The following is a 288358-nucleotide window of genomic DNA, read 5'->3' as shown; positions in this document are numbered from 1 at the left end:
ACGCATCCAGAAATGACACATAAAGGTATCTAAAGCGTCATATTTTGATGCATTCGGCCACTGCCAAAGCCAAAGCAGCCATTTACTTTCCTCCTCATCCTTTGAAAATAGCACGTTCACCATATAGACTGCAGAGTTGCATATGGCTGGATACCCAGTGGTAATGCTCACTGTTTGATTATGCAATGAATGGCATTTCCATTATATGCTTGAGCTGACATATATGTCTGAGGCAGCTCTCTGGGCTGCATGTTGATGTGAAGGCTATAAAGTCGGAGGCTGGATGAGATTCTCAGGGGTTAGAACCTGAAACTCTTCCTTCTCTCTCTCGCTTTCTCGCTTTCTCTCTCTCTCGAGCAGCTCTCCATCCTAACACCGCTGACCTCCGGTTTCCACGGGGAATCAGGCAGGGCTGAGGGGGAAAATGAGAAAGAGAAGAGCAGGGTTACAGCAGTGTGCAAGACCCAGGCTTGTGTGAGTGCGTTTGTGTGTCTGGAATGCGAATGAGCATGACACAGGCTGTGAGAAATGAGGATGTTTCACACAATGACTACAAATGCGCTCATTCATTATTGCTCCACTTCTTCCATTTGCTTGGTGAGCACTGTTTGTGCATGGACCTGTTTACCTCTCAGGCCTCACATCTGTGGACGTAGACGTGTCTGCAGCACGATCGATGAGCTCCTGAGTCTGAACAACCTGATCTGTCAAACATGCTGACGGTAACATGACATGAGTGCATGTTTGAGTGCATAGATGGGGTGTATTGTAGTGCACATTATGTTTGATTAAATGTTTAATGTGTACAAATAAGGATTTATCCATTTATCAAAGTTTAAACGCTAACACACAACCAGTTACAAGCGCAGAATGTCAGACAGCACACATTATAGTCAAGTCAGTGGACCATACATTCAAGAGAATCTTTAAACTGAAATTAAATAAGGCAAAGTCTTATTTCATTTCAGTTTGAAGTATAGTATTAATAAAGTATTATTAAAAGGAGGGGAAATCATGAGCAATTCTATAAGCCAAGGTTTGTCTGTGTATATTAACTAATTAGCAGAAACGGCAGGTATTATTATTATGCCTCACACGGGGCACCAATTATATGTCGAGTGAAAGGGATAGGGTTTTGAAGTGAGGTTGAATGAGGTACTTATTAAAAGTAAGTGTACTATTCTTACAGTAGATAACAGTCAGCACGGCCCCTGTTAGGAGACGCTGACATTTTGTTGTTTCCATAATACTGTATTTTCTTTTGTTTGATGTCTCTTGTACCGACCTCTGACCCAAACAGCTGTTGCGATACCGTGCGTTGCATGCGTGGGTATACAGGGCCGCTGTGCGGAATGAGACAGTGCCGAGGGAAAGGGCTGTCTGACTCCAAGGTGAAGCAGTGACAAAAATAAAAATGCAGCATATACTTAAACTGAAATGTTTGTTTATATGTATGACTCTTTCATGGAGCTAAAGTTCGTGTAATTCGTGCCCTCGTCTGCAGCGGTAAATGGCTTAGCTTCCATATAAGCACTCTGGCCGGCTTCTCCTAACAGGGGCCGTGCTGACTGTTATCTACTGTACATAGTACACTTACTGTTGATGAAGTACCTCATACAATCCCACTTCAAAAAAATCATACTATCCCTTTGAGTATTTTTTACATTAATATTTGCACTCCTTAAAGGTATATTAAGGATTTTCTTACAAATATAAAATACAGACATTTACAAATATAATATAATATAATTCATCACTTATGGGACTCTATACATGTTTGTTGGAGAGTGTGTGTGCAGACCATTGTGAGACCCTTCCCTCTGCATCTATTCTGTTGTTTTGCTTTGCATGGGACGTTTTCAGGAGGCGCTGTCGTGGTTCCCTGAGCCAATCACAGCGTATAGGTGAGAGTGGGAGCGGTTCAAATTAACATCTGGGCCCCATTCAGACCGGCGATCAGATGTGCAAGACAATACACCCCATCTATGCACTCAAACATGCACTCATGTCATAGCATGCTAGTGCAAAGCTAACCGGCAGTTAGCATGCTAGTGCAATGGTAACCGGCGGTTAGCATGCTACTGCAAAGGTAACTGGCAGTTAGCATGCTAGTGCAAAGGTAACCGTGATACTGCTGTTAGCTCGGCGGGGTGGGCGTGTTCTCACACGAGTGAGAGTGAGAGTGAGCTTCTGGTGACAAAGAGCCCAGGAGGAGGGGCCCAGTTTGAATTTGTTGTTGATAAAATGCAAAAAAAAATCCTACTTATTATACCTTTAAGAATAGGGCACCATCAACAATGGCTTGCAATAAATGAAGCCTTTATATTACTGACAATATCAAATGTGTGAGGATTTATTAGGATTGAGGACTGGCTGTGAAAGTATCTGTTCAGTTGCAACCAGCAGCATTAGCTCCCTGCCAGCATTGGGTTTACACCTGACCTTTAAATATAAACACCTCCGAGCTGCTGAGTTTACACCTTGCTGGCCCGTGTCACATGCAATTATATTGCCGTAATAATGTGATTAATAGTTTATTGCTCAACATGAGTAATGGAAAATAAAGTGTGTGTGAGTTTTATGATTAATTTGAATATACATTAGGAATTCATATGTACTGGATGACCATTTAATTAAATTCCATACTGTGTATATTCGCAATCAGGTGAAAAGTCAAGAGTGGGAAATAGGAAGAGGCCGGGATTGAATCAAGACGCAAATTAATACTCTCAGCTCCAGTAAATGAGACGTACTCTATCACAGATATGACTTACGGGGAATGAATTCTGTGTCATCCTGATGATCCTCCTTTCTCACAGCATAATGTGATAGAGAATGAAGAAGTTGAACTGTGTGAAATTCAGCCCTTCTCGCTTGCTTCCTTTCATTCCCCCTCTCCCTCATGAGCAGAGCCTTTGACCTTGGGGCCTGCTGTAAAAGAGCTGACGGCAGACACCGGTTTTTCCCTTTCCTTTATTTCCTGTCAGCCTCTCAAGAGCGTTTTTGTCTTGCTTTCTAGAGTCCAATGATGTCAGCCGCAACAAGAATTAAGCAAAGATAAGTGGAATATGTTTGACTGGATTTTAAGTGTCATTTAGGGATGCACAATATTATCGGCACGTTATCGGTATCGGCCGATATTGGCTTAAAAATGAACTATCGGCCAACACGCCGATATCCCCCGATATAATTAACCGATAAAATAATAGGCTGTTGCATACTTGATTAAATGCCCGACCTCGGCGCAATGTCCCCGGCGCGTCACAGCGTGATGACGTCATGTGTGTCTACCTGCAGCGTGAGAGAGTTAGAAGCCAAAATGTCCGTGGTGTGGAAGTTTTTCAAAGTGTCCGAAATAGATAGCAAAGCTGCTATTTGCAATGACTGCTCAGCTTCGGTGATGCGAGGAGGAGCCAAGGCAAAGTCTTTCAACACTACAAACTTGATTAACCATCTCAAGACCCGTCACCCCGACCGTTGTAACAAATGTGATAAGAGTATCACTATTATACTGTACGCTAATTCCAATACAGAAGAGAGTTGATTATCTCTGCAATTAGGTGTGTGGGAAAAAAAATATCGGTATCGGTAATCGGCCAAATGAGTTGGCATATCGGATATCGGCAAAAAATCCAATATCGTGCATCTCTACTGTCATTATATTCAGCTGCGGAGAACAGATTGACCACTAACCGCGTTAATGGTAAAACTGCATTAGTTTGAATTTGCGAGGCTCAAAAGGGTTTGTTGATATAGAAATATACTTTTTAATGTTATGACGTTAAAATAAATCTGATTAAAATGGGTGGACCAATGCTTTCACATTTTGTATCATGCTTCCGACTATTATAAAGCAATTTGTGAGGGTGGTTAAAAACATCAGGTCCCTATTAGGTTGCTTCACAGTAATGAAGTGCTGGGTGGGCAGCTCTGTGTCTTGCTGAGTTTAGATAAAGAGGCTGTGGAGCAGAGGATGTAATTAGCTATATTTACCGTCGCCAGCACAAGGCCCGGAGCACAGAAAGACTGACTGTGTCACAACTCAGTAATTACACCTGCCTCCACACCACGCTCATGTAACCACAGGCGAATTTCAGTGTGCACAGAAAATACAAAGGGGACATATTTTCACTGCTATGTCTTTAATCCCCAGATGTATTTTCCAGCTCCCTTTAACAGACACAAAGTATTAAAGTCCATTGCTTTCACGGTCAGTGCTGCTTTACAGGAAAGGATTGGTCATCGTCTTTTGAGCTTGGAACTTGAACTTGTGATAAGGACAGAAAATCTGCAAATAATGGGGATTTAAAACTAGAATCTGATACCACTACTACCACCTGTAGCTAAATCATTTGTCACAGCTACAGTAGCAAGAAAGTATTGAGTTATGTATTCAGGAGCCATTAGTAACCTGCGTTAGGATTTCAGACAAATAAGCTGGAGGTGTGAGAAAAGAAAAGGTGTTAGCAGCCCGTCTAATAATGATATTATTGGCCAATTTATATAACCTGTTCAAAAAGTATGACAGTGAATTGTATCTGTATTATCTCGGCACAGACACAGCCATGATGATGGTCAGGTCTGAGATCGTATTGAGCAGTAACAAGTACGACTGATGAGGCTTCTCTTTGGGGGCTTTCAATCACATACCTGGGAGCTTTTTGAGTCGTCCAATCATGATTCCCATTTTGCGCTGTACACATACTTGATACTTCAGTCATCTCGAGTCCAAGTCACCAAGTCTCAAGTCCACATCTATACCATGTAGCTTATATAACTTGTAACTTTGGTATTGGGATGAGGGTGCAATGGGAGGGGTTTCTTCACTGAGTGCTTATCCTGTTTATTGGGGCACATGTATCTTGTGTTTAAGAGCAGCTTGTGCAGTGTTGTCTGACACATTCACCTGCTCATGACCTTTCAACCACGCAGGGTTTAAAATCAAATCTTTCCATCACGTTTTTCACCATTTTTTGGGTCTGCCACTTCTGAAGCTTAAAATGGAACAAGAGTTTAATTTACTACTTTTTTAATATTTAAAGTTCCTGTGAGGAGTTTTTCGCTGGTTATGAAACAGACTGAAATTAATTCTGATGACTCTGTATGACCTACAAAAGCAGACCCGACCATCAGAGACAAGACTGATTATTTCTTTATAGTTACTTTAAATGCCTGAAACTGCTGGCGGGGGATAGGTGTCAGACAAAGCGATTAACTGCACGCTGCCTTTGATTACATTTTCCAGGACAAACATTTAAAGTGAGTGATACATATGATTTAAGGTACAGGACAAAATCAGCAAAGAGATAAGAGGTACAGCTTTTTCCGAAGGGGGGGCCAAAATCAACACAAACCAAAAGTTCCTCACAGGAGCTTTTACCATTTTAATTTAATCTTCTCCCTTGCATGAAGTGTCTAAACATGATCAGAAATAAACTGTTAAAAGGTTGCCTAATTAGGTTGATAAAAAAATCTCTATTAACATATCTGCTGTTGCAAATTAGAAGCATTTAAACTCAGTTTCTTGGAGACAGGTTTGGACCATGATTGAGTCATATGCAAGAAGACTGAGACAGAAGCAGCAAACTTAGCCAGAACATTCTGCAGAATAGTGACAGTTTGGAACATACTGAGCACACAGATGGATGGCGAAGACGAGGATTATGCTGCCTGTGTGTTTTTTGAGAAGTTTCTATGCACAGTTTGATAGTTTATTTCTCTGTGGAATCTTTTACAGCCCGAGCAGACCCCAGCCTCCGTTTCCTGTGAAGCAAACTCCAATGTCTCCCTTTGGACGTTGGTTGTGCTGCATATTTACTCATTTGTGCAAAAAAAGGAGGGATAATCTGGAAGGTGATCAGAGATGGCATCCAGTGGATATTGCGGCTGGGATTCCTCTGCAGTATTTTGCACATTTCATCGCAGACACCCCCCCAATCTGGACCTAATGGGACTGAAGATTGTGCCAAAGTCAAAAGCACCCTCTTATGTGGTTCTCTGAACATATCTGTCGATGCTGCGGTTTCTGACATTTTAACTTGTTGGGCCGATAATATCCATCTATCCATCTTTCACCTGCTAAATAAGCAATTCCTTTTCCACGTTATGCTAATTATCCAGCAAAGACAAAGGAGTGCAGAGCCACAGTGATGAATGGCTCTGTGGGAGCAGGTGGGCTTGCTCTTTAAAAGATAACCCCTTTGTATGTGGAGGGGAATGTGTTATCCATTCAAATAGCCTTATCTAGATATGCAGGAGGTGTTCACCGCTCTGTACTCTTGTAATGAGGAGACAGAGAAAGATGAAATAATAAAATGAGACATGCAGCCCCGCATTACCATATAGATAACCAATACAGTACAGGGGAGTTTGAGATCAATACGTGGGCGTGTTTACTCTCGTCCCAGGATAAGTGAGAAAAATCCAGAGAGAAAGTGACACAGGAAGAAGGATTCATCAGGAATATTGTAATGGGAAAAGTTCCATCTGTTTTCAAGCAGCTGATAGAAGAACGCTCCGTATTTTCAGCTGCTACAGTACGACTGTGTCGAGCAGCATTCAGTCATTTTGAGAGGCACTTTCAAAAGGGGTGATTGGATAACCTTTCCAGTGCACACCTTAGGCTAAATTGTAGTGCATGTTTATAGGAGCAGATCTGCAGCTTAGACCAGGCCCCATAAAACACATCATCCTTTATACTGACACATCGGGCAGCAGAGAGCTTGTCAAACGTTTCTCCGATCCATAAAATGTGCTCAGAGGGGTTTTTACACTGGAGTCAGCATGGATGTATGACTACTATTTACAGTTAGCTGACCTCCCTGAGAAACAGTCACACAGCAGCTGCACAAAAGCATTTTATTTATCCAACAACCTGTGATATGGATCCATATTTTACCTTCTGTGGGCATTTTTCTTCCTGAAACCGATACTCCATGAGCACTTGGTGGAGAAAAAGCCTGATATGTAAGATATACAATGTCAGGTTTCTGCATCAATTCTACAATGCTGCATTTGTTTAAATATCACATATGCTAATAACTCACTGCTAAAGGTCATTTGGTCCTTTTTGCTTTACATCCCTTTCCTATATATTCCAATTATCTGTGATGGAAGGCACTTCCTGCCAAGTGAAAAGGTTTTGTTGCCGTTTTGGGAACTAATGGATTCGACTTTCTCTTTTCTTGCTCTAATACAAAGTCACAATCGCTCAGTCACACAAGGGGATGATTTTCAGGGACAGGAGGATAATAATGGAGTACTTTTCTTTTTTTTTCTCCAGATAATTTTGCAATCGCTGAGAGGTCCATCAATAGGAGATAGCTGTTTTTAAGCTTTGTACCAGTGTTGGAGGTAACGCGTTATAAAGTAATCCATAACGTTTCCGGCGTGTTCCGTGTGCGCCGCGCCCTCCGGAGTTGATCACGCCCATTCAGGTCAATGCTCGTGATTCCACAGCACATGCAGCGGTCTGTCTCCGGCGTCTCCCAGAAGCGTCTCTATGCTCTGCTCCGCTAAAGATACGCGCCAGGTCTATTGTCGGAGGCCGCTTCAAGCACGCGTCAAGGTGAACAGAGCAGATCGTTCCAAACTGGAAGTCACACACGAAAACAGCATACAGCATCCAGTCATTTCAAAATAAAACACCATGTACAGACCGGTACAGACTCCCATTTTTTTTCGTTTTCATAACAACAACACGCTGAAATCTTGAAAAAAGAACACTTTTAATTAAGTAGTGTACTCAGCCATGGTAGAAGCACAAAAATAACAGAATGATCTCCAAATGAGCAGATAATCAACCTCGGAGGTTCAACCTGAAATGTTGTTTGTGTGTTGCTCTGTTTAAAATTTGATGTTATCGTCTGACAGACCAGAACTGCGGCACAGAAGGAACACGCCGGACACGGATCCTGTGGGATCGAGGCGTTAGAGTACTTGGATTCCTTTTTTGTTGTAATGAGTAACGCATTAAGTCAGTTAATTCGTTATTTAGTTACTTTTTCATAAAAAGTAATCCATTACTGGAAAAGAAAAAAGCTTTATATCTCATTTCCTTTTGTCGCCACTACGAAAGAAACTCCCTGAAGCATCTTCAATGTTTCTGTCTCTCTCCTACTTCTTGGCAGCGAAAGGTAAAGCTACAGCTGTGTAAGTGCGCATGCGTTAGCTAGCTTATTCAACTCATGAGATGGCAGAGAGGACAGCATTTACTTTGTGGAAATATTTCCATTATTTTTCACTTTGGGGCGAATGTTAGTCAGCCGCTAACAACCAGAGGGGGCTTAATGGTAATGGTATCAGACTGGTGTGTTGACTGGCATTGCCGCCGATACTGATACAGCATTATTAGCGTTATTAGCATTTCTGCCATTTTTGGGCGATACTAGTATCATTATTGAAACAACTCTAAAATCTACTTTAGCACTTTTAAATAAAAAATAAAAAAAATAAAAAAATCTATTTCTACCTTAGTGAGAGTGATTTAATGTATCCCATCAAACTTTAGCATCAGAATGTGTCATTGCCTAGAGCTCAATAAAGCTCTGCTCAGACACAAACTGCACGGAGGACACATAGTCGTCTCTGAGTGTTTTAAAGCACAGAGAGCCTCACACTGAGGTTATTTATACAACCAATCCACTATGTTGATTAGTAGACAATGGGATGCAGCTCAATTTACTCCTAATTAGGGCTCTAATGTGTGTTATTAAATACATCGCCATGTCCCAATTAGAAAACACCGGGGCCATACATCATTTTAATTGATATCCACCTCCAGCCACATGGGCTCTCCGTATTCCATCAGTGTTCCCAAAATGATCTTTGCTTAGAGAGAGGGGAGGTGAAAATGGAGCCTTTTTATTGGAGCGCACTCATTGACTTCATGTGTGTGTGCGTGTGTACTCTACCTGATTGTATATATCTGGATTTGTGCATACTGTGAGCAATGGGACGTTTGAGAATAGCATTGCGGCTGCTCATTATAAACCACACTTCTCCCATGATACCCATGCTTTCTGCTTATTGAATGGTAATGTGTTAGCGGATGCAAATGCAGTCCGCCCCATGCATTTTGTTCAAGCAATCACACTTAATAAGCTCGAGCTGACTGAGGCCAGGCAATATGGATGTTTGTGATTCAGGTTTGATTAGTGGAGCTAAACAAAAGTATATTCCTGCATACATAAACGTGTCCCCAGGATTTCAGGAGGTGTTCAGGGTGCTGCAATAGAGCCACCAAGGAAAGTTTAAAACAGCTGTATTCAGTTTTTTAAAGTATCACACATTCGCATTCATCATTAAGTGAATGATCGCTGACACTGAAGTTTCCCTCGGCGCTAAAGAATGTTTCAGCGTCTTTTAGCTCCTTGTTTTGGTCTTACGGCCTGCAGCAATACTCCTTAAGTCTTAAACTGGAATTTATATTTTTCATCCAAGTAATTTCTTTTTTAATTAACAAACTTTTGGCCTGGATTGGGATCCGTGATGAGGTGGAGGTGGTGGAGACCAAAAGGAGGTGGTGGAGACCAAGAAGTGAGCTAAAAGGACAGTGAATTTTGGACTTACATTGGTAAAGTAGCAAAAAGCATATCTCCAGATCATAGACTGTATAAAAAGATGGATGACTGACAGCTCCCTAAAAGTGAAGCCAAAACATTTCCAGCGCCCCCTGCTGACTGACGCAGGCCATCATGCTCAGGCGACCACGTTGTTTAAAGCAAATATATCTCCAGCTTAAAGTGAAAACTCTATTTGGGTTTTAAGCAAAGAGTGTCTCCTTTCTCTTTACACAAAGTAACGTTTTTATAGTAAATGGGAAAATATTGATGATTGAAAGGAATAAGAAATAACTTAATACATTTTTCAAAGGTAATAAATTCCCTTCCTTATGTATCATTCATTTTTAATGTTTTGCAATAAACTTTTTAACCTGTGAGTCCATTAGGTGAAATGTCTCTGATGCTAGATAACAAATGCCGATGACATAAACAGTGCGACTGAGAATAAAGTGCTCTGAAAAGCCATCAGCACCTCTGCACCTTTCTGCACCGACTCAGATTGCATTGTGTGGTCATCAGGGTGGAGGCAGATAAAGCGACCATCGATCAATAACCATTTCTTATCCCCACCCTTCATCTTCTCTCTATCAAAGGGCAAAAGCTCCTTTCACAAGTGATTCTGCCACAGATAACCACCTGTTCAAGCCTCGGCTGGTTCAATCTTCCCCTCGGTGTCTGCCAGTGTTACTGCTAACCTCCTCCGACTGTACATTAAGTCTGCTGCCTACCACTCTAACAGGAGGAGTGCGTGCAGGGTTTATTCTCGCTATGAACTCACCTCTTCCTGCCTCTGTCTCCCTCCTGCAACTGTATGAAGTTCAAACTCTACTCAGGCTCTTGTACATGCCACATATTTTAGAGACGCGCTCAAGCTTAGCTGGCAAACTTATTTACATGGAAGATCACAGCGAGCCGAGGCGGAGCAAACATGTCGCTTCTGTTTGAAGAGGAGCGGCTGAGCGGCGAAAGAATGAGTCATGCTCAGAATAACAACACAGAAGTCAGATTTCAGCTCCTGCTCGCATGGCTTCTGACTGCTAATTCCTTTTGTCTGAAAACTTCGAACAAACAGGCTAATTAGTCGGACAAAAACATTTAAACTCTCCAAGAAGCAGAGACGGAGTGTGATCAAGCCTTCATTAGGCCACGAGAGAATATTCGATTTTCAGGCTAATTATGTTTTATTTAGTTAACAAGCTGCGTTTTGTTCATCACAGCTAAGAGACTCCATTGACCTTTCCCCTCAGCCTCAGTATACTGTTGCACAAAGACCTTCTTTTAGTATTAATGGGCCCCTCAACACAGAGCCTTTTGCTTTGTAGTGAAAAACACAAGTGGAATCAAAAACTAACCTTCAGTAGACTTACTCAGAGTTACAGCATGATGGGGAAAGTCAAGGTCGGGTTATTCTCATGAAATCATTCATCATTTCTTTTGGAACAGTCCGCCACAAAGAAAGTGCAGTTTCCAAATCCAAAGTGCCGTACAATGAAACACAAAAACCAAGAAAACAGGACAATAACAAAGTAGAAAGTGTTAACAATAGGAAAGGAAAAGGGAAACCAGAGCCAACGAATAAAAGTGCGTTTTGAGGTTTCATTTAAAAACAGGCAGTGTGGGGGACAGCCCAACATGTGGGGGCAGAGCGTTCCAGAGCTTTGGAGCAGCGACTGAAAAGGCTCGGTCACCCCTGAGCTTCAACTTTGACCTTAAGGGGCCGATCAGACAGAACGCGCTTTAGCAGCTGAGGCGGCTTTTTTGTAGTTAGTCAATGAGAAGCTTTTTGTGTGCTGCTTTTGCGTCACAGAGTGCCTCGTATTTTTTCAATCTGTGCGCCTCGTGTTTTTCTGGAAACACTCTGAGCGCCTCGCATTGAAAAAACTTTAACTCAAAGCAGAAGCCGGACGTCATTGCCGTTTTTTCTCATTGTCCAATCAGATGAATGTAGAGACTGGCCTTCTGTCAGTTTACAAAATAACCATTAGGTTAATGTCAGCTAATGATTCGGTGGTTGCCTTAACAACAGTAGCTGCTCTTTTTTTAACCATAGGCTTCAACAAAAAAGGCAGTGCGGAGCACCTCATGTTTTACAGCCTGCAAAACGTGCTCTGTCTGATCGGGCCCAAAGACAGCCAGAAGCCACCAGTCTGTAGATCTGAGTGTCCTTGTGGTTTTAACTGAGATATAGGTTGGAGGTAGCACACATATTGATTTACACATTAATAATTAAAGTACAATTTGCAAATGTGGAGAGAGAGTGGGGGGGTTGACATACACCAAATGATCACAGACCTGGAATTGAACCTGTGATCAGTGTGTTGAGGACTTTAGCCTCTGTACATGGGGCACCTGCTCTACCAACTGAGCTAAACCAGCGCCCCTGAGGATGTATTTTAACCTGGCTTTACTTCCTGTTTGGGCAGTCACAGACTCCACTGCTTAGTCTGTGTAATATGCAAAGATAATAATAGTTGAAGTAGTTTGTTTTTCTTCCCTCTCCTTCAGATACCCAGGATTACAAAGCTATTGAAATGGTAATGCTTTCCCATTGTTAAGTGAAAATTACCATTATTTATTATTTACTTATTAAACCAAACAAGGGAATAATTCTTCTGTTGTGTTAGATGCTATGCATGAGCAAGTATATTCCTTTTGTTTACCAGAAACAATTTGCAGACGAGGTAATGTTCAGTATTTTATTCTCCAAAGTGACCGAGTCAAGTAGACCCAAAATGAACTGCTCTAAAACTCCAATAAATAATAAATTATGTGAGAACATTAGTGTTAAGCATGTGTTATTTGTCAGCTGTTGTGGTAACATTAGGCACATAATCAATATAGTGAGGGATCAGTCTGCAGCCAATGTGAGCCTTGCAGGTAGTTTTTATTAACTATGCAAAATGAGCAGCCTGTAAACACGTGTTTGTGATTGAAACCTCACATTTAGGTGACTCAGATATGAGTCCCCTGGAATCTTCCTCTTAAACATTTATCCTCCCTGCTTTCAACCTGCAGGATCAATAGTTGGTGTCTGGGGAGCGTGTCGTCTCAGAGGAGCAGACACAGGGCCTGCTGGTACGTCTGTCTCCCACTCATCTGTGGACCAAAGCTGTGCTATCGTTCTCATGCGGCCCCCTCCCATCAAACTCAAGGCTGTGAGATTGGAAAAGCACACAGAACATTTTTACTCGCATCTGGATTATTTACTCAGAAATATCAAACTGGATATCAGGCTCCATTTATCCCTATATCCCACCGCAATACCATACATGGTAATTTCCTCCTCTCGGTGATGAGAAACCGAGCGGTAATTGAAAGTGAGAATAAATGTTTTAACAGGTAATTCCCCCTGTGAGATGTGTGTTTGGATAATATTCTCTGCTCTGACTTTTGGGACATGGATGAAACCCGCTCTCTATAGATCCACATTCAGATGGCACAGTAATCTATCTCTCTGCGGCGTGGCGCCTGCACACCGATGGCTTCTGAAATGGGAATTGGAAGGGCGGGGTGGGGTGGGGGGTGTGTGGCTCAAAGCTGAGGCCCCCCTGAGCTAAGAGGAGAGAGGGGCTCATGCGTTAGATTGCTAATGCCCCCAGCCTGTCAAAAAAAAAAGAAAAAATGCACCTGCTTTCTGTTTGACGTTAATTTGTTTGGACATGGTTTATAATTTAATTCCATGGCAGAATTAACTCCCAATACAAGAAGCTATTTGCCGGGAGATGGCGATTGGTCGGGTTTTCCCTCTGAGCTGCTGTGGCTCGTCCCAGGTGAATGCTAAAACTTTGATGCTCACCTATAAAATACACAATGCCTATGGATTTTGTGCTCTGTGGTAACCATAATAAAAATCCAATCTGGACTTTTGAGGGGAATCTATCACAATCCAACTGAGGACCATTCCCGCTCCCTTTATGCCTCATGCTTTACAGCCTGCGCTGCTTATAGAAAGAAGACTTTGTGTGAAGCTCGGCAAAATTTCACTTAAACTTCAAAATAATGTTTAATAGACCTTTTTCACAGCAGACATTTTGACACTAGCAGGACAAGCACCTGTGTAACATTAATGATGGCTCACTTCCTCTTCGGTGGCCCAGTAAGCCATGCCAGAGAGCCAGCATGGACAATGCTGGGGCCCTGGCACGGGCACTTCTAAATGGATTGCAGTCATTATTAAAGCTATTTGCTCCACCTGCGTTTGCTGAGACTAAATATTTGCCAGCAGAAAGGTCTGCGGAGAACGATCCAAAAAGGTTGGTTAGGAATAACCGAAGCAAGCAAAGTCCAAGGAGGTCCAACATATTTATAACCGGCCAAGAAACTGTTAACAATGTTGTTTAAAACGATGCAATTACTAAAAACTATCGACTGAGTTATCTATTTTTAAAATGCATGTTGCTCTGCATGTATTTATAATACTAAACATAGCTTTATCCTATAGTTGTGTACATATCCTCCACACCACCGCCTTTGACTTATAGTTCATCGTTGTCAGATGATGTCGGTTGAGTACCTGTGGCAACGTTGCAACTTAACGAATTAGTGTTGTCATACAGAAGCAAACCTCTCCTCACTCCTCATCCGTGTAGCGCCCTTCTCCATGAATTTTCTTTTAGATATACCTCCTCCCTGATCTTCATTCCTCCTTTTGGGTTTTTCTACACCGCCTATAAGCAGCAACATTCATAAAAGTTGGCCTCTCTTCCCTGGTTAGCAGGAAGGTTGAGCCCAACTGGATTACCGCTAGCTAAATACAGTAAGCGTAAGCCAGAAATGGTGCACAGCGAAGGTCAAGACAAAAATTGCAATACAGCCAATGACGGTCAAATGTTGGATGCTGCCACTGGTAATCTTACATTTTCTGTGTCGTTGTGATGCGAGTTGAAGAGAGGAGGTAATGAAGAGTGGATTAGTGTAAATACTGCTAAAATCCAGCAACCCGCTGGTGGCATCGGGCCTTATTTATTTTATATGACAAGTACAGGGTTTAAATTTTGGACCCTTGATGCAAGTAATTTGCATTTAGGGTATGCTGTGATATTTTTCTCACCAGTTTATGAAAGAGTTTCTGTATTTGTGTGTATTTTAATTTGGTCTCATGGCAGCTTGTACAGATTTAATGAAATATAAACAATAGATTTGTCTATGTGCACAAATTTTCCATTCTTTCATGACAAGATGCCATATGTTGTGCCTTAATCACAATGGTCTTTAGGAAGCAGCAGGTCTGCATAGGGAGGAGGTATGGGGGATGAATGGGTCAAACACACAGGACTTTAACCCAGGAGACTGATGTTTGTGTCCTGCGTGAAACCAGAAGTTAACTTTGTCTTAGAAACGTTGTGAAAGTCACAGTTTGGTTAGGTGGACGGGCCCATCACTACTTGGTGAGGTTTAGGAAAAGATTGTGGATTGGGCCTAAAGACTAAGTGGTTACACACGACACAAACACTAGAAGTCAAACTTCTCCACAACCTGCTGGCACATTATTATAACACATTAAGGTACTTAACACCTTCACAGACGTAGTGTTAAGAGGCCATTGTCATAAGGAAAATGCATATCCATGTACATGAATCCTACATATTACATTTCATGACCTTTTCAGAAAGCGTTGTGATAATGGGTTGTGTGTTTGTACCTTCTGAGGCACCTGGGCCCCTGCCTTAAGAAGCCTTAATGATACGCGAGCGACCAGTTGAGCTAAAGGGACACCACTATACTGAGTGTTGAGCGAATAAAAGCTCTATTCCCAGAATTTAAGGTGATTTGAAATAATTATAGTGTAAAATAAATTTTTTTGTTTTTCATTCACGTTATGTCAGTTTCTCGGGACAGCAATCACAGCCAGTCGTACAGCCATTCCTGTCCCCTCGGGATGAATTGTAATAACTTGTGTGAACCCTGAACTCTTCATGTATCCCCATCATCAGGCCATTCTTTAATTTGTCCAATACTTTAATTTATCATCACGAAGACCGGCTTTCCCATCAGCTTCGGCTGAACTTAGTGTTACCTGCTAATTAGAAAATATAATCATGCTAACACACTAAACTTGGAAGGTGAACGTGGTAAATATTATACCTGCTAAACATCCTTTTCATTATGAGCGGGTTAGCAAAGCTGACATTAGCATTTAGCTCGAGGCACTGCTGTCTAAATACAGCCTCGCAGAGCTGCTAGCTAGCGCTGCTGTAGACTCTGGTTCATTTACATTTCATCAACCCCTCCGGTAAGCTGTGATTGTAAGTAGCTTATTTATTGCATTATCTCAAACTTATCTATGTACACCGCCAGGGAGCTGCTCTCCTGTTAGCCTGTTTGTTAGATGTATGCTAATACAAGGATTTCTTACTTCATACTGTGGGATGTCTGTTAAATGTGGCCTGCAGCACACATTTTGTAAAGACGGGATCGAAACAAACAAGGCAGCTTCCACTGTAGGGCTCCAGACTTACACAAGCAGGAGGAAGTGGAATAACACATAAACACACTGCTGTCAACTCTGCGACCACTTTCTGTCTACCACTTGTGTTCCTTTGTAAACACAACAGTGAGAAAGGAGGCCGGGTCTTTTATGTGGAGCAGAGAAATAGAGGGGAAGAAATATGGTTTAGTAATGCTTTGTCAGATGTTGGATTGCCGCAGGCTGTCGTGAGGTGAGATGACAGTCGCAGTCATAAGTGGGCCGAGCAATTAGGACTGTAGGAAGAAAGTCTGAAAGCAGCTCAGCCTGAACACGAGGACAGGAACAGGACCGTCTCCTCACCATGCACCTCCATCAGATAGGAGAGGAGACCACCGCAGGACAGGATTCATAGCCCATCTACACACTGCTCAAAAAAAAGAGAGGATGGTGGATGAAAACCTCTGACACGAAATGTATTTCATGTCTTTATCCCACTGAGCACCGAGCCAGCAGGCATTCAGAGAACTCTGCTTTTATCTGAGCTGTGTCCTTTCTCCAGCGCGGGGATGCAGTGAAGGGCAGAGAGAGACAGTTTTTGTGTTGTGATGACTTCTCTTGCGATATCTGTGACACGGGAACAACGAACAAACCAGGAGTTCAGAACAAAAGGTGCCATGCAATCATTTTACAATCAACTCATGACACTGGCAGCTTGGTCTGTGTCCATAAGTTTTAATATATGACAATCTAGGTATCACTCTAGCGCCTGGCATGTGAAGGGCTCGGCGGTCAAGGCTATACTTTTAAAATATATCATCCATCCATCCGTTATCTATACCGCTTATCCTTAGAGGGCGCAGGGGGGGTTGGATCTGATCCCAGCAGTCATTGGGCGAGAGGCGGGGTAAACTCTGGACAGGTTTTCAACCAATCACAAGGCTGTACAATGAAAACCCTCATATTAAAACCAATTTAGAATGACCAATTAACCTGAATGGCATGTCTTTGGGCCAAGGTAGGAGGTACCTGAGAGAACCTTCTTAATATGAGACAGAAACAGTTAGCAGTAATAAATTAACAGTATACGGTGTGAGTTTGAAGAAATAGAGCTTGCTGACATGTCTTTAGCAATATGTTCTTGCATCATTAACACATTAACGGTAATGATACACAAAAGGTTGCAGTTCGGTGAGCTTTAGCTACTGAAACTGCCCGCTCAGGTTTAGGATAAAGTTTATGGTTTGGGTGCTAATGTCCGTACTCTATTGATCAAACGTTTCATAACTAATGCACCATATATGATGTGAGAAAACAAACGTAGGCCTACCTTACGTAAGTTCAGAAACTTAAAGAGAAGTCAACATTAACTAATGGAATCACACCTTCGTCTCCTTGCAGAAAGTCCTCTTAGTTTGACTCATTCGTCACCCTGACTGCTCAGGGTGGACTTTAGCACTCTTTAGATTATGTAACCTGACCAAAACAATAAGCTATACAGAACAGCACCAGAACTGTTGCTATATGGCACACCAACAGGGTTAAATTTATGATGAGTTGGCTGCTATTATTGATTACCTGGGAGTGAGAACGGGCTGGATATGTGCGTGGACAATGGTTGGCTGACGGTGAACGTTTAGCATTAATGTTAAAGCACGCTGACTGGGATCCACTCATCCCTCCATATGCTTCAGAATAGCCAAGAAGAGAAATATTGTTTGGCTACATAATTATTATTTGCAAATTTGGATGCAAGTCCAATTTTTTTTCACAGCAATCAAAGCCAGGCTGGCATTGTGTGTAGCAGATTGCACATCCTTTTGCCCAAGGATCTCAGAGTGCTCTCAGGCCGGCGAGGAGGCCGTACTGTGACCCTACGAGCATGTCACACACCTGCACCAAAGTCCCAGTCAGCCTATCCTACGTCATGAAACCACTTCAGCAGGCCCAAGTTTAAAAGAGAGCACTCAGGTTTATTATTGCATGTAGCCTTTTGCATATACTGACACTATATCATACATAAAAGAATTGGCTAACAGAATGGTACACTGTTTTTGCATCAATACAAGGATTGCATTGAATGTAAGTGAATTAGGTTCTTATTTCTACCGCATGTGGTCTGATTCATAGCAGGTTTGCAGTCTTGGGTCATAATTACTCAAAAAATACTCAATTTTTTACAGAGAAGTCCATCCTTTGCTTCACTTGTCAGGCGACGATTGCATTTTCAGGTGTGTCCTCTTCGTCCCACAAACCTGCACACATTCTCCAGAATAGATCCAATTTTTCTTACTTGTTTGCCAGATTTAACCTGCCAGACTAGAATCAATCCTGAAGCCCTGCAGCCATACTTTACATTATATAAAGCTACAGAATATTAATGGCTGCCAAAGCAATACTTTACTCTACTTCTTGCTTGGTTGCACACAAGATGTACCAAAAAAAATCAATTGAAGTCTGCCTCGACATGGGTATTAATATAAACCCATACATTGAATATACTTAGTTTTGATGTGTGTGGGCTCTTTGAAATGCAGAGGGCCAGTAAAGCTCTGCGTGCATAGCTCATTTAGTCAACACAGTCATTAGATGGAGCCTCATCCACCTACTGTTGCCATGTAGGCTGCTGGCTTTTAACAAGGTGCTGTGCAGGATTGAGATTTCTGTCTTTGTTTTGGCTTTAACGTCGTCACAGTTAAATCAGAGCTGTCTGCAAAACCCATTAAAACAAAAAGCTCTTATTTGATGTATCCAGGTGTATTTCCTTAGTAGTTAAATAAGCGTGAGCTGTGCTTCCCTTACAATATATTCTGTGCTGTACCATTGGCCACATGTGCACATGTTTTCTCAACACAACTAAAACAACAAAGTATAGCCAAGCGTCTCCAAAACATCACACCTCGGACGTGTTCTTAACAAGGAGAGAGACCGCCTCCTGCTGTGAGCCAAGGCGCCGAACAAAAGTGAGTCCAACTACGTCTAATTGGTAGCTTTCAACTGAGTGCGCCAGCTTTGGCTCCCAACTCCCCAGAAAGGTTACATTCCACGTATTTAGAGTCCGCCTCCGTTTCCAAAGTCGGCCTCGTCTGACTCCTCTCTCTCGCCGCCCCTTTTTAGCCAGCGGCGATCGCAGCTCACAGTGTTCACATGCATTGTGCTCGCAGCTTGTGTGGAAACAAGATTTTATCTGACTGACCTGTCATGTGTGATTATGCATGTTATGAAAGCAGTTCTGGAAGTACTGTTGTTTAGACTTGTACAGTATAAGGATTAGGGACATCTGTGCTGTCATTATTCTCTGTGTGTGTGCACATGTGTGTGTGTGTGTGTATTTGGACTGAAATAGCAGCATGATATTTCTGGCTGGTTAAGCTGAACATGTGGCTGTCTTCCTGTAGAGCTGACCTGTGCCTGTCTGTCTACAAGTTAATGTTCAAGTCAACCGATTCCCATCTGCATGCTTCTGTTTTCTCTCCATCTGTTCTCAGATCTGCTGCACACACACACACACACACACACACACACACACACACACACACACACACACACACACACGCATACACACTAATTTCTTCAGAAGTATAGCTGCAAGGTAGCAGAACTAAAAAGCATAAAAATCTCCATTCATCATTTCATCAAGTACCTGTGAAAATTAGAGCTCCGTATGCTGGCGGCACTTTCGGTCGATGGAGCATCGCCTTCAAAGAACATGAAAGAATAGATGCTGTGATCAGATCTCTGCTAAAAGTCCTGTTAGAATCAGTGAAAAGTTTAATCTTGCACCCTCCCACCTACCAGCTGCTTCACCACCATCCATGCATGTGAGACACAGTGGTTAGCACGAGTTAACACACTATGGCAGCTTTCTTAAATCTCAGGCACAGATATAAAGCCAGTAATGGATTTAATCTGCCATCTGTTAACATCAACACGTGGTACAAACTCCATCTTATAGCTTTTCTCTGCAGCAGCACCTGTGCAGGAACAAAAGATGAATCAAAGGTCAGGGAGATTTATGCTCTTATTCAGACGGATGCTTGACCTCATCGTGTGTCATTGCTTTCGTGGTTTTATATGATTAACAAGTTGCAGATGTAGGCGCTTATCCTGCATATCAAGCGTGGCTCCGGCAGCTGACTCCTCACTTTTCTGCTCCATCCAGGCACGCTCACTGAATGTAAATGGATCTGAACTTTAGCTGCCTCTCAACATCACATTCTGACACACTGCAGGGCTTACAATAGCACAGCCCTGACAAAAGATAGGATGTTGAGTGGATCCAAGAATGAGGCGACGATGACACTATAATGTGGATGGTGCATTAAACCACCTCCCACCTACTTTATAACTGATATACCTTCATGTTAAAGCTGCACCAAAACATATTTCTTCACTTACAAATGACATCGTAGCCAACATAACTTCACACATGGCATTTTTGCCATCGCCATCTTGTTTTTCTGCAGCCGGCATTGACCATATTTGGACAACATGTGCATTACTCCATCTATACCTCTGCGGTAGCGACTTGTCAATTGTAACCCATGCCCAAAAACATACTACTCTATTGACTATTTACTGTTAATTGGACCATAGTTTACAAATGAACATCATTCTGTACTGAAGAAGACTTAAATCTAAAGACTGAGAGCATAAACTTGTTAGGAAATAATAACTGAGGTGATGAATGAACAGAAGAGACTTCCAGACAATCTGACTTCTTTTTGCTTCACTTTTCAGACCTAGAAGCTTCTTCCACTTATTTTACACAGTCGATCCAACCACACAGCAGATTGCAGTTACAACACAAAGCTTTGAAGATGATCTTTTTGGCCTTTTGCCTTTATTCATAGGACAGTGGATAGAGTCGTAAATATGGGAAGAGAAAGTGGGGATGCAGCAAAGGGCCGAGGACCGATCCTTTAAGGACCTGAGCTAAAGCGGCGCCCCCAAAACAAAGCTTTTTATGTAAGTTGTTTTGGAAAGTCGACGTTACACTACCAACCCATAACCAACAAGTAGCTGGTATAAACATTTAGTAGCTAAATATCCTGATTTTCCTTCAAAGTTCGTGGAGACTAAGAGCTTAAAGGAGAGCAAATACTGGACTTAATCAGGCAGCTTGTAACAGGATTCTGAAGTAATGCTACATAATCACAGAAAACATTTAAAGGATAATATTCTGTAAGGTTTTATTTTAAGCTTGTTCCACTTCCCCAAAGTGGTCAATTTCCTGGGGATTACTAAGGTTACATCTTATCTTAAAGTAATAATCTAAAATTTTCATTTAAATAAATGTCTGTTGAGTCACTATCTATCTCTGAATGAGGTAAAACAATGGTGATTGAGCCTATGGCCCACTGATGAAAGCCTTTGCATTTGCAGTATTACAGACTGGGTGTCTGTGGTGACTTTCGCTGAAGAAATCACAAGCGGCGCCCAGTTAGTGACGCGTTTTTCATCAGCCAGCAGTGGTTGGTCTGCCAGAGAGGGTAGGCAGAGCTAAGCGGCTGTTTTTCTGCTCTCTGCAAGTGTTGCGAGAAAACAGTAATCTACTATGGCTGAACAAACAAAGAAAAGGTCGATGACTACAGTTACAACTTCAAAAATAAGTGAAAATCCAAAGACAAAGAAACAAATTGGACGCTCAGATGAAGGCAAACAGTCTAAGGAAAAGTTACAACCGTAACAAAGAGCCAAGTGTAGACATCTGGTTATCTGGGATGTATGCGACTGTGCTTGCCTTTTATCACCACAAGGTACCGCTAAATAGAACAAAACTGAGAACTTCGAGATTATCGCTTTCAGTCCAGAGATGCTGAATAATAATCTGTGTGTCACTGACTTAATTAGTTTGCCGAGTTACTGTGAAGATTTTAAGACATTTCAGGCCTCAAGGCCGTTGTCTCCTTGAACAACAACAATTTGGTGACATTCTGATTGATTTCTGATAACTTTGAAAAACTTCAAGCAGCAACCTAAACTTCTCAACGTTTGTTCTTTGATCCCCATTTTAGTGACTTTTCAGATTTCAGATTATATAAAGATAAAAAATTCAACCCAGTGTTCCCAGAAGTGTCGCATTTCAGCTCAACTTCACAGACCATCAGGTTTAACGGAGATTGATTGAGCTGGAATGCATGTAATGTTTTATTATTATTACAAAGTAATAAATGTAAAACACAACATGACTGTGCAGAAAAAACCTTTGGTTGTTAGACTGTTTTTATTGTAAATGAAATGGATTTTAGCTGAGTGCACCCACAGCAGTGCTCATATTGTTTTACACCTGCAGCTTAGTGTTCAGATGTTTTCATCCACCACTTTACTTCAGCAGTATGCACTTGTCCAAGTCAATCCTGCCTGCCATTCATCATGTTAACCTCCACACAAGGACCTTGAAACTAATCACCCTAAAATATAATGAAGCCTAATTGTTATTAAACAACTGAGCAGACAGCACTTCTTCTCTCCACGCATTTAAATCAATTCAGACATGAACCACCAGCCCGGTTGGCTCTCCTGCCCAACAGACACCATATGCAACTTGCAGATGATGAGGTGACTAAAGGTCCGCGTGTGGGATTATGAGTTCGTGGTTAGAATTAGGACTGATTGGCGTTCTCCATTCCCTCAAGACGTGACCTCTCTGCCTCTCTGGCCGCAGCAGACAGGCCTGTTAAGATGCAGGGAGAGGAGAGGAGCAGCCGGACTGTCTGCTCAATCCATTTTAAAATGACAGCCTCAGCAGTGATTGACAGGGGGAGAGGTTACATCGTATTTACCCTTATAGAAATACATGAGATTGTAAAAAAAAAAAAGGTAGTGGAGTGCAAAATGGCTCGGCACTGAATAGACAAACAGGGAGGAAAAGAATTGTTAGGCATAATGCATGAAGTGATGGGCTGATTCCACAGGATGATGGAATACATAAATGCATCAATATAGAAATGAATTTTTTTAAACCAAATAGAATCTTTTGTCCAAGAAACATTTCACTTTGACAAAGGCAGGAAGAAGAAACTTCCTCTTTAATGATCAGAGACAGATTACTGACAGATCAGCGCCCAGTCGGGAGCTTCTAAACAGCATTCATGTCTTTCAGTGGCGTCTTCTAAGAGAAGGTCTGAGGCACTCTTAGAGATGGACTTTTTAGATCACCAGCCATTGACTACCCAATCCTGTTAGCCTTCATGTAACAAACAAACACATTCACAACCTGTGGATTACTGCATTAGTTTATACGTGATATATATCATAATAAATCAAAATGTATTAATATGCTACTATACAATCTGGTCTAGGCTCTGTAATTTGTGGTTCATTCCCAACTGTTCACTGTTCACTTCAAGTGGAAATCTCGAAGATCTCAGTTTCGTTCTTTTTGGCGCCACCTATGGCGATTAACGGTAATTGCAGGAGCACGCTTCCCAGATATCCAGACAGTTTTGCATGTGTGACGCCCACGGTTGGTTCCGGTTGTAACTCCTGATTTTCCTCGCTGACGGTCGCTTTCCTTGTTAGACTGTTTGCCTTCATCTGAGCGTCGAATTTGTTTCTTTTTCTTTGGATTTTCACTTCTTTTTGAAGTTGTATCTGTAGTCATCCATCTTTTCTTTGTTTGTTCAGCCATAGTAGTTTACTGTTTACTCGCAACACTTGCAGAGACCGGAAAAGCAGCCGCTTAGCTCCGCCTACCCTCTCTGGCAGACCAACCCCTGCTGGCTGATGGAAAACGCGTCACTAACTGGGTGCCGCTTGTGTTTTTTTCCGCGAAAGTCACCACAGACACCCAGTCTGTAATACTGCAAATGCAAAGGCTTTGATCAGTTATTTAAATTAAAATCTTTGAGATTATAACTTTAATTCACCAAAAGCCACTAGTGAGACTTTAGCTGGCTGGCTCGAGGCTTATTGCTGACAAGTACTAGTTGTGAACTAACCTCATAAACAACAGTTTATGAGGTGGGGGGGAGGCACCAAATCCTAATCTGGCCCAGGCCCCCAAAATAGCAAGAGCCGGCCCTGACACCAGAAAGAATACAACATTTGTAGTTATGAGCAGTCATCTCTGTGCAAATGCAATTCAAATGTTGCGTTCAAGGTAGCCTACATGATTCTACAGTAGCTATGAGAAGTATAGGAGATTAAACCTACATTAAAGTAAGAATGTATCTAATCAGAAAGATGAGGAGGCAGATTTGTTCCCATCAAGTCACAAACTCATCAGTCGCTCTGCTGTTGGTTCCAAAATCCTGAAACAAAACGTCAAGTTGAGGCTCTATCCTCAAAGTTGTTCTTCAGAAGCTGATTATTCAAGTTGGCAGCTTCTCCTGAGCTCAGCTTGATGTTTTCCTGCACTTCGAGATAAATCAGTTATTGATCCACAGGCTGGAATCTCACTGCTTCAAATATATCCACTGCAAAAGATTCATCTGAGCGAGTCACCCAAAGCCATATTCTTTTTTTAAACAGTGAGGGAGAAGGACAGCCAGATGTCAGATGAGCTTGTTTGCAGTGTTTCGTGACAGGAATTAAAACGACTTTTTTTTAATATATATGTACTATAAAACAGAGCGATCATTTTGTTAGAATTATTGTGGTTTTCGTTCCTTTCTGAGTTAGAACTTAAAATTCAGAGCTGTCATTTAAAAAACCCTCTAATCTGAAGAGGCTGCCTGTCTGGCAGGCACGCGCGCTGCTGCCGGTGTCATTAGTTTAGCGCAGCTTTAGGACCCGGGGAGGCTGACGCGGCTGTTCGCTGCAGGAGAAGAAGCATGGACAGATCTGTATGCGCCGGCTCTCCACCGCTGCACCATACATAACCGCACAGGATATTCTTTTTCTACCCTGAAGGATACGCTTTATCAAAGGACACTGCTTAGGTTTGGTTTCCAACGCTTTATTTCTTGAGAAAAAAATAAAAAAGAGGGATAACCAACGTCTACTCAAGTCGCTCGATCACTAGTTGTAAGCTGTACATTTGCTCGGTTTTCGTTCTCTACAGCGTGCGCACCGAATAAAAGTTTTACGCACTCGCCAGTATGGATCACTTCTGCTTTTAAGGGACAAACACGTGCAGCAGCCTTCGCATCATTTTGGAGAGGTAAGTTGGATTACACTTCACCTGCTGTGTGTGTGTGTAAAGAAGTGCTGCAGCAGTTTGATGAAAAATGGAGCGCGTTGCTCTTTCTGCCGGTGTGGAGGGACGCTGAGCGGTGTGTGATTCATCCAGGCTCGGCTGCAGTTCTTACTATAGATAAAGCTTGCGTTAGGCTATGCGTAAAACATGGTGCCTTTACGCAAATCCGGAGTAGACTGACTCCTGTCTTAGTGCGCAATACTAACACAATAAATCTTACATATTATCTGCTATATTTAACAATGAAGGTGTTGTGTCATGGTGTAAAAATATGCGCTTATTCCACACCTTGTGCCGTGTTGTGTTATGATTTGACAGGTGTGTGTTACCTGTCACAGCAGCCTGTTGACAGACTGACTGACAGGGCGCTCGCGCTGCTGTGGCGGAGCTGTCCCTCAGTCTGTGGTGCTGAAAGTTTCCCAACTGGACAGATAGGAGTGAGGCACATGCAGATATGTGTCGTAATACACGTATGATTCAAAGGATTAAAGGCTATCAGCCCCCGTGAAATGAATGATAGGGGGTGGGTGTGAGGATGGGGGCTGCATGTTGCTCAGCCAGCAGTATGTTGCCGCACTGAAAGCAGCATATCAGCAAGGATTGCACCGGACAGTGAGGGACAATGAATCAATACAGTTTGAATGAACACAGAAAGCCTCCTCAGTGGGAAGCCAGCAAGAGGCTGCATCTCTTCTTCATTTACAGTCACTAGTCACATTTTAGACCTCAGTAACTGCAGGGTTATATAGTTTATGTAACAGTGTGATGGCAAAACATCTGCTTGTAAATGGACTTTGCTTTAATGTTAGTTAGTATAAACTTTTAGCACCCTTTAGTCAAATATTCTGCATCTATTCTTTCCTTTCCTTAACTTCCCTTTGCCGGCCAGAGTAGATAAGAAGACTGGTGCCTTTGATGTGTTGTCAGGTGTAAAAGGTGCTGTGTATTCGTCCCCGTCACCCGCTGTGATGAGCCTCCTCTCTGTGATTGCTCGTGCCACTAATCCGACGCTCTGCACTTCTTCTCTGAGGTTTACAACATGCCTGTGAGGAGCAGGTGGGTTGTCTCCGCTGCTGCACTGCTTTATGTTTCCTCCTCCTGTCCAGACTGTGGTGTGGTCATTCCTGTGTGTTACTGTGTGAGTTGGCATAGTGGTACTTTCCAAAAGAACTGAAGAGCCCTTTCTTTTTATCTCTCCGCTCGCTCCATCAGATGTGGTGATGGGAGAGATAGTGGGGGGGCGGCTGGATGGATTTTCCAATCAATGATTTGCTTTCACTTTTTTATCAGAGCCCTTACTTCTGCCTAAACTAAAGTCTGCTTCAGGGGGAATTTTTCACTTAACACTTCCTGACAATAATCATAATAGATAATACTTGTGCAAAAGCTTCTTGGGTTTTAAAGTGATTTTATCAGGATACAACTATTTTTCCTGCTGTATTAACATAATGACATCAACTTATCAATGATTCTTTTGTGTTTGTTTTCCATTTATTACTTCCAAAAGGAGAATAATTTAGAAGAATAACATTTTGCTCCATTGGTGCTGAGTTATCTCTTCCTTTTCTCTGCACATCTGCTCGACACGTCAGTATGTTTTCATTCTCTTTGTCACGGCCACATCCTGAATGTGACACATCTGACTGCATCAAGATGGCGCTAATTAAGTCCAAAAACTGCGATCAGATATGACACTGGCATGAATGAGAAATTAGCGGCACGTTCATGGAGAATAATAGCCGAAATGAAAATGACTTTATTTGCAGCTTTTGTTTGTGGAATGGGTGACTTTACCCACTGTGAACCGCTGGTCACACGGCTGTGGCTGCCTGGGTAAATCTCTCTAATCCAGACAGGCGGACCAGATCTGCCTTCATGGCAAATTTGGGGCTTATGGGCAGACTTTGGAATTCTGCGTGTGGCAGCCAAAGCAGAACATTAATAGATTTCATCTAACAGGATTAGTGATATTTGGAAGGAAGACAGGCGGCAGAAAATGAATAAGACATTAATACCCAGTGAGCAAAACCAACAACACTAACAAATGTGTGAATAAAGATTCTTTGAAAGGCACACAGACTTTTCTTTCATAAATCCCCCTGAACTGCACGCAGAATTATGATTTTGTTTGCAAAAAGACTCCTTCACCGCTACAGAGGATTGAATGAGTGCTGCTAACCTGCACCCAAGTCTGAAATATTTCCAGTACAGAAACATTTCCACTGTAAAAACAACAATAACCCTTTGTGAGGTGAAAATGATCGAGGAAGTTCCCATCACTCTCCTCCATCTTCCCCTCCACCCTCAAGATGCTTAAATGCCCCGAGGCTGCTGACGATTGATTCCTGTTTTATTGTTTTTATTTTTCATTCTGACGCCGTCCCGTATGAAATCACTGTCCTGCAAGGGTGCCTGATTGAAAACCTCCAGCTCCCTGTCGTCTGTGGCTCATCCCAGCAGAGCCCCGAGGCTGCGGGTCCGACAACAGGGAGCTCCTGTTCCCCTCCCGACACCCGACCTCACATGCAAAAGGTCGAGCGCTGCTAGCTGTCGGCAGGTCTCATCATTCCCTCATGACACGGCCATTATGGTGCCCTCTGGATGGCATGTCAGTCACCCATGGTGGCAAGTCAATTAGTCGGGTCTGGGGGGAGTTAGGGTGTGTTTGCTGGTGGGATTTTTGACACTCATGTGCAGGTGGGGACACAGTGGAAGCGGATTACTATTTCTAATTACTTTTTCTATACATACTGTATGCGATGAGGCGATGGAGTATAATAACCAGCTTTAATCTGTATTTTAATGCAACTATTATTCCTCATGCACATAATTGAATTAGATTGCATTTTTGCAGCATGATTATGGGGATTGTTTCAACATCGGATTAGTGACTTCCTTTTGCGTTTTCATGTCCCCAATGTTTGAGGACAATGTGCTGTAAGGTAAGAATAACTGACTCCATCAGCAACAACAATAACAACAACAGGGCTAGGAGGAAGAGGAGAAATAGGACGGAGGAGATGATGATCAAAGGGATGGATTCAGGTGTCTTTACATCTCAAGGAGTTTCAGTGTTGTGTAAATCAAACAGACAATCTGCGAAACCACATGGAGATTAATGCTCTGAAGTACTTGCAAGATTGCTCTCGAAAAATCATCATAATAGGCTCAGTACTTGTGGGAAGATGCACAGATAGCTAAATGCTCATGTATCAGCCATTTTCATGGGATACTGAGATGGCTATGGTTTTATCAATGAAGGCTATTGCTGATTTTCTGCTGTGAGATATTCCTGTTTATATTTACTGTATGAACATACCGTCACGGAAGAGGGATTTTTGTTCCGTCCCCAAACCCGTAATGCCATTCCGATGTACAGCTCCATAAAGTGTGAAATGGGAGAGATAGAAAATGTGTCCGAGGCCGTACTCCATCATTTGTCTCAGGATAACTCTGCAGTTACTGCTCCACAACTCACCGTAATACAACCCCATAGAAAGTATCATCTCGATCAGCAGTCGTCGGCACTAAGACGCTCAGTCCCACGCTTCACTGTAACAAATATTTTCAGGAAATGTAAGCCAATCCGTAGCTGCATGCCACTTAGCATTAAAGGAAATGTATTGGGAGTAAGCCTTTGTGATCGACTGCTGTCCTATCCAGGCGCTTGTGTTGTACACCTGCTGTAAGCTGCTTCATGGCCCTGCATAGGGCGATAAGCTCCCGGCCTGTGAGCCGCCTCAGCATGAACAAGGCTTACTTGCATTGAAAAGCTTACAGTACATGTAAATGCTCAGAAAACCATTTTGTGGATGCAAAACATCTTGTTGTAGGCAGTCAGCATCAGGATGCTGGGCGGAACATGAGGGTTTCTTTGTTTTAGGTTATGTCAAAGGTGAAAGCTGAGCTGTAATTCAAATTAATTGATGCCAAAAATCACTGACTGTTTATCATTGGTTCTTGTTTTTAACATAACAATTATCCCCTAAATTAGTATTAATAAATGCATTGTTCCAATATCTATATGGTTCTCCTGCATCCTCAAATTCAAATCAGTGTCAAAATGAAAAAACTAAGGTTTGCTGTGAGTTCAGACAGTCTGGTTATTTGCCATCACTGCAGAAAAGAAAAAGAACTAGCTAACACGAAAAAGAACTACCTAACAAGAAAAAGAACTAGCTAACACGAAATAGAACTACCTAACACGAAAAAGAACTAGCTAACACCAGAAAAAGAACTAACTAACATGAACAAGAACTAGCTAACATGAAAAAGAACTAGCTAAGACCAGAAAAAGAACTACCTAACACAAAAAGAACATACTAACATGAAAAAGAACTAGCTAACATGTAAAAGAACTAGCTAAGACCAGAAAAAGAACTAACTAACATGAACAAGAACTAGCTAACACCAGAAAAAGAACTAACTAACATGAACAAGAACTAGCTAACATGAAAAAGAACTAGCTAAGACCAGAAAAAGAACTACCTAACACAAAAAGAACATACTAACATGAAAAAGAACTAGCTAACAGGAAAAAGAACAAGCTAACACGAAAAAGAACTAGCTAACACCAGCTATACAACAGCTCCTTTCTGTTATGTGACACAAACATCATACTAGGTATGCAGGAGCTGCAGACTCAGAAGTGAAATAAAACACACTAAAATTAGGTGGATCAATCCTAGCATTAGCAAGCTAAGCTATTTAGCTTCCACACATGGCTGTTTCAGAGTGGAAGCTCGTAAGCCAAGCTCACCAGCTTCAGATTTCGTAGTGGAATACAAACTTAAGCGTACAATAAGTATGAAACATAGTAAACTATGCATTAGTATCAATAAGACCTGTATGCAAAACGTTCATTTCAATTTCGCTTTAATCTTTATGTACCCTAAAATATCTGAGTTTAGATGTGTTTCTGACCTTAAAACGGCTTGTACTTTCTGACCTTGAAGTAGCATGATACACAAAGTATCATATTATAGGTGCAAGATTAAACTTAACGCATCACTTCGTCCCGTCTACCCCCATCTTGCTGTGCTGCATCCTCTATATTACAGTCTGGGCTTTCCCTACAGCAGTAGGCAGGCAGCCACGCTGCCCGGTATTTGGTGGGATATCTGTGGTCTATTATTTTGTGGTTCTTCTTGCTGTAAGGTGTTGCATTATTTAGCAGGTTTTAAAGTTATAAAACAGCTTGGATCTCAGTGGGAGGCATTGAGCTGTACTCAGGGTATTTTTCATCCCTGAGGATTTTAAAGTGTCCTTTGATTTGGGACTGTCCAGCACTTGGACGCAGTTTGAAATGTGGGAATGAGGCAGCAAAGGGCTACTGAGGACCACATTTTTCTTATCAAAGCAGATCCTTCTTTTTATTCTTTTCTCCCTGTGCCTCCTCTTCCAGCTTCTGCCTTGCTAACTATGCTAACTATAAGAAGCTTATTAACCTAGTTATTTTTCTCGTGGATGAGAGTCCCTCAATAATCAATGTGTGCTTCATGTTACCTGCACCATAGGCGTACATATATTACATATATTATATCATGAATAATGTGCCCTGTATGCTGCAACACAATAACAAGAGTGGAAAAGTCATCCATCAAGAACACAAAAGCACACGGCAAGGTCACTTCTGCACTGTGTCCATGTTAGCTTGGTTTCAGGATGCGGGCTGTTATTTGCATGCTTCTGTTTGTCTCATGCCGTTCCTTTAAACATAGTGGCAAACTTTGTGCATGCTCAGCAGCAGCTCAGTGTTTGATGTCAATACCCAATTCCAAATGGGATGAGGACGAGTACACAGATGGCTGCAGTGTAGTGTCTGTGTCTCAGATGTCTGCACTGCTCTAATTTAGTAACAAAATCAAATGTACTCGGTATGTGTGTGCTCATTTGTTTGTATGATGTAAAAATCCACTTGCCTATATTATTAATGTGAACATGTCAGCAGTGAGAGTACATTAGCATTTATCGTGCAGTCTGTGGTGTCAGCGGTAACCCGGGTCATCAGTAAGGAGCATGATCTTGTCCGTGCTCCCGGCGCACACAAAGGCAGCAGACGCCGCATTTGGAAAAGCTGAGAACAAAGCATCACCGGTGCAACGTTGCATTAAGTCAGGAAGATAAACAGATACATGGATTAATCTGTGATGTAGTGAAATGTTTTCTCTCCTCGTCCACTCAAAATCAATGGCCATTATGTTTCCTGGACTGCTGTGTGAGGAGTGTGTACACATGCCCCGTGCAATAGTAGCTCTGCTTAATGATGGGCCAGCGCGGCCATGTGAACATCGTTTGTCCCCTTTAATTACCTGGAGGTAGAGATTGTTATTCATGGTATGGGACGGGGGAATAGCCCCCTATACGCCCCCCCCCCCCTCCTTCCCTGAGGCCTACTGCTCTTAGCATTGATGTGGGAGGATGTGCACCAAACAGATGCTACCCCATGATTTCTGAGTGTTTGTACTAATGATGAGCTCCACTAGGCTATCTTTCAACCCTTTTAATGGTGGTTCAGCCTGATTTAGAGTCTGATTTTATGGATGGAGCAGTGGTTTCCAATCCTGCTCATCACCAGGGGCCATACTGAGGCGCTTTTATGCAGCGTGACTGTAATTCTTTACACTGCAGTCCTTATATGGCGTTGAGGGCAGGTCTGGCACTGTTTGCTTTAGAAACAAACTAGCTTTATGCAATTTCATGCAAATTGTGTACACATATGATCATCTTCCAAAACAAAGCAGAATTTCTTGGATGGATCTCCTTGTTAGGCAGCCACTGATCGCTTTTCATTTAACTGCAGTATGAATATGAACATGCAGAGGCCTGACAATCGTGTAAGATAGGAACCAATTAAATTTTTGACTGTAAATGCACTATTGTTACATTGATTTGAGCCCTTTCAAAACTCTTTGTTGTTGCATTCGAGGATGCTCAGACATTTCAGATTTGAGAGTAAATTGCACAGACAAACTTCAAAATCGCACCCAGGAGACAAACAATGAGAAAATAATACATTTTTGAGAGGGTTTGTTCAGGGTTCATTGTTGGTTTTGAAAAGCAGAAGTTTAGCAAGTCACATCTTGAAGTTTCAGAATTGTTGAAAAAGTCATTTTTTCGCAGCCACATTAAGGTCATTTTGACAAAAAAGGAAAACAAGTTGCATCATCCCTCTTGAGAAAGCTTGATCGCCTTTAGCTCGGACAAATCAATAACATCGCCCAGACACAAAAGGACAACACAAACATTGAGCGTTCTTAGCATGGATATTGATATCATTGGTAAGGCTGGTGTTTTTTACTCCTCCACGTCCCGTGTGTGGGTGTCTATCCTCCCAGTGTTTAAGTGCAGGACGGGATGTGTCCCGGAGGCTGCCTCTAATTCCCAGCGGTGTCCATCAGACCCCTGTCCCTCGGAGCTCTGACAGAAGGAGCTATTATTTTCTCATCGCCCCGGTGGCCCGCGTCCCCCGGGAGAGGCCTCACCACGTGACTGACAGCTCCGTAAACACAGCCGGCCTCTGGGGTGACTGAGTGAGAGCTCACCGCAGTGACGCCCTTGTCCCGCCTTTTCTCCCTCCTTCCTCCCCTCCTCCTCAGACGTCTCATCTCTGCATGTTTCTCCGTCATGACCTGGTTCAACCCTCCACCTCTCCATATTACGTTCACCTGACGCCCAGGGTTAAAGGTCACCTGTGTTGAAGTGAGGTTATATCTCACCTTGGTTCACCCTTGGAAGCAGCCGTCCTAGAAACACCAACCCCCAACACCCTAATGCTTCTGTCATCCGTTCTATTCAGCCAAACCTCTGTGATATTTTCAATATTTTCAGATGCACTCTATTAGTTTCTTTAATGCAGTATCATAACAACATAGCAGAGATTGCATTGGCTGGCCTGCTTCCTGTGTGTGTGTGTCAGTAGGTCTCACTCCTGTGTAACTATGACAGATGACTGTGTCAGGGTTGTTTCCCCACAAGGCAGTGAGAGGAGTTCTCCTCCCGAGCTGCTCCGCTCCCTCCACTTTGCAGGCCTCGTTGGGCCACGCTGCTTATTGTAAAGACCTAATGTAGATTCAGGATCAGCAGCCAGGGGCATCCATCTACATCAGGGTGCAGGAGACAGGAATCCCCTCTGAGTCTGTTTGCTCATTTGTGTGTCTGTGTTTGTATGTGGCTACATGTGCTCCTTCCTGTTTGTGTGTGTGTGTGTGTGTGTGTGAGTGAGTGAGTGCACAGGAACACTCTGTGGATTACTCTTTTGTCTTTTCAGTGGAAGTTAAAAGGCAAGAACTTTTATTGTGATCATTTTTTTCACAATTAACCAGTTTTTCTGGGAAGATTCTTTTTGCTGTTGATTAAAATAAGAGATTTGAAGCCTTATAATTGTTGCTCTAATTTAAACGCAAGTCTACACTTGATATGGTTGGTATTTTGAAGTCTTAGAGAGACAGAATTCTGCGTTACATGTTTTAATGGTTGTTCTAAAAATAGAAACACCTACAGTCCTCAATTTACTGTTTTATTTTTTCAATCTCAGATCTGTAGACTTACTTTTACTAGTTTGGCTTGTTATTGTTTAACTTCCTTTTTTTTCACTGTAGCTTTTTGACATTTTGGGAAAAATATGCCTACTTACTTTCTTGTCTATCATTAAATGTGAAGATTTAACACAGTATGTTAAATGTGAGGCTACGGCTAACAGAGAGTTAGCTTAGTTAGCATAAAGACTGTGGGCTAGGTGAGAAAGCTAGCTTAGCGCTGAACCGAAGGTAACAGTTACCTCCAATTTACTCTTTCTTCACAGTAAGTAACCAAGTAATTTTAACACACAAAGAACATGAGTTAATTTCTGAGCTCAAGAAGTGTTTTTTTTTTTACCTTTAAACAGAACCAGGCTAGCTTCTTTTCCTTGCTAACAGTCTTCCTGCTGAGCTAACGGACTGGTGGTTAAGAAAAAGTAACTGGTAGGCAAAGCAGGGTCACGTAAAGCTGAGCCTTGTCAAACAGTGGAAATGAGGCCATGTTTCCCAAAGTGTTGAGCTTTTCTTATACAAACTGCAAAAGTTTTGCGACTTTCTAATCCCCTTTTGTTTCTCCCCTGTCATCTAATTAATGGAGGTAGAGAAACAGCATGAGTTTATTTGTTTGACGCCTCTGTCCTCATACCTCCAGCTCTCAAATTATAAAACACAGTCGCAGTTTCAGAGTGTGTTCAAGCAAGCGTGGCTGTCTCGGTTTGAGTACAGTGTGGGCGCTACCTGCTCTTTAGAGGAAAAGACTAAAGGGCAACGTCTCAGGAGGCCGTGTTCTGCTCTTTCTGATTTACAACCAGATCCTGACAACAAATTAACGTGTCTCGTTTCTCTTTCAGATGCAACCTCACATTATTAACAAAGCTGGCCTGGTGGCAGTACAATACTATAATAAGCCACTTAGTGTGTACGCAGCTTCACGGAGCATGTGAGTGCTAAGTTAATTCAACAAAGTGTGAAAGTCCTCTGTGTTACAATGAATATTCAGCGCAGTATTCCTGCTGTTTGCCCGCCACGGTCAAGATAAATACACAAGCGGGAATCTGAGAATGCCCTTCGTTGTTAGCTTACGGTAAACAAACGCTAAGGCAGAGCTGTGCGGATGACAGGCTCTGTAATTGCCAATATGACTTGGCTGGTAGTATCATTTCAGGCAACAAAGACAAGAAGGAGCGGGAGAGGGGAAAGTGATTCAGGAAAAAGGAGGAATGTTACCTTGAATATGAAGATGGAAGTAGGAAAGTCTCAAAAAACACAAACAAAGTTTTGCCTACTTTGACCCTCACTTTTAATTGGCTGAGGGAAATGGAGGCTGTGATCCGTGGATGTCAATGTGTGAATACTCTAATTAACGAGAACCTCGGAGCATTGTAATCTCTGGATTTTGGGGTATCATAATGTATTAACTTTAATTAAGCTTGTGAGCTACGCAAGCTAATTAGATGAATGTGCTTATTTGTAATCTGGATAATATGAATACATTTTACACAAGCTCAAATCAGTCAGTCTTGCTAATTACAGAGTGCGTCGTAGCTCTAATTGGTGATTGTGTGTCTGCCGGTGGATGATGCACCATAGCTGCTGTGTTCCTATCCGTGCACCCGGCTTAGGCTAATGTGATGAAACCCTCATGGAGAGATGATGTGCTCTGCTGAAGGCTGACAGTCCCGAGGAGAGGAGCTCAGCATGTCAGAGGCTTGTTGAACCACGTACATGTTCAGGACCACTGCTCCTGTCTGTCAGCATGGAAACGCTACAAACCCACTGTGTTCTCATTATCTACCTGTGGGTTTTTTTCTTTCCTGCTATGTGTTGATCTTTGCTGCTGAAGCTTTTTATCACTGTAAAGTTTTCGTGTCTCATATCACACGTTTGATCTTCCTCTGCTGTTTGCTGGAGCTTGAAAGTCTACCACTATGGATTGTCAGGGCCAGTGGTTTGGATGTTGCAAGGAGGAGTGAGAACTGTACCAATTTCACAGCTATGCTTTATCTCCCAAGATACACAGTATTACTGACTTTTTTGAGACTAGGGCATGTATTTGGCTAAAAGTAACTTTTTGGACCTTAAGGATTTGTCTACGATAGTCATCCAATCCACTGATGTTGTCTCACGGTATGCTAGCTGTCCATTCTGTGCACACTGAAACTAAGCCTGGTGTGTGCACAGTCCTTGGCCTGTAAATGGGATCAAACAGTTGCCATGTCAGTCATTCAGCTCATTTTGTAGTTTTGCTGTTATCTATGGTAGCAGGAAAGTTTTTTAGTACCCCTGGCAGGCTCTGGGAAGGGTCTCATCCTTTCTACTTGCTAGCTTGCAGCTGTTATGTAGCAGCAGTTTGCTAACCCACATCCTAGCTAATGTAACTAAACGTAAACATTTGCTGTATAAGACGCACTTTTAATGCCGCTAGCTACAGCACCGGTACCTAGCATGATTGCACACTCATCATGACCAAAATAGATGGTAGGCTGTAATTTGTGCGTTTTGAATGTAGTGTTGAAATAACTTATAACCGACTACGTGTTATATTCCAATGCAACTATATTCTGGATTTTGCCCTGTACATGCTTAAGTGGTGGTTTTTAACAAAAAATCTCATCCTGCTTTCTTTTAAGTGATAATCTTGAAGATTTTCATGTAAATAAATGTCTGTTAAGTCACTGTCTATCGCTGAATGAGGTAACACAATGGTGATTGAACCTATGGCCCACTGATGAAAGCCTTTGCATTTGCAGTATTACAGACTGGGTGTCTGGTGCGACATTCGAGGAAAAAAATCACAAGCGGTGCCCGGTTAGTGACGCGTTTTCCATCAGCCAGCAGTGGTTGGTCTGCCAGAGAGGGTGGGCGGAGCTAAGCGGCTGCTTTTCCGGTGTCTGCAAGTGTTGCGAGTAAACAGTAATCTACTATGGCTGAACAAACAAAGAAAAGATGGATGACTACAGATACAACTTCAAAAATAAGTAAAAATCCAAAGAAAAAGAAACTAATTCGACGCTCAGATAAAGGCAAAGAGTCTAAAGAGGAAAACGACCGCCAGTGAGGAAAATCAAGAGTTACAACCGGAGCCAACCGTGGACGTCACACATGCAACACTGTCTGGATATCTGGGAAGTGTGCTCCTGCAATTACCGGTTATCGCCATAGGTGCTGCCAAAGAAACGGAGAGATTACAACTTAAACAGTCATATGTATCACCCACTTTAAATTTTTGCCCTGGAAAATGTAAACAAAGGCAGCGTGCAGTTAATCACTTCGTCTGACACCTACCCCCCGCCAGGGCATTAAAAATAACTATATAGAAATAATCAATCTTGTGTCTGATGGTCTGGTTTGCTTATGCAGCTCATATAGAGTCATCAGAATTAATTTCAGTCTCTTTCATAGTGACAAACTCCTCACAGGAGCTTTTACTATTAACATTTTTTTTTATTATTGTAACCTTGATGCTAGAGAACGGTTGTTTCTGCTTTTATCAGAGCTTTCAACTACACTAATATAGTAGTTGAACGCAGTATCAAATTCTCCTTATTACAAAAAAGAGTTAGTCATGCTTCAGGCTTATCATCACATTTCTGTTTTAGCAAGTTTCCCTTCCCATCTTCAAATATGAATATAATAAAAATGTATTCGGGTTTTCCAGTCGTCTGCTCGTCTCTATTTCCACGATCCACGATGAACACCACAGAATTATAAATGTAGAGGATCCAGAGCACAAGACTTAAACAGAAGAAGATTACATGCCGTTTTAAAACGTGGAATAAAAAACACACCACACAGCTACGGTGATACAAAGTACGTCTTACTTGGAGCGAGCCGCCATCTTTGCTTACGCCGTCTCCCATTTACAGACGGTTGAATGGATGCCGTTTTAAGCGTGTTGTGACATGTGAGCCAATAGTATCATCTATTGTGGTAGGGATGTCGTAGTGATGTGAGATAGACATTGAAGTAAAACAACAATGTAAAATAATAATCACAGTTTTTCACAGAGTAAAACAAAGGGTAGAGTGTCTAATAGCTTTTTCTGCAGTACGGATACCTGTGACTTATAACGTGATCTGTAATTTTCACCATTTTTTCCCTCCAAAGTTATCCCTTAAGATCATCCCTTTAAATTGGTTTTGCAAAAATACACTTGCGATGTTTTATCGGAGCTGTTTTGTGTGGTAGAACTCGGAGCAACACATTTTATTCCACCGCTCTTTGAAGAATTGCCTCCTTACATCATACTGCTCCAAAGACAACCAGGTTAACTTTAAGTGTAAAGACAAATGATACAATATAGTTCGCTACGCAGGCAATAAGAGGTGTGTCAGATAATAAACAAGCAGGAGGTTCAGGTTCTGTGGGAGAATCGTGTGGAGGAAGATGTGCCTGTGGCCCAATTTGAAACAGACGCCTGCAGTCATGTTGTCTTCGGTCTGTCTCCGCGCTTCTGTGTTCTGTTTATTCAGCTCCGGGCGTTCTCTGACAGCTGTGCAGAAATGAGCTCGTCAAAGTTAGAAAACGGCCTCATGTAAAGTCAGAGAACAGCCTTACACATCCACAGCTGTGTCACTTCTTACAACACGCAGCACCGGGGAGCTGCCTGCTGCAATCACACATCAACATCGAAGAGATGAATAAGCAAAACAAGCCGCGACTATGATCTGCACACAGACTGTAAATGCAGCGGATGCCCACACGTTACATTCTGTCACATGAGCCTCTGTGGAAGCCGTTCCTATTTATAAGTTATTACAGACAGCAGGTTGAAATTCACGCGGGCATATGGGAGGGAGGAAGATTGCCAGCCACTGTCACTTACAGTGAATGAAACCTCTGCTACTCCTGTCCTCCGGAAAGTGCATCTGAAACACACTATTAACTTTCCCATTGCTGATGTCACTTTTTATTGCCCCGTGGTTTCAGGTCTTTCCGAGTTGGCAGGCTCTGCTGCGGCGCGTTCCAAAGCCAGATAAATGCTTGTGTCAGAGCACAGAAATACAGCAATGATGGAGATATTATTCTGGAGATTTAATTTGCCAGAGTGGGTTGGTAAAGTGCACCCTTATGGTGATTAATGCAAAAAGGCTACTGGGCTGTGCTTGGAGAAAATCATCCTGTATGGAGCGTCATTTCAGAAAATCTTTTTTATCATCTTTTGGCTCTGTATTGCGACAAAATGCAAATTTAAATACCCTTTGCTGCATTTATTTATAAGAATTCAGCATTGAAAGTAGGTTATAGTCCCTGTTTATTAGCCTTGAAATGTAATATGAGGTTAGTAGAACGGTTAGCATGCCTAAGTGAAGTTTTGATCAGTTTCAGCCATTTATATTTTCAAAATGAGTGTTTTTCTTTGCCGGTTTCTCGGTGGCTGTGATCTGTTTCAAGTGAGCAAAGAGGTCAATGAAGTATCTATATGCAGGAACAAGAGGAGCGGTACTTTGAGAAGGAAAAAGGAGACACGTGTTTGAGTCTTAAGTGTTGGAAAATAGCTGCAGATTGAGTAATGAGATGAACCAGCTGATAGAATGAGCTCCATCAATTAGACCTACGCACACAGACATATTGGTTTATGGCAGATAATTAAGTTAAGGGTGATTCATTAGAGCTATTATTAATGAGATATTATTAATGACAGGAGGTGTGTGATTGCACCGTGAGGGCTTCAACCAGCCATCGAGGGACCTGCCACTGCTTTGTGGGTAAAACGTGTGCTGCCTTTGTGCAGGGCACAACAGTGAGTGGCATTTGAACAAGCGCTTGCTGCACTGTCCACGGGCAATTAACATTGCATAATCTACCTGCATACAAAGCAACTTTTGTAATTAGAGTTATGATTGCAGCAGGATAATGACAGCCATTGTACAGCAGATAATGACTGTTGGGCTGTTGGCAGTTGCTGCATTGTTTGTGCAGCAGACTTCTGACATATGGGACACAAAAAGACACAGCGGCCAGGCTGACCGCCTTTGTTCCCACTCAGGCGGACCCAATCACTGCAGACAAATTGCGCTGTGGGCCGTCCAAATGATGCGGACCCCGGGAAAATGGTTCAGACACATGAGAGTGGGACCGTAATGTAAAAACCTTGGCCATGTGGAAGCTCGTGGACTGTGAATCTGAGCTTGGACACAGAATCGCTGCTTTCTGATTGGAATAGTGCTGTTTTATAGAGAGAGGGATCAGTTTGTCTTTGTGCATTTCATAAAAGAGCTAAAAATTTACCTCAAAAACACATCAAATTCTGCTCAGGTCATATATAACGCTCTGTTTTTGTGTGCAAGAATAGCTTAGTCTTGGTCTGCATTTTAAAATGTATATTATATATTGTGTCACTGTTTAACAGGCCCTGATGTTTATATGGTAATACCACTTGAAAAAAATCAAAGAACCATCCATCTGTCTCCTGCAAAAATGGAATTGTCCTTTAAAGAGACGGCGGAGCATTTATTCAAATAAATTAAGAGTTGTCAGAGAGATGGCATCTTGGTAGGAGGCATTTAGGCCTGTGGCGTCCACGGCTGTGCAGTCAGTGGGGACAGGTCCATAGTGCAGACGCCGGACTAATCCATCACCGCCAGCGAGAGGGGCTGGGGGGCCAAGCGCTTGGCTTCTCCCTCCAGGAAATAATCAGCTTTTAATTTATCACAGATCACATTCATGAGAAGACGGATCGCTGTGCGGAGGCCTCGTGTGACCGGACTCATCTCCCAGCAGTCACGCTGGAGTGCTTTCGGCTCCTCTAATTTATTCTTATTTCCTCATATCTCCATCATTTTTCCATTTTTGGATGAGAGTCCCTTTACCCCTGTTAAATTAAAGCAATTTTAGCATTTATCCCTGAATATAAAACTTCAATCTAGGCCACACCAAACATTAAAAACCTTTCCAGGGACCAGCCTTCATTACGCGACAAACAGAAGCGCTGAGCAGAAAGTGGGACAGTGAAACAGCATCTTCCCCCGTGGAATGGATGGAGCATATGCTATTATGTAAGTCAACTGCAGGGCGTCCTAATGGCTTCAGATTTGTTTCTGTTCCCCGTGTGTCGCCACAGTCTGCACCGCGGCCCCCGCAGGACTGAGGATGATTAGTAGCGCGACTCGCAGGAGCACGAGAGATGTGATCTACGCTAAGGGGGAAGGACAGTTCAGCCACACGTCGTCCACCCTCCCAACCGATCACTTTACAGGTCCCCGGCAGGTTAATCCTTTTATTGTAATGAAGTGAGGGGGGCATAATGTACTGTCAATGTAAGATGCTTAATCCAGTGTTGGCATTTTTATGAGCAAGGAGTAGCCATGGTGACATGCAGAACAGAGTGCTGGAGAGGCGCAGGAGCCATCCATCACAGCATGACGCTGACATAGCACAACACAGCAGCACACGCTCAGGAGACCTCTGTGTGTCTACTGTACGCTTCAAGTCGAACTTATATCTAGTGCTTCACCGTCTACATGTTATTTACTTGCCTTGGTCCAGAGTCCTGGAGTTGGTTGCTCCAGTTTGTAGGTTTGAACGTGGCATGGTTATACATCAGTGTTTAAAGAGGAGCTTTATGCATTTATGCGTTGACTTGCACAAACTAGTTCCTACCTCAGGATGACTCCAGATTAGCACCTGCCTATTGCCTTATAGTTGCAGTAAATTTGCATTAAAATGTTTAATGTAAAAGACCAAATTAGGTTTGGTCATTTTTGTTTGGTTACGGATGTTTTAAAGCCACTTGGTTCCACATAAGTTTGCTCTGAGCCAAAACATTCTCCAAGTTTTATTGGAGCAACCCAATTTAAAACATCTGTAGTCTCCAATGATCCATTAATCACTCGGGATTAAGGAAGGACTACTCACACACACACATTTAATTTACAAACAGGTATAACAACCCAATCTGTGTCCCATAGACCTCATAATGCATCTCGGTTCTTAACAGGATTCTTTAAGTGAAAATATGCTCCCTCAGTGAACTGCAGCCAATGATTCATGGTATAGAGTGTTTAATCCCCGTGCCCTCTCTTGTTTGTTTGAATTCTCCGCCGCTGTGGTGTAAAAGACTCTTGAAATAAATATAGAGGCATACATTAAAGCAGAACTCTAGAGTCTAAAAACTTTGCTGTTGACACTGAACTTAAATTGCACTAAACTCCTGACTCTCTTGTGGGTGGGTGAGTGCTAGCGGTGCATAAAAATGCAGTTTCGGCTGCATAGAACCTGCACAGAAGTGGCTTTCTTCTTATTCACCGAAGCAAACCGCGGTACAAAATGTAACTCTAAAAATGGAATCTCACTTTATCATTTCTATTACGGCAGGGTGGATCCAAGGTTGCCCAGTTATACTGAGAAGAAAAGCAGTACAGGAGTTACAATAACACGTAGACGTCTAATACCTGATTCCATCGTGGTACTTGAATGCCACACGAGTATTGAGAGAACATATTGGATGCTTTAATTGTAACTTTTCTCAGTACTGTAAATGAAGTCAATCCTTTGTAACGTGAGCTGTTTATCAGAAATGCCAGACAATCTCTGGAGTCCTTGTTCCATGCAAAAATACATTCAGGGAAGCTAATATATTCAGGAGCCAAATGAAGTAGGCTGTCTTAGTCCTAGTACGTATGTTTATGGTTATCGCTCAGTAAGAAACTCTATCAGAAGAGACACAAACAGGGATTTGATACTATACTGTTACCTCGCACAATACTTATACCTTGGCTAACTGACATCAGCTAATATGTATTAGCTTGAGCCAATTTGAGGTGATTGAACACCTTAGTCCATCACATGATCGGCCTTCTAATTGTCTCTGAGAAAATACAAAACAAAATCAGTTAAACAAGAAACAGAAATTTTCTGTATTATATTCAAATGGTTAGGATTGAAAATGGGTGTACTGTATGTAAGTCACAGTAAATCGTACACACAGTGGACAATTTAATACAGATGCCTGTGCACTCTATTACAGTACAACACCTGTGCCATGAACTGTGCTCAACGTGTTAGCCACATTCGCTAACCAAAACACACACTTAACTACCTGAAAAAAAAAACCCAGATATGTACACTTCAATGACTGTAGTGATTGTTTTAGTTACGTCTCCTCTCGTTGGTCCTCCTCTACTCTGCTAATCCGGGGCTGACCGGCTGCAGGAGCTGGATTTGTCAACAGAGCTGTCAATCATCCTTTTGACAGCATCAAATAACTTATTCAAAATGAGCTTGTTAGAAAAATGAACACTTGCACATAAATCAGCATGATAAGAACTACCTACCTACCTGACCTATACTGCAGCCAGTCAGCAGGGGGCGCTCTAAATATTTTGACTTCAATTTCAGGGAGCTGTCATGTCGTCCAACTTTTTTTATACAGTCTATGAATGCAGCCCAATACAACAAAAGCCGCAACGTCAATGCTGAAACATAGATTTAACCCAAAGACTGAACATTTAAGGCATCATTAAAGAACATTTGATGGCGAAACTGTATAATATATTATACAAGTGTACCCTGTAGAGCAGTAGCTCTCAACTGGTCTCGCCTCAGGACCCACCACTACCTTCTTAGTGACAAATCGTGACCCAAATTTCAGATTTTTTCAGCCACTTAAATTTATTGAAAGAAAAAACAAACATATCATCGCAGTATGTCAAACTCAGAAAACACAACAGTATAATAGTCAGGCAAAATGGTGGCAGTGCATGAGGGGAAGATGACCCAATCAGTGGATACATGGAGTGTAACTAAAGTACTCTACTGGACACACGTCAAAGGAAATCCATGTCCTTCAAAATAAAAGCGCAGCATATACTTTTTTTTTAAATCACACACTGAAAACAGCTCTGCGACCCACTTTTGGGTCCCGACCCACCAGTTGAGAACCACTGCTGTAGAGCGTCCTAGTTCGCACTGTATTTCTCTTCCTGTCCTCTTTGCACTGCCCTCATACTTTTGCCTTCTCCTCCTCCTCCTCCTCACCTCTGCTCTGTCGGTGTCAGAATGGGCAGTGTGCTTCAGAATCACAAAAGCAGCAGATGAAAGAGAAACAGCTTAACAGTCAGAGGTAAGACCAAGTTCATTCTTACTTCCAGAGGCCTCCAACTTGCTTCCTCTATACCTTCAAAAACTACCTCTCAAACACTTCACCTGAGCTTTGTCCGGGTCCAAGGATGCTGAACATGAGCACTGCATCTCATTAGAACATCAGAGAAAAGTTATGAGCTCCTTTACCCGTGGTTTGATCGACGGGTTATCCACAATAGTGTCGTCTCTGCTGAGTTTAAGTGCTCGGGTCACAAGGAGAAACCGCAGGATTTGAATGACATCGCCTCGGTTTAGCAGGCTTCAGAAAATCAATTTGTGGGCAGTGACTGTTCTGCTGATGGTTCCTGTCTTTTGTGGGAGTTGGTCACTGAGCCAGCAGCAATGCTTCTTGTCACTGCCTGATTAATTGGCTTCAATCCATTCAGCAGTCATTGAGTCAGATAAAGAGAGACAATAAGGGCCTTTCATTCCTCTTGGGCTGAATTGGTAGTGAATGCAGAGGAAGCCGCGGAGACAAGTCTTGTAAAACACGCTCATTTCCTTTGATGGAAGCGAGGAATAGTCATTGATTGGCCTTTGATGCGTCTTTGCATACGTGTTTGTGGTTTTCTAGAAAAGAGGGCGCAAATAAATCTCCCTTTATCTCTAATCCGTTCATTCATTAATCAAATGGAACAGGGTGATGAGTTGAATTACGAGTCCGGTTCCTTCTGGGTTGAGGCTTGTATCCCACATTCCTGTAACCAGAGACCCCTTTGCGGTTACTTGTCACAGCCATCTCCTGACTGGTAATTGGGTATTTATCAGATTGCCTGCAAGAGGAGGATGCAGTGTTTATCTGACACAATTATCAAGAAAAATGGAGGAACCGACTCCGTGCTCCTCCAGGATACTGTCGTGCGACTGGTTCAGGTGGCCCTGCAGGATAAAAACACTGGGATCTTTCAGTCTAACTACACGGACTAGTTTATGGAACACTTAGCTGGGAACACGTCGCTATCGTCAAATGCAAATGAAGCAATTGTGCAAATAGAACGCATAATTCTTCGGCTCTGCTTTGGCTCTGGAGGAATGAGAGGTCATGATAACACACCCCGCAACAATGAGCTCCCCGTGGTTCAGATCTGACAGACAGCTTTAAGAGGCCCTTCTAATTCTGAGAACATGAAATGCATGTAAAGGGCGGCAAGAGTGTCCGCCGAGTACCCGAAGATAAGAATGGAGAGAAAGGTATGAGAGTAAATTGGTATGCTTGAGCCTTCTTTCTCCTGCAAACCCATTTATGAAAGGAGAGTAAGACGGGGACAAGAAAAGAAGGCGCTGCCAATAATAAGAGGCAAATCGCGAGTCCATTTGGAGTTACGTGACTGAAAAAGGCATGACAGTTGGTCTTATTTAACCCATTATTGTGTAACAGATGGATTTGTCTTGTGTTGTGTTGGTTTGAAGCATAGACTCTATAAAAAGATTGACGACATGACAGCTCCCTAAAAGTGAAGCCCAAACAGTTGGAGCGCCCCCTGCTGACTGGCTGCAGTATAGGTCATAAAGCCCGCCTCCTCCATGTTAACAGATGGGACATGAGTCAAACTATAAAATCAAAATACACGGCAATTACATTTTTCTCAAACATGGTTTCTGTCATTATACTTAGTTCTCATCATGCTGATTTACGACCAAGTGTTAATTTTTCTGACAAGTTTATTTTTAATTAGTTATTTGATGCTGTCAAAATGAGGATTCACAGCTCTGTTGACAAATACAGCTCCTGCAGCTGATCTGTTCCGGATTAATAGAGTAGAGGACAAACGGTGAGAGGAGACGTAACTAAAACAATCACTACAGTCATTGAAGTTTCCATATCTGTGAACGTCTGCTTCAGACCAACACAAGAAGCTGTTCTGCTGAAGTTAAGTGTGCGTTTTGGTTAGCGGAAGAGGCTACGGCCGTTCCACCCGCCGAGCTATACTGCTCAGACTCTGGCTTCAAATGACGTCACCATCACAAGATATTTTGGCATCACTTTGGTACAATGAGAGCAGATGGAGATGCGTCTATCTATATATACAGTCATTGGTTTTGAAGGGAAAGATATCTGGATCTCTGGACCAAGTTAGCCTCAACATTAAGCTAGCAGCACTCATTCTTACACACCTATTTTTCAGTCCCAGTCGACAGATTGTGACATACATTATAACAGTGTGGGATGCAAAAAATATGAACTAATGACTGTGATAAATAAGGGTATGGATTAGGATAATAAGTGAGCCAAAATGACATCCAACTCTCCCACAAGGGAATCGTACAAGAGGCCAAAGGGGAGGGGGCAATATGAACTTGAGTTTGGAGGACATACCGGTCACAACAGTACATACATGACCCTGTTACAACTGGAAGGAGAACATGGTGTATTTCAGCAGTAGCAAACATTTGGTGAAAAGAGCTTCGGTTGCTCTAAGTCAACATTATTTTTCCTTTTCATCCCTGAATACATTCACCTCTTTAGCTGGGAAGAGCGATGTTGAAATGCTCTTCATCATCTCAAAAGATGCAAGGCTTGAAGAGACTCAGTCACGACTGCAGTACCTTGGAATTCCCGATAAAGCAGGTCCATCATATTCTAGCTGAGGCATATCCAATTCAAGCAGTATGTCATGCCGGCAAAAAGGGCCCGCCAGAGAAAATCACAGTGCATAGCAGTGCCGAGAGGGAAGTGAGAGATACGGAGGAGAAGACCGGGAGACGAAGAAGCAGTCGAGGCGGCCCGGCCTGCTGGATGTAATCAAACAGGGTTGAACAGGTTGTTCCACAGATGGCTGATCCGGAGAATCCTCCGATTTATTTCCATGCTACAGACGGTCCCTGTCACCGCCTCGCAGGTGATGTCAGCACGGTGGCATTGTCTCGCACACATCGCTAAACTCTGACGTTTTGTCTCACCTGTCTGAAATCAATTTGACACACAAGCATTTGTTGTGTGTGTGTGTGTGTGTGTGTGTGTGTGTGTGTGTGTGTTTGTGCGAACAAAGGGAGAGACTGAGTAAGAGTTTAGCTACAGAGAAAGTCGATTTGCAATCTTCTTAACATTCACAGACTAGACTCTCCTGGGATTATAAATAATGGATTCAACTAACATACTATTACAACGTAAAGAGAGTCAATAGATAATTGTAAGTCATTTGCCATGAAAACTGCTTTGTATTCACAGGTTGCTTTTAAAAGCCGAATGGGATGTTTTATGTATTGTGGTCATGCTTTGCAGCGGCTGTTGTTTACTCCTGCACTTTGGCATTTCATTGCTAATTTGCACAATAAATTGAATATTCTTTTTTCTGTTTGCATCCAAATGAAGAGAGAGGTATATCCCAGCGACACGACCAAGCCTTCATGCTTTTATTTTTTATCTTTCCTCAGATTGACGCCCAGTGATGCCAGGACAGTGAGCATCATAATGCGTGGCACGTGGTCGGGGGCCACACCCCTCCTCATGATGGTTCTGCTCAGGCTGGCTCAGGGCCAAGAGGCTCCTTTAGTCCCAGGTAAGACTGATCGTATATCTCTGGCATGTCATCTCATCAGTGATGAACACTTCATGGTGTGGTTCCATCATCATGTCTGTGAAACTGTCTGACATTTACGTGCTTGACACCGTTGCCCTCGCAGCAATGATGAATTATTCCCATGTAAATGAAAGTCTTTTTAGTTTAAGGAGCTAAATCTGTGTTTTGGCAGCAGGACTGCAACATTGTTCTTGGCAAACATCAGCAGTTACTCTCATGTATTCTGGTCATGTTACAGCAGTACTGTTATAAAGTAAAGGCATCTGTGCAACTCACTATCTGATTATTTCTGAGGGGTTTCAAAGATACCTGTCCAGGTTGCTCTCTACTACTCACCCAGTGCTTGCTGAGACAGGCTGCAGGCTCTCCAGATAAGGGTATAAAAAATGGAATGAATGGTCAATATGGGTTGTGTTTCAGATTGTGAAATTCTACTGACAGCCTGTTTGGCTGGAATGCATTGACAGTAGTTTGGTCAGTTTTGCTTATATGTATGGTACTGGTTTCCAACATTAGCCATCTTGAGCCACTCCATAATTTCCATAATTGTATGTATCAGTGAATTTTGAACATTGGATAGATGTGGTATGAGGTGGTTGTTCGGCTTGGTTTGTCGTTAGGATTGTTTCTGAAATCACAAGATCGCAAATTAACTTTTGATCTTTCCAACATCTCAAGTTAATATATAGGTAATCTCTATTTAGGGACGGCAAGTGTTCTGGTTGCCGTTTGTACTACGCTTGTAGTCCGAGTAATATTGACCAATCCCGTATCAGCAGGCTGCGGCGTATGCAGGAAAAACGGTCCATCTGGAGAGCAAAAGCAGGCGGAGCATAAAGCGCCATCCCGGCTCCCGTCGTGGCTACCTGACGATTATTTAGCTTCTCATTAATCTCTATAAACAGACATCTGCAGTAAACTGTTGTAGATCTTAAATTCAACTTGAAATAAATTCCCTTGACGCTGTGTCACAAAGCCATTCAGCATTCAGATTTCCCGACTTCCTCAAATGCATCATAAATGATCGATCCAACCTCCGTTCAACAAACGAGCATTTTAAAAGTAGTTGAGGACAGACGTGACAAAGCTTCATTTTGACTTTTTACTAATCTGCATCATGATGTTGTAATTTCAGCAAAGTTAAGAACTGTTAATTAAAGTCAATCACAAGATCTTCTTTCTGTAAACAATGCAGCACAAGGAAAAGGAAGTCTTGACTGGAAGTAGTTTATCGCTAACCGCTGGCTACACGCTTGGCATGTTCACCGCTGTCCCCAGAGGCTGTATCGTCGTCAGACTAAAGCCAATGGGATCCGAGATTGATACATAGGCAACCTTGTTTGAGCGTTAGAGGTAAAAGGAAAGAAAAAGTAGTTCCTAACTCAACTTTGCAGAGCAATTTATCATTGCAGTCTGTTATCAAGGTTTGTCAAGATGTATGCCCTTCCTTTAGCTGACCTTTGTCCGATACTGTTCCATGTCTTTTAGTTTTTTGATACTCCATGTCTTGGGTGAACCTTCGACAAAATGTGTTTCGAGAAGTTTAGTCTCTCATTTAAAGCCTGAGTCCTTCTGAAACGTCTCCCTGTCCGAGATAAGAGAAACACCTCTAGACTCTTCTTGTCACCACCGCTGACAGTCATCTCAGTTACACCGTGCTGATTTCTCCTCTCTTCCACCCAGCTCTCATCAGACAGGACGACAGGTCCAATGCAGTCCTGCTTAGCGGACCATTTCACACTTGCTGCTCTCTGTTATCTACTTATTCTGGCTGCTTCGCTTCATTCTATTGCCTTTCACCTCTCATTCATTTTCTTTAACCATGTTCACGCCACCACCTTCTTTCTTTCTCTCCAGGTTTTCTTTTGCCAACACAATCTAGGAAGCAATTTACTTGTCAAGTAGAGGGCGGTGTGTGGCTGCCTACTCTGTGATTTAATGTGTGTGTGTGTTCTAGCATGTGTGTGCACGGGTGAGGGATCACTACCTTGGCGAAAATGGTCTCAATCACATCCCTCTGACTGGCAGCAGTCCGAGCTTCATTAGGATAAACTCAGCGTTTGGTGAAATGACAGTTTTGCTTGAAACTCTGATGACATCCGAGTTTTATAACATGGCGTTTCTTATCTTTTCTGCTTGCAACACACATTCTGCTCTAGTTACAGCTGAAAAGAAACAAGGTGATTCCCTCAAGAATTATAAGTGCAGAGTGACGTATCTGCCAGTGTATTAGACAAAGATAAAAAAAAAAAGATATACACTCTTATGTAAGACATTTGATGCCTCAAGCAAGGTGTTCAGCTTCAGTGACAATTCACCCGAACCAGAGAGGGATGTCACTTCTGAGTGGTGAATTGTACTTCCTGCAAATGTGTCAGCGCTTCGGAAATAGTATCTAGATTCGGGAAAGTCGAACTCCATCTCCCTCCCTTCGACTCTCATGAGAGAGAAATGTCAATGCATCACTTTGATTTATTTCCTTGCATACTTTCATACTGACAGCTCTTTTAATTTCTTGCCTTAAAGTAAATACCTGCAGTTTCCAAAGCAATGACTTCCTGTTCCCGTTTCTTAAATGGTGCTTTCATCGTTTAGGGTTTTCAGTGGGACTCTCTTAACCCACTCAGGCTGGTGAGTAACATGCACGTATCCTGGCCTATTATGCACCTTGGATACATCCTTTGCCAGCATTCGGTGCCAATGCAGGAAGTAGTTTGCCCTTTTTACAGCGACACGTAGGTCTGACCTAAATGCTGGAAACAGGTGTTCGATGCTGTAAGAGCTCTGTAACAATGACTGCCTTTATATAACCACGACCTTTCCTTAACTTAACGGGGTTTAGTTGCATAACTACACCCTAACCATATTGTATTTGACGTAACCACACTTTTTCCCTAACCTTATCCATACCATTGTTGCCCTCTTAGACTGTACAAAAGAAGTGGACATCACCCATTTGAGTGGCTCAGAGGTAGAGCGGATCTTCTTCCAATCAGTACACCTGAAAGGCGCTTGTGTCGTCACTGCCGCTTTTTTTTTCAGATGACCAATCAGATGGTGCAACACTCATCACCCTGGTTACCACCAATCAGGGAGGAGCAACTTATTTTGTTTCTGTCCACCCGGAGTTGAACATATCAACAAACAAACAGTAGGCTATCACAATAGAGACAGATCGGCCGGACACTAAATGTTGCTGTTAAGTGTTGTGCTTTTATCGCCCTATGCGTTGTAAACTTGTTGTTAGCTCTGTAGTAAGTTAAACTTATGGTTGTCATAGAAACAAAACCCAGGTGCAGCCTTTTTTTGTCTCACTGGGTGCAGCATTTTTTCTCTCGCCGCACAATATGCCCTGTGCACTGCCTGTTGGCCCACTCGCACTTACTGACTTTGTTTCCTCCTGTCTCGATCGTTGCTTGTGTTGTATTAACTCTCAGATGTACCTCGCTTTGGACAAAAGCTAAATGAAATTGTAACAGCGCTCCTCAGCGCCCTGCCAGCGCTTTTCTGCCAGAAAAGGTTGCTACGTGAACACGGGGGCCTAAGTGTCCTTGGGCAAGACACCGAGCCCCAAATTGTTTCCAAAGGCTTAGCCATCGGTGTGTCAATGATGATTAGCTTAGATCCTGATGGGCAGCCTGGAACTTTGCAATGTAGCCCCTGCCATCAGTGTATGGATGTGTGTGTGAAAGGGTGAATGGCCCTTTCCCCAACTTTTTGAAGCTTTGAGTGTGGCATTTTTGCGGTGGTCATCTTGTTTTTTTTTAAGCCAAAAGTGCCTCTTCAGCTAGGCTGTGCCCGGAGAGCTGAAGAGGAGCAAGGGAATAGTAAACACTAACAGTTAACAGCTAACGCGTGGGCTAGCTTTGTTAGCAAGGTGCATTCATAGTTTAAGGTAACTGTCGTTTTGGGATACTGATCTTTGCCGAGATTTTAAGCTATATTTACCAAAATTAGTAAGAATGCAAGTTAAAGGCACCTTTGCTTTGCCTGTGACCCTAATCTACACGCACTTCCTCTCTCTATGGTTGCCATGTACATATTGGGAATAGCAAAATTTTAAACACACTGGTTGTGGCTTCTGTGATCAGTAACAGTGAGCTGTGGATGTGGTTTATATAAGCAGGAAAGCAACCAAAGAGACATTTAGAAGCAACCGTTTTTAGCATGCCATACTTTAGCTCTATTAACCTGACCTTAAACATTGGGATGTTGGTTCGCATGCGGTGTATTAGGAGGAGAGATGTATCGGCTAAGTGGCTGCTGTTAGTCCCTACAGTCAGTCTCTTAGCTTCACTTTATGCTGCATTCTGGACTCGTGTCGTCATGCTCAGCTAAGCGTGCCATATGTGCAGTATATTGAACTGCATGTGTGAGCCTTTTATTTAAAGATAATAAAGTGGCTCTCTGCTCGCTGTAATTTACCTGATGATTGCTTTTCTCTGCTGAAGTATCATTCATATCCCATAATGCTCTGCCAGACTGTGTGCAACAGGTGGCTCATATTTTCCAAGTAAAAGAGCTGGTTAGATGCAGATATAAGCCATGTGTTTTGTATTCAGTTTAATTACAAATTGTATTTTGCAACTGGTAATTAGTGTTATCATTTCATGTGAATTGTAGGGTTAGAGCTTTTATTTAACACAGCGGTTTAGTCTTCTTAGATTTACACCATAATAATAGTGTAGAAACATGTAGAAGGTGTGGCTGTTTGTCTCATCACAGAGATGTTTGTTTTACTTCACACTACTGCAGGTTTTTATCGGTGAATGTGCCCTTTAATTTGATTGTTGAGGCAAACTGACAAACAAAATTGACTTCTTTTTTTGTTGAAACAAGATAAAACATTCTCTTCCTCCCCTGACTTTCCTTCTTTACGCTGAGCACCAAAATGAACTCCTAATATAAAACGTTCAGTTTTCCAGGTTATATTTAAAACTCGAGTGGAGACACAGAGGCGCTCTCATGGATAAGCTCTTCTTCCTCCTACATGCTGTGAATCATATATTTCAGGTGGGAGCGCCGGGCCCCGTGCTGAACCGTGGATTCTACCTCTTCCTTTTGCTTTTAAGTATTCAGCTCTTACACCACCCTGAGGGTGATTAAATATGTGGTTAATACAGCACCATGAGAGTATTGAATTACATGAGAGCCATGCTGACCTTTTTAAATTACAGAACCAATTGTGCAAGACGGCAGAGAAAGTTTATAACAGGTGCTGCCAAGACGGAGCCCGGAGGAGAATGGATCTGCCGCCGCCGTCCTGCTGACGCGCTCCTTATTAGTGTTCTGCACTATAAGCACCCTGTTTGACACCCGCACTTTCCTTCCTCACTTTGGGTGTCATTTGAAAGCAAAGTCTTTGTCTCTTTGTCCATTGATGCTCTGTACAAACAGCCATTAGATCGTTCTTGCAGACAACACACACACGCCCACACACAAACTAATTTGACATTTCATTTCACCGTTGATGAGACACGTATCACTCCTGACACCCGCTGCGCCCTCACTCCATAAATCTTGATCACTGGCCTTTTTCTCCCGTGCATCCTCGTCAGCATATTGGCGGTGCTGATATCTGAAGGTCGTTTCTGATGCTTGATCTAATTTGAAGCTAAAGCCAGAAAAATGAAGCAGTCGACTCTGGCATCAGTCGCACGACTCCACGGAGGCGCAGCAGCAGCGACTGTTCTCATCTTCAATCCCCATCCAGAGGATTCAAAGCTGACTGGCAGCGATGCAACGATCTCTGCTTGGCAAAGGGCAGACAAAAGCTTTTCAGCAATGAGAAAGTCCAAATAAAATATCGGGACATTAAAAACAAAGTATTTTTCTCTCCTTGCCAACTCTCAGGAGTGATTTCTGATTGCCGTATGCAGCACTTTGCAAAATGCCCTGTAATTGTACCGAGTTGAAATATCCTCATTTCACCACTGTGTTTTATTCTTCTTTCTCAGGGGAGATTTGACCGTTATTGAAGAAGGAGAGGGACTGAAGTTTCGGCTTTTCATGTAATAAAAGTCCTCTGACGGACTGTTTTATTGCACAAAAACACAATTTAGTGACACCATTCATTCAGAGAAGACATATTAAAAAGCTTTGTCAAAAACATCCCAAACAGACTCGACGTCCTCCTGATTTCTCAAAGCAAACCAATCTTGGTCTGTCACTGGATATTGCACATGTGCTTTTCCAAGTTGTCACTCCATGCTTTATATTCATTTCACTTTCTTTTCCTGCGCCACATCAGATCCTTCTTTTGTGCTTTGAAGACTGTTTGTTGTGTGCGCCTTGATGTTTCAACACCACTAAGGATGATATATGGCAGGATTTGTGTTCAGGGAGCAAAATGTTTGCTGCTGAGTTTAATAGAATCACAACAAGGCGTGTTGGAGCAAATGCAAACTCATTACTGAGGCGTGTACGGACAACGCTAGAACAAATGTCAGGAAATCTCTTGTGATTCTTTGTGACTGAATTTAGACACGCTGCGGAGTGGCGTACACACTAAAGATTTGATTCAGGACAAATGGCGTTGGATCACTCTCACTGAGATGGAAATGGTTTGCCTTTGAGAGAGCGTGTTGGAGGGATTTTAGCTGGCATTAGCGTTCTTTGGTTTGAAAGTTGGGATTTGTAGTTTTAAGGGAAACGGATTGACTTTGACGTTCCCCTCTGGATGAATTGTAATAACCATATAGTGACATCCTCAGGTCAGAGTCAGTTTATTAACGGAACCGACCTGTTACCCGCATTTATCTCCGAATCAAATCCGGACCCGACCCGACCCGTTAATATCAGACCTGACCCGTGATTTATTTAAACACACAAGGCTACAGTCACTCACTTTCAAGTGTTTTATGCACAACTGGTACACGTAGAAACATTTAGCAGATTATAGGCTAATTAATTAACGGAAGCTTATTTGGCAGAAACAATTACCAACTATATGTTGCTACTCACTGTGCTGATATTTAATTGCCCTGGAAGTAATTGAATATATCCAACTGAGATAAAGTCTCTGCTTCGCTGATGCCGGGATGGTGTGCACATTACGCTCGAGCAGTGCCAGAAACATTTTTGCATACAAATTTCCCCACGAACTGGGTTCTGGCCTCCTTGTTCTCCCGTTTTGACAGATTGAGAGTTCTGTTCTTGGAAAAGTGAATGTCAATTGGCGTAACACCTGTACTCCTGCAGCTGTCAATGTGTTTCCTTAGCGACATAACTAGCTTACGGCTACCATTTTTTTGCAAGCAGCAAAGCCACTGTCAACGTCGGTGTCGCTAGCCTACATTGCTGTCGTGACGTCCCATTATTCGGCCGGATGTGTGGGTGAAACTTTCACAATAAAACAAGTCCTGGCGGCTGCTTAGGCTGCTTGTTCTCACACGCTGCCTGCCCGCATTTTGATTTTCCCATACCCATGAATTTATATACATTTTTTCCCATTAAGTAACTTTTTTGCAGGTTACCCGACCTGGTGCAGGAGACTGCCTCAGGTCAAATGCTAAATACAAGACAATAGAAATCTTAATGTCGCGTAGGAATTTTCCTTTGGCTTCACAGACTTGTGTACAGTTTGAACTTAACAAGACATACATACATATGCAGTAAGAAACTTCCTCAGCCACGGGTTGGAATACACAAGATATAAAACAATAAATGGCAGTGAAGTGTTTTTGAAATCCAAAACTTTTTCAGCCTTGGTTTTTTGTTTTAAATTGGCGTCACATTATAACATCATGTTATGTATTTAACAGTGAAGGAGTCCTTGGTCTGACGGGTCACTTGTCATTGGAGATACAGTACATATAGTGGAGCAGCTTTATGATCTCACATCTTGTAACTGAGATAAATGAAGCTGATAAATGCTTTCAAACTGCTAACAGAGGAACGTTGGTTTGTCTGTTTCTTAATATTATAAAATAACTACATTACAAAACTTTGTTTTGGATTTCTCATGAGTTATTCTAGTTTGGTTTTTGATTTGTATTTCGGGGTTCAGATATTATTTCCTGTTTTACTTTGTCACTTTCTCTCTTTAGTTCTTATGGTTTAATTTTGTATTACTGTCAGGGTTCAAGATAAAACAGAAAGGGAGAGGACCCACATGCAGACGATATTTATTCTTTCAACACAAAGACAAAAAGGCAACAACAAAAAAACCTTACTTGGTAATCGAAGGCGAACAGAGTCCAACATAAAGTCCAACCAAAACAATCCAACAAAGGAAGAATCCACAGAAGGGCCCGATCAAACAGAACGCGGTTTGCACTAAAAAGACTAAATCATAACAAGAACATTTTTTTATTTAGTACTTGCTTTTTGTGCTTGTGCGTGTTTTATAATATAAACATGACCTCTACATTTTTTGCATTATTGTTTTCAAACAGGATGCAGTGATTTCATTAGGAAACAGCAGCAGTCTGTCTGCCATCTTTGTTTGTGCAGAAAAACCACATAACCGTATTGTTTAAAGCGTCTGACAATATCGGCGTGTCCTGGGGCGCAGAGCCCGGTGCTTATCATCTCCTCCTCTCTCTCTCCATCCGGCCACCTTTTAATTACAGAGCGGGGCACACGCCAGTGTTTCCTCATCACACTGCCTCTGCCCTCAGGCGCTCATTTAATGATGAAAAATCTGCTCCAGGAGGTTTGGACATTTGTTTTATTGTTATTCTCTTCCTTTTTATTGTCTGGGCTTTTTTTGTCATGCCGGTGTGTGTTTGTGTGTGTCAGGGGGCGTCTTTGTACACAGCCAGCTTTGTTACTCTTTTTTTTTCTTCCTTTCTTTATTTTGCTCCCAGGCTTGAAATTTGATGTCCTGGGCTCTTGAGTGTGCTTTTTCTTTATTCCACACCTTCGGCTACAGCTTCACATGCATCCATTGTGACTTCACCTTGAGCCTCGGCTCAGCGCTGTTTAAAGCCGGATCTATAACAAAGTTAGTCCAAAGGGGGGGGGAGAGATTTAGGGAAGGTCACGCTTCCTGTAAATAAAAGACAGAACAACACGTCTATAAAAAAACACAGGACATCAAGGTGGCTCTCATTAGAGTCAGTAAAACTTTGATAGGAGCAGACGTGTTGAGCCCACAAGTGTGTGCAACTCATGTCCGGGTGTTTAAGCAACATCGACAGAAAAGGCTGAAGCTGTAATGTCATCATAAAATCTGCTGACTAATTACCAAGTCATTACCACCTACACATGCAACCTCCCTTCAGAACTTCCCTCAAGCAGCAATATGACTGAATATTCATACAACATAACACAGTGAGTGCTTATAATCAGGATTTTATAGATAAAGTGACGCACTTGACGAAGACATTTTGTATTCCTATCGCACATCGTCATTTTTAAATCTAGTACAAGACAGTACGGGAACAGAGAATACTCTTCTATCCCGCCCTCTTTGACGTGTGTGTGTGTGTACCTGCGTTAAACAGTGCGCTATGCATGCAGCAGAGTTTATTGATTTCCACAGAGACATGACACAGGCACCTCTGCATCTTTTTACCCCGTTCCTCAATCCTGCCCCACACCCTCCCTCCAACAAGCACACACATCCACACACTCGCATCCCAGCAGCCACCACTCCCCATCCTCGGAGCCACAACATCCCTCTCGCGGGGGTTTGTGCTGCGGGGCTTCAGGAGAGTGTCATCTCACAAATGAATTTCTGCTCACGTCGCTCTCTCTCCATTAAAGAAGCTGTTTGTGCTCCTGCAGCAGCGTGCAGCAGCGTGCAGCAGCTCCCCTGCAGCTGTTTGTGCTCGCACACACGAGTGCTCGTTATTTACACCTGAGCTCTGTCTGACTACCTGCATCTCATGCACTCTACGGGAACACCAAGTCTTTCTCACCATGTTTACTTTATTCATGCAGCCTTATTCATGCATGGTGATGATAACAGATCTATTTTGCCCTCAAGACAATTGATTTTGTTAAGATTAGACCAAATCTCTGTCTGGGGCTTTCTTGCTTCCACATCTTAAGGCTGCACTACCCAGGACAAAGTCTTCACATTAATACCTTACCTTTAACACAATAAACCAGAAGGTTTATATACCAGAAGGGGGCGCTCAGTGGGACAGGATTTTGCTAAAACATATTCTATTAAAAATAATTTACACAGAAGGTTTGGGTTGCTGAAAGGATGAAGTTTTCACGCCCCAGAGGGGTGGGACACATTAGTTTGTCAAGAGGGAATACAGTAGTGAGGTGAGGTAATTTTCTTGCCGGGTTTATCTCCTAAAACTCCGGGGCTGACTCCACAGAAACACTCCTTCGGGCCTTCAAAGGTGGGCACTGACTAATGCCTAACCTTCCTCTTGCTTATCTCCCGTCTTTGCCATGTCGTTGTCGTCCCCAAAGTCAGAGTGCTGGTTGGTACTTCTTTCTTCAAACTCCACCAGCATTCCCCGCCTAAATTCCCCACCTGGTCCTTCTCCCTGTTGGAAATAAATCCGTTCCACTTAGCGCCCCCTACAGTCCTGGAGCGATTCTGTTGTGATAACCTGATATGCAGAGTTTTTCTGTTGCATATGTTTTCTGGATTTGTGTTTTTGACCTTGCCTTGCTTGTGCATTTAAAGAGCAGTCATGTTTTAAGACATATAAAATGCTCTGCTTGAAATAATAAATTATGTGTTTTTTCTGTAAAATACGCTTAATTTCCTTGTAGAAATCCTCCCAAGGCATCTCCTCCTTCCCTTATCTGCATCGTCCCCGCCCACTATGTCTTATGTTTCTCCTTTAGCAAAATTACAGCACGTCTCTGCCATCGTTTATTGGCAACTTGTTGAAACTTAGCTAGCTTGAAATGTAGTAATTAGTAGTAGTAGCGTTAACGTTAGTAGTCAGTAGTAAGTTTGCAAAAATCACGATGACGGTTACAGCTGGCTCGCGCATCACTGAAGTGGTTGCCGTAGGTTGCACATAATGATATGCATAGCATCACCCCGTCCATTAACGGGATTGGCTCCTTAGGTCTGTGACGTCTCAAACCTGCCAATCTGAAAACGTCTTGTTCAGCCTGTCCTTGGTACACTGCAGTTTAAAAGCAGACGGGCCCAGCCATGGAGATGACTGCTCATGTTGTCCCTGATATGTCTTGTAGCACATGAAGAACACCACATGGAGATGTTCACAAGGTTAAACACTGCTTAATTTGCTGTTAATGTTTTTGTCACCACTTTCTGCATGTAGATTCTACATGTTTTTATATTTCCATTTTTCCCGCCCGTTTTCGGTCACAGTATTTTTCCTCAAAACATCTATCTGGATTTGAAATTGAAAAGAAAGTCAAATATTACACCGGGAGTCTCAGCAAGCAAACACTGTCAATCCTCACCCACTCAGGAACCATGTCATTCTGGTTTCACATGTGATGAGCCACTCAACAGGCTTCCGTCTGCACAAACTGTTGATTTGGATGCTGTACTCAGCTGTGCAGATTGGGTTTACCGAGGGACTAGCAGACAAATTGAGCAACATCCATGATTGGAAATCTATCCGTGTACGTGCTTGGCAGGACAATGAACAACTCTGAATCACGTACAGAGATTTACAGACATATTTGTTGATTTTCTTTTTGCTTTAGGAAGAGGCAATTTTTAATCAGCGCATTTCTGTATGCACCCCTCATTTCTGTCCATCTGTGTATGTAAAGCAGAATGGGTTTGTTAGCATAATGCAGAGTGGAAAGTTTATAGATTGAAGGGAAAGAACAGTTGGATGCAAATCTGCTCAGAAAGTCTCTGCTCTATCTTGATGTCCCATTGAATCTGAGCTTTAAAGCCTCTGCAGGACCGCTGGGTATTCTTTGCATGTATTCTAAATGGCCTTTGTAACGCTCTGAATTGTGAGCTCAATTTCCCATGCACGCTCATCTCTTCCCTTTCCCATCTGAGACATGATATTGGAGATGATCCCCCCCTATTCTGGCAAGTGGCCGTTTTTAATGGAAGCTATTTCGGCTCTTTCATTTGTCAATCAGTCTGAAGAGTCAGTCTCCGACGGCGGCTCAATGTGAGGCTGTAATTGTCAGCGTCCCCTTCTGCCCGACGCGCAGCCCAAACGTTTTGCATGTGAAAGGATCCTGAAAGAAGACGTGAGCGCTGAATTAATACCCAAACCGCCTTTTGTCTCCATCACTTTGGCTTCTGCTGCCATGAGACACTGAGGCGCAGACGTGCAGACAATCGATGAGGAAGAGGAGAGGAGGAAGGAGGGGGATGCCGATGTTTTTTAGCTTCTGTCTAAGTGAAAACTGCGATGTTTATATCAGGGGGGTTTATCCACCTGTAGGTGCCTCAGCTTCCATCTGGCAAAAAGTAATATGAGATTGGTCTCTTTATTTTTTTTGTACATTTGTTTGAAAAAGTCTAATTCAGACTCAGACTCAGAATTCACCAAAAGCTTTTTAGAGTTGCCTGAGCTCAAATTTGATATATAAAGGCAGGAAAAGCATCCACACACGCAGATCTTGGACAAAACACAATAAAAGAAACTACTTACAATTCTCTGCAGCAGCTACGGCTAAAATTACATGCACGCACTTTCTTTTTTCAGTATTGGGCTAAATCCCCTCCACTCTCATGTCCTATTCACACACACACACGTGTTGCGACGTGTAACCAGGCAGCGGTAGCCCAGCAAGTCCCGTGTTCTACGAGGTAAAATGACAATGAATGGTGGCTTTGAAGAGGGCGTTCTAACTGCTGTTTCTGGTTAAACAAAAAAACTGCCTTCAGTCAAAGGTGGCGTTTCCTCCAAACTCTCTTCTGTCCCGTTCATAGTTCACTCGCGTTACGTGTCAGGCTCGTAGTTGCAGCCCAGCTCTCCTTCTTCACTTTGCACTCAGACTGAAAATCAACCGGCACCGCTGCGATGCACTTTGATCTGATTGGCCTGTTTTTGGTGCGATGCATTTGATTGGTGCCTGGTCCCAGTCAGTTTTTCTTTCCAGCTCACAATATTCATAGACAAATATTTTATTCAGTAACAGATGGATGTACAAATGTAGCAAATTACTTCACTTCATTTAAAACATACTTACGCCCGGATGACACAGGATCAGTGTCTGGCGCAATGACCAGATGACCAATGACTGTTTGGAGCGGTCTGCTCTGTTGAGCTTGACGCGTGCTTGAAGTGGCCTCCGTCAAAAATAGACCCGGCACGTATATCTTTAGCGGAGCAGAGCGGAGAGACGCTTCTGGGGCGCGCCGGAGACAGACCGCGGCGCGTGCTGTGGAGTCACAAGCGTTGACTTGAATGGCGCACACGGAAGGTGCCGGAGACGGATCCTGTGGAATTTGAGGGTTATGGTGCACTTTAAATCAAGTGTTACCTCAACTTCTGACACCAGTTTGCACCAGTGATGATTCAGTTGTGAAAGACAGTGACTTTGTTCATATCAATGTAGGCTAATTCATTTATTTTTATGTTGATTACTATCAGAAAAAAAACTCGACATCACCTCTGACTTTAACTTGTGAGACTTCCAAGGTACCTGGATCCCTCTCACAGTGTGTCTTTGTGTGAGTGCACTGTAAAACACTGAGCAGGTAGCCCGGCTGTGTGCTGTGCTTCAGAGACTCCCAACACTGAGCTGTAAGTCAAAATGTGCGGATGTGTATCTGTGTTTGTGGTATGAAATATTAATGTGCATTGTGCTTCTAAAGCAGAAGGTCAGGTGCCTGGAGGGATGAAGGATGGAGCTTTAAAGCCAGGAGCAGGAGGAGAAACTTCACTAAAGTACCTCTCTCACATTTCTAACTTTACTATAATTACTCACTAATGAGGGAGCAGTTAGCAGCAGGTTTAATACAGAAAGTGTGCATCAGCATTCCAGCCGCAGCCGCCTACGTGCGGCCGTAGCTTCCCATTTCCAGCACCGATAACCGGGCTATGATTCTACCGAGCGGCTGATAGTCGTCTGTCAGGCAGCCAGGCATGTATTGTGTTTTTAGGAAATGAAACGCTGCTATTTTATGAGTTTCTCTTATCTCCTCTTAATGTTGTTGTCCCTCCTCCACCCTCGTAATCTCCGCAGGCATTCATAGCTCAGTTCCAACAAACCGCCGTCTACTGCACACGCAATGATTTGGATAAGAAATGCTTGGTGATAGGAGTTATGTCTAGACTTTTGGAATATTTGTGGTTTCATATAGTAGTAGGTGTAGAGAATGATTAAACAAGAAAATAGGCCTGTCTCGGCTGCAACGTGAGTTACGGCCAGCTCCGACTACAAGTTTTTCCGTATCTCTCTCTTAACTCTCATGTGGACGTTAAAGCATCATACTTTTCTTTCCTGGCTGACACGGCACACATAAACCAGGTGCTCCAAGCAGCATTACAGCTCCTGTTTGAAGGGCTGTAAGAGACATCCCCTCTCTGGTGATCATGCTCAGGTAATAAGCCTGATATACAGCCCATCTCCCTAATGTTTACAGCAGCCACATGCAGCTTTAATGAACCAAATAGGTCCTCCTGTTGCTCCAGCACAGCCTCACATGATCAATTATTCCCATTTAGAAACACACATGTCCACACTTGACTATAAAAGTCAAACCGTAAATGACTTTAAAGGAAGCAAATTGTCCTAATGAAGTCTGAAGCAGGAGATTAACTCGCTGTCAGCACAAAATACCGCCCAGGAAACGTTGAACACACAGAGACGGCGGGGAAATTAATTTAGAACAAAAAGCCGGTGGCACATTCTCTCCCCTTATCTCCCCGTGTGAACTTCACAAGGAGCGGGATGACATTGGTTTTATTACCGCCGAGCATTGATGACGAGCGGGATGAGCGAAAGTGCTGACGAGAGGGAACGGGCGAGCGATCAGTCACTGGCTGGGTGCCCATCACAGGCGCTCAAGGATGCTGGGAGGACGTTGGCCTCTGTCATGTGATAGCCTGGATGGGGAGACCTATGGCAGGGGGGCAAGTATAGGGGGTTAAACACACAGCTGGGCTCAGACGTGGAAAAAAAGGGAAAACCGTATGTACTCTGTCACACTGTGTATACACACTTCCCCACTGACAAGTTTTCTTGTATGGACAGCTTGATGACGATGGTGATAGTAACACCCCGCCTGCAGTCAGGTGACTTATGTCAAGTGTCAGCTTTTCCTCTTGACTCCATACGGCGCACTTCCCCCCTCCCTCTCTGCTTTATACGAACGTCACAGAGCTTCCTTTACCATCTCTCCGTTCTTTGCTGAGTTTTATTGCCTGTGTCTGTCACACCTTCAGGCTTTGGTGCACAAGTGTACTCAGCTTTGCCTTTATCAGCTCCGTGGAGATGACTGCGCGAGGCGTAGCTTGAAGGTTACAGCGCCCCGTGAGCAGCAGCTATTGGAAATGATGTATTGATATATCCTTCACGCCCATTTTATTAGTATAACATTAGTATTAGTCACAGGTTTTTATGCCTGAAGAGGTTTGATGGTTAATTAATTGGCACTATTTGAGGATTTCTGACCTGTTCATTAGGTCGACCAGACAGGGGTCGTTATAAAGTCGGCATTAACTCAATCATAGGTCCCGTACAAATATAAGCTGCATTATGTTTAAATGTTTTCATCAACAGATGTTAACACATCTCTTTCAAGTTTAAAATGTCAGAAAAAGTATTTTAATCTTTTAAAGTTGTAATCTTGAGGATCTCAGTTTCGTTCTCTTTGGCGGCACCTATGGCGATAAATGGTAATTGCAGGCCCACGGTTGGCTCCGGTTTTAACTCTTGATTTTCCTCGCTGACGGTCGCTTTCCTTTTTAGACTGTTTGCCTTCATCTGAGCGTTGAGTTTATTTCTTTTTCTTTGGATTTTCACTTATTTCTGAAGTTGTTTCTGTAGTCATCGATCTTTTCTTTGTTTGTTCAGTCATAGTAGATTACTGTTTACTCGCAACACTTGCAGAGACCGGAAAAGCAGCCGCTTAGCTCCGCCTACCCTCTCTACCAGACCAACCAACTTTATTTTTTGCTAATTTTCACACTAGTTTACCACTTTTATTGGCACTGTAACCATAAGTATGTATTACCTGTTGTTGTTGATGTAACAAGGACATATGTTGTTGTTTCTCTCTTTGCCTGTCTCTATCCTGCATCTCCTTCTATCCCATTTTCGGCCCATCCAGTCGAGGCAGACGGCTGTTCAACATGAGTCTGGTTCTGCTCGAGGTTTCTGCCTGTTAAAAGGAAGTTTTTTCCTTGCCAATGTGCCGAATATTGCTAAGTGCTACTCATGGTGATTCATGTTGGGCCTCTCTTTAAATAACATCACAAAGAGTCGGTCTAGACCTGCTCTTTTTGAAAAGTGTCTCGAGATAACTCTGGTTATGATTTGGGGCTATACAAATAAAATTTGATTGATTGATTGATGAAAACGCGTCACTAACTGGCTGTCGCTTGAGATTTTTTCTGCGAAAGGTCGCACCAGACACCCAGTCTGTAATACTGCAAATGCAAAGGCTTTCATCAGTGGGCCATAGGCTCAATCACCATTGTGTTACCTCATTCGGTGATAGATAGTGACTTACCAGATATTTATTAACATGAATATCTCCAATCTTCAAACTATAAATAGATTAAAAAAAGTGAAAACTTTGTACTAAAAAAACTAAACTTTTGGGGGAATGCTTCTTCTTGTTTTTGACTAATCCAGAGTTTGAGAATTCACGCAAAGAGGACTGTGGATTCATAATGTGGAAGGATCACATAATGAACAGATCTTCTCAGTGGCAAAATGGACAGTGGAACAATTATAGACCATCTTAATATTTATATGGGCATGTATTTATTGTTTTAAGGCCCCTAGAAAGTTGAAAATGCATGTACTAAAGTTGAGAGTCTCTAAGCATCAACAAAAGCCGTATAGGCATGTTAAATCAAGGTTTCATTGACACCTTCCTGGCTCTGCACACAACAACAAGCACATGTGACCAGCAGCATGATGCAGCTTTCTATGTTAGGAGACTTTTGGACGCTTAGTTTTATGTGAATAACACTCTGTATTGCAGAGTTAGAAGGCTGTTGTAGATGTTGGTTTCCAGTGGCTTTAAGGCGGTCTGTCATTCTTTGATCTTTGTTTAAGTCTATCAGAGATAAACAGGCTCAGATGATGTACTGAAAAAATAACACACATCTGGTTATAAATTTGACCCACTCTAATCAGCAGGCCTCTGTAGCTCACATCACACTAATGCCTAATAGCTGTTTAACAACACAATGAGGACGTCGCTGTGCCAGATGCGCGACATAACGGGTCTGCTTTGTGTCCAAACATGGTTAAATGTGAATGTCAACATCCAGCTGCAGATGCCTCCTGCACATGTGCATAATTTCACCGCGACTGAGCTGCATGATGAGTGAGATATCCACGATAATGAGATGTATAACAATATGTATGCAGGAGATTACACGTTTGCTGCAAAGACTGCTTATGCACACGCTTCCTTTCTGCATAAACAGACTTTCACCGGCTTCTTCACCGCAGCTTTTATGCACCTGGCGAGGCTGTGAAACCCATATTTTCTGTTGCATTTGCACAAATGAATGTGAGAATGGACAGTTATTAATGGTTAAAGACGACGAGTGTGGAATCATGCTAGCAGTTTGACAGATTTGTGATGATATAAAACATGACAAAGGCACAACGCAGCCTCTTCAGTGTCTATGACATCATTCCCCGGGCATTGTGTGCTCAATATTTTGACTGAAATTAATTACCTTTAGCGCCCTTTATCACTGTGACAATGCCGAGAGACGTGAAGTTGACAGTGTTGACTTCATTACGTCTCATTTCCATATGAACAACAGCGCTGAAGAGGCCTTCAACCTGCCCACTTACCTCTGCTCTGCTCATAAATTGCACGACGCCAACGTACACGCAGTGTTACTCTCACATTCCACTCCAAGCGCCCGTCCTAAAAACCAGCGCATTAGCATAGATAACTGCCCTTCACAGTGTCTGACAGGTCCTTTTTCTTCCTTCTGTCTGTGATACAGTATCAGATTATCTAGATGAAGTGCTGGCGGGGACAGGGGGGTGTGAGGGACAGTGGCGTTTGCCAGGGACGCTCATTAATTGGCTGCTGGAATCTGCAAGAGTTCGATTTGTATGGATTGCAGCCAGGTGACGGAGGGTGTCCGGGGTGTCTTATCAAAAGGCTGCGCTGCTCCAGGCCTTTGTGTGTCGGGCCATTAATCTTTCTGTCAGTGGACCGTCATTCGAAGTATCTTTTGCCCTGTCCTCACCTTTGTCTGTCTTCATGCCGGCTGCCCGGGGAGAAAAAGGTGGCCCTGCTCTGTGAGGACTCCACCCATACACCACTCGTCTAATCACTTGATCAGAGCTGTCTTTGATGAGGAGATGGCTGAGTGGAAGTGGGCCAGGGAGACCCACGGGGTGGCTCATCTTTACCTGTTACTGATTGGAGGTAGAACTAGTTGCACAGTGGACATCTTGTCTTTCTAAAGGCTGTCTGTCTGTGCGGCGCACAGCGTTCTGCAGGGTGAACGTTTTTGCCAGCTTGAACAAGTGGACCGTGGTGGAAGCTGTCCTCGGGGTGTGCTGACACGGCCGTTCCGAGCATGTCTGAGGGAGAGGCCAAGGTGCTGAGCTCATGTTTCCTGACCCAGCAAGCAGCAACGGCAGTAAGCAAAGAATAGTAATGAGAGTGGGAACGCTGATGTAACACTCAACAGTTTTAAAGTCATAGTCTAAAGATGCATTTCCACAAAAAGTACCCTGGACTTTTAGTACCAGATGCTTCATTTAAAGGGACTTATAGGTTCCTCCAGCCCAATGGTGTCTGCGTTTCAATCAAGGTCTGGAGACCCACCAAGATTAGGAAAATTAGTCTTCTGACCCACCATGTTGGCCCCAAAAGTCCCTGTACTTTTGAAAAGCACTACACACATAAGAGGGAACTTTTTGGGGGATGAACTCGAGCTCCCAGGACTTTAAAAGTTCCTTCAAAAGTCCCTAACCCCTGGGGAAAGTTCCAGTAGAGTTCCTGTGTGTGCAGCTTAAGTGTGATCCGCAAAAATCTCCATTTTTAGACGATGCCCTTGAATCTTTCATCGGCGTGTTTTTTGGGCTGCTCCATGGAAGGAGTCGTGTCTTTATGACACTTGAGAGATGAATAATGGAATTGGAAATGAAAGTTATTCATGAGCTGTGATGAAGTGTGATTTACCTTCGGAGTGAAATTGATAACAAAATTGAGATGGTTTTCTTGCCCTGTGTGCTCAAGCTGCGTGAATATCCTTAAAGTGCATATTGCGAACTGTGGGACGCATAAATGATTTCGATATTTCAATCTCTCATCCGTCTTCTTTTGTCACTTTCAATTGAATTTGTGAAGTAACTTGAAGCCACGCAGGTGAAGCGAAGCCACAGATTATTGGCTCTAATCATGCTCTTTTCCCAAAACCAGTTGGGGCTCATTTCAGGACGCTTCCCTCACAAGTTTTTACACTTAAAGACAAGAAACCAGTCCCCCGGAGCCGAATGTCACAGTGCGAGACGTACCGTCAGACCCCCTCTGACAGTAACATTAACAAATGGCGGGACACTCTCTTTTTAACAGCACCAAATGTATCCAGCTCAGCAATTACAGACTTTAATGAGCCCTTTAATGACAGATTTAACACTTGTCTTATAATTTTATAGTCGCCATATAAATCGATGGAGAAATTTCCCTTGCCATTTTGAAAAACCCTCAGACTGAGCCCAGTGAGAGGCTCCGGCACTCGATCTATTTAAAAGCACATAGACGGTGATTAGGGACGCGAGTGTGTCAGTGTGTGGCCGGCGCTGATTGCTCTGGGAGGGAGCTGCAGGGTGATGTCAAGGTGACTGTGTCATTGTGTCATTCCTGGGCGCCCTCATGCAGAACATTGCTTATTTATACATCTGATTTCTCTATTCAATTGGTTTAGCTGCTCCCGCGACAACGCATCGAGCCCGAATTCCCCGAAGAAGCCTGACAATCAATAGCGAGGTAGCTGACGCAGCGCTCTGGGACGAGGCGTGAGTGAGGAGCTGACAGGGCTCACATCACTCCTGCGTGACACGTCCTCAGTGCATCTGACGTGTGCCGTCAAACACCGACATCTCACAGACGTCTGCAGAAAGGATTTACATCGGTTTCATTCAATTTCACTACTTCCTTTGTTGGGATTGTGACATGTAAGCCAGCTCAGCGTTTCACAACACACTCCTGTACACGCCCACTTTTACTGTACCTGTCGATGGCTGGTGCCTTTGTGTGTCTTCCGGTGCAGACGCTTTCAGAGGGTTTGACATTTCCAGATGTTTCTGCTCTCCTGCCATATGTTCAATGAGAAGTGGGCAGCTTAGTATTGATTTACCATCAGTCATGTGGTTATGCTGCGCCCTGCACTGAGGAATGCTCCCCATGTCTGAGGACGGAACAGATAGATAATGGATAGATAATGAGGAAATGGAACATACCGTCCTAATGCGTCTCAAAATACCATCAAAATAAGGTTTCAGCATGTTTGCTTTTTATATAAAATGCTTTTTCCTGAGCGCTCTGTCTGCTCGCTGTCTCTATGAGTCCGTCTATGCTTTATACGTATTAGCCGATGTTTGTGCTTTTACCTACGGAAGCAATGTCTCTTGGTTTATTTCACAACATGTGGAACTCTAATGTCTTTCCCATCAGCCTCAGCTGCACTTTGTACTTTATTATTTAGTCACTCTTTTATTTTTTATATGTTATAAAGCTGACTCTAGGAGAAATTCGCAGAAATCCCATATACCTGTACTGTCCTGTACTTGTGCACATGTCATTAAACCTCTCTTCTGTTCTGTTTTAGCATGTTCCACAATGGAGAGCATGCTAACATGCTTACAGGGGGACCATGGTTTAACATTATACCTGCTCAGCACCTGTGCCTAAGTGCAGCTTTACAGAGCTGCTTGTGTGACTAAAGATGCTTACGTGCAGGCTACTGTCCAAGTTTAGAATCATAACCAGGTTACGGTAGTCTTCAGCATGTGGCATTTGCATTTCACATCCCTGTTTACACGATTTGTTCAGGATCCAGGTTTCTGATTGTCTTTGGTAGGTTTCCACTCTCTTGGTGCCACAGAGGGAAGTGTCTCTAATTTGTTATTTAAATTTGCAACCAATACAATTTGTCTCTGGTGCATATTTGGCCTTATATTACAGTGCAGTGATTTTCAAAGCCAGGCGTGTCCTTGATTCTTCAACATCTCAGTCACAATTTTTTGCACATTTAAAGCTGCTGTGAGGAGTTTTTACGCTGGTCATGAAACAGACTGAAAATTAATTGTGATGACTCTATATGAGCTACAAAAGCAAACCAGACCATCAGACACAAGATTGATTATTTATTTATAGTTATTTTTAATGCCTGAAACTGCTGGCGGGGGGTAGGTGTCAGACGAAGCGATTAACTGCACGCTGCCTTTGTTTACATTTTCCAGTTAAAACATTTAAAGTGAGTGATACATATGACTGTTACAGAAAGCAGGATGAGATTATTTTTCTTTTTTTTTGTCAAAAACGTCTCTTAAACATGTAGAGGACAAAATCAGCAAAGAGATAAGAAGTGCGGCTTTGTCCACAGGGGGCACCAAAATCAACACAAACTGAAAGTTCCTCACAGCAGCTATAAGACTCAAAGAAGTTTTACTACTACCCATCTACACCCACATCACACACTGATCAGAAACCTGGATAATTAATAATAATTAATTAATAATTGTGTAAGGTTCGCTCTTAGACAAGAATATTCGAACCCTTTACTGGTGTAACTGGCAGGTTAATACACACGCATGGCTCACCGTCATGTTGCTGCTAACTTAACCTGAATCACAACACTGAGCCCGCCCTGTGACATCATCAACAAGTCAAATGACAAACTGATTACACCACAGATAAGGTGTTGACATGGGACCGTATCCTGCCTTTTTATCGGACTAAGGACAAACTAAAGTAAGATGAGACCAAGATAAGCTGCATAGTCCAAATATCTACCATATAACTCACATGTAAAGGCACTAACTGTTAGGGTTCACTGTAAAAACTTGTTCCGGATCATTCTATCTATGAAAGTAGGCCAACTGTACAGCAGATTTTACGCCCCTCTCAGTTTTTTATCATAAACCCAAACCTTCCTTCTCAAACCTTCTTCACCTGCCAGGGCTGACAGCTCCTCTCTGACCTAAAGTGCAGCAATAGAGCTGTCACACACACTAATTTAGTAGTGACGATCCATCATCTTGAAAAGGCCCCATGGCTTTTAGTGTATTAACACACATTAACACTTCCCTCCACGCTGAGCCAACCCCCACCTCCTCCCACCTCCCAGCCCTCCTGCAGCCTCTAATGAAGGAATGTTGAAAAAGACGTTTATTGTTCAATACTATTGACCTGCAGATTCCCAGTGATTTATCCACCTTTTTATTGGGATTGTTTTTCCTGTGTGTGTGTGTGTGTAGTGTAGGTTTTGCCTTCAGTAGTGCCCCTGCAGACGCTGCACATCCACTGGCTTCTGACTTGATTTATCTGTTTAAAGAAGGAATTGAAGAAAGTGGGAGCGCAGTGACATTCCAGTCCATCCATCAATGTAAAGGCCAGTTTCCCCTTGAAACGGGGCTAATTCCAGCAGAGCTCTAAGTGCACCAACGTGGTCATCAAGAAAAACTGAAAACGCTTCATCTGAGAGTAATGTCCCGCACACTTCCTGAATACAAAGGCCCAGGCGCTGTCCTTCCCTTGCAGGCAAGGCAAGCTTTAACCTGCGCGCCACGTCTGGAGCCTTTACTTAAACATATCATACGCTTTACCCTGAGGTGGAGGGCACAGGGAGGGCTACATCTCTTTATACCCAATTAAGCTTGCCACGGGAGGGAAGATAGTCCCGACTGAAACCTCTTCTCCCTCTGTGCCCCATTAGAGCACTGAGAACCAGGAGAAGTCGGAGTCCCTGGCGGATGAAACCCCTGACCCTGAGCCAAGGAGAAGCACTCCAGCTCCGCCTAAATATACAGACGTGACTACAGAATAAGACCCTGCTGGGGCGAGATAGGAAGCTCTATATATGTGTGTTTGTACTAGCATGTGTGTTTGTGTGCCAAGAGAGGTGAGAGGCCATCCTTTGTTTATTTTTAGAGAGCAAGGTTTGTCTGAGGATGTACCAAACCCACCCTCCATGAGCATGCAGGGAAATCTACCTTGGAGTTAGAGCTGCTTCCGATTTCAGTATCGATATGGCCCTTCAGTGCTGCCTAAAATACGGTTTCAGGTACCGGTGAGTATGCCAGCCAATGCACCAATACCACAACAAATTAGCCCCAAAAAACTGGTTTTAGGTAAATGATTTTGGGAATCAGTGTTTTTCCACCAACATATACCAGTTTAGGGATGCACCTTATCAGTATCTGCAGATAATGGCTTGAAAATCACATATCTGCCGATATTTTCCGCCAATAAAACAACGGTCAATTATCCCTAAACGCTCGATGATTCCCTAAAAAAGCTTGACGTAATGCTACGACATTAACCTTGCACGAGTGTGCGTGCACTGCCTGTGCAAAGTTGTCAACAATATACAAATAAAGACACTCACAACTTTCACAACTCTTAACTAGCTCAAATTCTCGTCATTTTACTGAACTTAACAACATCAAACATGCCGAAAAATACACTCACGGCCAAAGCCGACGCTAACAGAGTGTAACATCAACATCAGCGCAAAAACTAACTTACATATTCATGGACGCACACATGATAAAAACAGTCCCTCTGCGGCCACTGATGTCACAGTAAACAAGTCCGGGCATGTCTCCCTCACTGCTGTGTTTCAGGGGGGCATTTTGCATTCAGGTGCACTCAGAAACGTCAGTGATCAGACATGTGACGCCTCTTCCTTTAAGCGTGAAGAAGGGTGCAAGATGTCTGCAGTTTTTGGGCACTACAATAAGAGTAGCAGACTTTATGTTCTCTGCAATTAGGTGAAAAAAAAGCGCCTTATATATTTGTATCAAAATCAGCAAAGAGGGCTGGAAAATATCAGCATATCAGCAAAAAATCCAATATCGTGCATCCCTAACCAGTATACATTATTTAATCACACTAGTATTGGAGGGGAGCTCAGTATCGGCCAATACTCAAGTTTAGGTATTTCTTTATTTTTTATCACTTTGTCCTTATAAAAATCCCCACAGCCACACATCCACCCAAATCATGACAAATGTACCTAGCATGCTTACCCAGTGCTTCTGCATCACTCATAATTCACCGTCCCCTGTCCTCCCTCCCATCTGGGATCCGCTCGGCCCAACAGGGGAGACAGAGTCGTGCCGGAGTGCTCCAGCGGCACCGGCCCATCTGTCCCTGCCCGCGGGGCTGTTGTGCCGATCCTCAGCTGTCTCCCAATCAGTGACCACGCAGAGACTCACTGCTATACCCACCTCCAACTCTGACAGGTCTGCAGGTGCTGGGGCTCTGACTGTCTGGCAGGCTGCCTTTCTCTTTGTATCGCTGTCTGTTGTCTGGTGCACCAACAGCCAACACCCACCACTACCAAACCCACATGCACCGAGGCAGACGCAGCTTGTGGCAGAAAAGGTAGTGGTGGGTTTGCTGTCAGGATTATCCTCAAAACGGCAGACGATATAGATTCTTTATTGACAAACCCAACTCTACCTGAAGCCAAAAACTCCTTGAAGTATTTTACCACTGATTGAGATAACGTTTTTTTCTTCTTGACCTCACCTGGCCAAACCTGTCCTCACAACAAACCGCATTTTAGCATCAACTTGCAGCAAAGGGCAAGGATTTAGAAACTTTTAATTTCTTCGAGTGACATTTTCAGACAGAAAATTAGGTACGAGGTGCTAAATGTCAACCAGAAAGCCCATATCACAAGTCATACTCTGCATTCTTTTTCTCAATTTATTTTGCTGCCTGGGTGAATTTATCCATACTGTGTGAGTGATGGAAGAAAGGGAGGGAAGCTTAGTTTTCAAAATAGGTCTATGATCCCTTTAATGTCATCACAAGCTTCTAATTTATTGGGAATCACACTCTTAGCCATGCTAGCATGCACTGAAACGCTGGTTAGGGGACGTTTATCTAATTACAGAGGATTGGATTGCACCACGTGGGATGCCATTAAGACGTCAGACGTGCCCACCAGTGGTTTGCCACATGGTGGTGGGAGTGTCGGAGGGATTCATGTGCTAAGCCAGTCTTAGTTGTCAAAATGAGGCTGAATTAACTGCACTCAGAACCCCTGCTTGCTCAACTGACTTTGCCTCGGCTGTCAAACACACAATGCATGAAAGGATAACAGGGATGGGTGAAATATTTCAATGTATGGATCCAAACTTTCCATGGAGGTCGCTCATGTTGAACGTATAATCTCTGCGTAGCCTTCGAGGGTCGTTGGCTCTCGCACGTCAAGGCATGCGGGAGCTGCAGAAAAAGCAGTAGCAGCTCCTCGAGGCAAGAGACGTTCTCACAGAGAGAAACACGTGCCATGATTGGAAATCAGGCCTGCTGCTTAGCTAACTAGCTAAATAAATAGGAGGGTAAAAATCTGTCATTGACTGCAAATAGGCCTGTTAGGAGGCGGGGAGAAAATGAGGGAGCGGTGGAAAGAGCAACAGAAGGAGAGAAAAAGCGAATTCTGAGTGAGAGAGACAGAAAGATAGGCAGACCCACGACACCTTTAAAGCTTTTATGGCAATTACGATGTTGTGCATTCAAGAAAAATCCTATTAAAGCCGGGGTATTGTGTTATTCTCGACATTATTGCCTGTCTTGATGTGTTTGTGAGAGGCAAAACAAAGAAGGCAGGCGGTGAGTGGGTAAGAGTGGATTTGAAGCTTTATTACCGGCCTATATTGCAGCCCAAATTACAAATCTGAGCAGTTATTCCTGCCTCGATATGTTACTTCAACCCTGCGTTTGAGGCAAATCATCCTGTAATGATATTGCTTATTGCAAATGAGGGAAGTGATGGAAGGTAATGAATGAGGCGGGGGTACAATCCGATAAGGTGGCACCTAACTAAGTGGGTCTCTCCTTCTCAACCTTCAGCCGGCCGACCCCACTGCGCAGACCATTATTCAAACCGTAACAAGCCGATTCATTTAGGCCGTCTGTGAGCTGAATTAGATTCCCGCTTGAGCGAGCGTTGAGCAAAACATGAAGATGTTTTCCGCACCAAACATGCAGCATTTGAATAATTTCAGCCCCGGTTTGGGGCAGCAATAATAAGTTATGATAAAACTGTCATTAGGGGCAGGAATGTGCGGGGAGCGGGAGACGCAGAGTTCAAGATTAATATGGGAGCTCTCCGCGGTGCTGAAATGTCAGGGGACAGAGAATAATGAGAGAGGCTTTGTAAGGATAACATACCTGTATGGGCACATACTTACCAGTGTGTGTCTGTGTGTGTGTGTGTCTGAATATCTCAGTCTGGATACATCTGTGAGTCTATGTATACTAATGTGAAGGTCAAAATGTGTGGTCTTTAATGTGCATGTGGCTTGCTGCCCTCTAACACATGGCTTCCTCCTTTCACAAAAGACTACATCCAATGGAAGCTAGACTAAAAGGCTACCGTAATATCTACTGCAAGCGCTCTTTCAGCATTGAATTGAGTAAACAACACTTCAGGACAGACGAATAAAGCTGTTAGTAAGTGTTGGATGGACACATTTCACAGAGGTTATGCAGAAGTCCAAACATGACAACAATATGTGCTTTTTGAAACTGCAAAGATATCAAATATCTGGTATTTCTCTGTAGAGTTAAGTATTTGTTTTGCAAACAAGGCAATAGTTTGAAAAGAAAAAGGACAATGCCGGTGAATGAATGAACAGAAGCAGCTGATAATATGAGCAAACATAACAGACAAACAAACCTAACCCAACAATTGTCCTCGAAGTTTGATTCAAATATTGTGGATTGCCACCGTCACTAACTGGGCGCCGCCGTGATTTTTTCCGTGAAAGTCGCCACAGACACCCAGTCTGTAATACTGCAAGTGCAAGGCTTTCATCAGAGAGCCATAGGCTCAATCACCATTGTGTTACCTCATTCGGCGATAGATAGTGACTTAACAGACATTTATTTAAATTAGATTACTTTAATATTGCGCCTCTGTAGGTCAACCTGCATCTGAAACAGTATTGCATAGTCTCAGTATTAATTACAGCTAAATGTTCAAACTCTTGGAGTTGAGTTTAGTTCTTTGATGGCATGCGATTGAAACTGTTGAAAAATCTGGAGCTGCAGGTCTTAATCGAGCGATATCTCCTTCCAGAGGGCAGCGCAGTGAAGAGGTGGTTCCCAGGGTGCGATGAATCTTGTATTATGTTTTTGGCCCAACTTACACATTGGGTTTTGTAAATGTCCTCAAGTGAATGTGAGTTGTTGATCTTCTGTCACTGAGTTAAAGACTCTTTGCAGAGCCTGTTTCTCAGGCGCAGTACAGCTTGTATGCCACACCAGGATGCTGTGGGTGATTATGCTTTCATTGGAGCAGAGGTAGAAGGACGCAAGCAGCTGCTGAGACACTCGGAGAGCAGAGCTGCTGCGAACGGGCACGCCGCCATATTGCTATAAACTAAAACAGATCAAGAAGTATACAAAATTGACAAGTGTGTTTTAGGTACTTTAGGCAAGGAAGTGTTTCATATTCCAGTCCTCCTGGTTAAATTTAAACTTGTTTTCATTTCAGTCCCGGTTTGTGCAGGTTGGCAATTATTCTAACATCAATCAGGTTCCACTTTAGGAATTTTCATGCGCAAATTGACTCCCATATTTCAAATAAAACATCTGTTCTTCACTGTTTATGTCCAACACTCCTCTTCAGAGCAGCACCTGCTCTTGAAACAGGTGTTAATGCTCAGAGAAACTCTGTGATTAATCAAACAAACACATCTAATAGACGCTACATTGCGGGAACAGCTTCACAAGGACATGGTATCCAGTGTAATGTGCAATTTGTCTCAGGAAACGGCTTTAAACCGAACATTAGACGGAGATCAACCTGGATTTATTCACTTCAGGACAAAGGCGGGAGCATGTTTGGCCATTATGGATGCTTCAGGGAGCGCTTGCTGTTTGGTCACTGCAACAATTCACGCAGATGCTCTTCCTTCAGAGGAATCAGTCACAGAAGCTTTTACCCCGGGACAGAGTTTTTAAATGGATGTGAACTTAATGGTCACTCTGCTGCTTTATGTGCTATTGGCTTTTGTTCTAACACAGGAAATGCAATGCTTAGTCTTAGGCTGCTGTTTTGTTAAAGTTTCTGTCTTTTAGATCATTTATAATGCTTTGAAACACTGCAAATATTTCCCTTTAATAATCCTGGTCTGCTTCCATAACAGATTTTAACAGATATTTCCTGATAACGCTGCAGGCCGGTAGCCGAGCTGCAGTAACTAAGGAGTGGGTGTGAAACACAGACACCAGTGTCACCATCACTGGGGGATTGGGGCAGAGCCATCGCACAATTTAACAAAGATTAATCTCCTCCACTTACTGGGCCTGGTGTGTTTATTTTCAGAGCATGTCTTTGGAGGGTGAGCGCTAACCATGGACATTACTATACTAACCTTTCTGTCATTTAACAATATGTGCACACATGAACACATGGGCATTAATAATCTTCTTTGACAAATATACCACATCCTCTTCTCTGTCCTCGCTGCTCCCTTCCTCGCCGCTGGTCCAGACGTGGCTTAACCCGAGTGTCGCTGCAGCATTGATGTGCAGCTTTTGAAGCAAATCAAACGCAGAGTCCCCGCCTGTGTCAGTCCGATCTCTCTCCTGACACAGGGCGTTATTGAAAAAGCTATAGCCCTTTATAGAGAGAGTGTCAATTTCAAGACAAAGTCAAGATGGCAGTTGCGCAGAATCCATATTTAATAGTGGCAAACGGAGCAAACACAATTGAGGAAAATCAATAGCGCTTTCAAGTCTGATCATACATCACGTCCCTCTGAACTGCTGCTCACCTGCGTCCTTTTGTCTGCCCGGAGGAGGCTGTGGATCTCCAACAGTGGACTGTAAACAAACACGTAATAGCACCTCTCTTCGTGGTTTGTGGACAAAGAGCTATCTTTAGTTGCTTACACACACAGGAAATGGCTTCGAAAACATGGCATTAAATCTGTCAGTGTAGAGGAAGAATTAGTCTTTTTTTTTCTCCTCGGCTGTCGATGCTGCGCTCTCTTCTTAGACATTATGACCACAACAAAGCGAGTTGCTTGTAGTAATGGTGTGATAATGTGCATGTGCAGATTTAGGCCAGGAGTCAATTAAATATAGCTTGCAAGGCGGTCGAAGTGGCTGGGAAAATGCAGCTGTACTTGCAAAGCTATTTGTCATAAATTAACCATTTTAGACTGGACTTTTTGGGGGAACTCGTCAAGCCTGGAAAAAATCTTAACCAGTCGTGCGACATTGTGTTTGGTCCTGTTGAGGTCATGACGGTAGAATCTGGGTTCTCTTTAACCCTCTCCATCAGCAGGCAGCTTGGTCACCAGATGGGCTCTGGGCGCTGACGGAGCGAGGGGTGAAGGATGACTGAGACAGGACGGTGGGAGGGCACACACATGATGACCTGTCGGATCCTGTCACCTGTCTTTGTGTGCCTTTCTTTTCTCCATGACCCCCCACCCCCATCCCAGCTCTACCCTTCCTCCCGCTCTGCTTCAGAGCCCCACAGGTAGCGTGCAGCAATGTTTGGTGATGAAAGGCCTCAGTAATGGATCTTTTCTGTATCCAAGCCCGACTAAACTGGTGTGACAGCTCTTCCCTCTGTGCAGAGCGGCCTTTATATTGTCTCTGTCTGCGAGTGAATACATTTTGAGTGAATGAATTTCATTACAGACCTTTGTGTGTGCGTGCATACGTGTGTACGCGCGTGCACCGTTTTCCACTACGATTAGGTTACATGTTTGGCCTGCTCCCTTGTGGGCTGCAGAGTGTGCGCATGCATGCAAAATAAATCTGTCAACATTGACTCTAAAGAGTAGTTCTGGTGATAGCAGGCCATGTTTGAATGAGATGTAGGAGTGTCAGAATTCACATAGCAGGCAAACAATGTACCATAACATCCCCTACTCTGCTCTTTCTCCACATATTTGCTGATAGCGATGGCGGCCCTGTCTATTTTCTGGGACCTTATGTTTGAGATTCAAGCAGGAGAAAGCCATTCCGAAGCCAGCAGGGAGATGATTGACATGGGAGCCTTCCTCGTAATGTATAAAAATGTGCCTCTGATCGCTGCTCACTCATGCAGTGGAGCATGCTGGAAAATACCGAGCCCGCCGCGAGCTCCAGATCCCCCGTCGTCGTCGGGCGATGTGTCCCCCCCCTCCCACCCCACCAACCCCAACGCTCAATCTGCTGCACAAGTGCCCACCCCTCCCTCCCCACAAGTCTATCTTCTCCCCCTTCCTCCTCCTCCTCCTCCTCCTGCCCCCGCCTTGGCACACACACTCTGGTATGCACTGAAATTCAATCAGATGCTTAATTACATCTTAACATGGGTTCCTACCAGCTGGCTTTATTCCCCTGTTTCTGATTAAAGGGATTAGAAAAATGAAATTTAACAGTGGATTTGCATACGGCTCTAAAAGGGGGACTGGCACGTCTCTGCGGCTGTCTGGCCTGCGTCTGACGCTCGCGCTCCCTGTAGTTCATCAAATAAGGAAGGGAACACACAAACATGTTCCTGCATGTGATTCTAGACAGCAGGTAGGGACAATTATAAGAGACTGAAGACATGATACCCTCTGACACTGGCATCCAGATGCATTGATCATATCAAGAAGTTAAACAGATACAGGGATGTGTATATTTCATGTGTGTTGGGATAAAGCTCCTCTGTTGCTTATATCCTCCTGATGAATGGTGTGCAGAGAAACCGGGTGGCTTTAGGCTTCTTCCTAATGGGGCCAAGTAGGCCCACTCTCCAAGCTGTGCGAAAGAAAATGGGCCCATTAATCACAGAGCCACCACCATCATCTCCATATGATTATTCTCCTCATGTGTTGGCTAACTCCTCGCCGCGCAGGAATTATTGTGACATCCTCTGTGCTCTTCGCCGCTCTTTCATCCTTTCTTCTTTTTTTCTCTCTCTCTTCCTGAAAATAACTCGCAGGCTCACTTTTCAACTTAATCCGCCGTCTGCAGCCGAGCTAAATCTATCCTGAGAGGAGATCTGGTTTTGCGTTCGCTGTTTATTTTATGCAATTAAAAAGTGATTCTGTTAGAAGTTTGTATTAGAGGGATTAAAGGCTTATTGGTCTGTCAATTCTCAGAGAGAGAAAGAGGAAGCGGTGTAAAGGGAGTGGGAAAATACAGCAGACAGGAGGGTCTGGAGGGAGAGGAGGAGGAGAGAGACTTTAGTGTTTTATGTGCGCGTTATGTCAGCGTATACCTTCATGTGTGTGTTTACTTTGACCAATTAGGGAACGCTTACCCAGTGCAGCCATTTTGGCATCACTTTGGGAACAAAGCAGATCAATCATTAACATTTTTCTATTGATGAAGAACACTGTAATTAGTCCCTGTGAAACAGCAGGAAGAGGATGTGCTTAAGGAGCTGTGAGGAAGCTGTGACTCGCAACGTGAGACTCTACTGCCCTCTTTTGGAGGTGGAAAGAATATAACAGCTGAAAAGGGAATCACTCTAGCTGTTAGTAATAGGCATACAGTATAAAACCCCAAGCAAAGATAAAAGCACACAAAAGCAGACAATTAAGGAATGTATCCTGTTGCTTGGCAACCTGTAGCCGGTATCTTTGATTCCTTCTTCTTTGTCCTCAGCTGTGCTCTCTCCATCTTTGTAGTCCACTTAAAAGTTACTAAGCCTGGTGTCTTCTGGACTCTGCTATAATCTAAAACAATCACTGAATTAATTTGTAACTTAAATCAAGAGTGGGAACTTTATGAGGTGGGAAACATGCTCACAAGATGACTTAAAAGATGCAGGCATGTTTGCTGTCGCACACTGCCACCTCCTGGCCAGAGAGAGTATCTCATCTCATCTTCTGCCTCACACGACAGCCAGTACTAAAGTTTGATCTGCAAATAAATATGGCTTCAATATTTTTATTTTATGCACGTGCGAATCCCCGTATAATTTTATGAAGTAAATGTTTTATGTGGCCAGCCTTTGCAGCCCTTCAGAGATATATGTTTAACGCATATGCAATATCATAGTCGCAGCAGCAAAGACAGTGAGGCGCAGTTTTGTTTCAAGTGTCCCTCTGTGCAACACAAAATGTAATAGGAAAAACACTCACACACGAGTCAGTGCATAAGTGTGTATTTATGCACTGCTTGTTCAATGACACACATTCGGCTGTCTCCTGCTAAAGCTTTCAAGGCTGCTGAATTAAGAGAAGAAAGAAATCATAAAGTAAAAGCATCTCTCGCTGTCTTTTAAAATTAGTTATTAGTTATAGCTCCAGAAGCAGAATAATAATGTAAAAAACAGCTTTTATTTGATATCATGAGCTGACTTACGCTTCAAACTGAATGCTTTTCGGCTAAATGTTCTTCAGCATGTGTAAAACATCGCCACTGTCCTTGTGTCCTCCGACTATCTTTTTATTAACTACAACAAAACAGAAAACTCCACTACTCAGTGCGATCCTCTCCTCCTCGATCTGATCGGCTCAACAAAGTGCTCGTCCTTGAAGCTCTTAGAGGATAGAAGGTTGTGTACAAGTACATGATCTCTTAATAATTCATCCCAATCAATCCTGGTGTAAGTGATCTTGTAGACAGAGAGCAGCTGATTTACAGACCTGATCTAAAAGCGTCTAATTCAGGACCCGGCTACAGGGTGTCACCCCAACACCTAAACCCCGCTCCTCCTCGAGTGTCCCCTGACCTCCCTCGGGTGGAATCAGTGGCTTTAATATTGACTGAATCCAACACTGCCCCCTGCTGGCTGCTCCTCATACTGCAGCGTGTGACCTCGACGGCACCCTCCTTACATCTGCTGTATATTTGGCAGCTCTTTTGAAGCTTGTTCAGCTCTGCTCTTTAATGTTCCAACACCTTTTATATGACACCAGATGTTTCACCTGGTTCTCATCACACACTCGGCTGAACTCAAACTGCAGCAGGAGGCTCTTTAGAGACACGCTGAATCGCAGGCGCAGGAGCATTAAAGGATGCAGATCCTCTGTTATGACACTCCTATAATCATGAATGACGCACATTTACACTGAGGGTTTAGCGATTATCACCTCTGTACTTGGGGGAGAGCCAGCGCCAGTGTGTGTGTGTGTGGGTTCAGGTGGCGTGTGTGCCCGTGGATTTAGTGTGGAGACTTCACACAGTGGAGGGCGCAGGTGTCTTAAGTGCAACCTTGCTGGAGGGACCTCTGCAGTGATAATGCTGTGGACTTTTTTAGACCCGTATCAAACATAATTTATAACTTAAGTGCCCCTGGCTGCTCTTTATGGCTGAGAAAAAGCACAAATTACAAAGGGGAAGCGCAACTTTACCCTCGCTTTGAGTGTGAGCTGTCTCTCTAGTGTGTATGTATGTACGTTTGAATGCATTGTGCAAACTCTGTCATCTATTCTGAACACTTTCAGTTACTTCCCAGTCCTTATTTGAAGCATGTTTTATAATTATAGTACAAATTGGAGAAAAATGCAAAGACGGAGAGATGAGAGAGAAAAGAAGATCCAAGAGGAGACGGATTATTTATTTGTGCAAAAGAAGAAGAAACGTGCAGCAAACATTATGCATGCCCTAAGAGAGAGTAAGAGAGAGATGTGGAGTCTAATGCTGAGTGTTCAGGAGTGGTTACGGTCCAGATGGCCCTGCAGCAGCAGCAGCTGTAAATCACAGCGTGTTGTGCGATCTGGACGATAGTGCTGCGGGGCTGGAGTCTCTCTGCAAGGTGAGAGCGCTGACGACAGCCATTACAGGGAATGAAAGCAGGACTTCAGGGTGAAGGAGGACGGGGGAGGAGAATGACATTAGCCCTGTTTGTGTCTATAAAGGAGCAGATGCTGATATTGGTACAGCAGTTCATCGTCGTAAAATCTTATGGTATTCTCAACAGCCTGCTGTATTCAGCTTTTAGATCTTTTTCTTTAGAGTCAATGTGAAGATGAATCATAATGCTTCCAATGATGCTGCCGGCTGCGGCTTTTATGTAACAATGAATACAGGTAATAACGAATGCTTTACTTACTTCACTTTGCTCTTTGACTTGCAGAAAATTGACGTATCATTTTCCCAAAGCTGAAGCAAAATCATAGTTTTTGACAGCTGCAATCATGGAAAAACTCCTTAAACTTTAAAATCATAGTCACACAAATTGAGCAACCGTTTCAAATGCACATTTACATGATTATTTCTCCAGGAACATGAGAAGTCTGCGAGGGAACATAGAGAAACGACACATTTAAGGTAGCTATAGTAAATGTGAGCAGAGAGTCTTTGCAAGTGATCACACATGTGTTTTCCCCTGCACACATTAACCTTCAGCCAGGTTCCTCCTATGACTTCCTATTGATTGCAGAGCTGTGTGTGTATGTGTGTGTGTAGCTATTGGAGAAGACAGATAGGGGGCTGGAGGTGTGGGTGGGACAGTGGGTGTTGATTGAGAGGGTCATCGTAACCCGGCCCTGCAAGGAATTCTGGGTGTGGTCCTGTTTGTCATCCTCCGTACATGCTGGACATAACTCATTCAGAACCAGCGGCGGGGGGGCTCTGCAGCAGATGCATTGATATGTGTATCCAAGTAAAGTGCAGTGTTACTGCGTGCACACAGATCCTGAGCTGAGCTGTATTTACAACCTGTAGATTAGATGTCACTGAGCTGCGTGTCGTGCAGTAACTCTTCGCTCGGGTCAGCCCCCCCTCTCTGGAGATGTGGATTGATCCTGATTTCGCTCTGCATTCTTGAGGTTGAGACAGTAATGAAATATGAATCGCAGGGAACTCTGGAATGTAAGTTTGAAAAAAAAAATCTGTCATCACACAGTGTCAGTGTTCAACCAGAGTCCTGATGGCTAATTTATACCCCATCTGCCTTCCCCCAAAGCGCTATAATTAAAATTCAATGCTATTCAATGCTAATCAAATGCTCTGAAAAAGGGAGCGCACTATTGTGATTTTAAGTAACAAAACAACACATTGTGTTTCACCCTTCATGATTTTTATACAAATGAAAAGTTAAATGTTAAGTTAAAGACAGCAGGTACTCTGCTAACCTTGACAGCACTTTTAATCAAATATTTAGCATGTAGCTGGAATTGCTTTATGCTGGGTGCTTGTGTTGGGAGGACCATCCTCTCACTCTCTTTGTGTCTTGAACGTCCAATCTTCAAGTTTTCCAAATAAAACTTCTGACTATTGTAGTTCGTCGTCTCATGAGTTAGCTTTTTCTTATTTCTCCCTGCATGTGTGGGTGCATATGAGTGGCAGAAAGTGGGTGCCACTCCCCCCCGAATCTCTCGCTGTGCTCCAAGCTGTGTTCTAATGTCCAGTCCCCTCCGCCTGTTCGTCCCTGCTGGGTGTCTTTGTACCACCCATCAATCCTGCTGTCACATCATGTTGGCACAACTGAGTGGGGCCAGAATGTGAGATTCGTAAATGCCAAACTGACACGGAGGAGAACATGGAGGAACAAAGGGGAGCTTGTTTTCAAGGCTGACTTGCGCAGATCTGTGAGGGATGCATGCTCGACAACACTCGTGTACTATATCTCAGCTTTCTGCCCGACATATCATTCATATTAAATTCAAGTGATTTTGCTCAGCACCGAGTTTACAAAGAAAATGAGTCAGATTGGGAAAGAAAACACATTTTGCAACCACCTTGAGCCGTCAGATACTAAATCATTTTCATGAACAAGGTCTGAGATAAAACATCTCTCGGCTTGTTGAAGCGTTACTTTTTCTTTCAGCTCCTGATTCAATTCAACACCATAAGGCAGCAGTTTCCATCCTGCTGCTTCACATTAAACAGGAGCGCGGGGATATAACACTAATACTAAGCATTTTAATACTTTCCTAAGCATAAGCATTTTATCATGCTAAGTCCTCAGGGTAGTTATTTGATCTGCAGCTGCACTGAACAGTCAGCTGTAGCTGTAACACAAAGCTCCTGGTTTGATGGTGTTTTCTTTCTCTGTTTTGCAGTGTTGTTCTGAATATACTGGAGTCTCTGGAGACTTGTGCCAAGCATCCAAATGAAGAGTGTGTTACAGTAGTTTAGCCTTGAGGGTTGGCTTCTCTGCGGCTCAGGTTAAGGTGGGAGAGAGTTTGGTGAAGTTGAGGAAGGAGGTCTTCAAAGGTTGTTGAAGTTCTCAAAGGGTAATTGAGTATCAAACCTAACGACAAAACTTGCGACAGAGGTGAAGAAGAAAAGTCCTGATCAGAAACAGAGAAAAATGTAGCAGGGAAATGTTAGAGGGAGGGAAACTGTGCCCCATCCTGGCTTTTATCCCTTCAACGCTGCATTTGAGGCTCAGCTTTTTTATGTACAGCTTTTCGCTATCAGCATGCAAATTGAAAGATAACTCATGCCTTATCGTTGACACAAACAAGAGAGCGTGTAGAGGGTGACAAGATAAGGCGGAGGTTTGACCCCGCGGGGCACAACAGCTGCCAAGATGTGTGTAAGACCTGTGATCCCAGAAGAGACAAACTCAACTCTGCCAACAGAGAGGATGGAGATAAACAATGTGCCAACAGTGATATGCAGTTATGGAGGCGCTAGAGAAGGCTGTTAAATATACCATACAACATTAGATCATTTAAAAAAATGCTACTTCTTTTAACTCCTAAGTCGTGAAATACGGCAGCCTGGTAAGTGCCTCAGCACCTTAAAATATGGCGCTGTAGGTGCCCCTGTAGCATCATGTCTGGACACTTTCAGCTTGCCGGTTATTTTGATGTAGCTTCGTAAAAAGTATGCTTGGGGTGTTCGAAGCTTAATCAAAAAGGCAACCGGACTTGGTTGAAGTTCTTGAAGACGTTTCCCTTCTGGATTAAGCTCTGAATTACCATGACCTGGATGACTGAGAGTCCTCACAGATAGGCTTGGGGTGGCGATGGATATCAAACAAATCATATACTTCCATCCAGGGGAGCTGGGGTTGGATTCCCATGTGAAACATATAGTCAGGTTTGACATTTTTTTAGCAGTGGAGTTGTTTTGAAGTTACCTAATGTACAACTGTAACATACATGCATTACAAACTACCGTACACACCTTAGTACTTATTTAAACTTAAACCATTACCTCTTTCCAAAAACAAGTATTTTCTGTGATGTAAATGAAAAGCTAAGATAATCAAAACTGCAACCGTTCCCAGTATTTACCATGCGATTATGAAAATGGAACTGGGTGTTTCTTATTTATTGTCGCCACCTTGACGGCTTTATTTCAAGGACTAACCAGACGCTGCATTTTTGTTTATGCTAGCTTGACCCTGAGGCCCTGCACTAGCAAACTGATGCTGACGTGGTGACTAGATTGTCATATGTTGAAGCCTTGGGCCTACATGCAGCTTTGCAATACATATATCGTAACTTGTTCTGAGATTAACTATAATTTGAATGTAAGTACAGTAAGTATGTGTTTTAGTTGTGAGCTGTTTAACTTTTGCCCTCACAGCTGAGGTGCTTTCTCTGCCTGCTGCGATGACAGTATAATATATATGTAACACACAGACAGAACGCAGCAGCATGTCAGTTACATTTGGATTATAGGTAAGAGATCGTGTAACGTGAGCAGGATGTTATTGTGGAATGGAACCCAGACAGGATGAGCAGGACCCCAACGCGAAGCAGCTGTCCCCAGCAACGGTCTGCTCTTCATAGCAACGGTCTGTTATCGAGAAATAGCAGGCCTCGGAAAGCCGTAATTAACCAATCAGAATCAAGTATTTAACACAGCCGTGTAATAAGTCAGGGATAATGTATAGTGAGCAGGTTCTTACTGACAGGGTGAGCAGGACCCCGACGCACATTTTTTATGCACATTAGAATTATATATAAGACTTGTACTTTATATACAACGACCGATCTGAATAAATAATGCAGTAGAAATTTAGCATTTTAGCAGCAATATCTGCTGAGCGATGACTGAATGGGAGAATTAGAATTGTAAAACAGAATGAAATTGAAAATGCACTGCAACAAGCATTTCACATGCACGATGCTCAGCTATATCTGCATGCACATGTTGATACATGCCTCTTTTTTGTGGGGCACGAAACAAAAGATGACTTAAGTCTTTAATACCGGCGCTGAGAGTTGACCTAATAATCTTTCATCAATGTGACTGCTCTCCTTAACCTGGCAGAGAGAGATATTTATGTGTTTTAGGCGGGCATGGTGTCTACATGTGTTTTCCCCTCTGGCTCTGAGTAAACATGAGGCTAATCTGTTTCTCAGGCTGTATATTAACACACATCAGCCTAAAACACACACATCAGGCTACCTGTAGACTGCAAATGCTGCCTCTGTTCTAACTTGCCTCACTGGCTATTCTCCCTGCACAGAATTAGCATCACACCTTCCGAGTCTCTAAGCGGTTGGCATTAGCGGTGACATTTCGCAGGTAGAAGGAGTGTTAGATTGGCGTCCTGAGGGGCTGAAGTGGCCCGTCCTCACTGCAGTGGTAATTATTCCAGAGGCCTAATCATTAGAGAGTGGCTTTAATCAGACTCCCATCAGTGGCTAATGTAACGCGATTAATTACATCTCCAGGAGCATGGTCCTGAAGGGGCACTTCATCAGGATTACATGACTGAAGAATAGGGACTCCTGGGTAGGGCATTGTCCACGTTATCAACAACATAAGAGCATCAGGTGAACAGACTTCATTAGTACAATGCATTATGTAGGGGGAGACTTGTGTAGTATGTGTTATAACAGCTTGTGAGCAATCTGCAACAAGTCAGTCATTTCTTCTTTGTGTATCTGACCTCACACACTGTGAACTCCCACTGATTCAGGACACATTATGTTAGTTTAGGAGCAGTTTACACTTGGCCATGGCATTTTACACAAGGCTAATGAAGGGCAAATGAGAGAGACATGGGGGAGGGCAGAGAGGGGGAGGTGCTGCTGACACCTCCAGTTTCCCACGTTAACCTGCACTCACCTGCCTCCTGACAGCCTGGGCAGGCGGAGGAAACGAGCAGTGTAACTCTAAACCCAGACTTGCTGAGCTTGTTTTTCCACAAAAATAGGCTTTCTGGTGTGTGTGTGTGTGGGTGTGTGTGTGCGTGCGTGTGTGTGTGTGTGTGTGTGTGTGTGTGTATTTGTGTATGTGTGTGCTTATGCATCTACCGCATCTTGTGGGTTATATACATATGAAACATCTTAGTTTGCAATTGCAAGACTATTAAATGAAATATAGATGAGGTAATTTTGTGGGAGTATTTTGATCTATTTTTTCCTGATGTGGGTCTTGCAGGTGCAAACAACTGCAACACTACACTTATATGATGTATTATATGATGATATGAATTGCCTTTTTTAAAGAGCAGCTCCAGTCATGTTTAAAGACGTATAAATTCTTTGCTTGAAATAATAAATTGTGTCTGATATGTTTTTTTTCTGCATAATACATTTAATTAACCTTAAATAAGCTCCCAAGGCATCTCCTCTTTCTCCCTCATTAAAAATTCCTGAATCTGCACAGGCCCCGCCCACTATGCATATTCACAACCGGTTCTCTGTCGCGAAAACTAAGGTCTACTAAGTCTCTGCCATCGTTTAGTGGCAACTTGTTGAAACTTAGCTGGCTTGAAATGTAGTCATCAGTGATAGTAACATTAACGTTAGTAGTTAGTAGTGAGTTTGAAAAAAACGATGACGGTTACAGCTGGCCTGCGCAGAGCTTAAGTGGTTGCCATAGGTTGCACATAATGATATGCATAGCGTCACCCCGTCCATTAACGGGATTGGCTCCTTAGGTTTGTGACATCTCAAACCTGCCAATCTGAAAACGTGTTGTTCAGCCTGTCCTTGGTACACTGCAGTTTAAAAGCAGACAGGCCCAGCCATGGAGATGACTATGTTGTCCCTGATACGTCTCGTAGCACGTGAAGAACACCACATGGAGATGTTTACAAGGCTAAACACTTGATTTTTACTGGAGGACATTCCAATCACTGAGTGTCCCTAAATCAGCCTAAAGCTGTTCAAACCTTCACTTTTAGTCTAACTTAGTTGTATACAGCTATTAAAAGGAAGCCAGTGAAAGTGAATATATGATGCTCCTTACCCTGTACAGCTGACTGTATAGCACCATTACCGTTCAATGGTTTTGTATAACTGACACAGTTCCAAAGTCTTCTCTAAACTGTGGTAGGCAGTCATTTGCAGCAATTACAGATTAACAGTTGCAGATGAACACCCCGTCAAACTGGTCTGTGTGCTTGTCTATACAGGTGCATGCGGGGCACGTCGTTGGTTGATCATGCAGGTGTGACAGTTATTTTTAAATCTGGGAAAGTATTAGATCACACACACACACACACTGTACAAACAATACAGCCATGAGCGAGCATCACGGGCGTGTAAAAGCACAAGAGCCGTTGCACTCGAGAAATTGCTATTCACACCCCCCATGCTTGTCTCACTCAGTCTCTCTCCTCCACATCTCCCTCCCTCCCTCTGTTGCTAGATGCACTCTCTCTCTCTCCCCCTCTCTCTGTCAGACATTCTGTTGACAAAGTCAAGGCTGCTCTCAAGTGAACTATCTCTGTGATTTATTCCCTATTTTCATATCAACACTGGCTCGTGTGATCTGAGACGAGTGTGAGGTGGATGAAGCGAGAGAGAGAGGGAGGGAGAGAGAGAGGGGAGGACACACTTGCATCTACACTCCTGGACACACTCAAACATTCAGTCACTGCCGGGTGTGGGTGACAAGAGTTTGCTGCTGCTGCTGCTGCTGCTGCTGGATCAGTGATGTGTCACCATCATTTGTGACCAGAGCAACTTCTGCTCTGCTTCTTCCTGTGCCGTCTCTGCCACATGGGAGCTGTTACTACCGGGCTCAGTTTGGGGATTTGACCAGGACTGCAAAAAATACCTCCCTAACTCCAAGAGGCACTGAAGAAAGAGGAAAAGGAGCAGATCAATATTTCAGAGTGAAGCTCCAGAAATCCAGGCTTACAGTGTCTGTCTACCCATGCTGGAATTACAGTCAGCCTGTGCAGCTTTTGCCCTCAGAAGGATAACTAAAATCCCCCAGGAGGAAGAGGAGGGCTGTTTGCGGTGAGTGCCTGACCCCGCGGGGGCGTCGGTGTCGTGGCCTGGGGCTAACGCTCCGAGGGAAGCCTAAGAGCAGGAGGAGGAGGAGGAGGACGTGTTGTTGTTGTTTGGGATCCCTCCTCACAGCTGTGTGAGATATGACTAAGTGTGGGACAGCACTCCCCATGGCCCTCCACTCTCTGCTGTAGCCCCCGATGCGAGCTTCAGAGGCGGGCATGGCCGGCGGGCGGATGCCCCTGCTGCTGCTGGTGGTGCTGGCGGAGGTGCTGAGCGGGGTCTGTGTGCCCGGGGACGGCTCGGGGAAGTACAAGGGGAGCTGGAGGTGGAAAGGTGACAGGAGCCGTGAGTAACTCCTCCTCCTTCCTCTGTATTCACTCGTTGCTCTCTTTCCTTCTCTTCTTCTTTACAGCCTTTGAAAAAAACAACAGAGTGAGACCTCTTTTCTTTCTTTCACTTTGCTTTACTAGTCTTTTACATTCCCTGCTGGCAGAGTGAGATCCGGGAAGCAGTAAACATTGTGTGCCACTTTGATTACTCCAGTTGCTGTTTGAGTCTCAGCTCATTTCTCTGAGGCACCTGGATATGAGAGTGAAATAAATCGTCTATATGAGGCCAGCGACCTTGGCCTGCGCTGCCAGCTTTAAGAGGTATCAATACGGACGTGACTGCGAGAGTGCTCCTCTGTTGTTGCATTTGCTGCGAGTTGCAATTCACAGTTTATTATCCCTCCTTCCCTGAGCATCACTCTAATATTCCTGCATGAATATCTCTCAGGGTCTCATTCCTAGTCATTAATTGATCAGTGTTGAGTTGTAAAAAGCTACTCAGAGTGATGCCTATTTCCTCAGAGTGAAAGCCGGGTGTAGCTCTGAGAGAGTTCATTATACATGCTGACACATGAGTGCATGGATGTTAGGAGGAGAGAGGATGTCCTAATGAGCAGAGAGCTGTGGTCGGATTCAGGACGTAGATGCTGTACCCGGGGCTTTTGGCTGCAGGCTAATGGGATTGTTTGGCATGCCACCGCTGCCTGACGCTGAGTGATGAAGAGGAGAGTTTGTCCCTTTTGTGTCCGTCCCCTCTGTGGAGGTTAAAGGGAGATCGCTATCTTGATACTGTTCCAAGATTAAATGACTGGAATGGGATGGAGGAGGCACTAAGTCAACGTAAAGCAGGTCGCTTGTCCTCCCAAGGAGACATGAGCTGGTCTCAGGGTGGCATGAAAAGTGATATCCTTTATAGGATGAGATGGCAATGACAGTGACGCCTGGTGTGTGGTGTTATATTTAGCCACAAAGCCCTCGGTTTTCATCAGCTCACTGTTTAACTCAATTCAGCTCAAGATTTTTCTTCTTAACAACTTTAATGGCTTCTATTAATTATTCTTTTTTCCTTTTAAGATATTTATCCGTCTTTCTGTTGAGCACAAAGTGTTCCGAGCTGTGTTTGGCCAGCTGGGAATTTAGCTGAGAGACACAAGTTGAAAGTAAAACATGAGCTGCAAAAACCTGCGCCGCTGCTGCGGGCCTTCTCCAGAAACTCTTTGTGCCCTAAACTTTACAAATAAAACTTTGAATTGTGGCTGGTGATGAAATATAGGACAGACTCTATACGCAGAGTTTCAAAAATTTACTACTTACAGCTTGAGCTCTGTTATGTATTTTAGTGTTGTTTTATGCTATAACCTTGACTCTGTTGCACCAGAAACCCTCCTCTCAAAGCTGCTGTACATCTCTCTCTCAATCAACTTTATTGATACCACGTGCATTTGTACAGCAGGAGTCATAAATCCACGGTGTGGTTTGTACCTCTAAGTGTGTGCCACCTTGAGCACATCTCCGAACCTGCAAAGAGACTCCCCCTCATTAACTTTTATATTAGCACAAAGTGTCACCCAGGTAACATCCAGCTGTAACACAGGGCTGCTTTGGATTGCCATTTTCGACAAAGCCCAGCGAGCATTTTTCTGTTGAAAAGACGTTTAAATGACGACTATGGCCCCTGTTGAAAAAACCTTCATAATAGGGCGGGGTTTAAAAAATAGATTTTTCCGATTTAAATCGATTCTCATTTGAATGACCCAATATTGATTCATTAATCCCGAGATCGATCTTTAAAAATATGTAAAAACGTGTCTGATCACTCACATTTCTGAGCGCTCCTGAACGCAGCACGACGCATCCCCTCGAAACACGGCAGTGAGGGAGACATGCCCGGACGTGTTTACTGCAGCTACTACAGAGATAGTGATCGCCAACGGACTCTTTCTATCGTGTGTGCGTCCGTGAATATGTAAGTTAGTTTTGCACTGATATTTATGTTACACTCTGTTAGCGTCGGCTTTGGCTGCAAGTGTATTTCCAGCATTTTGTTGTACAGTATGCCTTCCATATAACTCACGTGTGGCTTTGTTCTTTGCGCTATGAGATCTCGCAGCCAAATCTCGCGCAAGTTGAAGCCCAGTTCCTTTAATCAAAACCATGAGCCAGATGTACAGACTAAAAATCTACACACATATTAACAGCAATTTTCAAGTCTCATAGCACTCAACATGATCAGCTACCGAGTTCTTTTGAGAAACACATTTCCGTCAGGTATAAATGACCTACGTCAGCATCCAGGGGGCGTTCTGCCTTCACAGTGAGAGCTGCACAGACCAAGTCTCCTTTTTCCTTCTTCTGTGGAGATGCTCAAAACTGCTCCCTTTACGATGTCACTGAACCTTCTTGTTAACATCACACAGCCCGCAAAGCGCCGTGTTTATGATTTTTGTATGAACAATAAAATGTGTTGAAATGTGTAGACCGGATTTAACCCACCACTGCATAATGATTTTGGAGAAATGCCGCTGCAATCATCAATTCCCCAACCCTTTCATTGCTAAAATGAACAAATCAAGAAAATAAAACAAAAATGTTGAAAAAAAATGTTGAAAACTGTTTCCAACCAAATTTCAACGTTGAAATCCCGGTTGGTGCTCACTGGGAATCATCACTCTAAGCTTAAAGTCAATCAGCATTCTTAAATTAAAAGTGGATCAAATGGCTTCATCAGGTGTGTTTTAAAGGGATTGGATTAATGACCCACAACCTCACTGCTCTGGATTTCTCTTAACACTCGCTCTTTCAGCGTTCTTCCCAGAGCATTGAAGAGCCAGGTATTTCCCTGAAGAGCTATAAAAACTGTAAATATCAGACTGACATTACCCAGAAGGCCAGACGTATAACTCCAAATGAACGCGAGTGTTTCTTCAATCTGCCTGATGTGTAAACTGCAACTATTTGCTTCTCAAACGAGTCTGCTGCTTCGAATTAAAGGTGATAAAATATCACGGCTGTTGTGGTTGCAACAAATGAATTAATGGAGGTTTAAATGCTGCTCGTATATTTAATGAATAGGAATGCTTTTTAAGTTTAATGACAGTGTTTGCATAACTTTTAACACAGGAGGATATTTCTTTTGTGGGATGCTGCTCTGGTTAATCTTACAATACACCAGATCTCAGCCTGTTTTGAGAGAATCACCAGTGTCACATTTGTGTTCTCTAATCCTGCGACCTTATCCAGCTCACAGGAAACTGCTTTAAAGCTACACCTACTAAAATGTGAAAATGTTACCTCTAAAAGTGTGTATGAGTTTATCTCCCTCGTCTCTTGGATGCTGAACGTGTCACGCTGCCGTCTGCACACAAAGTTCCCCTTGGCGGCGCACAAAGAAAACAGTGATATGCATGAGGGCAGCCTGCTGATCTAAGTGATAATGTCACCAGCTATTATTTGCTACCTGAGACTAAATCTGTTGTAAGACTCCTCTTTCTGACAGCGCACTTTTAAAGGCACACAAACACTGGCCAGTACATGAACCCACAGCAGGACTCATACGGAAAGGACTGGGTGTGTGTGTGTTTATGCACATGCATTCGTTCCTGTGTGTGTGCATGTGTGAGTGTGCGTGCCTGATAAATAAAATATCACACCATCTATTTTTAGTGACAACTTGTCTCCTCGAGTCCGTGCAGCTTAGACATGTCCCTCTGTGAAATCCTTCCCTTTAACTTTTCCTGCTTTTCACATCTTCTCCTTCTGAGTTCTTAAAAAGAATTTCCTGCACGGATTCAAACATTGTTCCAAGAGTGAGTAAGCTGTGTTGCTCCAAGCAGATGAATTGACCCTCTTTCAAAATGACATCATCATTTATAATTAAAGCCGATGATGATTTACTTCATCATGCATTAATAGGAGCTTTGGTCCGACTTGTGCTCGTGAGTCCACAGAGCAGGCCCCCCCGGCCCTGTGCAGTCTGCTGAGGTTTCGGTTCTCCTCTGTGTCAGAACCTCCTACTCATGATGGATGAGGAAGATTATAGAACTCACGGCTGATTTACTCGGCTCTGGATGCTAATAGAAGCCACGGAAATATCACGAAGAATTCAATCAAAGCACAGGGCACTTCTTTATTTCAGATATATCACGCACCATTTTCCATGGATACATCTTTGCAGCATATTACTGTGCACAGATGATGTGTACTGGGTGTATCGGGCTGGGAAAGGGGCAGAAGTGTTGACAGATATGCAGATATAGTCCAATATTATCTTGTATTACACGCATGGTTTGTGTAACAGAAATATAGGACTGCTGATGACAGATTATCCAGCCACATGTAAACTAAGAGACCACCCTAGGAGCAAGTATATGCATTGTGTGCAAAAGTACCCACACTGTTAAACACCAGTTTTAGCTGCAGCTTTAGCATAATTGATTTTTTTTTTGTGAGCATATGCATGGATATGAACTCTTGCATCCAATAGATGGCAACAGTGACATACGGCTCAGTGGAGTTGGAGGGAATGAATGAGTGCTAATGAACTGTGCGCACTGAGTCCTGTGGTTTGGGTCAGAGGCCAGATGGAGAGCAGACAGTCGTATAACCACAGACTCACTGTCATCAGAAACACAGCGAGGAAACCAGTAGACCTTAGCAGGCATGTAAGTAATTATTGCACATGATGAAGGAATGTTTGAGGTCCTGGATGGATCCCATTAGCATCAGGCCCAAATCCGACTTCATCCCCTTATTCAGTCTCAGGGCTGCATGAGGCTGCAGGTAGAGGTGGAGATGCCATCAGCCTACATATCTGAATATTCATCTCCCCACTGTGCAGAAAATATAAGACACCCGACTCCCCCAGTTAATGTGAAAAATAAGCTATAAAAAAGACATGTTTCCTTTAACAGAAGGCAGGGTCTAATAATGCATTATCTAAGCCTGTTTAGCGGTTAATTCTGCATTATGTCATTGTGTACATTTTTTATGGGTACTGTGATTAGACACAGTCCTCAGGTGTTTGTTCCCTTCCCGTGCAGGTAAACAACCTCACATGTGATGAATTATGAGACCAATTGAAACTCTTTAGCAGGGAGAAGTGGAAAAACAGGTGGACGCTGTGATCAGACATGCTCCATAAATACAGGGCTCTGACATGCGTGGGCCAGAGGGAAAGCACAGGGATCCGGGATTCTGAGGATATGTGAGGTCAAAGGTCATTAAGTGCTGAGGCGGGTCTTCAGAGGTTAAAAATCAAATGGTACCACTCCTGCCTCTCCTTGATGTTTTATATGTCCTTTTTCACGCCACTTTCACTTCAGCTTTTTACAGGCAAATGTTTGCACACACAACTTCCCCACATCTGGATCTGAGATGTATAAAATGACAAAAAAAAATAATTCTGTGCTTTCTGTTTGCTTTCTTGGAGACAGATTCTATCAAATGTGCAATCACATTTGTTTAACAGCATGAGCCAACATTCATAAACAATTATAAATATGGATAGTGCAGATCATATTCAGTGGTTTGCCATCTTGTTCATTTATTTATTGGTCCAGATCAGCTGCTGCTCGTACAATGTGGCATGGCAGACCAAATGGAAAGTTTGACTTTCACACAGAAAATGACACATCTTGGTCATGAGAACAAAATAATATGCATAATGGTAATGTGTTTTATTATAACTAGTTTTAAGATTGCTTTTAACATTTTATTTATGTATTAAAAATGTCATCAAATATAAAGCTCCTGTGAGGAACTTTTTGTTTGTGTTGATTTTGGCGCCCCCTGTGGACAAAGCTGCACTTCTTATCTCTTTGCTGATTTTGTCCTGTGCATGTTTAAGTGGTGTTTTTTAACAAAAAATCTCCTCCTCCTTTCTTTAACAGTCATATGTATCACTCACTTTAAATGTTTTCCCTAGAAAATATAAACAAAGGCAGCCTCGTCTGACACCTACCCCCCCGCCGGCATATTCAGGCATTAAAAATAACTATATAGAAATAATCAATCTTGTGTCTGATGGTCTGGTCTGCTTTTGTAGCTCATATAGAGTCATCAGAATTCATTTCAGTCTGTTTCATAACCAGATAAAAACTCCTCACAGGAGCTTTAAACTAGAAAATGACTTTTTGTGAATAAATTATTTCTAAGTAGATGCAGCTAAATAACAGAACTAAAGGCATAATCAAGCATACATTTGTACCTTCCAGTTTGGTGATGTTCTTGATGGGAAACAGTTGTCAGTGTTTGCAAATAGAAACCAGTGAGGGATCTTGTTTTTCACTACACTGCTAAAAAATAAGTTAGTCAGGAGTTGTATTTAGACAGGAAAATAGGAAGTGTTGGACATTATACTGACCTGGTTTGGCTTCTTTTTGGAAAGTGATGAAGGAATGAAGGAATAAGATTTTGTGGAGGTAAAAATGGGAAAGTGAGAGTGTGGAGGGATAAAAGAGATACATTTGCTTTCCTGTTCTACAAAAAGAAGTCCTTGAGTCTCTTAATCTCAATCCTTCCTTCCATTGTTTAAAACAAATACAACTGTCCCATTTCTGCAGAAGCAGAATTAAAACATTCACGTGCGACAGAAGTAGTTACATTTAAAGTACACTTTGTCAGCTCTTTTATTACTGTTCTTTTTACAGCTGATGAGACAGAGCTATTGTGGCGCTCCTGAAATACATACTGTAGGCACTCTTACATAAATGCGTGCATATAGTGCAGGCGGTCTGTCTGGCTGACAGAAGCGAAGCCTACCATCCAACCACAGCAAAGACAGGCAAGCTGTTTACCATCCCAGACCAAAATGTGCTGGGGCCTCTGTTTTTCCTGTGCTTCACTGATGAAGTGGTAATTACAGGAGAGGCCTCACACCTCCAGAGAGCCGAGCATCTTACACGCAAAACACAGCGTTGTTATGCTGTCTCAGACACATTCGGTCACGCCACTGACCAGAGGACATCATGTCTGAGAGCTGCTGCTGCTTCGTTAAATTTCTGCTGTGTGACTGTTGCTTGCACCAATTTGATGTGATCACAGATGGCAATTCTATACAACTTTAATGGAAGACCTCGTCTAACTGTGAGGTAAAATCTTGAGAGTAGAAACTGCACCAGAGCTTAAACAACAGCATGTCTTCTCCCACAGAATATTTGTGGAAATAAGCTTAACAACTCTTCCACTGCAGCGTGTCTGCTTGGCTTCCTCAGTGGCAGATCTGCATCAGTGTTAGCTCAATCCAGCTGTGTCAGTGGTCGGTCTTCCACGGTTGGAGCTGAGACGGCCTTTGCATCAGCATCCCTCCGTCGCTGACGCAGCATTTGCACACATCATTTCCTCCCAACAATCCCCAGCTCTGTCCACCACCAGCATCAGCACGGCCATGATGGAAATACATTCCTCACAAAACACTGGTTAACCGTTAGCTCGTGTTTTCAATCTGCGTGGAGATACTCGAGCCATCTGTTTCCACAACACAGACAGAGAGGAGATTTTCTCAGGGTTTAAAGTCGACGTCAATTGGCTTTACTGAAGGAAATGCAGAATCAAAAGTTGGGTTTAGATTACACTGGTAATGCTAAATTGAGCTTCAGTCTCACCATATGTGGCAGTCTCACATGTGAGCGCAAAAAAATAACACTTGAAGTAATTCCATCTCCAACAGGTCCATCGGAAAGTCTTGGTTTTGCCGCTGTTTTATTTCATACTTTTAATGCTGTTATAATGTTAAACTGCTGTGCGCAAGGTTGCATGTCTTATAAATGTAGCTTATCTCGCGGTCCTAATCATTTAACCACTTTCAGATTGTTCACTAACTGAAAAGACAATTTGGTAGTGAAAATGTGAAGGTTAAACAACATATTTGAGCTAACGATAGGAGCCTATACTACATTTTGATAGATGTAATTTACTAGCTAATGATGTTAACCAGCTAAGCTCATGATTGTAACCAGCTAAAGGTAATGCTAGCTAAGAATTGGTTGAATGCTAATGCTAGAGGACTTAGCTTTCCTAATGAGTTAAAAATATGTTGTTTTGGTAGCTTATTAGCTCCTGACACCTAAGTCACAACAGTTAGCATTAAAGCAATTCCTGGCTAGCATTACTGGCTATTAGCTCACATTACTATTAATTAGGCATAGCCTATAACTTTCCTATTGTATAGAGTAACCGAATTTCCCCCTGGAATAAATAAAGTATTTCTAATTCTGAAAATGGTCATATCAGCTTTCAGCAACTTCTTTGCTAACAGTTTTTAGCTAGGTTGCTGAACGCTAACGTTAGCTGAAGAGTGAGCTTAGGTAATTCTTAACTTGGATTTTTGCTAGATGGCCATTTGAATTTTCACTATCCATTTGTAAGAGATGCTAATGTAGCTAAATGACTTACTACCAAAGCAGAGCAGTAAGACATAACAACAAATTAGCTTCCCACCCTTAGCGTGACAGCAGAGGAAAAAGGCCGCTGTGTGACTATGGACAATTGTCATCCTATAATTGTGTTCAACCCTGTAATGCCAAGCTACAAATATATTGCTGACTTTTATGAGTGCAGCGTGAGTAGCAGAACAATAGGGAATCACCCACAGCTCGTGACTCAGTGAGAGGCCAGTCGAGGCAGTGGCACTAATCAGAGCTAATGAAGACTGGCAGTGGAGCCTCACACCATAAAGCCTGAAATGAACCCCTCTCATTAATTTGGTAATTGGAAATCTGGATCGAGACAAGGTCGCTGTTATTATACTCAACAGACTCTTTGTAGCTTCATTTTGAAAAGACTGCGGGTAACAAACAGTGATTATCTAAAGTGGCATACATTTGATAATTTGTCCACTGGATTTATCTTGAGTTTTAAATTATGTTACCACTTTATTGTATGAGCTAACTCCCTTTTGCACCCGCTTCTCTAAAGCTGGAAACAGACCTTTTCAGCACTCACAATGCAGCACTTTTGCAGGATAGAAGTGCATGAGCTCAGAAATAGTCTCACACCACATGAAGGCACTATTGGACGTATTACCACCAGATGTCTGACACCGTGGCATTGGTTCCCCCCCCTCTGTAGTCCTCTCAAACGCATGAATGTAACAAAAATGTTGTTGGTGCCACGTGTGATTTATAATACTGTGAATTTAATGCAATAAAGTCTAAACATTAGCATCCAGCACTGCACTTTTACATTCTCAACTTTCAAGGACAGATTGACAACTTTCTGTAGTATAAAAAAAGCACATGATTTTTTTTAAACGTGTCAAAGCTCAACACAAACAGATGGTAATGTAATACTCTGCACTGTAGCACATCAGTCCATAACCTCGCTCTGATCCAGAAAGTCACCTGCCACTAATAAATCTGGCTGATTTCGTGCACTGAAGGGGTGGCAGGAGGGAGGCCTTGACAGGAGGTGTGGAGAGTTGCACTTTGTCTTTTGTTGCATTTCTTGCCTTTTTGGGGATTTACGATGTGCTTCTCACAGCCTCTGGCCTCGGCATTCCCATGTGTCATGTGACACCGCGGCTTTGTAGTGAGCAAAACTCATCATGCCTGAGAGGCTCTTTGCAAGGTTTATTTGGCACTATTAGTACTCGGAAAATCGTTATTATTTTATTATTTCTTCAGGTGATATCAGCAGCTATGTGTGTCATTTAGAACTCTACTCAGATTACGGAGTAAGTATCAAAGGACAGGTTTAATTTCCTCTTTAAAATTATCCAAAATGTCACAGAAAGAGAATAAGAGATAATTAAAGTTGACCCGACTGCATTAATGTGACATTTTGGAGATGCTATAAGAAGAGTTTCCGTATATTCGGTGTATAAGACACACTTTTAATCCTTTTTTTTTCATTTAAAGAGTGGGCTGTGTCCTACATACTGGTGCGACCAATATACCAGTATAAAATGCAGAGAGAGGTATGTTATTGTGTACAGTATTTTACTGAGACGATGGTGCTATCCGGTTGTTAAGTGGTGACGTCACATCTCCACATTAAACTCTTTCTGTGTCCGAGCCGCTACAATGTCTCCTTCTAACAATATGCCGCAGTGCTGTTTTCCTCGCTGTTTTAAACGAGGAAAACTGACTTGATTGTTGCTACTGCTTCGTCACGGACATGCACCGTCATGATAGCCATTGCAGCCGCCACCCTCACAACAATCAACATTACCGTAGGCTACCAGCTACCGCTACAGCACCGGTAGCTAGCAGGATTGCAAACTTGACATGGTGAAAACAGTTATCGCCTCGGCTCCGATCGGCATTGATGGGAACACAAAACCAAGGTCGACATGCTAATCTCCGCCCCCTTTCCGGCGCGATGCTATGCTCTGTCGGTAACTTCTGCAACTCCTAGTCATCTAAGCTACAAATTCAACCAGTCTCCGTCCAAGCAGCACTCGAACATCGTTCCAAATATGTCGCCGCTGAGTTTGATAAACAGACAGAATGAGTAATACAATAAAGACCTAACCACCGTAACATCTTCATTGTTTATTAACCCTGTTTTGGGCGCGTTTGTGACGTCAGACGGTGATGCAGCAGAAAAGAGACCGACAGGAGTATACTTCACTGGCAATGGGAACAGAGACAAGCACACTGTGACTTATTCTGCAGCTTATATGCTGTTTGTAGAAATTCTGTGCCAACCCTTTCCTCTGTCTTCACAGACGCAGACCAATTAAATTTTTATGGTTGATTATCGTTATAAAAGCTTCATAAAGTAAAGCTAATTAAGGTGCTGACTGATATACGTCCTTGAGAATTATTTGTGTAAATCGCTCTGACAAGATTTTGCTCTGAATGAGTCACAACGAAAGCGTAATGAAATATTGTGAATGGCTTTATAACCTATAATTATGTCGTCACTTGAACACCCCCTGGCGGGAGATCAGGTGGAAACAAGCTGTGATTTAATGGGATGACAGTTGGGTGGATTGCAAGGCAGGATGTTGTTTTAAAGGTAGATTTGAGGTCATTTTGCCAAACGCACACAAAAATCCTCAGTCATTTATCAACCATTGAGAGGTGGTTGGATTGGTATCTTTTTCTAAAATCCCCCTGACATTGTCTAAAAATGTCACTTGACTGCTTTACAACTGTCTCTCTGACATCCGTGAGGAAACGTGTTCGGCTTAACCTGTCAGAGGAAGCAGACGGGGAGTTCTCACACTGTAAATCATGATCCAGCATTCATCCTTTGAAATTCCGACTCAAACCTCGCCTCAGGTGAAACACGCCTTTCCTTCATCCTACGCCTCTCCTCACTCGACAATGTAATGAATTTCATTTCTGTAAAAGCTAACACATCATTTGTCTTCCCTTTAGCACAATGCACGGGGCCATCCTGTGAATGCCGAAGGCTTTCTTTAACAACAGACGAGTCCATGAATGAGTCCAATCTCAACTTCTCTTACATTCCTTTCCTGTGACGTAGTGGATGTAAGAAACACTGATCCTTGGATTTTCTGGACTAACAATGACACCACAAATTGTGCGTGACTGTTTGACACATTTGAGAAGTGTGTGAGTTTTTATATCCTGTGTCAAACAGTCCACACTCAAAGCCACAGGCTAGCTATGATTTCATCCTCTCTCCTCGCTGTAAATAGGTAACACAACTACAGACGCGTGATGCTTGTCGTGTTCGCCTGCAGATTTGGACCGTCTGCATGGTCCCTTTGTGGTCTCAACAAATACTTTTCACTTCGAAGGACATGTAGCAAAGAGCTCTGAGATCCTAAGCTGCCAGTATCGATCCGTCTGTCTGCAGAGATTGTTAGCTTTCTCTTCAGGAGCCCTGAGAAACTGGCTACACGCCTGCAGTGTTCTCACCACACATCTTCTCACAGCCTCATTTCCATCTCCTCTAATCACTACGAGACATATTGAGAGCATAAGTTGGTTTATCTGCGCTCTCTCATTGGGCTGTGAATAGTTAGAGTGCGCTCCAGTGAATTAGCATACACATGTTCCTCCCTGACAAGCACCAAAGCGTGGTGGAATGAGTGTGTGTTTGTGTGTGTGTGTAGACAGAGGGAGAGAGGGAGGCTGGGAGAGGCAGATAGCGCCTGCTGTTTGTTCAATTTGTCTGACTTCAGATCAGATGGAGACTGAGCTGTGACTCAGGCAATCACAGGAAAACTAACAGAATCATTACCTTAAAGTCATTACTGAACTGCTGTGTGCAGAGCAGCATGTCTGCATGTCTCCAAACAACAACTGGAGAAAAGATATGCTGCAATTATTTATCAGGTTTTGTCATTTCAGCATTCGTGGCTACAGACTCCTTCATTAGAAAGTAAAGGAGTAACGCCTCTGAAACTGAGAAGTAACCTGCGGTCATCTTAGAGCTTTGTATGTCACACTTTGATGTAATCTGAACTTTCTCTCCAGTTAGGGTTTAACTGCCATAATAGACGATAAATCCAACCGACTTTGGTGAACCAGACTTTTCATCTCTCATCTTGTGCCACACTGACTTTGTTGTAGAAAATGAAACCCGTTAAAACCTCTGTCCTCGCCCTTATAATTTCAATTAGCTGGATATTGTGTTCACGTGGTTGTGCTGGCAACAGTTGCGTTTGTCGGATTGCAGTGTGCGTGTTTTTGCTGTAACAATATTCAAGCTGTTTTGAATCTCAGTGAGGTTAACTTGGTTAAATTAAGGATGCATGACAGGGATGTTGACTTTTGTGCTTCAGTGTAAAATACTGCTTCAGCCTTCGTTTCCAAAAAAACCCGGTCCACACAAGCACGGTTATAAATAAAATCCCCGTCCACACGTAAACGCAGAAACACAACAGAAACGCTGTCATGAGAATACCACACCAACCGGGTCATGCAAAGAAGAAGAAGTATCACGGCCAGTCAAAAGCCTGAAAAAAAATCTAAACATGTAAAAACTCCTGTTAAGCATCACTGTTTTTGTCACGTCCGTCATTTTGCAAGGAATGTCACCTCATTTGGGTCACCTCACAAAGGAGATAGCGGCGCACAGCCGGACGTCACGAGCCAAAAACGGTGTTTACCCCGTCTCCGCGGAAACTAAAAAGTTTCTAAAAGTCTTCACCCTGGCCGGAGTTTTACCCAAGATCTGTTATCAGTGACCTAAAACGGTGTTTGTGTGTGGATGAAAGGCCAAAACTCTACGTTGTAAACTAAGTTTGGAAAAATACCCGTGTACGTGCTTGGCCTTAGTACGACATTCCTCTCAGGGTGAATTGTGATAACTTTGGTGTTTTTTCATGAGGTGGAATCTAATCAATCCCATCAGCCTCAGCTGTACTTGATGTGTTTTGTGCTGATTGGAAAATCATACAAAAAAACATGCTGAACATCAATCTGTTAGCATTGTGATGAAGAGTATATTAGCACCAAGTTAGCATCTAGCTCAAAGTACAAAAGAAGACTGTATAGACTGTATAAAAGGATAGACGACATGACAGCTCCCTAAAAGTGAAGCCAAAACATTTGGAGCGCCCCCTGCTGACTGGCTGCAGTATAGGTCATAAAGCCCGCCTCCCTTATGTTAACACATGGGTCATGAGTCAAACTATAAAATCAAAATACATACAGTCATATACATTTTTCTCAAACATGGTTTCTGTCATTTTAGTTAGTTCTTATCATGCTGATTTACGTCCAAGTGTTAATTTTTCGGACAAGTTTAGTTTTAATTAGTTATTTGATGCTGCAAAAAGGATGATTGACAGCTCTGGATCTCTGGCTCCAAATGACATCACCAGCGTAAGATGGCAGCACCTGTCTCAGGAGTATTTTGGCTTCACTTTTGTACAATGAGAGTAGATGGAGACGTGTCGTCCATCTTTATACTGTCATCGGTGCAGCCTCACAGAGCTGCTAGCATGCTGCAGACTCTTTGTCTTTGTTGAAAGTCAAGTTGATATGTGATTCAATAATAAATAATGGACAAAGACAGTGGTAGCCAGCACAATAAAATTACATCCAATGATTATATTTAGAGTTGGGCATACTTGATTCAAAGCCAACTTAGCAATACAGAAATGGATAAATGTTAGCGGCTATGCTATAAGCACTTTTTTCTTCAAGAGACAAAACGTATTTTAAGCATGCTTTAATATTTCAAACACATTTAGAGACGTTTGGTTTCTTTCCTAAAACACGCAGAGAGTCTGGAGATAAAGAATTTCTGTGGTTTATCCTTCAGCAGCGACGTTATTGTCTATTGTGTTGTTTGATGCAGAGGTCAGGAAAAAGCCGAAGTATGAAGCTATAATTGCTTGTCATGGAGCTATTCAGCAAACATTGCCAAACCAAAGTGCATTCACTGTTTGCTCTCTTGTTTTGACCATAACACAGCTTGAAAGAAGAAAGAGATTATTAGGTGTGCCGGGTGTGAACTGAGAGCCGGGTGTCATCACATCAAAGGCCGTGAAGGTTGTACATCACCGGTGGATGTTTTCCTCTGTGAGGATCTCTAATTAAAAACTTGCAGAATTCCCCTTGGCTCATACTTTAATGGCACAAACAGCCCCGAGGGATTTAGCAGGAACTTTGTCAGACACCGAGGGCACAGGTGAACTTGGGATAATAAACAACAATCAAGTTTTTATGTCCCTTTGGCAAAATTAGCAATATATTTCACGCTAAACAGAGCAGTGAAATTTAAGATAAATGAATAATACAAGTCCTGGAGTCAGGGTCAAGTGTTTGCGGTTGTGTTTTCTTGTTGTAATTCGTCTCATTTAAGTATAAAAGTGTGTTTTTCCTCGCGCAGGGAAAAGTCTCAGGAAACGGAGCGGCTTCAGAACATGTTGCTGGGAGGGATGGCGGATTAGAGGCTCGGCTTGTTGCTCTCTGAGTCTGGGAAAGAATTGCTCACATTAACATATTGATGGAATTTTCGAAGATTATACTGAAAACATATGTGGATTCAGTTTGAGGGCTCTTTCCTTTCCCTTTGAATGTGTGTGTGTGTTGGTGTTTCGAGCACATGGGTCTGCTTAAGCGAATCAAAGAGCAGGGAAAGGTAGCATCAGCACAGTTTGTCATTAATGTGCCACGGCCTTGGAATGAGGTCTGAATGATCTGCTCCACTTGCCCCTAAACTCATATAAGCTTCTAATGTCTCTTCTACATGATTTAGCCTCGTTTTCTTACCACGTTTTCATCTTTGTAATCCGGGACTTGAAAACGACTGTGATTCTTTTCAGATGAAGGAGAATAAAACTCAAACGCAAAGAAATCTCATTGTATATGAGTTCAGCATACAGTACTTCAAGAGGCAGACTTATATATTGAGATGTCATTGAAGGTCACTTGTCTGCCGGCTGTGGTGGTAAAGATGTTGACAAGCTGCGTATGCGTCATGACCATTGGCAGCACACTGACTGATACAAGCATTCAGAGGCTGTTCACCTTGGCTGCAGCACTTCAGATCCTTGAAAGACCTTATTTTTCTCACCTACAGAAAGAAAAGTGTCTTAGCCACTCTTTCTTTCCCCTTTTCTCTCTCTGGGCAGAAAAAAGTATCTTAGTGTCATCGAGATGGACATGTGGGCTTTTGCCAGCTGGGAGGATGCTTGCCTCAGCTCCACAGAAGTCAGAGCAGGTCCAGACTCCTCGCAGGCTTTGCACTTACATGACATCAGTGTTGTTAAACAAAGCTGAGTGGAAAAGTTTTGAGTAGGAGTTATTATGCGTCTCACATAATGTAAAGGTGTGAGAACGAGATAAACGTGTAAAGTAAAAGCCCTTCTTTTAATTTAACATGATCGCCGAGTATAAAAGTGTCCTGACAGCAGCTGTGATGCTAACGGCGTTAGCCGCTAACTCACCCGGAGTGTGTGGAAGTTCAGTGAAGTGACCATGCAGTATTTATCAGCCTTCGAGCCAATCAGCTCTGTTTGTCCTGGAAGTGTCTCTCTGTTTTTCTCTCTGCGGTTTGCTTGCTGATGCCCTCCGAGCAAATCCATCAGTGAAGCTAACTGGCACATATTTCTTTCCTTGACATTAGCACTTTTATTTCTCTAACCACAATCAGCCAATCTTGCATTCACAGATGAGTCACATTCCAGCTTTGAAGAGTGACGTGCATGTATTTACTGTGGGCTCTGTAACCAACAAAACACTGGTTGGGAAGAGATACAACACACACACACACGGTGAAGTGTCAACAGTGAGCTCCCGTGTGCATCCGTTCAGTCATAAACTGGCGGCTCAGATCGCAGCCTGTTTGTCGCTGCTCTGATGTTTCCTCCAGCTGCAGCAGCTAACTGTGACTGTTGGTGACATCAGAGGGGTGTGCGGAAAATATCTGCAAAATCAGCTGTTAACATTTACTTAAATTTTGTTTTTACTGCAGTTAATGCATGCAAAGTAATAGTTAGCTAATTATTGCCGTTTGTCACTGTCACTATCATGGCTAGAGCCTTAAATAGCTGTTGAAAACATTAAAGCAGTGTTCTCTTGCTCTTTCTTCCACTCTTTTTGCCACTAATACACGTATTAAAAAAACCCCACATAAAATATGTCTGTAGTTTTCCAACATGTAGCTTACACTCTTTCTTATGGCACACGAATAAGTCGTCTTAATGTTTTAACTGCTTAATAAATTCTATATTAATCTTCCACAGATCACGCTAAAGGTAATTATAATGCAGACTGTTTTATTGCCAGGGTAAGAGCAGGGCTTGGCAGTGTGACCTAAAATATATATAGTGATGATATATATCATCATATATACATTTTTCCCTCTTAAGTGATTTATAGTATGGTCTATTACTCCAGCCTGGAGTCAAAGGTATCATCAGTTAACTATTAATACGCTATACAGTGATGGTGGTGGTGGTGGTGGTGGAGGCCGAGTTTCATACATGGGGAAATGTAAAGAGCCAATTTGTCGGGAGGGCTCATGCCAAGTTTGTGTGTGTGTGTGTGTGTTTGTGTGTGTGTGGTATATGTGTCATTTGCTCCACTTTCTCACGACAGCTGCAGCACAACTTAATGATGATATGACTCATTCTTTTATTCTGCAAATCTACTGCTTACCTGACTTGACTCGTTTTGATTGTTTGAATTAAGATTGTGTTTTTTTATTTTATTTATGTTTTGGATTTTGTTTCCTTTTATAATTGTACAGTTTTTTGCGAAATACAGTCATGCACTTTCTTGCCAAGAGAGAGAAAAAGATTGATACCACACTTGTGTATATATTGTAATTATTAAGTGTTAGCTGCTTAGCTTAGCTTAGCTTAGCTTAGCATAGCGTAAATAATAGAAACAGTGGGAAATCGTTAGCCTGGCTTCGCCTGAAGGTTAAAAAGTTCCTACCAGAATTTCTCAAACTTACTAGTTAACACGTAACATCTTTGTTTAATTGATATTAAAAAAGACTGAAAAACGATATGTTCTGGTTTAACTGGACTATTTCTTAGCCACGAGTACCTTCCTGAGGTTTTTCGTCATGCTGAGCAGAGACTCAAGGATGTAACTACAGAATAAGTGCGCAGTGGAAGGCAGAATTGATTATTCCTTGAAAGGCGTCTTTCACAGGATCTCAGTTGGACACCATGACTTCTCATAAATGCACAGCTTTGTCCTGTTGTCTTTCCACTACTTTCTTATCATAACAGAAACAACTACTAGGTGATGAATGGTTTTCTTTTTAAAGCAATGCTAGTATTCCATTATTTAATTTTCTACAGACACACGGTATCTTATTAATATTTAGTTTTGTATCTCAATAGCTCTGTGGTTAAATGTGGCTGTAGGCCTGTTAAGATGTTCATTTTCTAAGAATCATAGCTGTTTTAGGAGCTGCAGGTAAAATATAGTCTACTCCTCCACTTTGACTTTGTCCTTTCTTTTTCTCAGCAGCAGTGCTCGCTGCTTTTGTGTGAATTATCTCAAGGCCTGATTAAAACTCCATTAGTCATGCAGAAAACAAAGAAAGTGTAATCAAAATGGAAATGAGTGTAATGGTGCTGTGGGAACAGACGAAGCGGGCAGACCCGCGTCTGCTGGAAAACACTTTTCTGTGAGGCTGTTTGTCTTCTTTTGTGTGTCTTCGATAATGGTGAAAGAGTCCAAGGTCCAAACTGATGAAGATACTCTAAAGGTGGTGTTATTGGTTATATAATCAGGAGAAGAGACGTCATTTTAATGTTCAGCGTGCAGAATGAAGGCTTTTCCCCACTATTAGCGTTCCTTTTGGCGGCTCACGTTTTCTCTCTGTCATCAGACAACAAAGCCGATGTTACAGGACAACATTTTCCAAGATAACAAGTTAATCATTGAAATTACTCGAGGTCACGTTACAGAAAAATGCCACCGTTCCAATCAGGCCGTGTGAAGGAACTTGTCCTGCAGCAAACAATCAGTCAGTCCTGTTAACAAGCCCCCGAGTCGGCCTCCCCGCACTCATCATCTTAAAGCCATCCATCACCTCCACGGGCTGCCAGCGCCGGAGCGCTTGTGCCAATACACGACAAGATAACAATGAACCAACAGCTACAGCTTCTGCATCCACGTCTATTAACAGCTCCCAGCGTTTGTTAGAGTAAATGACTTTGACTTCAGGGGCAATAAGTTAGACATCAGGTTTATTGTTGTGTGAAGGATTCAAGTGCTGATTGGGCCCCAGTGTTGCAAACAAACACGCATTTCAAATCCAGTTCGAGTAGACCTCAAAGTGTAGGACTGGAGTCTGTGAACAGAGCTAGCATGTTTGAAGAGGGCTCAGGGCCAGGACTGCTTTCTTTTCAGGGGCCCAGAAGGAACGACCGAAGGGAGGGGGGTCATAAGCAGTCAGTTATCTGCACATGTGCCCCAATAATTAGCCAACAGGGATGGTGGGGCTGGGTTCAGTGTTGGGGGTAAAAGGGGGGGTAAAAGGGACAACATCAAGGTCCTGACTTTGTATCCTCAGCCCCCTGGGGCAGCTGGGTACTCCACCTGTTAATGACCTCTGATGGGGTCGCTAATTGGACGTCTGACTGCGGACCACCCAGGGAATGAGACAAAAAGGAGCTGATACGGTATAGAAGGCTAAAGGGCAAGTAAAGATCAGAAGTAGCATCAGTAATATTTAAGAGTTGATTCTAATATTAGCGTTGTTTGGCTCTACTAGTTTTGAACGCTTATACAGGACAGGATCAGCAACAGAGGAGTCGTACCGCTTTGTCCTCTAGGGCCACCATAATCGACCAAAGAATAGTTCCTTACAGCTGCATTGACTCAAGTTCTCAACCACATTACACTCTCTTCATCCGTGGAAGTAAAGACCATCTAATGCAACAACTAAGCAAACTCTATCTGCTTCAATGAAAGGCGCCTGGTACTACCATCATAACAGGGCCCTAAGTTGCTGACTGGACTCTTCTCCTCTGCAGTCTCCTGGTGGTGGAATGAGTTACCAAACTCTTTCATGAACACCTCTGACCTTAATGATTTTGATACTATTGATGATTGAGGATGCTGCTGATGGTGATTAGGATATTCATGATGATGATGACGACTATATTGACCTTGTTGATATAGTCAAGCACCTGTGTCCAACTGCACTTGAAGCTGTTTGTTGGCACTCACTGACTTTGTTCCCTCCTGTCTGGATCGTTGCTTGTGTTGCATTAACTCTCAGATGTACGTCGCTTTGGACAAAAGCGCCTGCTAGTGGCATTTCAGATAAAAGACAAATTGTTTCTTAATTGCTTCAGAAATTCCTTCTTATATCCTTCTTCCTTCTGTGGTTGCTAAAAACAACGGCGTTTTATCTTTGCCTCACAGCTAGAAGGCTCCTGGTATGCATGTTCTCCCTGTGCATGTGTGGATTCCCTTCGGGTGCTCCGGCTTCCTCCCGCAGTCCAAAGACATGCCCTCTAGAAAATCGCAGTTGTGAATGTGAGCATGAAAGGTTCTGTCTGTGTGTCAGCCCTGTGATTTACTGGTGATTAGAATCTGAAATCACTGCCACCCTTGCGATCAGTCCAGTCCGCCTCTCGTGCAATGACAGCTGGGAAAGGCTCCAGCCACCCTGCGCCCAACAGGATAAGCAGTGTAGATAATGGATGGATGGGTTATGAGTTCAGATAATGATTATTTATTTTCAATGCCAGGAATGAACTTGCATTCTCCATATACAGAGTTAATAATATTAAGTGTTTCAATGAGACAATTAGGGCCAGCCAGTCAGTCCAACTCCTCTTCTAACACTAGAAGAAATGATGAGCCTTTTGTACGATGTTCTTTGTGCGTTGTTGTTATTTAAAGTACAGTGTGTACTTTTTGCAAAAATAAACACAAAAGACGTCTTGAACCGATTTGTCGTTTGATGCTTGTTCCAGTCTTTAATTGCCGTCAGTGCTGGACTACTTTTCTTGTCTGCAGCTGATGCTGCATTTGTTCTTAATTTGTCTGTTTTGATCAGATAAAAAAAAACACGCTGAAAACAACACCACATCCTCCTGGTGTCAGGCTGTAAGTGTCAGACAGTCCTTGTTTCCTTATGTCAAGCACGTTCTCATCATGTGTGATCTGTTTCATCCCATCATTCATGTGCATGACGGAGTAACCCACGCGGTTATGTCTGTGTGACTCAGACTCTCTGCTCTCCTGTAGTGTGAGTGTCAGTCAGACGCTGCTGTTTGGATAAACACAAGTGCTTGATGATAGGTTTGTCCCAGCGTGAGGTCTTTTAACTGTCACATTTGCAACACTACAGGAGCAGCAGGGGGACATGATCACTGTGTTTTAAATGTCTTTTTTGTGTCGGAAACCGTTGAGAAGTGTGATTTTTGGGTTGAAAAGTCTGCGTAGGTTTTGGCTGTCAATTCTTTAATGGTGGGAGGGGCGGATGAAAATGACGGGTCGCCGTCTTCTTCACACTCCGGTGATCTAAAGTACCCTCCAATGAACAATTCCGTCTGCCCGTCTGCTATTTATCAGAAGCGATGCCAGATCTCATTGAGGAAACAGATACTTCCGACAGGCCGCCGCTCAGTTAGCTAAAGGGGTTGGATGCTCTTTGATTAAGATTCCTCTTACCTCCCCAGCCCAAATTAACCCTGTCAGCGGGCCACAAAGAGAACAGGCATGGCTGGGTCTGATTTATTCCACACAGAGCCATCATGAGGGCACAGTTGGCCTCTCATCTCCCCCCATAAGCCACATCCACCCCAGCCCTCTTGGCCTCTCTCGCCTCCCCCCCCCGACTGTCCCGCCCTCACACCTCCTGTCGCACACGCTCAACCTGTCACTCCGAAACAACACACACACACACAGACGGGCCCGAATCAAAAGGAGCTGATTAGCAATTAATGGTGCATCATTGTATTTGCATCGGGACCGTGTGTGTGTGCATGCAGAGTGGCGGTGTCAATCATGCGGAGTGTGCCCCGGCCCGCCCTCCTCTGTCCGGCCCATGTGCTCCCTTAGGGGTGCAGCCACTTATGGCTATTGATACGGGGGAGATGACTCTGTTTAACAGCCTCACATTTACACTCAGGCCCGATGCAGGACAGCAGAACAACCTCCTGCTGAGCCTGGAGACAAAACCTGACGACTGCATGAAAACAGGATTCTGATGGATCTATACCCCACGCTGAAATAATCTCTTAGTTTCCCCCGATTCACTTGGATTCTACACAACTGTTTGGATTGTGGATGTTTGGTTGTTTACTGCAATGTTGGAGTTGGGGTTCTGCGGTCAGAGACAGACTCCGCAAGGATGGACCTCAGCTCTTGTTTGTGTGCTTGCTCTCTGCGTGTGTCAGGGGTGCACAGGGCTGCAGGTTTGGACAGCGGGTGGGGGGGAAAGTGGGCAGAATGCGTCTGGGTTCTCAGTCCCTGTGGTGTTATTGTTGACAGAGACGGGAGTCGCTCAGGATGGGGCCAGCGAAGGGGCAACAACAGCTCCCACCGCCGAGCACGAGGATGACAACTCTCTGGGCTACACAGGTACTGCTGCTGCTTTCCCATGATTCTTTATGTGTCCTTGCATACACACACTCATAACCCCCAGGAAATGTCAGGTGGAGCTTTGAGAGAAAAAGACCTTGGGTTATTTGGTGCATGACATCAGAGTTCTTGCACTGAAACAGGATACAGTTGGACTTTATTTTACCCCAGCTAGCATGAAACATGCATTGTCTATTCAGCATGTTCACTTGGCTGAATTGTCAAATACAGCAGCTTGGTTTGACGACCCGCGCTTCGGCGCCATTCTTGTGTCAGTTTGGAATGTGTGGGACTCTGCAGTAAAGTAACAATCAGGCAACATCGGGATAGACTTTCAAAATAAAGCAGACAACTGAGCCATAATAAAGATAAGAGAAGATGAGACTTTTATTGTCCCAGTGGGAGATTCGTCTTGGACTTCACTGTGTTCTGATACAGTTAAAAAAACAGGAAACACCCAGTTAGATTTTCAAAATAAAGCCTGCCAGCAAACGTTTCATGTGTTACGTCTTTTGGACGTGCTGGTTGCAGTTTGGTTAGGATTAGGTGCCAAAACTGCTCGGTGAGGTGCCGGTAAAACTTTTGGTTGGGGTAAAAGAAGCAACATTATGTACATAACATAACGATCGCCCCCTGTATGACGTAACTAACATGCTTGTTACTTTCTAACATACTCAACTTAAAAAGAGATCAACTGCTTAAAAGAAGTTAAAATACAGAGGTCCTCGACTCATAGGCCGTATGTTAGACTCCGACTCGTGGCCCTTTTGTGGGCAAAATCCATCATCTTGCGATGGTGACATCATTTGGAGCCAGAGCTGCGCAGTAGAGATCGGTGGGTGGAGCCGCTGTAGCCTCTTAAGCTAACCAAAACACACACTTAAATTACCGAAAAAAAACAACAAAGATCCCGCACGCCGGCGTGTTTAACAGCAGAACAGCTTTCTGTGTTTACAGGTATGTAAACTTCAATGACTGTAGTGATTGTTTTAGTTACGTCTCCTCTCGCCGCTCCTCCTCTACTCTGCTGATCCGGAACAGATCGGCTGCAGGAGCCGTATTTGTCGACAGAGCTGTCAATCTTGTCACACTTGGACCTAAATCAGCGTGATAAGAACTAACCATAATGATAGAAACCATGTTTGAGAATATTTGACATGTATTTTGATTTTATAGTTTGACTCATGTCCCATCTGATAACATGGAGGAGGCGGGCTTTATGACCTATACTGCAGCCAGTCAGCAGGGGGCGATAGAGAGGGTTTGGCTTCAGTTTTAGGGAGCTGTCATGTCCGCCATCTTTTTATACAGTCTATGATTTGACCCATCCATCACCCCAGCTGCCACTCCAAGCAGACTTACTTGCTCTAATACTATATCTCCTGGCTTCAGCGACACATCAGAACAATAATCTGGAGGACAGCGTCCTTACATGTCACTATTTTGTCGTGTCGGGCCACTGAACAAGCTGCTTTATTTGACGTCTTTAGAGTTGAAACATACAGCCTATCACACCAGGAGGCCACTATATATAAGCTCTTTATTGAGAACAGTGTTCAAAGGGATTATGAAACGCACTTGGAGGAGCCAATTGTTTACTTTTTTGCAAAGCACAAATCCCTTCACAGTTGAAAAGTCTTTGGACAAAGTAAATAAGCATTTTCAGTCTTCGAGTGTTGAAAGAGGAGAATTGTGGGGGAAAGGAGGCTCAGAGGACCACTCTCACTCACTTCAGTCAGTCTCTCCTCAGACTGCAGAGCTCTGTAGGGAAAAGCTGTAAGTGGGGGTCCTCACCTGTGGGACAGACTCACACACACAAGCACACACCAAAGTCTGGAGAAAAATTGCGATGACGCATGTGTTTGGGTTTGGATTTTTTTGGGGGTGGGCTCAGAGTGAGGGAATAAATTGTTGTTGGTGTGCTGCCTCAGCGAGGACTCCTGCCTCCCGAGGCGAATAACTGGACCTCACACAGCTTTGGGAGATCTTGTGCAGAGAAAGGAAGTCCAAATTAAATGCCAGAACTGTTACAGGGGTCACTGTGTGCAAAAGCTTGGCAACTCCGGGCTTATTTTTGCTAGAATTTCATGAAGTAACCAACAAAAACATGCAATTATTATCCGTATCACGCTGTGCCTTTTATCAGTGATGCCAAAATGCTCCAAAAGTTTGAGTCCAAACAACTTATAGTGCCGGAATTTTCCGAGTAAGAATATCAGCTTTGAAAGACTTGCTCTGAATGAGTGTTTAATATCTGCTTCACTGCGTTTGGGTTCATCTTTACGATGCTAAATCAGTCTGGCTCATCTTTAATCTGGTCATTTAATCCCATCTGTGCATGAAAATGAAGGAAATTGATCTGGGCCCAGTCAGTGAATTGGAAATGAGACTAATGTGTCCTAATACCTCAGTCTGCCGCTGATAGGGCGGAGTGGGCGTCTGCCAAAGAATCCATTTTCAGAGAGCGTGACTCGCTGGATGGGGATAATCTTGACAGCTGCCAGTTTGAGCTCAGGTGAAAGTGGAGTGCACCTTCAAGCGTTACAGTGAACGATCCTTGAGGTGCCAGCTTGGGTTTAATTGAGTCATGTGATCTGTGTGAACTTTACGGAGAAAGGGCTTCATTGATTTGGGAGTAAGTTTCACTGTTTATCTGACATCACTCACATGTGACATTGAGGGAAAGGGTGTTACGACCTGTTGTGTGACTGACGCTGTAATCTGAACCCTTTTTACTCCATATAAACTAAACCCAGCTGGCATGGTGTTAGGCAATGACACGCTAATGTCTTGTAAAGTCACCTGGGATTAATCCGGCCTACTGTGAGTTTTATAAGGAACCACCTGCTGACCTGAAGTTCGCAATACATTAAAAAGTGTTTTTTATTGCTCCCCCGAGACACGGACTCTCAGCCAGCTCTAAATTGTTTCCCGATATCAAAGAGCTTTCTGCACAGAACTTCCCATTCATAATAAATGAGACTGACCTGTGAGAAGGCAGTGGATTAGAGAGGCGGACTGAAACTCGGCCGGCCGACACACACACACACGCACACGCAGGAGACGGCTCTTTGGTTCTTCTGCCTCGACATGAAAGGCAGTGCGTGACTTCAGAGAGCACATCAGAACTCATATCCTGCCTCTCCGCCGACAGCTACCATTGTGTTTGTCACAGATCACAAAGAACGGCAACTTCAGAGAGACGCTCTATTTGTCAGGTTATGGAAATAAAAATAGTCAGGAAGGGAGGAAATTGAAGGTTGCCACATTGTCGCCAATGATTGGCCGCAGAATAGAAGAGAGCAGACGACTGTAAAAAGAGTGTTATTCTTCTTCTCTCAAAGCGCTCAACCCTGAACGTCTACAAAAACCATTCACCGCACTGACTGATGTACTGAGGGGTCATGGCATGGAGGCTATTCTTTTTGAACAACCAGAAAGATAAGAAAGATAGTATTGAAAATATCCATCAGACACACGCAGTACAATGCAGGCTCTTAAAAAAGGTGCCCAGGCTGTGAAGAAGATGACCTGTTCACACCTGTATATTTAGGCTGTCCTGTATCTACCAACATCTACCAACTCTTGCAAGAACAATGGTGAATGATGCTTCTGCATGGTACAGACCAGACTGCCGAAACCGTTAGCATGCACTATTGGAAACATCCCAAATCTCTCCCTCAACATGAGCGTCCGTCTCCTTCCTGTAAACAAGGTCAAACATGAAGTATTCTTCCATCCAACATTTAAGCATGCTGACATTTCCCTCAAAGAATAAAGAAACAAGCCTCAGAGGAGCTTGACCTTTGGCTGCTGTAGTAAAGAACACATGACTGAATTCTAAGTGTTGTGTGGTACAGCTCTGCCAGCTGACATTTTGTCACATGTCACGTTTTCGAAGTACATAAGCCTTAAAGTTTATTTACATTTAAATAAATGTGTGTTAAGTCACTATCTATCGCCGAATAAGGTCACACAATGGTGATTGAACCTAATGCACAATGATGAAAGCCTTTGCCTTTGCAGTATTACAGACTGGGTGTCCGTGGCGACTTTGACGGAAAAAAATCACAAGCGGCCCCCAGTTAGTGACGCGTTTTCCATCACCCAGCAGTGGTTGGTCTGCCAGAGAAGGTGGGTGGAGCTAAGCGGCTGCTTTTCCGGTCTCTGCAAGTGTTGAGAGGAAACAGTAATCTACTATGGCTGAACAAACAAAGAAAAGATCGATGACTACAGATACAACTTCAAAAATAAGTGAAAATCTAAAGAAAAAGAAACAAATTGGACGCTCAGATGAAGGCAAACAGTCAAGAAAAATCAAGAGTTACAACCGGAGCCAACCGTGGATGTCACACATGCAACACTGTCTGGATATCTGGGAAGTGTGCTCCCGCAATTACCGTTTATCACCACAGGTGCCGCCAAAGAGAACGAAACTGAGATCTTCCAGGTTATAACTTTAAGCCTTATTTATATTTAAAAAATGTCATCTAATATGCTACATAATTCAAAATACAAAGCAAAAAAATGTGTTAGTAAGGTTGTTGTAAACCTTTTTTTATATATAGAGTAAAGTTTCAACTGGTAAAAATAGGATTGGATAACAAGTTGCCCCAAAACATCCAGCAGAATGGTACTAATGCTTTGGTGATACATGTTCGGGTTCATTTGAAGGCTTAGCAGACACATTTTTCATTTACATCTGAAGGTAATTACACAAAGTGAAGACAGACTCTCCTATATTTCCTTATCATAGAGATTCCATTGGAAATGACTCAGAAGTACTATTGTTATAAAGGCCCAAGCTTGAATGAAGTTATAATTAATGTCTTCGACCGTATTTATCTCTCTTTATCTCCGTATGAATCTGCCCCATGCCATTATTTTTATGATGAATGAAATGTTTTGAGAGCTTTCTACATTCATTCACTGTCAAATAAATCACGCAATAACTCTCCGCCAACGCCTGCTCTCATGTATTCGAGCAGGCAAGTAAGTTTAATCAGAACTAAAATCAAGGGGACATGTTACTACAAGATGCTGCTCTCGTTCGCAACACCTCCAATATTTGAAGAAGAATAAATCATTGTTCGAGCTTTGCACAGTTAATCACTGCTAAGGAGAAACCTATAAAGTCTTATTCACACTCACAGCCAAATTAGGTTGATTTCATTCAGATATAAAGAGAGTTCAACACTTAATTAATTATGTATTGCTTATGGATGATATCTGTATTGTGAAGGTTTACTAGGTGGAGACATGTGCCTGTTCCCCCCTCTCTGCTGTAGATATGGAGCGGTCTGTGTGGATACACGGCACTGACAGCTTTACCATGAGAGAGATGGAGAGCTCTACTCTCTACTCGTCCTCTGCTTTCATTACCGGGCGGTTGCTTTGGCCTTGAGAGCTCCCACCCTGAAAACCAATTTCCTTGACAGTGTCACCCGCACATATATTCCCCAAGAGTCAGCACGGGATCGGCGGCACGTCTCCACGACACTCGCTTATGTTCATCAGTGTTAGTGCCATTATAATCATGATAGAGGAAACAAAGAGAGCGCTACATGCTGGGCTAGCTGCACTCTCGCATATTACTCCCAGTACAGCAGCAGCGCTCATTTGCTAGCAGTGCAACAATGGAGAAAGATCCCTCGCCAGGCCTGGAGGAGCGATTCACATGAGATATAATTAGTTATAACCATGCACTAATGTCCTACACGCAGACTCTCCATAGCCTCTGAGCTGCTCAGGCCAGTAAAGGTTTTTTTTGTTCCCCATCCAATCTCATTTCATCTCCCTCGTCTGCGCCGCTTAGCTTAGCACCGTCCCAGGAAACGGGTCTATTAGCCATTCTTGCCAGGCTGGGACTTGGAGTAATGTGGTCAAGAGGCACTGGAGTGGGGCTAAGATTTGAGATGGGAGATAGCACAAGTGCACAGGGGTCGAGAGCGCAAAGACTGAGAGGTGAGAATTAAATTGGAATATTCAGATTCACGTTTCTAGTGTCCTCGTGATAATTGGGAAGGAGATTGGATCGGGTTCTGCTAAGTGCTAATAATCAGCTGCTCCCGCCCTGTCAAACACGTTTAGTTTGTCAGTGAAAGGATAATAAGTGTTTTCTGATGATGTAAATGGGTCACATTCTTCAGCATCTCATAGAAGACAGGATGGAAAGCTTTGAACTTCTTTTCCATCCCTCCTATACATTACAAATCCATTCAGACAAGACCAATGACAGAGAGGATAAGAGAAGTCCGTCTTTCTTCAGAGACAACAGTTACATATGTCAGAAATAAATATTTGCTTTCAAAAAAAGATTATGTTGATCTGCTAACAAGACTGTGATAAACTCATCATGAAGCGTTCAAAGGTTACTTTGCAGCAACAACAGTGTTAACACCAGTCCCCCGGGGACAGCGCGGTGCTTTGAGGCGATGCTAATGCAGTGGCTACTATCAGTGTTGCATAATGTGATGTGAATGACCTCAGAGGACTTTTTCCCTCACTTAATCTTTACAAAAGAGTTTGCCAGAACACTAACATCACATTGTTCTGAGTATCACAGAGTCAAATGGCAGAGTTAGATCAATCAGGGCCAATAAAACTTGAAAGATGCAGAAAAGCTGTATCAGTAAATTATTCCAGTAGACAGTAGATTTCACCTCGCATACTTTCCAGGCCCAAATGCACAGAGGTCGGAAAATGCTTTAGACAGACAGTATGTGTCTAGAGAGCAACATTCATATGAACATATGGGCACCATCTTGAAATGTGGTATCCAGTTTTATTTAATCATTTTAAGGCCAATACCCTTTCACATCAAGAAGTATTTATTACGTATTAGATAAGTGGTGTTATTTACTAAGCGTTCTCTGTAACCTACAGCAAGGAGTCATTTTATTTCTTGTACGACAACAATGAAGACTTTTATTATGTTATGTTAGATTGAAACAGCTCTAGGGGCACCTCTGTCTGCTTATGCTGGAAAGCTACATCAGGTGAGCCTCTTTTGAAGACACATTCATAGCCAAAGAATGTGTCATATTTACCATAGACAGTTATGAGTTTGTTGCTGTTTTTTTCAAGATCATTTATTTAGTCTTTCGGCCTTCATTGATAGGTCGGTGAAGATATGACAGGAAATGTAGGTGAGGAGAGAGAGGGGATGACATTCACCAAAAAGCCATGGCTTAGTCGAACCAGCGGACAATGTGGCGAGGACTTTGCCTCTGCATTGTTGCCTGCTCCACCTACTGAGCTAAAACCAGAGCCCCAACAGTTTGGAGTTTGAAGTGCATTCTTTAATCACTTTAAATGTGAAATGCTAAATTCTCAGACATGTTAAATGTATAGTAAGTAGGATAAATCATCACTTATGAGCCTCTATACGTGTGTTGGTGAGTGTGTGTGCAGACCCTTGTGAGACCCTTCCCTCTGCATCTATTCTGTTGTTTTGCTTTGCACAGGACGTTTTCAGGAGGGGCGCTGTTGTGGTTCCCTGAGCCAATCACAATCTGTGAGTGTGGGAGTGGTTCAAATTAGCATGCTAGTGGTTAGCTCTGCGGTTAGCATGCTAGCGCAAAGGAAATCTGCGGTTAGCGGGCTAGCATAAAGGTAATCGTGATGCTGTCGGTGTTAGCTCGGCGGGGTGGGCGTGTTCTCGCACAAGAGAGTGAGAGTGAGTTACTGGTGACCCAGGAGGAGGGGCCCAGTTTGAATGTGTTGTTGACAAAATGCAAGGAAAAATCCTTAAACTTGTATATTAGAATTTATTTAGAATGTACTGCCAAGCTACTGTACAACCTCCATAAAGTCAAGCTTTTTTCTTTTAAATGTCCCGCCCACTTCTTGTAAAACACTGTACATACTTTATAGTTTTGTTTCCAGAGCGGCCTCTGCCTTTAGATCAATTAGCGATCTTTATGAGCAAACACATAAAGAGTGCTTCTCCTCTTCTCTGACAGCCCTGTGTGCTCCTCCCAGCAGAAACGACTCTAATAACTGTCAGCCATGACTGACGGCTTGACGATCTGTAAGACCATTGCTGGCTTTTATTAGCGCTGATATGATTCATCCATAGTCATGTAGCAAGTGAAGTTCAGCCAGAGCCAATATGAGGCCCGTTTCTCTGAGCCTCAGCAGTGTGACTGTGTCTCAGCAGGGCTCAGCGTCTCTATGTGAGAGGAGAATATCATGAGTAGGGGGGAGGGGGGCAGTAAATCTGAGCAGCACCTGCTCCCTGGACTCCGGCGCGTGGTGTGAGGTCAGCAGCGCCAGATATCCCATCGATCATATTTATTACATTCATCACAGCGCCAGTTTGTTTTGGCAGCTGATCGCACCAGGCAGAGAGGCAGAGACAGAAAGAATAGGCTTTTTATTTGAGAGGCGGCGGGATTCTTTTAGCCTGAGCACTGTCTTTGCATTTTTTCTCTGCTCAAGGTCTTCAGAGAGAGATCATTCACCGCTGTTGGCTCTAAGTTCTCACTGAAACCACAAACTACTGCAGAATGATATCCTGGAAAGTGTCTGAGAGAAATAACTCTGAGAAAAACAAATATTACTGTCCTATTAATTCTCAGCTTTACGGCACTTTGGCTTTATGGTTGAGGTTTGTCTGGAATAATGAAAGAACTGTTTGTGTTTTTGCTTCTTTGATTTATTTCTCTTCAAAAAATATGACAGAGAAAATGTAGAAAACTTATTATTTTAAATGAGGAATGTTTATCTCGTCCACAAAAACTGCTGAACGTATTAGTGTAGACTTTTGAGACACAGAAGCTGTCTGGTTCTAGCTATGGAAATGTTGGTCCTTCTGTTGGCCGGTCAGTCCACCATTTACGTCAAGGCTAAATCTCTTAGCTGTTAGCTGCTACTAGTAGTTACTTCTATGAGGTTGACTTCATGATTTTAAGTGAACCGCTTTGAACACACACATACACACTTTGGTGAAGTGTCATCATAAGGTCAAAGCTAATTCAACCGCTTTTGTTTACCACTCCCCTTTTGAAGTGCTAGCATACCCACCAGGTTCAGCTGTACTTTGTGTTTTATGCTAACACATTAGTGCTAGCTAATGTTAGCATGCTAACCCAACAAGATAAGACGGTGAACTTGGTTAACATTCCTGCTAAACATTAGCATGTTAGCATTGTTACTGTGAACATTTAAGCAAATAACCTACAGGTGTTAGCATTTAGCTCAAAGCAACAAAAATAGAGCCTCACAGAGATGCTAACAAGACTTAGTTTTCTTCAACAGATGGTAGCAGACAGACAGACAGATAGATAGACAGACAGACAGATTAGATTCATAGAGTCATAGTAGCAGACATTATAATACAATACATTACAGGGTAAAGAGCAGCAGAAAAAATGACTCATCACTTATAATGATCTAATTCTATAGTAATAAATCTTTTCCTGCCTGAGTCTGACAACCAGTTTGCCGAGTCATAGAGTGACATTGCCCTGAACGTCTCTTTCATTAGAAACTAATTGAGTTGTTTAATCTGTCACTGTCAGCGCGGTCACATCTTTATCCTGAGATAACATTTTTGACTGAACAGAGGAGCTTTTATGACAAACCTTCACAGCTAAAGCTCACATTTGTAATGCAGTTACAATGTAATGAGAGATTTAATCAGGAAATTGCAGTTTGTTTCCACTTAAACAATGATCAGATTGTTGCTCAGATTGTTGCTCTGCCCTCGGTCAGGATCTCGTCTTGTATCTCGCTGCCTTGTTGTTGGCTGCGGTCCAGCAGCGATAAGAACAAAGGGATCTCTTGGCTCAGTTACTCTGAGCCCCACTGTCAGTCATTAAAGCTCTCCTGCCTCTAAACCAATTAAGCCAATTAAGCATGAAACACAATGCTGCTTGTTTCATCCATTACCCATTTTTATGAGAGAAGGAGTGAGGCGAGGAAGAAGAGCGATCCAAGGACAGCCAGAGATACTTTAATATTTCCTTCTTCCTGTTTTGTTGGTGCAGTCGTGCAAAAAGCACAAGATTGGATACCGCAGTGCTGAAGTGCTGCAGAGTAATCTCAACGCTGAGTACTTGTTACTAACATAATAAACTTCACATCTTCCCACATGGAACATAAGTAACTAATAAACATTTCTCCAACAACAGAAGTGGCGAACATTCACGCTGACTTCCTGCACGTCTGCTGCAGCAAATATTCCAACATGTGACTGTATTTTGAAGTCGCTGCCAGGATGTTATGTGATAGCCGGGTTATTTTAATCAGCCTCCACAGGCCGTGTCGGGGCTGACGCTAAACAGATGCTAATGTGAGGCCCATTAAAAGACACGGGGAAAAGAGGGGATTCAGTGTGTGCAGGCAGGCGGAAAAGCAACAGCCTGTTTATCGCCTCATCCTGCTTTGTGCTGCAAAGCTCGTCGCGGCGTCCTGTGAAGCTCCCCCTCGCTCTTTCTTCCTCGCATTTCTTGCAGCAGCGTCATGCACGGGGGGCATTCCCTGAACAGAAACAGATTTGTTTAGTTCTCCGTCATTTTCTTGCACTGGACCCCTGTCCTTTTTTTTCATCATGAAGAGAGAGGCGGCAGAGAGAAGAAGAAAGCTCTCACTCTTCTGCTTGTGTTTTGTTACGCTCTGCTTTGCATCTTTCCTGCTTTGTCCCTTTCTCCGCTCTCTGGCAAACCCTCAATAAAACAGTGACAGGAGACATTTTTAGCCTTGTCCACTTTTTAAAGGAGGTTTTGGCTTGTTTTTGGGGTTCATCCGAGTGGGTTAACTGTATTTATTCTGGGAAAGAGCCCAGGTTTTTACATTCTTGGGCTCTTATGTAGAAGCAGAAGGGCCGGAGTATTGTCCACAGTGGACGAGCGGGGGAAACGGCCTGACAATCACTGTGTTGTAGATGTTCCAGAAATATGACAGGACTGCACTTAGAGCTTCACTTTCAGTCTGTGCTGACGTGTGTCAAGGTCTAAATATGGTTGGTTTTCATCTGGCCAGCTTTGATTTGAATTATATGAGTCTTTTGGCCCTGAGGACACATTTCCAAATACTAAAGATGTTTGCATTACACTTTAAGCCCACTTTTATCAACTCTAAGCGTGTTATTTGCACTTTTTAACATTGTTTAACTCAACCACAAACCATCTTTTTGAGTCAAACTCGACACGCATTAAAATATTTGGCTGGTCCGCAGTCTGAAAAGTTATTTCAAGAGACGTGGTTTATGAAGGGAGAAGCTTCTGCAGTTAGTTTTGGCATGAAGCTTCCCCGCTCCCTCAGCTACCAATCAGAAATGATTTACAGCCTCTTTAAGCTGACACAGTTTCACCAATATGATCCAACCTCCTCAGGACTTCGGGTCATCTCTCCTCTCCTACGCCCTCGCATCACGTCTCATCTCCCCCATCCCTTCCTCTCAGTCTTTGTCGGTCCCACGTTAACAATCTGTCATGCCACCTGAAAATCATCTCATCCTCAAGAGAGCCGTGACAGAGCAGGGAGAGGTCTCCTCTCTCTACGCCCACTGTCTTCTTCTCACATGATATATGCTCCGCAGATTCCGGCGACCACACAGATCCATCATGCAACAGTTACTTCTTACAGGAAGTTTTAAAAGTAAAAGATTTCCATATGTTGCAGGAGATGCTGACTCAGGTGAATAAATGCAATTCCACATGTTTGAAATCCTCTTTTTTTAAGGCGTTTTTTGTCTTCCACTGAGGTTCAAAATTTGGGATGCATGATATTATCAGCATGTTATTGGTATCTGCAGATTATGCCTTAAAAATGACATACAGGCATCGGCAGATATGCTATTTTTCTGCCGATAAACCAACGCTTTAATTCTGCCTAAATGCTCGATGATTCCCTGCATGCGCACTTCCTGCACAAAGTTATCAACAATATACAAATGAAGACTAAAAAGTCAATAAATAGATGTTAAACAACTTTCACAACTCTTAACTAGCTCACAGTTAGCTCACATTCACGTAATTTTACTGAACTTAACATCATCAAACACGGCGAAATACACTCGCGGCCAAAGCCGACGCTAACAGAGTGTAACATAAACATCAGTGCAAAACTCACTTACATGTTCATGGACGCACACACGATAAAAAGAGTCCGTCGGCATTCGCTGGTGTCTCCGTAGTCGGTGCAGTAAACAAGTCCGGGCATGTCTCCTTCACTGCCGTGCGTCAGGGGGATGCTGCATTCAGGTGCGCTCAGAAACGTGAGTGATCAGACACCTGACCTTTTGTACAACGCCTCTTCCGTCAGGTGTAAAGAAGGGTGCAAGATGTCTGCGGTATGGCAGTTTTTGGCCACTACAATAAGAGTAGGCATGATATCAATTCCACTACAGGGGAGACTTGATGTTCTCTGCAATTAGGTGGAAAAAAACATGGAAAATATCAGCATATCGGATAGCAGCAAAAAATCCAATATTGTGCATGACCCTTCAAAATGATGAATGTGTTTTATCCACCTTTTCCACACAACTCAAAGTCTGTTTGTAAGAATAAAACAACCCCAAGACTCCTGCCCTTTCTTGTCAGAGGACATTGCATCCTGCAGGTTCACTCAGTCATCCTAGATTGTGCTTCTGATTCGTGATAGGCTGCTCATGTAACTCTAAAATGGATCATAGCTCCAGAACACAAGCAGGACAAAGTTACCCTGCAGCTATTTACTGATTTTCCTGGAATATTCTAAACGAGCTTGCAGCCCTTTTACCTCCTGTTTTCCATGTTTATCTCTTTAAAACACCTTGGAGACCCGGCGCCCAATGCCAGCTCACAAAGTCGACAAATTTGAAATGCTGTCTTATATAAAGAAAAGCAGCACAATGAATAAATAAAAGGATGGCTCTTCAAGGACAGGACATGGATGATAAAAGGCTGGAGTGAATGTGAGGCAAGTGGAGGTATGCTAACCATCCAGCTAGAGTGCCTGTGAAGGCAGCTCAGACATGCTGTACCTGCGACTGCCACATTCTGTCCAAGGTGACTCCGGCTGAAAGTTTGAGTTTCTGTTTACTTCCAAACAAATTCAGGAGGGAAAACTCCAGCCTGCGGGGTGTGAAATCCCCGAGTCTGTTATCTGAGCATGGAAAAGTGCACTTGTCTGTCTATTGGGGGAAAGTTTTTGTCGCCTCTCTGCAGGGCGCATCTTTTCTTGAGGGGGGGAAAGGTTTTGTTTTATGCCATCTTGTTTGCTGCACTGGTGAGACGGGAATGAAAGCCATTAAATAGTCTTAGTCAGGGAAAAGGGAATGTGGCCTCCTTTGCTTTCCCCCTCCTGCGTGTCACCCCGTCACCTCTTTGCTGAGGGGGCCTGAGTTTTGTGAGGAGTCCAACACGTCTGAAAAGGGGGACTCAGCATGTCGTCTACAGGATCCCCCGTCCTGCTGAAGCATAGAAACATCATAAGGAAAGCCGCATCGTCCGCAAACTCCTTTTGAATATTAAAAGGAGGATCATCAAGGCCGGGAAGATGAGAGACAGTCTCTCCATTGAGCGATTAGATGGCGGGATGGAGAGGGGAGTGAACTTCAGCGTGCATATTGTATACAGAGTTGCCCTCATTAAGATCCCATCGTTCTCTGGGGGGAAACATTGTCACAGGGTTTAGGAGACGGGCCAAGGCTGCAGGGGTTTATGTATTTGGCAGATCTCAAGGGAAGCAGCATGAAGGACTCTTGGTGGGAAGTGAAGCGATGGTTTGCGGAGAGTTTATCAAGAGCATCATCGATTGGATTTTAATTATTTTCCACTTTTAAAGGAGGCTGCAGAAGTTGCTCTAAAAGTCAAAGGCCCGTCTTCCAGCCCCACCATGCAGATTCTGAGTTTGCTGGTGGTGCTGTTCGCCATGCTGGTCATGCTGGGAGTTCCTAAAGACCACCATAAGGTTCCACACGGGTCCCATCGCCTCACTGGGTCACAGAAGTCTCAGTGGTGCAAACGGGTGCCTAATAACTTTCACCACCAGACTCTGAGGCACAACAAACCGCACAAATGCAACCCCGGCTCTCACAGTGAGTACAAAGAGTGTCATATTACACAAAATATAATGACTCATCAAATCTTTGACAACACGCAGAGTTGTTTTGGTTCTCTTTAGCAGTCGTTAAAAGCATTAAAGCCTTGGGGCGCTTTAAAACTCCAGTACGGGGAGGTTTTTAATCCTTTTGTACCGTGCGTTTCTTAGGAGGTTGTTTTGTGCGAAAGCGATTTGGCTGCAGTGTTAAAAGCTCTGCGCTGTCTGCGCTGCCTTCGCGGCTCTGACAATGTGTCATTTCTCCTGCCTCGGCTGGTCCGATCAAGGTTGCGAGGGAGGGGAGGGAGAAAGGACAGAGAGCCTACCTGTTTCAGCTCAGGCATCATTACATTACACTGTGAATATGAGTCTAAAGAGTCGCTTTAGCATACATTTACTTTTAATGCTGGTCTGCTTTTCTTGGATGAAAAAGTACAATAATTACTTCCACTTATATTGGCCTCTTTTCTCAACATCCCTTTCATATAATTCTATTATTCGCAGGTAAAGTGAGAAAAAAAGATACACAATGTTACTGTTAGCTCCCAGAATCATGTCTGTTTTGTTCAGCACAGATTTATGAGGCATTTTATCTTTGCTCTGCTTCATCAAAAATTCAAATCCCTTCTTCCCAGCCCTCGCAGACACCCTCCTATCCTGTTGGGTCTTACAAAGGACTTTGCTGATAATTGCTTCTATGTAACAGTTCCCCGCTGCTGGCTGCAGGAAATGTTCGCTGTTTAGTCGGTGGTGTTGAGCTGAACAGCCACTTTACTGATCCAGGGCTGTAAAAGCGTTCAGATAAAAACGGGGCACATGAGGACTGAGTGGGAATGGAGTGTGTAAAAGTGTAATGTAATGCACACGTGGATGAATGAGAAAGCAAAACATTCAAACTGAATGTGTGTCTCTCGTGTAGCATTCATGAGACTCAAAATGCGTGGGTCACTGTAACACTGATTGGTTGAAATAGATCCAAGTACATCTAACAAAGCAGTGTGCTCTGTCTGCTGTGACTGTTGATCATTAGCATCTATTTTTGATGGATTTGCCTCTTTTGGCATTGATCTTTGATGTGTGGGAGACACTTTTTTATGTTTTTAATGACTGTGTTTAATCTGCATTCACTTGTATTTTGTACAATGTGTTAAACTGAGTGCTGTTGTGACACAGACATGCTAACGAGGGCTATGTATACTCCAGTTATAAAAGATGGATGAGCTGTACATTGACTCTCTCTTCACTGAGACTTGTCACTATTAAAATCCAGGACTCTTATTGTTGTAACTTCCTTTAACACCCTCAGAATAAGTATAGTGACTCCACCGTTCAGCCTACAGCTTTACATTTCTCAGACAAAAGTCGTCATAAACGTGGATGTGGGTGTTTTCTGAGAAGTATTTGACACATGACACACTTTGGGCACCGCTGGGCTTCACTAAATGTGTCACTGTTGGCTGTCTTCACCACCACGCGATCGCTTCAGCCAGCCTCCACTGGAGGGCGCTGTTGGGTAACAAATGTTCCCTGCAGCTGACGTGGAAGCTGCGAGCTGAGCTGAGCAACTCTTTCTCTTTTTGGTCTCCCCTCTACATGCTGGATATTTGAATGCATGATAACTTTGCACAGTTGTGAATTATACTCTCCAGATCTCAGAGAAGTTCTCTGAGGCTGAGGTCTGCATGACTTAGAGGTTTCTAAGACATAGCGAGGGTAAATTCATCGCACCAGAGCAGAGAAAACCAGGGTTCAGTCTGAAGTCTGGAGTGAAAAAAGAGATGAGAAACACATTTTTATGGGAGAGTCCCAAGTTTTTACCACACTGAGGGAAAATGGGGAAATTAGGAGCCTGGATCAGCAGATAAATTATGAAGATTTTAACTAACTACATGACGTCATATCAGTGCGCATAAAGGTTGTTTTCTTTGGATTTATAATGTTGGGAAAGTACTTTTTGATTGGGAACCTTCACAGTTCACAGTGTAGCATAAAACATTACGTTTTACAACACAAATATAAGCTGTAATGTTTAGTCAGTTTGATGTCAATGATTTTTATTCTGTAATACATGTCAGAAGTATAACAATAGCCTTTAAAGCTGATCCTGCTGTAATATTGTAACATTAATGGACTATGAAACCGCACGAGACAAAACAAACCCGTAAAGTAGGCTGTTAGGAGCATTATATAATAAAGAGTGAGTTACAAAAACACACTGCTAAGTCCCTTTAGCGATATCAGTGGGATAGGATTTTACATTTGTTTTCAGTCATGAACCGCAGAAAGAATAAGAGCAACATGTCCGGATACTTTCATAAGCTTTCTCTTATTGTTGGACAAAGTGAAAGAAAACACAGCAGCCTGCCAGTTGTGCGCCGCGTAACTGCGCTGCTCGGAGGGATCCAGGCGGGAAGAGGTTAAATTTCTTCTCTGGGAAACATTGTCGGGTCTATGGAGGGGGTAGAAAGGCGCATACCAATTGACGAGCCATTCCGATTTTCCTTGAATGAAATGCTGTGAATATGAATCCGTGTTTCCCCCCTCGCGCCTGAGCGACACGCACGAGGATCTGTTGGGAGTTGCAGCGAAGGAGAAACGGGGGAAAAGTGATGGAAAAGTTGCTCTGATCCTGTGTCTGGATCTGGTGGATGAGGGAGGACGGGACTAACTGACAAAGTTTCCGATCTCCAGTGACAGATTCAAACTGGACTGAAATAATGTGACTGCAAGGACAGAGGCTTTACGCGTGGACTACAGCGAGCGCTCGCGTTATCTGACGCACTTTTCTGTCAACTTTCGCTTCCAGTGGATTTATTATTTTGTCCTTTTTTCGCACAAAGGAAGTAAATGATTTGAATGAGATCGCCTGACTGTTCCGAGCGCACAGCAGCAACGGGATGAATTCAAAGAAGGGATAGAGCTTCTCCTCTTCTCTGTTATTCTAACACACGTCAGTTCAGCTGAACTCCTCAAACACAGCTTGTGTTGAAATTTCGGATATTTTTTACTTACTGTTTTTCATCGTTTTTTAATCCATAAAAAGAAGCCAAAGCCAACATTCATTTCACTGCGCTCGGGCTGTTTGTGATTCACAAACTCAAATCTGGATGTAAAATCCTCAAACTGTGGATTCTAACAGTTTGCTCTGCAGTTTGACATGAAGGAGCGGATGCCTGAGTGGTTTTTTGAATAATTTGGATTACACTAGAACAATTCTCATAAGAGAGACGTCTAATGATGTCTCCAACTTCTATTGGATTTGTAATTCTGTTAGGAATTCTCCATGTGTGCTCAGGTAAGTCATGACTCCAGAGTTGTCTGCTAGATTTGGACTTTTTGGAGGTTTTACAGGTTGAATTTGGGAAGAAAAACAAACTAGAGGATATAAAATACAAACATGTTTCTGTTAAATTATGAGGGAAGCTACAGGCTTTGCATTATTACTGAACTGGACACAAAACAGTTTAATTTAACATATTTCATTAATCGTATGACCTAAATATTTGCAGACAGAGTGAAAGAGGTTGCTGTAGACACAAACTTTCCCAGCCATAAGACTTCTTGAACCTTGGACTCTTGTTAAACTGTGAGCGTGTGTCAGACCTGGTGTTCAGTAGAGGCTCATCTTTGTTGCATTTTAAGTGTCATGTACTGAAATAAGGGAGGAAACATTCTGATACACACATCTGTGTGAATCTGAGGACTCTCAGGGTAAAGGGGGGTTGTGTAACTTCTGAGAGCTGAGCACACATAAAGTCACATATAAAGTGGTGCAGCCATGTGGGATGTGTGCAGAGAGCAGCTATCATCCCTCATACAGACAGCACAAGCCCCTGTGGAGACCATGTTTCCACGTATGTCGCCCTCCTGCCCATGCATGACTCTTATTGCTGAGTGCAACATTTTCAATATGAAAACCTGCAGCAGGTCCAGCGACATTGGTTGTTGTGTTTTCCCTGACTGTTACCGTGCTCCTGATGTAGATTTGTGCTTCGCTGCAGCTCCACCAGCTTCAGTCTTTGTCTTCTCGCTTTGCTCCTGATTACCTTACACATTTTCCCTCCTCAGCCATCACATGGGAGTCTTTATGGAGCTTCTGGACCATGATAGCTGGAGTTTTCCAGGTCACTTGCTTCTGTTATGATGAAGTCTTCTACCCCATTATAAGACATTAGGGAAAGTGCATCGTGAATGGGAGCCACTGGGGCAATTTACACAAAGGAAGACTTGTACAAAAGGCCTCTAAAAACAAAATATTCCAGGCCCTTTTTTTGACTGTTTCTCGCCTACATGTTTCAAGTTTAAACCTGAAATGAGATCTGGGCGTACCTGTCCAAACTCATAAATGTTAGGCCTCAATAATGCTAGAAGTGAAAGATGTGAAATCATTGGCTGGTTGCCGTATTTGTCCAGTTTTTGAGTCATTGTGTTTCAGCAGAATTTCATCATCTCTTTTCAAATGTTCCTGCTTCCTGATTGGTTTCCTGAATTAGCTCTTTGTTGTCTGTCAAGATCTAGTGAGAGGGGAAAACCTGTGAACACCTCAGTCGTTTCAGGAAACACTGTGTAGCACCTAAACAGGAAGCGGGGTCAGAGGTGAGCGTTTCGAGCTGTAGGTGGTGGCTCCATCTGCTCCACCCTCGGCCGGATCCTGAGCCTCGGCCTGAGCTGCTAATGGTCCTGTCCTGTGAGGAACCCCGTCAGACACCAGGGTTTCCAATTACGCCTCGCTGTGGGGATGTTTTCTGGGGAGAGGCGTGAGAATGGGGCCTGCTAATAGAGATGACCAGACAGCAGACACTCAAAGGATTGCTCTTGGATTAGACACTAGTGTCAGGAAAATTGGATTACACGCTGCTTGCCAGGAAAAGATTTCATATTTGCTGCTAATTGGAGGGTTAACAACTTCATTCTGGCGTGGGGAAGGTGTCAAATCTCCTCGGTTAACTCTCAAAGGTGTTTGGTAACATCTCTGTGGATAAAATCCAGATTAATTTCACATTGCTGGCCGGCTTGTAAGACAGTAAACTGGCGTGTGTGAAATAGAAGAGGAGAGATGAGATGACCTTTGCCCTCGTCACACCGGTGGTGACTTGCTTATTGCTGCCCTGCTCTGTCTGAAGGTTGTAAATTGATACCTCCATCTATCATGTTTGGCCCTGTTATCAGGCGATCTGTCCTCCTGCTATACACTTAATGGTTGTTATTTCTCCTCCAAGTGCTCGTCAGACCTTTTACTCACCTCAGAGGAACCATTCAGAGGAGGGCAAGAGGTGGCACACTCAAAACGACACTCTGGATTATATTTAGAAGATAAGAAGCATATAAATTGAATGGGCAGGATCTCATTTTAAGGCAAAAATACCTGAATGCTTTTCAAAAATGTGCCAAACCTTTCTGAGTATAAGTCTGATGGTGTGATATAAATATGGGCTGCTGGTTGCCCTTGTAATCAGCCTCGGCCCCAGCAGCACCCAGCCCTCAAGGTCTTGACAAATTGACTCGTAAGCGCTGATAAATTGCAGGACCCTTCCACCTCCCACATCATGACGGTATGACAGCATGCAGCAGGCTGCGGGGCCAATTAATGACCAGGGAGCACAGGTGAGAGCCATCTCTGTCTCCTGTCTGCTCACTGCTACCTTTCCCGAGGCCTGAGAACACACTCATTAAAGCCAGCCTCTTCCCTTCAACATCTCTTGTCCAATTTTTGTTATCAGTTTTGTGCAATAGAGTCCTGGTTTTCCAAAATTGCCCAATAATGATGCAGTTGGTGAGGCTTTAACCCTCTGAACTGACGCTCGTTTGAACGCTTGAGAAACATCTCATCCCCGGAGTTGAAGAATCTCACACCTGCGTAAGGTGACAGTGTCCATAAAGCTGTATCTGTCTAACTTCCACTAATGCACATTAATCTGATCCTAATCCAAATCAAGCAGGATTTTACACCCTGAGAGCCAGGATTAGGCCGACTTTGGCTTAGCGGAGCCGCATGGAGGAATGCGGGAGGGCAGGCCGTGTCCTCCTCCTGCTCATGAGAACTTGCGGCTAAGTCATTAATGAGTGACTATATAAACATTTCAAAGCAGTTTGTTTGAGGGCAGATAATTAGGCGGTGACTCCTAATGATCCGCTTTCCCCCAACTGCTCTTCCTTTAATGACCTAAAAGCGCTGCTTAATTGGATTAATTAACAAATCCATCTGACGTCAATAGTTTGTAATTTGCCGTGGCTGCGGCTCGACTGAGAATCAGAGGATTTGGATAATTTAGTAAAACTGAGGATCCATCCCAGTGCCCTCTGTTTCAACCTCCTGCTATTTGAAATTCCTCAGGAATTAGCAGCGATGTATCAGCAGGCGTCAGTTTGTTCTGCTCATAGCTCGCCGATAATGTTGTTATGACTTATTTAGCACGTATCACTTTGTCTGTCAAGTCGTCCGTCAGTCTAAGCTGTAAAAACGTACAACCAGACAGAGCTAATCCGTCCACACTAAGAATACTGTGGAACATATAAGTGCTTCAGTCTGGAGCTGGCTGATAGTGTAAGTTAGGAGGCGTGTGCAGGGATGTGAAACTCAGGGGTCAGTCGGGATGGTAAATGCATCCTGCTCCGTCAGTTGACGCCGAGGACAAACGCTCCCTTTAGCCACATTGTGCAGAAGTTAAATATGGCGTCCTTGTGGGATGTTGTCCGGGTTCTGCCGCGGGCACGCTGAGAATTCCCACAGCTTTACTTCCTGTTATGAAAGATGCCAAAGTTTGAATTGCACCCACAGCAAATTACATAACCCTAATCCTCATTTGATTCCATGCATGTTTTCTTGATGTAACTTCAGCTTGGATTTACTTCCCCGTGACTCCACTAATATAGACGTGAGCGAGAGGGAGAGACAGGAGGTGATGGGGGTGTGTGTGTGTTTGTGTATGTGCAGGGTGGCGAAAGGGGGCTTAAGGAATCTCTTCATCCTCTTACCCATCCCCCGCTTTTTTGTTGTCTTGTTTTGGCCCAATTTTTTAAGACTTGCCTTTTTTTGTGGCTGGTCAGCGCTGAGCTGCTCTTCAATAAAACAGAGGGGGAGAGAAAGCCTGTGGGGACGGGGAGGCCGCATTGTGTCGCCTTAACAGGGCGATTGTAAGGCATGGAGGAGGGGAAGGGAATGCTTCATGAGGGGCTGAGGGTGCGTGAGGAGTGAAGAGGAGGGAGAGGGGAGGGGGGTGCGGCTACACAAAGGCAACCCCGGGGTGTGGAGGAGGGGGGGGGAGTGGAGGGAGGAAGAAGGGGAGGACAGAGCAGTCAAACATACCATGATACACCAGCTCTGGGAGTACCCTTGATCTGCCTCTCTATGCTCGCATTGCAAATTCTCTCTGGTCCCTCAGTGCAGAGAAAGTGCTGATTATGGCGGTAGTGGTGGAAAACTGTAAGGCAAGGACGCTTTTCTTTTAAAGGTGGACACGTGTGGAGAGGTGAGGCCGCTCTTTAAAAGTGCTGAGTGAATAAATGATCTCCAGTGTGGCATTGAGGGCTCGGTTAGAGAAACCAACATCCCTCAGGAACTCCCAGAAGGCTCGTCCTGAGCCTGGCGTTCAAGCGTCGGTGGACCAGCGATGCTACGCTAACACGGGGGTGTTCTGCCTTTCGCATTTTAAAAAGGCTCAGCCCGCCCTCCCTTTCATTTTCTCCACTGGGGAAGACTGAGAGGTGGCATTGAGGACGGCCTTTCCCTCAGTACCCGTCTTTTCTTCCCCGCTCCCTGAGCTCCGGCCTCCTCCCGGCCTCTGTGACCATTCTATTAGCCTCTCACTGCAAGGCCTGGATACACTTTTGAAATGCTAAACCACTCTTTTCGCTTTAACTGACAGGGGAAAATACCATTAAAGAGGCTGAGAGGAATAGATTGAATTAGCAGTTAAAAGAGAGACTGCTAATTAGTTGATTAATGTCTTTGGTTCCTCCCCCTCTTAGCTAGAAGATCCCCTCTGCTGACAAGGCTCCCCCTCCTTATCACACAGTATTTCCTGTTTATTTAACATTTTCAAACATTTTTTTTCATCAAAACAATTCATGTTCAAAAAGCAACTCTCATCTCGAGCTGTATCAGCAACTTTCTGTGAGATCCCCGGGGCTAATTCTGTCACACAAAGGCGGTGATGGAAGCAGCAGGGGCGGGCTCTGTTTAAGAGGAAGTGCTGGGAAACATAATTAATGAGAAGGTGACCTTGAAATTAACCATTAGGACTGCTTTTAGAGCTGCTCCCACCATTCAGCTGTAGCCATGGTGAGGAGGATTCAAATAAGAGGGTGCATTTAAATACACAGTCACTCAGAGTTGGGAGATTAAGTGTAATCCTGACTACCTACTCTCCTCAAATTGGTGGCATTTAAGTATGAAGTCACCACTGAAATGAACAAACACTCTTTCTCTTTCCTTTAGATAAAGTGTCTGTTTGTAAAAGCGCCCAAACACCGCTGAACCTCTCCAACACGAAGCATACTTTTTGACTTCCACTCAGAGCGGCAGGATTTGCACCTTTTCAAAAAGCTTTTAAAGTCTACTTTTCAGTCGTGAAAGAGCTGTTTATCACTCCTCCCTTTCACTGCTTCAGCCTCCCTCCACTTTACAATCTCTCCTCTCCTGCAGCCGCTCTCTCTCTCTCTCTCTGCCTCCCACATCCCGTCTCCTTTGCTTTTACAATAAAGCTCTAATTGAATCACAATCGTCGTCAGAGAGTGAGAGACAGGTTCTTCAGGCTTTGGGCGCTGGATTGCTTTTTCTGCCTTTGGCTGCGCGTCTGTCACCGAGTCTTAATCGGAAGCTTTCGCAGTTCAAACTGTTAAACGTGTGCTTTGGGTTTAGAGCCTCACCTCTGTTTCCCTACATGCACTTGGCCTGCTGTTACAAGCGACGTGAAGGTGCTCTGTGATAAATGCTGTCCTACTTGATAGTTGTGATTCTTTCCAATATACAGACTTGACAGGCGGTGTTTATCCCGTCTCATTACGTCCTCTAATCAGAGCACACTATTCACCACTGTCTCCGACTTTGCTCGGTGCTTTAATGATAATGATGGGCGTTCTGACGGCATCGTAACGTGTGTTTGGATTCCTCTTTCTGGGATTGTAAAGCCAAAACAATGCAGTGTGTTTTCTTTACCTTTTCACTTACATTGAGCAGAATGTATTTACTTTTCATTCATACATTCACAGCATGCTCTGGCTGTATATTTGCACTTGTCTGTATTTGTATGACAGAGCAGACTACACCCGTTTTTGGAGGATACTAATATAAAGCCTCTTTTTTGATCGTATTTTAAGGGAAAAGTTGGGGAAATCCATCTTTGTCAGTGTCGCTGGAGAGAAAGAGAAATATCTTGCTGCTGGTGATAGGGATATTTCGTTTCTCGCATGTGTCATCACAGCTGTCCTGCACAGATCTGCTCCCCCCTCCCCCCTCCGTCTCCAGCTCCAGAGGAAAAACAGGTTTTCTTTTTATTCAGAAGTCTGACGGTATTTCGAGTATCACATGAAGAAAACTGACAGATGGGGTTGAAAAAAACGGAGATTGATTTATAATCAAGTCATTTTTCTGTTAGAAAAGCAGGCAGCCTTGTGTACCTGGACAGTTGGTATGTGTTCTGAGGAGACGTGGTAAGTGGGTGCTGGAAAGCAGACGGGCCAGCGAGCAGTTGTCTGCAGAAGGAAATTTAATGTTAAAGCCAGACTGGGCACAGCCTCCCCTCTGTGGACGACGAGAAAAAAGCCTTCTTGGCACACTTGGCCCCTTCATTAATTTTGACCAAATATTTACTGTGCATCACATGGCATGCCTTACATCCCACTCTCATTTTTCCAGGCCAGGTTTTGAACAGTTTGGGGCGATTTGTGTTCCATTTGGCTGGACCCGGGCCATGCCCCGCTCAGCGGGCCCGTGCTGCTGTCTCTGGGCTCCTGCCACATGAGAAGCTGGCTCCACTGAGTCTTAACCTACGCCGTGCCTCTGGGAGCCACGTTTCACTTTAATAATACCTTATATCCACAGCTACACGGCATGAACCACGTGCACATATATGCATGCACATGCTCAAGCTTTCACACATTGTCAGTCCGATGCTATGTGCTCCGTGCTTACCCTTTTAACCTAAAGGGTACCGGAGGGAGATGTGCCAACTTTCTGCACTCATGGCGCTACAGCTGTGCCCTCGTCTGAATGCTGTAACTGAAATTCCCTTTCAACAGCCAGCTGTCTGAGATTTGCTTTAGAATGTGTTTGGCCGGACATTTAGAATAGCCTACATAAGGTCAGCGGCTCTGCTCTCGGGGGCTGTAATTTAACACTGATCCAGCAGTCGGCCCGTATCAGCCGCTGCCATCAGCTAAATAACATTTAAAAAGCATTAGGTGCTTTTTGGCCGTGCCTGTCTCGATTCACTTTGGCTTCTCTACAGAGCTGCTCTTTTTCTTGGCGCCCAGCCTAAATGCCATACTCCCTGTGGCTGGGCTGTGCCAGCTGAGTGTGCTGGTCCCGCTTCCTCCTCACTGTCAGCCCAGCCCCTCCTCTGCCTCTCCACCAACAACCCAGTCCCCTCATGGCCGATTACAGGAACAGGAACGCTGCAGCCGGTCCAAAAGTGACCTTGGGAGGAGCGGATCATTGCAGCATATTGTTACGAGCGCAGACAGCTGACTCTGTATTAAATTAACCAGTGTTTTGTTTGCATTAACCCTCCAATCATTGCATAATAAGTATACAAGATCTATGTGCATTTGCTTGTGTTAAAAGCATCTTCATTCTCCTCCCCTAACTATATATTTGCTTCTCAAAATGCTATACAAATTGGCTGACATATAATTCATAAATCTCTTGAGGGTTTCAAGTCTAGCGGCTCAGAGTAGAAGAAGTCGACAGTGAAACGCCCGCTATCCCCCTGTTGGGAAATAAATGTAGCAGCATATTCAATTACCCCCTCTTCTCCCGTGCCGCCGCTACACGCTGCTTTGATGTATCTCTGGGATCGCACTGGTCAAACCTCATTAAAAATCCGGCAACGCTGGAAAACAAAAACAAGAAGTAATTGCCCACTTGCACTCTCTTCTGCGTCTTTTTGAAACCCACTAATGCTCCCAACCTTGCCTGTGCTGCATACAGAACTCAAGCCTCCTAATACAGGGTCTGAGCCGGGCACATATTAATTAGGGCTCTTTTCCCGGAGTGACATCCTTGACACCAGCGCGAGGGACGCATTTCTTCTTAGGTCATCGCTTTGAATATTCAGGGTCAACCTGAGGAGCCTGCGTGTCTGCTCAAACTCAGGAAAGCAGATGCACATTGTGACTCGATTGATGGATAGATAGTAGACGGACTGATTCGCACACATATAGACAGACCGGCTCTTTTCTTCTGTCCGTCCTGCTCTGTTCAGCCCATCTGCCTGCGCGGTCTCCAGAGCCAATTTGACAGGCAGCTTCCTAACAAGCATTCCAGCCTCTTCCACCGCAGATTCCCTCCTTGTCTCACTGAATGGATATAATAAAGCATAGGAAGTGCGTTTTTTTTATCCTGCAGGAATGAGTTCTGCCCTCGTGGCCTTGTGCAGAGTTTGACAGCTTTTATTTGTGTCTAATGACGCTCGCTGGAGCAGCTTGGCATCAGGAGGAGCTATAACTCGTGCACAATTGTGTCCCCTGGGTTTCTGTTGACAATTCATTATGTATAGTATATTTTCCCCTTGTCATGTCTTCTTCCCATTACTCCCTGTTGCTGTGTTGCTGACAGTTTATGTGGTATTACTGTGGATATATAGATCGTGAGAGGAAGCTTTATTTGCATTAGTGGAAACAGGAGTTCCCATTCTTAACTTTTATCCATTAAGAGTTCTTAAAGATAAAACAAAGGATTCTTTGTTGTCAGTTGACTTAAGAGGTGTTTCATGAGCATCAGCAGCCCTTTATCATATTTCCCATTATGCCTGGTGTTTTGCAAATGTGCCAGGCTTTCCCTGTTTGAGAAAAGCCTGGAGCAGCAGTGGATATACTGTTCCTATTGTTGCAGCTCCAGATGGGGGCCTCAGAGCAGGATGGACCCCAGCCTCCCAGAGGAGCATTCTTCTGCTGGCGCTGTCTTACGCCGTCGCCTCCGCTGCCAGGGGAGACGCAGGGATGTGTTTCCCAGCTGACGCAGCCAGGAGTCGGGGCTGGTGCTCCGGGCCCGGGAGGCCTTTGTTAGATCCTGATGAGGAACTGTGATTATGCCAGAGCCCCTGAGCTAATATTGCTAACCCACGGCCTATAGCTTGTTTATTGTACACTCAGCAGATTCCTCATCTCTTTATTGTACAGATGATCCGGGACAATCTAAGCAACATCAGTGACACACTGATCTTGATTTTAAGGACTTTCAGAACTAAGGAACTTTCACATTTAAACAAAGTGATGCTCTTAGTTCCATGTTGTGCCATTTTCTGGCCCAAATTTAGCCTCAAGCTAAAACTTGATACACTTCATAGGCCTTCCTACACTCAGCATGCTGCACTTTGTTGTGTTTCTTCAGCTGGATGAACAAGTTAGTTTTGCTTCGCAGCGCAGACACAGGTTTCATGCACTGTTTGAATATTTTTCCCCACTTGTCCTAAACCTGAAATACCTCCAAAAAACAAAAGAGCCATTTTGGAAGGACCAGTATTTCAGTTTAACAGGTGACTCGCTCTCTTCCTGTTGTAGCTTAAATATGAGCAGCGTTCAAAACGGGACTGAGCGTTAGTAGCGTACATGACACGTTTGAACAAACAACACCTCATAGCCGTAACGGATAAGTGTATTTTGTGCTTGTAAAAAACAACAGCCGCTGTAACTATGACAACCACAGACGCATTCCGCTGAAAGTAGCCAGTTAACGTGGCTTGATTTGATATGCGGCAGAGTTTTCTACGGGGGGAGAAGGCATTTCAAACGGCAATATCGCCATCAATCAATTATGTAGTCGCGATTGGGATAAATATTCGGATAATTGTCATCTTCTGTGCTAATAGCAGCTTTGCGTTCATGTTTACAGGAAGGTGACTCTACATGCACAGCCACCAGTCAGCTATGGCCTCTGGTGAACAGGTGCATTTATGTAATATCAGAGAAGTTTTCTACGATATAAGTCCTTGAAAATAAGAAACTTTGAGGATTCTCTCCTGATTACATCCTTACCTCGCTCAATATCTCGGCCTTATAACAACAAAGCAGCTTTGTGTCACATCGTCTGCAGAAGCCATATTTCACTCAAATATCAATAGCAGCTTTGTGATCTTCTGCGAGCATGAAGACTTCATTCAGTTTATATAACAACAAATACAGATAAACAATCAAACAGTGCAGTGTTGAGTTGCAGTGTTGTGTATAAACTCTCAGGTAGTGTGTTTCACGTGTGCTTTGATTAAAAAAGCGCAGATTTGGACGCTGGCACTACTTTTTGTGAACTGATACCTCTTCTCAAGTGCTGCCGCGGTATCAGCAAGGTAACCTTAACCCGTTGTGTTTGCTAAACGGAGACAAAGAGATGAGAAAAGAAAGAGGCCATAAAGATATCCATCACCCCCCTCCGCAAACCCCACCTCTGGGTCTCCGCACACACTCACTCACAGGGCTCTAATCCTGCCTCTTAGGAGTGTAAGCGATAGCCTTGTGTAACATTAAAAACAGGCCCGATCTGATGCAACTGGCAAAGTCATTCACGCGGCGCATTCCAGGGTGGGATCCTGATGTGGAAACGGTAAAAGATTCAGTTTCACTTTCCTGTTAATGTCATCTGATCAGCAGGAGTACGCTGCCTCGCCTTTTCTCTCCGTTTCCGTCTCTGCCTCTTATCTCTGCCCTCTCCCTCCGTTATCGTCTCTAATTCTACAGAGAAGGGTGCCTTTTCTGCTGCTTTCAGCCAGCCGGCGCTTGTCCCCGAGTGGGCGTGTCTCCCTTCTCCGCCCGGCTTCCCCGAGGGACACGCCCTCTGCTCTTATCTCAGCCATAAATCCCTCTTAAGTCCCCTAATCACAGATTAATGGGACTGTAGATAGGGAGTGCCCTACTGTGCTCAGCCTTCCTTATCACAGACCCATATTCCACGTCTCTGCCATCGCTCAGCTGGACATCTGATATGCGCCGTGATGATATGGCTCGGGCTCCTGCAACACCTCTCAATATCAGCATCTGTCTTTATGAGATTCTGCGACCTTGATCTTTATGAGGGAAATAAAACCTCACTGCTAGATTGCTCGTTTAATCACATGCAAACCCAGGCCGGCATCTTTGTTCTGTCGGACTGAATGACCCGGTGCTGTGAGGTTTGTTTTATCATTTAAGGAAGTAGCTTTTAAGCGATCTAAATTGGCCTCACGGTCCCTCTCCTGTGTGAGCTTTCTGGGGTAAAGGGCAGGTACTGTGCCAAGATAGCAGCCATGGAAAAAAGCTATAAGACACTGAAGCACATTTAAGTAAGGGGAATCACTGGACCTGAACTTATTACTTCAGCCAGCCTTTTGTTTTTGTCTCTTTATTTTTTGCCTGCCTTCCTTTTCCTCTCTATCTTTACGCTTAAAGTAATTAGCAATAAAAATGCAGTCCCCGTGATGTCGCCTTTGGGGGTACACTAACTTTTAATTGCAAAGGTCAAACACGCAGAGTTTAAGATATGACCCTGAGTCTGATAGAGCTGAGCCTGTCTGGCTTCTTTTATGTCCTGAAGCCACTCAGTTGTTTCACGGTTGTCTTCTTCTTTCAGTCAAAGTAGTCGGAACGATTGCTGCTTCTCAGACAGGTAGGCTTTTGTACAGATAGAAGGTTTTCTGTTTGTCTTGGAGTTGGCGTCTTTGCTTGCAGTGACAAAAGACTAAGCAGCCTTATATAAAAAGGTCCAGCACAAGTCGGTATCTGTATTCGCTCTCCTTTGCATAATTAAGAACTGTGGGGATTACATTTTACTCACCCACATCCACGAGCTTTGTCACCTGCTCTTCCTCCACTTGTCCTTCATAAGTTCAGTGTTATTACCTGTGGAGCTGCTGTGGATGCTATGGAAACCACTGTATTAGAGTTTAAAGTGATAATCTTGAAGATTTTCATGTAAATAACTGTCTGTTAAGTCTCTATCTATCGCCGAACGAGGTAACACAATGGTGATTGAGCCTATGGTCCACTGATGAAAGCCTTTGCATTTGCAGCATTACAAACTGGGTGTCTGTGGCGACTTTCACAAGTGGCGCCCAGTCAGTGACGCGTTTTCCATCAGCAAGCAGTGGTTGGTCTGCCAGAGAGGGTAGGCGGAGCTAAGCGTCTTCTGTTCTGGTCTCTGCAAGTGTTGCAAGTAAACAGTAATCTACTATGGCTGAACAAACAAAGAAAAGATGGATGACTACAGATACAACTTCAAAAATAAGTGAAAATCCAAAGAAAAAGAAACAAACTCGACGCTCAGATGAAGGCAAAGAGTTACAACCGGAGCCAACCGTGGACGAAATGGAGATCTTCGAGATTACAACTTTAAGTTTAATGTCTGTGAGATGTTCTGATGTGGTCGCAAATTGTTATTAACGGTTAGATATAAATGTAGTTTATTCAATAAAAAAAATATGAATATCATTATTTAGAATGAGTTTTTCTCAGCCTACTAAATCTGCTTGACTGTAAACCTCGGTAGTTTACCCTCATGAAGAAGAAGTGGTTGCCCTACTCAGTAGCTCACATAATATTTTTGCATGATTGGTGGCATTCTGCTTCTTGTGCGTACACTTTTTTTATTAGATCATGGAAACCGTCTCATGGAATATAAATTCTTGGTACATCCACTCAAGTTTAGCCCCGAGACACATGAAGCGATATGCTGGTAGCCAAAATGTTAATATACAATGTATATACTGTTATGGACAGCTGGATGACCTTGGATTCTCGAGAACCATCACAAATTCTGTGATTATTCCCCGTCTATCAATGATTGAAGGGGGGGAAGAGCCAGGATACTGGAGTGGGCAAACACCCCGGAGGTGCTCATGAATCCAAGGATGCTTACAGACGCTGTGCATGTTGGGGTCAGTGTCTGGGTCTGGACCCTTGTGGTGGCTGCAGCACGGTTGGGTCTGGGGCTGTTCAGTTCACTCCGCTTGTTGTTGCTTTTGGGCTCTGGTGGTTTGTTGTTCATTACTGAGATTGCTTTTAGCAGTGAGAGAAAAGTCACAGAGAAAATGTGGGTTTTTTTAATTACCTCCGAAGCAAGCGAAAGCTCCCTCAAGCAGAGTTAAACTTTGTGTGTTCGTGTGTGTGTGTGCGCGCGAGCAAATCAGGGGAAAAAAAGAAACACACGGAGCGCTCCAGCGAGTGAGAGGGTTAAGGCAGAAGGAGAATCTCGCCTCAGGCACCAATCGATCAGATCCTTGCAGTAGAAGTCCCAGCTTCCCTTTGGTGCGGCTGTGTATTGCATTAGCTCATCTCACATTTTCTGTCTGCGAGCGGAGGAGGAGGGGTGGAGTGGGGGATAGAAAGTAGGAGAGAGGGCGGTTGAAAGCAACCGAGGAGAAGGAAGGGCAGCGCTTTGAAATAAAGGGAGGGTTAGACGACTCAAAGCGAAGCGAAAAAGAGACGGTTCAGAAGCGAGGTGTTCACTCTGCTCCTCTCTCGTTTCTTCCTCAGATTCGGTCCTCTGTGTTTGATGTTGGGAAGGAGTGAAGTTAGTTCGTTGGCTATCTTCTAAAAGCATGCACCTGTAGAGGGGGGCATGGGAGAATAATCCTCCGTTTTTCCCCTGGTGAGGGGTAATGGAGCTGAAATAACCGGGGTCACTCAAAGTGTCTGTGGGGATTGGCACAGCCCCACACAAACACTCTTACACACACACACACACACACAGTGAATTTAATCACAGACAAGGAAAGCATAATAGCATTGTGTAACTGATACATGCTCACACCCACTCACTGCTCAAACACACACACACCCTCTCAGGAATCACACTCTTATTAGATTTCTGTAAGAACTGCTGAATATGTATTTACCAGCTTATTTCTACGAGCTTCCATGTAACGTGACACTGTAACCTACTGTATATTGTATTCTAAGTCTGCATATTAATCCTGTAGTTATCATCTACAGCAAACAGCCGCTGATCAAACACCCTGCTCGGCTCTCCACACAGCGGGCCACATCTGAATAGTTAATGGTTCCTCCAGAAACCCCAAACTTCAGACCGTTTCAAATTAGAGAGGAGCCATCTAAATCAGGAAGGGGACGGGCAGAGCAGATAGCGGCGGGGCTCTTCAAAGTGCTCTTTAATAAAACATATTAGCCTGCCTTGTCTGGTGAAGGGCGGCGGCAGTGGTGGTGGTGGTGGTGCAGTTGCCGCGGTGGTAATGGGCCTGTGTATTTGCTAGCATAGTGAGGAGGAGTGTTAGCTCCAGTGTGCTGCCCGACCAAAGGGCTCGGCCTCGTTAGCATATGGTCCGCAGGTTCAGAATCTTGTGAGGGGAGCAACTTGCAAATCAGGGTTAATTAGTCAAGTCGTGTTTCAGGCAGCTCCAAACAGCAGCAAGTAGAAATGTATTTTTTTAAACATTATTCAGCGTTGGAAAGCAGACTGATTCATTCATGCTGAAGGCTTCAAATGCCGCTAATTCTCCATCTGTTTCTGTTGGTGTCTCAGAAACGCTTTAATCTCCACAGATATGTTTTTATAGTCACAATGTGTCAACAGGAAGACATACAGAACCAAAACTGTGTCTGAATTATGAAGAAATCTCTAAGACTTTGTCATATTTGTTGTTCTAGTACTAAATAAATAGTCATAATGTGACTGACTTTAGAATAATTGAGTGTTTGTTTGTGTCCTGGCAGAAAAGCTGCACTTGTTTGTGGCTTAAAATCAATTACTGTAATAGTCCACCATCTTAAGCACAGGATCTCGCTCATTTAAGCAGTCTGCTTGTGTGAAGAAATAACCAGTCGCCCTTTCTTTTGGAGCCAATAAAATGCAGCTAAATGGCTTCTGAGCATTTTCACATGGTGGTCATTTTCCTCTGACGTAGAGCTCAGGGCCTGAAGCTCAAATGCTGCTATAATATCTTCCTGTTGCATTCCAGGTTACCAGTGGTTTAAAGAACAGCAACAGAAAAGACAATGAAGAGTAAAAACCAGAGGGACAACAGGCCACATATTTTAAAACAACATATTTTATAACCTGTTAGCTACAGTCTCACAACAGCTAATGTTAGCATTTAATCACCTCATAGCTAATAATTCTGTTAGCTAGGAAATGGCTTAAAGCTACTCTTACAGTTGGATAGTGTTATAAAACATGATAGAAAAGGAAAAGGGTTAGGCATTCTTAGCTAACGGTAAAGTAAGCTAGCAAGTGGTTGAATGCTAACATTCGCTGGTGGTAGCTAATGCGTCGTCAAATATGCTGTTTTGATTTAAAATATGGCTCAATATCCCGACAGACTTTCACGACACATTGTATTTTCAGTTCCTGATCAATCGGTTGAAGGTGAAATTTTCAGATTCCCTACAGGAATATGACTTGTCAGCATTTTAGCCTCCTATACTGAGCATTACATCAGAGGAAAATGGCCGCCGTGTGTGGTGAATTGTGTTAATGTAATTTCCAACATGTACTGCAGGTTTAATGGTTCTAGAAAACATCTGAGCAGCACTTAAACATATATTTATGTCTCAAAGGAGCGGCCTAAACAACGTATGACCCGATTCAACCCTTTAATGGAGAACAGTCAGAAAATTCTGACCCGTCACAGACGTGAGTTTAGCCTCACAATCATGATGTCCTTCATTGGTCTACTGGATTAATTATACTTCACTGACCACACTACACATTAGCATTGGAGTGATTAATCTCTCCACAGAGCTGTCACTGATTATGCTGACTTTACCTAAAAGATATAAGGAACACAAGAAGATGCCTCCTCAGCAGCACCAGATTTGTAGGGTGTCGGGGGGTGGGGGATGGGCGGAGGGCACAGAAATGAGGCGGCGTGGCAAGTTCACGGGATGCTGGGTAAATTAATTGCGGGCCTGTGCCTCCAATTAGACCCGACTCTGTTTAATTGGCGCTGAATGGGCTCCGAAGGCCTTACGCTGGAGATACGGGGAGAAGGGCAAAAACTACTCTCTCGCACTCTGTCTCACTCACACAGACACTCACACACATGCACTGCTGTGTGTAGCTACACAATGCATTCACAACCACCAAGTCCCACCCTTCAGGAATTAACAACAGGAAGCTAATTTGCATGTAAAGCAGGATGATAGCCACAGCTGACTGGTCGGAGAGAGCAACTGTAATGGCCTGAGATAGCGCTGGGGTGTTAACCCCCCTGGCACTGCTGTTGGCACTGCTTTTAGCTCTGCTCTCTACTGTGGTGTCATCTCTGCTATGTACCTTCTTTGTTGCAGAGGTATGCCGTGCATCTTTATCTTATCTTTTATCTCTTCATTTCCTTCTACCTTAAAGGTGTGTCATATTCTTGTTTACTGTTGCGTTCTTTCTCTTCTTTTTTTGCTCTTTGATCCGAGAAATGACACATAGCCAGAGCTGTGCTAAGCTTTACTGAAGGATGTGTAACTCTAATTAAAGGGTGACTTTGTTCACAGATTGGCAGTTTATTTGGGCTTTACTTACGTGAGCAGCACCTCCATCAAAATGCGTTCGACTTTAATAATTTATATCGTCTGTATAAATGTGATATACAAATATCTTTACATTTTGAGTAGGAGTAAGGGTGCATACATGTGGAGCATTAATATTCATTAGTCTTTATAGCACGTTACTCATCCTGACAAGGTGAATATGGTGACCCTGGAGCTGATAAAAAAACACCAAACAGCATAATAGGCTGACACACTCACCTCACAGTCAATAATTACAGCAGGATCATAAACATACTGTAGGTGTAACACAAAAAGATTTCGAACACTAACCCTGTATGGTGACCTCCCAACGATGCCTCCTATCAGTTGTTAATTACACATTCAGAGGGAGATAAAGTTGCCTTTAAAGCAGTTGTATCAGGCTAGACAAAGTCCATGACAACAAGCCTGTAAATGGCTCTAACATCCATTCAAAGGGTGTACATTTCTGTGGATGTACAATATAACTTTTGTCATGTCTTTCCAGGATCCCGTCTGCGCCAAGAGGACACCCCGCCCCGGATTGTGGAGCACCCCTCTGACCTGATAGTTTCCAAAGGGGAACCCGCCACCCTCAACTGTAAAGCAGAGGGGCGGCCGACCCCGACAGTGGAGTGGTACAAGGATGGAGAGCGGGTGGAAACGGACAGGGACAATCCCCGTTCTCAGCGCATGCTGCTGCCCAGCGGCTCGCTCTTCTTTCTACGTATTGTCCACGGACGGCGGAGCAAACCGGACGAAGGTTCCTACGTCTGCGTTGCCCGAAACTACCTGGGAGAAGCTGTGAGCCACAACGCCTCGCTGGAAGTAGCCAGTAAGTGCATCATGTCTTCCTATTTCTTCTTGCCTGGTGTGAATGGACGAGTTTGGGTTTTAGATGCAGCTGAATAGTAGCTCCAGTTTCCTTCAGTGTTTCGAGGCTCAATGTGTTCATTGGGTTGGATAATCTCTTAGGAGATGGGCAGGATGTGTTTGGCCCAGCGCTCTCCGTGGGCCTGCAGAGCCTTGGGGGAGAAGTGGCCTGATCATTCCAGGGTGAGTGCACCTCTAAAGGGCCCTTGGTAGGTGGTCAGGAGCCACAATGGGAACAAAGCCCTTTCTGTTTCGGCCCTGCTTCTGCTTTTTGTCGGAGAGATAGATATGAGGCTTTATTTCGAAAGGAATGCAATCATTGCATCTGTGTTTAGTCATCTTTTAATGAAGAGCTTTCTCGCTCATTTCATTGAAGTATCAGAGTTTCCTTTCTTTGGCTGTAGCCTCCGTGCAATGACAGCCAGCCAGCTCTGATGTAAAGTGGATTTAAGCATCTGCAGGGTCAACGAGCAGGCTTGGAGACATACTAGAAAGGAGTATATTTCAGTGGGTATGCAATGTAGGAAGAGAAAAATAATCCTTTTTTAAGGGGGTCGACCTGCGTTGACAAATTTGTTCCCATGCTTCTTCAGAGGCTGCTTCGGTTGGTGAGGTCAGCTCTTCAGAATTAGGCTATTATCTTTTTTTGCTCTCTTGACCGCCTGAGAGTGAAGGCTGAGGAGGAGCGCTCGGATATCAAGCGCTCCTCTCGCATGCCCAGAGGCTGTCACCAAGCCGCTCACTGTAATCTAATCAAGATGGGGAAGAGAGAACTGTGTGTGTTGGAGTGTGTGCATGTGAGTCGATGAGGAGTGTGGGGGGTATGCGGGGTCGGGCATGAGCTGCTGGCTTTTTGAGGGTAATATTCTGTTGGTCAGATAGAGTAGGTCGTAGTAGGATCTCTGGAGTATAAAGATAAAAAAAACAGCTCTGCTCTGAATGCTGCTTCCAATATTTTCCATCTTCAGTGTCAGCTTAGTGAAATGTAGAGTATGAAGCTTCAAATCAGAGACTTTTACAAGTTTAATGATCACACACTTTGGTGCAAAGTTGTGGTCCACTTCTTCTCAGGGGAAGTGAAGACCCAGAGTCAGGACAGGGTTTTTAAACAGCCAAAGTTTCCTGTTAAAAATCTGTGTCTTCAAATCTCTGCTATGGAAGTGACAGGACATCGCCGGGTCCGCAAGCTGAGCTGCTGCTAGCTTGGTTCTAGGTGCTCAGCTGGTTTTTTGGTTAGGATTCCTTCAGTGTTTTTAGAGCCAAATTATCAGCTGAGGTCTCCTACTGTCAAATCCAAACAGGCCGGGTCATTAAAACCAATCCTGAATCAAGCTTTGTGTTAAAATCTGGCACCCTACAACACTCAGTGTGGCCCCAGGGGCTGCCAGTGTGATTGCCACTTACTAAAGCTTAGCAGCTGGCCGTGGATTTAAACAGTAACAATGTCGTCTGCAGGAAATGATTTAAAGTCTGTATCTGCGTCTTGTCCTCATTTATCCCGCTGTATTTAAAGTTAGCCAAGCTTTTATACTTAAAAACATAACTTCTCCCCAATTCAAACACAATTACCCAAACTGCCTTGGAGGGACGTGAATTACATGAAATATTAATATAAGTATCACACAAAGGAACTCAAATGTTTGGCACACATTACAAGTTTCCAAAGGTCACGATGCTAAAAATATTTCTCCCCAGTCGTAGATGATGTATGGTGTTTATTTCTGAGGTGGGTTCCTCAAGTAGAAAAACAAGACGCTTGGCGGGACTTTTGAGGACCGGAGAGCAGAGAACCGTTGGCTCGGCCTCAACTTTAGGCTGCTTACTCTGTATAAGGTTCAAACAGACCCATAATGACAAGCCTGTGTGCTCCAGTGGCCTCTCTCCTTCTCGCTCTGTTGGTGTCTCTCGCTCCCCTCTCTCTGCAGCTCATGCTTAACTACATATAATTATGTTGTCGGAGCAACCGGGACGGAACCCTGCCGGAGAAAAAATGCAGAAGAAGAAGAAAGGTCTGAGGAACAGTGAAGTTTCTTAAACCCCAGTGTGAAGACACTAAAACCATAGATCTGACTCAGGAGGGTGTATGAGAAGGTTTTAGACACCATGTTGCATGTCATACGTCACCCTTTATAAGATACACACTTGTAGAAGGAGTGTTTTACTCAGACTTGAAGGAACTATGAGGCTTTTATTTTCCAATGAAACTCCAAAGAAGGAAGTCGTGGTTTTAATTGTGTTTACCTTTCCTCGCTCTCGCCCCTCTTAACGTTCTCCCTTTAAAAGCTAAAAACACAACTTTTTTCTGACGCTGTTATTCTAAGAGCCTGGCTCTTACAGTTCCCCTTACTCACCAGCGATTGTTAACATAATCCAAGTTTCAACAAGTCGTGTTTTGTCAGGCTAGGAGAGCTAACCCAGTTTGTTTGGTTTATCATTAACCACATGTACAGTGCAGCCCACAATCTCTCTATCTCAGCCTCTTAACCCAAAGCCTGCGCTAATGCATTAACCGTGAATCCTGTTTGACTTGTGTATTCAAACAAGCTTAAGACGGGATTCTTTTCCTATTATGTGATTGCTTTCTTTGTGTTAGTGATGTGGATGTCAAATAAAGAACTTCCTTTGTGCAGGAGGCAGAAGGGTAAAGCAACACTGAAATGTGACATACATTGTTACTATAATGCATTTGAAACAATATGTTTCTAGAGCCTGTGTGACTTAAATAACTGAAAAGTGTGCTCACCTTTATTAAGGGTGTCTCACACACATACAGTGTGTGCTGTACTGTCTATACTGTCATGTAAATTCCCCTTACCCTGTGCTCTGTGTGGCCCTGAGAGGCTCTATGAATAGCTCGTGTCCCCTGCATGCAGAGATAGTAAAGTGAGGTAATGGACGGCACACTGCTCCACTTCAGCAGGCGATAACCTCAGGGCCGGCCGTCTAGCGGCCTGGCCGGCTGCACAGCGCTGACCGCGCCGGGTTGGCTGTGAGCCTTGCGCACACTCCAGAGGCAGAGTTTACTTTTTACAGCCACTAACAACAGAAGCAAAGGGATGTTTACTTGAATTTGGTCCATCGCACATAACTCCATTCAGCCAAGTTTATCTCAGAATCTCATTGATCTCGATGCTCCTGTTGAAACCTCCGTCACCACGTGCAGCCAGCTGGCCTGGCTTGGCGTCATGTTAGTGGGGGGAGGTCGGCACTGTGGATGTGTTGAAGGAGGCAGGGTTCAGTCTGACAGATTTTGGGGCCATGCGTGAGGGTCATCTGCAGAGCGGGTGACAGTTGGCTGGCATGCACCCGTCTAAACCTCCCACCGATCGGAGGACCTGTCTGTCTCTCTCGCAGGAAATTCCTTGTAATACATCTGTTGGCTCTCAAAAACGTGGGGTCTCCACTTCAACACACCCCCTCCTCTTTACACATTTACTCTATCTCATATTTCCTTCACCACTGCTTTACTCCTCATTATTTCTCCAATGCTACCCACTGAAATGGAACAAGCCCTATGAGAAAATGCCTTCTTTTTCTACCTGGTGGCACAGTAATTATTTATTTGCCATGGTGTTTGCTTTCATTAACTCCTGATGAGAGATGCACTTTAGTGCAGCAGCTCTCTGTCTGTCCCTCCCTCTCTTTCCTAACAAACTTTGAGTCTATGAGCTGAAGAAAAAGAAGAAGTGAGTGAGGTTGAGAAAAAGGAAGAAAGAATAATAGAGCTATAGCAGGAGGAGAAGAAATCAGGACAGCTAACCCCAGCAGAAGCAGCAGAGAGAGCGCTGGCGAGCTGCCAGCGGACTGGAGGCAGAGTGTGTTACGGCTCTGTGGCAGTTATTTGTCTCAGGGAGGTTCAGAGCAAATTGGTCCAAACGGCACAGCCAGGGTCCGCTTCATGAGACAACACACAGCCGAGGCGTGGGCTCCACACCACAGACTCGCCTTGGCCTCCACTCCAATCTGTTTTACGCTGGAATGCAGACAGAACCGTTCTGCTATCTCAGAGCCCAGTGGTGTTTGTGTGTGTGTGTGTGTGTGTGGCTGTCAAAGCTGAACCCTGCCTCGCTAAGTAAACCTTCTGTTTCTATGAAAAGTTTTGCATACTCACGCTGCAGAAAAACAAAGCTTCAGCAAATTTATGCATTTAGCAAGTTGTGTCTTAATTTTGTTATCTTGCCCTGTGTTGCTGTTTGTGTGCTGTTCAAGGCTGTTTCACTCCGATGCTGTTAATCTTAAAATTACAGCACAGGGGGAAAAAACAACTAGACAATGTCTATTTATCCCCCAACACAGCGCATTACTGTCAGCTCAGTCTCTGCAAAACCTCTGCAGGGTAGATATGTTCGATGCATGCATTTCAATGAGTCTGCTGTTAATCCATATATGCAGAGAGCAATTTTTATCATGCATGTTGCATGTGGTCTGTTGAACCGAGCATATTTAGCCCTTCAGGGTGTTTGCATAAATCAATGCAATCCATGTAATTAAACCAGCGGCATCTATTTGCTGTGTTTAGTCGATACATAAATGCCATTTTGAGTTGAGAATTCCTGCAATACAGAACAATTCTGGCATAGAAGAAACATGTGATGCCTCTTTTAGCGTGCCATGCTTCTTAGTGACCTGGATACATACCTTAAAGCTTTGACCATGTTGACTAGATAAGCACATGACACATCCTGGCAGATATTGGCTGACACAATTGACCCAAAGCTCAGATGTCACTCGCTGCCGTGACAGCAGCCTGGAGTGAAGAGCAAGAAGATGCTCTTGTCTCTTTCACTCATGTAGAAATGTGTCAAATGTCACACTGATTTTGGGAGTTTTAGAGCATGCTTTTCACAAACACACACACATAACTTCGCCCACGCACAGCCCTCCCCCGCTCAAACTAATACTGCTGGTGAGATGCAAGGCCAAGCGCGGAAAACGCTCACCGCGGGAAAGAGAGCAGTGTAGCAGCGGATAAGAGCCAAAGCAGGGAGGCAGGGCAGAGAGTTAGCTGCTTTGTGTTGTTTTACAGCGAACACTGGCACCCAGCCTAAAGAGAATCTCACATCCTGCAGAGTGAGAGACAGTAGTATGAATGGATTATATAAGAATGAAGCAGTTTGATAGAGCCAGATTGGGGGAGGCAAGACTTCCTGTGCGTGTATTTGTCTGTGTTTGATTCCATCAATCTGTCATTGTGTCTACACTGCTCTGGTGAACAATGTCTCGCAGACTTTTGTATGACGGAGTCTGTACATGAGCAGGAGTACAGACATGGGGTAAAGGAGCTAGCCCAAAGTCCCATCAATCACTCCATGCTCCGCCCGTCTCTGACAGCCTACTGAGCCGGGGAAGACGGCCGAGACGCGGCCTCCAAAAGCAAAGCAGAGCCCCCTTCATCCCTCCTCCTGTTTCTTTTCTTCCCACAGGAAACAGAGGAGGAGATAAATCCCGGCTCACTTTGAGATTTATACACATGGAAAATCTAAATTAGCATATCATGAAATAATCGCGTGTGATTCCTGGTGATTTCCACTCTGTCTTATCATCTGCATTATCAGATGGTCACGGGTCGAGTTTAGGAGGAAATTGCGCCATAAAACTATAAATACAGAGCGTTGGTGGATGAGGGACTTTTTAATGCCGACATAAAAAAGCCGAGCGCGGCCCTTTAGTGTGATAGGTATTTGTCTGTTTGATCTCTATAGAGATATAGAAAGATAGAGAATAAAATGCATTAGATGTGCGTAACAAAGCTGTGTCACACTGACATCATCTGCTTTCCCGCTCATTCAGTGGGCCGTCATAGGAAACGCTTTGGCTCTGTTGAAGGGGAATTCTTGTATTTTTAAACTTTGGCGTTAATGGGGCGTTAATAATTAATAGGTACAAAAAGTTTTGGAATTGCTCTAGTAGATTGCTTTAGCCAGAAGCTGAACTTACACTTACTGTTTTAGGAGTCTGAAAACATTACAGAAGGCAGCGGAAACAGCTCTCTCCAAGGCCACCAGACTCCATAGACAAAAACAGCAAATTTTGCTCGCAGAAGGCAACTGGGATGCTGATCTACTGCTGCCTTGATCCTGAAAGATCTCAGTTTCGTTCTCTTTTGCAGCACCTGTGGCGATAAACGGTAATTGCAGGAGCACACCTCCCAGATATTCAGACAGTGTTGCATGTGTGACGTCTATGATTGGCTCCGACTGTAACTCTTGATTTTTCTCGCTGACGGTCGCTTTCCTTTTCAGACTGTTTGCCTTCATCTGAGCGTCGAGTTTGTTTCTTTTTCTTTGGATTTTCACTTATTTTTGAAGTTGTATCTGTAGTCATCCAGACCGGAAAAGCAGCCGCTTAGCTCCACCATTCAGAAATAGATAGAGACTTAACAGACATTAATTTAAGTTTGTGACTTTGGTGTTTAAAAGGCTAAGTTTAAATCCAACACAAAAACACACAACAACAAATTAACTTATCAATCAAGGCTGCAGTAGACAAGCAACTCGAGTTTCTTGAGACAAAATGTTTTTGTCTATGGAGGCTGGTGGCTATGAAAACAGTGTTGAACCAGCTGTTTCTGGTGTCAAAAGAAGCGCCTTACTCTGAAGGAGATCGGGATTCTTTCTAGTTTAAAAACACTTGAATTTCCCTTTAACAAGGATGGGAATGCTGATTTATGGGGTCCACTTTAAGCACTTTCCACTGTTCCTTTGGAGGTTTTTGCGGTGCATCCATTTACACTCGATGACATTATCCAGATATCTCTTGATGTCTTTGAGAAAGCAGACCTACTGCACAGCTCTCCGTCTGAGTGTCTGGATGCTTCCCCCGAACTCTTGTGCGTCAGAGCTTCTTCTTTTTTTTTCTGGTCGCCACAGTGACTGCTTATTCATCTCGATGTAATCCTCGCCTCTGGCTGTAGTACAGAACGGGATCACTGTTGGGCTGGGGGCAGGGTCCTGGCAGGATAGTAGAGTATGATATTAACATTATGAAGAGCTAGTCTAGAGCAGATAAGATAGAGTATGCAGGCTCTTGAGTCCAGTGGTCCTGTACTAGCCCTCAGGAGGACCCCTGATAGCGGAGTACACTCACTTCCTGTGCTCTTAAAAAACATCTCTGTGTGTGTGCGCGTCTTTTATCATCATGTTTCCATATTAGTTGGAGTCGTTCCTCTGGCCCCGCTCCACATGTGATAAAAGCTCTCACTTGTAAGTTGTGTGTCAGCGCTTGTGAGATCCAGATGAATGTATGCTGCTGACTCTAATCTCCTCTTCTTCTGCAGAGACCTGGGTATTACTCTTGTTGCGAGGTGTAATCTCCTCTTGGTCTGAGCCTCTCCCGTGGCCACAGTGTGTGTTTATGTGTCTGTGCGGTTTGTGCGTGCGTGTTTGGTCATATGACGAGGTGTTCTGCTCTTGCGGACATGCTCTGGTTATTAAACCTGGGTTAAGCCCTCACTTGAAACCTTCTATCATGCTCCTCGATCCGAGACGATGGAGTTAGGGAGGATTAAGGGGTTGGGAGACTGGAACTTCAGGGATTTTCAGGCAACATTTTGGCAAAGTTTGAAAAATGTGCTCAAGGGGCAGCGAGGTGAGCCTGTACGGACCTTGTGATGGCCTGTTTTTCTTCCCTCTGTCTTTGCTGTTTACTCCCTAGGAGACAGACCAGCAGTTCGTCACATATTGATAGTTTTCAGCTCGTAGCAGAGTGCACACATCTCGCTGTGAACTCTTGGTTAAAGTAAAGCAAAGCTACAAAACAGGACTGGTAAAACTACCTGAAAAGCTGCCTCAAAGTACAGATGAAATTGAGTTTTTCAGCACGGTAAACAACACTCAGATTATCTGCATGTTGGCACAGTAACAATCATTTCTCCCTCTGACTTTTTTCCAACTGCATCTCCGGTGAACTGAGAGAGAAAACATTGAAGCAAAAGAGACAGGGTTTCTTTCCAATATCTTTGGAACGAAGACGAAACGGGAACGAGGAGGGCGGGGGGTGGCATTTGAAATGTTATCAGAGTTGTAGCATGTAGCTGAGCCCGGAGCGAGACACGCGGGACGAGCCGGTGAGCTAAGCAGTCGACCCAAACACTGATAATGATCTGCTGCGTGCTATCTGACTGCAAATGAAGAGCAGCCTGCTTGCTGCTGACGGTGGGGAGGGCGCAGCCCTGCCATTACTCAATGACACATGCAAACAGGGGATACATGATGGCATGCAATTGTCATCTAATTGTCCTTGGTTGCCGTGGTAGCTAATCTGATCATTAGAGCAACAATTGGGAGAAAATTAGTTTCTCCTTGTCGTGTCAACATCGCAGCAGCGTGTCCTAAAATAGGAGCGGTATGAGTGTGTTGTTGCTCATTATCACGGTGTAGTTGTTGCATGCTAGCTCTGTTATCATGACCTTTATGTAATGCAAGCAGTTTACCTCTGAGCCCCAGATATTTAGAGCACTGGCCTCATGTTACAAATGAAACTATAGTTATGATGCTATAATGACAAAGGAATGAAATAGATGGGGAGTAAAAGTATCTGAAAGATGTGTTTAATTATCTGTCACATCCTTTTAACTGAGAAAGTGTTGTTTACTCACCTCAGGCCTAACTACATGTTGCAGTGACATAATCATCCTCATTGGAGTGTGTGTAAACATGTACAACAGTCTAATTAGGAGCAGAAGGAGAAGGGCAGCGTGACCGGCCGATGAATAGAGACAGATACACTCTCACCTCTGCTTTGTGCCCGCGCGACCTTTCCCGAACAGGGTGTGGCAAGGACACAAAGGGATCTCCATGTAACGATATACTGTAAAGAGGTGGATGAAAGACAGACAGGGGACGTCATGTGTAAAATGAGAGAAGTGGAGAGGATCCATTGAAAATTCAAACAGTAGTCAGTTGCTGTGGGTAAGTTTTGGAATAGCTGACATGTGACTCAGTGAGGCCCCGTATTGTATGACCATAGTGCTGCTATTCGGCTCGGGGGTGACATTTCTATTCTCCTTTCCAGACCCCCCTCCCCTTACTCTCTCTCGCTCTCTGGCACTAGTATCAGATTCTAATCTGTCAGTGGTGCCTCGGCTCCATTTAGCCGATTGGCTCCCCTCTGATGGATGGGACAGAAAGCCCCTCAGAGACCAGGCAGGGTAGACTTCTTCACTTCCCTTAAATAGCTTCAGATTAGACACTTGTACGGAAGTTTTCAACAAATTAAATCCTTATCCCATTCAGTACAGTCTAGCACTCGCCTGTGTCCTCTCAACCTTACAGTGTGACCACGCTTGGACCTCCAGACCTGTTTAGCTTTCTCCGTTAGCATCCTGCCGATAATCGCGGCGTGGTAGCAGATGATCTCGAGGCCCTGGCCTTTGCGTCCACTCTCGTTTCTCCCCGCCAATGGGATTAGCGGAGAGTGCCGACTCTGCAGGTGGAGCCGTAAGTTAATTTGCCCCACTGTTTGGAGCTATAATAGCTTATTGATTGCCTGACAGAGATGCAAGAAGCAGCATGGAAGGGCACAGAGAGGGTAGAGAATAAGTTAATCATCGCGCAGTGTGCTGCCAGGATTTAATCACATTACCCAAGGTTCACCACTGCCATGTAAATTCACTTTCGCCCTCCGAGGAGTTGGAGTGACTGCTCTGAGACAGACGGGACCCTGCTGGTTTCGTGAAACCTTTCCTCAGCTGCGGTCTGCTCCCTGCCGGCGTGGAGCTCCCTGCCCGGCACCCGCCTCAATCCTGTGGGATGCAGGCTCCCTGCCCAGGGGCCCGACTTAATTCATGCTAAGCTGTTGGTTTAATTTTAGCTATGCTACCCAGTGGTGACCTCCATCTGCTATAGTGCTGCTCAGGTTGACTAAAAAACATCAGCCTGGCCTCCACGATTCAGCCCATAACTCCCAGACAGCTGGTAGGGCCATCACTCACTCGCTTCCACGAGACTTTCCCAGGCTAAAGTGCCCCTGTGCAGAGTTTACAGTACGAGCGGGAACGTCTGTTTGTGTGTATGTGTGTGTGTTTCTCAGAGGAACTCTGGCCCATTAGCGCTGCCATCATATACACATTCTCACTACGGCTGGTTACCTGGAAACTGCACATACTGCTTTTATTTGACTGGTGGCACTCGAGCTGCCAGCACAGATTGAGAGAATGTTCCCCTATTTTAACAGCTTCACTGAAAGCTGCCATTAACACTGTGCTCTACATTACATCTGTTTTAACCCCGGAGTTTCCATCCAGGACGGATTGTGCTATCATTTAGGACCTAAATCCTCTGCCGGCCATGTTTACTGTGAGGGTATCACGTTGGCTTGTGTTTACACAGAAAGCAGAAAACCCAGCTTTAGCTGTGGTTGGAGTTTGCCCGTGCTTCAGCCTGGCTTCTATCAATCTGTCGCCACCCAAACACTCCGTAAACCAGAACCAAAACAACGGCACGGAGAGGAGAGAGGTGAAAGAGCGAGGAAATGTAAACACAGAGACAGAGAAATGTTAACCTTGCACCGCATCAAACACACGCTGACAGTGACCTGATGGCCAAATTCCTTTCAGGCAAAAAAAGTGGTTACATCTGGCACAACTGTCCATCTTAACCCGAATCTAAACCCCTGTGGTAACAGGTACCACCTTTAGATTTCTGTCTCGCTTGAAAAAGCCTTTACGTGATTCGAAATAATTGCGCGGAATCTTGTGCTTTGAGATCAAACGCGCAGACGGAGCGATGAGAACAAAGACAGGCATGAATTGTGGAAGAGAAAATAGCAGACAAGCTGCCATTAAGCATTGGATGAGGGAGATGGAGGTGGCTCCAGTTGGACGGAGCGTCCCTCTTGGCTCGTGAGGGGAAGATAAGGGGACAGGTGGTGTTCTGTTCCCTCAAAGATCTCCGACAGCTGGCAACTCTCTCCCTATAAGCGCGCTGCCACAGAATGTATGTGTGCGTGTCCCTGAGAGTGTGATATGCATGTTTGTGTGACATTTGTTTGTGAGAGCGTGTGTGTTTATAGCTACATGTGCCTGCATTTGGTTGGTTGTTTGAGCACTTGCCAGCTGAGATATCTCCCTGAAGCCAGTCTCTACTCTCATACCTTCTTTTTTATAGTTTCCTTGTTCTTTTTTTTTCTTCTCACTGGCAGCTTTTGGCTCCGGGCCATTTTATACCAGTCTGTTCAACAGGAATATTTTTCTTTCAGTGTGTTAAAGCTTCAGTGTGTGGCAATGATGTGTGCAAGCCAAGTAGTTCAAAGTTAAGGAGTGGTCTTAGTCTGTTTATTTGTTGTTGTCTCTTACCTACCTCGCCGCTTTTGTCTTGGTCAAAATGATTTAGCTTTATGCTCATATTTCTGTCATTATTTGTACACATGCATACATGCAGTGCAAACATTTCATGATGAGGTGATGGAGTGTACCAACTCAGTGCTTTGAGATAGATCTGCAAAGCCTTGTTGATGAGGCCGGTAGCAGAAGGGAAGAAGCTGTTCCTGTGTCGTGAGGTCTTGGTCCTGATGGACCGCAGCCTCTTGCCGGAGACAAATGTCAAATGTGATACATAAATGTATGTTTACCCTAAATGTGGGGTTGAAAGCAACATTCTCTGTCAGGAAAGTAATATTCAAATATCTGTCATTGAGGAGAACGAAAGGCATTTTGAAGTCACAGGTAACAGGTGAATTCCAAAGTCAGATCCAAACTTTTTTTTTCTTCAGCACCACCGTGTGATTGACATGTGTGCTTTTAATGTAAGTGTCTCAATGAGTGATGGACAAATTGGGATGCAGTACAGACATTCATGTCTCTTTACTAATTAATCAAAATAATTTTGCCAAGAACTACAAAACAAGAATGTTTATCCCTACCTTGAAACAATGTCTTGCCTTTCTAATTGGTGGGCAACTTAATAATATAGCAAATCAAACACTTTAACATAAGGCTAGTACTGTTTGATATCTCTGTGAAGAAAGTAAACATCTGACATGATGGTAGGGCTTTGATGTCACCTGCCAGAACAGAATGATTCATCCTTTGGGAACTCTGAACCCACTGTGATTTTTTTATAGAAATCCAGCATGACCTGAGGAGACACCTCATAAAAACTCATCACCAACATCTTTAGGTCTCATTCTCTGGGGATCATGCTATCTATATCATTTCTTAGGGCTGCCCACTGAAAATGACGAAAGATCAGTCGATAAAGTCAACTCACATTTTGTCAGTTGAATCTCTGTCATTTTGTTAAGCTGCAACATTGTACACAGAGCACTGCAGGAGCAACAAACTGTAGGAAGCAGTTTCACGTTAAAAATTTGAGTCTGTCTGACTCTCTGTGTCGGGGCTTCAAGGTCTGAACTGAGCTTCCACAACTTGCTTGCTCCAACAGCTTGCTGCAACTGAACGCCATAATAGGCTGAAAAAGCTGAAAACTGAAGTATTGTCATTTTGGTTTCTGTCAATGTGATGATGTTGTGTTTGATTTGTTGGTGATTCTGCTTTTGTGTTTATGAAAATTACTCAATTAATTCTGTAAAACAATCACAGGAAGAAATTCACGTAGTAGCTATTCGGCTGCTACACCAGGCGTTAGCTTCGTGCGTTAGCTTCGTGCGTTAGCTTCGTACGTTAGCTTCGTACATTAGCTATGTATTGACTCTGCAGGTGTTTAGTGTGGACCATGCTATGTCCTTTTTCTGCGGTTTGAGTTTATTATTTTTGCCGGCAGATGCTGACCATCAGTGGGGAGTTTAGCTTCACAATCATGCAACACTAGCTAACGCTACGGAGCCATCATTTAGCATCGCATTCACAGCTTTGAGAACAAATAGGAGCATCTTAGCTAACATTGCATGTATGCTAACTGCTAACTATCGATTGCAAAGTATTTGGTTACTATTCAATGTCCAATTGCAATGAATATTTTAAGATGCGCTTCTGTTTCTGTCTCTGATTCTGACTTACTGTTGTGTAATGTTGTGTAATGGTGCACTGCGATGATTGTCATGATTGCGGTTGTTGTTCGTGGACCTCAGCCAGGGAAGTATCAATCAAAATGTGATCCGCCACGCCTGCAGTCACAATTTGCTTTTCCGAACTGATCGTTATGAAGGTTTATTTTCACTCAGATTTTTGTGGATGCTGAATAAACTTTGATGTATTTTTACTATTTTCAGCCACATTTCCAGAGGCTGAGTTTGCCTGTCTCATCAACCTGGTTTTCATGACCAATGAACACTTTTCCATGCAAAGCAGATGCCAGGATGACAAATGAGCCAAAACAAAAGGGACTTAAAATTCCTCTGTGTTGGCCGGGCAGTATGTAGTCTTCATGTACTCTGGTTAGTCGAGAGTTCTTTACTGTGTTGGCTTTGGGCTCGTTCCACATACAGCCCCGTGTTTGATCGGGCGGTGTAGCGGTAGCCACTGAGAAGAGCTCGTGTCCTCTCAGTGGCGGACGGCTTTTGTTTGCAGAAAGAAAAAGAGATGGTACTAAATGGGCCAGAGGCGGTTATTTGCTGTTGGCAAACAGAAACTGTCCTCAGCGGTGAAGCACTCAGTTGCTGCTGTGGCCTGACAGCTGGCTTTCATCCTCTTGGCGCTGCTGAGTCTCTTCACAATGCAAGTTGCTCTTAAATGTAATTCATGCTCTTAAACTCGCTATCGGGCTCTGGTGGAGGCTCAGGATAAAGATCCCCCCTCCAGCACTGCTTTGGTCAACATTTTCGAGGCCGTTATTGATTGATGTCAACTGTTATAAGTGCTCTCTTTCTTCCCTGTGTTTTACCAATGGTTTCTTTGAAGCCGCTGTGATTCCTTTCAGCTCCCCACCTTCAATGGAAAGGTTGGCCCGCACCTGATCCATTGATGTTTCTCGCCCCAGAGGTCACCTTGACTCGGATGTGCCTTCTTTGTGGCGGGAAACTTTTTCATATGCAAAAACTGATGACAGCGTTGTACGATGAAAGAACTGTCTTCACTAGCACCATCTGTAACCACGCTCCACCTTTCCATAAATGTATTATCCCCCACCTGTCTTGATTGGAAGCTATACAGCCTTCCCTGTGAATCACAGTGATGGGGGTGTATTCCTGATCTAATCAGCTGTTAAACCAGTCCCATAATGACTTTGAATATCCCTTCAAGACCGTAATTACACTTTCCCTCATCCAATCGCGAACACATATTTCATCATTTATGCACATTGACTTGAGATAGCACGATTCCTGTTAGCTTATCTGGAATGTGCATCTCATCAGGTAATCATTTAGACTTAAGCTCTTTGTAATTAACGTTAGTTGAGACAATTCCACAGATCAATACTTTCTAATTGCTTGGGGTGGTACACACACACGCACACACCAACACTCATATTATTTAATAGGGAGGTTTTCTCTGCACTAGAATAACTGTTATGCTTGTATAGTTTAATTTTACACACAACAGTAAGCAGTGAGATTTAATTGGAAGTGTCTCCTCAGGTACTCGAGGCAAATGCTCAGAGTGTGTCCTTCCTCAAAGTGGCAAAGTCATTTTCTGAAAGATTGCAGCAATGATACTTCTCAGGAATGACTTTCGAAGGAAGCGGCGCGCCAAAACCTCATCTTTAGCGGTGACTAAATCACACACTGCTTGGAATCTTTTAAGATTCGCTTTCCCTTCCTCCAAAAAGAGAGAGCTTCTGCTGTTGTACTTTCAAGCTTGAATTGTATCAGCAAAGAGTTCCTTTCATCCGGCTCAAGATTCCAACCATTTCCCCGAAGGCAAAGCCACATAGAGCCCGCTTTGTCCTCCAGAAATACAGACATTATTATAGCTGTCCTTATGACTCTAAATATAATCATTTTGAACATCAACTGTTATTCATCTTGACCATAATGTTGTACAAAGACCTAAAACATTGCCTTTGGCATGTACTGGAGGATGCAAGGGAGATGGAGGCATCCACTTTTGCAGAGCATGTTAATCCAGTATATTCTTATCAGTATGTGTAGATATGACTCTTGGTTCGCAGGTCAGATTGCTGTATACAGACTTAGTAAAACCAGCAAGTCTTCTGCTCGTATTGATTCCACAGAACCAGCGTGCATGAGAGGTTGTCAGCATATTCCTAAGAGAGGTGCAAAATCAGACGCTGGACCGAGGTAGAGAAAAACTAGGCCAAGTTCTCGGCAGACAGCTTTTTCTCGCTCACGTTGTCTGGAAACTGTCACAGGAGAAGGGATCAAGGTGACCATTTCAGCCGTCCAAACAACCCTGGAACACATCGCCACTGTCCGCTCATTCCTGAGGGCAGGCCGAGCCCAGCGTAAACCCTTAAAGCAGGTTTTAAACAAACAGTCTGGCGGTGAGGCTGTGTGTGGCTTTGCTGTTCAAATACCTCCGTCTTCCTCTCTGCTGCTCTGCAGAGCAGTTTGCGCGGCATCCCTGTCTGATTTATCTCTGCAAGGTGAGATAAGACTCTCCCTCAGCCCGCCTGGTAATCCTCTCAGCCGCAGATGGAGGGCGAGCATCTATCCGGCTTGTAGACAAAGGGTTTGCTGGATGGAAATGGTTGACTAGACATTTAATACACACCTGTGTTACCTCCACTATCTGGCCCTTCTGAGGGATTCAGCGACGTAATTGGAAAGTGTTTTATCTTAACAGGGTTTCCCATTGGTCATGGAGTTTGGGGAGTACCTTTTAGGAGACAGGGAATATCAAGAGTGAAACATTTCCTGGACAAGTCAAGGATTATCAAGCCATTTTTCAAATTTAAGTCGAATAGTCCCTCCAATTTTTACATTACAAAAATACATACATTTGCTACAATACCCACTAAAAACAAGATGGAACACCGTTTTAAGTCAATGCCATTGTTATTCAGTCCTTAAATATTACATCCATTCATAAGGTTCATAGCTGTGTTTTTCCATACAGTAATAATACCTCCTCTCAGTCCCATTGCTCCACTGTTCTATAGCGAGAGCTCATAGTCGCTAAGTACTGCAGGGACCGTATTCATCGGTCAGCTTTGATGTCAACTTAAAAGACTTTAAAAGACTGTTCGGGTGCACTCCTGCAGAACTCAGTTAAACAGATGCTCACTTTTTTCCCTGCAAATGATCACAAGTGAGTTTGTGGAACAAAGTGAGACAGATGAGACCCCCGGGAACATCTTTCAGCGGCGATGTGTGTGCGTGCTTGTGTGTGTGCACACTGGATGTATGGACCGACCCCAGATGAAACCGATTTATATCCTCGACGTGCCTGTATTCATCAGGGGGCTTCGGCATCACTCTGTCCCGCTGACAGCTTGGGCCTGTAATTGGTTGACAGAGTTAAATGTCTCTGGTCTGGACCGATAGAGGAGTTATCCAGTGTAATATGGACAATGCCACACAGGCCACAATACGACCTATGGGTCAGAAACACAGGGAGCGCAGAGGGCACACAGTGGTTAACTTAGAAAGAGAATACAAATGACTCATACTTCTTGGAGCGCCTTTCCGCCCACGAGGCACGCTGCTTCGCTGAACTACAACGATTGTCCCCAGCTGTCCTTTTCCTAACAGTATTATTCCTCTGTTTCTGATCCAAGGAAGTGTCAGCACCATATTTGCGAAAATTACAGGGATAGGCATTGGGATAATGAAATTTTGTTGTGCTTAGGGTGAAATTACAGTTTGGGTGATGAGTGAAAGTAGATAGAAGTAGTGGGTTAATGGCGTACAGCTGTGGAGCATAAAACTAGCTGGATGTCAGCGAGGTAATCAAATGAACTGTGCGATCAAGCGGAGTTTTAATGAAATACTTTGATTGACTTCTTTTTTAAAAGACTCTTCGCCTAATGCATGCTAAGAAGGACACAACATATTTTCACCAACCTGTGCACCTGTCGTACGCATGCACATGTGGAAGTTTCACAGACACGGTGTTCAGCGCTGGAAGCTCTTCAGCTCTCTTTGATGTGGTCGACAAAACGCAGGGATGGTGTCCCTGAAGAGCACTTACGTTCAGGATACATCCCTCCCTATGTGCGGCCCAGCTGCTATCAGTTTTAAAAGCAGGGTTTTTTACAGTACAGTAACTACCATTTACATGATAATGCTCCCTGGGTATATAAACCACCAGCACTACCATGTATTCCACTGCTTCTCCCTCAGTGTGGTGCCTGTCATTACTGCGCATACCGGCAAAGAACGGATGATTACAATAAATGGAGTTGGTTTTAGTTTCCAGACATTACTGGTCTTTTAGTCCTCAGAGATTTCCTGCAGCAGTATCGTTCGTTTTAGCGTCTGGTGTCTGTTGGTTAAAGAGTTAAGGGTCCTCAATCTCTCTTTCCCTTCGCGTTGACCTCCCTCCTTGCACCTTTAATCCCGCCTGTCTCTGTTTTTAAACTTTATCCATTCTGACAGCCGGTGTAGGGCTGGTTTGGGGGGTAAGGCACTTTTTTTTATCCTCCTGAGCCCCACTTCCCCACTTCTCAGCCAGCAGGGAGACACACTTTAAGGGCTTAAAAATAATCACTCTCTTTTTTCACTGAGGGGCTTTCTAATTGAGCCCGGGCTGACCCCTGAATGTGACCGTGCCGTCTGGTTTCCATCGCAGCACTTGATTGAAATGAGGGAAAAAAGTAGACAACTCATTCTTATTTATTTATGTTTGGTTGTCCCCTGTTTTGCATGGCCCAGCGGTGGATTAGCACTCTATAGATGGATCCACGGCAGAGGGGGCCCCACTTCCCTGACACACTCAGGGGGGGCTGGAATGCGCAACACACAGGCAGGACTAATGGTGTATGAGAGGGGGTGGTATGAGCTGTCTACCTCAATACACCTCTTCTCCGTGTGGGGGGGCTTCGCACGCTGCATTTCTCTCGTTCTCACCTTCAAATTGTTTTGTCCTTCCTGCAAAAGAATCCAGTCTCAAATGTAGCTCTGAAGAATAGCAGCATTGTGGAAATCGCAGTGCAGGTCACGCAGTTTGCAACATGATTCCCAGTTTTTGACACAGGCCAGAAAGCTGACGTTTTTCGGCCTGAGAAAAAGTCCTGTGGTAAACAACTCTGACAGCACGCTTGTGTACCAGGAAGTGCAAGCGGGATGCAGGATCTTTGTAGGTTAAACACATCTGTCACGGCCACAACACTGGCTCCATTTATTCGAGTTTTACACGCTGCATGCTGTCAAACGCTAACTGACGGCTAAATCTGCTGGCTTATATTAGAACTAAGCCACTGTGTAATTGAATATTAGTTAAATCCTGGTCATACTACTGAGATTTGACCTAAAAAGAACATCTGTAATTGGAGTACAAAGAGCCCGCAGGCATCACTGTGGCCTTTTACAATTGTATTTATCCTAATTTAATTTGGTTATTAAACTTTCCTCATCGACCGAATAGCTGAGCTTGGGTTGTAAATGCATTTTGAGAAGGCTTTCTTTACATTTCTTTTTCCTTTTATTGACATTACCTTTGAGTTATATCTGTGTAGAAGCCGTCTGGCATCATAGCACCGAGCCTTTGAAGATGTCTGTGCACAGCATTCAACCAACAAGCTTTCATCATTCTTATTTGTTTCTGCCTTTGTCCGCTTGCTGTGCTGCCGTTATAAGGACAAAGTAAGAAGTTCTGTTATTGGAGCTGAAGTTGAGCAAAGAAAAAGGAGAGAATTGGGGCTGAGTTATATAACCTGTGAAGAGTAACAATCTTTAGCGAGCTTCCTGATTAATGTTGAAAAGCATTAAAGTGTCTCCAGGAGGACGGCGGCTCACACAGCCGAGCTGTTTGATAAAACATCTCTAATTAAAACTCGTGTTTCCTCTCCGTTGTTCTTTGTATGTATTATCTGTATTTTACTTCGCTCTCTCTGGAACAAGATAAATTGCATTAATTAGGTTCGGCTCGGAATGAGCCATTTTTCCGTCTTTAGTGATATTTGCTGCTTTAGATTGCCATGCCTGCTAATTGAAAGGCTTGTAAACTAAGTAACAGCCAGAGACTTCAGAAAGCCCATCTGCATCCCTCAGTTGTTCCTCCACGTGCAGATGTCTGCCGCAACTGTTCACTTTTGTCCTCTGTTGATGTGCCGAGGTGTGTGCGTCCTTCTGGGGTGTACTGGGAGTTGTGCAGCAGAAACACAGTTCAGTGGTGTGACCGGCCCTCTGGCTGCAGGTTTTTTTTAAATCATCTTTCATTCGTGGCCTGGAGCTCATTAAGTTTTCCCTGTAGATGCTTCTTCCATTGCAGCCTCTCACTTTATACTCCAAACCGCCCTGCAGTCAGGGTAGGCTTCATGAGTTGGGGTCATTGCAGCTTCTTGAACACAGTAATGTATAAAATCCTCACAATGTGTGAGGAATACTTAAAGAGGAGGTATTATGCTGTTTCACATTTTAAGACATATATATAATGTTATAGTGTTGGATGTCCAGACTAAACGTGGGCGGAAGTTTCAAATCTGCAGGTAAAAGTATGTTGGAGTAATCCCCAGGCTTCTCAGCTCAGTCTGCTGTGAACGCCGGGTTTCACACTTTTTTTTTGACACGCTGCACTTTGTGATGTCATAAAGTGCAGCAGGCTTCGGAGAGCTGGCCAATCAAAAGAAAGTGTAGGGGCGGGGTTTCTTAAAGGGACAGAGCTGACTGAGTCGTTTCAGGCAGAGGCTGTATGAGGGCCTGCACAGAGCTTTTTTAACTGTCAAGGTATCACGGAGTGAAATATGAGGCTTGAAATTAGCATAAAACCCCCTTTTAAAATAGTTCTGTATTTGTATTTTGTTGTGTTTTTCTGACCCATAATTCACCACATCCCTGTTTTTAATCTTTTAAGCATTCGAAAATGTGTTTAAATGCGAGAAAATACTTAAATATGAAAAGAAGAGAAACAAACAGCGACTGAAACGTCCCTCTCTGACCCATTTAAGCAATTTGGTGAGATCTGGATTTCTTTGGGAAAGAGGAAACAGACATGACGGATGCACAAGGAGGCTCATCTTAACGCCCTCAGCAGGGGTGCTGGATAATGCGGGCCACTTAGTAACACAGGAAGGAAGGACATGATTATTTTCCTTTTTCACACAAAATGTGAAAGCCAGATCTCCATCTGTTGGAGCCAAATCGCTGCAGTGCCGTGCATAATTCCTCTGCATTGAAAGAGAGTTTCATTTATCATTAGGTACAGCTTAGTGAGTTTCGAAACATGCAGTAAAAATGGGAGTGAAACCAGTCTGTCTTTATTTCCCCGTCTCTGTCTCAGCATCCTCCAGGACTCTCTCGTCCAAGCAGCGGTAGAGTTGACATTTACCCCTCCTGCAGACAAAGAGCGCTGGCACTCTGAATGGGGGAATGGAGGGAGTAGCCGGCAACTCCAGGGCACAGGCCAGATGGATTAACTTGAAAGGCATGGCATTGTAAACCAAATTCAAATTAATCCCTTTTTTGTGTCCCCGGATGGAACAATGCTTCTTTCCTGGGCCTCAGAGAGACATTGACGCTGAGGGGAGAGTCAGGCCTTCACCGTATCCGACACTATTCACATCACTGCTCTCAATTACCTGCCACAGAAATGAGTCACTCTCTCGACACTGGAAAAATTACCTCCCATGATTCAATGCAGGAGCCGTAGACCGAATATATTTGAATATTAACTTCGGAATCGCACATTATAGAATATTTGAACCTCTGCAAGATGCTTCTATCACGTGCTTTGCGCATTCCAGGTCTGACTTGCATTTTAATGGCGCACAGAGTCAGGATTTCCATATAAAATAGTTCTCAGACAACATGGCTCTGTCCAGCTTCTTTAAGGCATGTCTGTTCACCCTGTGGCCCTGACAAATAAAATCAGAATCCCTGCACCCCCCCGACCTACAGCTCTGGTTTAAACCACTATCCGACCAGAATATTCCTCAAATGCAGTGTGGCCCCATCGTTATTGTCCCGGTCTGCCAGCTTCTCTGTGTTTTCATTGTGTTTCTCGATGTTTCATATTCTCTTTCCTTAAGACATCTTTCTGAGAAAGTCTGTAAGTACATCACTATTAAATTCCTTTTGGAACCGCTTCTTAATTCATCCTCCTCCCCCTTATTTATGTGCGTCTTTGTGTGTGCGAAATGCACAGCAGAAGTAGGACAAGGGCTCCCACTGTTCCAGCTTGTATTATTTGACGAAGCTATTCATTAATTATCTTCCCCGCGCAGTCTTCCTTATCGCTCATTGTTTCCCCCCCTTTTTCTGTTTTTTGCTTCGAGCACCTTGTTCGACGCCGTTCTAATCCCGGCTCTTTGTTAAATCACTCGCCTATCCAATGTCCCTGGGAAGATGTGGAAGAATAGGAAGAGCACAGCACATGTGGCTACAGATGCTAGTTTTTCTGCTGTAATGTGACGTCTTTTAGCAGGGGGGGGGGACACATTGTGAGAGAATAGATGCACATCCGTCCCTGAGGCTGCTTGTCGCTAACCTGCTCTAAGGTCAGATTTATGTCGTGTTTAAGTCGCGCAGAAATGTTTGGCTTTATTGTCAAGCTTGCACACTCTAGGCAAGAACACACACACACAGACAGACAGAGACAGACACCTCCAACTGTCACACATGCTTTACTCTGCTGCCCCGCTCTGTTGATGGTGGACTAAATGATCCATAGCGGTGTATATGGACCGCACCTCCTCTCATTGGTCACACACACTTGCTTTTTATTGAATCTTCCAGTAAGTCCACACAAATGTTGACTCGTATATTATTGTCACTGACGATCAATGCAGCACAGATTTATTACAGCGACGACAGTCGTCCTCCCGCAGCTCGTCATGAAGACATGTTTTCAGGCAGATGGCTGCTCATCAATGACACGAGGTTTCTGCCTGTTAAAAGGGATTGATTGATTTATTTCTCACTTTATATTACACTTTACTTGCTGTAGCCCTAACCCTAACCCTAGGATAGACGGTAGCTCAGTCTGTAGGGACTTGGCTTAGGAACCGGAGGGTGGCCGGTTCAAGTAACCTAACATGGAAATTGGGACTGGTAGCTGGAGGAGAGGTGGCGTGTCATTTCTTAGGCTCTGCCGAGGTGCCCTTGAGCAAAGGCACCCAATCCCCCACTGCTCGGGGCGCATGTCCATGTGCAGCCCCCTCACTCTGACTCCTCTGAGTCCTGTTTGTGCGTGTGTGTAATTCAGGCCTATGTGCATGTTTGTAATAATAACCGAATAAAAGCAGAATCTCCCTTTGTAGTTGAATAAAGTATATCTATCTTCTTCCACTCAGGAGCCATTTTCACTCCCACGGGTGACCCCCCTGGCATCCACCACCCCGGCCTTTGCGGCATTACGCTAACCCTCAAATTGTTTACTCACCGTGCTATTAATAAAAACCTTCCCTGACAAGCGCATTCACATCCGACAGCAGGAATGCCGCACGGTCAGTTATAGACAGAAAGGCACATGGGGGAGAATTATTGACAGTGGGCGGCTGAAAGTATGCAGAAACCTGTTTGTGGAACAGGGCGTGCGGGTGAAACGGTGATATTCGTGCCCTCGCTGAGCTCTTGGTGCTGTGATGAATGGCGCTATATAGCGTTTTACTGCCCTATGCATTCCTGTGTCTGGGCTGTTTACTGTTACCACACCTCAGTCCTCTGTGTGTGCAGTGGTAACCAGCCGGGTCACACATGCTGCAGTCTGTGCCAAGAACATAACCCCAGCGCAGCTATTCGGACCTCGTTTTATAACTTAACTCACTCCGCTGCCCGGACAAGTCTCATGCAGGTGGCATAGCTTCATGGCATGAGATCTGAGGTGTAGAACAGAACAGTGCTGCAGCTGTAGGAGGGACTCAAAGGGCACAGTTGCGGCAATGACAGAGGGGATTCACTGGTCGGCGGCGTTTTAAACCATTAGCTACCGTCTCTTGCTTTGTTACCCTTCTTGTCCGTGTTGCACAGCTGTTTGTTTTTTGTTTCTGTCAGATGGATTCCACGGCTTGTTAAGGCTCAGTAAATCCACATTAGCCGCAGGAAGGACAGCGACCCCTCCGACTGTAATTAGACAAGGAGTCTGCTCCAGATCAGTCCCTTAAAGACCGGCCTTGACTTCCATTATAATGTGTGGACATGCGTTGATCTGCTGGGGACAGGTGGGGTTGTCATCATGACCTTCAGTTTGAGGCCTGTGGCTTGGCTCCCTGGCTTCACAGAGGGCTTCTTGTCTTAGTCGTTAGTGAAATGTTGAAAGTTCTGATGTTAAGCGAAGGGCATTAGCTTGTGCTTCCAGTCGTCAGGCTCTGGAAATGACAGCAACTCCAGTGTGGTTGTATTTACCTGTCAAATAATACTGTTCCAATTCCCCTAGCCCACCAAAATTCAAAAATCAGACTCTGGAGGACCTGCTAATAAATGCAGATAATCTCTTTTCCCATTGCCAGTGAAGTATACTCCTTTCTGCCTCTTTTCTGCTGCGTCACCGTCTTACGTCGCACACACGGCAGACACAGGGTTAGTTTAGTCCTGTCAGCTTTATTGTATTATTATTGTATCTACTACTCATTCAGTCTGTGTATCAAACTCAGCGCCGCCAAATTCGGAACAATGTTTGAGTACTGCTTGGACAGAGACGGGCGGAATTTGTAGCTGAGATGACAAGGAGTCGCAGAAGTTACCGACGGAGCATAGCATCGCGCCGGAAAGGGGGCGGAGATTAGCGTGTCTACACAGGTTGTGTGTTCCCATCATTGCAGATAATTACCCGGGTCTGCAGAGTCATTTGACCCGGGTCTGAATGCCGATTTTTTTCCCATTATGCAAAAAAGCCGGGTGTTTTTTGACCTGTGGCAAAAGGGCTCAAGTGTTTTAACTTGCTGTTGTGGAGAACTCTAACAAGCGTACCAGCTGGAGTGACACATTTCGCCCCACGCTTAACTATCTTGGCGCCATCTTGCCACGTCCCCCGGTTAACATTTGTGGGAATAAAAGAGGAAATTCAGCGTTCAGTGACAACTGTGAAATCTTCTGAGATGGAGGTAAAGTGGAGGATTAGGCTGGGATCAGGCCAGGGGAGAGCACGGTGACTCAGGGAGACAGAGAGAGAGAGAGAGAGATGGAGGAGGAACAGTTCCCAGAAAAATGCACTGAATAGATTTTAGAGCCTCTGTAATTGTCTTTCTCTTTGTCTGCTGTCCTGGAAAACCACCCACTCCTCCTCCTCCTCCTCCTCGCCTTTTCTTTTTACCTCCCAATCAACTTCTTTCAGCTTTGTGGAGCTTTTACCGAAGTCCCACAGCCGATAACCAATAACACAATCACAATACTTTTGGTTGCAGAGACATTATGCTGATCCCTAAATTACTCAGAAATGTGACTGTTTAATTTGTTTATGTCTGTTGTATCTCCCTGCTGTCACATTGAACTAGTCCTAGCTGCCTTTTTATTGTGTCTTCGGGAGTCGTTTACCTCCCTGCTGCCCTTTAACAGATACACAGTTATACAGAGTAATGTGTTGTGGCACACAGCACACTTTTAAGATGCTCTCTTCCACTCTCTCACCTGTCTGCTCCGATTTCTTCACCACCCAGACTGTTCCCTTCAGGATCTCTCCTTTCAGTGATAAACAGAAAGTGGGTCTCTCTGGAAGTGTTAGCCCACCAAAAGAGTCTGCTTTCCTTTCATTCTCCCTTCCTCCAACCCTCTGTCCATCATCTGTCCCTTTTACATTTCCCTCTGCTTAGTCTTCCTCCTCTGCCTCTGACATACGTTTCTTCTTCCTGTTGGCATCTAGCAGTGGTACCTTTTCTTTCTCGACTCAGCAGGATGACTGGAGCCCTTGTTGAGGTGTTGTTGTGGTAGTTGGCCCGGCTGTTTCTCAAGGGGCTCCTTCAGCTTGTCTCTCCTCCCTGAGTGTCCCTGGCCCCTGGCCCCCCCAACTCCCACTCCCCCTACTTGCCTCACAAAGCTGCTGTCAGTTCACCGGCCACATGTGTCAAACCTCCGGCCCTTATTTAAGACCCAGGTCCTGCCTAGGCGTCGCAGCTCCAGCAACAGAGAGGGCAGCATGAAAGAGAAGGGTGTAAGCAGCCTTTCAGCCGCCCGGAAAGACACAGAGGAAGGCTGGACGAGGAGAAGTGATGGAAATGAAGCAAAAGCTCTCTCATTGGAACAATCGCTCTCAGCTCAGCTGACACTGTGAACTCTTAAAAAAGTAGCGCTGTGTTTGAAGAGGTAGAGTGACTATTCACCCACACAGAGTGCTCCCAGTTCATAAGCTTTGTAAAAAAGTGTGAATATGGTAGTTTGGCTGGAGGGGACAGTGGAGCCCAGCCAGGCCCAGGCACAACAGCCTCTCTGTTAGGCTTTTCTCTCTCTCTCTCTCGCCCAGACACATTAACAAATACAAGCGTCCAATAAAACTCCACCGCTGGACAATGTTCCTCCGGCTCTGCCAGTGGTCTGATAGGCTGTGTATGAGGCACAGAAAAGCCATGCCATTCATGCCACTTGAGTCTACTCTGTTTTCCTTTATTAGGCTTCCATTTAACAGTGATGACTCATTCCATATCTCACAGCGCCAGTGATTTTATTTTATTTTTTTAACACACTGCTGCATTCAGCCATCACTGTTTAGTGGTTGCCTGCAAACAGTGTTTCTGTTTGTCTGAGCCGCTCTGGGGACAATCAGGGACGTTTGGAGGTGACGTGGTCTTTAAATAGTGCAGAGACTTACCAGGTAGAGACGACCGAGCCCCGTCAACAGCTCCTTAAAGTCTCTGTGTTGGGGGTCACAGGAGACAGAAGCTCTAATTGACAATCAGTGATGAGTGTCTAAACACAGTGTTATTACAGAGCGCGCAGGGCCTTGATCAGCCAGTGTGGAGAGACAGGAGGGGGGAGGGGGAGGAGGAAGGGACGGTCAGGACATAAACATTATTGTCCTTTGGTTGCATGGGAACACGGCACTTTATCCTTAGAGGTATAATAAGTAGGATTTTCCTAGAAAAATAAAATATAGACTTTTACAAATATAATATAAATCATCACTTATGGGCCTCTATACATGTGTGTTGGTGAGTGTGTGTGCAGACCCTTGTGAGACCCTTCCCTCTGCATCACTTCTGTTGTTTTGCTTTGCACAGGGTTTTCAGGAGGGGCACTGTTGTGGTTCCCTGAGCCAATCATTGCGTATAGGTGAGAGTGGGAGTGGTTCAAATTAGCAACTGGGCCTCATTCAGACCGGCGAACATGGCGAAAGAGCGATGCAGAGTTGGCCTTCTTTCTGTTGGACAGGTAGGTGCCTCAGACCGGGTAGGACAAGCTAACCGGCGGTTAGCATACTAGCGCAAAGGTAACCAGCGGTTAGCATGCTAGTGCAAAGGTAACTGTGATGCTGTCGGTGTTAGCTCGGCGGGGTGGGCGTCTTCTCGCACGAGAGAGTGAGAGTGAGCTTGTGGTGACGAAGAGCCCAGGAGGAGGGGCCCAGTTTGAATGTGTTGCTGACAAAATGCAAGGAAAAATCCTACTTTTTATACCTTTAAGACTTAAAAAAGAGAGGTTGTTGTCCAAATGATTGGTGACAGGACAGGTTATGGTTACATCTGACCCTTGGATGTGACACAGACTGGATTTTCTCGCCCTCAGAGGTGGGCGTAGCGCGGGAGGGGCAGGTTACTGACAGTTTCCACAGCCCTAAAGGAAAAAGGGCCTCCATCTTTGTTTCGGGAGCTGCAGTTTGAGGACAGAAACCAGCTCAGACTCAGACAGGGTAAAGAGGGGACAGGGCAAATTAACATTTTTGCCAAGACCCAATTTGACTAGTCGTAAAAGTTTCCACGCTGTGGTCAGGAGGCAATATTAGGCATGAAAGGTCTGAATTAAAATGTCCAACTTAAGCGCTGGGAGATGTTTGAGGGATATTCCTATAATGGTAGCCATTTTCAGTGGTGCATTAGTGTTATTTGTGATTTCACATTTCATTACTTCCCAAATCCATAACAATAAATCAACAGCTTCATGAGGTTTCATTGGTTTACAATGCAAACAACTCCTTTTTCACACGTTTTATAGTCATTTTTTGTCTCATCCACGCATGCTATCCCCATATTACACTACATTACATGCTGCATACACATAAAAATCTTGCTGGCTGCATGTGCTGGATCTTTTTGCTGGCAGGTATTTCAGCACAAATCCTCCCTTGTTGCCCTCCATTATCCTCTTTTAATTAATTTATCTCCCAGGGCACATTGTGTGCAGTAATTAAGGGCTAATTGCACCCAAGGTCAGTGGATTTATTCATTTATCTGCTAATTTAGTTTAAAAGTAATTTCATCTCTTTGGCTGTTTGGCATTTGAGTCCTTGGCTGCAGCCCTCCTTTCCTCACCTCCTCTGCAACTGAACACCGCCTCAGCCTTGTAAGCTGAGCCGAGGTGCTGATGGCTGCGAGGAGGAAACCAGTGACACATAAAGGCGTCGCTACGAGCCCCGCAGGCCTGAGGGACCTTGTGCTCCTTGTGGGCTGGTGTAAGGCGGACGACTGCCTCAGGACATGTATGTCTCTGGAGGTGGTTTGATTCAGTGTTGGGTGTAAACACTGATGTGCTCCCAGCAGTTGGCTGGGGTCACTGCTTAACGGAGCGGCTAACATTTCTCTGCTTTGTTCAACAGATTGTCTTTTTCTCTTGTGAGATTTCTGCCTCCAGTTTTGGGCCAAATGAGAAGAGCCTTCCCGTGCTCCCCCTTTATTATAGCATCCTCACACAGATACACACATGCATCCTTGCACACACAGGTACACATCCATAAAGGAATGGCCAAACAGACAACCCGCATGCCCTTGCACGTCGGCAGTCAGTGGGGTTTCTGCTCAGCATGTGTGCAGTAGCCCACCTTGCCTCTGTCATGTTTTCCATATTAAAGTGCCGGTGTGGTGGGCTCCTGCTGGTGGCAGGGTAGGGGCCCTGTCCCTGGGCTGTGCACGTGGGCCTAATCCCCTCATTAACTCAGCCAGTACTGGGCGCAGATGGCAGGTTGGCACTGAAACTGGGTGCACACCCCTCTGTCTTTATACCGCTGTCAGACCCTGAGATCCCTCTGACTGGTGCACGCTCATTACTGTTAATGGATCGCTGTTGGTCCGTCCTGACTGCACTCGTGTGTGTTCAGAGTGCACGTGTGTGTGTGTGCATGTTTTTTGTTCCTGTTGTTTCATCAAGGGTGTTGACTCTGCTCTGTTCCGTTGTCTTTTTAATGAAGACTGATGAAAGATGATTTGTACAGGGCAGTCGCTTCAGCTGTCACTTACAACCATTTTCCTCAGACCCATCTGTACATTAAACGCCGCAGCAGCCCGTCTAATCTTCAGGATACGATCGGGGGAAATGAAACACTATGAAACATAGCATGATGCTTTCTACAGCACGCTGCACAGAGGGCAGTACACAATCTATTACCCTCTGACGCTGCATGTTAGATTATTGGGAACAGATACTTCCATGTCCTCCACTCTCTAAAGTGCCCGTAGTCTCCTGATTATCAAGACATTTACAAGCTTCTCAGCGAAACTGACTCCTGCCAGCCCATAAAATAACAATCTGTTAAAAGCTAAATTTTCTGCCAACACGCTGAGGGAAAATAAGAGTAAACTGACAATATACACACAGCACTCGAGGTGCTACAAGCTATTACGCTGACAAAAACCAGAGACCCCGGCGTCCTCTGAGAATTTGTCATTGCTCTGCTACGGGCTGGCGCTGTGGCTAAATATAGCATGTGTTTACAAACTGTCCAATAGCGTCTTTTTATTTCCTCACTGACAGAACTTATTTCACTTATTCCACCTTCCTGTAATAATAACCCTGAGTGCTGCTGAACAAGACTCAATATCAACTTTTATTGTGAGAGAGCGGAGCAGATATACAGCGCTGGACGACAGCCAATCATGGACAGATGAAAGACTGGTGTGTGTGTGTAGCTCTGAGTGTGTGTTTGACTCTTTGAGCATGTGTGTGTGTGTGTGCTTGTGGAGGTCATTCTGGGCTTCCTGTTGACAGCTGCAGGCTGTGGGCAGATTTACTCTGTAGCAGATGCTGCTGAGGGACACAACTCAGTCTTAAGTTTATGTTCTACCATTTGGCCGTGTCTATTTGTGGAGCCGAGCTATACAATGTGGATAGGTAGACTAAGCAAAGCTGTGTTCAGTAGTAAAACTGTCTTGACAATGTTACTTGTGAGTGTTTGGCAGCGTGTGTGTTAGTCTTTTTGGGTGGCAGTTGTTAGCTTGGTTGGACACCCTCATTACCAGACATGCACAGGAAGGCACGCTTGATTTCTCTCTACAATAGGGCACGTTGAGTCTTGAAAAAAAGGGCCACAATAGACTCACTGTGACATCCCGGCGCTTCCTTTCATCCTCTCCTTCCTCCTGTCCATGCCTCCTTCCATGCGGCTGTTCTGCTCAGTGTCTTTACAATGTGATGTCACATGTAATTTGTATCCCTGCCTGAGATTTTGTGAAAGAGGATAAATCTGGATATTCTCAGCGGGTGAGTGACTGGGCCAAAGCTCCAAGTCTGGTCAAGTGTGTCAAAAGACTGGTACCAAATCATTGTCCCCTGAGATGGGAGGAATGGTCTGGCTTTCCTCACGTGAATATCAAAGTCCATTCATGCTGCAGGGCCACCGTCCAAATTTCAGGGAACCTTTAGACACATCTGACAACCACAGAAAGTATCTGTTCTCCGCAAAGCCTTCATCAAGTCAGCTTTTTCCTCACTTGGACTACAGACACGTTCACTGTCTCGCGTCCATCAGTGAGCCAGATGAGTGACTTATGGATTCGTGCTGTATGTGTTGGCAGGCCGAGATCAGGGGCCAAGCAGAGCGCATGACCTCAACCAAAACGTCAAACATGCGCATGTCAGCAGAGGAAATGTGGAAAGACTGAAGGCTCATATGGTTAGCGATGAAAATGCATGCTTTAAGCAATTCCTCAGACTGAATGAAAGAGCAGATAGTTCAGGGGGTTTAAATCGATAATAGCTTTGTGAAGCATTTTGTATTTCCACCAATTTCCTTCACTTTCCTCCAAAGACGCATAAAGAGCCTGCCAAACAGCCCCGCAGGTTAGACCTCGCTTTGCACAGCGAACACGGATTCAGTTTCATTGCTCAAACATTTTGTTTGCTATGTATCAGCCTGCACTTTGACAGAGGCAGCCATTATACCAGAGGGACATTTTTTGGCTTTTCTTCTCCTTCTCGAGGCTTCAGTGCTGCATGCTGGAAGGGGGGCGACGTGACAGATAAGTTTCACTTCATGCCCACGACAATCACGACTCTTTTGTTCAAAGGAGGCGGTTTTTGTTTGTCAGGAAAAAGCAGATGAAAAGGAGAAAACAAGTTGATTGCACGTTACTCTAAACCAACAAGACGCACTTCTGTGTTTGCTGTGTTTTTCTTCTGCTGCTGTCGAGGTTCATTTTAATGTGTTGGCATGTTCGACATTTCCTTGTTGTTTTAGGCTTGAAGCGGTGCTAGCCAACTCGCACATTGGTGGCTTCAAATAGCAGTGGGTGAAAACTGTAAAATTGAAACATACATTCTCAGAAACATTGCCAGGAAAGTGTCAGTGAACTGTAGATAGCATGCGTATGTTGGAGAACCCTGGCAGTCTGTGCTGCTGTAGTGTATCTGGTGAGAGGAGCTCTATTTGGACACAGAACTGAAGGCTTCTGTTGGAAAACACTGTTTGTGTTTCTATCAGTCACTTCCTGTAAGGAGAGAGTGTTCATTATCATTGATAAACAGACTCAGAATAGAAGAGTCTACTCTTAAAGGAGAAGTTCTGTATTTTTAAACCATGGCCCTATTTTTACAAATTCGGATGTTGAGATGACTCATAGGAACAAAAACTTTTGGAATTGATCCAGTAGATGTCCTCCGATGTAGCCGCCATATGGCCGCAACATAATCCCCTGGGGCAATTACGCCCGATCAAAGTACATCCACTAAAAGTGCTTGTGTTTGCCACTGACAGACTCTGATTGTTTGACCAGGTGTCCGACAACATTACGGAAATTATCCCTCCAAAGATCGGCCATTTTGGCTGACCGCCGAGGTCATGTGACTGACTGACTGAGTAAGTGATGGTACTTTCACAGCCATTGCGAGAGAGAGGTGCGATATCACAATGGCGGATCATGGAGCATATTGGACCTCCTCTGACGCGACTCTCTCTCTACACGGCTCTGGACGCTGCTCCTCTGCTGCTCGTCCACTGTCCTCACCTACGTACGCAGCACACACCTGCTTTCAAACACGTTGTCATCGGCCTCATAAGGACAGTCCTTGTAATACTTTGCCTACAAAAGCACACATTGACCTGATATAGCCACATACTAGGTTTTGACCTAGTATGTCCTGTTCAGGTAACATCTCACCACCCGCGAGATTTCAGTCCGGACTATCGACCATTTCCGAACTTCTCCTTTAATAGAGTACTTTTCTGTTACTTACTGGATTGTCTGGTACAACTTTAAACCAATGACACATTTGAAGCAGGACGTACTCCATTAAAAATCAGATCTTTGCCCACAATATGAACATAACTAAACCATTTTCTCCATGGAGACTGGTTCAACAAAGTTTGAATCATCCAGTTATAATGAAAATGCTCTTATGACGGATTACATGAAGAATGAAAAACTGCGGCGTATGAGTAAATCTTTATTTCTAAGTGCTGGTGTGTTTGTTGTACTGTGGTCTCATATGGAGAGACAGGGACAGGCTAAATGAGAGCCAGACTGTTTTCTGTTAGCCCCGTGGGGTCGGTCGTGTTGACGAACAATATCCTGGCCCCCTCGGTCTGTGGCTCCTAAGTGCCCCTCAGCTACATGACCTCCTTTTCTCTCAGCATTTCTCTGTCATCAAACTACTTATCCAGGTCCCCTGCTATGACAGCTGTCCTTTCATCAAACATGGCCCTTTCAGATAGATGAGGGCTGAATAACAGTGACATACTTTTGTTGACAAGCGTCTTGGTGAATGATTTTAGCTGCCACTTTGGAGATCTGGGTTGAATTAGGAAGCTTCAGGGCCCTCGTGTGATCTTGTGTATGTCCTTTCAAATAGCTCACATAGATTGAGGACACTGACCCGGGCAGGATGGTCAATCATAAACAGGATATGAGGTCATCTTTATGAATCAGGCTGGCTGGAAAGTACCGCGGTGTCGACTGTTCCTCGCGGTCTCTTTATCACCCAGTGGCTCCTTATCAGAGCGGAGTGACTGCATATTGACCTTGTGGGAGAGGCTTTTGGCCTTGCCCTCAGCGCCGAGCTCACAGCGATTGTTGGCCATTGTTTGCCATTCTTTACTGATCTGAAGGAATCGATTAGGCCGTTTGCTGACTGCACGGGCAGAGGTTAAGTGTCCTCGCACTTGACTAATGCATTCTCTCTCAGCGCTAACAGATGCCCTTTGAACACATGACTAACAAGCTGGATTACAATCCAGAATTTGTCAGACATGAATGTTCTGCTGGTTGAGATATTTTGCCTCGAGCTCGAAATGTAGCAGAAATTCTTGAGTTGGAGAAAAGCTCCTCTTTCGTGCGTCGTCTCCAAAGAGGTGTCGGAGCGCTCGTCGGGGGGGGGGGATGCTGTCTTTTTCCGTCATCCCCCAGGAGTCCGGCTTCTCCATGTTTCATCATAATCAGGGATTTATATTTTTCCACATACTGACAAGAAGACAGAAGGATTAGATGTATACTGAGACGTACAGGCGAGAAATGCCAGTGTGAGGAAACAAAGGAACACAGTGAAAGTCTGTATTTATTTTATGAAATGAATAAATCCCCCTCAGGAGGATGAGGATGTGTTGTAGCACCAGTGGCTCTCTCAGTAATATTGGATTTGGTGTATGTTTGTGCCTCGAGCTATCTTGCACTCTAACCTCCTCCCAGTAACAAGTTTGGACTGGCTGTTTGCTATCAAACTAAGAAAAGTTTTGTATCGGGAGAGTGATTGGATTCTTTGTCCACCTAAGATTGTGTCTCTAGATATCTTTCTTTCTCTGTGATTGGAGTGCTGTGGAGCATTCCTTTATGCGAAAGTGGGAAGAGGGAAATTCAGACCAGCTCATGCCAGAGAAAGGACACACTTGGCCGGCTTATTGATTTTCCCTCCTTCCCTGCCTCCCTCGCCCCTCCGCTCCATCCATCCCTCTTTCCCTCTCCAATGGACTGCGGATGAGCCCGCTCCCCACAGACCCGCCGCCAGCCACAGCCAGTCAGGGTTCTCTCAGACCATCCCCAGCCCAGCTAGGCAGAAGATTTCTCCCGAGGCCGAGGGGAACAAGGCAGATTCTGTTACAGGCAGCGCAGGAGGAAGAAAAACGTACTGTTACTAGATATGAGTGAAATCAAATCTGTTTGACTTGCCCGGCAGCTATGACCATTTTCCATGCAGACAGTGAATGTCAGGATTGAGTGATTGGAATGCAGTTACTCAGAGAGCAGCTGACAGATTTGTAGGACGTTTAGTGTTTAAAGAAGATCTGATAAAGAATTATTTTATTTCTATGGGAGACAGGTTTGAAAAGGAGTCCTCGAAACACTTACCACCTTTTCTTTTTTTAAATGTAATTCAGTTTCATTTATAAAGCACCAAATCACAACAAAAGTTAACTCATGACACTTTACATAAAGAGCGAAAGAGAAAAAATTAGATTGTACCCCACATTAATCCACCTTAAAGGAGCAGTTCCCCCCTGGAAAAAGCCACTGTCAGTCAAAGCTAGTGTTCTCTGCAATCGATAGAAGCAATCATATTTGAAATTGGCGCCACAGCTGTGGATAAAGTTGTACAAACAGCTTGTGGTTTTGCCCATTCTACATTCCTACAAAACCCAGCATGCATTGCGCCCCTCCCCCTGAAAGGAACGGCCCAGCGAGAGACGCTGTTAGGAAATACTACCATTTTCGCTGCAGGCAGAATCCGAAATATGACGAGAATATACCGGTGGATCGTCTAACAAATCTTCAGGTCTGCAGTCTACAATCCAAACCTGACGATTCTGAACGAGACACGACATCGGAGGCGGGCGTCCTAGATTGAGGAAGTGTAGTTTAGCGAGCTGCCTGGCCTCCGCCAGATGACGCGTTTTAGGTAGTCTGTCGGAGATTTTCTTTGGAGAAGCGGATAGCATCCTCAAAAGGCACAGAGCCAAACAGCATTTTTTTTTCCTACCACAATGGCATTAGCTCCTCATAATAACATGATAGGACTGAGGTTAAAAATCGGCGAACTGGCCCTTTAAATTAGCACTTGGAAACAATAGCAGGAATAACTTCCTTTTTAACAGGCAGAAAACTCGAGCAGAACCAAACTCATTGGCAGACAGCCATCTGCCATGATTGAATGAGAGAGAAGGATAATAATAATAATAGCGGAAATATAATAGTGATCATATAAGTATGACTGATAAGTGTGCATACTTTCCCTCCCCCTCAGGCTTCTCTTGTTGCACCTTTGCATCTGCAGGAATGATACTGCTCAGCTCGGCTGACAGTCGATTGAGCAGCGAGCGGTGAATTGCATTTTCAGAGTGTCCCATATCTTGCCAAATGTGTGCAATAAACGGGTGCAAAGCAGACAGAGGGGAGAGCACGCTCACTCTAAAGCTGCTCTCAGATGTCTAAACTAACATTCAGCCGGCACTTCAAAGGCCTGTGGGCGTTGACACACTGCCCTCCTTTGTGTTAGCGTGTATCTGAGTAAATTGAAATCGAGGAGCGAAAGACAGGGCCGGGAAAACAATGGGCCATAAACAAACCCTCGAGTCAGGCTCCATAACAGCTGGTGGTGTCTTGTGAGGCTGCTGTGTTTGCTCCAGCAGTGTGACAGATGTACTGTATGGCCCTTCGCTGCTTTTATTGTCTGCGTGTTTAGTGTGTGTGTGTGTGTGTGTGTGTGTGTGTGTGTGTGTGTGTGTGTGAGTCTGAGTGGTTGAACGAGTATGGTAAGGAGGGAGAAAAAGGGCACATTCCAGAGGAAGAGCTTGGCAGATCAAGCCATTATGTGCACTTCACTGACCGTCTTTGGCTGTATCACATAAAAAAAACGATGTCTCCCTCTCTCTTACTTTCTACCTCACACACTCCAACACACACACACATAAACATCCAGATAGCTGCAGCCCAACAGAAAACCTTTTCCTAATGAGAGCGCGTAGCACAATTACAGCTCCTTTGCTCGCTGGCTCGGGTTTGAGTCCCACTCAGGCGGTTGTTCCTTTTTTTCCTCCACCCACCAACATGATGCAGGATGGCTGGCAGACCCACTAATTGGACGGTGCCGTACGTGCGTGGAGCCCACTGTCCCTCCATAGCCCTTCATCTGGGCAGATGCTGTGGATATGGTGGACGTTAATGTGAGATGCCGCGAGCTTCATCATCTGGTATCAGTCACTCTGTAATTGGCCCAGCCCTGGTGGTTGGTTGTAGCCTTCCCAGGCCCCTGTTTTAACCCCACCCACGCTCTAATGGTGGATGGGGCTCTCCATTCCCAACCATGTGTGAAGGAAGACGGTTAGAGGAGGAGGAGAAGGGGAAAAGGGAGGGGAGGAGGTTGATCTCTTGCTTCCTGTCCGGGTCTTGAGGGTACCCGTCTGGTTGCCAGGCTGCTCGGCCCTCCGCTGCCTCCCCCATTCCAACACTGCCACCCATCCCCCACTTTTTCCCTCCCACTAAAATGATGGATTCATCTCACCCAGCGGAAATGACTTTTTAACGCCCCCACATTTTTTGGGGGTTGTGGTTTATTTGTTGTCTGTTGTTGTTGTGTAACTGTGCTAGAAATATATTGTGGCCCAAAAAAAATCCCCCAAAAATATTTATTCATTTTAACTAAATCTGTATTTTGCTGTATTTTTTTTAATCTTGTGGGAACATGTGCGTAATAGCATGTGTGTGCGTGTGCGTTTCTGTGTGTGCGCTCTTTTTAAAGGCAGCTTGTGGAGCTAATTAAAAGGCCTTGTGTAGGACAGAACCATTCATCTTAGTGATGGGCCCAAGCTGTCACTTAACCCACAGTCCTGTGGGGGAATGAGCTGCAGTTGCAGGAGTAAAGGACACGGCACGCTCTCTTCCTCTGCATCTCAAAGATCTGTGTGTTAAATATGAAGCTCTTTCCATCTTAAAATATTCAAATGAGTGGCATGCTTTCTGCTCATCTCTCCTTTGCCACTTGCCTATGATGGAAAGAAATCCCCTCCTCCTGTCAAGCATCCACTCTAAAGGTGACAAGAGCGGTTAATGTTGATACGCGCCGCCTTTGACGCCAGTATTAAGATATGCCGACCTCTCCCTCTAGATTTTCTGTGCTCAGCAGAGTTTTTGGATCACAGGGCAATTTTATTAGCAGTGATGGGACTGACAAAGAAACGCTGCCACTGGAATTTGTAACTGATGCCTTTTTAGTATGCATCGCAGGCCTGCGTATCCTTTGGCCTGCCTCGCCTGCCCCTTGCCCCCTGCTCCATGGGTGAACCCTGGATGCCTGTCCCCTCGCCCTCTCATTACCGCTGCAGGCCCGGGGGTGCTGCCCGGGCACTGAGAGGTGAAGCGGCCGGGTCAGGGCACAATGCTGCTCCTGCTCGCAGTGACACCAGATATAAAGTAGAATCCTATAGATCGCCCTCTTACATTGTCATGGATGAGAAAACCTAACGCTGTCTGTTATTGATTATGGATGATGACAATTGATCCAGCTCTTCTGCCCTGCATCCCATTATATCTGGGTGTAGGTGACTGCATGCATGTGCAGCTGTGGCGTGGCTGTGTGTGCTCCTATTTCAGGACTGGTTAGTCATGACCAGCTCTGTAATATACACATTTATCAGTGGCAGTAGGGTTTCTCTCGGGACGTGTGCAAAGACACGAATAGTTGCTGAGTTTGGCTTTTCCGAGGTCTTTATTTACTGGGACTATCTGCTGCACAATAGATCCTATTTTCACTGTTGTCGTGATGTGAAGAGGTGGAATAAACACATTGCAAAAGAAAGCATGAATCTCTCTGAATAGGAGAAAACATTTTATTTGCATGCACCATGTTTTTTACAGCATGCAAACATTTGGCCGGTCCAAAGCCCTGGCAGGATTTCAGCTTCCATCTGATTAGTTTGTGTCCATTTGCCGGGGCTGTTGACGAACTTTTTGTTATGGCTAATATGCTTGTTTAAACACATGTTTAATTATTGCACATCATATCGTCATCTTAATATTGAGCGTTATCGCACCTCGCAGGTTTTCCCTCACACTCTGCAGGCCTGCTACCTGGTTAAAAAAATGTCCAGCAGTCCAGAAAGCCAGGATCTATTTGCAGGGGTGAGAGCTAACCTGGAATACATGCATGACCTGGACGGGACGGCGTGTCGCACTGTGAAATATCCTTCATCACGTGTGTCAGGAAACAGGCGGAGCAGTGAAATGTTTGGTGATTTAAAGGCACTCTGACAGCTTGACTGATAGTTCTCACCATGCTTCACAGGGTCATCCCAGGTCTGCCTTGCCCCTTGCCCTGAAAAGCCCTCCCACCACGCAACAATGCAACGTTTTCTTCTGTTGTTGCGCCATTCAAGATCAAATTTCAGTAATTACACCCTGTTAAAGTTTTTGGCACATGGAGGGCGGTCTAAATCCTCTAAATCCAATTGTGAAGAGTAGGGAACAGACTGTACCTGCTATTTGGATCCATAGCCCGAGGGAAGAATGGGTGTTTATTTTTCAACCAAGCTCAGCAGAGGTGTTGTAAATGAAGCTGATTGAAAAACACGTTATTACAGCAACTCCTTTTTTATTCTTGGAAAAGGAACAATACCTGTAGCCATCACCCGGCTCTGTCTTTGGCCCGTGTTACCCTTCGTGGTGTGCATGTGCTGGAGATTTGCGTGCCTGACAGTGTGTTGCAGCACCTGCAGAGCACATAAAAGCAACACGTGTGTGTGTGCGTGTGTGTGTTATTTGTTTGTAGGGGAAAGAGGTCAATCCCTAAGGGGGTCTGTTGCACTGAGACACATAGGGAGCAAGGGGTCACTGGGAGAGGGAGGGGTAGGTAGAAACCCTCACCTCCACATGAACCTAAATCTGGTGAGAGACGAGAGAGAGATGAGGGGGTGGTGGGGGTCGAGACTTGAGCTTGAACATACGTCTGCAGGGCCTGAGACAAATGATCGGGATTTCCTCTGCCTTACTGACCACGACTGACTGTCTCAGCTCTTATCTTTTATCTGTCTGTCTGCTGCCTGGAGGGATGGAAGTACCATCTCACCAACGCTGCTGGTTTAGAAATAGAATAAATGGAGACTGAAGAATGAAGTCACAGAGATTAGAGAACATTGGCAGTAACATTAGTTGCAAATGATGTTTCTTTTGAAATTACCCGTCCTTCTAGAAGAAATTCCAAGTAAATGTTGGAAAGTACGCTTTCACAGTCAAATATGTTCCAGGAAGTGAGGAACATTTCTCGTGGAACTATTTTTGTTGGCGCGGCACGCATTTACTGTTCCAACTTAGTTAACAAGCAGGTGGAAAGCCATTAAATCTGAGAGTTTAAAAGCTTCAACATTCAAATTACAAGCGTTTTTTTTTTTTTTGCTCTAAAAATGAAGAAATGACATGACCCTGTTCAAATACAGGAGCGCTGTGAGTCTGTTAGATTGCTCGTGGTGTGAGCTGTGTGTGTGTGTGTGTGTGTGAGCTGGAGCTGTTAATGGAGTGGAGCAGCATGAATCTCTCCACAGGGTAGGCCTAATGTCGGCAATGACAAGGGAGATATGAGTGTGTGTGTGTGTGTGTGTGTGTGTGTGTGTGTGTGTGTGTGTGTGTGTGTGTGTGTGTGTGCGTGCTGCTGCGTGATGGATTGACAGAGCCGGGGTTAAAGCTGGGTCACCCTGTTTGTTTTGTTGTGTTTAGGTGGAGATGGGGCGAGGAGTGGCCTCCAAGCTTTACTCTGTGTTAATAAGGTCTGTTTGCCACACTTCATCACCATACCTCAAAGTCTGATGGGATGTGTGTGAAACCTCTCTCCCCCTCCCTCTATATCTCTCTCACACACACGTACACACCCTCCCAGATTAAACGAGGAGTGTTGAAAGATACTTAATCACCATCTGCAGGTAAGTGTGAATGATTGTAGTTCCTAATAACTAATTGGTCCCCCTTGGTTGAAGTTAGCTGCGTTCCTCAGCACCTGACAGTCTCTTCATCTATCAGCAGAAGATCCTTGAGCCTCCCGGCCCGCCCGCAGACGTGCTATTATTCCTGACTGTAATGTCTTACCTTCAGTGAAATCACTGAGTCTCAGCGGGACAGGAAGAAAGCACACATAATGGAGGTAAACACGGGCCTTTTTATCCCCGCGTATCATCCATTCCATCACTGATGTTTATATATGGCAGTGAAATCGGTCGCCAAGGTTGCCCCCGTGACCTGAGCTATCTTTACTGTGGCTGTATATGCGGATCAGTTATCCATAATGGGTCATAATTCACACTTGCTACAGTGGGTGACCTGCGGCACAGTTTCCGGCACATAACTTACGTTGGCATGATTCGCTGTCAGAGTGTGAGAGGGAATTACTGACCCGTCATCGTCGCAATATAAATGTGGAACTGCCCTGCTTTACCGAGGTCCACATCCTCAATTTACCTTTTTTCACGCCGGAAAACAAGCTCTGTAAGCATGCAAGTTTAAAATGTAGCTTCCACGGCACTATTTTATGCTCAGTGTCCCTCTAAAGTTCAAGCTGCAGCAGTGGAGCTGCTCAGTGGGGAGGAGTGATTGTGTTCAGGTCACATTAGGTTTCATTCTAAAGCCGACTGCATTGCTTAACATTAGAACGACCAAGTAAGACATTCTTAGGTTTTTTAACTTCTGCAATGTCGTAACCGTGATATTTTCTAAATCACAAAATACAGATTTAAGTAAAATATTTCCATAACTGTCACAATGACTGGTAGCATTACAGATGTTGAATCACTTTAGTGTTCGCTCATTTTCTCAGGTCTTAAACTGTTTACTGAAATACATAACATTTTGAGAAATTTGTATCCTTAGAAAACAGCTAAATTAAATGTTTTTCTTTAATATTTTAAGAAAGTAGGGCTGCGCGGCGGTGCAGCAGTTCGCGCTGTCAACTCACAGCTAGAAGGTCTAATCCCAGGTCGGACATCGCAGGCCCTTCTGTGTGCAGTTTGCATGTTCTCTCCGTGCGTGTTCGAATCCGGCTTCCTCCCACAGTCCAAAGACATGCTCGTTAGGTTCACAGGTGACTCTAAAGTTGACCATAGGTGTGATTGTGAGCGTGAAAGGTCGCCTGTCTCTGTGTCAGCCCTGTGATTGACAGGCGATCAGTCCAGAGTGTACCCCGCCTCTCGCCCATTGACAGCTGGGATAGGCTCCAGCCCCTCTGCGACCCTGAACAGGATATGCGGCATTTGGATTTGGATTTTCTGAAAACTTTCACTTTCCTTGTAAAAAATACAAACCTCCTGATGTTTGTTATGACCCTTTCTGGAGCTGTCTTGACGTAATAGATCAATTTATTATTAAAAGTATAAACTAATAATGTATAAGCAGTTGGCTTAACAAAGCATCTTCAGAAGTTAAACTATTCCGAAACATTAAATCAAAAACTCGAGTGCCGTTCTCTCCCCCTCACCTGCGCGAGGAGGCTTCTGATCTTCCCTCCTGCTCCCTGTGCACGCACGTCAGCTGCTGCTGCTGTAATCACACTAAATGTAATAGCTGGAGCCCTCACCTGGAACAAGAAAGATCACTGGGCCATATCCTCACTTTCACGCCAGACTGTCCCCCAAATAAACTCCATACACGCTGGCAGAGGTCTCCTGCAATCCCTGCCACATTTATCTTCCCAGCCCGAGTCGGCTTATCTGAGTTCCAGCATGTCAACCATGGAAAATTATCATATAAAGGGATTCCAAGTCATAGTTTGTGCAGGGTATTTCTATGGATTGCACATGTTTGGTGTATGTGGTTGAGTGTTCACGTGACAGAACATGTTTGTAGTGTCTTCAGAACAAGATGCTTCACTTTAGACTGCAACAAATAAGTGGACTCGCATGAGATCAATCTGTGTGCGATTGCTTTTCTGCAGCCTTTATTTCCCGATAAATGGATATAGATGCTGTTAATTCTTCTGTGTCAGTTTTGTGCACCTGTTATCAGCACAGCACCGTTGCCAAGTTGTGGTCGGACAGCTGGATTAATCCTCTCTTTATAACAAATCACCTCCCTGTTAACCTTTGTGAAAGGCAGAGGGGAGAGGGTGAAAGATGAAGCGGGCGGGGATGATCGCACAGGCTGATAGTGCTGCCGTTAATGAGCCCTCTGCGAGCATCACAAGTAATGACTTTATAAAGGAAAAAGCTTTTATTTATGTCTTCCTGTGCAGCCTCTAAACCACCTATCCATTTGCAGTAAACCCTGCAGAAGCTCTCTGTGTAACCAAGGCACCGGTGTTATGAAAAACGCGGTACAGACAGACATGGTTTTCTAAAGGATAAAAGCATTCCCATCATACGTTTCCCTAGGGATGTGGTTGCTCTCAAAGCGGCCCTCCTGCCGACACAGATTTGGGAGATTCCAGAAGACCTGAAAAATCTCAGGGAACATGAGGGAGGGCATTGAAAACGCAACACAGGGAGAGAGACGTCCATAACCGGCATAAATGTACTCTCATCAAAGCGAATATTTCCTCTAGTCCCCGCTCGTTTCATCTTTTATGTATTTTCTCTGACAAAACACGTCTTTGAGGCCACATCCTCTGACAGATACGTTGCTGATAATTAGGTTTACAATAAAAGAGCAGCAGACATTTGAGGATTTCCTCCTCCGTTTGAACATTCCTCTTCAAGGGAAACTTTGGGTAACTTTTCCCTCTTGAGATAAAAAGTGAGAGAAGCAGTTCGCTGTCTGTCTGTGAGTTCCTTCTTCCTCCTCTCGCTCCCTATTTAACCCGCTTGTCTTTCCACATGCTCTTCCACACCTACTCATTTGTGCGCTCTGCTCTGTCATTACCTGGGACAGAGGTGGGTTCACCGTGTATTTTGCACTCTGTAGTTTCCCTTCCTTCCTCTTTTATTTGCCCTGCATGCAAATAACCATCATGCTGCAGGAGGAGTGTTTGAGGAAACCTGCTCCCTGGTCTCATGTTCTCTTTTCTCTCCGTTGCTTCTTCAGACACGGATGTTTACACCCATCTGTGCGCCGTTCACAATCGCCTCTTTACATTAAAAGAAGCAGCCAATGCTCTGCAGACTGGAAGGGCATTCTCTCGCCCACTTAGATCTGATGCTGTTACAGCAGTGCTTAGCCGAACAGCTAACCAGTCAGACGTCATTAACGACTGCTTTATCTAACAACAAGTTAAATCAAGCGTTCTATTTTCGCCGTTTGAATACAGGCCTTCAGAGATCGTGTTTGGTGTTAAAAGTTCGACATGTCCTTGTCTGGAGGTGAGAGGTCATGTCTTAAAATAGCCAGGTCACTGTGCCGTTTTTTTCCACACTTTGAGGCTAAAGCTCGTCTGAAATAGCTCGTTCTCTCGCCTTTGAAGCTAGGTCAATCTGCATGTGTGTGTTAAACATATGCACGAGCTGGATGAGGCGTTTCTATTTTAAAATGCTACCAAGGATGAAAGCAAGGTCAGCCATGAGCATAAACAGCCATTCGAATGTTTAGACAGGTGTTAAAAGGGGAGGTTAGTGCGTCTAAGTGGTGTTTACACGCATATTCCAGTGAATCCACCAAATTCTGTGGGCTGTATCCCCTCGGTAAATCCTCCACAGTGTCTTTCCTGTGGCACTTTCCACGCAGTTTACCATGCTAATTGCGGTGCATTCAGTGTGGCATTAGACCGGAGTGCAGAATGTGTTTGTGTACAGTTATGTGATCAGAATTTGAACAAGATTTAAGACTTTAGCACAAACTCCCATGAGCCTCTTCTTTGTCTGTTCATCGCTGTGTTTCCATGACTCACATCTGATCTGCGTAATCTTCTTGCATCACTCGCTGACTCTTAAGTGGGATAAAACAAACTGTTTGAGTAGACAGACAGTAAGTCACGCTGAGTATAGAGGGGATGGCAGTGTACTGGCCTAGAAGTGAGAGCTTTGGTCGACATAATCTCTTTTATGCCTTTAATTTGGGGGGATTAGTAACCTACATTCTCTCCTTTTATCTCTGCGAGGACAGCCTTTTATGGATGGACACTGCCTGCACCCTTCATTACTCCTTCTCGCTTTTTATTAGACTCCAAACACTCATTCTGGTTATTTTCCACCAGCCAAAAACTGAAAATACATGTTGCTTTATTTGAGGCTTGGATTGGATTTTGGAAAGTTGGTAAATGCCAGCGCAGACAAACATATGAAAGCAGGATTTCATTCTTTGAAAAACAAATGATCAGACAAAAAAATATGCTCGAAAAACACATTAGATTAATGTTTTATAGTCTGAATACTAACATGAATCTCCTGAGTCTTTGTATGTCTGTTCATCCTCGCTTATAGATTGAACTCCAGGGGTGTGATTAGTGAGCGGGACGATTGCCAATCATCCTTCATTTCTTCCACTCAGTCAGATGAGTGCCGATGGGGGGGCTGTTTTTCTCCTGTAATAGTCTATAAGAATGCATTGTGATTATGTAACACACACACACACACACAGACGCAAAACCAGTCCAGCATGATAAATTCCCATCACCTACCGTTGTCCTCCATTGATCCGGCAAACAGAGGCGGTCATTGATTGTGGTCACCCGCAGATTACAATCAGAAAGATGCACAGTCCGAGCTCTTCTTTAAGCCGGGGCACACAAAAGACGGATGCTGGGCCTGTAAAGTTCCTGCATCTTAATCTGTCCAGATGCCACCCTGTAATCCTCCTCTTCCTCTCCACGCGCCCGGCTAATACATCTTGCTTTATCTGTCTCAAGTTTTCACAGTGTCCTGTGAGTGCCGGGGAAGGGGGAAGGTGTTATTGGAGCTGTTTGCTTGTGTATAAATCACAGTGTTTGATGATGAATGGCTCCGAGTTAACGCTCAGTGCAGCTTTGTAATTGCTGACAGAGAAATATCTTTTTGGCTTCAGCGTAGAAATAGATTGATTAATCTAAAGGAGAGTTTATAATGTGCTTTCAGACTTTGTACTCATTTTTATTGATGTCCTCATTTGATATCCACACCAGCACATTGAACACACTGCCGCCCCTCTGATGATTTACACTGGACCAGTGTGTGTGCCGGCTATAATTCAACTCATCATTTGTTTGAGATAGGATGAAAAAGGACCATTATTTGGCTTTTTAATCACAAGATATCCAATATAATAAATAAATTGGATGCTGTAGGATTAAGTGTGCAAAATGTCACTTAAAGGGCCAGTTCAAATATAACCAGCTTTGACTGACAGTGTTTTTTTCCAGGGGAGAGTTGCTCCTTTTAAGGGGTTTTGAGAGCCACAACATAGGATTAAAGAAAGTTGGAGAGCGAGGGAAAAGGCCCGGGAATAGAGCAAAGAAGGAGACAACGTGAAAGGACTTTAGGAAAGGAACTAAAGAGAAGTTAAAACCTAAAAAGAAATGCACATCACAGTGAAGAATACAAAAAGTTTCCCAAAAAATGTACATTTCATCATCACTGTGTTCCCACCATCCCTGAACTTTTGCTTCTTTCATACATTTTTTGGAAAGAATGACATCATGCTTCATTTCTGCACATGATTTCTATTTAGCAAACGAGCAGCAGTGGTAGTGGCTATGCAAGAAAGGGGTGCCAAAGACTGATGACCCTCTTTTTTTCCCCATTTACTTCTAATCTCTGTTCTGATGTGCAGTTAATGTATTACTTCGCACATCGCCAAGCAGCCACGTGCAGCCTCTCCTCCGTGAAGAGCCTTGTTAAAGAGTGACCGCTGATCAAGCGCCAAGGGCCTTCCCAGGTCAGGCCGGAGTGCCCTCTTGACCTTTGTCTGCTTAATTCCAAATTATGATGTATTAAGGCACAAAGGACGACTAATGGCTTTGCATGTATTAAACATCTGTGCTGCTCCCTGATCAAAGGGCCGTTTACAACAGGACCCTAAATATGCTCACAGGAAGTAGTGGTGAGTAAAAAAGGTCAGGGGTCATTGCGGGCGTGTGAAGTGGACCTGTGGCTAATTATTGGCCTGCAGGAGTCTTTGTACTGGGAACCAGCTGTAAGACAAGAAGACTCAGGTATTTAATATCCTGTTTGTAGCCTCTAAATGTTGCTCCGTATCAAAGAGGAGCATTCCTGCAGGAAAGCGATGGAGGCTGCTGCTTTGATGATGATTGGGCATGTCCTCTGGTCCTGGAAGCAGATGATAATCTGCAGTGCACGTGTCTCGAAAGAGAATGCTGCACTCCTGATTGCGGTGAGGAACATTTCCCGTTATCGCAGCGTATGATAGCAGAATGGCAGTCAGACGTCAGGGCAGCCTAGCTCTTCTTTCAAAGAGTGTGAGTATTGTCTCGGTTTAGAGTTGTGGCTCCATTCCTGTGGCGTCAGAAATTATACAGTCGGTCTGAAACGACAGAATCCGCTGTTTGGACTTGACTCGGCCACAGAGTGCAGGGACGTTTAAATCAAAACCCCTCAATTTGCTCCGACTTAAATGAGACATTCAGAAGTAACCAGACATTCCTGGAGTGAGTGAGCAATCACTCTGCATTGTCAGGGCGAAGACATGATAGAGGAAAGTAATCAAATAATTAAATTACAGTGAAGGTAGGTCGCAGGTTTATGGGCTACCACAAATATTGGCAGTGTTTACAGGAATATGAGGTTTTCCTAGAACTGAGGTTTTATAAATATGGGGGGTTTGGGGTGATTTCAATCGGCCTTTTTGTGGGTGACCGAGCAAATGCTTTGTTCAGTTTTTCATGCCTGTGCCTGTGCAATGTAGCTAGAGTAATCCTCAGTACATGTCTTATGAAACTACTTGAGAATAGATGTGCTTTGATATTACATGTTATCTCCAAATGTATCATATCATGATGAATCGTATCGTGTCGTATCGCATCGTGTCGTAACTTATTGTATTGCATCTTGTCGTATTGTATCGTGTCGTGTTGTATTGTATCGTGTCGTAACTTATTGTATCGCATCGTGTCGTATTGTATCGTGTCGTAACATATTGATAGCATCATGTCGTGTCGTAACATATTGAATCACATCGTGTCGTATTGTATCGTGTCGTGTCGTATTGTATAGTGTCGTATTGTATCATGTCGTAACATATTGTATCGCATCGTGTCGTATTGTATCGTGTCCTATCATATATCATATCCCATCTTGTCGTATAGTATTGCGTCGGGTCGTATTGTATCGTGTCGTAACATATTGTATCGCGTCGTGTCGTGTCATATTGTATCGTGGCGTATTGCATCATATCGTACCTAAACATTTGTATCATAACATTCTAGATTCATCATATTGTACTGTATGTATTTTAACATATTTAAGCTTAGTGAATTCAGACAGCCTCCTGGACTCCATCAGTCCAGAAAACAGTCCAAGAACCTTTACCTGGAGAGAAAATGACTCAACATTTGTGCTCACATGAAAACAGACAATGATGTAAGCCATCTGTGTGCAATTTAACTTCCCCTCGTTGTCCTCCTTATCTCCAACCGTTATATCTGCGTACCAACAACAAATCATATCACCTTAAACTTTCAATTTAAGTACCGTTAACAGGAGCAATTAGTTATGTTCTGAAAGTCAATAAGTCATTGACCCCTTTAATGAGAAAGTTGGAATGGATGATTCTTAATTGTTCCATTTATCTCTGCTCCAGATGTGTTGGAAGGCTCACGGTGCAGCAGCGTCTCACCACTTGACAGAATGAAACATCCACAGAAAGACAGAATTGCATTGTCTTAATAAAAAGCAGACTTTGTGTTCCTCTTTGTTTAGCCCTGAATTCAGTCTTAAGTCACTTTGACAAGTTACTCTAAGGGAGACAATAATTATAGCCAGTCTGGCTGTAAATTATAAAGCTCATGAAAAGTGGCAGCAGCAGCAGCACGGAGAGCTTTTGTAGAAGAGGATACATGACATTATTTATTAAGTAATAACACTATTAAGTGTTATTCTATCTGGGATTTGGCTGACTGCAGTTTCTTTAAGGTTGTAATCATCATTTTTTCTTGAGCTGACTGTCAACACATCGAGTGTGCTGAATGGTAATTATATTCCAGTGATGTTCAGCGTGCTGTGTACCCCTCTATTATTGGCATCCCACGCGGCGAAGTCCTGAAATGTTGGCAGGAAATGTGAAACAGGTGAAATGAAGGATTGTATCCAAATCATGGGGAGGATTTGCGAAGAATCAGCCCTGAACCTTTCAAAATAAAGTATTCAGTGATTCACTACATTATAACCCGGGCAGCACTGGGATCAGGTACAAGAAGCCACACTACCCGAACAAGAAATCTTCACCTTCCTTTCCTTCACCTCAAGAAAGTATCAAATATATTTTATCCCTCCTTATCTCTTTCTTCGCCTGACCTTTCTTCTCTCCCTGTGTGTGTCTCTAAAGGCCATGTTTCTGTCTCCTTTGCCTGTCTGTCTCTCTCAGTGGGGGTATACACTCGGTCTGTGGCAGAGGTCTCTCCCCTTCCCCTCTAATTGGCCGGCTCCCCTCTCTCCTTTCCTCGCCTGCTAGATAATTGGACATGCAGCCCCAGCCCTCGCCTCCCAATCATTGGCTCTCTCCAGCCCCCCCTCTGCATTTCACACACTCCTCATCCCAGTGTGAGTCTCTCTGCGGACCCGTCTTTGACCACCGGATCAAAGGGAATATACAATCCTGCACTGCCCAAACACATCGCGGCTCACAGGCTGTTCTCGCCCCGCTCACAATACCAAATATCAGTGTGAGATGGATTTTTTATGTCCAGTATATTGCATACAACATCTCCCTCCACTACCTGAACCCCTGGAGAGAGAGAGCAGCCTCTCCCTCTGCAGTGTATCCAGAACAAGGTAATTCATTTTGGGGTAGCCCTGCTGGAATTATTCATAAGGGGTTCAATATCAAAATATTCCACTCCGCTCTGGCCCTTAATAATTCATGCTTAGCATCCGTCTTCATTGGTATACGGGGCCGTGGAGTCATCCATCACTATAGGGAGCCTTGCTTAAACTAGAACCCAGCTCCAGTGTTGGTTGTCTGGGCTTACAGAGGTTGGGCAGGAGGGAGGGAACAAAAGAAGGAGGCGTGTGGCTTTGTCACGCTGACAAGTGGGCCCCCCCATCTCTGGGAAGGAGGCAGCTCGAAAAAGGAGGAGAAGGCTGAGCTGTTGACCTTTGGGAAAGGACCATTGGCTTCAGATTGAGTGATGGTGTCAGCCGCTAGTGTAAAACACCTCTATTAGGAATGCCTGGCATGCTTGGGCGCTTCTAATTATGAAGAATGCAAAACAACAGTCAGGAGAGACAGGAGAGGTCGCCCCGCAGTCAGCCAAACGCCAGGCTTACTCACCGGCTACTGCTGTGTGGGACCCACCACCGCGTGACTCCTCGTCTTACCTCACAGACCTGACACATTCCCCTACAGAAGCTTTGTAATGCAGACATTTTCCCCAATTAGAGTATGTTCGTAGCACTAGCTGCCATTCCTGTTTCTTAACAGTGCTTTGTTTGCTGAGTTGTGGTGTATCAATGGGGGTAATGTTCAAAATGTGTAATCTGAGGATGTCTGTTTACATGTTGATTGTTGTTTATTTGTACTGTATTTATTTTTAAGTACGACTGTAGAGGGAGCTAAATGTGTGCAACTTATGAGTTCAAGACAGATCGTATCTTATCGCATCGTATTGTACCGTATCGTTCATATTGTACTGTATTATATCTTACCGCAGCGTATCGTATCGTATTCGTATCCGTATCGCATCGTATCAAACTGTATTGTACCGTACCGTTCAGATTGTACCGTATCGTATCATATCGTATCCGTATCCATATCGCATCGTATCATACCGTTCAGATTGTATCGTATCGTATCGTATCGTATCATACCGTTCGGATTGTACCGTATCGTATCGTATCGTATCGTATCTTACCAAACCGTATCGTTCGGATTGTATCACATCGCATCGTATCGTACCGCAACGTACTGTATCATTCATATTGTACTGTATCATATCTTACCACATCGTATCGTATCGCATCGTATCATGCTGTACCATATCATTTGAATTGTACCCTATCGCATCATATCGTATCGTACCATATCATTAGTATTGTATCATATCGTTTGTATGGTATCATATTTAAGCTTGCTGAGGGAGACTTCAGGCAGCATCCTGGACTCCATCAGCCAGAAAACATTCAGATTAAGCTAAAAACCTGGACCTGGAGAGAAAAAAAAACTTAACTTTTATGCTTACATGAAAACAGCCAATGATATAAGCCATCTGTGTGCAATATGACTTCCCTGTGTTGTCATCCTGCCTCCCCGTACGGCATCCCTGTGAGGAGTAAAAGCCTTGTAACATTATCAGCAGAAATGCATAGCTACCGGGCAGTCGGCGTTGAAGGGCGGAATGGACAGGCGGAAGGATGGAGAGAGAGAGAGCGGAGAGCTGAGGGAGTCCCCGGAGATTCTCCCACTGAGAGACGGAGGTCAACAGCGGAACACATATAGGCCTTTTTTTGTGCAGTTCCCTCTCACCCCCCCCTTCCTCCACCACCTCCCTGCCTGATCAGTCAGAGAGAACTGAGAGCTCATTATAATGCAGGAGAAGAGCGGAGGGGGTGCTCGTACCAATGGCAAGGGTTAGACCGGGACGATGCCATCACTGATTTCTGTTTTTATTTTATGCAGAATGTATCCCTTATAACCACTGGGGTAATATTTCATCCATTCCCTATATGTTTAAGAATAATCAAGATACATTGGTGTAGTTTTGTCGTAAAACCTCTCAGTATTCATTCATTCCTACCTCGGCGATAAAGCATGTTCCCCCTGTGAGCACTCGGAATAACCCAACCGGCAGATTTGTCATGTCATACAGTTTTACTGTCACCAGCACCCATAAAGCATCTCTATTTATTTAGTGGCAGCCAAGCGTTGCTGCTTCTCTCAGAGGAATGTCCTTGTGCCCACGCGAGTAACCTTGAGCCTTTAATGGAGGAGGTCAATCTGAAGCTGGGGGGAGAGGAGGGGTCTTTTAAAGGAGGCATACAAAATAGAATGAGGGAATAAAAGACTTCGGTCTGCTAATGATAGTGAGAAGGAGGGCGACGCTGGGAGCCAGGTGATTATTCATTATCTGGAAATTCATCTCTTTCTTTCTCTGTCGCTCTTTCTCTTTGTCTCAGATGAGTCTGGAAAAGCTATTGTTGCATTTTTTTTGTACGTCTCAGCAAAAATTAATTCTCTTTGCAACACAATTGCTGCCTCTGTGTCTGAAATTTAATATTCCAACGCTTTATTTGCATGCATCTTTAAAGCACGTGTATTTTCTGTTGGTAGTAAACGAGCGCCGCCCGGCAGCGAGTCGGTGACAGGGGAGGGTGGGAAAAACAGAGGCACAAATGAGGTCCAGGTGTGCGGGTAATCAATTTCATGGAGTTTGGTTTTGCAAGGCTGCATGCTGAAGGAGACTGTCATAATTGGGCCACCGTTTCAGACAGGTAATGGCTTTACAGCATTCATTCTTTTTAGGATATACACACGCAGAGACACACACACACACATTCCTGCATGGGCCCATAGAAATCACAGTCCATTGAGCACAATTGAGACAGATAGGTTTGTGGTATTGCCTGGTAACCCCCATGTTTCAAGGACTCCTGCATGCTTGTTCATTCATCACAAGGGAAGGGCTGTTTGGTGGAGCCTTTTTTTTCCTCCAGGCTGTGGTCAGATTTATCACAGAGCAAAACTCCTGTTTGGCTTGTTAACATTAGCTGGATGAGCCGGGGCTGCAGGTGCTGCAAAGTTAAAGGGGCTTTTATTAAAGCTAAACTGCAAATGGATGCACATCAGTAAGTTTCTTTGCACAGGCGACCAGTCTACCTATGCATCATCTTTAAGTTTCCAGCTTTTCTTCCTGCATTTTTTCCTCTGTGAGCTTGCCGATAACACTTGGTGCTGCTGCAGTAGTGCATGCATGATTCTCCTCATTAAATCCTGACCTGGTCGTGACACGACAGCTGATCATTAAAATATACGCTATTACCGTCATAAACAATGTTATCTATATCCTCAACTTCATATTAAATATTAATAACAAGATAAAGTCTGCATTTTTTAAAAGTGAATTTGCATAAAAATCACAGCAAATCTTTATCTGGCGGTTCTTCCAGTCTGGAACATTAATGTGACTGACAGAGCCACATTCGAATGTCTCCGCAGCGCTGACAGAATTCTTATTAACATGACTTGCTGCCTTTGTGCCTTAAAGAATTCTAAATTAAATTACAAAAACTTTATCTTAATTGGTGCCAATTAACCATTGTTCTCTAGTGCAGCTGAAAAATCCAAGAGGAACAGACGTGTCCTGGCATTTTCACAGGCGTCTAATAACGCACACACCATGCACACACACAAAAGCATCTTACATTCTCTTGCATTTTTTCTTGCCGTAATGGATCCAATTACTCTTTCAAAGACTGCCAGCACTGTACCTTATGGTGAGCCAATTGAGATGGTAATTTGGTTGTTTTTAATGGACACACTCTCAATAATAAACCTGTGGGGGGAAAGATTTCCAGACAAATTGCGGCTCACGTGGTTAACGCACATTATGCTAATGTGAGGTGCAGAGAGGTTGTCGTGTCTCATGAGGTAGGGGGTGTCATACCGTCCCCTATTATAATGGAGGAACCCTTCCTGTAATTGCCCCTTGTTTTGTACATTAATGGGAAGCGAGGGGTTTGTTTGGAGCGCGGAGGTATGTCACAGTGTGCAGAGAAAGCAGAGGAATGGATGCATTTATGTGCGTATCCCCTGCTGAGGTACAGTATATTATGTTCAACCAATCTGCATTGTTTATCAGTCATGGTTTGGATCGTGGACACACTCTACTGCGTTGTTTGAGGGAGTCAAACAATGACAGCACAACAGATGGCTCTGAGAATCGGTCCAAAATGTTGCTGCACAGTTTACATAAAGCATTCCTGCTGCTTCATTCACTCACATCCAGAATCACCAGGCTCATGTTCTTGGCTTGTCTCCTAACCAGCCATCCAGTTACCTCCCCCCCTCCCCTCCCGGGTCCTCGATCTCTGACACTCAGCAGACAGGAGCCTGGGATGGAGACCACCGGACACAGAGGAGGTCACTGTATCCCGTTTCACCAGAGACGATGAATAGATCTGGGACAACCAAACACATACACTGCCCCCCAGACCGCCTTGGGCACCGCGGTCCGGAGAAAAGCGGGGAGGGAGAATAAGAAAAGAGTGACTGAAGTGCATTCCTGAAAGGAGGGGAGATGGGATTGAATGACGAGGGAGGACGGGGGGCCGCTGGTGACACTGGCAGCCAGTAGGATCGGGTTTGCTCTCTGAAAAGCAGCCTCGGAACAACAATGAGTCGGGCATCTGTCTGGAAGGGGAAACAGAGACTGGGATCCTGTGAAGCAGAGTGAGGGTTCACGGGAATGCCTTTAATGTAACCCTGCCCGCCTCTCATCGGATACTTCATTGCTCTCCTTGTAGACAGTAACATGAATCAAACTCTATCAATAAGAGCGGCGCACTCACCGGCGCTGACGCTCCCTCTTGTCGTTGCAAACACAGCGGAGGAGAAGATTACAGTGACTAACAGAGGTTTGTGTGCCAGGATGACTTGTCTTGTCCTCAGGCCATATCCTACGTTAGATAAGGATCAGCATTCCTCCACTCTACAGATGTAGGTCATGTAGCCACAGTGGAACAAGCAGCATTTGCGTCTTGCTTCATTTGTTTTATTACCCATCACGGTGTACTGTGAATTTTCTGCCTTTGCACCTCATAGATCAAATGAAGTATCCTGCTCCGCTTTGTCTCTTCTTTTTCACCACACCCGCCGAGATAAGACGTAATCAAATCATCTCTTCTCTCCGGGCAGTACACACATAATTCACTGAAGTCAGACAATGGGACATAAGTTTGCTTTGGGAAGTGTGGGCAGGAAATGAACTCAAGGATTTATTAGCAGAAAAACACGCACACATCAAAGACTGTCAAACTAATGTCTTTCAATCAACCACAAATTGTCTGCCCCCCTACCATCGCTCTCAATATCATCACATGGCTCGATAAAACAAGGCTAACAACTGGACAGTATTAACAAACATAAATGCGGGATTCTGTGCAATAACATTTGCTGTGCAACAATATTTAATGTGCAATGACTTTTAATGTGCAATAACGTCTTCATAATGTGCAGCAGTAACTAAATAAGGTCATATAAAGCTGAAGGTGTGTACAATATCAACTTGAAACACTCCTTTTTACTACAATTACCTTATATAAATATAGTTTATTTTATTATCTGCATAGGCAGGAATGTGTAAGTGTAGTTTAGTGCCTTTGAGCATATATGAAATGTTATGTTTGTTTGAGGAGAGGCAAATTTCGTTGTACAGTTTTAATATACTATAACATTGGTTGGAGTGCTTCCAACAATAATGGTAGGCCAACAAATGCATTAAAAACAATATGAGATTTCCTGTATTATTAATGCACTAGTGCTGAAAGTCGTGTGCAGTTTAAATTATCGATTTATCTAGTAATGATTATCATGTTGTATTTGTCGTATTTGTAATGGTTAATAAGAAGTCCTTGTACTGCATTATGTTTTATCAGTGCTCAGTTGTAGCTTGTTTTTAGCAGATTTTGTTATTATACATCCATCATCTATCGCTTATCCCTGTCATTGGGCGAGAGGCGGGGTACACCCGGGACTGATTGCAAGTCAATCACAGGACTGACACACAGAGACAGACAACCTTTCTCACTCACACTCACACCTACAGGCAATTTTAGAGTCACCAATGAACCGAACGAGCATGTCTTTGGGCTGTGAGAGGGAGCCGGAGTACCCGGAGGGAATCCACGCATGCACAGGGAGAACATGCAAACTACACACAGAAAGGACCACTTTGGCCGACCTGGGAATCGAACTAGGAACCTTCTCGCTGTGAGGCAACAGAGCTAACCACTGTAACACTGTGTAACCCCTGTGAAAACATTACTAGACATATTTTTTTATCAGCCTTTGTGAAGCCTGAGAGGCAAAACCCAGGGCATAAAAATGAGTAAGTTCACTAACTGCTGTGCAAAACCTTTTGGATGTTGCTGCAACTGAAAGCAACCCAGATGAACTGCTCGACATTTTTATCAAGAGAGAGAATTTACTGAGTCTTGTTGAAACTGGAAAGTTGAAGAACTGAACTCTCTTCCTCTGTGTGAATTATGCCCTCAGTCACACATACACACACATACTGATGCACACACACACACACACACAGAGGAAGTAATGCAACATTGTCCCGGAAAGAAATCTTGAAAATGATCCATGGGGCAAAGGGAGCAGGTCATGGGGTAACTCCTCTGATGAAGTATGAAGGCGGTTAAAATGAGTCCTTGTGGTGGGAACTGCCAGAGCCAGAGATATCCATCAGCCCAGCCTGCAGCGTGCAGGCAAACACAGGTCAGGACGTCTGCAGCCAGCAGCTCAGCCGGGAGCTCACCACACCCTGCAGATACACACTCCACTATCACACGCCCCTCTGATGATTACCGCGTATTTGTTGGTGGTATTCTGTGAATTGGCTCAGGGAATATCCCCCGAGTGTCCGTCCTGCTCCAGGACAGGAAGAGGCTAAATAGAAGCCAATTAGCTTTGATTTCAGGTCAATTAGCTTCTTTCTTCGTCCACATTGGGCTGTATATTATCTTTGGGGAAAGGAAATTATGGGAGGGCTGTCAGGGACTCTTTTGTAGTCTGTTGAACTCATGTTGTCTGACCAAAACAAGTGCTCGAACACAAACACTCTCAGAGGAGTAAACAAACAGCCGGACAGAGACGTGGAACAAAGGCCGACTGAAATCCCATGACGAGTGTTTTATTGTACGTTTGTGTAAAAGCGAGGCATGTTCCTCCTAATTAAAGAGTTACATATAAAGGGAATAGCAAATTTAATTAAATGTATTTTTAAGGTTGTTTTTTTGCTACAGAGATATTTCTGGCATGTTGTTCTGTGCACTAAGCAGTGGTTGAAATGAGAGGAGGGAACGCTTTGGCTTTGCTGAAAAGGAAATTGAAAAGAAACAGAAAACCAGGAGTCAGATTTCATGAAATAATAGCTGCGACAGAAATGGGGAAAAGCAACGCAGCACACAAACCAAGAATGATTTTCTTCTTGGCCCACAGAAAAAGAGACAGAAGAAGACAAATACTATATCAGGGCCATAACAAATGGGCCATTGTGTAGGCTATTTAACTCGCACACAGTGTAGTTGGAAGCAAATATTGCTTCTGTGAGACTATTATTTGGAGCTGAGGTTGGCCTGTTGGAGCAGAAATCTGATTTTGATTTCTGTGACTACAGCACACTGCTGAACTTCTCCTCAGTTCTCTTTCTTCCAGGATTTTCTGGAGGGAAATTATTTTTTCCTCTTTGTCAAGACAGAGTTCAAACCAAGCGTGGCATCCTGGATCACGTCCATGTGCCTGTGGCTTTTGTGTTTCGTGGTGACCTGCCAAGTATTCTGTGCCAGAGGGTTGATCTTACTGCAAACCAGTGCTGCCGTCTTATACTGGGCCTGCAGGCCACAGGTCAAAGGGCTACTGGCTGGAGCTGTCAACTCTGTTCTTCCTCTCAGAGCAAGCACTCACAGACGAGGCACACAGTATGCATGCACGAGTGGTCAAGCTCACATTGCAGGGTGCACAAAAACATCAGCACAGTGAGCCCTCTTGTGCCTTATCTGAAGTGGGGAGTTGTCCATTTTGCCTTTAATTGTGTTGTTGTATGCATTAGCCCAGGGCTCATTATGGGCTTGTACAGGGCGTGGGTGGATGAGGATGCATGCATGTAGCGGTGACAGAAGGGCTTTTAGTGGACAGATGAGAAGGTGGAGGGCCTCATCAGCCTGGGCATCGCTCTTGTAACTCATGTGGAGTGGCCATGGATTGCTCTTACTCCACCATTCAGGCTGATCACGGCCAGTCCTCCACTCCAGCCATTCTAAACAACGGCTTTTGTTAGTGCTGGTGACTCACTTCAAGCACATACTTTGGAGTACATTAGTGACAGAAGCCGCGGTGCACGCAGTGTCCTGCTTACACCTGTTTGCCATTTGTTATACAGTGTTTTTGGATGCGTACTTGAGGCCCTGAATGGAACAGAGGGAGAATCAGAGCATGTGGGCTTGCCGGTGAAAGATGTCACGGTTCATCAAGCCCTAGAATTTATTTCATTTTCTTTCTCATTACTGGAGTTATTACAGAAGAGGAGGAAAAAAAACGGATCAGGAAATTAAGTTTTCATGGATCGTATCCTCCTCTGCGGCTGGCTGTGTGCCATTGTTAGACTGGCACACCATGACACTGTTCTTGTGAATCAGAGAAAGCACACTGAAGGTAACAGAAAGGACAACTCAGGGCACAGAATCATATCCTCATATATAGGTCATATCTTACACTGTTATAAGAAGTATCTGCCCCACTTACTGCTGTCACCATAGGAGTGAGGACACAGTGAAAACTTGGAAACACAAAAGTTTGCTAAACACACTTAATGTTCATTTCCTTGGTGACCTAAATTACAATCCAAAATGTGTCACTGGAACTAGGCCAAGTTATAATTCACTCCTATCAGTCTGGAGTTGAAGCTGGTGCGTAGGCTTCGTCTGAATGTACAATGGCTTAAAACTCTATGCAGACGACTGCCAAAAATACTTGACATTGTGCAGTTTGCACCTGTTAAGACGTTGGAAGCAAAACATTGTTGTGTTCTACTTATTTAGCATTATTCAAGCATTTAAAACCAACCGTAATCTATACTTGGACATGGCGCATTCTTTGCCTTGACCACCATTTATAACCAGTGTCAGTAAATGTTTTGTTGCCGTTATTCGTGAATTTGGGCAACAGTCCATCCAAAAAGTGACCCTTGATTTTGGGGGGGCTTTTTTTTGCCTTTATTGACAGGAAAGCTGAAGAGAGACAGGAAATGTGGTTAGTTAAAAGTCGGGGAAGACATGCACCAAATGATCGGCAGACGGAGAGTCGAGCCTGCGACCCGTGCGACGAGGACTGTAGCCTCTGTACATGGGCCGCTTGCTCTACCAACTGAGCTAAACCAGCGCCCTTGATTGATCATTTTTAAGGGACTGCAGACTCTGTATGTTTTTTGTTTTTACATCAGGAGTGTAATGTAGTTGAACAGGAACTGTCTGCTTTTGTTTCCTAATGCAGATATGTTAGGTTAGAATAGAGGACGTTCAGAATGCATGTATGTATGAGATGCAGCGAGGCAAAGAACCCCAGAGAGATCATTACTCATCACCATGCAGAGACATACTGTACGGCCTTGTCTGTCACCGCTGAGGGAAGGCGCACTTCTGTGACTGGTTCGTTCCCCGATGGCTCTGACAGTATCATGCTTAGGCGAGCAAAGAACCCCGCCTGCCGTACAGTCAGAGAGTTATTATTGCAGACCCTTGTGTTGATGGCGTGCAGTTAAGGAGGACTAGTAAAATAGATGGTGACAGATAGAGGGTCAGACGACAGGATTGTAAGGACAACGCCGTCGGGGCGTTTTAGCCACATGATGACAGAGTTGACGCTGAAGCAGCGTCTGGCATGCTTGGGATGTCTGTGTTTACTAGTCAAGGTTTCCACTCACTTGACTTTGTTGTAGCCCTGTCAAGAGGTGAGCTGTCCACTTCAGCAGCAGTCAATCATGGTGCTACACTCCCTCTGCCAGATCTTCCAACAGTAGCCCGACTCGTCCGACAGAATGAGACAAAAGAAATTTGATCTACAGAGGGAAAGCTGAGTAGCAGTAAGAGAGAATAAGCAAAGAGACAGGGATGGGAAAAGAACAATAGCGATAAAAATATGGCTGCTTCTGAATAATTCATAGCTTCCTCATAATCGAAAAACCCACTTCTTTTTATGATGTCATATTTCACAGCTGTTTTATGGTTTGGACGCCTGTTAGACAATGGTCTGACACCACAGACTGAGGGAAGAGATATAAGATGTGGCTGTGATACTCTGCTGTGGATTGTTACGTTACTGTCAGTGTGGTGTTTTCCCTCTCCGACTCAAACAACCTCGGCTCATTTTCTATGATTTGCCTCTCACAAACATTGTCACCGTCTCTGTTTTGATACCTGAGGCCATGCCAATTAAAACTTAACAGATCAGACCGCAGTCGATGAGTACCGTAGCATGTGCCCCCTTTCTTTGTGAACACCTCGTCTGATGTGGGACGTCTGGTCAACCAAACACTTGAACGTCCTTAAAAAGCTCCGGTCGACTCACCTCAAAGCCGTCTCTCATCACCGAGGCTGCGTGCAGAAACCTCAGAGCCTGGGGTATTGAGCTCACATCCATCGCCACTTCAAAGAGCAGCACAATCTATAGGAGCCACTGCCATTGTCTGCCGTGCAGGTGTGCTGCCTCCCACAGGCTCTGAAGGTTCTCAGAAAGCCACAGAGAGGGTTTGCTGAGATGCTATCGCTCCCAGATACAGACAGAGTGGTGGGGACACAGACAATAGAAGGCATGTGGACTCTGGTGCTGCAGCAGGGGGATTATAATCAGTGCTAGCATTTGCGGGCACTTTGGAATTGGTTGCAGGGGAACTTGAAGTAAGTTAAGTTTTCCATCTGCCATAATGTGACCCTTGTGTTGCCAGTTTCATTCCACATTCCAAAAAGATGCAAATCAGGCTGGCAACTCTAAAGCCTGCAGAGAGTCTAGCTTTCTGGAGAAGAAACTTCAACATATTTTGGCCTTTTGAGATGTTCCCTTTGTGAGATTAAGCCGCTTTCCCACTGGTCAAAAAACTTGCTAACACCCGGCTTTGTTGCTTTATGGGAAAGGCTTGATCGGCATTCAGACCCGGGTCAAATGACTGCAGTAGACTCGGGTAATTATCACCTCTGCTCCAATCGGCATTGATGGGAACACAAAACCCATGTCAATGAGCTAATCCCTGCTCCCTTTCCGGCGTGACGCTATGCTCCGTCGCTAACTTCTGCGTCTCCTTGTCATCTCAGCTACAAATTCCGTCTGTCTCTGTCCGAGCACCGCTCTAACATAAATTTAGGCGCAAAAGGGGTATTAGACAACCATGGAGTCATTTATTCTTGCCACAACTAGGCTGACATTCAGAGCAGAATTATTGGAACCAACTCTTGGCTTATCGTCTTTGACGACTTGCGTCCTGTTGCACATTTGCAGTTGAGCACGAAGAGGGCTCATGCTCCTATGGATCAATGTCATGCAACCTAAATTGCTTCTGTTCTTGAGTTCATTCTTCCAAAGTACCAAGATAAGACCAGCTACTGTTGCACCCAGTGGCCATTTTAATTCCTGATGCTCCACATCTGTCACACTTTATAATTATCAGGATGATACTGCATAGTCCCATCCCTCTGCAGACTTTGAATGCATATGTATTGCATGCATGCTGGCATATTTAGAATATAACAACTGAAGTAGTTTGGGAACACTTTATTGTTAAAATATGGCTCGTGCTCCCCTGCAGGTCTCACCCGCATGACATGAGCTGTTTTATTTTTTTCTCTTCTCCACAACAAACTGAACACCCTCATGTGTGTCTCCAGAGGGCAACAAGCCCCGTCACATCCTCCCCCTGATCTGCTCTTTCCCCTTTGTTGAGCACAATGTAGCTTTTTAGCCGCTCACATTCTTATCGTGGCTTTGTTGGCATATTTTGGGGACTGGCAGAAACTAAACATGGATTTATTTGATGATTTGCTCGGAGGAGAGGCAGTGGCAGCATTTTGTGGAGAACCGTCCCCCCCCATGTAAGGCACGATAGCCTCGTCTTATCTCAGTAAAGCTGCGAGAAGCGGAGGGAGAGTTTATCTGTTCGCTCAGTCCTGACCTCTCTGTGCTGATGATGTTGAGTTTGTTGGAGAGATACTGAGGGAGAGGATGATGGTTGTGAGGGCTTCTTGCCCCTGACTCGATGATCTCACACGCCTCCTCTCTCTCTTTCTGCCAGGCGACAGTTTGTTTGCTGGCACAGAGGAGTGTTTCGTGTTTGCCTTCACGCTTGCCTGCGATACGCCCCGGCTCTGCCGCTCTGTGAGTGCAGTGAACCGTTTGGGTCAGCAGGTGCTAATGAGATGTACCTCTGACCACACAACCCAGCGGCTCTTAACACACTGCTGTGTGTGTACACACTGTCATTGACCTCAAACACACACTGAACCAGTCACTCCTTCATACCTGTGTGTGGAGGCTGAAACTCTGCTAGAATACTGATTGAGAGAGACTGAACAGGTTCTTCACATGAGCCCTTATTTTACCTCGTCTTACCTCTTTTGTAGCCTTATTTGTAGCAGTCCAGATCTCTCCTGTATCCCTGCATCCCCTTTGGCAGAAAAACTCAAACATCTGCCCCCTGTCAACCCCCCGAACACTCCTCTGTCTTTCTGCCCTGCATTCCCTTATCCTCCAAAATCGCCCAAAACCACTTCTTTGTCCTCCATTTCTTAAATTTCTTCTCCCACTCGCTCGTTTTTCCCCCCCTCCTCCACTCCAGATGGGCTCCTCTTTTTCTTTCACAGTAATCTGTCTACGATGCATGGGGGGCTTTGGGCTGACCACATGCCTTTGGATGTTGGGAATGGCATCCATGTTGAGTAGGATTTTTTTTTTCTATGAAGGGGTGAACTAGAGGTTGCTGCTTCCGGCGGTTGTCCCTGTAGACACCTGCTCAGCAAAAACCAGAGGAGCGGAGAAGAGAAAAAAAACAGAGGGTCAGGATTTACAGCGTGTTCATCGCAGATCTTTGCATGAAACATTTAAAATGAGCAACTTTTGTCAGATTAAAAATAACAGTCCTACTTTACTTAGAGCCACTACAGACTGGGCAACAGAGTAAATGAATTAAACAGTAGCACCAGCTGGATGAGTCGCCTTATGAAAATCACCGTGGCTGATCCTTAAAGGAGCCGTTCACCCCTGGAAAAAGCCGCTGTCCGTCAAAGCTGCTGTTCTCTGTAATCGATCGAGCAGTAATATTTGAAATTGGCGCCATAGCTGTGGAGAAAGTTGCACAAACAGCTTGTGGTTTCGCCCATTCTACATTCATACAAAACCCAGCATGCATTGCGCCTCTAACTCTGAAAGGATATACAAACGTTTAGCTGCGGGCAATGGCTCAGAGCGGTGGATTGTCAAAAAAAATCTTCGGGTCTGCAGTCCTCATTTCAAACCTGACGATTTTGAACGAAACATGACTTCGGAGGCGGGCGTCCTAGATTGAAGTGTAGTATAGCGAGCTCCCTGGCCTCCTTATATAGTCTGGCGGAGGTGTTCCAGGGCCTATTGGGGAAGCGGATAGCGTCCAAAGGCACCTACAATAATGGCATTAGCTCCCCGTAATAGCATGATCGGACTGAGGTTGAAAATTGGCGAACTGGCCCTTTAAAAAGTGGATTTTATTGTACATTCATAGATTTCGACACAGTCCTTGCAAGGGGCTTGACTTCCTCCCAACAGGATTAACTGTCAGAGGAAGGTCTCTCCGTGTCATTAGCTGTTCATGTATTAATTTCTCAGACGTCAGTGTTTTGATCACCGACTGCATTACAGGCCGAGTTAGATTGAAAAGATATGACACCATAATGTAATATTCTCTAATAATGAGACCCAGTGAGCCAGCAGTTGTCATCATCTCTTCGCAACTTTTCAATCTTATGTTGCGTTTCATCACACAGACGCCATTGCATTATAAAATAAGGGTGGCTTTTCAGACGTGGTTTGAATCGACAGCTGTGTGCGAGCAGGATTAAACGAGGGCATAAACAGAACGCACCTCGACTCTCGGGCCAGTATCACGAGGCCAGACTTGAATAAGTTGCAAGAGGAACCTCAGAGTAGGAAAAGATTTTGCTCCCGCTTCTATAAATCTAGCTGATATTCTGAAGTCCTCTCTCTCAGTAAAGTCGGTCCAATAGCCTTAAATTTCCCTCACTGCTGGGCCTGGCTGTGTACCCCCGGGGAGGGGGGTCGTAAATCAGCTCACCATGTTCCAGCCATGTTAACAGTAGCAAAGAACACCATAAAACAAAGAAGCAACAACTACGAAGGCGCTTGTCTCTTATTTACTGAACACGTAAATATGGAAAACCCAGAGCTTTACATCAGTCCTGAAACCTTACACAGTGTCGATTTCACAGGGATCAGGGTAATTTCTGGCACACTTGCAAAACCGTCTGCTCGGCATCAGCCGTATTTGATTTTGCTTGTCGGACAACTTGACAAATGCAGTGAAAAGCTATAGCACCCAAGTGTTTGGCAGTGATCACGTAGGCGTGCACATTCACGTGGTAGGCAAGTGCTTAAGATGAAATTTCACCTCTCTTATTTCTTTCTGGCACACCATCCCTGACAGCATTCCCTCGCTCGGTATCTCTTCCTGCTGTAACAGATCCTCTGTTTGATAGGGACACGGACATCTTTTCATCTTCCCGAGGTCCATCTGGGAGAGTTTAGGTCCATGTGGAAACCATCGAAACGGGAACGGCATCTGATCAGAGAAAGATGTGCCCCTCTGGAGGTGCAGCACATGTTTGGATCCCTGTACCCTTATTTGCTCTGTCTCACCCTCTTTTACATTCCTGTGTCCTCTATCTCCCGAGGACCACTTGTTCTTAACCTCTTCCACCTTTTCCTCTCTTTCTCGCTCTTTCCTTCCCTCTCTCCCCGTCTCCCCTGTGCCTGGTAAAGTGATTGGAGCGGGATCAGCATGGTGGAAATGAAAGTGGCCATGACGAAAGGCTGAGGGATCTGCTGTAACATTACATTGGATCCCCTTGTGTATTTTCCTTCCCCGTTTTCCTCCGCGCCTGCCTGTTTCCTTCCACACAGCCGCTATCATATTACTCTTCCCCAGTCACCTCCGCAACAGCCGCTGATGTAATCCTAGTTTATGGTCCCGTCCCGACGTAGACCGATGTTCTCCAAGACAATCGCTCACTCCTACTGTTTCCTAAACCTCTATCAAATTAGACGTTCATTGGAAACTTGGTGATTTAGGCTACGATTTCCATTACAGCACTTTCAGATGAAAGGAAGGCTTCTAACATTTCTGCTTTGAATTAGTTTGTTTGACATTCGCTGGAGAGAGAACATCGGTGCAGCGAATGTCCACTGGTTCTCATTAAGCGTGCATTAATAAAGTTTAGCCCAAACAGACTGGCAGGGAGAAGGAGAGCACAAGCAAACACACCTGCCTGCACATGAGCGCTCACAAAGACATACTGTGCCTAAGTGCTGCATTGAAAAATGAGGAGAAATAATCACATAACGTCTATTTATAAAGAAACAAGAGAGGAAAGTACACTCTGTATTTTCTTTTCATTCTTCTGTTACCTCAGTAAAAAATGTCTCTGCAATAAAAAGTTGTATCACATGTCTGAATGTGACTCTCTTAAGTGTGGCTCCACTCGACACAGCTACAGGGTTTCCTCTGTGACCAAGCAGGGGCTTCACTCACAAACACGAACACATGCTTAATTTCTCTCCCCTGGAAAAAGCCACTGTCAGTCAAAGCTGGTGTTCTCTGTAATTGATAGAAGCAATAATATTTGAAACTAGCGCCATAGCTGTGGAGAAAGTTGTACAAGCAGCTTGTGGTTTCACCCATTCTACATTCCTACAACACCCAGGGTGCACTGCGCCCCTCCCTCTGAAAGGAACTGCCCAGTGAGAGATGCCGTTTCGCTGCAATGGCTCAGAGCGGTACAGAATCTGAAATATAACGAAAATATACCGGTGGATCGTCTAAAAAGTCTTCAGGTCTGCAGTCTACATTTCAAACCTGACGATTTTGAACGAGACATGACATCGAAGGCAGGCATCCTAGATTGAGGAAGTGTAGTTTAGCAAGCTCCCTGGCCTCCGCCAGATGCAGGTTTTACATAGTCTGGTGGAGGTTTTCCAGGGCCCATTGGAGAAGCGGATAGCGTCCTCCAAAGGCACAACTACAGTCTACCATAATGGCATTAGCTCCCCATAATAGCGTGATAGGACTGAGGTTGAAAATCGGCGAACTGGCCCTTTAAGTTAAACTTTATCAAAATGTTACATTTACACTATCTTGACTCTCTGAACATGTTAGCAAGTTATTTCAGACAAGTTACTCCACAACAGACCTTAATAATGTGGTCAAATGTTCTGAGTGAGTCATTGAGCCATTATAGATCACGAATTTACAACGTGTTTCTACTTGAAACAACTGTTGTATTATATTTTGACTTGTCACGCTGCAGCAGTGAGAGTACATTAACCACTGGAAGGTCCAGCTGAGCCGGGAGAGCAGGAGCTGCATAATGTTTGTGATTTCTATTATCTCCGACATAAAGCAAAGCCTGACCTGCAGTCATTGTCAAAGGTTTCATCTCCAGCTCCACACAAGGATCTCATTCCCCCCTGCTCTGGCCCTGTTTGCACAGGACCACTATAGAATAACACTGTATCAGTCTGTGCTGTTTGTCGATAATATATCTGTGTTTTGGGAAGATAAGCGAGAGACTAGGGAGCGTCCTGTAATCGCCTCATGAGATCTCAGGCTAATAGAGACGTGAAGAGATCTGCTGCAGATGTTCCCAAACTCTCCGATGAGGGTAAGCGGAGGGTCAAACGGCACTCCACGGGAAAGCAGGCTGTGTTTGTGGATGTAATTTCTCTGATGGCGCGAGTTAGCTAGCTGACAGGCTCCTCTTACAGTACTCCTTCCTGCGCAGGATCATGAGCTATCCACATCAGTGCATGTCACATTAAATTAGGATCGTTGTGGTGGCTCCGCAGCACTGACTGGTGCTAACTAATTCATATGTTCCTGAATCATCCCTTGCTCTCCTTCAATCTCACATCCTCATACGCTCCACAGATGAACACACAAACAAACATGTTAAAACACACAGATCTTTGGTTCTTCAGGAAGAAAAACAAGTTGCCTCACATCCCCCCCTGCTCCGTCCGGTCATATTCAAGAGTCCCGTGATTGGTCCGTGGTCCTACACAGCGTCTTTGTCATCGTAGATCCGAGGAGGGGTCAGGTCTGGAGGAGGTCCAGGGGGAGGGCTGCTGGGGCTCCAGGGGCCAGGAATGTTAATTGGGAAGATTGTTTTAATAAGGCCCTCATCTCTGCAGATGCTTGGAGAGGGGCCACACAGGCGGGAGGGCAGCTCACAGTGAGATATTGTCAGCAAACATAACTGACACAATGTGAACCGAGCTGCATAAAACACGCAGAGGGATTAAGGCACAAGTGGATGAAGATATTCCACGGCTCGCTCCGTGTTTACGCCTGCTTTTCTGGAGGTAAAGGGATTTACTGTAATGAGCATTCTGTGGTGACAAACGTGCGACGTGCATATACTCACCACTTGTGTGTTGTGTGAAATCCTATTACAGTGTGAAGACTCAGGCTAGCGCAGTCTGCTAAAGCTGAACACAGGCGATGAGAGGCGAAGAAAGAGGAGAGCGTTCTTAAAGCTTCAAACCAATTACACTGAAACATATTTTGTCATTAGCTTCATGTGAAACGTAGCCATGTAGATGTGTGGTTTTAATTAGGCCAGGTCTTGAGATATCTGTCTCTTAAATGACTGCCTCCGCCTCGATACAAAGGGACTCTATTTTGTTTGTGGTGCGTTCAGCATTGAAGTATTGCATCTAAAAAATTCAACAGCAACATCTCTCTCCAGAATCAATGTCCTCATTACTCTGGATAATCCACACAAGGCGCTGTCAGCAGTTTTCATGGGAACTATTTCTCCAGGAGAAAGTATGTGCAATGGAAACGTTTGCAGCAAAGTCCTTAAAGGGATTCACTTATTAGGAAAACACTTAGTCTATGAGACGCTCTGTCATGAAGTTATAATAAAAGACTGACAGCATAGCAGGAGAACGATGAAACCAGCGTGCAGACTTATTATTGAGGACGAGCTCTTAAACATTTATATTGTTTCCCCATAAACGAAGAATGTTGCTCATAATGTGGAGATTTGACTCATGCTTTCTGCAGAAAACATTGATGAAATGATTCCTCTCTTGAATGCGACAACAACAGTCCGCATTGTGCGCGCTTACACACGCAGGACGCGGTTCACGGAGGGCAGGTCAGAGCCCCATTACCTCAGCCTGTGTCGCATGAGAGGCAGAAAGAGGCAGAGAATGAGCGAGCATACGGTACAGGTGTAGGTATGAGTGTGTGCTATACTGTTACATCTGCTCTTTTGTATCTCCGCGCATAGGGCTCCAGGCTCAACACAACACAGCGAGTGGTGACAGCTAAGTTACTGTGGTTTCTCAATCCCTCCTGGTCCTCGGGGAGTACACAGCAGAGCTCCACCTAGAAATGAGGACACATGATAGACATGCTTCTCTAAGCACCGCAGTGCTGCTTCAGCAGTGTCATTATCTGTTGCTGCAGTGGAGGTGCAAAGGAAGGCTTGTAAAATACTTTGATTTACCTGTTTCTCCCACCCTCATTATTGTTTTACTGTGTCGTGAAACTCCAAAATAAGACTGTTTGGGAATGGAAACAGGATTCTGTTGGCATCAGCTCTGTGCTGTGTATACGGAATATTTTATTTAGCTTGGCCAGCAACCTAATGAGAAAACTATATATGTCTGAGTTCATTTAATAAGCATGATACCTGATGCTGTTTTTCCACAACAGGTAACACACTCCTTCAAAATAAAAGCAGCCTAAAAAATCACTGCAGACAGCGCACAGGCCGAGCTGTCAGGAGCTGAGAAATCCACAAATAGCTTGTCCATGTTTTTCAATCATTAAATTTAAATGCGATAATCCCATGCAGATGTTTATTACACAGTTTGCGTTGTGTTTCGGGTGTTCCTGTCAGGATTTATGAGGTTTGTAACCTTTTCCTAACATTTTTGGACGGAGCGAGAGTACTTCTCGTGCTGTGTGTTTTTTTTTCCTCCGACATTCCTGCCTGCACGGCCCCGGCACTCGAAACACTCTTTATTTTAGTCCAACTCCTGCTCACCCAATCACACAGGCTCTGTTTATTGAACTATGAGGTGCCAAGTCACTCACTCACTCAGTCACTCACATAAACCTGCCTCCCTGCTTGCCCTCTGTGCCTCTTTCGCCGTGTTCGCCGAACGCCATCTCTCTCTGCGAGCCTGACGAGAAGACTTACGACCATTTAAACAAACACAGGCACTCAATGGCCTCTCTGTCTGTGCGGCTGTGGGCTAACGTTTCCTTTATGTGGTGTGTGTGTGCAGATGTTTGTGTTTCTTTATGTACAGACATAATTGCTGCTGGATACTGAAACACACGAGGTCTGCATGTGTGCGTTTTTGAAGTGTGTAAGGTAGAGGATGAAGCGCTGAGGTTGAACTCTCTGCACTCGGCGATCTGCAGCCTCAGAGGGCCACAGCGAGTGCAGACATGCCCTCTGCTGTGCCACTGAAATGTCCACAAAGCCATCTGCCTTTGCTGCCAGTGCCAGGTTAGAGGCTGTAATCACCTGGCACAGCGCGGAGTGAATGCCTCGCTTTACCCCCCTCGCTTTACCCCTGCTTCAATCCTCACACCAGCAGCACCAGCCTGGTTCAGTTCCCTACATGGTGTGGTTTACATTTGTATCATATATCTCTGCAACTGTTGACATTTTTTCCCCCCATTTAGTCCAATTTTAACCATCGAATGAAAGAAAACATGTTGACAGCGACACGTAAGCCTGAATTTAGTTTGCTAATGGACTCACACGGTTTATTGTCTCGGCTCAGTGTGTTTATAAGAGCTAACAGGGGCATCCTGTCTCTCTTCAGTGACATGACATCACATGTGAGTCTGCAGGATGACCTCATGGCATCGGGCCGTGCAGGTGCAAACCCTAAAGGCCGCTCGGGTTATAGTGCATCTGCTCATGCTGACATATTTACGGGTGTCCACGAGGTGTCTCGCGGTCAACCAGGCACTTAGGCTGTCAAGCATTTTTAACCAATGTGACTGTGCAGATGTGACCTCGTATTCAATGTCACGCTTGTCTGGAGCGCTGGAGTGTTTTTTTAACATGATTTATCAATGGGGTGTTTGGGCAGTAATGTGAAATCTATAAATAGAATTGGAAAAGAAGAAAACAATCAGCGTGTGATGACTTTATCGTGATGTTACGTCCCTTCCTCTCAGTTTAATCTCTGTATTTGTGCATAGCTATGAGGTTTAAATAGATGTAAATAATAAGTAATAATCCATCTAACACAGTCGGTGCAGCTTTCATGCTGCAAGATGGGATAGAGTTTCTGCAGGGTGGACAAGAGGGCATGAGCTCAGAGCACAAGAACGAGAGCCAGATTGAGAAAGAGAGGGGAGCCTGCCGTGTCCAATCTCATCTCCCTTGTGGAGAGGTCAGAAGGGAACAAGGGAACGAGTAGGAGGAGGGAGGCAGGCTGTGAGTCTCCAGAGTACAGTAGGAGTCCTGTTATATCTTCACACCCACCAGCTACAGAATCATGCAGTGCAAACACACACACACACACACTTTCTGTACGCACGCCGCTGGCAGATTATCCACCTGCAGCAGCCTCTTTGCAGCAGAGTGGCATGGGTTAGCACACCATCGCTATGAGCCGGGCTTTGAAGTGCGCTGCTCGGTGTGTGTGTGTGTGTGTGTGAGCAGAGAGAGAGAGAGGGAGGATAAGGGGGTCAAATGCTGAGAGGGGAGAGAGAAATTTCGAGACAAAGTGGGAGAAACACGGCGGGCGAGGATGAGAGGTGTTTGTCCCAGAGGACAGAGCTGGAGGCGAGGTGAGGAGTAACAATATGGGAGGCTTCAGCTCGCAGCGTAGAGGCAGTGTGAATAAAGCAGATTTCTGCTTGTGGCGTAAACAACACTCATGTAGGGGCAGAGGAATTATGTTGTACAGTAAGTCGAGATTGACTGCAGGGGAGCTCAGCCCTATTTTATTACACATGTATGTGTAAAATGAGGCAGATTTTTATGCTCTTTACACATTAATTATAATTGAGAAATCCATGAGTTTATTTGTTCTGTGTTTCAGACATAGACCTGCTTCGCTCGACATCACAGACATGCTTTGACAGTAAACGGATGGGAGAGAAAGCCAGCTGAGACAGCAGTCATATATAATGAACATCTGGGGCTGCTTAGCCATTTGATATTTGCTCTGTGCTTGTTCTACGGTCCAGTCATCCCTACCTTATGTCCTCAGGTATTATTTGACCTTGTTTGACCCCTGATAGAGCAGCATTCGGGCAGCTTGGGAAGCAAATTTGTTCAGTTTAAAAAGAAGAAAGAAGCAGAACCTTCAGGACAGCAGACCACAAGGAATAGATTTGGATTCTTTCCCTTTGCTTTTACAGCTCTTCCTCCTCTCTTGTAGTTTCCTTAAGGGGCAAGCAATGTCCACTGTGTTTCAAGGAAAAACCCCAAGCCAAAGGCGAGACCCCTGCTGCGCTCTGCATCTCTGCAGGATTGACTCCGGGTGCCTTCTGATAAATCTTTTAATTCCCTCGTGGGTCTGTTTTTGTATCCCTCCAAAGATTTGCGTGGAAGCTTGTTGTACTTGGTTTAATTTCCTCAGAACAAAGCTCATCTGATCTTCCCACCCAGACTTGTGTGTGGCATTAAGTCTCCATTTTCATTAATGTTGGAGGGGCAGTGCGGGAATCTCATTTTAATTTGACATTTAAACATCTGTTTTCAATTTCCTGAGGAAGAGAGTGTGTGTGTGTGTGTGCGTGTGTGTGGAGTCATGTGTGTGTGTGTGTGTGTGTGTGTGTGTGTGTGTGTGTGTGTGTGGGTGGGTGGGTGGACAGAGGATAGTTTGTTGGGGTGATTAACCTGGGAGTTTGCAGAGCTGGGAGCAGACATCTCAGCTGACCTTTAAAGGATGCTTTGGATGTAAGAGATGATGGCAGCTAATTGCGTTAGCCTCGGCACCGCTCCGATTTGCTACTTGAGGGGCGATTTATCATACAGAACAGTTCAGCGTGGTTAGACTTAGCTTAGCAGGGCCCAGCAGATGTTAGCTACTTCAAACTGAACCGCTGCTTTGATAGAGTATGGCTGTTTCATGCACAGTCAGCTATTTGTCCTGCAGCGAGGCGCATCAGCCACATGAGATTTGTGCGCCTGAAAACAGGAAACGCAGTGGCGAATAGATCCCTTTACCTCGACAAAGCGTATTGATATCCATCCAGGTCCGGATATTCACTCTGTTTCATCCCTTCATCAGCATATTTGAGCAAATCCAGGACGGACAAAGAGGCGTCTTCATGCTGGGACCTGTGACTTTGGCCCATTTCCACACATTAGGCCACAAACTGAAAATCTCTCTCTGTACACACACGCACACACATTGGCCTCCCTGTTAATAGCGCAGGAAATATTATCTGCTCGGGGACAGCTGCAGGCTCACTAGAGAGACAGAATGGTAGAGTAGGCTCATTATCCCAAACACAGACACGGACAGCGCCACACACACACACACTTTCAGGACAGCACGCAGCGTGAGAGCCTCTCTATCCCGGTTTTTTTTTTGTATTCTGGATCAGCTCAGGAGGCGAGCAGGGCAGAGTGTGTGCAGGAAGGAGGGATGCTGGTTGTCTTATTTAAACCAGGGGGGCCAGAGGCAAACGACTCCACCACAGCTCCGGATCTGACCGGGCTTCTGGCGGAAGAGTTGGGGCTTTGTACCCCATCCAGAACTGGTCCGTCTGTCTGTCTGTCTGACAGGCTGTCTGTCTGTCTCACAGACTGTCTGGCTGCCTCTATCCCAGAGGATTTTGTTTTTCCACTACGCAGATGTTGGAGGCTGTCTGCTGCGCTGCACTCAGCTGTGTTTATAACAAAGAGGTGTTGGTTTGGAGGAGGCGAGAGGAGCAGCGAGGTGGGGGAGTGAGTTCTGCTAAGGAGGGCTGGAGGTCACTGTGCTGTTGGTGTAAACACTGGATGATGCCAGCTCTCCCTCGGGCCTCGAACTAGTCGATACAGCGTCCCTTTTTTTTTTCTTTTCCCCGTCCACACATGCTTTTTTATTTTCCAGAGGGACAGATGCATCCGCATGTAGGCTGAGAGAGTTACAGTGAGGCCAGCAGGGAAGGTAGAGACCTGCTGAGAGGAGACGACGTGCACTTAATGTTCCTGTTAAAGTTACTGAGCCCACTCAGCCAAACGTTTATTACAAGCTCCGCAGGAAAAACATGAATGCACACACTTTACTTTTAATGTTAGTATGTTTTGCATACTCAACAGGAGATGCAGCATGTTTAAACCTTGACCAAAAACAGACCATTCAAATATGCACCAGTAAGTATTCTATAAGCCTGTTAAGGGCATATTAATCACCTTACAGCTGACTCTCCTGGCTCTTCAGAGCAGTGTGACCTTGCTGACAGAATCGGAGACAATGTTTCTGCAGATGGAGCTGGTGCTTTAACGGAATCGGATGTTTAGTGTTTACATTTGCATTCCTGGATGACTGTATCTGCTTTTAACTAAACCAAATGAGCTCATTCAGCCTGCAGCTGCACCGCCGAGCTCCAGTTGGATCAGAGTGTGTGTAGAACATTTTGGGGGATCACACATAAATGTTATGCATGTTGCCATGGAGTCATGCATCCTCCTTATGGGCGGCAGCGACGTATGAGTCAAAAATATTAATCCGTTGCTTTGTTTCTGATAAAAGATGTTCCTATGCGTGATAAATAAGGTTACAGCTGTATGCGGGGAGCTGTGGGTGTGATTATGCAGCAAAGGACGGTGGAGGCGCTCACCACCCGTCTTACTCCAAGACCTGGTTCCTACTGACTGTACGTTACAAGAAGCAGAGAGCGGCATCTGAGCTCGGGATGACCAATTAAGTGCTTAAAGGGTTTAGTCAGGAATTTGTTGGCTGTCAGTAGGTGAGGGGTCCTGGGGTGAGCCTGACTTTGATCTGGGACGGAGGTGACTTCAGAGCGAGCTGAGGAGCGTGAGACAATAGACGGCAAAAGCTTGCTTGTATCCCGCAAACAGACACAAGCATACGCGCACGTTACATTTCCGTTCATGCTGCGTTGCACTGACCTTGCATGCTTTGTGTGTGGCCCCAAATTTACAAGCGGTATTTTCATATGTTTTTATATGTATATGCGGGGAAGCTGGGAAAATGATTACTGGCACAGCGTCTGCAGAAGGGAGCTTGTTGCTTTTTCATTACTTTCTCCCCTCTCAATAAACCTCCAGTTTATCTGTAACACCAGAGATATGCACTCCCGACATCTGTGGTTCCTTTTCCCCTCAGAAAATGCATGCATTGATCTGCTTCCTTGCAGCTACACCTCCGAGTTATGATATTGATGTGCTATTCTGATAAGTCAGGCACGTAAAGACTAATGAATTCACGCACGGAAAGTTTAGTAATTCAGCCGCAAATGAAAATCAGAGCTGCTCAGTGCATCTCTTTAAGCCTTCACATGTATTCAGTAAGAGATCACACCTCGAAATGAGCCGCTGTGCACCTCTTATGTCTGAATAATACAAATGCATGGCTGTGTCATCTTTTTTTACAGCACTTCTATCAGAGGAAATCAATGCAAATCAGAATCACATCCAACAAAAGTCCTCAGCAGCGGTAGATTGGATCTAATGTAGATTTTCATCTGCGTTAAGGGAGCGTGCATGTGTGAGTGCCGGGGTTGTAAATCTCAAGTGTCAGGGAGAGATGAAGAAGCGATGATGGAGAGGTGATGATCACTGTGTGTGTGTGTGTGTGTGTGTGTGTGTGTGTGTGTGTGTGTGTGTGTGTGTGTGTGTGTGTGTGTGTGTGTGTGTGTGTGTGTGTGCGTGATCATATATAGGTCTGTGTGTTCGGTCAACACAGAGGAAGGTCATCTCTGCGAGAGAAGTCAGGCACAAATATGTTTTCATCATCACTCTTTTATAGGTTATTGACAGTAAGGTTATAAAGGACAAAGCAGGCCATTAAAGTAGCCCAGTGTGGTGTTCACATACGTACCTTTGTTCTTTTTTAGTCAATACTATATGTTTAAGAGAGATTTTTGTGGGATTGTGACAGTTTTCACGGCTGGCTAGGTGCAGTAAATCAATCGTGATGTCTGCCTTCCATTTCTGTCATCTGTGCGGAACTAATTACATGTTTCAGAACACCTACACCGCTGTTTTACAAGCTGCCTTCGGCTTCATAAATGCAGCGACACCTTCACGTTTTGTTTTTTTTAACATCATCTGCTGCTTCTTTCTCTTTTTTAGCTGTTTTTCCTAAAGGAGGATTTATGGCATTTTATTAATTCTTTCTTCCTCTTTCTGTTTTCTCGCAGTTCTACGAGATGACTTCAGACAAAACCCTGCAGATGTGATCGTAGCAGCGGGAGAGCCGGCGGTCCTCGAGTGTCAGCCTCCACGGGGACATCCTGAACCCACCATATCATGGAAGAAAGACGGAGTGAACATAGACGATCGAGATGAGAGAATTACTGTAAGGACTTTTCTTTGTTTTGTCAACTCCGGGGTCTCTAAAGTGGTAATCTCATAGATCTCAGTTTCGTTCTCTTTGGCGCCACCTATGGCGATTAAAGGTAATTGCGAGAGCACACTTCACAAGTCTATGGTTGGTTCCCTTTGTTACGGTTGTACGGCTGATTTTCCTCGCTGACGGTCGCTTTCCTTTTTAGACTGTTTGCCTTCATCTGAGCGTCCAATTTGTTTCTTTGGATTTTCACTTATTTTTGAAGTTGTATCTGTAGTCATCCATCTTTTCTTTGTTTGTTCAGCCATAGTAGATTACTGTTTACTCACAACACTCACAGAGACCGGAAAGCTCCGCCTACCCTCTCTGGCAGACCAACCACTGCTGGCTGATGGAAAACGCGTCACTAACTGGGCGCCGCTTGCAGTATTACCCAGTTCGTAACAAAAGGCTCAATCACCATTGTGCTATCTCCTTCGCAGATAGATAGAGACTTAACAGACATTTATTTAAATGAAAATCATCAAGATTATTACTTTAATGTTCTTATTTCTGACATGCTGTGATCGACTGATTCCTGAGGACTACCTTGTACATCAGGTTGATGTGTTTAATGCATGAGATAGAACGACCCAGTGATGCAGGTCAACTCATTACCAGCACTTCAGTATTTGTTGAAAGATTGATTTGTTTGCCTCATTATTCACATACAGCGATTACCAATGCCCAGAGCAGCCCATGTTGGTGGCTACAACCTTTAATGACTGAGGTAGATAGAATCAGTCTTGCTCCATCAGTCAGCAGCAGTGCATTGATTAGGAATCGCCTGCTGATGAAATCCACGAGGGGAAGCGCAGATCTGGAGGGAAAAATGAGCTGACTGGAATCAAAGAGTTGCACTGTGCAGCAGCAGCGCCTGCAGAATCCAAACAACTCGACATGTGATTTGCAACCATACCACCAATTATTCAGCTGTAATTAAAACAACAGCACAGGCAGCACTGCAGCCTCCATCAGCTCTTCATGCTTACTCACCAAAAGGCCTGTCTCAAATAATCCCAGCTCAAACTGCTTCAACCCGACACGACTTTGTGTCTGTACTCGTTTCCCCTGAGAAGGAAGAGACTGGTAGTTGTGTTTGATTATTCTGATTGGATGTGTGCTTCAGGGAGGCAAAGGCCTTGACTCAGCATTCAGCTAACACAAGCAGGTAGAGAGGAGGAAGTTGTTAGCAGAGGGTCTGGATCCCATTTACACAATATAACCAGTGGGGTTTAAAGGTTCTGGCTGCATATTATGCAGCAGACTAATAGTTTGGCCTCCGAGTGCTGACGATGGCTAACTTCTCAGTACACTCATGGAAAATCAAATCTTCCCCAGATAATAAATACAAGGTCCGAATAAAGATGTTCCACTCTGTATGCCTGGAGCGCAGCGCTAAAGTCCAGACCGGGCTACTTTTTCCCCAATACATTTTTATTACTCAGTAAGTCAAAACAGGGATTTATTCCTGCTGGCGGTCTCCAGTGGAGGATTGTACATGACTAAACACAGTGTTTCTCAGAGAGGGCCGGGGCACGCTGAGGTCTGATCACAATTTAAACTCCTAAACACTGCATGCACTCTTTTTCTCTGACTGTTTCTAAGATGCACAGGCGGAAGATTTAGAGTCCGTGTCTGACAACTGAGCAACCTAATTGAAAGAAACAAGCGCGTAATCTAGTTTAGATTATGAGTAAGAGAATCAGGTCATATCTGTCTCTGCCAGGAGTTACAGGAAAGCACGAAACTTCAGATGCACGTAAAGAACTCTTGTGGTCTTTGAATTGACTGTCTGTCATGTGTTTTCTACATGTTCTGACCTTGCATGGTGAATTTACCGTTTGCATACCTTACTAACTATTTCTGCCAACTGTTGCACTGTCAAGTACACTCACCGGCCACTTCATTAGGTACACCTATACCATCTAATGTAATCCAATACACCAGCTCAGCCATAAGATGTGCTTTTATGTTGCCTGTAATGTACAGGCTTCTTTCTAAGCTGTCATAGAGGTGTTAATTCAATGATATTTCAGCATCAAGGTCATAACTGGTGGCGGGGCGCCTGAGCTGCATTATATTCAGAGGTGTTTCTAATACTCTGGCCCCCTCATGTATGTAAACAAGGAGGACAAAAACACACCTTAATATAAGCAGTGCTGCTGTATTGAACTGCATTAGATTGTTCAGGTGTACCTAATGAAGTGGCCGGTGAGTGTATATTTAAAGGGGAGTTATTATGCTAATTTCAAGCTTCATATTTCACTCTGTGACACCTGTGGAGTAGCTTAGTATAATTTACAGTTAAAAAAGCTCTGTGCAGGCCCGCATACAGCCTCAGCCTGGAACGACTGAGTCTGCTCTGTCCCTTTAAGAAACCTCGCCACTACAAGCCCGCTTTCTTCTGATTGGCCGGCTCTCCGCAGCCTGCTGAGGCTGCAATTTGTGACATCACAAAGACTGTGTGAAACCTGGCGTTCATAGCAGCCTGCAGACTGAGCTGAGAAGCCTGGGGATTACTCCAACATACTTTAACCTACAGATCTGAAACTTCACCCACGTTTAGTCTGGACATCCAGCACTGTAAATTGTGAAACAGCATAATACCCCTCTTAAAGGTGATAAATGCAACATCCAATTTGTCCTAAATCAACATTCTAGACAATGTTTACTGGCGAATTGATCCATCTCTTCAATAAGACACAATAAAAATGCATCCATTGATGTATTTTATCATTCATCTCTTCTGTTTTGTTCACCATTTAAGGCCAAACTTGTTAGCTACTGTTAAAGTCAAGGCCCTTTGAGGACAAAGCCACCCTGTTTCACCTCAGTATTAAACATGGCTCTCATGCACATGGCCTTTCCTGTAATTATATTTTAGCTCCACTGAATACACACAAACGCACACACACTATTTGTGTTGTTTATAAATCATCCCTCCTACCCCCCGCATGGAAGCCAGGACTTATCCTTTCTGCTGTATATGTGATTTTGTGCAGTGAGGGGGAGAAATCCTCGGAGTAAACGATGTGAACACTGCTGCTGCAACACAGGCCGAATGACTCAGAGTTGTGTCCTTGTAGCCCGCAGCCATGTTGGGCCTTCTGTGGAGCTGAAAACAGGGCCTGGTGGATTTAACAGAGCTGCGTGGACCAGCTGGTGTTGCTCACTGTAAACTTCCCGTCAAGCACAAAACCGTACAGGCTGAGTGTTCCCAAATGAGCACTTTTAAAGTAGCACTAAGTATGTGTAATCAACTGTGCTGACAGATGGGAGTCTGGATGGTGTCCCGTGCACGCCCATGCGAGCAGATAACGTATTAGAAATAGGACTATCATGCAGCGATGTCCAGAGTTTGTTTATGGTTTCGTAAATTTGGTGCGAGTGAAAATAGGACTGTGAGGGAAGCAGAGGGTGGAATCTTTCTAATGTGATGAACAGCTGAGCACGTCAAAGGGCCCCCACATCCCGCCTGCATTGTTGTGCTTGCTTCAGTCCATTCCTCCCACCATGCAACATGCTGGAACGTGCAGTCTCCTTGGAGATCGCTGGTGATCAGAGCGAGGTCCCAAACCACCTGCAGTGGGGATTTTTTCCTGTGTGCGCCACTTTGCTGGGATGGTTTGACTCGGCTTTGGTGGCTGCAGCGTAAAGAGGAGGGAGTGAACTTCAGAGGGAGGCAGACACATCAGAGGGAACCCGTCTGTTTTTCTATCTATTTCAGTCGGCTGTGTGTAAACACAAATGACATGCTGTGTACCATCTCGCATATATTCATGACTTCATGTGGGGCGGCTGGGAACAGTTTCCCACTGAGCCATAAAAAGTGAGGTTGGTCTATTACTCTAAAGCTGCAGCTGGCTGCATTCCAATCAGCTTTGTCAGACAGGTCTTTCAGGAAAAACAAGTAAAGAATAAATAAACAGAAGCAGAAAAGATGCCAGTATTAAACCCTTGACCATTGTGTGCCTTAAGCTGGAGTCCGTCGGCAGCATCATAAATGGCCAAAACGCAGCATTGTCCTGCTCCTTTTGTGCGATAGTTGTGGCTAATTATCAGCCTGGAAAATGAACCGCTGTGTGAATACCAACAGAGCGCCTGCTGAATGGGGGCTTTTTTCATTATCAGCATTGCCAAATGACATGAGACAAAAGGCAACAGGATAGAGCCATCTCCCCGTAATGCAGGGATAATGGTCGGACTGTGGCGGCTTTCAGCAGACTGTGTGCTCTGCTGTGTTGTGTGGAGAGGATATGCATGCAGAGAAAAAGAGGGCACGCTGCTGCATTCATTTACTTCAGCCCGCTCTCGGAGTCCCTGCTGCTCTGGCACTCCAAATATGCCTGTGGAGAATGGGAAACTGCCACAAACACACACACAGAGGTAAGAATATGGATAGAGTGGACCAGGCCTTAAGTGGATCCTCATGTCAAAGCCCCGTGGACCCAACATAACGCCCCCCTCTTTCTTTCGGCTGGATGGTCTGCCCTGACCTTGGGCCTTTGTGAGTGTCACAGTGTTTTAGCTGTTAAGCCTTTCCTCAAACAAACAGTAACATAATGATACTTCAAACCCCTCCAGCACAGCGGGGTGCCCTAAATAAGCCAGACTTCCACAGCCTCTTCAAGTCCCCCTTCCTCCTGCTTTACTATGAATATTAAACAGGAGCAAAGGGCTGAGGAATGCCTCAGAAGCAGGAGACTGTGTCCGGTTGCACGAATCTAAGACGTACTTTAAAAAACATCTTAAGTCTGTGTGTCGCGTGCAAGTGACGAAGACTGATGTAGACGAACTGAGACGTATCATAGCTTGCAAGAGAACACACATGTAGGAGGGCTTAAGTCTGACATGTCAATCACAGGGAAAGGGCATTTTTGCAATATTGTGTGTCAAGTTCTCTGTCAGTGCTTCCCTAATGAGGGTATCGATTACATGCTTGCAGGTGGTGGTCCTGGTCTTGCAGGCTGATGTGCGTATTTAAAACCTTAAGCTCCATCAAAGCGCACAGATCATTGGTGCGCCATGCTATTGTCTGTCTCGGCGCTGACTGGCATGCTAGCGAGCTTAGAGAAGGGCCGAGGGGCCTGAGCTGGGGCCGGGGCTGCCTTTCTGACTGCCTGAGAACAAAGCACCTCCTCTGGCCTGTAATCAAAGCCCTGGGAAATAACAGACATGACATTCACCTGGACAAACACACATTCAGCGCTGGGTGTATGCGCTTCACTTGCTGTCACTTGTATCTGTATGCACACACAGACTGAATTCCAAGAAAGCTATTCTTTGAAACATTCCCCACTATAATAGACGGAGCTGTTTGAGGCGACTGTGAAAGCGCTCGCAGTCCTGCTCAGCCTCCGGTGTTCCCTCGGGGAGGCTGCGGTCGTGTTGGGCTGGGGAAGTGTTCTTTGGCTCAGCTTACCCTGGAGGAGGAAGAGGCAGAGTGATAGTGATTTAGACTTGAAGTGGAAGCTGAGTGGCAACAGCAAAAAGCGGCTAGATCGATCTTTGTATACTCTGAGAAAAATGAAGGAACAAAAACAAGCCATTAAGTGTTTTTGGGAACATGTTATCATGTTGTTGTAATGGCCTTTTGGTAACTAATTGCTCACAGGAATGCTTCAATGCAATCAGGAAATGTTTTGTAATGTTTCTGTTTCTCTGTGTTAAACCAGGCTCCAAGTGTTTCAACCACTGCTGTTCTCTCTCGTCTCTCACCTCCTCTTCTTCTCCTGTTCCTGCAGATCCGTGGAGGGAAGCTGATGATCACAAACGCCCGGAAGAGTGACGCTGGGAAGTACGTGTGTGTCGGCACAAACATGGTCGGGGAACGTGAAAGTGAAATAGCTGAACTTACAGTGCTTGGTAAATGATCCTTTCTTTTCGCTGTTGTCTGTCCACTCTACTCTCTGTCCACACACACACACACATTTCTTTCCCCCAGTGGGAAACAGAATCCAGATGATAAGCTTTGATTGTCTATCTCCCAGGGAGCTAAATGGTGTCACTGACCTTTATCAGATAGAGTGTGAGATGACCTCCAATCTCACACTTAAGTATGAATCCCACGCCGGCCCCCAGCAGCTTCTCTCCTCTGACCAGCTGCACCCTATTTCACCACGAGTGACCTCTGACCCTGACACTGCTGTGTCCAAGGCACAGAGCAGATCCAGACTCCTGATTTTATCGCCTCCCTCCACCTCTCCTCCTCAGAGAGTTCTTATAATCTGAAGAAGGAGCAACAACAAAGCTGGTTTTGTAAATAATTTTACTGGAATAGAACTGTTTTAACGAGGTCTCTCCTCGCGTTTTTGTTCCTCCATCTGAGTGAATAATTTAACCCGGTTAAATATAAACCACCCTTACGCTTTTCAGACCTGATGGAATGTGATCCGACCCCCTGAAAGTGATGATATTTTAGCCTTAGAGAATATAAAAGTACATATTTTTAAGTCACCAGAAAGAGTCAGAGTGCCAGTAAAGAGTTTTCTGTGTCTGTGTCTCATTCAGTGTCCTGCCTTTAATTCATTTAGTGTTTCGTCATGCGAAATTAAAGCCACATACTGCACCACAAAGTAGTGACTGTTTCCTGCTCTTAGTTGTACTTGTGAAGTATGAGTACCGTCTAGTCTAGACTGTATTTTTGTCTTGTTTAATGTAATAACCATAAATTAGCTGTAACCTCCTCACGTCATCTCTTTGTGGACAAACTCAATAAGACTACTTTGCTTTATTTCATTATTTTATTCTCGGACACCTCCCTTGACCTAAGTATTTCAACCAAACCTTTTCAAGATGTCCTTTTTCCTGCTCGGTTGAAGAGAACAAAGCCGAGATTTATTGAAAGAATCAAAGGCTTAACCGTAATTTGTGTGCTGTGTTTATCCGTGCAGAGCGGCCCAGCTTCGTGCGCCGCCCGGGCAGCCAGGTGATGTTAGTCGACCAAAGTGTGGAGTTCAGGTGCGAGGCCCGAGGCGACCCAGTTCCCACCGTGCGCTGGAGGAAAGACGACGGTGACCTACCCAAAGGAAGGTATGACTCATCAACTGGTCTCCTTTCAATCACATAATACCTTCCTCCCTCACCCTCCCGCTGTCTTTGTTGGATCCGCTCCTCGCTTTTGTCTGCAGCATGTTCAGTGAGCGAGTCTGCCTTTGCAGAGTTTTGTGTGTTGACAGCATTTGATACATGAATACGTGTTTTAATCCAGATATGAGATCCGTGAGGACCACACCCTGAAGATCCGTCGTCTGACCTCGGCGGATGTGGGCTCCTACAGCTGCGTGGCGGAGAACATGGTGGGCAAGGCGGAGGCGTCGGCCACGCTCACCGTCCACGGTAAGATTCAGCTTGACACTGCTCGGTGTACTTTACTGCCCCTTGGACGGCTGTTCTAAATTCATTTTCATTTGGGGTTATTGTGCAGCTTAATACAAACGCAATTTGGCACAGCCACAATAATAGCCTCCAGCTTTACTACTACACGCTCATCACTTTCAACTATTCTCTCTCAATTAGCTGATTGATTTCTAATAAAAAGAAACTCACAAATCCATAACAGCTGTAGAGTTGTGCACATGGGAGCTCAACAGCCATCGATTTCATCTGCCCTATACAAGTGGCATTTCTCCAAGGGCCTGTCTTCTTCCAACATGTTTTAGGACATACAGTACTATTTGGGAACCTATGGAATATCCGCGTGTCTCCTGTGGCCCTCTCCTTAGGACGTCTTATTAACACAGTTGGAATATAAAGCAGCCGGTCACAGAGTGTGAACATTCAGAAAGGAACCATTGAGAGAAACTGGGGGGCTGGGATCACCCCCCAAACCCTCCTGAGAATCAGAGGAACACAGGGGCCATTTAACGCCAAACTAATGGGAATGTTGGGAGTCGGGTGAGGAAGAAGGGGGAGGATGGAAGATAGGGATTGGATGGTAGGACAGTGAGTGTGCTGGTTTTGGTGGCGGCTCACCACTGATGCAGAACGGGGTGGGAATTGAGGCTGGGGGCGATTGTGGTGAAGAGGATCGAGGGGGGAGAGCGGTTTTTGCGGTGAGGTCAGTCATATTAATGTCACTCGCAGCAGTCAGCGCAGCGGAGATATAAAGAGACAAGGCAATCCCATTCCCCTGCCAACCCCCACCCGCAAACACAGATACTTCATCTTCACTTGGCTGCCCTTTGCAATTATTTCTTGATTTTCTCTGAAAGACGCAATCTTTAGATTGGTTTGAAGAGCAAGATTAGGCCCACCTGCCAATACACGCATCAATATATCTGCTTCTCTTATTGCCTTTTTCCGCTCCTTCCCGCTCCCTGACGAAGGCTCGGTTAATGAAAGGGAACAGCATTGATGCACTGGTTCAATAAGCTGTTCGCCCAGATTGGAACCATATTTGAAATGCTAAAACCGTCCTTGTCCTCAGTGGAAGTGAAATGTCTTAACCTCAGGCCAATTCCCTGTGGAAGAAGACACTGACCCTTTATTCATACATTATGCCGTCAACCCTCCCGTGTTGCAAAAGTTAGACAGGCATGAAAACTAAAGTAAAAGCGCTTAAACAGATAGATGGAGGGGACAAATGTTGATGCTGTCTTAGAAAGTAGAACCAGAAATTGAAGGAATATAAGCTGGGCAGATTGGATTTATGCCTTTGCCTTTTTAAAGTTCCTCGAACCATCTACTCTTCAGCTCCCCGAGCTTCATCCAGGCCCGGACATGAGGAGGCCAGGAGGGCTTGTGGGCACTGAGTAGTCCAGCTAATTAGAGACAAGCAGGCCGCAGTCCCACGCCCGGAAATGACATGCTTCTAATTACAGACGCGGGCATAGCAAAGGAAAGAAAAAGCCGGGTAATTGTAGGTCTGAACGAAGCCAAAGAAGAGAAACGATGTGTAGGTAGCAAGATGTCGCTCTACGTAGCAGCGAAGACAACAGTAATGTGGGGGGCAGGAGGTTAGTGTGTGGGTTTTGTGGGCAGTGCTGTCGCCCTACATCAAGAGTTAAAGTATGGCAGGATTGCTGAACCGCTGCATAAGAATAGCTGAGCAGCTGGATGATACAAACCCAGCAGTAGTGAGCGACTGGCAGAGAGAGCTGCACCACGATACGGGTAATTCGATATGTAAGGACGAGTTAGTTTAATGTAAATATTCTTTGAAGTCATTTTTTTCTGCTGTGATCGTTACGGACGATAAAAGCAATTGAATTAAAGGTGGATTAAGACAGAAACAACTAAATATCAAAGTCATTATGGAATAGGCTTATCATTTCAATATGGTGTGTGCAAATGATATTAGAATTAAAGACGCACAGTATAAAAGATATTGTCCTTCAAAGTAAATCCCATTTGTGAGCTTGACAGTTCATGAGAAGAATCCGACCCTGTGTGGACAGAGGCAGATTTCACACCTCCACTGGTCTGAATGTCAGCGAACAATGTGGACTTTGTGGAGGCGCTGCCCGGAGCTGTTTTTCTTCCAATGCGCTCCGCTCTCGTTACGAACTTAATCTGTGAATTATTGTCTTACACGCGTGTTTGACGGTCCGCTACACCTCCTCTGGACTTATAAATACGTCAAGTAAAATACTCCATTGATTGATGGAAGAAACCCATAATTGGCCGAGTCACCGGCTGTATTTATAGTTTCATCGTAAAATCATTAATGTAAGCCACATGAGAATGTCGGAGTGAGATGGGCTGCACGGCTACTACGTCTGTTAAAGTGTGCGTACATGTTGAAGTGTGTGTTTTTAAGGATCTAACAATCACACAGAGGCATTTTGATCCGGCTCTGCTGTGGTTAGATAGTGTTTATACTACAGTTTGTTAATTAAGCCTCACCAGTGGACTTCCTCTTCCACTATATAGGAATGTAAATATATTCTTTCAGACTGTTTTGGACAGGAGTCAAAAAATCAACGTGTTATTTTTTCTCAGCTGGTTAAGCTAGCCGTTAGCAGTGATTTATGTGTGGAAAAGCCTTGAATGGAATGGTAGTCCCCAGAGCGGCGTTGCTAATAACCCATGTAAAGGGTCTGGACGGAGACGTGGAACCGGTGCCAAGAAGAGAGTGAAAGAGAGGAACTTTCTTGTCAGCAGCTTGTGTGCGATGATAAATACGCAAACCTGGTTGGGCGCCACATATAGACCTGACAATTTGCTTCGCTCTATCTCCGTATCTCTGATTCAAATACACAGTGTGAGTGTGTATCACGTTCTGCCACACAAACGTGTCTGTCAGTGAGTATACAAACCTCACATGCGCAGAACTTCCAAAGCATGCTGCGGACCTCCCAGTGGGAGCGGCTATTAATCATGCTAAATCCTCTGCATGCAGTCCCGTCCTTGTGTTGATGTCAGGCCCGTCGAACAGCAGTACCACACAGATCCCCATCAATATCTCCGCTGTGCTCTTTGGTACATAGCCTGCCTCCTATTGGGCTGGAGGCCACAGTGCTCAGCGTGTTTTCCTCCCCCGCTCTGATCAGTTTATTGATAGCGACTCCCCTCCGCTCTGTAAGCTAGCGGAAAGCCCACAACAAAGTAGCCCGGTCAGATTTAAGGCTCACCTCTCCCTCCAGGTCCGCATCTGTGTGATCACAGCAGCATGGGAGAGGTAGGGTTACCTAATTAAAGGCTTAGACACACATGAATGCTTGCGTGTAGATGTTTTTAGGGGGGTTGTGTATCCGTGGGTGTGCATGGTCTCATGATCGTGTGCATCTAGAAGCTCTCACTAGCGGTGAGCGTCTTCTTCTGGGAGCGTTTGATGTGAGTCTTATCTGCATTTTAAAGGCCAGCAGGGGGAAGGGGGGGGGTGGGTCATTACTCTGACTGACAGCGTTTATGTTTCCGTGGGAGCCGTTGAAGCAGACAGATTAGATAAGGTGAGTGATTGGCCGGGGGAGATTTATGGCCAAAGAGTGACAGTTAACATTCACCTTGTGGTTTTATGAAGCGGGCTTACATTTGCAGGGCTGTGTGGCCTCCTCCGGGTGCTCTAAACCTCATTAAGGGTGCGGGGATGTTCACCTTCACACAACACCTGGAAGAAGAGAGGAGAAGAACAAACAAAGCGTTATGTTGCTGAGGATTTAACATCTGTGTTGTGTTTCATGGTTCTCTGTGTGCCTTTTTTGTTATTTGGTTTGTACTTAATCCGTCTTTTTTCCTGTCCTTGAACGTGTCTTAAGACTTAGCAGGAATGTTGAATCAGATGCTCTTCAGTATTTTCTGTGTGTGTGAATTTTTCATGCATTCCTGATCCCTCATGGTAATTATTCTTCACTGTGTGCATCATGTGGTCCCTTGGGTTTGAGCCGACGGTGAAATATGACATGTCTCTCATTCGCAGGATAATAACTACATGACTTTTTTTTGTACACATGGACATCACATTGTTATGTTCCTTATCTCTCCTCTTTATGTCACGCTGTTTATTATTTATTTATTCATCTTTGGGTTTTTGTGTTGTTGTGTTTTTGTTTCCTTTTTAGTCGTGTCTGGTAAGTTGAAATGTCACCCGTCACCTATTCACCGCCCTGACAGAGACAGGAAGCTGTCACAACCCCCCTCCATCCACCTCCCATCACTTCTCCACCCTCCAATCAGCACTCATGTTTCTGTTGTCACGGGCAACAGTGACAAAAGGACATTAATGGGTAAAAATATGCTCAGCTTGGGCCCTCCAAGGTAAAGCCGCATCATTTCATTCTATTATTTGCTCCTTTTATGCATTACCAAACACCCCATCCTATTCATGGACAAATTATGTCTGTATTTCAAATGACAGCTTTCAGATTGCTTTCCCCCGTGTTTAACACGGCCGCTGTATGAGAAGAGTTAAAATGCTAGCAGATTTATGATATTTGAGGACATATTCAGATTCCTTTCAAAGAAAAGGTGGCCTTCTTCTTGACCTCTAAATTCAGGGTGTGTCTCCTCACATTGATGACCTATTAGACCAGCGAGGCCCTGTGCCACTTTAGAGCTGCATGGGTGACATTGGGCTACCACAGCACATTCAGCCTGAGATGGAATTTGTCATTAAGATGCATGAATACAGCACCCTGGTCGAGGCCTGTGCTATTGGAGGGTGTCAGCGTGGACAGATGGCTCAAATTTATTCCCCATTTCCATGTAAATTTTAACGGCCCATGCCCTTGCCCATGCAAATGAGGGGGCACGCTAGTAACCATTGTTTTTTCTATTCATTACATCTATAATATGCTTGCATTTTGAATTTGACCAGTTTAATCTGATGTGCACACACCGTGCAAAGTTCTGAAAGCGAGCCTGAATCCTGTGAATACAGGCACCACAGCTGCAGTCACAGTTCTTTTGTCGCTTATTAAAATAACCCAGACTACAGCTAAATGTAATATTATCATAACTAAAATAATACACTATGGCATGTTTGTCTATTCAATGGCTAACCGTTCCTGTGGCTGTCCTCCAGTGCCCCCGGCATTTGTGGTGAGACCAAGGAACCAGGTGGTTGGCGTTGGCAGAACCGTCACCTTCCAGTGCGAAGCCACTGGAAACCCACAACCCGCCATTTTCTGGCAGCGGGAAGGCAGTCAGGTAAACAAAATGAACGAGTATAAAGGTTTCCACATCCAACTGCTCTTTATCCATTTGGAGAACAGGCTAGCAGACTCATGCAAAGCTTTGGAAAGAACAATTTTGGAGGCATTGTGTGCTTGACAGCTTTTATATTCACTCAGACGCTTGCATGCAAATGCCACTTTGGAGTAAAATCTTCATGATTGTTCCCGCAAATAGCTGTTTATAAAAGTCTGACTTGTGTGATCTGTTTTCATTCCCCACAGAACCTGCTCTTCTCCTCCCAGCCTCCGCAGCCCTCCAGCCGATTCTCTGTATCTCAGACTGGAGATCTGACCATCACTGATGCTGAGCGCTCAGACGTGGGCTACTACAGCTGCCAGGCCCTCAACATAGCTGGCAGCGTCATCACCAAGGCTCTGCTAGAGGTCACCGACGGTAAGAATCCTTCTCCAAGAGTCTGCAGCCAGCAAGGCCTCCGATGGAATTAAAGGAACACTGAGAGAACACTTGATTGGATAAATGTTGGTATCTCAGATAATCTTTGGCTCGTGGGGATAATTCTGTTCATCTGAAAGTCTGTGGTCGTGCTGCAGAGCGTATTAATATCCACATGGAGGTTTGGTCTGGCCTGTTCAATGTGTTCCTGTCAGAGGTAGAGACTCTCTGGTGCCTGTGCACCCAGACCGTGGCTCACTGTTGGTATTCCATGGCTGGCTTGTTGCTGTCTACCGTTGGAAGACTGTGGCTGTGTGGTGAGGTCTGGATTGGGTCCTCTAATTACTCTGCTAGCCAATCCCCGTCAGCCTGGTGGACCAACCTTGGCTTCATTTCCAGCATTCCCGCAGAGATTTGGCCGGCTATTATTTCGTCTCCGACACACCTAGATTCATCCCTTCATTTACCGAATGTCCTTCTTCATTTTAGGCCTACGATGGTATGCCCCATCCGTCTATCCGCTTCTCTCTCTCCGGTTCTGTCATGCTCTCTGGATAATAATAACAGTTATTAAAGTGAGCAGGCTGCTCCGAGGCCACCACTTCTCTGCAGGCAGATCTGGTAATTACAGGTCATGCTGACAATGTTTTAGTAATTGCACCATCTCCGGCACAAAAGCAAAGACAAAGCGAGCCAGAGATTACACCGCAGCGTGCTTCTGAGGATCTATGCGCACATACATACATCATTAAGTGTTGCCTTTAGTCTTTGTTAGCCATTAATGTGATTTCTCCTCGCTGAATGGAAGTTGCTGGTAAATCAGTTGGGCTGACAAGTATGGTCATCAATAGTGCCATGAATGATAATAATAATCAGAGGGAGGCAGACAGCCTATAGCGGGAGAAAGATGGATCACACCACAGCGGTGACAAAATAAAAATGAAAAAATTATTGGGTGCATGTAATTAAAGTCTCTCTTTGTCTCCTCTTCCCCTCTTTCCTCTTCCTGACAAATCCACGCTCTCTCTCTCTGTCTTTGTTGTTTTTCTGTTTACTGCCTGAACACCCAAAGTTCACAGGCAGGGAGGAGGAGGAGGAGTTAAAACGTTCCTCATGCTAATAACATTGTCTGTTCTCACTGGATGTTGTTTTAGGCTTTTTCTCCCTTGTTTGGTGTTTTATGTCTGGGGGGGGATGGGCTGAGGGAGGGGATTGTTGGCTGCGAGCGTTTGAATACGGGTAGTGCCAGGCGTCTGGTAGAGCTGAAGCGAGAAGACTGAAGTATCAGAGGCTGTTTCATTTTAATTACGCTGCTTTTATTTGGCTGAGTTCGACTCCTGCTGCTGAATGATTAGAAAATTGTTTCCAGTTCTTAAAAATTGGATTCAAATCCTCTCCCACTTGCAGTTTTCACATGCTTACATTACATTGTCGGGATCCCACCATGTTCTGCCTTTTGTGTTTTCTTACACAAACTGGATATAATTGTCTGAATCTTCATTCTGTCCCTGCTGCAGCACATGAGCACCCATTCTTCTTCACATAATTACTCATTCTCCTCCGTCCACAGTCGTGTCAGACCGCCCGCCACCGGTTATCCGACAGGGCCCGACCAATCAGACAGTAGCTGTGGACGGCACAGTGGTCCTCAACTGTGTAGCATCAGGAAACCCCGCCCCCACCATCCTGTGGAGGAAGGACGGTGTCCTGGTGTCCACGCATGACTCCAGAGTCAAACAGCTGGACACTGGTGCACTGCAGATCCGCTATGCAAAGGTGAGACGCCTGCACACAGGCACAAACACACTCTGATCCTCTTTGAACATCAAATAAAGTAAAGTGCTGCTCTGTGGCATTTTCAGTTTGTAATTTCACAATAAAGGTTTATATTTACTGTGATTTTCTGTGTTTATATAAAAACATAATTATGTGTTTGATCACGTTTTTCTATAAGGCCGCCTTTAATGTCTAAATTCACTCACACAAACTTCAAAGCTGTCCGTATCACATCCGTAATGTGCCGGGAGAACCCCCGCTGGTTGGTAAATAAAGCATATGTTCCCTGCCAGCAGCCATCCCTCAGTGGGCTGTCAGTCAGTTGTCGCGGGTTGGAAATGGAGTCTGTGAAGTCGAACAGTCTGTAGTTTCTGTCAGTCAGCAAGCACAGTGGGTTCCGTGTGTCATTTCGTGTGTCAGCCCGTGTGTGTGTGCACGCAGTGTGATGCTGAACACACGCGTGGTGGAGAGACACGTAGGGAGTGCTGACGTGTCTTCCAGATGGAGGCGTCACGGGGTCAGGGTTCGCGTCAGTTTGCGGTGTGCTGATGGATGCCGCCGCGTCTTGTGGTGACAGGATTGCGGTGCGATCAGGCCGGTGGTGCGATCAGGCAGGCGGGAGGGGATGCGTCTGAACCGCTCTCCTGCTGTAATGGTGTAAACTCTGCAGGCACTTTACATTAATGAACTTGTCATTCCTCCCTGACAACATTTTAATGAAGATGCTTTTGATCCGTGAGGTAATTTATTTTGTTAAGGCGGTCGTGCGAGTGTTATTGTGAGTTTTTATACATTTTCTCACCTGCCAGACAGAAAAACACACACCTGGAGGGTCGCTGGTAGGACATGTTCACACTCAGCTAATTAAAAGATTTATCTCTAACAAACCAGCACAGTAGTCCTTAGCTTACTACGCATCACCATTAAAGCATTATTACGCTTACCCACATTCTTGCTCCCTCTCACAGTGCAGTGTGAAAATACCGCATATGCATCTGCCACCAGGGTTATATTTGTTTTGTTTATTCGCTCAGTAGCCGGCTAATACATTTCAAAGACTTGTCAACTGTTTTCAATTAAATTTGGAGGAAATTTCAGCCGTGAGCCAAAAAACAAATGACTTATTTTTGGTCGGGTTCCAACATCAAGGTGTCAAGCCAAATATTTGTGAGAGAAAGTGCTTATTTATTCCACTTTATTTTCTCATAAACTGCTGCACTCTCTGAATGAAAATATCTGGCACATGTTCCACATGATTGTCTCTGGGTGTGTGTTTTGAGGCGGATCCAGATCTGATGCAGATTTCATTATCCGTTATTAAAATAATAAAGCTTACAGAGAGATATATGAGCTCTCGTCCTGCTCTCAGCCCTGAAAGAAATACTTAACAAAATATTACGCTGTATTTCACCTATGCAGATTGTTCTGGAGAATTACAGTGAACTCCAATTTTCACATCAAATCTGTATCTACAAGCATATGAATAATCAAGCTTCGTCCGCATTATATGGAGTACAGATTGTCACCACATCTGTTGCACAGAGCAGCCACGGCCATGTTTGGTGCTCAGGGGGAGGGTAGAGAGAGAAAAAGGTCTCCAATTAGTCCCTGATCCTGTGAAAATCTTTTCCATTTGACTAGGAGTGCTCTGCCACTTGGCCTTTCCAGCTGCTTTCCCCCAGTTTGTGCTATGAAAGCGATGATATTGAGATTATCAGGCAATGACAGCTGCCTGCTACAGATGCCACTAGAATGTCAATAAGCAGAGCAGCGATGGCGGGGGAGTGATAGGGAAGACACTGCTACCAGTTCGGTAAACCGTTGGACACATTTAAATCATGTATATTTAACCAAATATCTTTGCCCTCTCCTGCTTTAGCTTGGTGACACTGGCACCTACACCTGCATCGCCTCCACGCCCAGCGGAGAGGCCTCATGGAAAGCCTACTTAGAGGTGCACGGTAAGTGTACCGCATCGCGCCATCGCTAGAAGTTTTATGTCTCTGCTTTTTGAAAGAAAAACTTGATTTTGAACATTTGAAGATGTTTTGCATAACTTTCTTCTTTTGGAAATAACACAAAAAAGCCTTCTTTCCATCTGCCTGTCCTACATTTAGAGTTTGGAGTCCAAGTCCAGCCAAACAGACCCACCGACCCAAACCTGATCCCAAGCGCTCCGTCCAAACCTGATGTCACTGACGTCACCCGCACCTCCGTCACCCTCTCCTGGAAACCTAACCTTAATGCTGGAGCCACACCCACCTCCTACATCATAGAGGCCTTCAGGTAAAACTCACCAGCCCAGTGATCAATATATAAAACCTGATTCCGTGGCCTTAATTCAACCTTTTAAAGCTTAATGCTCTTTGCTGTGTGTCCTCAGTCATGCATCAGGGAGCAGCTGGCAGACCTTGGCAGAGCATGTGAAAACGGAGTCATTTGTACTGAAGGGCTTGAAGCCCAGCGCAGTCTACCTCTTCTTAGTACGGGCGGCCAACGCCTACGGGCTGAGCGATCCCAGTCCTATCACTGATGCTGTGAAAACACAAGGTGAGGACGGCCTTTTCGCTGAGCATACAGTTGCAGCTGAGCTTTGATTCTTCTGTGGTTTAAGACAAGATCATTGATTGCTGATGTCTGTGCTTCTGCATGCAGATATTCCTCCCACCAGTCAGGGCGTGGACCATCGTCAGATCCAAAGGGAGTTAGGAGAAGTGGTCATCCACCTGCACAACCCCACCATCCTCTCCTCGTCGTCTGTGCGGGTGCAGTGGACAGTGAGTGTCATTGTCTCTGTGAATGCTCCTTCATCAGTTTGTTTTCTTAAGACAGCTGCGCCCAGGTACAGATGCCATATGGATCATTAGTATCACTGGTCACCAGAGCTCCAAGGTTAGCTTAGTGATACGCCCACGGTCAATTTGTCAGGCCACTCAACCGAGCTAATGCGCTAACGTCCTAGCGCCCCACAGAGGAAGGACACAGCAGCGAGCAGCCTGGAAAACAGTCCAAGTGTTCTTAGTGTCCATCTGGCATGAGCCTGGACCGGTCAACTGGCGGGAGACCAAAAATCTTGCAGCTCTGCCCCGGCGGACCACTCATCCGCTTGAAAGTCAAGACTACACATCCCAGCATTCTTCTGGCCAAGTAGTACCATACAGCAGTGTGTGGCGTGCCAGCCTGTGCCCTCTCAGATTGAAAACACTTGACGGCTGTTAAAATAATACAAGTGAGAAGGAAGAGGCGGCCAGCTCATGCTCTTAAGTGGAAATGGCTTACAGATGTGAGCGCGGATAGGTGGGAGAGGAAGACGAAGAGGGAGAACTGGGAGCTTTTGTCAGTGTTTCTTCTTTAGTACAAACTGAACATGAAGTACAAATATTCACCTAGTTTTTTAGGTTATAAGACGATACGACAAATTATCATGGATGGCTCAGAAAAGTCCCTGTTTTGCCTTCTGACACGGCCACCCCTACATTCCCAGGTATTATGAAGCGCCGGAGTGAGTGATGAATGGGTCTGAGGAGACGTGAAAAGGATACTGACATGTCAAGACTGATTTAAAACATTACTGCCCAGTTACTCTGTCTGCTTGGAATGTGCCGGTAAAAAAACACCACACGACATGAAGTGGACTGACATTATAGTTTCCTTATACTGCGGGGTTCAATCCATTCCCAATGTGGAGTTACTTGGCTTTACATTTTCCTTTGTGTTGTGGTAAGTGGTTGCACAGTTTCCAGGCTAATGAAGACCACCTGAGCCGGCAGCGTGTTTTACAGAGGAGGGATAAAGAAATCACTAAAATCTTTACAAGCCTGCGCTGCCTGCCTTCCACCGGGACTCGTACTCGGGATATTAGCATACTGGTTAGCAGTTATTCTTTTCTGCAACCAAGCTGGATCACAATGCAGCTTTAACAAACCCATCTTTATGTAGCTGCTTCTGCTGCCATGTAACTTGTTGTACGCTCGACTACTGGTACCCTGTATCATATCCGTTCCCCCTCTCTACCCAGTCAGTACGCTGGAGAGCAGGGCAGGATGAGACGGGCTGCTCTGGGAGTCTGGGCCCTATTTAACCAGCTCCAGACTTAGAGGAACCTCTGGCCAATGACCTCATACTGCGGTTTGCACAAATCGCTGCTGCTCCCAATGGCGCATAGAAAGACAGAGATGTAGATGTGGATGGTTAAAGAGAGAGGTGATGGGATGATTTAGCGCCCCGTTCAATCCAGCGCCTGGTGGACCAGTTGCACGAAATCCACGGCCGTCAAGTGATGTTACAGTCTAACACATTATTGTATTATTTAGCTCTTTGAACTATAAAGCAGCTAATCCAGTCAAGCTGACACCATCTTTGTTTGGTTCCCTTCTCTTAGGCGGAGCAGCAGTCACAGTACATCCAGGGCTACAAGGTGATGTATAGGCCTTCACCAGAGGGGCTTCAGAGGAGCGAGTGGGCCGTGTTCGAGGTGCGAACCCCTGGGGAGGACAGCGCTGTCGTGCCACAGCTCCGCAAGGGAGTCACATATGAATTCAAAGTCCGCCCCTTCTTCAACGAATTCCAGGGAACAGACAGCGATGTCAAAATTGGCAAGACGCTGGAGGAAGGTGGGGGGATGTGTGTCTATGTGTGTCTGTGTGTGACTGTATGCGAATTTGCTTTAGTGCCTGCATGTGTGCATGCATGTTTTCATGTTTACACAGTTTTATATGCACAGCTTGCATGTGTGAGAGCATACAACAGCTGTTCACAGCAGGCAGAGAGGGCAGGATTATGTTCTGTTCAAACGCGGTGTATTCGAGCATGCAAGGGTGGATGTTCAGCTCTTTAAAAGGCCCGATGGAACCCCGCGTACAACACTCCAGTGCAAGTGTTACACCGACTTCTCATAGGGTGTGGTTGTGGCAGTCTCATGAGGTTTGGTTGAAACCCAACTGCAAATTTTAATTTGTAGCGAACAGTGAAGAGAAATGTGCGTGTGGAGTGTTTACTGCAGAGAGTGTGTGTGTGCGTGCGTGTGTGGGAGTGTTTTGATATTTTCCTGCCGGGTTCTTCTTCGTTTTAAATTTTGATGGTAATTGTTTCCTGAGCTTTAAACATCATGTTTGTTCCCCCATAAGCAGAAAAAAGCCTATTTTTCTAACGTTCACTCACACTGTGATAAAGTCTTTTATGTCGCGCTCATAATTATTTTAGTTTAATTACTGCTGGACCACAGGTTGGCGTTCAGAGGCCACCGTACACCCCATCATCCTAACTCCCTGACTGTGTTGAGTAAACAGTTATTTGCTTTTATTGAAGCACAAAAGCGCTTGTAATAAACAAACACGGTTTTCAGATAAAAGCATCGTAATTTTGATGATTGGTCCTTTGTTCTCACCTCAGCTTCAGCCTCACGCAGAGATAAAGGACCAATCCTGACAGCTAAATGGGATGAGAGGAGACAGCCAGAGACTGCATGCAGTTGTGAAAAAAATATCACATATAAAGGTGTGTTTTTTATCTTTTGTCTGCCCCAGCCCCCAGCGCCCCTCCTCGTGAGGTTACAGTGACAGAGAGCGGGGACAATGGGACCGCCATCCTGGTCTCCTGGCAACCCCCTCCAGAAGAGGAGCAGAATGGGGTGGTCCAGGAGTACAAGGTAACACACAAACAAAACAAAAAAAAACATCCAGCCTTTACCTCAGGTCTGAGCGAGTGGGATTTGTATTGTAGAGACACAAACAGGGATGCAGATAACAGGGAAGGAGACAATGCACAGACATGGAAAGGTAATGAATTCCTGGATGAGGCACCTTTGTACGCTCCTCGGGGCTCCTCCTCAGTGTAATGACAGAGACCCAGACACAGGGAGGAGAGGAGTCAAAGCAGGGGGAGCCGGTGGAAACTGTTGTGAAACAGTGCCATCTGGTGGAGAGGAGAGGCTCATACATTGTGTGCTGCTAAATGTGAACAGTCGTGAGGGGTAATTTCTGAGGTATCTATTGATTTTTTTCTCTTATAGTAGTTACACCGTAACGGGCGATTACAGATAATCGCTTGTTTATTTGAGATTAAATGTTTGACCATCCATGACAGAGAGAGAACTATTTGTTTGTGCTTGTATAAAAAACATTAATTAAGTTTTTAAAGCCACATAAATCTTTACTACGCTGTTTTTTTTTTATATGCTTTAGTAGAGACATCCATGTAGAGGCAGGTAATAGAGGCGAGGACAACAAGCTATAGTAATAATGACCAAGGACAAACCAATGAAGACGCAGACCTCCATTATCATTCCAGTCATTTCTTCAGTCTGAGCCTGTGCTAATGCATCCTTCAACCTATAGCACCTCTCCCTCCTCCTCGCTTCATAATGTATGCTCTGTTTGTAATGGCCTCACTCTGGACACCTCCGTCCTCTCATGCATTATGCTGCGAAAGTCCTGTCTTTTAATTGGAAAGCCTCTTTGTGTGACAGGGAATGTAGGTTATAGTGTTGGGCGGGGAGGCGAGGCAGAGCGGGTGGAAAAAGTTAAGCTACTGTTAATTTTGCAGGTAAATGTTTTCAGGTGATGGGCTTCGTAGTAATTTCATGCTTTTTAAGTTCAGCTCGAGAGCGCTCCCCGCTCATTACCGAGCCCCGCTCCCTAACGGCGCTTCCAATTTTTTTAAGATACACAGAAAATTTCAGAGCTTTGTAGTTTCATCAAACACACGCACATGCACACATGTGTAGTGCACACTCCAGGAAGTGTGTACGTTAACCTGGTTAGCTGTCAGGAGGAGGCGGGGGGTAAAGAAAGCAAGAGTGTCAGGGCTGCAGGATGTGGAGGTCTGCAGGCCTCACGCTGAGGTGAATGTATACGTCCCTTTGTGACCCTGGCTCTGCTTCCTGGGAGTGATGGCACTTAGCTTCTGCTCAAATTGGGTTATGGAGGTGGTTACTGGTCCCCATTTGTTTTTCATGGGCTTAAGGCCACACTGAGCCGTGTTATGGCTACCTCGGCTAATACTGACCCTGTGTTGAGCGCAGCCTGTAAAACATAAAGCCGCGCTGTAAAATGTTTTCCTACCTCAGAGTTGAAACACGATACCCTCAGTGTGCTGAAACGCTGAAAGAGCAGCGCCGACCAATTATAAGGACTCAGATTGGCGGCAGCTACCAAACTGAATGTTGTCACGAAAACCTTCAAAACATCGACTCAATCTCCGCTCTCTCCTCGTCTCTGTTATGGCAGATTTGGTGTTTGGGGAACGAGAGCAGGTACCACATCAACCGCACGGTTGACGGCTCAACGTTATCCGTGCTGATTCCCAGTCTGGCTGCGGGGATCCGCTACAGCGTGGAGGTAGCAGCCAGCACCGGGGCGGGGCCCGGGGTCAAGAGTGATATCACCTTCTTCCAGCTCGGTGAGTAGAAAAGTTTTCTCCCACAGGAGGTCGTGTAATTATTTAGTTTCTCCTCTAGTGCATATCAGTTTTTTGTTTCACTGTGTCCTCTGGCAAAATGCTTGCACGCAGAATGAAAACCAATCATCTGACTAATAATTATGGCAGTGATCCAGTCATTTCAAATTAAGAGCTTTCTGCCAAGTAATCAAACAGTTATGTAATTCCTCTCGTCGTAGCGTCGGACACGTTCAAGCCTCTACCTGTTTTTTCTTTTCATTATCAACAGCTACGCTTAAAAACTATAATTAAAGTGATTACTGTTATACAAACATCAGCAAATTTGACAGAGTGTGAGGAGTTTGAGTGACAGGGAGCTCTGAGAAGGATTTATGCTACAACACAAGCACATTAAATTCCTGTGTGTGTGGCAGAGCTGCTGAGCTGCTGCCCCACCCTGCTTCTCTCCAGTCAAGGATGCAGTGTTTCCGAGCTCTGCTCTGCTTCCAACAACAAAGGCAATAATGAATCCTGCACTCTGAGCGCACACATGACATGTTATAATGCTAAGAAACACACTGCAAACTGCATTGGGGCGAGTTTTTCTAATGCACTCCCTGTTTTTTGTCCTTTTAGTCTAGACGGACAGATGTGTTGAGATGTTCTGTCAGGTTTTATTCCCTAAAGCTGTGAGCTGTCCCGCTCTGGAGAGGGATGTAAAACACGTGAATGTCGGAGTCCATGTTGGTTTTAAATGTGTGATTGAGTGGGCCGGGATGGGCATGAAGAAGCATCAGCTGTGACTGATACAATTTCTCTCCCTTGAAGAGTTCCTGTGGTGATTGTTGCCATGTTCCGACACTGGAGTGGAACAATGCGCCTTAGGGACCAGCGCTTCACCCAAATGCATTTGTCACACTTGCAGCTTGCATGCGTCATCCCAGCCTGGATACCTGTACAGTCCCTTGTGGGCTGCTTAGTCACATTGGCATGCTCCGTACACTCTGCCAGACTGAGCCACAAATTGAGAGGACGGAGAAGTGAGCCGAGCGACTGAGACAAAGCCAGACAGAAGGATGTGGAGGGGTGAAGGCGGGGAGGCTGGTTTCAGTGGGGGAAGTGTTTTTGCCTCTGGCTCAGAAAGTTGGTAGAGATGAGTGGCTGCAGCATAAAAGAGTCGAGAAAATGAGCTGAAGACAAAGTAACACGAACATGAAGAAATTTCAGAATGGCGGGGGGGGGCGGCGACGCAGAGAAGCCTTTCATGTCTCACGCATGAGGGAGAAGCACAGAGAGAATAGACAGATGAGAGAAGCAGACGAGAGCGGCTTGTTGTGAGCAGACGGAGCCTTTACACTGCGTTTCACAGCAGAAACAGCTTCAAGGCGTTCACACCTCGGCTTCCCACAGATGTGCCTCAGTTTGCTAATTACTGTGGTGTCTGTGTTTGAGGATGATCTCATTGGATTTATTTATATGATTATGAAACCACCTTTGCTCTGTGTAAATGAGGCCTCTCTGTGTTTTCCTATCCGGTTCCATCAGGCGCATGCGGTGCGCACAGGCTGCGTTTGAATGCCTTTGGTTGCTTTCGTCTGCTCACCTGCCATTGTTGACGGGGATTTGCGATGAAAGCCTTTTGAATAATAGAGAGAAACGACTCCGTTTTCACATCATAGCCTCATACCTCCCGCTGAGATGGAGAATCTTTTTGTGCATCAGGCGATGCTCGAGTTTATGTACCTACTGACATCATTTACTTATTAAATACATCGTCCTTATTTCAGGCGTTTCCTCTTGGTTTGGGGTCTAGGTTTTAGATCATATTTCTTGTACTCATCTTTCCCCTGTTAAGACATTCTTAACACCTATGTGCTTTACAAATGTTTTCCTCTTTCCGTTCTAATCCTGCTCCCTCTGTTCCCAACCTTCAGATGCTTCCGGGCGGATGACGGAGACGGTGATCCAGGAGAACCCTCTGTCCCAGCAGATCTCAGATGTGGTCAAGCAGCCGGCCTTCATAGCAGGAATAGGAGCTGCCTGCTGGATCATCCTCATGGTCTTCAGCGTCTGGTTGTACAAACACAGAAAGAAGAGGAACGGCCTCTCCAGCAGCTATGCAGGCATACGCAAGGGTCAGTACACGAGTGCAACAGAACACCTTTAAGGGAATATACACTCTGATTTCTGATGTGCAGAAGTTTTCTGACTTGCAGAATTTGGGGAGACAATGCAATGCAGTATTTATAAACCGTGTATTTATTTCTGTTAAAAGCCAGTCCCCTCCGTCTTCTTCTTCATCCCAAATTCTGCCAGCCTCCCCTCAGATCCCGCCCGTCACTCACAGACAGACGTCTTTGTAGAACGCTCTAGGTGAAGTCTTAGCGAAAGTACTCTCCAGCCGAGTACTTTTAAGATGTGATGTGTGCCCCCGCTGAGAGTGCTGCATGAAGACGTCTTTTATTTGTCTTTCATACTTCTGTCACGCTGATTCTGCAGGCGTGTGTGAAGAGTGTTTTCACCAAAGTACATTCTGAGGTCCAACAACTCCCCCTTTTAGCAACTCCCTTCTGACTGTGCTGGGAGAGAGAGAAAGTCTCGCTGTTATCCTGCTTTATCAAGGACATGCTGACATTTTCACATGCTTGAAGTGCTTGTTGTCTTTTAGAGAGGAGCTTTTCAATATGGAGGAGTTTAGCATTGAGCAATCCTGTTAATAGGGTGTACTCTCCATACGTTTTGAGAAATCCAAGCATGTTTTTTAAGGCCGCATTTCAACCGTCTTGGAGTATCCACAGCGTAACCCAGAGTGTTCTTTACCTTACTTTAGTCGAAGTGACAGGGTTCATGACATACCCAACGACTGCCCACAATAGCTACAGTATAAAGAGAGCTATTAGCCTTTCTTTCTGAGTCTCATTTATGTGTGGGCTGCCTTAACGTGTGGCCTTGGGCTGTGCAGCTGCTGCCTGTGAGCACTACCTGCACCGACCCCACCGCTGGGCTCAGGTTTACCGCTGCCTGCCAGGGTTATTGGATAACTCCCCCCTTCAACCTTGAAACACACAGACAACAGACTGACTTAGCTGCTGATAATCTGTGGCTGTCACGTAGAAAATGCAGGCGATGCGCGTTCTGAATCCTCTGCAGTCAGGCTAATGGTGGGAATTGTGAGTCATGTGAAAGCGAGAGACGTTTAGCTAAGCTTTCCTTAAGCTCTGTGGTTTCTAACTGCTGTTACACGTACCTGTGTGGTCTGTAATGGACACAACTTTCTTTTTATGCTTTGCAGTATGTTTAAAATCATCTCAAAGACAGAATTGAATTTTTAAATTATATTATGATTCAATTGCATTTAAGTCACTATCTATCGCCGAATGAGGTAACACAATGGTGATTGAGCCTATGGCCAACTTTGCATTTGCAGTATTACAGACTGGGTGTCTGTGGCGACTTTAGTGGAAAGAAATCACAAGCGGCCCCCAGTTAGTGACGCGTTTTCCATCAGCCAGCAGTGGTTGGTCTGCCAGAGAGGGTAGGCGGAGCTAAGCGGCTGCTTTTCCAGTCTCTGCAAGTGTTGCGAGTAAACAGTAATCTACTATGGCTGAACAAACAAAGAAAAGATCGATGACTACAGATGCAACTTCAAAAATAAGTGATAATTCAAAGATAAAGAAACAAACTCGACGCTCAGATGAAGCAAACAGTCTGAAAAGGAAAGTGACCGTCAGCGAGGAAAATCAAGAGTTACAACCAGAGCCAACCGTGGACGTCACACATGCAACACTGTCTGGATATCTGGGAAGTGTGCTCCTGCAATTACTGTTTATCACCACAGGTGGCACCAAAGAGAACGAAACTGAGATCTTCAAGACTGTTACTTTAAGTCTAAAACACACTGATGCCAATATGTAGTTTTTGACACATAGAAACTTGTCAGATTACATACATCTACATCAAAGAAATAAGCTGTTTTAGCCAAAGTAATTTAGTAAAACAATTTATTCAGAATATGTCACCACAGAATCGTTACTTTGAGATCTATATAAGTGCAGTAAGGACCTGGGGCCAGGTCAGTAGTGCAGGCCGTGTAGGCTGAAGTTACCCTTGGACCTTCTGTGATTCTATATGTTGATGTTTACTCACATGAACTCACAGAGCTCTGCAGGGGCACAGTAGGCAGACGTTCTCCCTCCTCCTCCTCCTCCTCCTCCTCGTGCACCCAGACCACAAGAGGCCTCGGTCTTTGTTGGAACTGGTAACTAAGAATGTTTTGAGAGGAGTATGATTGCAACCACATGAAGCAACAATCTGCACCCGGAGTGAAACAGGCTGAATTGGGGCTTGTTGCATGTATGTGTGCATCTTTGTGCTAAAGTGTTTGCTGGTGTGGCCGTTAATAGATTACATATTTAGATTTGCAAACTTAAAATATAAAAATGTCAAATTGCTTCCTTACTTCCTGGCCAGTGAATGTAGTCATGCAAACCTTCGGGTTATGTTGTGAATCAAAACTGAAATCTTTTGCAACATTGTGCAACACAGACACACACACACCCTGCAGAGGTCTTGTTTGGAAAGAAAACCTGGGATTGCAGCAACTTAAAAACTAAGTCATAGCTGGGTTATGGCTTCCTCTTGCTCTTCCTCTGGGGATTTAAATCAGTGTCAGTCTTGTGAATATAAACCAGATTTATGTATTTCAAAGTCAATCACGTGCATTTGTAACAGACTTGTTAGTGTCTCCTCTTCAAAGCTATTCATCAAACAGATAAAGTCATCCAGCTGCTCCTGTCTTGAGACGTGTTTGATCATCATGAGGACAGATTCAAACATGATAAGACGACCCTGGCGTTTAGAGGACATTTTTTGGAACAGGTTTTGTAAACATTTGTCGTCTCAGGAAAATGAAAATGTGACAACAGCAGCGTGTTTCTTCTCTGACGTCCCTTTAAGATGCTAACACTGTAGGTTGAAAGCGAAGAGCAACATTTCTAAAATGCACATATTTAAGGCCGTGCACAGGCTGACTCTCAGCTTGGAGGAGTGTTGCATCAACTCTAATGCATACTGTAGCATTCCTCACTTCTTCAAAGAGCACAACAACAAACAAAGTGCATTTTATAGACGATACTCACAGACTACAGCAACATTCAATACAGAATCTAAACCTGCCTGCAGTACGTTTACGTTTTGCACCGGGGCCTCTTCTGTGCCAAAGTGTGAGTAACTGATCTGTGTGGGTGACGATGTGAGCGTTAGAGATAGCTGCAGATATCTCCCCGGTGTGTGACCCCGGCGCAGCAGGCCTCTGACTGTCTGGGCCAGGATTTGAACCAGCAGCTGGTTCAACACTCACTTTCCCCCGGTTGGGGTCCAGGGAGGTCTGCTGGGATCAAAGCGAAAGGGGCAGCGAGTGGCGTGTGAATACAGGCTGAAAAACAGAAACTATGTGGTGATGAAGACTGCAAATCATGTCCCAGGAATTAGTTCAAAACAGACACAATAATTCAATAACTGTATTCCTTTTTTTCTGTCTCAACAGTGCCTTCCTTTACCTTCACACCAACAGGTAAGAGCCTCTTTATTCCATTAGTAATGTCTGTCTTTTTGAGCATCTGCTTTTCACTATGTTTGTAACACTTCCTTTAAAAGCCAGAACCGAGTCCGCCAGGGACGCTCGATGTACCAGCAAGAGGAGCCAATCATTGGCTCAGTCTAAAGATCCACCAAGAAATGAGTGTTTTCACCGAATGTTTGGGTCGTGTCAGAACGACACGCTGAAGCACAAGCAGGGCCACACTACTGAGAAGCTGTTAAAACTAGTGGTAACTTGATCAAAGGGCTGCTGGCAACCTCAGATGGGATTTAAGAGGATGACACATCAGCAGCACTCCAACACGCCAATTAGATAGGCAAACGACAGGCGAGCTAAGAAGGTTATCTTCGAATTGAAGTGACACAGTGTAAAGTAGATAAAAGAAGCGCTCTCTCTGTGCCTCTACATCTCTCTCTCTCTCTCCATGCGAGTTTGTATTTACTCGCTTATTTTTTCTTTCGCTCAGGGACTTTTATTCATCTGAATTAGTTCTTTGTTCCTCAGAGGTGTGTCAGGAGTGCTGGCAGAGTTTAGTTACATTTGAATGGGTGAGAGGAAGTAAGAAAATAAAGAGACAATAGAGCACAGTTTATGTGTGTGGTTCCACTGGTTCATCCCGTCTGTGCAGAGGTCCTTTCAAAACAGTAGCGGTGTTGTTTCTGACTGCCTTGAGGCTTACAATCAGCTAGAATAATTTATGAAGTTGCAAGTTGGATTAGTTGGAAATCTTTCAGGTGACGCACACTCATTGAATGTGCGGTTAAGTTTCCGTCTCTTTAAAGGAGCCGTTCGCCCCTGGAAAAAGCCGCTGTCAGTCAAAGCTGGTGTTCTCTGTAATCCATAGAAGCAATAGTATTTGAAATTGGCGCCGTAGCTGTGGAGAAAGTTGTACAAACAGCTCGTGGTTTCGCCCATTCTACATTCCAAAACACCCAGCATGCATTGCGCCCCTCCCTCTGAAAGGAACGGCCCAGCGAGAGACGCTGGAGTCAAATATTACCGTTTTCGCTGCAAGCAATGTCTGAGAGTGGTACAGAATCCAAAATACGACGGGAATATACCGGTGGATTGTCTAAAAAATCTTCAGGTCTGCAGTCTACATTTCAAACCTGACAATTTTGAACGAGACATGACATCGGAGGCGGGCGTCCTAGATTGAGGAAGTGTAGTTTAGCAAGCTACGTAAAACACGTCATCTGATGAAGGTTTTCCAGGGCCCATTGGAGAAGCAGATAGCGTCCTCCAAAGGCACAGAGCCAAATAGCATTTTTTTGGCACCATAATGGCATTAGCTCCCCATAACAGTATGATAGGACTGAGGTTGAAAATTGGCGAACTGGCCCTTTAAGACCACAATCTTTGCCCTGGTACCCAGTGTAAAAACAGGACGTTACAGAGCATTTACCTGATCTTTTATCTACAACCAGATCCTGACACTGGTTTGAGCTAATCTAACAGCTTCTCTGGCTGCATGCAGAGGCCACAACCACACTTCCTGTTTTGACAAAAAAGAGACAGGGAATCGTCACAGCTCAGACCCTACCTTCCCCTCTTCCATCCTCTCTCCTCTCAGGGAAGAGATTGTAATTAAAGTTGGAAGTTTATCTCTCCTTCACACACCGGCAGCTTAGAGCTCCTTGAAAGAGTCCAACTTGCAGCGCAGGGAGCTTCAAACACGCTGAACCCGAGCCAGGAAACCAAAGAGCTCTGCATCTCTGTTCTTCATAAGCCTCTTACACATCCCGCTCCTGCTCCTGTTGCTGTGTGCGTGCGTGTGTGTGTGTGTGTGTGTGTGAGTGTGTGTGACTCAGCCTGAATTATGCCACACACATTAATTCCCATGCTTAAAGTAGCATTCCTACCATAGCTCTTGAAACAATCATTTTGTGTTGATCTTGGCACACATTTTGATGTGAGGGCGGTAAATATTTTGATCAAATCATATTGTAATTTCTTTTTGTCTCTCTTTTCAGTGGCGTATCAGAGAGGGGGAGAAGGTGTAAGCAGTGCTGGAAGGTAAGAGTCCATCTATTGTTTCTATATAGAATCTTTAAATGATAATGTATCCAATAATGAGGGAATTAATGATTATTAGAATATAATAACAAATCAACGAGGATGTTAAACCCTCCTGGATGGATGATTAGGGGTTGGGCACATGTACTTCCCTTCAGCAAACACTAGGGGGAGTGCTGTGACTTTCTAAAGCAGCACGGAGCAGAGGAGGGGTAAGGACGTGCGTTTAGTATGTTAGAACATGAACAAAGCCCCGTGTAGTCTGCCAGCAGCCCGTCCTCATCCTATATGGTGGAAATCCACATCCAACCACAAGGCTGTGCCATAGCATCACCCTGAAACACGCAGGGAGACACATGCATGCACACAGCGGCGACGGCACACCTCTTCCTGCTGTGGAAGGGTGTATTGTGCACAAACAGAGAGACTGTACATAATTAGGCTTAATAAACAGTGCATCAACTTGCTAACACTTAATTGTAGATTCACTGTGTTGCATCTGACATGTTTTCATACAGTGTGGAGAGAAGGTGCAAATTGAGTGTGCAGACAAAATAAGAGGAAATACGTCTTCATTTGTTTCCCTCTCTGTACTGTAAGTGTACATGTTGTGTTGTTTATGTGTTAATGAAAAGTTAGTCGGAGCCTTCAGCACTAAATCCATATTCATTATGTTACCCAGCTCTATGATTGAACCCCATACGTAGTAAGGCTGTGTCAGCGCTGCACAAAGACAATGGCCATTCAATATCAACACACAACTGCATGCCGGGGTGATTGAGGAGCTATTGTGAGATTGTATTTGGCTGCTCAAGACAAATGTGTTCATTACCCAAAATGAGACCAAGAAATGAGCCATTTGAGAGGGAACGAGGAGACGTAATTCATCTGTAATTCAGCGCTGGGATATGCATACTGGGAGTCGTCGTGTGGAGATTTGAATAGTGAAACATTGTACAGCCCGGCACTCTCTTTGTGTGTTAGATTGATTCATTTCATGAGCAATAGGCGGTTATTTATTCCCAGCTCCTTTAACTCTCAGTGGTTGGCCTGAGGTCAGGCTGTACAGTGGAATCCTGTTGAACAAGTGATTTTGTATTGTGTTGGGATTAAAGCGGCAGAAACAGGAGCAAGACGTGGAAACAATAGAGATGGATCGCCGGGCGATGGCTGGTCCACGAGGGGTTTCTCTTCTGGTGCTCGAGTTCCACCTCGTTTCTTCTGCACGGCTAAAAAAAAACTTTTTCAGTGATCGAGATGTTGTGTGACACAGTGGAATCTACTCGGGGAGCATTCGTGGTTCACTGGCTGTTCATGACGCATATTTCGTAACATTGGGAGTGAATTTTATCTGGCTGTCTAATCCATGCGGATCGCTAATGCTCACGAGGGCTCAGGGAAAGTGTCATCGGCTGTGGGCAAGTCAAGCACACACAATTTATTTATCTGGGCTTTTCTCTAATGTGTTCCCCGGGCCTCTGTGCCTGTGCAAGTGTGTGCGTGTATGTGTGTGTGTTTGGCCAAAAGGCAAGAAGTAGTAAAGCCGGATTTCTATTTTTCCTATTCTTAGCTGCTGGATAAATAAACCACATAATCTTCTCTTTCAAATATTATGTTCTGCGGGTGTTTCAGTTCATTCACATAAATGTCATTGTGGTGTTGGCTTACTCTCCAGCTATTGTTAAACATTCGGTCCAATTTTTCTTTTCTCAGGCCTGGTTTGCTAAACATCGGGGAATCAGCCACGCAGCCCTGGTTGGCTGACACATGGCCCAACTCCTGCTCCAACCACAACGACTGCAGCATCAACTGCTGCACTGCAGGCAACGGCAACAGCGACAGCAACCTGGCAACGTACAGCCGCCCAGGTAAGTCCTGTCGACACTTTTATACACAGGAAACAACCAAAATAAACTCTACCCTCGAACGCAACAATGCAGTCCTTGACAAAATAACTATAGAGATAAGAAATGTTGGAGCCGGGGGAATCGGCAGTGAAAAAGGAAGTAAAATCTGATATCTGGGTTAGCTCCCTGGAGAGTTGTTCTGTGTATCTCTCCTTTCTGCAGGTCTCCACCAGAAAAACCTGAAGAAATATTAGGATTAAGAGCGCCTGTGTGCTTGTGTGTTTGATTTATCGGAGGTTAAAGTCGAGCTGTTTTAGGCAGGAAATAAAAGGAGCACACTGAGAGGGGCTTATGGCTCTACTCTGTTGCTAATCGAATTGCTCTGCTGATTTCCATACTGTTGTTATAGCCCGTAATGTAATTTCCCCTAAGTGCTCAGTTATTTAAGAAATGTGCAGCGGGCGAAGAGGTCAAGGCTGGACTGCAGACGGTGGCCAGAAGCAGAGGAGGAGAGAGTGATGGAGGGAGAGAGGTGCACCTGGAGGAGCAGATGGAAGGGAGGAGGACGGAGGGATGAAGAATAAGCGTATGCTAAAACATACACTTGAATGTATGAGCAAAGGTAGAGAGAGTAAGATTCAGTAAAGTAGGGTAGGTGAAGGGGGAAGAAGGGCTTATAGAACAGCAGGTGGCCTTTTAGTTGATTCAGCATTCGTGAGTCAACAAATAAGAACAAACTCGGCCTTGAAATGTTCAAATAAAAACTCTGCACACACGCACTATTTGAAAAGAGAACAGAGTAAAACTTCAGCTTGTATGACACAGGACTTAATGTTATAAATGTGCAGCTCTGACCTCAGAAACTTGGACCGCAATGAAATGCTTTATGTTCTAAATTATGCACTTTGGGACTCTGTCTTTAAGGGCAGCCCGCAATTCCTACCCAGCTGTTTGGCCTGATATCCATTCAGCCCTGCGATAGTTTCTCATTACTTCAAACCTTTCCCGGCGAGGATTAATAATTCATTCTGTAGACTTTATAGTCATCAGGTTGGGTTTTTTCTCTGTGCTAATCACCCTTCTTCTGAGGCTGAAGCATTTAACTGTACCTTAACATGATGTGAGATGTTTAACAGGGAATAACAGGCTAAAGGCAGCCCTCACTCTTCGCATGACGCCCCGCTGTATGACACTAAGGAGCTTGCCAGACGCATGCTTTGTGTGTGTGCCAAACCTAAACTCTGTGAACATTAAGAGGATCACTGACTAGGTGACAGAGCAAAGAAATAGGAGTTAATGTCCCTTTATCTCAGCCATAGGGGCGCTTTCACACGTCAACCTTTGAAGTGTCGAGCTGTTCGAGCCGCGCCGCTGAAACGTGAGGCGCGTGGCACGAGCAGCATGCACCTATGGCCGTCCTTGGTATTTACCGCAAGGCTGGCTCTCAGATCTGCTGGAGGATTTGAATATTTTATGAGCCAGGGAAAATTGGATCTGTCAGTGGAGCTGTGCTTTTACTGCGCGCCCCATTCCAGGTCTTTGATACAGACATGTCTCTCTGTCCCTCTCAATGAGCGACGACGCTCCCGCTGTCAGATGGAACAGAACAGAGATGACACCCACATTGAGTCACGGGAGAGGCTGAGCGGGAAGGTGTAATACAACCTGTGTCACTCACCTAAAGTAGATCATCATTTGGCAAACATAACTGAGACTTTAAACGGAAATAGAAATGTCTCTCTCTTTCAGAAGGTAGAAATTAGTATGTAAATGTCTTTCAATTTCATCAAATCACATGCTTTCAGCGCGGCAGTGGGTCACATGAAGCCCTATTGTTTCAAAGCTTTTATTGCTCTGGCATACTGCTGCTAAGCTGATCAGCAGTAGGCGAGATTGACTAAATACCCTCCTCATGTTCTCCAGCCGACTGCATCGCCAATTATAACAACCAGATGGAAAACAAGCAGACAAACCTCATCGTGCCAGAGTCAGGAGTCTACGGAGACGTAGATTTGTCCAACAAGATCAATGAGATGAAGACGTTCAACAGCCCCAACCTGAAAGAGGGCCGCTTTGTGGGTCCGGGCGGCCAGCCGACGCCGTACGCCACCACCCAGCTCATCCAGTCGGCCATCATGGGCAACAACATCAACTCAGACAGAGGGACAGGAGGGAGCGGAGGAGGAGGACACGTGGTAGGAGGGGAGATGAATGAAAAGCACTGCTGGAAGCCCCCCTCGGTCCAGCAGCAGAAACAGGAAATGGCTTCCCAGCTGCAGTACAACATCATGGAGCAAAACAAACTGAACAAGGGTGAGTGTGTGGAATCCCCAGCAGCCAACTCCGAGCCATCATCTCCCGCCACCTGATTTTTCCCACTTTTCTCTCCTGGCTCTTCCTCCTTACCTTGGACGCCTGTAGAAAAGTTTCATGCTCATATTTTCCCTGCTTCTGTCTCCTTCCTACTCCGTCAACATCGGCGTCATCGCTCTTTCTCGCATTCATGTAACCCCTCATCACCCTCCATGCAATCATCTGTAATCTTTGCTGTTAAATGTGGGGCCAGGCCTGAACTGCCGTCGTCGGTACCTGGGTCGTGCTGTGATGGAGGCAGGTGTGAGGGTTTATCTTTGGTGTCACATTTCTGAAGGAAAGACAAAGATAACTTTTGGCCGCTTTGAACGAAGCTATCATCACCTCGGTGTGCCTGCAGAAGGGAAACACATCTGGTGTGATAGTTTTGAGACTTCTGTGCAGATGTTGCATGTCTTTACATACTCACACGAAGACTATACAGCATGTAGTGCATGTCTCATGTCACACGTAACATCGCACGCTATGCTCACTAATTTAACATTTCCATTCTCAAGTGTTTCTAATGAGTACTGATTATTCATCACAAGGTTTTGGAGATGTCAGTCTGGGGTCATACTAACTTGCGCTCCATTCTCTCCACCATCAGACCGCTACAGAGGTGGTGACAGCCCGATGCCAGCCACCATCCCCTACAACCAGACCCATGACAGCCACACGGGAGGCTCCTACAACAGCTCCGACAGAGGCAGCAGTAGCACCTCCGGTAAGAGGGCCCAACAAAAAATCAACATGTCCAAAGATTTTTTTCTCTCTTAAAGGGCCAGTTCGCTGATTTTCAACGTCAGTACTATCATGCTATTATGGGGAGGTAATGCCATTATGGCAATTTGGCTCTGTGCCTTTGGAGGACGCTATCTGCTTCTCCAATGGGCCCTGGAAAACCAGCCAGGGAGCTTGCTAAACTACACTTCCTCAATCTAGGATGACCACCTCCGATGTCATGTCTCGTTCAAAATCATCAGGTTTGAAATGTAGACTGCAGACCTGAAGATTTTTTAGATAATCCACCGGTATATTCTTGTTATATTTCAGATTCTGTACCGCTCTGAGTCATTGCCTGCAGTGAAACGGTCATATTTCACTCCAGCGTCTCTCGCTGGGCCGCTCCTTTCATTAGGAGGGGCGCAATGCATGCTGGGTGTTGTAGGAATGTAGAATGGGGGAAACCACAGCTGTTTGTACAACTTTCTCCACAGCTATGTCGCCAATTTCAATATTATTGCTTCTATCGATTGCCGAAAACACCAGCTTTGACTGACAGCCGCTTTTTCCAGGGGAGAATTTCTCCTTTAAGTTTGTTTGGAGTTTTATTCTTTTAGGTGCTCTTTGTAATTTAACTGCCAAAGTATTTCCCCCAGCTTATTATTGTTGTGAACCATATAATCACAAACACCCCCCCCCTTCCAGCTCCGTTTGGAAAATACAACCCCTTTTGCTCAAAAGCAATAAATCACTTTGAGATGCTAATAGTGCATGCTTTCAAAATGGCGATTTGATTAATTTCCATGTCAGTCTATCTTGAGGAGGAATTGAAAGGGAGATGCCTTCAGAAAGTGGGAAATTGCTGAACACAAAGAGAAGAGGAAACTGTCAACAATGCCTCCAAACAAAGGCGTGAGCACCATGCCAGGCTTCTGCTGCTGCTGCCTTTTGTTATCTGGATGTGATGTCGTCGGAGGGATGTTTAAAGCAAATTAGATAGAAGCATATATTTTTCTCTTTGTCCATGTTTAGTTTGCATTGCTTTTGTTAATTAGCTTTACTTTAATTCCAGTATGGAGCAGCCTAATTTCATCAGGGCCTCACTGTCTGCCTGTGGACAAGGACAAATGATAACACATAGCAGGCGGCATGCAACACTGCCACCTTAATGCCACGTATCCATTCTGATATTGCGCTTGAAGTTCAAGCTATTAAGGAGAAGCCTTTAATGCTTGCTGCACCTCACAGCTCATTGGTTCACTATTCTAATAGTTTGCTATTAATTGGACCCTTTTCGGCCGTTTTCCTCCTACCTATTCTCTAGCTGCTGGGTAATATCGCTGCAGGGAAATAACCGTGTTTTATAGAATTCACCATCATTTAATAACCGAGAGGTAGAGTGCACACTTGCATTAAGTGGAGCTTAGCATTAGCCTTTGCACTCTCACGTGTAAAATGGTCTTCTCTTTGTTAGTCTGTCTTGTTAAAGCATGTTATCTTCTGTCAGTCTCTCACTCATTACCTTGTGAATCTTCAACATTAATAATTAATGTGTTTTTCAGACTCAGAGTGAATGTAAGTCAGCGTGTCTGTAGGTGTCTTGTGACTGACAGAGTGCTTTTTTTTTTCATTCTAAAACAGGGAGTCAGGGTCACAAGAAGGGAGTGCGCACCCCCAAACTACCCAAACAGAGCACAATGAATTGGGCTGACCTCCTGCCCCCTCCCCCTGCAAACCCACCCCCCAGTCGGAGCACAGAGGAGTACTCTCTATCGATGGAGGAAAGGTGGGAGATGTCTGCACAGACACAGAGACACAGACAACCTGACAGGCATGCACACACTTTATTTAAATACTACTTCCTGCTTTTTCTCCTGTGCAACACTTGCCCCGGGGGTTTTCTATCTATTAGCGCTCGCTTCTCGTCAAACCTTGATAGAAGGGTGGCATGAATATTTAGAACATGTTTTTCTGCCTTCACTATATAAAAACATGCATGTTTTCTGTGAGTGATATGAAGGTAATGAGGCTTGTTTCTCTCTCTTGGCAGCTGTGACCCAGACATGCAGTGCCCCATGCCCCCCTCTCACATGTACCTGCAGCCTGACGAGCTGGAGGAGGAAGAAGAGATGGAGAGGGGCCCCACTCCTCCCATCAGAGGGGCCGCCTCCTCCCCGGCTGCCGTATCTTACAGTCACCAGTCCACAGCCACTCTCACACCCTCGCCGCAGGAGGAAATGCAGCCGATGCTCCAGGAAGCACCGGACAGCCATGAACGCAGGTACACCTGCATGACGTCAGGTCGAACAGGAGAGAAAGAAGAGTGATCATGAAGTATAGCTATTCCCTGAAGCCTCATAGAGAAACATGAGCACCTTTTGTATTTGAAAGTGTGTTTTTTAAGCCCATTAACTCCAAATTCTGTCTATTGTACAGCACAGTTGGCAGTTTTTCAAAAGCATATTTTAGCTTTTAGAAGGATTTCTTCGCTTCCAGGGAGCCGTTTGTTTCAGTTCAGTTCAGCACAGAATATAAATCTAACTTGCAGCGATGTGGAAGTTCTTTGAAATGCGCAATACATCACAGTAGTTCAGATTTCTGGGCAACATAGCTGCACCCTTTCTGATGAGTTTAATGTGCTTAGATCTACATCAGCAAATCATCCACTTGAAGATAATTTGCTAAAACATGTATCGTATGTAAACCATGTATCCAGAATATTCAGAATTTGCTGGGTTCTGATACCGTTTGTTTGTAACCTCTCTCAGGCGCCATGCTGTGAGCCCCCCGCCCCCTCCGCGGCCCCTCTCCCCTTCACACACATATGGGTACATCACCAGCCCGTTGGCCTTGGACACTGACGGCATGGAGGAGGAGGATGATATATTAGAAGAAGAGGAGGAGGAGGGTGACGAGACAGACGCAGAGGTAGCCAAGATGCACTACCACCACACCATCCCCCACACACACCCCCACCACCCCCAGATGCATCCGCGAAGGTTGCTGCTACGGGGTCTGGAGCAGACGCCTGCGTCCAGCATGGGCGACCTGGAGAGCTCGGTGACCGGCTCCATGATCAACGGGTGGGGGTCGGCTTCCGAGGAGGATAATGTCTCTTCAGGAAGGTCCAGCGCCGTCAGCTCATCAGATGGATCCTTCTTCACTGATGCTGACTTTGCTCAAGCGGTCGCAGCAGCGGCGGAGTATTCAGGCCTGCGGGTGGCCAAATATCCCAACACACAGGGCCACGAAGTGGGAGGAGCTTCAGGTAGGTTTTAGACAGTCTGCCGCATCCACAAGGATGTTACTGCAAGACATTTGAGGAGGAGTAAAAGTAAACTTCCTGTTTTTCTTTTGTCAGCACGAAAATACCAAATAAACCCGTCGGGCCACCGTCCGGGCAGCCCGGTGTCCACGGACAGTAACATGAGTATGGCAGCTGTACACAGGAGGCCTCCTAAGAAGCAGAAACAGCATCCTGCAGTTCATCCAGTGAACCAGCGACGTGAAGTCTATAATGAAGGTACACATACTTATATACTGTACATGTCAGTGTTCTAAAACTAGAAGCCCAGGTAGCTCACCTGCTATAGCACCTAGCTTTTAAGGCTGAGTCTTAAACACAGCGGCCCAGGTTTGATTCCTGCCCCGCCCTGTCCAACTGTAGGATTTGACCTCATGTGGGAACCAGGGGCGGGTCCAGACTTTTTTTAGTCTGGACCCGCATTTAATTAACCCTTTCTTCTAAGCTTAATTCTTTAAGAAGATGTATGAGCAGAGTTACAATTTAAGGTACTAAAGGAAATGTGCCACATTGAGATACAAAGAAAGCTACTAGCAGCCTGTTGCAACACAGCCCATATAGTTGATTTTAACACACCTCTGACAAGGCAAAAAGCCAATCATCGTTTAGAATTTTGGGGTGGCCAATCAGATTGCAAGTCGGGCCCAGGCCACCCCTCTGGATCCACCGCTGGTAGGAACTTGATACAGTAACTACAACTGTGATTGTGATTCTTAAAATAAACTCCATTTGCAGGTGTACTTGGTTGTCTGTAAAGAGTAGTGATAACTTACAGTCAACACACTGATGGTCAGATGGATCAGTGGATCCTCCTCGATTCTCTCCTCAGACATAAAGAGAAAAGTGCAGCTAACTCTGATGTAGTGTCTGTAAACGGCTGATTACAGGTCTGCTGTGAGCCAAAGTTTCAATCATCTCTCATGTGTTGACGCACATGCATTCATGGCATCACTCCTGATCTGTGACGCTGCTGAACAGATCGGGCGGGTGGTGGGCTGGAGGCCAGGGCCGAGAGCGGGGGGTAGGGGGGTGTCTGTCTCAAGGGAGCTCTGCCCAGCCTGGCTCTGCTGACACTGGGATGTCTCTCCACTCAGCCACTAATGAAATTGATCCAGGTGCTCTGGCTCATACTGAAGTGCCACCTTTCACTTTGCAGGGCTGAACATAAACCAAACAGGGGCTAAATACCGGCGCAGAAGGAGAAGCTTTAACCTTGTTAAGTAAAAGAGCCATTGACTCTTTACAGCATCCTTTTTAAAACACACACACGGCCTGCCGGTGGCTGTCCCGGCCGCTTCCTCTCCGCTTTGATCTCGTGGAAAGATATTTCTAAGTGTATCTGTATGTGAGTGTGCACACGCTCCCTCTGCTGTGTACAGTGTGTGCTGGCGCTCCTCTTAGTGTCAGGTGTCCTTGAGTGTTGGAAGCACTTGGCAGGGAGATTTAATATCCAGCTCACTGGGAGCCAGACCAGCTATATCACTGCAGAAAATCCCACCCCCCAGCCCCGAACCCCCACCTCCTGCCATCATCCTTATATCCTGGCTCCTTCCCCGTCCGCCGCCCCTCCCTTCGGAGTGATCTCTCCATCCCTCTCTTCCACTCGCTCCTCTCCTCTGGTGCTCCCCTCCCTCTCTCTCTCTCTCTCCTCCGTCTTTGTCTGAGCAGCGAGGGGGCGGATGACAGCTCCGCAGCTCTGTCTGTCCATCAGGCCTCCTGCTGATTGCATTTGATCTGAATGGATTGTTTTTCATTTGGAGGTTATTGCCTCCCCCCTGTCTCTGCCTCCCCTTCAACCCCCACCCTGCATACCATGTCTGAAGTCTGGAGTGTGGTCCTGAGGTGGTCGGTGAGGGGAGGCGATTTCATGGAATTTAAAGAAATATTCTGCATTGTTATGTCTCTGTGCCTTTCGGAGCAAGACAAATATCCAGGCAGCATCACATTAAATCCACATAAATACCATCAGTTAGGATGGCAGGTAAATAGGCAAACAAGTAACCGCCCAGCCGCCTCCCTTACCCCCCTTTGACCTGCCCATCTCACCCACGTTTGCATAGTGGATGTGGAAACACCCACGTTAAATTCCCCCCAATGACTCACATTCCCTTCGTCCACCTTAACCCTTTCCTGTCTCCTTTGATCAGCCTCATCCCTGTCTGTCTAATTAACCACCAGGCCCTCCACCGTCACACCCACCTTGGCGAGCCCGGAGCCACAACTCAGACCTGAGCTCCGTCCTCGCTGGTATTTCCTCATAAATCTAAGCGGCGCTCTGCTCTTCCCGCGTAGGGAGCTATATCTCACCGACTGTGGCATTGATCGGACTCAGACCGAGGCAGGACTCAGGAGGCAAGAGAGATATTAAAAAACTGCAGACGCCTCTCCGCTGTATGATATTGACTCGCCCCCCTTTTGTATTCAGGACGAGTGAGCGGAGGTTGGAGGATAATCAGAGGAGTGTATTGAAGCTGCCTGATTCCGCCGACGAGACGCAGCAAAGACATCACCTGCCCCATTAGCCTCTCCTGTGTAAAAAGCAAATAAAAGCTTTGATTCTCCTGCACAATGTGCAGCATTGAACAGTCTTAAAGCGTCTAAGGTAGCCTTCAGGATGCAAGCGCAGGTGTAAAAGTCAGCACTTGCTACGTTTATTTACTTTCTAATCCTGCGTGGATTATTGGTCCAGCCGTTGACAAAACCATCCTTCAGGTCTGAAGCTGATTAGAAGATGAAAAGCCATCGATCGCAGGCGGACAAGGCTTTTCTCCCGGCGTTCTGTTTAGATGTGATGTGTGAGAGGCTCGGCGGCCCACAGTCGCACTCATATGAATAATGGCTCAAGGACGAGCAGCATTGATTCATCGACAGGGGAAGTCGAGCAGGTCAGGGAGCCAGCTGCTGACCGTCACGCTCCCCTCTTCCTCCCCTCTCGCTCAGATCTCATAACTCTCAGGCCGTACTCCTCCTCTCTAATGTCATCTCTTCTGTTTACTGTGGAGTGTGCAGCGCTGCGAGTGTGTACACACACTGCAGCTGTGTTTGTGTGTCACCTCGCAGGTGTGCGACAGCTGAGTGACAGATCATACACACTGAAGTTTACACATCCTCCTTCCTCAGTCCTGTGTAATAATCTAAACTCTACTTATTGATGTTGGAGGTTAATGTGTTCTTACTTCCTGTGTTTATCCCTCAGATCTCCCACCTCCGCCCATCCCACCTCCAGCAGTGCTTAAGTCGCCTACGCACCCCTCCAAGGTAGCCCTGGAGGGGAGGGGAGTCATTTCCCCCAAAGCAGGTGAGGGCCGAGACAAGAGAGGGGCAACGGGGAGCTACCGGCCCAGAGACGGCTCGGACACCAGAACCAGCTCGTCTGAGCGCAGAGACGCTCAGGAGAGACAAAAGACTGCTCATGGAGGGAAAGGGAATAAACATGAGGGTAGCATCGCCAACAAGGCACGCCAACACGCAGGTAAGTCACATCAAAGAGAATCACTAGCCCTTTTTACACTGCGGTTCCGCCTCAGCGTCGTAACGAAGCAGCCTTCACCATTTTACATTGGATGAAAGCAACGCCGGCGTTAAGCTGCCCCAGTGTTTTTACATACGAGGCAGAAGCAAAATGTGCGCCAGGTGTAAACAAACTTTAGCTTTAAATACACACACACGCTCTGACGTCATTTTGCTTCTGTTACTACCTCCAATGTCGGCTCAGAGGCAGAACGACTTCGCCGCACCATTCTGCCTCCGCCGTGCGTTTTACATAGCAGACAGAACGTAGCAGCGGCGTAATAATCCCGCCTTGAACTGTCAGTGTAAAAAGGGCTACTCATTGTTGCTGGGTTCAGTAGGTCATATGTGATTTTGCAGGTCTTAATTTGTCTAATAATTGTTCTTCCGTAGGTTCAGAGGACATTTTGCCCTACAGCCGACCACAGTTCCCCACAGTCAACAGCCCCCGAGACCCCAGCTCCTCCAGCTCCATGTCCTCCAGGGGCTCAGGGGGCCGGCGGAGAGGAGAAGGAGGCCGCAGGAACCCTGCAGACATGGGCCTCAACACCACGGGGGCCTTCACACAAGGAGATGAAGAGCTAGAGGTAGAAACTGTCAACGAGCACACCGGCTGATTTGGCTGTCTGGGAGTTTAAGAAGTACATATAAGGATGCATCAGCTCATAAAATACAGATTTTTTATTACATAAACACAAAACACAAACAGCCTTTAAAGCCGACAGCCAGTTTATCTGTGTCGCTCTTGTTATGAAAGATGGAGACTAACCAAATGTTTGTTTCTCCTGCACAGATGGTAGAGAGCTGAAGAACAGAGGAGGAAAACGAGGAACTGTCCTGATTTTTTTCCAAGAGCGGAGCACCATTGTTTCTCTTACAATTTTAAATATCTCAGTATTTCACCATCATGTTCGCTGCCATCATACTGTACATCAGTAGTGTTTCTTTACATCTGGAAAACAATGTTTTTTTTTCTAACTTATCATTTTCTATGTCCATTTAAAAAAAAAAAAAAGGAAAGAGTGTCTGAAGATAAAAAGATGGTGCATTCAAAACAGAAAACGCAGTAGTATATTTATGTTGAATTCCAATGCAATATGGAGGGAAACCTACTCCAGACATTGACATGACTCGGCCTGCCTTCGACCAGAACTGTGGGCGCCCGTACAGTCGCGTGTTACTGTAAGAAAAGAGCTGCAAGCAGAGCGGGGTGGACTGTCTGTAAATATACGTGTAAACATGATGTCCTCTTGTTTTACCCATCGTGGTACCTCAAATTTGTCTTCCTCGTTTTATTTGAATTCTAATTTTATTATGCCAGTAAATATAATTATTATTTTATCATTTCCATCCATGTTGTAAATGCTATATTATTTAGCTGCCCCAAGAAAGTGCCACTTTGGGATTCTTTTTCTTTGATTTGTTTTTTGTAATGCACTGTTCTGTTTCGTGTTGTCGTCAATGTTTGTTATTTGTTTTACTTTGGTTTTAAAAGCACAATCACTAAACTTTATTTTAAACCATTCTATCTATTAACCTTTTTGTCTTACTGGAGGAAAACAGGTATGACAAAAGAGTCTAGTTAATCCTGATGATGATGATGATGATGATGTAGGTAAAGGTTGCTGTTTACGAAGGCTGTGCTTGAAAGGAGACTCCTTGCGTTGTGATTGTCTCCCTCTCCGGTTCTGACGCGAGCTCAAGTGATGAAACAGACAGTTAATGTGAGTCATAGCTGCAATGTAAATAACTTTTTTCGCATTGACCATAAACTCAGCTATTGCACATTAAATGGTTCCGTTGTCTACTAATGCACTTAAACGAATGTCAAATACAGGAAAGAAGAGTCACTTTGGGAATCTGGAGAGGTTGTAATTGGACAAGAAGAGTCTCTTTTCTTGACGAGGCAGGGGAGGCGGACCCCTGCCTTTAAGGAGAAAAGGGTGCTGTTGTTTATTCATAGGACATCTGCAAACATTTGTTTCGTAAAGCAAAAAAGTAAAAAGAACTAAAAAAAGAGATGAATAAAAAAGTTCAAACTAAACTTGTTTCTTTGGTCATTTATTTATCACACAATACTTCACTATTTCCCACCTTGACTGCGGCACCATTCATCTTCACTAAAGACACAAAAAGAGACGATTAGAAAGGTGACTGCGCACACCAACCGTATCTCTGTTACATGGGTTTCACCACTGGCCGGCCTCTGTAGGGAAGTGGCACAATTTAAATGTGAGCATACATTATAAAAAAGTCTTTATAAACACAAAGAGACGCATAAACATTCTGAACATTAAAGCTCCTGTGAGGAACTTTCGGTTTGTGTTGATTGTGGCGCCCCCTGTGGACAAAGCCTTACCTCTTATCTCTTTGCTGATTTTGTCCTGTACGTGCTTGAGCGGTAGCTTTAAATAAAAAATCTCATCCTGTCATATGTATCGCTCACTTTAAATTTTTGCCCTGGAAAATATAAACAGAGGCAGCATGCAGTTAATCACTGCGTCTGACCCCCCGCCAGCTGTTTCAGGCATTAAAAATAACTATATAGAAATAATCAATCTTGTCGCTGATGGTCTGGTTTGCTTTTGTAGCTCAGATAGAGTCATCTGAATTAATTTCAGTCTGTTTCATAACCAGAGAAAAACTCACACAACACAAAAATGTCATGTTTTAAGCTCACATATCACCAAAAGATTTCCTTTGCAAGGGACTTGTCTCTATGCAACGCAAATACAACAAGATCTCAAGTCACCTCTCATGTAATTTAATTTCTCATCTCTTTGTTGGAGCTGAACAGCAGCACTGCCAACATCTCTTTTCCACCATTCAGACAGAAATGTGACCGTGACTCGCAGCTGAGACTGAAACAAAGCTTATGTTTATTTGTTTTTGGAGGGATAAAAAAAGAGACCACTTAGGAGACAGGAAGTGTATACCATTTCATATTGGCAGAGCGTGTAATGCATCATCTTTGTTATAGAGTATCTTTGACATAAAACTAGGGTAGGCAGAGCGAAGCGGCTGCTTTTCCGTTCTCTGCGAGTGCTGCGAGTAAACAGTAATCTACTATGGCTGAACAAACAAAAAAGATGGATGACTACAGATACAACTTCAAAAATAAGTTAAAATCCAAAGAAAAAGAAACAAATTGGACGCTCAGATGAAGGCAAACAGTCTAAAAAGGAAAGCAACTGTCAGCGAGGAAAATCAAGAGTTACAACCGGAGCCAACCGTGGACGTCACACATGCGACACTGTCTGGATATCTGGGGAGTGTGCTCCCACAATTATCGTTTATCGCCATAGGTGCCGCCAAAGATCTTCGAGATTATCACTTTAAAGTTTGAATATTATGTTTAAGGAAAATGATTAAAACAGGCAGCTGTTGGGGATCAATGTGCACTAGCAATGACTTGTATTCAGAGTGCAAGGGTCTCAGAGTAGACTTAAATCGCTCATATGCAAACACATTTTATACTTGTGAAGTGTTTGTATGCATAGTTCTGTTTAATAAATGTCCGTCATTTGGAAAGCTGCTGCACGAGCCTGTTTCCACTGGAAACGTTCTCACTTGTATGTATTTTAATACTCCTTGCTCCTCTGGCAGGCGTCAGACCTGTCAATGAAACTAATGACAAAGAAGTCGTATAATTTCACTGATTGTGTTTGAGCAGCGAAGCTCGAAATAATGTGTGAGAGCGGCTGTCATTACGTGCAGCCTTTACACACAGACGTGACTATTTATAGGATCCATATCATATGATCATCACATGTACCTCAACCAGTCACCATTGATCAGTCTTTGTCTGTCTAAACATTACACTTACTTTTTAATTATAAACATAACTAATGATTTACTGTTTTATGATTAACAATGTGTGTTGATAACATTTGTGTAGATATGAAAAACAATTCATTAAAGTCATAAATTATTGACACGTTTATTATAGCTATAATGGCAAAGCATCTTATTAAAGCTCAATGTCATCACATCTGTTGCATTCTAATATGAAATCATCTGAGCTCTCTCTGGTCGAAAGGACACGCTGTACTTCAGCACAGTGAAGGAGGGAACTATCAATACCCTCAGCTCAGAGGCTGAACAGCTATTTCTGTTCTGTACTGTACCAATTCAAATGTATTACCTAATGCCAATTCCATTAGTGTTCTCCATTACTCAATATATCAGCATCCCGTGTCATTCAGTGAAGGCATTTGGAGCCATAGAGGGAAGCTAAAACCAACGGTGAAGGGATTATATTCAATTTGACAGGCCTAGATTGCTGCCAATTAGGCGTAAGGAGGCTTCAATGAGGTTACATAAGAGAGCGAATACAGCCCTCATCTCATTGCTCATCAGTCAGTAGCCGGCGGAAAGGCTGCTGACTCGGCAAAACAAAATATCCATAAAATCGGAGGATGACTCTGTCGCCACAGAGAGGCTGGAGACGGCGACTTGTCCTAATTGGTGACCGAAATACATTTGTTCCAGTTTATTACATCTAACCTGCCGACTGCTTGTTCTCACAGAGGCAATAACCCGGCCTATGGGAGTCTTTAATGTCAACCCCTGTCTGTCTGGCTTATTCAAACACCAGTGATGGAGAAAGAGAGACGGTTCCTCCCCTTTATACTCCCTCCTGAGTCTCAGAGAAGTGGAATGGAAGTCCTGTTTTTACAAGCTAATGACTAGCGCAGCCCACCTCAACATCCTGGAGCCTCAAGAGACCGAGCGTCCGAGGCGTCAGCTGAAAGCTATCAGAGCGATGAGAGGTTCCACGTCCTACTGACTCATTTACTGCAACAATTGGTAGAATTTCTGACCATTATAGAGGCTTAATTCATGCTTTGATCCCACCTTGTATCTGTAAAAATGCAGGAATGTACAGAAGAAGCTTGTTTTTGCAGCTTTTTATACACGCAAACTTGTCATCTTCGGAAGGAAAATAATCCAATTTGTGCAAATATTTACTGAGAAAAATCTATTTCAAATGTACCAGTTATATTCAGTAAGCTTTTATAATGGTTTAGCTAAATAATGACAACTGTGGTCTCTGCATTCCTCCCCTTCCTCCTCCTGCTATCTCTTCTGGATCTCCCCTCCCCCTTCATTCCCTCAGGTGTTCCCTAATAAGCACCTTTCTAAACAAGAACAAATTTGGAACAGGGGAGAGCATCCCCTCATGCCTCCATCCATCATTTTAATGAGTGGAGGTGTGTCCAGGCCCCACAATGAGATGCAGGTGATTAAGGATATTAAGCAGACACTCTGTCTGCCAGGGTTATTCAGCCCATAATGGCATGAATATGCACGATGAGGCCGGATGGTCTTTGGTCTGGTCCTTACAGTTACTCTACCTGTGTGCTGGGGGGAGGCTCAGAAGTGTAGTGGCATGTCTGCATCATTCAAACTGGGGGGAAGGGGGCTTAAAAATAGGACGGTGTGTGCATTGAGTATGATATATTTTGCTCCCTCATTTGATTGGTTTTCTCAAATAATTTGTGCAATGCAGGCACCTACGTACGATATATTAATGGAGCAAAAGATTGGTTGAAAAGATTGAGAGATGAATAATTGTTAAATTGCTCAGTTTGATTTAAAGGAAAATTGTAATGTAATATTGTAACTGTGAACTGAATATGTTAGATTAAATAATTATGTACATTGTCAACTATTACGTTAATTAAAATACAATAAAATGTGGCTGTCCAATTCCAGCTTCAGCAACTATCGTTACAGCAGGTCTGCCATCTTTGTCCATGTGTAAAAGCATCGTGCATGTAGCTGAAAGAGAGATACTCGGCATTAAACTATGTTGATAGGTGGTGTATTTTTCTTTGTCTTTCTAAAACCAAAAACACAAGAACAAAGTGTAAGTAGAGGAATAAGCTAAATCTGCCCGTGTCTAAGCTACAGTCATTAGCATGTCTGACTAACTAGCTTACTAATTACAATAAACAAAAAATTGCTTCCAAAACCAACAATCATTTACAAGAGGTTACAAAGTGTGTAGTTTTATCAGGTCACATTATTATGTCATAAAAGTCTTTGTGTGTTTCTTTAAGTCATTGTGTAAGAACAGTTTTTCCACTGTATGAAATATGCTCTTGGACATCGTCCTACTTTTGGCTAATATTAGCAGTTCTGTCATGCTTTTTCTGTATTTGAGTTCACTCAAGTTCACAAAGTAGTTTATATAATCTGGGCAGCCACACAGGTTTATGTTAAAATAAATACTCTTTCTTATTTGTTTTAATGTCTTGTGCATAGATCTGCTGGTGAAAATGTTTTTCACCAGCGGATTTTTGCCAGGCACATGTAGCTTTAGCCGCAGTCTTTTAGCATACGTATGTCATGTATGTAGCAATCAAGTACAAGTTTGACACCCTTTTAAAGGATTTTCCTTTTTAAATAAGTAAGGTGAAAATACCTAATCTTTGCTTTGAGCTAGGTTGCTTACATTAGCTTGATTACCTAGCTAGCTACCGCTAATAAACGCTACCACCAGTTGGCATTTTAGTTGGCTAAATTAGTTTTCGTTGACTAGATATGAGAATCCCTATTTTGTATACCTATGACTAAAAACAAGAACCTACTGTTATAAATATTGCAATTTTATATAGTAAATCTGCCAATTTATAGTTGTATAATGCAATATGTATATTCCCTCAAAGAACAAACAGTGCATAGATAGAAGCTACTGTTCAGAATGTCTACTAGAAATATATGACAGGAAATGGTTATGTTAAAACTTATATCATAATCTTGAGCCAGAACAAAGAATCCCCTGTGGAGCTCCGATTGCACTAAGGTGGATAAAAAACACGATGTTCTTTCCATCAAATCATCTTCACAGGGCTGAAAAATAGAACCTGCACAAATCAGGTTCAACGTCTCCTCATGCTACGAATAAAGACAATCTATTTTCAGTAAAATAACGAGTCCATTTTCTAGGGAGGAAGTACATTTACAGACGACTGATTCACTCATAGGATTTGATACACCAGTGTCAGTATGAGGCCTAATTACTATATTTACTGTATTATAGGAATATGCTAAACGTGTACAGTTCTGTAAAGCACACTAATCTCTCTTCCTCTCCCAGCTTCCTCTTTCTTTGTGTCTTCAGTGTTTCACTTTTTTTGCAATCAATAATTTAAACAGCTTTTGCTTTCGACTCTTTCCCAGCAGCCAGAAACTAATTTCTTTTGTGCACATTCAGGCTGTCTCTCATTTCTGATCGCCAAACTGCTTCATTAACCTCCTTCCCAAACTAGGAGGTAATTAAGTGAACAGCTGTGCACTGTCTGACAACTCGGCTTACTGTCGCTATCCTCGGCGAGGAACGCCAGCGAGGAGCCCGTCATCACAGGTGCACAGTGTTTAGACAGCTTAGCAGCACCTCTCCACAGCCATTTACACTACAGCTGCAGGTCAGACGCCACCTCTTCAGACAATCAATCAAAACTCATTTACGTTTAATGATCTCACCAACAGTCTCATCACAATTTCACATCATTACAAAAAGTTGTTTTTAATCAATGTTAAACACTTAGGCTTGTTTCGACCGGTGAAAATTGAGCAGAGATGAGTTATTGTAAAAGATAGCCGTCAGTGGAGAGACCGCCAGACGTAATGAGAGAGGGGATGTGGAAGCCAGCCAAATCCAAGTTTTTTAATAACTGGGAAGTAATCTGGGTGATTTGTACATCCATTTGTCACTTAGCCAGTCATTCTAACCATCCTTATTTAGTGCCGATGGGGTCCGCACAATTAACCCAGAGGAATAGAGCCTTCTCGTGCCGTCTCCTGAAATCTTCCCTCCCTCAGCTTTTTCTCTGCTGTCCTCTTTGCGTCGGTTAGCTGATCTCACCATCCAACATTTAATATCACCAATGACTAATGGTCTTTATCAAAGTGCTTATGATAATTATTAAGCCTTCATTCGCTCTAATAATTATCAACAAGGTATAGAAAAACTAGAATTACCACCTCATGGTTGTATGCCCCTGCTGACCAGTCAAGTTGCAGTTTACATCCAAGTCTGTCCAGACGTATACAATGAAGACTTTGAAGGAATTTAATAAAAGGTATTAAGTATATTTCTTGGCGAAACGTGGATGCTTCACACACATTTTCAACCCGGCAGCACAGAAGATCCATATAATCACCACAGTTTCAAGGTGGGCACCAAAGATTAGTGTCACTAATTCAGTATCTGACCAAATGTGAAATATCGTCACAATCTCCCCTTCTATTCCTGAGTTATGGCGTTGAATAATGGCCAATAAAGTGTTTTTGCAGAACATTATGTTGTCACAGGGAAGTTGACCCTTGACCTTTTGGGTATAAACTGTCATCACTTTATCATCTTATCCTATTTTGTCATTTGTCATACAGTAAGTAGCGTATGAATGTTATGTGTAGTCACAAAGACCTTGACCTTTGACCACCAAATTCTAATCAGTTCATCCTTGAGTCGAAATTAACTTTTGTGCCAAATTTTTAGAAATTCCCTCCAGGCGTTCATAAGGTATCGCGTTCACAAGAATAAAATGGACATGAGGTCACAGATACCTTGACCTTTGACCACTAAATTCTAATCAGTTCATCCTTCGTCGAAATTAACTTTTGTGCCAAATTTGAAGAAATTCTCTCAAAGCATTTCTGAGATATCATGCTCACAAGAATGGGACGAACGGACGGACTGACGGACAACCCGAAAACATAATGCATCCAAAGAGGCCAGATACTCTGCGGCTAAACTGCAGGTGAACGTCAAAAAGTTATAAAACTATTTAGTGTCTTGCATGAAACAATGTCATGACTCAGCATGTGAAAACTTTATTCCACTCATAGTAACAGCGGTCAAAAAATTAAGCTAAAAAGCATCTTAACATACTGTCATGTTTAATGTTTAAAATACATAAACAGTATTTTTGTTATGTTAATTACTGTTTGCAGTAGGTTTGTATTAAATTGTATTGTTCGTTCATGCCATTTCGATAAAGTTAGACCAGGAAATGAAAGCCACATGTGATTAGTCAGCACATGGATCCATTTACATCCACCTGTGATTAATGAGCACATGGATCCATTCACATCCACATACAAAGACTGATGGATCAGCGCCGTAAGTTGCTGTATTTCATTATTTACATGTTAAAGTTAATTTATTATGTGTCATTTTATTTTTAAAAAAAAAAGCATTTAATAAGTTGAGATTAAAAACGTATTTACTAATATGTTCATGCTTCTCCAATGCTCATGCTTGTACAATGCTATGTTTGTAAAAAGCAACATAAGACTGACTGTTTTGATTTCTGTATTTTTATTATCCACTGTGAAAGAGTTACCAGCAAACGTTTGAGTGGAGTTTAGCTTCATGTTTAGTCTGCGTTTTTTTCACCCTTACGAGATCATCATGAGTTTTGTTCAGTTTGGTATTTAATTTATTTCGTTGTTCAGAAATCCTTTTCTGTTTTATTTTGTCATTTGCTACCCTGGTGTTGCTCACTTCCTGCCTTTGTGCGTTTTCCCGCCTTTGTGATTGTTTGCCCCACCCTCATTGTTTTCACCTGTGTCTTGTTAGTCTCACCTGTGTCTGATTACCCCATGTGTATTTAATCTCCCTTCCATGCCAGTTCGTCTTCAGCCTTGGTGAAACCCTTCATCAAACTTTCTGCAACCTTGCTCCTGGTGTAAATTTTCCTTGTGGCTCTTTGTGTGTTTTTGGTTGGATTTAAGTTTAAGTCCTTTTGTTGGACATTTGATATCTGGACATTGAACAGCCTTTTGCTCTGCCTTGTTAGTTTTTGCCATTCATTTAGTCTGCATCTGGGTCCTCTCCCTTTTTGTTTAAACTGAAACGTGACTCATACACTGTACTGTACAGTACATTAAGTAGCAAGTGGACACCACCAAGCACACATAAACTACTTTTAAGTATCATAAATTACTAAATAATAATCTTGTCCATTTGGTAATTAATTTTCAAATGCCCAAAACATTGTTGGGGATAATGTGGGATTCACAGCACTACAACTTCACTGTGAGAGAAATGTGTGTTAATAACACAGCACACACACAGAACTGTGTCGGTTAGAATTGCACACCTCTACTTTAACTGCCTCCATGTTTCATATTGCATTTTAGTGCATTAAGAACAGGAGAATGGTTTGGCATACAGTTCAATGAAAGAACTGGAACCCCTTCATTGACTCAATGTAAAATCTATTTCATTTAAGAATCTAATTTTAGCTGAACCAGTAGTACATGTGTTTAAAATTGGCAAATTAGAGTAACTTTAGAGCCATGGTTCTCAACTGGTGGGTTGGGACCCAAAAGTTGTGGCAAAAAGTCTATGCTGTGCTTTTATTTTTAAGGACATGGGTTTCCTTCGCGGGCAACGGGCGTGCAGTAGAAGTGTAGTTTATTCACACTCCATGTATCCACTGATTGGGTAATCCCAGCTACAGTTACATTCTTGAAACTTGATGAGTCTAGCTGCATTTATGTTGCAGTATTTTAGTTTATTTCTGTTGAGAAAATGCTGCTAACTGACTGAATTGAAGAGCGGATATTTTCCTCACACTGCTACCGGCTGGACATTTTGTTTGACTGTTATACTGTTGTGTTTTGTGAAGCTGACATACTGTGATGTTTCAATCCGTCTCAGGTCCAAAGTGCACCATTTTTTATAAAAATAAATTTAAGTGGTTGAGAAATTTCCGAAATTTGGATGGCGATTTGTCATTAAAGTCTAGGTGAAATGAAAAATGTCATTTTCACCTGCCTGGTAATATTGTGCATCTAGTTGACAATATAGGCCAAAAAAATAATACAGAAAATCTATTTCTTTGTATTTTTGTATCAAAATCCGAATTTTTTTTTACCGGAATTTTTTCTTCCGGTAAAAATAAATTTCACGCGTGCTTACGTAAGTTAGCACCAAACAATTTCAACCAATCAATCTGCAACATTTAGCCGCAGAGCACCAAGAACGCTCGGTCAGTTAGCTAGCTACTGCGCCGTGGAGAACGTCTGTCTACGCCCACTTCTCAACGATCAAATCAAATCCCTCTAATGATATGTCCCGCCTGCACGTCCTGTTTCACTCGGAAATACGTCACGATACGGAAGCTAGATACTCTTGAAATGCCGTTTCAGCTCGACTTTAAGGAGGTGGTGGTGGGTCCTGAGGCTAGACCAGTAGAGAACCACTTCTTTGGAGTAACGTGGAGAGCAATTATGCAGTTTTATAGCATTAGTCATTTAAATTCTGTTCCGCCGTCAGTAAATGTTCAGCACAACTTCTGCTCGATAAATACTTGATTGCACATCAAACTTGTAACTTATTGATTCTCCGTCACTGAACTAATCAAACGATGGACTAATCATCTCAGCACTACCTTCATGATCTATATATTTTCCTGACGTTGATGTGATAATGTTTTAAATTTAAATCCTGGCAAGGCAAAAATTCTGTGATTCCAATACTTGCATAAAACAGTCCAGCTTAATGCTTGTAGCATTAAAGCTACAGTGACATTAAAGCGTAGATAGTTTGGTGGAATGTGTTGTGTATCATCTCCGTGGTCCTCCTTCAGAGTCCTTTGTCATTAAGTGATTACGCTATTCTGTCTCCCTCCTGTGGATTCTCCATCAGGCTCCTGTCCAATGCAATATTTCCTCCATTACAAATCTAATTGATTTCTGCTAAATTACAAAACAGAGCACTAATTAAACCCCTCCTCTCATAGAGACACGTATAGTGTAGGTGTGTGATTCTGCCACCCACTCATTTCCATGTCAATTCAAAGACTCCCATTACAAGGCCCTTGTCTCAGTCAAGGTGTTCAGCACATCTATAATGACAGTATTGAAATAACCCTTGACCCGGCTGACTCCTCCCCTGGGTTAGGAATGCCAAATGCAAACACACAATCACACCATTCAAGAGCGACATGTTTTCATAACAGCATCGCCGAGCGCGCTCAACAAAACACTGACACGACCAATCACAGAGGCTAAATGTAAATGATGATGGACAAAGGGCCGGCGGTGCTTCATGTTCAGCGAGGGCTCATAATGGGGATAAATTAGGCTGTTTTCTTAGTCAAATGACGAGGGGAGTGCTGCTGATTTGAATGGCTGGTGTTCGTCAGGCATTGATGGATGGAAGGTGAGGACGTGGGTGAGCAGGCTGTGGAAGGGAGGATGGTGTCGGTGGAGTTTAAACCTTTGGATCCACCCTCCACCCTCTCTTTCTTTCCTTCTTTCAATGTTTCCTGACAGGCTGCTGACTGAAAGAGTGCTGGAGATGAGACATGAGTTCATCACGCTCTGTGTGGCCTTGGGGCTTTCTTTTCTCCTCGCGTAAGATGGCTGATGTTGCCATCTTAAGCTGTTGTCTTACAGCCCGAGCATTTCTCTCCTTTTATAACCGTGACCTACTTGAGAGCAACGGCTGCACCCTTTCACCTCCATTTATCTTCTTATCTTCATACGTTTGACTTTAAAGTAGATAAAGGGATTGCTAAAGACAGGGCAGCGCGGTATGATGGCTTGAGGTTGTATGTTATTTGACTGCAGTGTATTTCTAGATCGTGTCCAGAGCTTGTTCTATTGATTATTATTTTTCCCCCACTCAAAAAAGACTAATGAGCCCGGCGAATTCCACAAGAAAGGTTAATACAATATTGAAATGTCAGGAGAGTAATGATATTGTTCTTTCTTCCCATGGTCCTGCAGGAAAGGGTGACAAATGTCTTGCCCTTTTCACTCGCCGTCCCTCCCCATTTGTGATCTTTTTCTCTCCCCGCTCTCATTCTCTTTGTCTCTGTGTCTGCTTCTCTTTTATTCTCCATCTCCTGATATTTTCCTCTTCCTTCCTCGTTCTCCTCCACTGACCATGGTCTCCTGATGCCAAGGACTTATCCCCACCACTGCGTGTAAACGCTGTAGCGATATGCGGCGACACAGCGCTGGAGATGGGCCGTTCTGTACACTGTGTGTGGCTGTCAGTAGATGAATAGCATTGATCCATCTTCATTAGGAGGCGGTGAGATATCATCGGGAGGAGTTTGCCTTCTGTCACGAGCAGAAACTCTTCCTTAGAAACCAGACCATCGTCTGTGTACTGCTTCAGCTTTGTTGTGAAACACTTCTTGTTTCTCGTCCTGGTGGCGCACACGTTAACAGGTCGTGTGTGTTCACAGCTTCCATCCTGACTCCTCCCATGCTCCTGCAGCACCCTGGCATGGGGTCCAAGTTTTAATCAACTCTGCATAATTGGAGTGATTCCCTGTCTTGCTGTATATTTCAATCCATCTGTATAATTACGGTGAATTAAAGTCTTTGTCAGAAGGAACGGGGAGGGAGAAGCCTCACACAGATCCACACCCCCCTCTCCGTAGCTCACACAATTACACACCATCTTGAGAGAAAGAGGAAATTACCTCTTTTGTCATCTCATTTTTCACTGATGGGGGCTAAGCGCGCATGAGCGTCAACAATAATTAATGCATCCCGACAACCTGTGCACAAAACATCGCCCGTATCCATTTCAATATCACAGATTAACCGATTAGCTTCACGCATTAACACAAAGTCACAGTTGGTCTTAGGTGGAGTCGTTCTGATACAGAGACCAATATCGTGTTGTACAGTGTTGCAGCTACAGCCTTTGTGGTATAGGGTAACTGTGAGTCAATTAACGGGTCTGATTCCATTACTAATTAGCCCCAAAAAACAGCTGGTTGGAATACTCACGTCAAGGTATCAGGAAGGACAAAATGGTACCGGAACACAACTATTTTTAGCGCTACAGTGTTTTCTGCTTTAGGACTGGTGTTTAGAGGAACAACAAGGGCTGGTGGTCTTCCTCCTCGCTGCGGGGGCTTTAGGCCAGCCATGCCTCAGTGCAGTAATTGCATCGATGAGAAGAAAAGCAGTAGCTTGCAGGCGAGCACGGGTCGTCATTACTCTGGGTGAAGCTAGCAGCCCTAAGGTAGGCCATTACTGCAGCGTGTCGATAGCTGATGCCGTGCTATGATAGAGGCAAAACGTTGGACCTCCCAGGGTAAAGTGACCACTTCCTGCCTCCGGGTTAAAGGTTCAGGCAATTACTTGGACACCAATTTATCTCCTGTCTGTACGAGGTGATCCTCTGAATTGTTCCAAACCGAATAGGAATGGAGATGCAACCATTACGTCTTCCCTCTACTCACCATTCACGGCACTGCTTTGATAGCGTCATTGGCATCCAAGTCATAGACCGATCCCTGGTCTATGTCTCTCTCATTTCCTCCTCTCATCCATCCTGCGGCGGACAGCTACTATCTCTTCCTCTATAAGGCAGACATCTGCAGAGTAGGGCCAAATCACTTTACTCTCCCACAGGAGGAACAGTCCTCCAATAACTTCCAGCTCCGTCCAGGAAGTCCTGCATTAACCATGAAGCCGGTTTGCCAAGTCATAAGGTTTCATTCGTTTTATCAGAGCTGCCAGATCCTTTGAATAATTGCTATTCTACAGAGGGGCTCTTTCCTTTATTGTTCTGAATTCAAGCCAGTCATTGTTGAGCATGGAGGTGGCTGTTAGTGTTTATGATGTAGTTCACAGGAGATATGCTGTACAAGCTATACATTTAAGGCGTTAAAGCAATAACACGGCCATTATGAAGGTGATAATGAGCTTTAAAGGTCTGTTGTGATTGTACTGTAGATTGATTCTGTAATAGAGATCTTAAAAGCGTGCTATGTGTGCCTTTCTTTATCCGTAATTGAATCTTAGCCGTCTTTATCTTCATTTATCCTCATTTTTTTTAAGGTCTTTTACTCTGAAACAGTCGTCTCCCGATCTCCTGCCCTTTATGACACATTTAACACTGACCTCGGCCTTCTCCCAATTTTCCCCTCACCACCTCCCCCCTTTTGACCCTCGCCCTATCTTCCCCTCCTCTTCTTCTCTCCATCATTGTCACCGCGCCTCTAACTTCCAAGCAATTGCAGCTTTTTGTCACGCAATTTTTCCGACAGCCAATTTACAAAGTGGCAGGACGCATCTATCTCCGGAAAGGCTGAGCGGTGGTGCTCCGTCTCCACCAGCTCTCTCTGACTCGCTCACGGTTGTACCTGCAGCCCTTCGGCTCTCTGCGACGCCGTCTGAACGTTTCTGCCTCGTGAGAGTTTGCTTTGAATTCGGCAGGGTTGAACTCGGGGTCGCTTAAAAAGAGACATGTCACAAAGTCATTCTGAGAGTTGGTGACGTGCTTCATCTCAGACTGTTGACTCTAACTTACTGGAGGTAAAATTTAGACTGAAGTCAGCACGTCTGTCTCATACTGTTTATTATCAAAGGTAGGAAATTAAAATGGAACTGAAATTGAAAGTTTTAGTTAATGAAAACAAAAGGGAAATATTTTCAGATAAAACTGGCAAAACTATTGTAAAGTTCCAATTTATTAAGTAAGACATCTTTTTCAGGTTCCTTCCTGCTTTCATTGTCTCATTGGGCTTCCCATGAAAAGTCAAAGATTTTTTTTTTTAGGTTTGGTTTTTATTATTGCCCTATGCCAGACATTATATTAACAAACAACAACAAACAAAACAAAAACAAGGAAATATCAACAGGGCAGGGAATACAGAACGCATTTAACGTTATATAATATGTATGATGTCATTGTGGTATTGTGTGTACATTTGTTGTGTATGTATGTAAGTGTGCGTGTGTACAGTGGCTTACAGTCAGGTCGGGGATAATAAGTCGTGGGAACAATACTGATGATGTTAGTAATTATTGTCAAGTGACACAAGATGATATAATAATGATGATGTCAATAAAGATCAATCAATATTAGGGATATTTCTAGTACAAATCTAGTCATAAAGAAAGAAAAAGGAAGAAATATTGAAATAAATAAAAATAAAGTAAATAAATACAAAATAATACAAATAAATAAAATGAATAAATAATCAAACAAATAGATTAAAATAATTTAAGGCAAAGGAACAGAAATAAATAAATAAAAAATAAAATATAAATTAAAGTGTGCACGTTGACTTGCATTTTTCAGTCAAAGTCCTTCACTTTCTTTTATCAGCTGCGTCAGAGTAAACACAGGAAAATGTAGGAGTGACAGGCAGGCTGAAAACCTCAAACCAAGTTGCAGTCTGACCCTCGTGTGTTCATTGTTCCAAAGGTTTAAACCGTCAGACAAGAGATCCACAGAGGTCTCCGACTCTCCAGAAATGACGCTCTTCTGCAGACACAGGTGTTCATATAAAATATTAGCAGCAATAAAATCCATGTAATGAGGTGTGTCTTATTTGTCCAAGTAAGTATTAACACCTGACATTGATTTGATGACATGACATGGAAGCTATTGAAGAAAAACATGACGTTTTCCATTAAAATATGAAGAGTGCCTGTGAGCCCGGCTGCTGTGAGCCTGTCTGTATGTGCTCGGCTTGTTTTTCCTTCAGTGTTCAGCATGCTCAGGGTCTCTGCTGGCAGCCAGATTAATCTCAGAGGTCTCCTACTAAACAAATAGAGCAGCTTCATGGTAAAAGTCTGTGTTTTGTTGACACTGTACATCGGGGCTTCAGGGACAACAGCTGACCAAGATCCTTTATAAGCAACATCGCTTAAAACTTTCAGAAAGTAGTTAACTGCAGAAGTTTAAATGTCTGGCGAACTGCTGGTTTTTATGGAACTCATGGACTCATGTAGGCTTATATAGGACTCTTTGTGAGGAGCTGAACTGAAATACAGAATAAATAAAGAAAGCTTAAAAACAGGCAAGTCTGCTTTAACTGGGATGCACGGTGGTGTAATTGTGTCGCCTCACAGCTGGAAGGTTCCCAGTTTAGGTCCTGGTTCGGACGTAGTGGGCCTTTCTGTGTGGAGTTTGCATGCTCTCCCCGTGCACACGCTCCGGCTTCCTCCCACAGTCAGAGACATGCTCGTTAGGTTCATTGGTGACTCTAAACTTGCCCGCAGGTGTGAAGGTGAGCGTGATGTGTCAGCCCTGTGATTGACTGGCGATCAGACCAGGGTGTACCCGCCTCTCGCCAAATGACAGCTGGGATATACTCCCACGACCCTGAACAGGATAAGCAGTAGATAATGGATTGGTGGATCTGGTACATCCATAGTTTCGAATTGAATATCTTTAGGTTTGGAAATCTTTTTAAGTAATCAAAACATTTTTTCTCGCAGCCCTAGAGGTCCTTTGTTTGAGTTAATCAGAACACACTGGCAGGAAGAACCACCTAAAAACTTGTGCTCCTCATGATACTAACATACCATCCAGTCCAGTCGGTTGAAACTGTCCCTCAGAGAGCCTCATTAAGAACAAAGCACCCATTGGATCTGACTCCAAGTTCACATGCATTAATGTAATGTTGTCAACGTAACTGACTCTACGCCCTGTTATGCCACGATCGGCCCTGACGTCCTCGCTGCATGTCCTCGGTGAGTCCAGGCGTGAGATGTGTGCAGCAGCAGAGACACAGAGACACAGAGCGCTGGTGCAGCAGCAGTAAAGAGAAAACAAGCTGTGAGACGAGCGCAGCAGCGTTACGGTGCCTTTAAAAGTCTGCTCAAACTTGATCTGGATCTTTGTAGATTAACACAGCTCTTCAAAGCTCGGCACTATATTTGATAACCCGACGTCTTCTTCTCTGCATATCCTCTTAATCAGTCATGTAATGAACAATGCTGCTACTACTGTTTAGATTAATTATACATCAACCCAATTAGACGCAGTGCATCATGCTACAGCTTTATCTGATTATAAAACCAACAGAAGGATCAGAACCTCTCCACATCTTACACGAGCGCGCCTCTCGCCTCTCAGAGATCACTTATCGTCTTGAGGACACTGAGTCGAAGTAAATTAGAGCAAATATTTCTCTTGGAAAGACGACAAATCGCATGTTGGGGTTTTTGTCACAAGTTGCATTTTTCCAATTTGCGTTTGTAATTAGGGTGTGCAGCAGCCAGACATCCAGCGGATAATCTGGCCTTTCTGTATTAGACGGGAAGTGGACCGTGAAAGTAATTGGTGAGTGTTGCACAAATTGGATCTAAGCGTGATGCCATTTTTATTCCTCTGAGGCAATATTTGCAAAGCGATTAGAACAATGCTGCAGCTGCACATTTTCAAAAGCTTTATTACGTACCTGTAACGTTTATGAGCGAACGTTAACAGGTCCAGTAATCAACCCGAAGGTGGGAGGCGGCACGTGAAGCTCACAGTCAACAGGGAGGAGAAACTGTCGTTTACAAGCATGGCTTTGGCTGCGTTAAACGGGGAAGAAATAAATAATGAAAGTAAAATCCAAATGGTTTTCATCACTCAACTGTTTCAAAACTGTTCCAATTATGATTCCTATTAGATGCCTCAGAAATAAACTGCCAAACCAACCACAGAAATGTGGATTGCAGAGTTGTTCTCCGTCCCACAGCGAGACGTTTGCGCTCCGTTCCTGCTGGGAGAAGTGTTGCGTGTTTTCCCCAAAAGTTGTGTGAGACACTTACAAATAACACGATTAGAGACAAATTCATTAGCACCACTTGGTAATGAGATCTTGAGCCTGAGCGGGTAACCACCGGGGGGCTCAGTGAGCCAGCCAGAACCAGACTGGTGTGACCCTGGCATCAAACGCACAGAGATTGGAAATATCTGCAGTCTGTGGACGCGTCCCGCTGATAAATGGGGTTTTATCACTTCAGCAGAAACACGGCCAGCGTGCCGGGCTGAATGCTGAGCAGGGCGACGGTGAGGCTGAGGAGGGAGCACGGGTGGGGAGAGATTTTACTCTGAGGAGAGGCAGGTGCGGTGATGTCATTAGAAGCATACAGGTGTCCTGCCAACATACAGATGGATATAAGCTTTAGATGTGAGGAAGCACAGGTGGGTTTAGGATCATCATCATCATCATAATCTTCATGCTTGAACATGTAACCACATTTGTTTGCATTCTCCCTCTATACATGAGTTTAACTTTGAATCAATCATTTTAATAGTTTAGACTGATTGTTTTATTGACAGATCACCACAGAGGTACTCGAAGCCTCACTGATTTTTAGGGTCAATACAGATACCAACATCTGAGGCAGAATTTTGTTATTGAAGAAAAATGAGCAAAATATTCAGCAGCACATTCTGTAGTTGAAGACGTGTCAGTGTGATTATATTGCGTCTAAATTAACTGAATTTAAATTGTTTGTTTCTGTCATGAGTAATTATTGTTTAGTTTTATGTTTAATTTATTCCGTGTTCCTGCCATGATTTGATCTTGTTAAGTTATGCATGCCTTTTGTTTAGATCACTTCCTGTTTTACATTGTCACCTTGTCTCCCGTGCTGATCCACTTCCTGCCTTTGTGTCTTTCCCACTTGTTTGATTATGTGCCCTGCCTTTATTGTTTTCACCTGCTCCCCTGATTGTCTCACCTGTGTCTGATTAGCTTCCCCTCCCAACTTGTTCCCCTGTCTCTGTGTCAATTCGTCATTTGTCTTTTGTCTGTCTTAGTAAAACTTCCGTCTATTCCCTGAAACCTTTTGTGTAACTTCTGTCAACCCTGCAGTAAGTTTCCTCGTGGCTCCCCCGTGTTTTTTGACCTGTTGTACTTTTCCTTTGGATTGTTTGTTACCTATATTTTAAAGGAAGCCTTTTATTTTCGCCTTTTGGATTCAGCCTTTTTGTCTTTTGTTGGAACATTGACTTTAGCTGTACCTTTTGGTTTTCCTTTTTGTGTTCACTGAATCCTTTTCTTGTAGTCTGCCTTTTTGTTTAAACCTGAACCTTGACAGTTTCAGAGCACATAGAAATATACATTTAGTTATTTTTAGAACACTTTCACTAAGCTAATGCTGGTCAATGCATTTCATTTAGCTAAACCACTGTGTTTTAGGAGGCGAAATAGTTTTGTCTGGTGTCATTTGGTGTTAATAGTCGAGGTAGAAATGTAATTTCTTGTTGCCCCCTGGTGGCCTCCGGATGAGTGCGCCAACTAGAGATGTCATCTCTCCTCTGTTAGCTTTCTAATGAGTCCTAAAATACGCCAACCAAACAATGTTATAGAAGGAAACTCACCGAGAAGTCAAACTTTCTGAGGTCAGAAAAGTTGTTGGCACACTTCCTTAAGTGCTCAAAAACACAGACTTTAACATCTACAGGTCCACGACGACGGGAAAATGAAGATGCTCCCAACAGATACGGAAAGAATTGCATGAATTGTGGTCGTTGTGGATTGTATGTGCATTAGCAGATCTAGATTTAGATGGACTGCTTGTAATAAACTGAGGAACACGCTGCAGGACGGGAATTAGAAACCCAGGGTCCATTATCACCGGGCCAGTGACGTCCAAGCTGATGTGTTGGTCGGCTCCACTTAGAGCAGCCCAGCGTTTACATGATCAACACTGTCTGCGAGCTGCTGATCTAATTGTTGGGGTTAAAAACTGGCGGGCTTCTCCCAGTTTGCATTGCATGCCTGTGGCAGTAAACCCCCCATCAATTACCTGCTACAGTCTGCTTCATGCTGAACACGGAGGAACGTGTCAACAGCCCGAGATACCGCTCTGCACACACATGAAAGCCCAGCCGTCCAAACACAGGGAAACTCCTGACAGCATAAATTACTGGGCGGAAAAAGGTGAAGGCGCCGTGCATGTATCAGGCCTTGTTTGCTGTCAGGGACTGGAGACGGGGAAACAAAGGAAGGCACCGGAGCCCAGGAAAGAGCGGGAATGAGGAAGCGGGATGTAAAATGAGCTGCAGAGAGGAGGAGAAGAGCAGGAGATTCAGATAGAGAGGGGTGGCGGACAAAGAAGTGGGCAGAAAGCGGGCAGAAAAAGGCGTCTTCATGGGGACCGTGAGCGTACGAGCAGCATGGTAAACAGGAAGTGGAAAAAAACATCCTTCAGTCCTGTGCGGCGGCAAGACAAACAACCGGCGGCACAATCCGGTGTGCTTATTGTGTAGTTTGTGGAAGAGGAGCTGAGGAACTATTTGATGAGGGATATGTCTGGGTGCCTCTGCTATTGTTCGCCACAGTTGAGAATCATTTATCACAATAGGAGCACCTGGTGTTCAGGAAAAAAAAAAAAGCTCTAACAGAGCGGGAGCAGGAAACCAACAAGCAGAGCGTCTCAGCGAACAAAGAGGGAGAAAATAGCAACATCTTTCTCCGCATCTCTTGCTGCTCCCCTCCACACGTCTCCCTCTTCCCTCCATCTCAGCCGCTCCCTCCCTTTTCTCTGCTGCTTTTAACATGCCTCCATCTCCTCGTGTTAATTTGCTGCTTCAGTGACACGCATCATTGGGGGAGTCATTTCTAATAACCCCCTCCCGCCCGCACCCTCCCTACAAGTGCCTTTGAGTCATGCACAGGGATGTCATTCAAATTATTAAGCATAATGGTGACAATGATGCATTTCTAAAGCCTGCTTCCTTCCTGACATGACTGCAGTTAGCTCAACAACCTTCCCCCCTTCCTCCTCCTCCTCTTCCTCGTTACAAATGAACCCCATCTCCTCTTCCTGAGGAAGAGCACGCACAGAGCTGCTGGGGTGAATCATTTCATTTCCCTGAGCGTTTTGCTTCCAGAAAAATCTTTTGATTCCTGAAGGTTCCCGGCGTGTCACAGCCTCCTCAGTGTCAGCGTCTTATCACACGTCATGATGCGGGGCTTCCTGTTTGAAAGGCTTTCAAAGTAAGAGGGGTTACAGGCTCCCGCGTACACATCCTCTCCCCTGACCCGAGTCAAAGCAGAGTAATTATTCATTCACGCCGGGCCGTCAGGGATGATGTGCGGGTGACATTTTCCCTCGGCTGCTTTGTTGTTGCAGATCCAAACGCAGAAAGATGATTGTCGGAGTCTAACATCTGCTGTTTTCTCCCTCAGCCTCGGCTCGGTACAACACGTCTCAGCAGCGAGGAAAATATGCAAACGAAGCCAGAGGGATCTGCTTCTTACATTTACACACTTTAAGGTAATGCAACACATGGAAAGAGGAAAACATACCCACACAATATAATGTTTAATATCATTTTAGTTACGTTTTTCCACTGGAGCAACACGAGCCGAGGTGTCGGCTGGTAGCAACATACCTGACTGTGATGTTTTTTTGTTCATGTCTTTCACAAACGTGGCCTTTACTTCCTGCGCGATTCCACGGTGCTCTGGATTAAAAAAGCAGAAAGCAGATGCCTCGGTAATAAAGACAATTAAACCTGCAGCTGCACCATCTGCTTTTGTCCGTGACCGAGGTAATGAGTGGGAAAAAAAGAGGAATTTTGTGAAGGTAGCCGCGTGCAGGAGGGACATCTTTACCCTCAACGAGGACCTGCAGGTGCACGGCAGCTCAAACCTATATAATATGTATGATAGCATCGCTGACATTTACCTCCACGGACACAAAACAGATTATAGATTCAGGATAATATGAAATATCCGTTTAACATAATCTCCTGCATGATCCCTCCTCCTCCTCCTCCTCCTCCTCCTCCGGCTGAGCTGCACAAGATAAGAGGTCGGGCGGCGTGTGCCTACAGTGACCTCTCTGTTCTTAGGGTGATGGTGCCTTAAAGGGCGGTGATCTTCATGCTTGGAGGCCAACATGTTGCTCCTCATTGGACACATACGACATGCAGTAGCAGCTCTGTTTTAAATGCTTATAAGAGGGACGCACACATGGAGTTCTTATATAGCATCTATTAAACAAGGCGTGCAGCTCGCTCTAAGACCTGTGATTGGATTGAAAAGTCTTTTATTCCAAACTTTATTTTAATAAAAAATAGAGTTTATTATGCAGCGGTGCTATTGAACGCAGCCTTGTAGCATTGAAAAGACGAGGGCACATTCTCAGAGCGGGCCTTGATAAAGAATCCGCAAAGCTCTGCCCATCATCACACGCTCAAGTGTTTGGTGTGTGAAAAGCATAAAAGTTTCAAAAATATATCTGTGTGTGTGTGTCCGTGTGTGTGTGTGTCCGTGTGTGTAGGTGTGTGTGCGTGTGTGTCCGTGTGTGTGTGTGTGAGGCAGGAAAGGATAGTTTTGCATATTTCCGCCCCTCTTCATACGAGCAGAGACAAAAGCCGGCCTTGGCAAAGCTGCTTCTTTTTTCCTCGGTGTGGTTTTCAAGCAGAAGGCAGAGCGTGGGTTTAAAATGCCTCCTTTCTGTGGACGAGATTTGAAGGACGCGCAGAGGGACACGTGTCGTTTGGGCTCACATGCGGAGAAAAAAACGCTCGTGAATTCATCTTTTTACTGAGCTCCACATCAGAGCTTATATCGTTTAACAGAAAGGCGCTTGTTTCTGAACATCCACCAGAATCTGACTCAAACATCTCGCTCTGTCACACTTCAAACTTTTGTGTTTGTGTTTCATCACATCGTGCTGCCTGATGCCGCCCCTCACAGTGCTGGACCTGCCTTTAATTAACGAGAGTCAGGCGAGGTTTTGGGGTGTCTCCCACTGTGTTCCTTAACACACATCATTAATCAAGAGGGGGGGGTTCCATTAAGCGGGTCACTCAGGATCATGCTAAACAATTAAGCTTTGATTAAGAGATTGTTCATCAGGCCATCCCACCAGCAGCCAGCGGTGTGTTTAAAGCCCACAGGAATCGGCAGACCTGAAGCTCCGTGCTCACAAACACTGTCTGTGTGACACGTGTGCTGAGAATAAAACATCTAACACACACACACACACACACACACACACACACACACACACACACTATTCAAGGCAGCAGAGTAAAATCATGCACGCGGTGTTTCTTTCTTTTCGACACTTTTTCTTTTACCTTCCCTGGATGCTGTTACAATACACGACAATCATTTCTGTTTATGTCTGTGAACAGCTCTCTTTCTCTTGAATAAAATTTCTGCTTTCATGAACATTTCTGCTCTCCGCTTGGATGAAAAGTCTCTTTTGAAAAGCCTGCAAGGTGAAGTGTAACGCCTCCCCGCCCGCTGCACAATCACACAGTCTGTCTCTCTGTAACTTTGTCTGTCTGGATTAAAAGACGTGTTTTCACAAAATGACTTTAACTCTAATAATTTAATACAAACCAACGGGAATTTCATAACTTACAACAGCATTACAAACACTTCAGCAAAGTTTCCGTTAGCTTGATTGCTAATTAGCAGCTCTTATCATTAAAGACGTCTGCTAATCAGCACTCTTACATGTCAGTTATGAAACAGGCAGTGCTTCAAAACAGGTGAGATCATCTACAAAACTTACAGCCTAAAACATCCTGATAACATCATGTGATTAATATCAGGCAGCAGGGACATGACAGACACTGTTCAGACTCTCATCTCCGTGTGTACACAGGAGATGTGAGCAGCAACTTCTGTGTCTGCACGATGCGTTCAGGAGCAGCAATAAATGCGACTTTTGCAGTAAAAACCACAATCTGCCCAGTTAGTGACGCGTTTTCCATCAGCCAGCAGTGGTTGGTCTGCCAGAGAGGGTAGGCGGAGCTAAGCGGCTGCTTTTTCGGTCTCTGCAGGGGTTTCGAGTAAACATGGCTGAACAAACAAAGAAAAGATGGATGACTACAGATACAACTTCAACAAGAAGTGAAAATATGGGAAGTGTGCTCCCGCATTTACTGTTTATCACCAGAGGTGCCGCCAAAGAGAACGAAACTGAGAACCTCAATTACAACTTTAAAGGCTGGGTAGAAGAACACGTATATAAAACCTGTTCTGAGTTACATTATGGCCTACATTGTGTTTCAGACAAAGGCGAATAGTCATTGTTTGATCCTGTGTCAGTTCTTCACGGTTGCATGGTGTTGTTGGTGCCATTTTTCTCCATCAAAAAGCATTTTACAGGTTACCTATTTACCCACGTTTAACATATTATAACAGCATTTCTTGGCATGAATGAATAATGACGTGTGTCATTAAGAGTTTCAATTTCATACCCATCAGCTATTTTATTCCTGGCTCTCCTTCTCGGTCTGAAAAACATGTTTATCCCCCCAAAAAAAGCCCAAACTCCTCTCCTTATTTTTAACTGTATTTGGGCGACATAAGAGAGTTTATTTATGCACTTGTTTATTTGTTTGTGTATCTAGCAGAGCGTTTGAGCTGCTTGCGGTGGGGGAGCACAGTTTTTCCTCGCTGCGCTCGTGTCTGTTAAAAATAGCCTCCTGTTCAGCTGCGAACCAGCTTATTTACACTTGTTTACGTTAGCGTCGGGTTTAATTTCAGCTGGATTAAACGACGCTGCACTGCTTACATCTTTCCAGAACTTTCTGTGCGCTGCTTCTAGCGTTAAAATATTTGTCACACACGTTAGGACAATTAGAAATCCTTCAAATGACCAAGAAATCTTAATTCCTGAAGAAACTTGGGAAGGATTTGCTTACATGATGTTTAGGAAACCATGTTAGTGGAAAATGTAAAGACTTTGGAGGCTGGAACCTTTTTTTTAATTTGCTTGGCCATTAATGCATGAAATGTAAACCAGCCCACACAGAGTGGATGTGTGAACAACTCGTTTACATGATATTTCTTTTGGACGCTTGGAAGCTTTTTGCATTCATATTTCTAGCAAAGGTTCAGCGATCAATCCTGACCCTTTAAACAAACCCATCAGTGCAGACGAGGCAGGAGCTGCTCGCGTTTCACACCTCTTCCTCTGCCGGTGCCTGGGGGGGGCGGGACGAGTAATGACTGCGCCGCTCCTTGCCAACAAAGCAACTTTCCCTCCGCGCTCCCATCTTTTATTTCCTACTGTTTACCAGTGTGCACTCATCCCCCTCTTCCTCATTTCTCACCTCGGCCTGAATGTGCAGCAAATATGCGGTTTGCGCCGATGTTTCTGTGTTTACTCCCAGAAGGAGCTTTCATACGGCGGTGTAATTGTTGCATCAGATGGTGGTGGAAGTGGTCTTTGGAGAGAGAAAAAGTGGGGAAGCAGGCAGGAGGAAATAAGCTCTACTCAGCAAATACATCCTGCAGTAAGATACAACTTATCAGGAGTGTGTGTGCAAGTGTGTGTGTGTGTGTGCTTTGATGTCTGCACCGGTGTGTCTGTGCAGGGAGAGAGGGAGCTGCTGTGTGTGTGTGCCTTGCGTGTGTGTGTTGATGAAAGGAAACATCTACTGCTCCTGCTGCAGGATTTCTTCCTCCTCCTGCTTCTCCTCCTCTTTGTCTCTGCTCTGTGACAATGAGCGGAGGTGAGAGGGCAGCAGAACCAATGCAACACCATTCATCACACATGTCAAACAGCTCGAGCAGCTGCTGGGGACAAGCTGCAAAAATTAGCATTTCATCCCCCTCTCTCTCTCTCTCTCTCATCCCTCTCTCTACCTCTCTCTCTCCCGGCCTCAGCCTTTATCTCTCTATATATTTCCGTCATTGCTCCACGTTTGATAAATGACTCCATGGACACATAATTTTCCACCTGTTTGGATGAAAACATGCCGTTATTGAGCGTCACAGACAGACTAGTCCGGCCGGTTTCATGCACTTCTCCTCTGATAAGAGGAGCGTCCCTGTGCTGCTCAGTCCTTAATGACTGTGTGGGGGAATGTAGGTGGGAATAACAATACATGTTAATGCTGAGAATTGCACATTTTGCAGGCCAAGGTGGACAATCTGTGTCTCTCAAAAAGCCTCAATTTACTTATGAATATTATTTTCCTCATTCATTTGGTTCATCACATTTGATAGTGCTGTTTTCAGGAGCCCAAGATAACATGTTAAATAATCTCAAAGATTTCAGTTTCGTTCTCGTTGGCGGCACCAAATGGCGATTAACGGTAATTTGGACGTCCACGGTTGGAGTGCTCTACATCTCCCCTTGAATATGGCACTTAACCGCACCAGCTGTCGGCAGTGGAAAGTATAATTTGACAGCTATAGTTTTAAAGATTCAATCTCGAAGATTTCAGTTTTGTTCTCTTTGGCGTCTCTAATGGCGATAAACGGCAATTACGAGAGTACACTTCATCCACGGTTGGCTCCCTTTGTTACGGTTGTAACTCTTGATTTTCCTCGCTGATGGTCGCTTTCCTTTTTAGAGTGTTTGCCTTCATCTGAGCGTCGAATTTGTTTCTTTTTCTTTGGATTGCCGCTTGTGATTTGATCTGCAAATGTCACCACAAACACCTGTATTACTACAAATGCAAAGGCTTTCATCAGTGGGCCATAAGCTCAATCACCATTGTATTACCTCATTCAGAGATAGATAGAGACTTAACAGACATTTATTTACATGAAAATCTTCGAGATTATCACTCTCGAGACAGAACACCACGATGCCACACTGGGAGTCAGAGCAATCACTGCAGGGAACGGGGCAGATCTTGCAGAAGAGCCATACAGAAAACAAGGGCACCACTGTGGGAAACTCCATCTGCAGAGGAACAAGATTCAACACAACACAGGCAAATACAAGACATGCAACAGAGGTCTCCAGCTCAAACTGAACCAGTGACGTTGGATGATATACAGTAAGTTAATATGCACCGAAAGCATTGAACTACTGGATCCTGTGGGCGCCATTTAAGAGCAGAGCAGAGGCCAGAATAGCTCTGTCAATGCCTTCAGCATTACCTGGAGAAACTAGATGAGTTCATGGGCTGCACCTGGGAGAGAAACTATTTGTCGCAGTTTAGTACAGTGTGTATGTT

The 288358-nt window shown here is 44.4% G+C and overlaps 1 protein-coding gene across 2 annotated transcripts; it reads left to right on the top strand.

The window, feature by feature from the left end:
- Nucleotides 1–47107: 47107 nt before the first annotated feature.
- robo1 (roundabout, axon guidance receptor, homolog 1 (Drosophila)) lies at nt 47108–262709 on the top strand. 2 transcript variants are annotated; one of them, XM_069667969.1, is made up of 30 exons: nt 47108–47213; nt 110725–110814; nt 144995–145321; nt 218977–219134; nt 224912–225032; nt 226061–226199; nt 226378–226505; nt 231631–231755; nt 232004–232175; nt 233746–233951; nt 235831–235912; nt 236069–236237; nt 236335–236501; nt 236607–236728; nt 238333–238564; nt 239477–239598; nt 241178–241349; nt 243263–243463; nt 246874–246900; nt 248901–248943; nt 250657–250811; nt 252714–253103; nt 253753–253869; nt 255510–255654; nt 255919–256149; nt 256637–257136; nt 257230–257391; nt 260369–260644; nt 261076–261269; nt 261476–262709. In XM_069667969.1, the coding sequence occupies exons 1-30, from the start codon at nt 47126–47128 to the stop codon at nt 261488–261490; spliced, it is 5076 nt and encodes a 1691-aa protein (XP_069524070.1). In that variant the 5' UTR covers nt 47108–47125; the 3' UTR covers nt 261491–262709. The 2 variants fall into 2 exon arrangements, with proteins under 2 accessions (XP_069524070.1, XP_069524069.1); XM_069667968.1 differs by lacking the exons at nt 47108–47213; nt 110725–110814; nt 144995–145321; ... (2 more) ...; nt 226061–226199; nt 226378–226505 and having other exon boundaries at nt 231280–231755; nt 255510–255699.
- Nucleotides 262710–288358: the final 25649 nt, after the last annotated feature.

The sequence above is a fragment of the Semicossyphus pulcher genome, unplaced genomic scaffold, assembly GCF_022749685.1.
Source record: "Semicossyphus pulcher isolate SPU_LCO1_2020_fin unplaced genomic scaffold, fSemPul1.0.p SCAF_19, whole genome shotgun sequence".
Classification (NCBI taxonomy): Eukaryota; Metazoa; Chordata; class Actinopteri; order Labriformes; family Labridae; genus Semicossyphus; species Semicossyphus pulcher.
This window is presented reverse-complemented; position numbering and strand designations above follow the sequence as displayed.

Bases quoted from the DNA above. Each gene is read 5' to 3' on its own strand.
- robo1 (XM_069667969.1), top strand. From the start codon at position 47,126: ATGCGTGGCACGTGGTCGGGGGCCACACCCCTCCTCATGATGGTTCTG. The intron at 47,214-110,724 runs GTAAGACTGATC...TATTGTTGACAG, and splicing joins AGAGGCTCCTTTAGTCCCAG to AGACGGGAGTCGCTCAGGAT. The intron at 236,502-236,606 runs GTGAGGACGGCC...TTCTGCATGCAG, and splicing joins TGATGCTGTGAAAACACAAG to ATATTCCTCCCACCAGTCAG.